The following is a 288,358-nucleotide window of genomic DNA, read 5'->3' as shown; positions in this document are numbered from 1 at the left end:
GAAGAAGGTACCTAGCCGGGCCCATTTTACATGTCTTCATTTGTTTAGAGATGGCCCAGCAAACATTTGGTTTTCTGTCTCCCTGTGAATTGGCTTCCTCCTCTTTGAAGTCCCAAACCAATGACCCCAACCCCGCGCCTTCTGTAAAATATCTAAACCCTAACCATAGACCTGGCAGACACGCTGTTGACTGAGCAGCAGCACAGCACCAGGTCAACCTGATGATGATGCAGGGACTACTGGCTGTTTGTCCACATCCTTGTCCTGCACAGGAAGGCAGTCACCCAGCAACTTGCAGTGAGGTGTGGCGTGTGACTATGTTTCAGCCAATGCAATGGGAGTGGAAGTGGTGTGTGCCATTTCCAGGTTGGAACTTTTGAAAGCAGGTGTGTCTTCCAGGTTCTCTTCTCCTTGTGCAGATTGTTTGCAGACGATGATACAGGCATCAGGAATGGCAGAGCCAAGAGACGGAATTCATGGTGACTGACACACCCTGTGGAAGAGAACCACCTGCCCAACACGAAACCCACCTTCTGGCCTGTAAGTGTAATCACATAAATTTCTACTTCTGGTTATTCTGACCGCTGTTATTTTCTTTAACTATTATGGAATATTTCCAAATATGCAGAAGAGTACAGTATGATCTCTATCTCCAGCCCCAATACCGAGAAAGAACAGACGTTCAATTCTGCCCTATTTGCTTCCGATGTTGCATTCATTTGCTGGGGCTGCCATGACAAAATATCACACGTAGGGTGGCTTAAAAAACAATACTGTGAAATTTATTTTCTCACGGTTCTGGAGGCTGAAGTTCAAGATCAAGGCATTGACCGGTATAGTCTCTTCTGAGGCCTCTCTCCCCGGCCGCTTCTCCCTGTGTCCTCACACGGTCTTCCCTCTGTGTGTGTCTGAGTTCTAATCTTCTCTTCTTATGTGAGTATCAGTCACATTGGATTGGAGCCTACCCATGTGACCTCACTTTACCTTAATTACCTCTTTACAGGCCCTCTCTCCAAATACAGCCTCTATTTTGAGGTCCTGAGCAGAATTTCAACATATGAATTTTCAGGGACATGATTCAGCCCACAACGATATCTCTGTTTTTAAGAAGCAAAATGTTGCCGTCAGCTTCACCTAAAATTCACATTTCCATCCTGCTCTCCCTCCTCATCATATGTATCAATATGTCTAATTACATTCCTTATGATTCCAAGAATATCCATGTGCATGGCTCCAATTAACAAAAGATTACATTTTTATACATAGTCAAGACATACATGTGTATGTCTCCGTTAACAAATTTTACATTGTTATGCACTTTAAAAATGTACAGGAACAGCATCACACTGCACATGTCTTTGATTGGCTTTGGGCAATAAATGGGAAGGAAAAACAGCAGCCGAGGGTAAGAGAATAAATAAACGGCTTATGCATAAAAACCCAAAAGGACAGATTTCCAAGAGCATCCAGGTTGGTGACCATGCAGGTTCTGGGAGAGTGTTTACCTGGAGAGGGCGTGGAAGCTCAGTGTGTCTTTCCTATGTCTTGCCCTATGCGTCTGTTCCATTGAGCTATTCCCAAGTCATATCCCTTTCTAATAAACAGGTAATCTAGTAAGTAAGAGGTTTCTCTGAGTTCTGTGAGCCGCCCTAGCAAATCTACTAACCAGAGTAGAGAGTTTTGAGAACCTCCTACTGACAGCCAGTTGCTCAGAAGCATAGGCTACAACCCAGACTTGCTCTTGGCACCTGCAGTGGGGGCAGTCTTGTGGGGCTGAACCCTTAACCTGTGGGATGTGATGCTGTGTCTGGGTACATAGTGTCAGAATCGAGTTGAATTGTGGGACACCCAGCTGGTGTCCCAAGAATTGCTTGTTGCTGGGGGACTCCCCCGACCCACAACCCCACACACATTGGAATTGGTACCAGAAACCTAGGAACAACCAAAGATAAGCATCTTAGCTTGGGTTCCCATAACAAAATGCCATAGCGTGGGTGACTTAAACAACAGAAATTTATTTTCTCACCATTCTGGGGGCTTGGAAGCCTGAGAGCAGGATGCCAGCATGGTCAGTGTCTCAAGGAGGGCTCTCTCCTCAGCTTGCATAAGGTCCCTTCACTGAGTCCTCAGATGGCGGGGTGTGTGGATGCGTGTGAAGAAACAGAAAGAGAGATCTCTTCCACTTCTGATGAGGCCACAGTCCTATCTGATTTAGGTTCCACCATGACTTCATTTTCACCATAATTATCTAAAGATCTTTGTGTCTGGACATGGTCACAAGGGGGTCAGGGCTTCCATATATGAATGGTGGGGAGAGAGGATTCAGTCCATAGCAAATAAATAAAGAGCAAATAAATAGAAATAAAGGTTTGGCATTTCTCTTTCTCATTTCCTTTCTTCCTGACTTTACTGTCTTGCTCTTTGTCTAGCTTCTTGAACAAGTAGCTCATTGGTTTCTAATTTTTCTTTTAGATACGTATGTTGAAGGTATTTTCTTCTAAGTATTGTTTAATTCCATCCACCAGATTTTGTCATGTAGTGCTTTCAGCTATAAATATTTCCTGAGTTCCATATGAGATCCCTTTCAATGCAAGGTTCTATAAGTTCCCAGCCATTATTATTATTTTCTCATCTGTCGCCTTTACAAGTATGTAATGTTCCTCCTTGTCAGCATGTTGGTTTTGTCTGAGCTTTACCTCCAGATTTCTATAGATATACTTCTTTATTGACAGGTAAAGGACAAAATGAGGAAATATTTTTGCTATATATAAGCATGGTATCTGTTCACACTCCTGGGACAGTGTACACTTCTAATCTGTCACTTATCCACCTTTGTGAAAAGGAATTCTAATATTGGCTCACTGAAGTCATTTTGTCAACAGCACAGGAAATTGGTATATGTATGTGTGGGGACCTGGAAATGGCCACCCCAAGATATGTCTCTTTGGCATCAGGATTATTTGAGGCTGATTGCTTTTGATAAACTGGGACAGGGAAGGAGGAATGGAACTTGCCCTGTGTTAGGGCACATTTACATTTGTAAGGTAAATCTCTATCTGTAAAAGTTGCCTCCCTCTGTACCAGGAAGAAGAAAGGAGATGACCTTCTCTCTAAAAACTCTAATCAATACCAAAGGCAAGGACTTAAATCTATTTTATTGTGCTAGTCTGGTAACCTCCTGTAACTGACTTTCCTCCCCCTCCCAACGTTGGCATTTCTTAAGGATTAAGCATCTTTCCTTAGGCTAGGAACTGATTGCTGAGCTCACCTGTGACCGCCCAGCTCCAGACAATCGACTTGGAGTCCTGCCATGCCCACTGAGATAGCAGACCCACTACCTGCTGTGTCCATCAAGTGCCGACAGGGCAATCTTGTGACTAGATGTGGGAGGGACATTTCAATCACATGTGAAACACCCCATTTGGCGGTATATAACCACTATGTGCACTTCACTTCTTTGGTGCCCTTTCTTCCTTCGGGAAGAAAGGCACCGGGCCACGGTTCCTCATGAAGCTTTGTTTAATTTTCTTGCTTTTCTGTCTCATGTGAATTTAATTGTTCTCTTCCAGCCAGACGAACCCACACTTGGGAAGAGGAAATGTCTTCCTCCCCCTACATATGTTTTCATCAGTCAGATAGTCCATGTTGTGCTGTATTCTACAACAAACTCCTAAGTCTCAGCCAAAAATGACCAAGGTTTATTTCTCGGAACATGTTCTATGTCATCAGGGGCTGGCTCTGTATTATCCTTGCTCAGTCTGGAGGATTGAGCAGATGGCAGCTAAAAGATGCTCGATCCAACTTCTTGCACAACTGCCAGGCAGGAAAACACACTCCTACTGTTTGCCAAAGGTTTGTCTGGAAGAGACAGCCTCATTTTTGCTCAAGTTTCATTTGCCAAAGGCTCACAAAGTCACATTTGACTTTATACAAAGACATCCTCTGTGTGCCAGAGAAGAGCCGAACATTTTTGAACGGCAGTAATAATAACTATACGCTGTGCTCTATTGTGTCTTCCAAAGCTTATTTTTGCTTTCTGTTTCTGTTGGATTTTTTCAAAATTCCCTTCAGTTATGTGAGTTACCGTAAATCCTTCTAGTCAATTTCTTTAATAAGAAAATGAAGTTAGCCAGAGTTAGCTTTTGCTTAAAAAAAAAAAACCGATCTAACGCATTAGACTTTGCGTTATAAATGTTACTGAGCAGCTAGAAATAACTTCAGTTTACACCTTGGGCTGGTTTTCAAGAAAGGGTACACCGATTTTTGAAGGATAAGCTTTTAATAGAAAAGAAGAGAGAGCATGGCATGAGCCAATATTTAGATCCGAATAATTATTGGTGACTGCAGCATGTCAGGCAGGGAGCCAGCTGTTTTTGCATATGCTCTCTAAGTCAATTTTAATTCTTTATAAGAACAATATGAGGTGAATCTTACTATTCATCACTTATATATGCAGAAACTGAGGGTCAGGAGTGTGAAATGACTCCAGTAAAAGTCACGTAACTAGCAAATGATGGCTTTGTTTCAAGTCCATCATCTGATCAGGCAGAGGTGAAAGAGAAGAATGCAATGTGTGTTTTTGCAGTGGGTACTGTCTGGTTTGGCAGGACTGTGGGATACATGAAAGGCAGAGCCCTTGAGTGCTAAGGCAGAGAGTTGGAGTCTATCAGGTAGGCAGTGAGAGGAAGGTTTCGCATCCGAGGGCACTGGTGGAGCCATGCCTCAGAAACATTGATCTGCTATTGTCCTCTACGATGAAGAGAAATGAGGCACGCTGGAGGCTTGGAGACCAGTTGGAGGAGCATTGTAAAAACTCACATAGGCCTGGAATGGGCATGGGTGTTGGCAACGGAAAAAGAAAAAGGTATTCTATCGAGTCTCTAGACGCCCAGGGAATTGCTGAACGAAGTCTGTGAGTTATGATAGCTCATACTTTTCATTATAGGTTTCTCAAGAACTGTCTATAGGCACCTGGCTGAGAACAAACAGGTAAGTGCCCAAGTGAGAAATCTACAAAGTCTTCCCCAAAAATCACCTCTTCCCCATCTGGCATGTCTGGTTCTGCAGCATGTCTTGCAGGTGGTCAGTCATGTCCATCACCTGGTTTCGGTGTGTGTGCTATGACCTGGGACGGTGTATCCGGCAGGTGGTTCTCACAAGACTTGTAGGTGGTTCAGACGTGTCCAGAAGGTGGTTCTGGCGTGTCGGGCACCTGGTTACAGTGTGCCTGGCATGTGGTTCAGATTCTGCATCTAGTGGTTCAGGCTGGTCTAACAGGTGGTTCAGGTGTATCCAGCCGCTGCTTCAGCTGTTTCTGGAACCTGGTTCTGGCCTGTGCTGGACTCCAGCAGGGCCTCTTGGTGTATCCATCATATGGATCTGGCATGTCCAGCACAGTGTTTGGGCGTGTTCAGGTGGCTTCAGCGTACTGGGTGCCTGGTTCCATCGTATCTGACCATTGGTTCCGTGGTGTCTGGCAGGTAGTTCCTGTGTGTCTGGCATGGTTCCAGTATGTTCTGAAGGTGGTTCCGGCGTGTCCGACTGGTGGCTACCATGTGTCCGGAACCTGATTCCTTCGTGTGTGATTGGTGCGTTCAGTGTGTCCAGTGTGTTGGTTCCGCGTGTCAGACAGTTGGTTCCCGCATGCCTGGCGGGGATTCCAGGCTGTCTGGCAGGTTGCTCTGGCCTTTCTGAAATTGGTTCTGGCGTATCCAGGACCTGGTTCCGGTTTATCCAGCAGGTGATTTTGGCATGTCCGGCAGGTTGTGCTGGCGTGTTAGGCTGGTGGTTCCGGCTTGTCTGGCAGGTGTTTGTGGCATGGCCAGCACCTGGTTCTGGCGTATTCGGGAGGTGGTTTCAGTGTATCTGGCACATGGTCTTGGCATATCCAACAGGTGGTTGCGAAGTGTGTGACAGGTGGTTCCTGTGTGTCTGGCATGTGGTTCTGGTACGTTCGGGAAGATGGTTCCAGCATGTCCTTTGGGTGCTTCTGGCATGTCTGCAAGGTGGTTCTGGCGTGTCAGTGTCATGGTTCCAGTGCGTCCGGCGGGTGGTTCCAGGTGGTTCTGGCGTGTCTGGTGGGTGCTTCTGGTGTGTATGGCGGGTCATTCAGGCATGTCTGTATGGTGGTTCCAGAGTGTGCGGCAGGTGCTTCTGGTGACACTGCTGGCTTTTTCCGGCTTCTAAGGGGCCTGGTTCCAGTGTATCCGGCAGGTGATTTTGGCTTGTCCAGAAGGTGGTTCCGGCGAGTGAAGCAGGTGGCTCAGGCGTGTCCAGCAGGTGGTTCATGTCTGTCAGTGATGTGGTTCCGGGCATTTCCAGCACATGGTTCTGGCACTCTGAGAGATGGTTCTTTCATGCCCGTCGTGTGATTCTGGAGTGTCCATCAAGAGTCTTGTATCCGGCAGGTGATTTTGGTGTTTGAGTCAGATGGTTCTGGTGCGTCCTGCAGGTGCTTCTGGCACGTTTTGGACCTGATTCTCACATCTGCGGTGGGTGGTTCCACCGTTTCCAGATGATGCTTCTGAAGTGTCCAACAGTTGGTTCCAGCATTTAAGGCAGGTGGGTCGTCTCGCCCGAATCATTCGCTGAGGCACGAATGATTGTCCTTCCACATGCTTAGGAGGAGAGAGACAATAGGATTTTAACCAACCACTCTTTGGAAGTTAAGAAAAACTCGCTTTCCACAGTGCTCTTACAGCATACTGGCAACCTCTCATGCCGCCCTTGTGTGCATGGGTGGTGAGAGTGTTCACAAAGCAGCTATGGAAGAAAATAAGTTTGCTCAGCAGAGTCCTACATTGCCCTAAAATTGCAAGGCACAAAACACTGCCTCCAACCTTCAAGGGAGATGAGCAATAATCCGTCTTGCTTCCAGCTCTTTAGGAAGCTGAGAAAGAACTCACTACATACTGTTCTTATAGTGTACCTTGAACATCTCATACAAAGGCACCTGAAATGCTGTTTATTTGGAGCCCTTAACTCATTGCTTTAGAACTTCTGTTTTTGGGGCATTCTATACAACCCGGCTCAGACAAAAATGCCTACATCTTCTCCTTAAGCAAGAGTGGCTGAGGCCCGAATGATTGTGCATCCACATGCTTAGAGGAGAGAGACAATAGGCTTTTAACCAACCACCCTTGTGCACTGGAGGAGAGTGTCAGAAAGCACCTATGGAAGAAAGGCCCCTTTGCCTCAGCTGTGCCCTGCTATTGCCTAGAGGTGGGAAGGCACAAAGCACTGCCTCCATCCCTCAAGGGAGACAAGGCACAAACCACTGCTTCCAGCTCTTTAGGAAGCTGAGAAAGAAGTCGCTTTCTGCAGTGCTCTTACAGCATATTGGGAACCTCTCATACACAGGCAGCTGAACGGCCATTTCCTCCCAGCCCTTAACTCGCTGCTTTAGAACTTCTGCTTCTGCCACATTTTGCCAACCCGGCTCAGGGGTAATGGCTACATCTTCCCTTAAGCAATGGGGCCAAGGCCCAAATGATTGTGATTCCACAAGCTTAGGAGGATAGAGACGAGTAGAGGCTTTTAACCAACTGTCCTTGTGCATTCGTGGAGAGAGTGTCAGTGAAAGCCCCTATGTCAGAAAGGCCCATTTGCTCTCAACCATGCCCTATATTGCTCGAGAGGTGGGATGGCACAAAGCACTGCCTCCATCCCTCAAGCAGAGCTGCCACAAACTGTCTTGCTTCCAGCCTTTAGGAAGCTGAGAAAGAACTCACCTGCTCGATATGCTTGAACCAGGCACCTTAGAGGCTGGAAAACCTAACAGCCATGCCGAAAGCACCCGCCAAACACTCTGGAACCACCACACAGACATCCCATAACGACCCAGCAGACTCACCGGAAGCACCCACCGGACACACCAGATCCACCTGGAACCACCCACTGGACACACTGGAAACATGAGTCTGACACACCAGAACCAACTTCCAGACATGCTGGAAGCACCTAACGGACAGGCCGGAACCATCTTCTGAACCTACCAGAACCATATGCCACACTTCGGAACCACCTGTTGGATATCCCAGAACCAAGTACCAGATACACTGAAACCACCTCCCAAGACAGAACCAGGTGCCAGACACGCCACAAACACCTGCCACACAAGCTGGAACCACCATCCTAACACGCCAGAACAACCGGCTAGATACTCCAAAATCACCTGCCAGATACACCTGAACCAGTCCTGGATACGCCAGTACCAATTTCTGGAAAAGGCTGGAAAATCTGCCAGATACGCCAGAATCACCCACCGGACATGGGAACTAATTGCAAGACAGGCCGGAACCAAAGCCAGGACACTCTGAAAGCATCAACCGGACAGGATGGAATCAGGTCCCAGACACACTGTTGCAACCTGCTGGACATGCCGGAACCACCTTCGAATGCAGAACCATATGCCAGAGCGAACCACCTGCCAGACACCATGGAACCAACTGTCAGGATACACCGGAACCAGGCTCCCAGTGCTGAAGCCACCTACCTAATATGCCAGAACCATGTGCCAGACACGCTGGAACCATGTGACGGATACACACAGGTCCAGCACAGGCCAGAACCAGGTGCCGGACATGCCTGAAACAGCTGCTGGACACACCTGAAACACCTGCTAGACCAGCTTGAACCACTTGACAGACAGCCTGGAACCACATGCTGGGAACACCAGGAATCAGATGCCCGACATGCCAGAACCACCTGCTGGACACGCCTGAAGCACCTGCCAGTCTTGTGAGAACCACCTGCCAAGAACTCCAGAAAACAGGTGTTGCACACGCCAAAACCAGGTGCTGGACATGAATGAACCATCTTAAAGAAATGCCAGAACCAAGTCCCAGACACGAGTGAGTCACCTGCAAGACATGCCAGAACCAGCCTGATGCTGTTCACCTGCCGCTCACGTCGAAATCACCTGCCGGATACGCCGGAACCATGCTGCACAGGCGGGGGATCATGTACCAGACATGCTGGGACCACCTGTTGGATATGCCAGAACCAGGTGCCTGATTCACTGAAACTACCTGCCGGGCACACAAGAACCAGGTGTCAGACAGGCCTCGACAACCGACAGGCACGTTGAAATCACCTGCATGATACCCCGTAACCATGTGCCAGACAGAACGGGACCACCTGCCGGACACACCGGAGCCACCTCTCAGATATGCCAGAACCACATGTTGGACACGCCCAGAACCATCTCCCGGACTGACCTGAACCACCTGCTGGACACGCCAAAATCACCTGCCTGATACGGGAAGAACCAGGCACCTTGGATGCTGGGAAAACCTGGTAGACATGCCGTAACCACCCGCCACACACTCTGGAACCACCACACAGACATGCCAGAACGACCCGCCAGACACACTGGAAGCACCCACCAGACAAGCCAGAACCACCTGGAACCAATGACGGACATGTTGGGACCATGACTCTGACACGCCAGAACCAACTCCTGCACATGCCTGAAGCACCCAACGGTCACGCCTGAGCCATCTTCCGAACGTACTAGAACCACATGCTAGACACTTCGGAACCACCTGCCAGACACTTTGGAACCACCTGTTGGATGTGCCGCACCCAGGTACCAGATACTCTGAAACCACCTGTCAGATACGCCAGAATCAGGTGCCAGACATGCCACAAACACCTGCCACGGAGGCCGGAACCACCAGCGTAACACACATTGGAACAACCTGCTGGACACGCCAAATCACCTGCCGGATACACCAGAACCAGGTCCTGGGTACACCAGAAGCAATTTCTGGAAAAGGCCGGAACAACCTGCCGGACACCGGAATCACCCTGACATGCGGGAACCAACGGCCAGACATGCTGGAACCAACACCTGACACCCTGAAAGTACTAACCGCACACGATGGAATCAGGTCCTGGACACATGGTAGCCACCTGACGGACACGCCGAACCAGCATTCAGAGCGTACCAGAACCACATGCCAGACACGCAGGAACCACCTGCCAGAAACCATGGAACCCACTGTCAGATACGCTGGAACCAGGCACCCAGTACACTGAAGCCACCTGCCGAATATGCCAGAACCATGTCAGCCACGCTGGAACCATGATGGATACACCAGAAACAGGTACAGCAGAGGCCAGAACCAGGTGCCTGAAATGCCAGAACCACCTGCTTGACACAGCTGAACCACCTGTCAGTCTTGTGAGAACCACGGTCGGATACACCAGACGCAGGTGTCGCACATGCCAAAACCAGGTGCCAGACACATCTGAACCACCTGCCAGTCTTGTGAGTACCACCTGCCAGATACACCAGACACAGGTGTCGCACATGCCAAAACCAGGTGCCGACATGACACAAATCACCTGCAAACATGCTGGAACCAGATGCTGGACATGCTGGAACCACCTGCCGGACACGTCGAAATCCCCCTGCCGGATACGCCGGAACCACATGTCACATGCTGGAATCGCCTACCAGACATGCCGGGACTCACCTGTTGGATACGCCGGAACCAGGTGCCTGATTCACTGAAACTACCTGCCGGACACGCCAGAATCAGGTGTCGGACACGCATGGAAACACAGGATATGTCAAAATCACCTGCATGATATCCCGTAACAATATGCCATGAAAATAAAGTACCTAGGATGTGAAATCCTATTGAGGCATATTCATATAATGCATTTATTATCATCTTTCTCGCTTTTTTCTGTTTTATTGTTATAATTTTTTGAGGAAGATTAGCCCTGACTAACATCTACCACCAATCCTCCTCCTTTTGCTGAGGGAATTGGTTCTGTGCTAACATCCATGCTCCACCTTCCTGAGCATTATATGGGACTCCTATGACAGAATATTTGATGAGTGGTGCAGGTCTGCACCCAGGACGCTGAACTGCAGTCCGTCACTCAGGGAGAACACGGCACCATTACTCAGGCCGGCCCTAAAGTTTTATGTTTTTAAAAGCAATTTCAATTCTTGCATTTGTTTCACCAGCAGTGGTATCATCGTCTTGGACAGTTTCCTCCAGAGTCACAGTTATCTAAAATTTGGAGCATTTTTGTTGCTTGTTTGGATAAGTGATGTCAGAATGTCTAGTAAATCTTCCTTAGGAGAACTGTCTAAAAGACGTCTCAATTTAGCAGCTGCAGGGACATGTATATCTAACATTTCAATCGATAGTAGTTCATTTTTTTGTAGAACTCTTCTGATAATTCTCCCAGCTTCTCTTTAGTTTTACAGGTGTTGAAAATCCCTCAAGTCAGTCCAACAGTTCCACTTTAACAGCAGGATATGACTTCTCTTTTAAATCTGTACCATCTGCAAACAGCACAGGCGTGTGGTCAACAAAAGTGAGTGGAATTGGGCTTGGGTACTGCCCACAATCTGAACCATCAGTGCAGCTGCCCCAATCCTGTGCAGTGGTGGCAGATCCTGAGTATTGCTGGCCAGGTAGGTCATGCTGGGGATGAGACTTAGGATGGTGCTCTGCAGCCCTCGAGCAGGCAGCCCACCAGCTGCCAGTTGCAAGTCCAGTCCACACTGGGTGCACATGGGGAGCTTGAAGCAGGAAGCTATCTAAAAGAGCAGCAGCAGGAAGTGGCTGAAGAAAAATTATGGGAAGATGAGGGGAGAAAATGTATAATAAATAAAGCTTGCCTTGTTATGATAAATCTCTCAGCTAAAAAAATTTTCTAGGGGTTGGCCTGATGGTTCACTGGTTAAGTGTGCACGTTCCACTTTGGTGGCCTGAGGTTTGCCGGTTCTGATCCCAGGTGCAGACATGGCACTACTGGCACGCCAGCTGTGGCAGGTGTCCTACACATAAAGCAGAGGAAGATGGGCATGGATGCTAGCTCAGGGCCAGTCTTCCTCAGCAAAAAGAGGAGGATTGGCAGTTAGCTCAGGGCTAATCTTCCCCAAAAAAAAAAAATTCTCTAGGGGCTGGCCTGGGTGGCACACGGGTTAAATTCACACATTCTGCGCCCTCCCCTTTGATGGCCTGGGGTTCACCAGTCCAGATCCCAGGTGCGGATCTACACAACACTTATCAAGCCATGCTGTGGCAGGCATCCCACGTATAAAGTAGAGGAGGATGAGCACGGATGTTAGCTCAGGGCCAATCTTTTTAAGCAAAAAGAGGAGGGTTGGTGGGGAATGTTAGCCAGGCTAATCTTCTCAAAAAAAATTTCAAGAGTCATTCTCTTTCTGGTGCTGATGCTTTTACTAATGGAAATTTCCTTTAGAAACATAAATTTCCTTTCCAAAGAGGAAGTCTATCCTTCATTTGTTGCAGTCAAGGTGGAGATCAAGAGTTTTTCCTGCATCTGCTGGCTCTCGATTGCTTTTGGCTCCAAATAATTTGTATGTCAAAGTACCATACTTTGGGCATCTTCAGCATTCCTTCAAGAAGAAACAACTTGTTCTTGGAAGTCTCTGTCTCCTCCCCAACCCAGATGCACCTGCTTGGGGCTTTAACAGCAAACAGGGTTCTGCCTCAAGAAGCTTTGGGAAGCCTCTTCACCCTGAGGCCTGGACACATCAGAGGGATAGATCACTGCAGGTTCTTCAGCCATTGAAAATAATATAAACAGCTCCATTCTCATAAATTTAACAACTTGAAAACAAGGAACAACTTACCAAAAATTTCAAACTAACAAAACTCAACCAAGATGATAGTATTTTCCTCAGTCGGGCGCTACAGCTGCTTTTTGCCACAAAACTCAAGACTTGGATTCATGCGACACACCTGAAGAAAGCACAAACTCTGGGGGCAACTGCACATCATTTGGTGACTTAAAAATAAAGATTTCTCCAAATGGAAGCAGACAGTATCTGATGCTAAGTTTTCCCAAGGTGTCTGGACCAGGTCTGTTGGAAGTTTGTCTGCCAAACCTTTGAGGATGACATGACACTGTGATCATCTCCAATGCCTATGACCTTGATAACATGCAAACTTCAGGTAAAAAGTGCCAGAGAGTTCTCCTCCTCTCACTCCCCGTTCCTCAAATGTGGGCCAGGTTTCCAATCTGTGTGTTTTTTCCCTCCAACCTGGGACATGACTCCCAGAGAAGCTCCTTCCTGGCATCGAGGGATGAGAGGTTACTGAAACTGGAAAAATCTGACTGCAGATCAACAGTGCTTTCAGAGAAAGATCGCAATCAAAATGGGGACATGTGAAAGTTAATAAACGGAAACGTAGTTGAAATAGTGTTGGAAGGCTAATAGAGGGAGTTCTCATGCCCTATGTCAAAGGCGCAGTGCAACAGGAAGAATAAAGACTTTTCTTCCTGACCAGTCAGAAACTAACCCAAGGAGAGACAGTCACAACTCTGCCGATGAAAAGCCACTGCCCTCAAGACTGTGTCCAATAGCCCCCACAGTTTTCCCCACTCTGAGATAAAAGAGCTTCTCCTTCCTCTTTCCTTGCTGGGTGCCCTGCATGGCTGCCATGGCTGTAACACTCCAAATGGCTATTCTTTGCTAATCCTTAGATAAACTAATTCTTGCCAGAGAAATAACTGGCTGTCTATTTGTTTAAGGGCAAGACTTACACAAGCAAGAGATGCAGAGAAAACATTTGATACAATCCAACTCCTGTTTATTACAAAATTTTCAAGTTTGAAATAGATGGAAACTACTTTCACTTGTTGAAGGTCATCTACAGAAAATGGGCAGTTGATCAGTTAACAGGGAAAGACTAAATGATTCTCCCCACAATAAGGAACAAGGAAAGGAATACCACTTTCACTACTCTTATTCAACAAAATACTGAAGCTTCTGGCAATAACAGAAGTAAAGGAAAAAAATAAAAACCATAGAGTTTAGAAAGGAAAAATGTAACCATTCCTAGATTCATTATTGTCTATGTAAAAACTCTGGAATCTACAAAAAAAAAAAAAAAAAAAAACAGAACTAATACGTGAGTACAAAAAGTTCACCAAGTATAAAGTACAAAGATCAACACACAAAAGATAATTTATTTCTACAACTAATGATGAACCTGCAGATGATAAACTTGAAAATGCTGTATTATTTAAAACCACTCTGAAGAACATGAAATATTCAGGCATAAATTCAAGAACACAAAGAGATCTGATGCTGAAAATTATAAAATACCGATTACAGTGATTAAAGAAGATGCAAATAAATGAGAGCCATTGGTCAAAGACAAATGCAAAGCAGAAATTAGTTAAAGTGGTGAAAGCAGATTTTATTCAGTAACAGTCTGATAGTTGCTGAGCTGCGCCTCAGATTTGTATGGAGGTGAATCTAGAATTTTAAACAGGGAATGAAGGAGCAGGGTTCAGGGGCTCAGTAGACAAAGAAGTGAAAAAGTACAAAAAAGTTGGTCAGGCATCAGATTAGACCTACTGTGTTCGTTACTGTGTTACTGTGTTAGGATTCTATCCTCACTCAGAAGCTGAGAGAAAGAGGCCTATCTGTCTTACTGACTGTATTTCAAAGGAGTGGCTCTTAGGTCCTTTAGAGAATTGTGAGAGATACATATATCTACAGTTGTAAATTTCTCTTTAGTAAATACTCTAAGAAGGGGTATCAGAGGCCTATAATTGGGTGTTGACTAAAATAAATAGCAAATTTTTCTGTCAGCTTTGAGCTCTCAGGAAGGCATTTTAATGGTGGGCTGGAGTCATTCCGGTTACACAGACTTATGCAGCTAGAAGCCATGCCAGAGTCTGGTTGAGTCTCCTCCTGGTGTCAGAAGGAGTTGTTATGTGCTCAGAATTCTGCAGTCCTCACCATGTTACTGGATAGAATATACAGCTCCACTATCCCCAAACAGACTCATAGGCTCCATTACACTTACTGTAAATTCAGACCACAGTTTGTAGACAGAGACACCTTTTTCTAAAATTTATATAGAAAGGCACATAGCTGAGAGTAGCTAAAACAATCATGATAGAAGAATAATGCGGCAGTAAACACTTTAACAATATTTAGTATTGCCTTGTACATACTGCCCCCCCCCCCCCATGGGTTAGTGGGTTGGGGGGGTGGCTATGTATAAATTGAAGACTATCATTTTCATTGTAGGACAGCTACATAAATCACCTTGAACAGAGTAGAGAATCCAGAAATGACCACATATACCTAGTATCTCTGGACACCAAGAGTGAACCTTAATGTAAATTATGGACTTTGAGTGATAATGGTGTGCCTATGTATGTTCATCAATTGTGAAAAGTATACTACTCTGATGAGGGATATTGACAACAGAAAGGTTATGCACATGGGGGTATGATCATATGAGAACACTGTGTATTTCATTAAATTTTGCTGTAAACGTAAAACTGCTCTAAAATAACATCCATTGATTTTTTAATAGGCAAATACACAGAACACTTAGAAGATAAAACTGACTATTATTTTAGCTGTGATGATACAGAAACTTGTACATCTGATAAAATTGTACAGAACTAAATACAGAACAAATTAGTACAAGTAAAAACTGGAGAAATCTGAATAAGATAGTGGATTGCATCAATGCTGGCTGTATCGTCCTATAGTTTTGCAGAATGTTATCATTGTAAGGAACTGGGTAAAGTGTACACTGGAACTTTGGAGTTATTCCTTTACAGCAGTATAGAATCTACAACGATCACACTATAAATTTCAATTAAAATAGTTTAAAATGAGCGTCTATGTTTTAAGTTAGGAAGTTTCATTAAATGGTCAGTCCCATTACTTTATAAATTGAATACAATGCCAATAAAAATTTTAACGAGCTTTTCTGTTGAGTTAGATAAATGATTCTGCTGAAAAATAAACTGAGGTTAAGGCTAGGAAAATATGGACCAGGAAGAACTCTGAGGGAGGAGCTGCCTATCACACGTTAAAAATATTGCAGAGACTGTAATGCGACAGGAGAGGATTGTTGCATGCAATAAGAAGAGGAGAGAAGGGAAGGTGGGGAGAGGGTGGCAGAGGTCAGGGGAGTGGGGGAGGGGTGGCCTGATTGGAAGTTGTTGACACGGGAAGCTGGAGCTCACTAAGTAGAAGGCAGGCATCCTATGTGATGGTTTAGGGAGCATATGTGACTTTCTCTGGCGGTCCTGTGTTGAAAGCAGAACGAGAGTTTTGGAAACTGGCAGTTACTGACCAAGTGTTGACTGTTCTGTGCTGAATGCTGCAGGGGCTGTGATTTGGCTTCTGGGATGTTTGCTTCCCACGTTGGGGGTCAGATGTACTCGTCATATACGATCTGGCCTTTGTCCATTTGTATATTCAGTCTCAAAACAGTTGGTGCACAAATTCATCAGTTAGCTCGCTCATTAAAAATAGTCTCCTGGAAAGTTAAACCTCTCGAAAGTTAAAAAGATAGGAAATGGTAAAAGATGAAAGATGCCAAATAAGTTTTATAGATAAATATGAAGAAATTGAATAAGAATCTCAAAATAAAATGTCCAGCAGTTAAGTATATTTACTTGAGAATATATCATGCAAACTATGTTTAAGTAGAGTGTCATTTTTATTATCAGCATAGGAGAAAAGATGAGTTATGGAAGGGATTCTGCTCATGCTCAGCTATTTCCTTTACTTAACATTAAATCTTGAATAAAGTATAATGTCAAGCTGACTCATTTACTCCATTTTAAAAGCTGAAGACTATTTCCTTGGTTTTTAAATAATAGGTATGAGGGGGTGAGGTGTTGAAAATAACTTCCACTGAGATTGACAGTAGCAATTACTCTTGATTTTTTTGAGAGTCGTGGGTCACCCATCAAAGCAGGAATGCTATTTATGTTCAGAAATTAAGAATCTGAATTTTATTAGAAATTTTGACTTTTATATACCCTCAAAAAGTAAACTTAGGAATTTATTTGAATTTTTAGCTCTGTTGAGGTATGAGTAATAGACAAAATGCACACGTTTTCCATATGTGTATTGATTAGTTTGGACATATGCATACACCCATCATATCATCCCCACAACCAAGTGTTGAACACATCCATGACTCAAAACTTTCTTCTGATTTGTGTGTTTTTTTAAGCTTTGGAATTTCATGGATTTTAACCTAATGCTCAGATAAAAGAGGGAGAAGATGAGGTGTACATTGTTTCATTATGGTACCTTAAGACATAGACTGTCAACATACACATGACTTCTGAAAAGCAACATTTATTACTTTCACAATGAAATATTTCCTATTTCCTTCAAATATATGACAGTTTTATTCTACCCCACCCATTTCCTTTTGAGTAGGGACTCAGGAGAAATTTCCAATGGTACTAACAAACAGGATCCAAGGGGGTATTGCCCTCAGCCCTGCAGGCTTTTCCCCCGAGAAGCGCCACTTTGCACGTGTGTGAGCCAGTGTGGAAGCGGACAGGGTATGTCTGCAGGCTGGTTGCCCCTTTGCTGCTTCTAACCTATGGCCACGAAAAAGGCTAAATGGAGGGAAATTAAACTTTGACGTGTTGATGATTGAAAAGGAAAAATGCTATTCTTCAGGATAAAGCCATTTGAGAAAATCAAATAACTATCATAGTTATTTTTTCCTGTCTTATTTTTCCACTGAAGGCACTGGATATTTAATCTTCTAGACTTAACAGAATCCAGTACTTTCCTTTTATGTCAATGAACTGTTATGTAAGGGGCTTCTATTGCTTTTTCCAAACCCTCCTGGGATTCTGTTTATCTACTGTTTGTTTTTCACCCCTGCTTTTCAGATTGCTTTGTTCACTGTCCTTGTAAAATAAAATGTGGTCATTAAAATAACCAGCATTAATATGTATCTCTTTTCACTGCATTTTATCTAATAAATATGCTGAAGATTTTCTGTATTCTGCAGAATCCTTTGTTGAATATTGGAAGTGGGGACAATCTCTTCGCATCCTGTGACTTTAAAATTCCCTCTTGTAATGTGTCTTATGATGAACCGAAAGCCTAAATTTTAATGAATCCCAGTTTACCGATATTTCTTGATGGGGAGAGTGTGTGTGCGTGTGTGTGTGTGTCTTCTTTGAGAAGTTTTTTCTACCCTGTGGTCCTGAGGATGTTTTCTTATGTTGTCTTCTAGAAGCTCTTCATTATTTTACCTTTCCCCTTTAGGTCACAGTGTCCAGGAATTGAGTTTTGTGTATTGCAGGTAGGGCTCAAGGTTTCTTTATATCCGTATGCTCATCTCTGAGTAATAACAGGTAGCATTGGGACAGGTGGACACAAGCCTGGGAGTTAGGGTCCTGTATTCTCAGCCTTAACTCCCTTTAAAGCACTCTCTGAACGTGGGCAGGTGACTTTCCCAGTTGTCCTCCTCTCAGACTCTTCCTTCCTCTCTTCCTTCTATCCTTCATTCCTCCCTCCCGCCCTCCCTCCATTCTTTCTTTCCTTCCTTCCTTCCATCTATCCACCCGAGCATCTGTCCAGGCATTTGGCCCTGTCCAACTGTCCTCCTACCTGTTTGCCGGTTTGTCCTTCTTCTCCTTCCATCCTCTTTCCTCCCATGTCTCAACTTCTCTTTCCTTGTCTTTGTTCTTCCTGCTTTCCCTGTGACCCTCCATTTGTCCGCTCTTCCTCTGTCCATCCAGGTATCCCCTCTATCTGTGCCTCTACCTATCTCTTTGTTGTGTCTCTCTTCAAGCACACTGTCTCTCTTGGGTTCATCTCACTCACAGGTTCGAACATCCCTCTACTCACAATCCTCCTTCTGTCACTCACATTTATGGCTCACCTGTGAATGGTTGTCCCGGGACAGCCACTGTTGGAGTGCAGATGAGCCTGTGGGGCTTCACCCACTGTGGGCTTCTGTCTCTCCCAGATGACAGCCCTTTCCACATCTCCTGAGCCGGGGTAGCATGTTCCTGCCTACTTCCTCATTGCTTGAGCAACCAGAAGACACCACAGGCCTAGGGGCCCCTCTTCCTTCCCCAGAGGAGTTTCCAGCCCCACACCTCAACTGACCAATTCTTACTGGGCAGCTGGGAAGCCGAGGTGTGCAATTCTGCTTTGAGGGCAAGCATGTTGATCACAAGGATTATACCAATATTTCAATCTGATGCAGCCCTCAGAGAGCCCCTGGTCTTGTGAAAGTCACAGAAAATTCTAATACATGGTGGGATGTTTTGAGGAGAAGCACCTGGCATCCTTTGGGTGGGAAGGGCTCTCTGGAGGAAGTTTTGCCCAATTGGGGTCTTTAAGAAGGAGTAGGAGTTACATCTAGGAAATAAGGTGTGGAGCGTGTTCCTGGCAGAGGAAATTGCATGAGCAAGGGCCCTGTAGGCAAAAACAGCATAGTGTACGGGAGAAGTGACAGGAATTTGGTTTGCCTGAAGCACAAAGCCTAACTCAGAGTGAATGCATCAATGAGGCTGAAGAGTCAGCAGGAGCCAGATGTGCAAGGGCTTTGAGTGCCAGGTCAAGAAGTTTGAACTTAACCTGAAGGACTTAGGGAGCCATGGGTGATGCTAGAGCAGGAGTGTTCTAGTGAGATCTTCATTTCGAGAAAATGCTTCTAATGTTCAAGGCAGAGAACATCCTTTAGACAATGCATCCAGTGAGCATGTCAGGGTGTTGGTTTCGGTGAGAAAAGATCAGACCTACCTGGGACGTGGATGAACAGAAGGAATGCATTGAGGAGCAATCTGTAGGTGCAATTGGTGTTACTGGCAGGGGAGGGAGGAGGAGCTGAGAGATATTCATTTTGACTGGACGAGTACAGCATTGGGTGGTGGTTCCACTGGGAGCAAAGGCAACAGATGATACTGAGTTCAGCACTCTGATCTGCTCTCAGCCCAGCTCTCAGTGATGGCCATCTCTCCCTCTCTTCTTGCAGCCAAGGGGCACGACCTGAAGGCCCTCACACTCAACTCCACCATCTCCAACATCCAGTATTTGACAGACATGAGCAAGGGCTCAGCCACATTGAACTCCACTGAGAGAGTCCTGCAGCACCTGATGAGACCCTGGTGCCCGCAGGCCCGGGCAGGATGAGTCCCAGCCAGCCGCACCCCACCTGCTGTCTCTCCTGCTCGTCCTCCTCCTGCCTCCCCCCCTGCTTGATCCTTGTTCAAGAAGAGCAGCCTGGGGCCCCTTGTCTTGGGCTGTAGACTGATCTCCCTCAGGGAAGTCCCTTTCTCTGAGCATTTGAGAGTCATGAACACTTTCGTGACCACCCCAGTTTTCACTCTTCCCACTGACTGCCAATTTGCTCCTCCCTCCCTGGCCCCCATTATCAGAGGATTCAGGACATCTCTCTAGAGTCCCCACATTCCTCTCCCCGGGCCTGCGGAGGAAGGGGCAGCCTCCAGCATGGAAGCTACAGAACCTACCACCCTGACCCCATGGCTCATGATGGAGAGTGACAGAGACCCCATGTGACAGAGAGCAGCATTCCTGGAAGCAACCAGCTGATCCACCATGTGACCCCGAGGGGCTCTACTTCCTGGTCAGGACAGCCTTTTTGTCAGTGGTGAGTGTTTGTGCTGAGCTGGATTGACAGTGATCGTTACTTATGCCTGTTCTGCTTTATTTCCTCTCTAACAAGTCAGCCCAGGTTCTGAGTGGGGGACACAGAAACCGCATATGTAAAAAGTTTCAACTTACAAACGGAGACTATGTAAATGGATTTGTTGATCCCAATAAAAAAAAATGTGAACTATCTCACTATTAATTTTTATATAGATTGCCTGACAAACGGTAATATCTTGGTTATAATGGGTTTAAATATACTATTAAAATTAGTTTTGGTAATTTAGGTGCCTATTTTTACTTTTTTAAATGTGAGTATTTTAAAAAAAGTTTAAATTTACAAGATAGAGTGTGAAATTCTACTGTTGGACAGCACTGTTCAAGACATGAAAATAAAGCCCAGAGAAAGTGGTTAGGGACAATTTTTCCAAGGAAAGAAGTCAGTCTGACCCACATGGCAGATGCAGAAAACACTCATACACACACACACACACACACACACTTGCTAGAAAGCAGACCAACATCATAGAGTTGAACCACTACTTCTCAAGTGGCAAGAGGTTGCAGTCCTACATTGCAACTGCTGAGACCTCCCTGCCCAGCTCTCCGGCACTGTCTTTGCAGAGATGCATGCAGGAGGCGGCTGAAGAGCTGGCAGATGGCTTCGGTACTCCATCTCCCTGAATCGGGCGCAGCCCACCCCGCCAACAATAGTGACCAGGGGCTGCTCTTGAGGTGAGAGTGGGCACAGAGGGGTCTTCCCACCCAGAACCCTGAGATGACCAGGGCCGGCCCAGAATCCAAATTCAAACTCAGGTTCTCCTGCCTGTCCTTGGCCGATCATTCCCTCCGTTCTCTCCTATAGAGCCTCTACATAGGGCAACTGAAAACATGCACACTTGCTCCCTCTAGTTCCAGAGATATATGATACAGGGAGAGAGAGAGAGGAAACGTGAGGAGGGAAAGAGGGAGGGGCTGAAGAAAATGAGTAAGAAGGAAGGGCCAGGCTTTTTGTTCTAACCCTTGTGTGCCATCCCATCACTTCGCTGCATTCTGCTGTTCAGAAGCCACTTCCTAACCACTGTGTGGTTCCACAAGAATGCACACAGCAGAAGACAGTGAGCACCGGGAGCCGTGGTGGAGGCTGCCCACCACATAGGCCGACACGAGGCACTTGGGTCTGATTCTAAGTCAAACAGGAGACCATGCAAGGTTTCATGCCAGTGAATGGAAGACCTACTTAATTTCCACCTCTTAAAGGTGCAGAGCTGGAACCCAGGCCTGTTTTGAGGGCTACTCCACACTACATCCACCCCCTTCTTGTCATTCATTCATCTCTAAGTGTGTGCATCAGGACACATGAAAATCAGACCACAGGTGTTGTCGCTATTGTCTGTTCTACACCTGAGGATGTCCCGAGGAGATATTTGGCATTGTCCCCATCGTGCAGGTTGGGTGATTGAGGAGCCCCTGGGAGGCATGATGGCATTTCCAGGACACAGAGCTTGTAGGAAAAAAGAGGTCGGAACTCAGCTGCATGTCCCTGCTTGAACCCTGCTTTCATCACAAGGTCCTGTGTTGGGATCTGTGCTGGTTGCTGTGTACAGTTCTGGGAGGTGACATGGGCAAGGAGGGTGAGCAGCCAAGATCCCAGAGGGGTTTTCAGTGGGTGTGATTGAAGAAGGGGCCAAGGTAAGGGAACCGCAGAGGTAGTGACCTCACTTCCTTGGAGACAGACCCCAACAGAACTTAGCACATTGGTCTCCAGGCGCCCACATTCTAGACATGCCAGTGTCCTACGTGAGCTCACTTGCTCTGAGTGGAGACGTTCAAGAGAACAGCATGTCTTCCTGTTGTCTCCCGAGTTGTGGAGGCTGTGGCTTCAGGAAAGCCAAGAAAAAGAGACTTTTCAGTCACTATAGACACTGGCTTGGTCAGCACTGCACCGCCTCTGTCCATTTGTCAGGAGGAACCCTCAGGTAACACAGGGCAGGCCAACAGGGTTAGGCCACAACTGGGTGCCACCCGCACCCCTCTTTGAGCCTCCTTGTGTGTTAGGCGGGGAACGGGGGAGTGAGGGACGGCGGGGCAGAGCGGGTACCCAACCTGGGCAGGAGCCATTTGCTCGGTGTTGGAAGCCTGACAGTACGTCGCGTTCCCAGCCTAGGTGGTGGCTAACATGATGGGAGAGTGGGTGCTGGGGACCAAACTCCTCTACCCATAGGGTCCCAAGCCATCCAGGTGTCATCTCATTCCCTCCTTGGCTGGAGGTCTATGCAGACGCTGCTGGGTACCTGATCTGTACTGGGGTTTCCTCCCATGGCCAAGCCGAGGCAGGCCCCTGAAACCTCCCGGCCCGGCTCGGGCACTGTCTTTGCAGAGCAGCACACAGGAGGTGGTCGAAGAGCTGACGGATGGCTTCGGGTACTCCATCTCCCTGGACAGGGACCAGCTGCACCGCACCATCATCAATAACCAGGGATGCTCTGGGGTGAGAGTGGGCACGGAGGGGTCTCTTTGCACCCAGGCCCCTGAGATGACCAGGGCAGGCCCAGAATCCAACCTCAAACTGCCCTGGGCCTAACAGGGCTGTCCCCCATGAGTGTCCCACAGTCTCAAATCTGGACTTCCGCTCCTCCCCACCAGCTGCATAGAGGGTAGGAGGGCAGTCTTTGCATTTCCCCTAGGAAGATTAGAGAAAACGTTGTTGTCGTTGTCACTTCCCAATAGCCCTGAGTATCTTTGAATTTTGCCTTTTTTGGAAAATGGAACCTCGACAACGAGGGTCTCCAAACTCCCTTTAATGTAAGAGAAATAACCATCAGCGTGTTTTGGAAGCCAAAGGGATTCTCAGAGTGTGTCACTGCCTTGTACACTGTTTCCAGACCTGGGAGTGGGTGGGGTGGGCAGCCAACGCTTCTCCAGGCGGGGCCCACTGAAGCCTCAGGCAGTTAGAGGGGATGTCCTCAGCCCTCACTTTGGGCGGTTCTCAGCTCTGACCCACAGGACATAGAGAAGCCACTTGGCATGCCTAAGCCTCTGCTCTCCTCTGTGGAGAGGGGGTGTCTGCTGAGGATTCACTGGGCTGGTGCTCACAGAGGAGCTCTGTTGTCCCTCAGCGAGCAAATGGCCTCGAGGGAGCCTGTGAATCCTTCGCAGGACCAAAGTCAGATTGTACTTTGAGAGCCCAGAACCTTGCTGAGTGTGGGAGCTCATGTGTCTCCTGTTGCAGATGTGTGGGAAGGGGCTAGAGTTCCTGGGTCAGCTGCAGACCTTGATAATCCTGGTGGTTTGAAGTGTGTGGTCCTGACCCTGTGTCCTCCTCATCCCACCCAGAGTGAAGATGAGTCCACTGTGTCTGTCACTGAGGCCTGCAGGATGTGGCCTCCAGGCAGGCATGATGCAGAGGCTCTCAGAGTCTGTGCTGCCAGCCTTCCCCAGCAGAGTCCCTCTGCAGTGTCACCACTCTCCCTCTGCAGCTACCTAGGCTCCAGCACAGCCCACCAGGTGCTGGACCAGCTGTTTCCCAGGTGACTGCCCACCTCCTCCTCAGCACAGTGGTGACTCTGCCCACTGCCAGCTGTGTGTCTTGCCTTGGGAATGTCACCGCATCTCTCTGAGCCTGAGTTGGCTCCTCTGAAACGTGTAGTGGGAGAGGATGAACTTGCTAGGCTTCTCCCAGGAATGAATGGGATCAGCCCCCTCCAGGTGCTGCCCTGGTGCCCGTTCTGCAGAGAGGGTGGTGGGCCATGCTGTATGTTGGTGGTGATTATTTCTCTGTCCCCCACGGAAAGTAGTCTGCCTCCTTCACTGGCTTGTGGCTTTTTGAGTTTGGAAAAGCACCTGGAGAGCACCCTGTCAAGGAGTTTGAGATGCCATCCAGCTGGTCCTGGTGCTTGTCCTTGGTGTAGCCACTTAGGATCTCTAGGGCCACAGAGGGGCCATGAGTCATACCAGACACCTGGGGTGGTTCTGGTTGGAGTTCATTTAACAATGTCTATGAAGGACGTACTGCAGGGGTGCATCTGGACACACTAAGTGTCACTCAATAAATGAAGCAGACAGCCTCCCTGGGCCTCCTCTCTAATCTGAGAGTCAGTCACACGCACATCATTCCTAGGTCCCATTCACCATCCCGGGCGATATGCACGTTCTCATCCCCTTTGGGGGACATGGAGGCAGCTTGGCCCATTGTGTGCGGGATGCTGGAAGACAGCACCACCTCCCAAAGTGAGTGGTCTTTGGGTGCAGACGGAGGGCCTCCTGTTCTAGCAAACAGGGTGCGGGGAGGATGGAGGCTGTGGCCGGGTCAGGCCTGGGAGAACCCTGCATCTCACCCATCTTGTGATTCCCATGGGAGGGCTGAGTTCTGGTGGCTTCCACTCCAGCAGGACTGGACTCAAAGAGAGCTATGCATGGGTCCCAGGCCCCTGAGAACTGGAAGGGAGGCTGGGCTGAGTTGCCTCCTAGAGACCCAATCCCAGCAGAGTCCCAGCTCCTTCTGCCTCCCTTTCTCCACATCCACCCCTTGTGAGTGCCACCACCAGGTCCATAGTAGGAGGTGCGTGAGCAAGCTGCTCACAGATCTGCTGGAGTCTTCTATTCCAGTGGTCCATTTGCATGGAGGGCTGGGGTGGGCTGTGTCCAGACCTTTGGGGAGGAGAGGCCGGTGGGAACAAGAGACTTCACAGATTGTGTTCGGCCTGCTGGATGAGCAGGCCTCCCACAGCCAGGACAGCCAGCCAGGGGTCAGGGCTGATGGCCCCTCCTCTGGAGGGGGAGGATGGCACAGGGGCCCAGATGCTAACAAGAGTGCCTTGGGCGGGCAGTGTTTAAGGAAAGGCTGGGCCACTGACTCTCTGGCCCATCTGCCTCCCTGCAGTGCTATCTATTTCCTGCTGGGAACCTGGCTGGGCCAAGGGCAGGATTGTTGGGAGCCCCTACAGTTTCCATGCTGGACCCTGCAGCTGGCCACTGCACGTCAGCTTTGGTGGCTCACATGTGAGGGCCATGCCTACCTTCTGCCAGGACACCTGGAGCACCTGAAGGCCATTGAGGCCAAACAGAAAGGTGAGGGTCAGAGTCTGAGAAGACTGTCTGTGTTGAGGTTCATGGCCAGAGTTCCCCAAAGGCAGTGGAGTCCTTCCTGTCTTTGGAAAGGCACAGAAACTGTCAGGTGTGTGGGTTGAAACTTTCTCCTTATCCTGCTGCAGAGCCAGCTCCAAAGCTCCTGCCACATCCAGAGCCAGAGCCGCAGAGCCAGAACCAGCCCCTGGGCTGCCAGCCATCTCCAGCTCCAGCCCCACCACCCATGGCAGAGCTGGAGCCAGCGTCACCTGCATCGGACCCTACAGGGCTGGAGGAAAGGGGCACCATTAGCTTCAGCCCCAGTGCCAGCTCCTGAACTAGAGCCCACTGGACCCCTGGGCTGTGACCACTGAAAACCAGCTGCGGAGGAGAAGCCGAACGTCTTGACTTCCCTTCGGCTGGTGGCAGAACAGCTGACAAGGATGGAGGCGGTGAGCAGTGGGGCTTGCAGGCAGGGGGGCCCTGCCTTCCTGTGCCGTGAGCTGCCCCACACCTGCCATCTGCACCCGATGATCTGGGTTCACATTCCTGCTCCCCCGTTACCAACACTGCGACTTGGGCACTTTCTTAACCCCAAGCACTCGCTGTCCTCACTTGCACAGCAGAGCCGGACACTAAGGGCACCTGCTGCACGGGGTGGCTGTGCTGATGAATGAGGTGGAACAGAGAGGAAGTTGGGCAGGGTCTGGCCTTTTGGTGCAGGAGGGAGCTCACTGAAGTGCTGCCAGGTCCTTGGGCCGATCACGCGTGTGCCCAGGGGGCCTTCAAATCCTCAGCACACATCAGGCATGTGATGTGTACTGACTCCAGTTTTTGGAGAGACAATCACATAAAGCCGGTGCTTCTCCCTGCCTCGGGGAATGTGCATGGAATGGGGGAGTGGGACCCGAGGGGGACTGCGATGGGTGGAAGATGTCCTCAGTGGCCGGTGAGGGCTGTTTTCCGAGCTTGGAGTAGGGTGCGGGGTGAGATGGGGCTGGAGCAAGTGCCCTCCCTTCTGCACAGCACTGTGTCCCGGTCATCTTGTGCTGACACCTTCAGTGGACACAGACAAACCGAGAATCCCACACACCTCAGAGATCACATCCCTGCTTCCTGAGCCCTGCTCTGTCCTCAACCCGCCTGGGACTGTGGAGGATCATGGATGCCAAGTTGGGGTGAGGCAGTGCTGGGCACACCCTGAATCTTCCCCAGGAGCTGTTCAAGAACTGGTGCCCGCCCACTGCCTGCTTCCATCTGGTCCTCCAGCGAGACCTGCAGGGACCGCAAATTCCTGGCACCCACCATCCGTGACACTGTGGCACACACGAACACCTTGGCCAACAGTGTCATCGCTACGTGGGGCCTCGGGGCCCCGGGCATGACAGCGCAGGACAGGGCCAGGATGGTAGAGCTGTGGATTCATGTGGCTGAAGTAAGTCATGGGAGGCCCATGGAGGCCCTGTCTAAATGCGGGGAATTGCCTCTTGTTTCTCAGCTGTCAATATTGATGTCTGTGGTCTGAGTCCCTGCGCTGTCCGAGACGCCCCTGCCAGGGCCACACTGGACCTGACTTGAGGTCCTGGTGGTGGCAAGCCTACTTCCTTCCTGTGCTCCTTCCTTGTGTTCAGCTAAAAATCCTTGCGCCTGGCAGTGTTACTCCTCAGGTCCCAGGTGTGCCCTCCCTGGGTTTCCTGGGCATCTGTCTCATCCAGGAGAGGAGAAGTCCATGAGGGGACAGAATCCAGAGCTGGAGAGCTCCAGCCCCCACTCACAGCTCAATCTCTTCCCTTCCCTAGGGGTGCTCTAGGCCTCAGAAATTTCGCATCCTTCCACACGATCTTTTCTGCTCTGCAGAGCCCTGCCATTAAGCGTCTCAAACACACCTGGGGACAAGTGTCCAGGTGGGTAGGCTGCCCTCCATCCAAGCACCACGAGGGGGAGTGTGGACCTGCACCCGGCATTGGGTCGCCATGGCCCCCGCAGTCAGCTGAGACCACCTGGGAGACAGAATGCCCGGGACATGGACTGATCCGGTTCCTGGGTCTCTGAGCCTCTCAGGGCCCTTAGGCCATGGTTCTGCCCAGGAACTCATTTCCTTCAATATCAGATCCTGACTTGAGCCCAGTTGGAGATTCTCAAGTGTTTCCTTTGCAGCAACAGAAATCTCCATCCAACTGAAACCAAGAGTGTTCAAAACAGATCTGTGTGGTAGATATGGGAATGGAGGCCCCAGGTGACAATAACAGGAGAGGCCCCTCCCCAGTCCCATGGGGACCTCGGGGCTCAGAGCAACCCAGTGAAATCCCCATCCAGGCCCCAGGCTGTTTGGGTCTTCTGGGATCTCAACAAACGGATTTGCCCTTCAACCATCCCATAATCTTTCTTTTCTTCTTTTCCCCACTCCCCCAGGGAGAGATCCTACACCTTTAAGAAGTGGTGCAGGGGACAGCAGCACTTGAGCAAGAGACTGCTCCTGAAGGTAACTGGGGCTGGAGATCTGGGAGGAGGGGTGTGTGAGGGGGCCGGGAACATCCTGAGGGCATCCTAGGAAGTGAGGCTATGGTGGAGTATTGGTCCTGGGGTTCAGACCTCTGTGGTGGGGCAGGAAGGAGATGCCACATGGTTTCCCCAACACCCTCTGCCCTCTCCTCCATGTCTCAGTTTGGCTATTGTTGGGACACACTCTGGGAGTGCAGAGGTCAGGACCGTGGTCAGTGGTGGGGCAGGGCGAGGGGTGAAGGCAGCGGGGACAGGGACTCTGGCTGGGGAGGGAGAGTGACCTTCTCAGTGGGTCCTTGAGCTAGTCTCTGCCCCTCTGTGGGCCTCGGCCCCTCCTCTGGGAAATGGAGGGAGATGACATGGTGCAGCCCTGGTGGGGTGATACCGTCCAAGGGAGGACAGGAATGGGAGGAGATTTGTGCTGGCTCCTCCGAGAGCTGAGGGAGAGCAGCATTGCATGGTCAGATGACAGGGAGTCCTCAGGAGAGCCCTGGAGGCAGGTGGAGTTCTCCCACTCTTCCTGATGAGGAAAGAGTCTCAGGGAGGCCTGGGCAGGCCCAAGGTCACACAACAGTGAGTCCTAGAGCCAGGACTGCCCAGAATCAGAGCACCCTGGAGGTGGGAACAGCACAGGCAGCAGGGGACTGGAGCCAGATGGCCAGGGTCTGAGGTCAGGGGCCTTGAGGGACATGTGGAAGGGAGCAGGGCCTCTGACCCTGTCCTCGGCACTGACAGGAGGCGACCACCGTGTTGGCCACTGCACAGAGGGGCCGCCATAGAGCCCGGGAGAGGCAGCGGCAGCAGGTGAGGGTGCCTGGGGGGAGGTGCCCAGGAGTCAGAGGAGACGGTGCTCCCCTCCCAGCTTCGTGAGGCCTGCCCCACGAGAGGGTCCTTCCTCCTCCAGCGCATCTGCTGTGGCTGCCGAGCCTGAAGTGCCTGCAGGGCAGGAGCAGGAGGAGGCCTGGAAGGGCTGCGAGCAGGATGGTTTTGGGGTGGGGAGGGGCAGGGCCACCCCTGGGATTGGCCCACAGCCAGCCCTGGGACGTGACTGGGGGAGTTTGGTGTTCCTGAGGGAGGGAGGAGGGCATTGTGTGTGGTGGGGGCTCTGAGGGTCCTAGGCTACTGTACATGGGAGCCTGGGGTGGGCAGGTGGCTGGGGTGGCGGGGGCTCTAGGAGGGTTCATGGGGGCACCTGAGTGCTGGAACTCATCACCATCCCCACCTTGATGGAGCAGGGTGTCATCCCCTCCTCAGATGATCTTCAGTTACCTGGAGCTGCTGCATGATGAGACGGATTATTGCGTGGAGGTGAGTGAGCCTGGAGGTGGGGCCGTGGATCAGGCTCCTGAGGGTTTGGGAGGAGAGAGTCCTGCCTGAGCCCTGAGCTCTCACACTTGGAAAGGTCCTCTGCAGAGCCTCCAGCCTCCTGTGGAAGCCAGTACTGTGGGGCCCATCTCAGTAACGAGTGATGGGAGGCTCTGCCTAGGCCGCCATCCAGGCTCCCTGGGCTGCTAGGGCTCAGAGCTGCCTGGCTGTGTGGGCGCAGGAGGTGGTGTCTGAGCTGGACTCAGCCTCTCCCTCTGGCCCTGCCCATGAGCGAAGAGAGCCGAGCCCCAGTCAGGGAAGCACATCAGAGGCTGAGCTGTCCCTTCCTGCCTGAGGCCTCAGTCTCCCCACGTGTCATCAGAGAGGGTTAGATTACAAGGTCTCAGCTCCTCTGCTCCCCAGGTCTGGAGCCCAGAGCCTGGCCCAGGTCCAAGACTGGTCTCTGGAAGGGCCTGCCCACTGGCAGCAGTGCAACACTGGAAGAGGTGGGATGGGGGCTAGTTCTGGCTAAGGGGGCTGTTTCTGATGCACTTCGGCTGTCTGCCTTCCAGGGCAATGTGCTCAGCTGTCGGAATGAGGTAAGGAGCTGCGGCCTCACTGTGGTGAGTATGGGTGTGTGGGAATCAGAGAGCTCCCCTTTCATACCAAGCCCCTGGTGGGGCCCGATCCCGGGGGTCGGACATTTATTTGCAGAGTTCAATATACAGAGCTGGGGATGCCATGGCATTGGTGGGTAGGGGGAAGGGCTCGCATCAATGACCCTTCCTGGTAGAGGATCTATTTCAGGCTGGGACCAGAACAGGCACGTCCTGACTGGAATTGCAGAGAAGGAGAGTTCCCAAGTTGGCAAAGGCCCCACACTGGCTCCTAGTCCCCCTCCTCACCCTCCAAGAGCCCTGCAGGGTCCCCCACCTAGGCCATGTCTCCATCCTGTCCTTCCTCTGTCCCAGGAATTCAAATTCATCAAGGACATCGAGATGGTCCAGAAGGCTGCAAATCTGTACACCGTGCAGCCCGATGAGTGATTTTGGGGCCTGGTTCCAGGCCATGGAGCCCTGAGCGAGGAGGCGAGGTGAAGCGGGGCAGGAGTTAAAGGGGTGAGGCAGGGCAGACTCTCTTCTGCAGACTAGCTCCAGTGTCCATGGCCGTGGCTCCATGGTCAGCCTCAGATCTGGCTGCATGGTGACCCCTGGGGCCCTGACCCAGCTGCTGGGAGGCTCTGGGAGGCACAGCTCAGGCGTGGCTCCTGGGAGCCAACAACTCCACTCTGTCCTGTAGCTACAGCCTGTCCTGTCAGCTGGAGCCACGATACCAGTGGACCAGAAAGATTCGACTCTTCTTCACAGACAGGAAGAGCCACTCATCTTCCCACCCAGGGCTGAGTGAGTGTCTGACTGGCAGTGGCTGAATCCAGGGGCTCAGTACAGATTCAGCCAAGCCTGGGCCAGGGGGAGTCGGACAGCTGGCGTTGGGGCCTCAGCTCCACCGCTGAGCAGTCCTGTCACGGGTGATTCCCCGCATTTCTGGGACTGGTTTGTTCCTCTGTGAAGTGGGTGACACTAAATATCAGCCCCCTGTGTCAGAGACATGGGGTGCTGTTGGCTGACTGAGCACTCAGCACTGGGGCTGGGGCACAGGGTAAGTACAGTGTGGGTGGGGAGCGGGGGAGAGTATGCTGTGTCGGGGGGGGAGGCCCCCTAGGAAATTCCTCTCTATCCAGACACCAGGCCCCCAAAAAAGAGCCCAGTGGTGGTGGCAGATGATGCTCCTGAGGACCAGCTGAACTACAGCAGGGACACAGCGGGGACACTCAGGTGTATGGGGCTACCTCAGAGGCTGATGTGAATGTGAAAATTTTGTGATCCATTTCCTGGGGTCCCTGAAGGCAACAAGGGGAGTGGACGATCCCCCATCTCCCCCTCACACATTTTCCCAGCGCCTATTTCCCTCTTTGGAGGGGCCATGTTTTTGTTGTCAATGATAAATGCTAAGTTTGGGTATTCTATTAAATTTCTGTTTTTTTCTCAGCCTGGGAGTGGACATGTGGTTCTTTCGCTTCTGTGCTCATGAAAATGAGATCCAGAATCTCACATTCCTCCTGAATTCAGAAACCTCGCAGAGTCCTCAGCTCAGGGCATGTGGTGAAGGGAGAAGTGCCAGTGCTCTCCCTGGCTGCGAAGTGAGCCAGTCCTGTGTCCCTCACTCAGAGGACAGGATCATTGCAGTGTGGTTCACCTAATCCTGAGCAGAAGTGGCCCCTCCGACCCGGGGCTGAGACGTTGGAGGGACTTTCTCTGGCAGAACAACAGCCACAGAAACGGGGGTGTCTTTAAAAGTAGCACTTGCTTCGGGCCAGCCCAGTGGTGCAGCGGTTCAGTTCCCAAGGTCCCCTTTGGCCGCCTGAGGTATGCTGGTACAGATCCCGAGTGCAGACGAAGTATCCCTTGTCCACGCTGTGGCAGGTGTCCCGCATATAAAGTAGAGGAAGATGGGGCAGGATGTTAGCTCAGGGTCAGTCTTCCTCATCAAAATAGGAGGATTGGCTGCAGATGTTAGCTCAGGGCTACAATCTTCCTCAATAGCCAAAAAGCTGGCCCTGGCCTGTGCCTAGCACAATTCCTGCCCAGGACCGTGTCTGCCTTGCTGCACTTGGAGGACGAGGGAACATTTTCCCAGTTCCTCTTGCCCAAATGAGGAACTTGCTTGATTCAGCCCTGAATTGCATCCACTGTAAAGGGGGAAAATCCTGTAAAACCTCAAAATGTGTGCATGGAGAGGGCGAGGCTAGAGGAAGGTCCTGTGCAAAGGGACTAAGGGCGGGCAGGACCCTCCCTCTCTGGGCCCCCTCTAGGTCTCCTGTTCACCTTTGACCTGGGCTTGGTCCTCCTGGGATTCGGGTCCTTGACTCTGATTCCCACTGCTTATTTTTCTCCAAGGGAAAGATTGGGGAGGCAGCTTTAGCGCCACAGCCGGGTCTCCTCCACGAACCTGGTGCTCCCTGTGAACTAGGATTTTCAGCATCCCTGCACTTCCGCATGCAATTCTCTCTGAGGGCAGAAATTCCCTAGATGCCCCCAGCCTTTCTGTCAGGTCCACGCGCCCTTCCAGGCTGGACCTGATGGATCCCAGGTGAGCTCTGGTTTTCCAGGATAACAGACCATCATACTGACCAGGAATGACCCCACAGTGTTCCTTGCTGCCCAGGGTGACCTCTGGCCTGAGGTACTCAGGTCCATGGTCTTGGACAATCACCAGTTTACACACTCTGGTGTAATTTGACTGGCTTTTCCTAAAGTGGTAGCTGGGCCCGAGCCCATGAAGCATGTAGCCCCTGGGGTGACTAGGCCCTTTCACAGTCTTGTGCGGTGGTTCTGTCATTGAGGTGTGAACCTTCCTGTTGGGAAGTTGGAAAGATGAGGACTAAGAAAGGTGTGAGTTGGGGGTCCTGCGGGCAATGCCACCAACCACCGCTCTGTGGATGTGCATGGACACAGCTTCATCATATGCTAATCCTGAAATGTTCCCTGTGTGGGTGTCCCACAGACACTGGTCTGGCTCAACCGAGAACCCGCCTGAGAACCAACAGCTACGGGGTGACCACCCGGCATTTCGAGCTTCATCCCCAGGAAACACCATGTAAGCAAGGACCAGATGAATCGCTGTCACTTCTGAGTTATCCCCTCCTTCCTGATGGCTACAAGTGTCACTCAGACACTCGGCAGGCCGGACTCTGCCAGGAGGCCATCTCAGGACAGCCAGAAGCTGAGGATCAATCCTGGTTCCCGGCAGCCCAGGCTCCTTGCTGATGTGGTGTTGGGCCACCCAGGAAAGAGACTTGCCAGAGGAAGGTGGGGAAGGCTGTGCTGTCCCTCCAGGGAGAAAGAGTCGTGGCAGGTCCCAGGGCTGGTCCAGGGCCAGGATGAGGCACGGGTGTCCCACGAGTGTCTCCTCCAGGACTGATGCTCCTGAGAGCCGACCCGGCAGGTAGCAACATTCAGTAAGTCACGTGGGTACAGCTGTGGCAGAGGAGGGACAATTTATCCCATCTTTGGGTTTCCAAATTGGAAATTGTTTGCTGAAGTCCATGAGTAAAGCAGTGAGAAAATCTGGATGGTTTATTTTTGAAGGAAACTATGAGTTACCAAAACTGGCTTCCTAAGAGCTAACTAAAGGGAAGATGAAAGAACAATGTGAATCTCTTGAAATCCCTCAGGTGCATATAGCGTCAGAGAGAATCGTCGTATTTGAGGGCATCCTGGAAAGCAGGGTTCTGTTTAAACTGTTGCAGGTGTAAGGTGGGATGGGTGCTTGCATCTCGTCTTCCAGTGTAAGTGAAAACAAGATCACATTAGGAGGAACTCAGTCTTTCCAAAGTGGTGTAAGACATGGATTGTACTCACCCACGTCCAAGAATCTCTTGCCACGTGGTCCATTCATTGATGCATCTTCCATTTACAGGAGCTAACAAAAATCTTGTCCCATTGACAGCCATACCATCCAGCTAAATGCCACCTCACCCCACTCGCAGTGTCCCGGCAGTTTCCTCTTGGTGATCTGTCTCATCACAGTGAGGGATTCATGCCAGAGTATTCCAGAACCCTGGGAACCATATTCATACCACCTCCAATTGCCAAGACAGGAGGGTCTCTGAATTGGAAACCTGACTCCCAAACACTGCCTTTCCCCTTGGCCTGCCTTAGATTTCTCCCTGAATGACATGATTGGCCCGTTCACCCGACTGCTGCCCCCTCGGTTTTGGTGGCTCTGGAAGAGGTACCAAGATGTACTGGCCTTTCCTTCACCATTGAGGAGACCAATGAGAACCCTTCTTGACTCCTCAACCTGCCCTTAGGTTTTGATGTGTACACTGCCTGTCCCAGTGACTACAAGACCTTGAGACCACTCTGACTCTCCTTAGGGAATTGAACTCCTCTAACTACAACCACCAGACTAGAGCAAAACTGGGGCCACTGTTTTAGGAACAACTTCAGCATTTGCAGCTAAGGTTGGAACACTTCTGGAGATCTACCAAAGCCCTGGGTAAGGGGTCTGATTCTGGAGAGAGAGATTCGGTCTTCACCAATCAGTTTCATCCAATCATAGGGAAAGGCAGAAGCTCTACGTATGTCATCCCAAGGACTTCTCAGTTTGTGAGATTATTAACTGGGTTGGGAAGGAATATGATGGTGAAGGAGAAGTGCCATGGAAACATTGAGACTCCAGCCCAGGTCATGCTCAAGGCCAATGCATCCACCGCATTGCTCCTGGGAACATTGGCTGAGGACAGCTCACAGCTCTTCCCTCACAGGACATGCCCACAGCATAGGGCACCACCTAACCTTAGGACACAGCCCTCTGAGGGACAGCCAGAGGCCCATGTCTGATAAGGGAATAAGAAGCCTGAGTCCTTGGGACAACACCAAAGGGCTGTCCCAGCTCCAGAGATCTTGAGTTGGGCACAGACTCAGTGGCAACTGTCTTGGCCTTCAGCTTCTCCTTCTTCAACTATCTCCGCCTTGCTAACTTCCCATAGGGATATTCTCAGAACACTTCCCTAAACCTTCCACATGGAATCCTCCCCTCACAGTCTCTTTCCAGGGCCCCATCTGTGACAGGCAGCAACGGGAGACATTAATGCTGAACACAGCAGCATGAGATTCGGCAAATGCTGTTCTGGAAGAATTATCTGTTAGATGATCTGAGAGGGTAGGTCGGCCGTCATCTCCAGGATAACTTAGGTAATGCTCTGGTAATAATGCAAGAATTGAGAAATTCATGACTAAAGATGGATCAGATTTACATCATACATTGATAGTTGAGGTGAAGGGACCCCTGCTTCCTAAGTCACGTGGGGCAAGGCTGATGGAGGCCCCACGATCTTGTTGGTACACCATCTGAAACTGATGCCTTCTTCAGTTGCCCCCAAAGGACAGAAAGAGCACCCTAAGGTCTTACACCTCCTCTTTCTTCTCTGGCTTAAAAGTGATGCCATTGGTTGGAAGGTGCCACACATCCTTTCCAAAACCAAGAGGTCTAGGAAACATAGTTCTGTGTTCCAGAGTGAAAGCAGAAGTGGATGTTAAATTCACACTCTCTTTCTTTCACCAAAGGATATGATTTCTTTCCCTCTCACATAGAGAATTCACTCACCCTATTTCTCTCAAGGAGGACATCTGAAGACCCGGTAGACCCAGAAACCCTAGCTGACCCTTGGGCTAATGGGACAAAGACTTCCAGGGACCACACATGACAAAGAATACAGAACTCACAGAGTGGATCAGAAAATTCACTAAAGAAAATGAACAAGGACTATTGTAATAAGCAGAAAACAAGAAACGCTGGGGATGGGGAGAACCTGACATCCTCAATTGTCACATCATCCTATTCCAAATACTCAGTCTCACGCAAGAAGCTGCAGGGCATACAAAGGGATGTGAAGGATGGCTCATACAGAGGAAAACTTAATGATTAGAAGGGGCCCTTGAGGAAGCACTGAGGGTTACTGCAGAAACTTTTGTCTGCTTGTTGCTATTCACATTCCTGTGCTGAGCCTATGCCTGCAGAAGCTTGTTGCGGGGATGCTGAATGAGCTCTTGTTACAGGGTAAGACAGTCAGAGGTCATGGATACCAGCACCTGATTTGTCTATTCTCTTCTGTCTTTTCTCCATGACTATATCTACTGTCTCATCTTGCTTTACAAGCAAACCTGGAAAACCTACCAAAGCAATTGTTTTTGGGTTTTTCTACCAATGGTACAGAAAAATATGGGCTGTTACTTTTGGTGCTGAAACTCAATTTTGTGGAGCAAATTTCAACCTGAATTTGAAGTTTGTTTAAAATAGTTAAACATAGAATAACCTGATGACCTGGCACTTCCACTTAGATATTTACCCCTAAAATCGAACACAGGTATACAAATCCAACAATTTGTCTAGGAATATTCACATCAGCCCTGTGCATAATAAACCAAGGTGCAAGGTCCATCAACTGATGAAGGGAGAAACAAAAATGGGGACATTCATGTAAATGGGATAAGGAATCAACATGGAAAGAAGTGAACTGCTGATGTGTGTATAATCTTTAAAAAACACTATGCTAGTGAAAGAAGGCAGACACAAAAGGAGAAATCTTTATGCTTCTATAGATACTAAAAGTCCAGAAAAGGCAGATCAATAGATAGAATGTCCCTTCCTTGGTTGCCAGAGGCTGGGCGTAGGGTGGAATGGGGAGCGACTGCTTAATTTGTATGGGGTTTCCTTTAGGATGATGAAATCTTGTGGTCCAGACAGTAGTGACAGACACAGCACTGGGAATGTCCTAAACCCCAATTGGAATTGTGGGTGATTCACCTTTTCACAGTGAATTTTACATGACGTGAATTTTACCTGACTTTAAGAAAACAATACAGAGTTCATTAGCTCCCACAACAGTGTCAAGAGCCCTGTGGCTCAAGGATGAAAGGGCTCTATCAACAACCTCATGACTACTCCAGGAGTGGTAGATTTTCATTTTCTCTCATAGGGTGAGAGTTTTCTGTCCATTGTCACAAGACTATTTGATTCTTGGCCCCAAATGTCCAAAGACAGTGAGAGGTATGCCCTGTCATACCCCTTCTCACTAGACAGGGCTTTCCTTCCAGAAGCCCCAAGGGAACTTTCTGAGTCAGGGTTGTAACTGCCCATCACTAAGCTTGCACTTTGAGCAGTGACAGGATTGCATTCAATTCCTTCCCACTGTTCTCAGGTGAGAAGAAAAGGTCATGTCACCTGAGTCCATGAGATAAAACACCCAAAACCAAACTTAGGTTCTAGCAAGGAGACAGCCATCAAAGTACACAAATAACTCCTGTTCAGGATTTAATTTTCTGAGCATAGACTTTACTTTTGAGAATAATTTTAAGTTTACAGAAAAATTCAGTATAGTTGCCCAGTGGCATAGTGGTTAAGTCTGTATGTTCCAGTTTGGTGGCTCGGGTGTCCCAGTGTGGTGGGTTGATCCCGGGTGCAGACCTATGTACCACTGATGAAGCCATGCTGTGGTGGTGTCCCACATACAAAATATAGGAAGATTGGCACAGATGTTAGCTCAGCAGCAGTCTTCCTCAAGCTGGAAAAAGAGGAAGATTAGCAATACATGTTAGCCCAGGGCCAATCTTCCCAGCAAAAAAAAAAAAAAAAAAATATATATATATATATATATATATATATATATATATATACAGCAGACAGCAATAAGTTCCAATATCCTCCCTCATATCTCCAGTTCACACACACTTTCCCTTGTCATCAATATCTTGCATTTGTGAGATACATTGGTTATATTTGATGAGCCAACACTGATACAATATAAAGTAAACAGCTTATGTTAGGGTTCACTCTGTGTGTTTTATCTTAATGGGCTTTGAAGAATGTATAAGTGACATCTATCCACTGTTACAGTATCATACACCATAATTTCTCTGCTCTAAAATTCCTCTGTGCTCCTCCTATTCATTCCTCCCTCCCTCTGCCCAAGTCCCGGTAACTACTGAAGTTTTTACCATCTCCTTGCTCTTGTTTTCCTCCAAAAATGGCATATTAATTGAATCATACAGTGTGCAGCCTTTTCCAATTGGCTTCTTTTACTAAGAAATGTGCATTTAAGATTCCTCCATGTTTTTTTCTTGGCTTGATAATTCATTTCTTTTCTATTGCTGAATAATATTCCATTGTTTGAATAGACAACAGTTTGTTTATCCATTTACTCCTTGGAGGGCATCTTGTTTATTTGCCATCTTTTCCAATAATGAATAAAGCTGACATAAACATTCAACTGTAGGTTTTGTGTGTGGATATATGTTTTCAATTCATTCAAGTATTATACCAAGGAGTGAAATTGTTGATCTTAGGGCAAGAATGTCTAGCTTTGTAAAGACACTTCCAAACTCTCCTCCAAAGTGGATGGCACTGTCTTGCATTCCCAACAGCGATGGATGAAGTTTCCTGTTGTCTATGTCTGCCTCAGCATTTGCAGTTGTCAGTGTTCTGGGTTTTGGCCATTCTAATAGGCCTGTACTTGTATCTGATTGTTATTTCTAATTTGCATTTCCCTGATGGCAAGGATGTTGAGCATCTTTCTGTGTGCTCATTTGCCATCTGTGTATGAAAGGGCGGAAACAGAATGAACTGCAGGAACAGAGATGGCTGGGATGACGGGAGGTGGAGGCAGAGATGATCTTCAGGGCTGACTAGGCACTGACTGTGCCCTCTGTCAGATAATTGTGGTTCACCTAAAATTGAGTTTGAGTGAAAACTCCATAGTATCTGGTTGTGCACACATATATCTTATTGAGGCTTGAGTTTTTATATATGCTTTTACTGAAAGATGCCATAAGCCCTATGTATAAATAGGTTGCTGTACAGCAGGTGATGACGGTGTCGAGATGATGAGAGTCTATCTTGAGTGGATGGTGTCTGCCATGCAAGCGGCATGTGTTGCCTATCACCAGAGGCAGAAACCCAAACACTTCTGCCACTGCATCTTAGTATTGGAGTTCCAAGGAAAACACAACGCAGCCAAGCACTGGGTGAAATAACAATGCTTTACTCACATAGAGGAGACAGAGCAAGATCAGCTTCAGTGGTAGGCAGTGGTCCCCCATGGCCAGCTGGTTCCTCCTGGCAGCTGAGGCAGGGCAGTTGGCCTGCACACACCCCTCTCATGCCATAGAAGAAAGAACCTGACCCTCTGAAGGGACAAGTATAGCAGTGGAGTTGGCCAGCTGCCATGTGACGCCCAAGCTTAAGCAGAACGAAGGAGAACATTGAGTCTGAATGGGAAAAGATAGTCCCACAAGAGGTGACAAGTCCAGCATGTGCAGACTCCTTACCTCTTGGTGGAGAAGCGTCTCGCCCACAACTCCTTCCTAAGTGGCCCAGTGAGGGTCCACAGACTACAGCCACTGGATTGCCTCTCCCAGCAGTGGCGGTGGCAGCCAATGCCTCTCCCATTATGCATTTTCATTTTGTATTTGCCACTGTAGAGCTCTGAGAGGAGCTACATCTCTTTTATTCTTGGAGGACACTTCATTCCTGAGAAGTTTCCGTATTCTTGGCTACATTGGGTTCATAATCTAATCATTTTTATATTTGTGTATGTAGCATGCGCAGTATCCCCTCTCTAATGCTCAGTTCACTTGCAACACTGGAGGTGCTTACTATTATATTTCTATTTTAGAGCTGAAGATTCTGATGTCAGAAGAGATTACATAACATCTACGAAGTTATTACGTTTACTAGTGCTGTCTTCATGTTACCAGGTTAGACAAGCTTCCTTCAGGAGCTGACCTTTTAACTTAATAACTTCTTGTAGAAAAGAGAAGAGTGAATGCAGGTTCTTTCTCAAGATCATTGATTGCAGGAGTTCCTTGAAAAGAAAACAAAAGCAATGCCTTCGTGTTAGGAAAAAACCTTACAGTTCTCCTTTACGCAGTGTCTCATCTTAATTTTCACACGGAACACCTCACTGACTAAAACTTATGGGTTTTCCCCACACCAAGCAAAATCGTATCACCAGCTGGGCGTTCAATTTAACCTCATTCTGACACTGCTGGAGATAGCGTCATCCTATCATGAGGGCTCAGTCCCATGACACTGCCCCCCACTCAGATAATGGCAAGCGGTAGGTCCCCAGGTTACCCACATTTTCTGTCCAATTTAGCTACAAATCAGAGGTTACCACAATTTTCAGGTTCGATTAATTTCTAGAGCAGTTCACAGAACTCAGGGAATCATTTATATATGTTACCAGTTTATTGAAGGATATGATGAACGTTGATGAACAGCCTAATGAAGAGACACACAGGGTGAGGTCGGGGAGGTCCCGGAACATGAGAGCATTTGTCCCTGTGGAGTCGGGATGGATCACCCCACTGTAGACAGATGTGTTCACTCTCTCAACCTGGAGGCACCCCAAAGCCCATTAGTATTGATTTCATGGAGGCTCCCTCACATAAGCATGACCAATTATTAACTCCACTTCCAGCCCCTCCTCTCTCTTGGAGAGTTGGAGGAGAAAGGGGGATGGAAATCCCAAGTTTCTAATCACAGCCCAATCTCTTTCTGGTGTCCAGCCTGCATCCAAAAGCCACACGGGAGCCCACCCAGAGTCGCCTAGTTAGAACAAAAGAAGCTTCTACTGCTCTTGGCACTTAGAATTTACCAGTGTTCAGAGCTATGTCAGGAACTGTGGGCAGAGACCTATCTATATTTCCTATAAGCTCACAACATTTTTTCCATTTCACATTACTGTCTCCAGATACTGACTGTCGATACAGCACGCTTGCACCCTTCTCTGCTGTATTGCCTGGGTGGGCTTGACTGCTCCCAGAGGCCGCAGATGGGAAGCGTCCGTAATCTGTAACGCCTGTTCATGAGTATCTGACTACAATACTCTGCTCCTCAGGCATATGCAGACATGGATAAGCTGCAGCCAGAGGCTCAAAATCTGGAAAGAAGGGGCTATTAGAAGCTGAATCCCTACATAGGATGGGGGGAAGAATTTTCCTCTATTCTTCTAGGTTCTTCTGGCTGTTCTAAGAGTTAAGTTGACATAAGACAGAAAAAGAGAAAAGGAAACAAAGTTGACAACATGTATGCATGGGAGAACTCTAGGAAAACTGAGTAACTCACCAAAACGGCTTAAGCCACCACCTTAATTACAACTCAAGCGTGAAGACACAGGGGATGTTGGCGGTAGGGGTTTGGGACTTCCAGTGGGCAATTCAAGTGGAGATGGAAAAGAATGTTTGGTAATAATTATTAGGGAAAAAATGCGTACCTGGCAGAGACTTTGGAGACAGAGAGGACTGATCCACCGGGCTCCTCTGGGTTCCTCGCTGTCTGTCACACCTCGTTCATATCACACTGTAGTTTCCATGGTGAGAGCTCCAAAGAGAGTCTTCCATCTAGAATTCTTTGTGTTATGGGGGAAGGTCAAAGTCTTTTCCTCTTAAAATTGATCAAGCCAAAGAGACATTTTGGGGTAGCAAATTCTGCTCCCCTACAGTAGTTAGATTCATGAGGAACTTGAGCAAATGGGAAATGTAAAGTTCTCCTCAAAATATTCATTTAAGCTATCAGCATTATTACATATTTAAGTATGTAATGCATACATAGCATAAACTGCTCAAAAGGTAAAAGGGGTCAGCAAATCCTCTTCCAAGTGCTCACAGACACAGTAGTTCACTTCAGAGAGAACAGTGCTTTACCTTTGGTGTGTATCCTTGCAGAGAGCATTACATAAATAAAAGATGAAAATACATACACCTACCTATATGCGTATATAAATATATAGGTCTATACTATGTTAATATGCAATCTCAAATACATATATGCATTTGTAGGTATTTATTTTTTTCTTCACACACATGTGGTTCCAAATCAGTACATTAGATGTGTCGTCATTTCCCACAGCTTCAAATTAGGTCACAGTATGTGGCTGCACCCTAGGTTAAATAACCCGTCTTCTAGTAACACGCATTAAGGATTTCCCTGTATTCTTACAGCGCTCCAATTATTAAAAACCTGCATAAACTACAGTTTTCATCTATGTAGGCTTACATGTAAGCTAAATTTTCAAAAGTGTATTTTCTGGGTGCATTTTCACTTGTGATGAGTTTTCACTGAGTGTCTTTTCACTTGAAAAATTTCTCATGGTGACTGTACCATTTTACGTTTTCACAGTAATGTGTGAGTGTCTGTTTCCCCAGCCCACAGTTCCTACTCTGACTCTCCATTCTTCTTGCGCTAATGCTCTACTTTCTCCTCACCTCAAATATCATTCAAAGAGACGTTTTCCCTCTGTGTCAAGGCTCAGCGAGGATTCCACATTTGTCACTAGCCACATTTGTAGCCTACAAATAGGAGAACACTGCATTATTATTCCTTTTGTAGGTTCAGCAAAATAAAATCTCATTCACACACATATTTCTAAGATTACTTAGGGTATTTCAATCTCTGACAATGGATAAAAACTAGGCTGAGAACATGATCCAGTACCTCTATAAAGAGTTTAACTAAAAAAATGTTATGTTTTGTGGACACTGAAAGCTCATGGAATAGGAGTAAACATGAGTTGGGAACTGTGAAATAATAAGAAATATATATTGATGTCTTCCCCTGGTTCCTGACACAGAGCTCCTAAAACCCTTGTAAAAACCTAGTGAGAGCAGTAGGAGCATCTTTGTCCCAACAGGTGACTCTGGTGGGCCCCCGGATGACTCCAGGATGGGAGCGGGTTACCAGAAAGACCAAGTCTTGACTAAAAGGAAGTTTGGAATTTTGAGCCCCATCCTTCATCCTCCAGAGAGGGAGAGGGGCTGAGACGGAGTTAATGATTGATCATGCCCACGAGAGGAAGCCTCCGGAAAACCCCAACAGTACAGCGTCTGGGGAGCTTCTGGTGAACACGCGGGAGGTGCTGGGAAAGTAGCATGCCTGGAGAGTGCATGGATCTGTGCCGGTTCCCCATGCCTTGCCCTAGGCATCTCTTCCATTTCGTTGTTTCAGAGTTATATTCTTCTATGATAAACTGGTAATCTTAAAAGTAAAACATATCTCTGAGTTCTTTGAGATGCTGTAGCAAATTAAATTGAACCTGCTGAGGAGGTCGGGGAACTGCCTGATCTATAGCCTGTCGGTCAGAAGTGCAAGTGACAACCGGGGCTTGGGATTGGCATCTAGTTGGGGAGGGGGAACTGTCTGGTAGACTGGCAACCCTCAACCTCGTGGAATCTGATGCTGTCTCCAGGTAAACAGTGTCAGAATTTGGGTGAATTGAGTTGCATTGTAGGACAGCCAGCTGGTCCAGGTCCTGGGTCCAGGAACCCCAAAGAGGAACAGAGAAGGAAGTGACATGTGAAATAGCTGTTCTTTAATAATTCCCATTACAAGAATTAATAATATTATCTGGAGGAAATGTGGAAATCACACAAGCCAGGGAAGGAGACAAATGGCTATACATGCTTGTACAATAAAAAGAAATGTGAAAATTTGTTTGTGTGCTATAGAATTTTGTTTGTGTGTGTGCATTTTAAAGTATTATAACTTAATATACAATTATAACCCAGTTTCAGCTATCAGTATCGTAACAAAATAATTTCCCCATACAAAAAAATAAACACTTAAACATTTTAACGGCTACAAAATTATATTGACGGTGTTTTGTTACTTACTTAACCATCTCAACCTTTGGGAAATTTAGTTGTTTTCCATAATATGCGATTATAAACGATGCTACACATATTCATACTAAAACATTCTGTATATTTTTTTATTTTCTTACGCTAGGCGTATAAGAGAGCATGAACTGAGAAAAATTTTAATTGCTCCTATTTATATTTCCACCAGCACTACATAAAGTTTCTTACGTCAACAGCGTTACCATAAGGGATTAGTATTTCTTTAAACAATAATTTTGGAAAGGGAGCCTTGAATGCAATCACAAAGGTAACCATTGCAGGACAGGAATTCTGAGTTTCCTTCCTATATAGATTTTAAGAACTCTGCCTAAAGCCAAAGAGAAGCCCGATCTTTTCTTTATTTTTTTTATTTTCCCATGATTGGCACCTGGGCTAACAACTGTTGCCAATCTTTTTTTCTATTTTTGTCTCCCCAACCCTCCCCGCCCGCCCGTATAGTTGTATATCTTAGTTGCACGTCCTTCTAGTTGTGGGATGTGGGACACTGCCTCAACTTGGCCTGACAGTGCCATGTCCGCGCCAGGATCCGAACCCTGGCCGCCACAGCGGAGTGCACGAATCCTAACCATTCGGCCACGGTGCCGGTACCTGATCTTCTTTTATTTTATATGAATTTTTTTTTTTCTTTTTACCTTTTACAAAAGAAAGATCCAACATCAAGTGATGGAGTCATTGGCCTCCCCAAAGATGTTCACAGATCGCTGCATCCTTTGTCTCTCTTTTTTCTGGGAGGGGCATGTGATCAGGCTATGTTAAACAACTTGATCACGAATATCATGTTGAGCTAGCTGATTTGATTACTCCTTCCCCAGACTTCAGTGCCACAGGGACTGCTGGATTTGGAAAAAATGACCCGAGACCAAAAGGGGATATTGGGTAGGTTCCAGAACTTTAAAAATGTCTACTGCAGCGTAGAATGAATAAGACAACAGAGAGAAACTTTATTAAGCTGGATTTCAGGGTTTCTCAGCCTAGGCTTCCACTATAGGGATAAGGTCCCTAGCAGAGAAATTTTTCTGTTAATCCTAGATCACTTAGAAGAACTATTACTTACTTTGGAGTGCCAGAACTGACATGTTGAACTAGACACAAAGGGAAGAGTTAACAGTGGATGTCTGTGGAGTGTGCTGAGGAAAGCTTTGTCTTGCCGTGTCTCCTTAATGGACACAAGAAGATTCATACATATAAGGGAACTCCATTTTCCTGTGAATATGTCCTTGACTCATTGAAATACAGGAATTTTCTATAATCCAAAGGATGGAATGTATCATCAAGAAAATTCTGAATGAGAATCACAAACAATGCTTTATTTTGATAAAAAACAACAATAATAACAAAAAACACTGAAGCAGTCATGCAGGTGCCATATCCCTCTGTGCTGGGTTCCCTGCCCTGGTCTGAAGAGGAGAGTCCTCGCTACGACTTCACACAAAAGCATTCCCTTCTGTATGTCTATGACATCTTCCATGTGTTTACTCCTGGAACACAAGGAGAGACTTCCAACTCAAGGACACCATGCCAGTTGATGCACGCTGGCCATCTACTGAGGGCTCGACGGTCTTCACTGATGGTCATGACCTCATGATGCATGGCACAGAACAATCTTCTCCACTTTGCCAAGTTTTAATACTTCCCACTACAGTGTTTAGACAATGAGTTACATGCTTATACGTTGCTATGGGTTGGTGCTCTTCCACTTGGTATTGGAGGAAAAGAAGGACAACTTTGTGAGTCAGTCAAGCCATAGGAGACACACAAAGGCTGTTCACATTGTAGGAAATAATCAGATCTATTTTTTAAAAATCAGTCTGTTGAGTGTTGAAGTCATTCTCTCCAACGTTTTGTCACTTGCAGAAATTCTTGTATGAATTCATTATAGGAGAAACGGAGTTTCTTCAGACTTTCTTATTATAATTAGAACAGTGAGATGAAGGTGCTTAATAGGATTACTCCAGGGCAAGAGGGGTCCCTCTCTGAAGGGTCCTGTAGATGTGGATTTCTACATACAATAAGTAGAATGATGGGATTTCATCTTTAGTTTAAGAAGAGGTCTTTTCATCAAACATTGTTCTGAAACAAGAGGGCGAGATGTTCGGCAGTAGGATACGAAACTATTTTGAAATAAGGTGAAACTTCAAACTGAGGAAACCTAGGGATTTTTCCTGCTTCCAGTGGCAATGAGGAAAGCGGGCACTGAGAGACTATGCCACCAGCTTGGGGTAACCGGAACCTCACAGCTCCAACGGTGATCTGTCAGCATGAAGGAGGGTTAAGTGGTCTAATCATCAGAATATGAAGAAAAGGACAAAAGAAGACACCACAAGTCAACTCAGACCTAGGAAGACACCCAGAGGCTTCACTTTGGGATCCTCCACGGTTAATAAACTGTGTTCTTCATAATTGTGAAAGGAGGCCTGCCTCCCCCAAACAGTCACATTCAATTTCCATTATTAAGTTGACAAAATTAAGAATTTTTTCTTTCTCCTCCAAAGCATACTAAATAAATGCTAGATTTGCTGAGGCAGGATCTCCTGTTTTGAGATCCACAGAAAAAAGAGCCTGAGTGAATTCAGGTTTTGTGAAAATAATCTGAAAATGTCCAGTTGCTTATTTTATGTACTGAGGCACCAGATCGTAACCTACGGACTCAGAGGTCAGTGTGCGCTGGTCATTGACTTGAAATACATTTAAATGCTTACACTTGTCCTGAAAACAGTGTTTGTATTGTTCTTTTTAGAATCTGAATTTGGAGAAAACCTGATTGACCAAAATTATAACTTTAAGAACTCATAATTATATATGGAGAAATTTCTTTCTTTCACCTTCCTTTCTATTTCATTTTCATTGTGAAATATACAAACACAAAATGGATACATATTAGACAAGGAGAACTGATCGGTGGTTGCCAGGGGAAAGGGGGGTAGGGGGAGGGCACAAAGGGTGAAGTGGTGTACCCACAACATGACCTCAACGATAATGTACAACTGAAATCTCACAAGGTTGTAAACTATCATAATCTTAACCAAAAAATGGATACATATAGATGGTTATTAAATAAACAACTGTGTGACATCAACCCAGGTCAAGAAATAGAGTAATACTGCTCACCAGTGGTCTCCTGCATGCCCTCTACTGTTGCTAGACTCCTCTTGCCCCCAGGGTATCGAATATCCAAATTAGTATAATAACCCTCCCTTGCCTTTCTTTATACTCTTATCATGTCTATTTCTATGCCAAATCATAGTCTGATTTTTGCCTGTTTTGTTTCCCTTGTGTAATTAGGTATATATATACTGTTGCATCTGATTTCTTTCATTCAATATTAAGTATTTAAGATTCATTAATTAAGTGTTGCAAGTTAATCCTATTAATACACCATTTTGTTTATTCCTTCATTGTTGATGGAGGTCTGGATTGTGTTCACTTTTGGCAGCAGCAAATGATGCTTCTGAGACGATTCTTCTGTGTGTATATATATATATACACACATATATATATCTGGTTACCATTCGCATGGATTTACTTATGGTATTAAGCAGGGATCATAGGGTAACCATATCTTCAGCTTTACTGGGGATATTGTCATTTTTTTCTTCAAAGTCAACAAACCAATTGATAGTCCCACACTGTAATTCCCATATCTTCACATTCTTGCTGACACTTAATACTGTCCAAATTTTAATTTGAGGCTTCTGGTGGGTTTGTGGTGATGACTGTGGTGTAAATTTACTCAGCCTTTTCTTTCTGTAATTCTGTCCCTGGTCAAGATTTGTGTGTGGGGGACAGGGTAGGAGGGAACCCGGGATTCCTACATCATCCTACGTGAAAATGTTTAGGCACTGATATCATTTATTTCTTTTACTTTACTTGGTATTTCAAGTGCACTGTCCAGTAGTGGCCAGGACACAGACTCATTTCTCACACCCCACGGAGTCTAAATATTAAACTCTAAATATTAGGTCTTTGTTTTTGAAATACTTCTTTTGTCCATCTGATAAAACAACCTCGAGTACTTTTAAAAAACAATAATTAAGATATAATTGACATATTATATTAGTTTCAGGTGTACAACATACCGATTCAATATCTGTATATTGTGAAATGGTCACCACAATAAGTCTAGTTAACATCCATCTCTATACATAATTACATATTGTTTTCTTCTGATGAGAAATTAGGATCTACTCAGCCACTTTCAAATACACAATATAGCGTTATTAACTATAGTTAATATAAATATAAATAGAGTCAACAAGTGCGTTACATCCCCAAGACATTTATTTATAGCTGGAGTTTGTTATTCAACCTTCTTCATCCCTTTCACTCCCCACCCCGACCCCCCACCTCAATTAGTCTTGAGGGAGCATAAAATCCTCATACTGACTAATCGTGGGTACTTCCAAATTATTTGTCGGCTTCCACCCAGATCTTGCATTGAAAATCTCAAAGAGAGAGTTTAGATTTTCTTCCTTCTCACTGCCTGACCTGACCAAAATGTCATGCATCGCTACTGGCCTATTGCTACATCCAGGAGAGTCACTTGAGGAATAGACAAAACTGGAGGAAAACACATGGATAATTTATCACTACATTGTCATCACAAGCATGGAATTCACCAATGATGCCTCCAGGGGAAGAAATTGGGATCATTTATGGAATAGTGTAAAGAGAACGTAGGAGACGCCTCAGCTGAAGAGAAAGAAGCTACAAAAATAATTATGAAAAGATGGAGTAATAAAATGCATCAGGAGATTCAGGAGCATAAACAGAGTTAAGGGAATAAATATCCATATTTTCTTAGTTACTCATTATGGAGAGCAGGATCAATTCCTAAAAGCAATACAATTCTGATTCTGATGTATTTGATGATAACATTTATTACTAATGGTAATTTGTATTTTCAACTATCATCATGTAATGCTGATAATTTGCATATATAATTTATATTTCTATAGTTATTGCTACTCTCCTCTTAGACTAGTGACCATTATTTTGAGCGACAAAAACACAGTGCCTTGAGATTATCTGTCTGTTCATTACATGTGTTAAGTTATTGAATTTTTGTCTTGCATCAATTTTTATTTCAATAATTGATTGTCATTTAGATGATTCGGATGTTTACACATAATTATCAAGTCAGAATCTCAGTATTTATTTAGCATTTCTCTTCAGTTATGGTTGGAAAATCTGTCCTAACTTAATATTACAAAAACATATGCAGGTGTATCTCCAGATCGCTTTACATTTAATTATTCATTCCATTTTGACTATTATAGCTTAGCCTAGAGAATTAAGTAAATGTGTATTACTTCACTCCTACACACTGTTTAAACGCAGTTAACAGACACTGAATAAACCAGCCCATCCTGGCGGGATCAGGAGTTGCTTGCCCCATGCTGTTCCCAGGCTGCAGCCGCCTGAGGGGACCCCGCCCGGGGCCCCGCCCTCAGAGCTCACACCCGCCGCGCCTGCCCGGGCCGCCCTGCCGACCCTCCCGGCGCGGCTCTGCGCGCACAGGCCGACGTCGGTTACGCCGGGCCGCCCTGCCCTCCGCGCAGCGGCGCCTCTGGACCGAGCACGCGCACCAGCGGCCTCCTCGCAGGCTCCGTGCTCAGCACGCGCCCGCGTCGCGCCTGGCGGAGACCTGCGCTCGGCCGGCTCCGGCGGTTTCGAGCTGCGGTTCAACGGACTTCCCAGCTTCGGCGGCCTTCGGACGAGCCGCGGCGCCCGGAGATGTTCAGGTTGGAGCGACACTTCCCAGAGGGTAGCGGTCACTCCAGATCTTCGGCTTCCATTCCGTGTTCGCGCGGTTCTCCTCTGCAAGGTGAGTGGAGCTCGTTTGTGGATGTTAGCACAGGATGCGGAATCCTGTGAAGCGAGTCATCTGAGCCCGACGTGAACCAGGAGGGCTGGCGGCGGAAGCGCTCACAGCCTGGAGGCCCGTAGTAGGGACGCTAGTCCTCACGGGACTCCGGCCTGAAAGGCAGAGGACGGTGTGTGTCTGTGGGGACAGACGGGCAGCGTGGCGGGGTGTGTGAGAGACGCGAGTGAGCGGTGGGATGCGCCTCCGTGCCATGGGTGTGGCTGCGAGGCTGTGACAGGTGCGTGGCTGTGCTGGGGTGACGGGGACGGTGCATGTCCTTCACCTGTGCGGGTGTGATGGCTGTGGCTCTGTGGCTTCACTGTCTGGTGGCTCTGGGCTCCCTGGCGCTTCCTCCTCTTCTCTCCTCACAGCTGCTTGGCTGCAAGAGGGAAGTAGGACGTTGATTCTAAAGGGAGTATTTCCAGCCAGGGGGCACCGTGAGTGTTGGGTTTGGGATAGCCTGGGGAGTTCTCTACTTGGGAGCTCTGAGGGGCAGCTACTGTCTCAGAGCCTGTGTTCCCAGAGCCTCGGACCCCAGGAACGTGCTGTAAACCTATTCCCGTACTCCAGGCTCTGTCCTCTTTTCCATCCGTTTATGTGTATGAGCAGGGCGGGTGGACCTGGAGAGTGTCGTGTAAGGAAGTCATTCCCAGCTCCCAAGAAAAGCCTGGTGCCTCCTGACTTCCTCCCTCAGTCCTGCCATCCCCAAAAGAAGAACCATGAAAAGGGAAAATAATTGTTTTACACAAAAAAAGTCAACATTGAGGATAGTTTTTTTTTTCCATAAAAAATCATTGATTTTAAATTATTGATATAAGAAAAACTTAACAAAACTTTGCAATAATATCTGATTTTAGTTGTCTTCCCAAAAAACATTTCCAAATACTGATTGAAATAGAAGAAAATAAGGAATCACGTTATTTCCCCACGTCTTTCTTTGCTGCTTCAGGGCACTGAGAGTCTTACTGATGTTCTCACTTATGAGACGCTTGATCACATCAGGTTCTTTGGGCAGGTTGTGATTCACAAATGTCTCTTTGATTCCATGGATTTTGTGGAAGTGAAATTTCCTCCTCCTCTTTTCTAGAAACTCTTGATTTATGAATTAAAAAATGCATTCTCAAGCAAAAAGTCCTGACTTTTTTCCCTTTGTTTTGTGAGCATTATCAGAGCAGGGCTGATAAGCACAATTTTAATCTAAGAATAATTGTTTCTTTTATAATACCCAATTAGAGGGCATGCAATGTTCTTCAGTAAAAATATCTAACATATTTATAGGATTACAACATGTTATTATTTTTATGTAGATTATATTTCTCCAAGATATTCATGCTTAGTAAGTGATCTTCACACTCTTAGTTTCCTACTGATGAACAACCCAAGGCATTAAAATGTCATGAACTCTAAGAGCAGTTACGTTTAGAAAATCTGAGAACAGAATCTATGTCTTAAGTTTCAACTGATCCCCAGTTATGAGTGATGTGATTTTACATCAATTGTATCATCTGATGAATAATGCTGTACCTGCCATCATATAGCAGAACCAAGTTAATTAACCTGTTCCGTTAGATTTTTGTGTTTCTAGTTTTGGCTGTCATAAACTATATTGAACATACTTGTACGTGCATTTCTTTATCTCAGTATTTTCTTAAGAAATGTCTGGAACTAGAATTTGGGGTAGAATAATCAGATTTTTAGTAAGTGCTTATGATATGCCAGACCATGCCATCTTAGTATTCTGGGTGATAAAAGACTCAAATGACATAGTTGGACACTCTTTACATTCCTTCTGGTATAAAGTAAACCCTGAATAGGAATAGATGCATCAAGACCACTAGGAGATTCAGATAATGTGACTTGGTGTTTTACATGCAGGATGCTGTTTTCCTGACTGCAGTCACTGTCGGGTTGTGATTAAACTCTGATGACCTATGAGAGCACCGTGATGGTAAGGAATTTATGTTGCAAATTTTTACTATTTTTTAAGTTGAGTAGATTCATGATCATAAAATTCATCAGAGCCATTGTTTTTATTTTTGGTGAGGAAGATTGGCCCTGAGCTAACACCTGTTGCCAGTCTTCCTTGCTTGAGGAAGAGTGGCCCTGAGCAAACATCTGTGCACATCTTCCTCTATTGTGTATGTGGGGTGCCACCACAGCATGACTTGTTGAGTGGCGTAGGTCCATGCCTGGGATCCAAACGTGAACCTGGGCCAACAAAGCAAAGTGTGCTGAACTTGACCACTACGCCATTGGGCCAGCCCCAAAATTCACCTTGTAAAACTGTACTCAAAAGAAAACGTTTTACTATATTCACAAGGTTGTAAAAATCAGTACCACTATCTAATTCCAAAACATTTTATCACCTTTAGTAAGAACCCTGGCCTTGTTAGCTGTCACTTCTATCCTCGTCCTCCCCCCATACTCTGGAGACCGCTAACACGTCGTCTGTCTCCATGGATTTGCTGAGTCTTGAAATTCAGTCTACATGGAACGTGCATGTGTCCTTTTATGTCTAGCTCCTTTCACCTAGCAAGAGTTTTTCAAAGTTCGTCCATGTGGTAGATAAGCACATTATTCTTTATTTTTACTTTGGAAAGTACATGGCATTACATTTGCCATTTTAACCACTTTTCAGTGTACAGTTCTGTGACAGTAAATGCATTCACATTGTTGTGTGACTATCAGCACCGTCCACTTCCAGGACTTTTCATCTTCGACTGAAATCCTGTCCCATTAAACACTAACTCCCCATTCCCCTCTCCGCCCAGTCCTGGCAACCACCGTTCTCCTTTCTGTCTCTATGAATTTGACTTCTAGACCCTCATAGTAGAGCACTGTGCAAAATTTATGCTTTCATGACTAGCTCATTTTACTTAATAGTGTCCTCAAGGTCATCCACGAGGAGTCGGTATCAAAATAGCCTTCAGTTTTATGTCCGTGTGGCTCCCTTATATCCATAAACGATATTTTCCTCATCCATCTGTTGATGGACATTTGGGTTGCTCCCACTTTTTGGCTGTTAGAAATGTGAACATTTGTGTACCAGTTTTTGTGTGAATGCATATTTCCATTCTCTTGGGTATATATAGCTAAGGGCAGAAGTGCTGGGTCACACGGTAACTCCTACATTACATTTTTTATTCTGATGATGGTGGTTGCTGAGTGAGACTGATGGGATAAGATAATTGAGCAGCTTGGAGGACGTGACTCACAGGGTGGGAAAGGGTTCCGTACAGAAAACTTGCAGAAGGATGTAACCCCGAGACCAGCAACAGTACATATTAGCTTATACTCAGGACTTGACCATCTGTCTAGACAGTCATCCAACAATGAGCATGCCTAGAAACCTGAGAGGAGATTGTGTCACTGGTAACTGAAAGAAACAAAAAACATTTAGTAAAACAACCCAAATTTAGTACATTTCTCCAAGACCTACTAAAAGAATGAACTTTCCACATTTTAGAAAACAAAGCCCACTTAACACACAACAAATGTTCACATGCATAGATATTTTAAGAAATGGCCATTGAATCAGCAAGTTAATACATACGAACAAACCCCCATCAGGAACAAAAGATAAGCACTGCTAATATTTGAATGTACAACTTTCTAGCTTGTTTTCTGTCTATTGAAGTCTGATGATTTTTCAGTCATTTGATATTGAGATACACATATGTTCTTCAAATGGTATCATATTGTACCTAGTTTTATAACCTGATTTTTCTACTGACAGTATTTCTGGAATGTTTTCCATGTTCACTATTTTTCCTGACTTCACGTTTATTACATTAATATGTCGTAATGTCTTTAATCACAGTCATTTTTCTGAATTGGAATACTGAATACTTCCTGACCAGTTCTATGTCTTTTCTAACCTCTAACCTCACACCCCAAGGCCATGAGGTAAGGTGTGGTTGGATGGCGGCTCCTTTCTCAGTCCTGAAGGTGTGAATGGAGGGACTCAGGACCTGTTCAGGGCAGGGCTGAGCAGCCTAGTCTCAGGTGCAGAGCAGCTTCCCCAAAGTGGAGGAGAAGCCAGAAAACTGTCTGCTGAAGTGTTTGGGTTTCCTGGGGTTAGGGGAAGAACATAGTTATCTACAATCCTTCTAATCTTTTCATATTGTGTTTGTACAGTTAGTGGTATTATAAATGAATGGAGTGAGTCAAATGTTACTTCCTTTCATGGTAACCCTAAATTATGCTTTGCTCTCATGGTCTCTTTTTCCTTTCCCAGCTCTGATTCTCTTTGTTCTTCTTTCTCAGTAGAGGAATCCCAAGGAGGACTGATCAGTTTTGGTAGGTGCAAAACCATATGGTATGTGTAAGTTAGTGTTTCCTTCTCGTTGAAATAGTGAGATGTAAACGTTTTCATTAATTGTTCTTAAGAACCCCATTTGATTATGTGCTTCCCAGTTCCTCCCATTCCAGTGAACTGAACAATGGTTCCAAATAACCTAGTCCTCCTTATGTGGCCCAGTCTTTTCCAGCCAGTGTTTATGTATTCACTGACCAGATTATTCTCTGGCAAAATTACTAACTTAGTAATATTAAGAGCTATAATGGAGGAATGAAGAAATTAAGTCCTGTCAAGAAATTATTTGAGTCAGTCAGAACTGTAGCTGGAGGAGAGATGGAGATCCCATTTGGCCAAGCAGGGAAAGACTCTGACATTCTCACAGACGTGAGTTTTCTAGATACATGTGATGCCCAGCAATGAACGGTCTCTGAGGCTGAGATCCGATGCTCTGTGAGGTTTTTGGAATTGAATAGCAATATGATTTAGGACTTGAAATTATATGGATCATGGTCCTTTGTAAGGGATTCCTGAATGATAAGTATGACTATTTTATTGCTAACTAGGATGCAATGAATTTGAATGAATTTGACACAACTCTGGATCATGCTACATTAGTATCCTCTAACTCATGAACCACAGAAGTACTCAGTCAGGGGATTGCTAGTGGCCATAACAGAGAATAAAATCATAAGTCTTAAATTAACAAAGAGCAAGAACTGAAAAGACCTTAGATAAGTTGTCCAACTTAATGTATATCATCGTAATATCTAAACATGATTAATTCTATTATAACCATAAATTAGAGTGCTATGCAGCAATTCAAAATATTTGTCAAAATAACGAAACTACATATGATAGAATTTAACAAAGACTTGAGTATTTAAGATATTCTTTTGCTTTTTTTTTTTAGTGCTGTTTTTTCTATCTGTTATGACAAACTCTAAGTTTCAATTGGAGTAATTTTACGTTTACATTTAATGTATTTATTGACAGTTAGATTTAGGTCATCCATTTTACTATATGTTTTCTTTTTCCATTTGGCTTTTGTTCCTTTTGCTTCTTTGGGGTTAATAATATTACTAAACGATTTAACTTGCTTTTTCTACGTGTGCCTATTTTTAGTGGTCACTGTCTGTATTTACATATATATATATATATATGTGTACCTGTATATACAAAGTTATTTTATTGGGTCCTATTGGCTTTCAACCTTGTATACACTTCATAGTGTCTATCATTAGACTTCAGTTTCTCTTTTAGACTGTACAAGTCTGTCACCAATAATTCAGTTTTTTTATCCGTCACCATACATATGGGTTTTACCATTTCATCCTCCCTCATCCCTTTTTCCTCTGGTAACCACTAATCTATTCTCATCTATGTGTTTGCTTATATTCCACATAGGAGTGAAATCATACAGTATTTCTTTCTCCGTCTGATTTGTTTTGCTCAAGATCCATCCATCTTGTCTCAGTATGGGATGAGTTTGTCTGTTTTTATGGGTGAGTACTATTCCATTGTATATATACAACACTTTCTTATCCATTTGTCCTTGATGGGCACCTAGGTTGCTTCCACATCTTGCCTATTGTGAATAATGCTGTGGTGAGCATACGGGTGCATATATCGTTTTGAATTATTGATTTCATGTTCTTTTGATGAATACCCAGTAGTGGGATGGCTGGATCATACAGTATTTCTGTTTTTGCTTGAGAAATTTCCATACTGTTTTCCACAGTGGCTGCACTGGTTTGCATTCCCACCACCAGTTTATGAGCATTCCCTTTACTCCACATCCTCTCCAACATGTGCTATTTTTTGTCTTGGTAATTATAGCCATTTGACTGGTGTGAGGTGATACCTCATTGTCATTTTGATTTGCATTTCCCTGATGATTAGTGATGGAACATCTTTTTATGTGCCTGTGGGCCTTCTGGATATATTCTTTGAAAAATGTCTGTTCATATCCTCTGTCCATTTTTTTGATTGGATTATTCTTTTGTTATTGAGTTGTATGAGTTCTTTATATATTTTGGAAAGTAACGCCTTGTGAGATGTATGATTTGCAAATATTTTCTTCCCATTGGTAGGCTGTCTTTTCATTTTGATGATGGTTTCTTGCCTTGCGGAAGCTCTTTAGTCTGATGTAGTCCCATTTCTTTATTTTGTCTTTTGACTCCCTTTCCTGTGGAGACATGGTATTCAGAAGATACTAAGACCTACACCAAATCTGTACTGCCTATATGTTCTTCTAAGAGTTTTATGGTTTTGTATCTTACATCCAAGTCTTTAATCCATTTAGAGTTAATTTTTGTGTGTCATGTGAGACAGTGGTCTACGTTCATTCTTTTGCATGTGGCTCTCCAATTTTCTCAACACTGTTAATTGAAGAGACTGTCCTTTCTTCATTGTGTGTTCTTGGCTTCTTTGTTGAAGATTTGCTGTCCCTTGATGTGTGGTTTTACTTCTAGGCTTTCAATTCTGTTCCAAGGATCTGTATATCTGGGTTTTTTATGCCAGTACCATGCTGTTTTGATTACTACAGCTTTGTACCATATTTTGAGTTCAGGGAGCATGATACATCCAAGTGTATTTTTCCCCTCAGGATTGCTTTGGCTATTCAGTCTTATTTGTTTTTCCATATAAATTTTAAGATTCTTTATCTTTTCATGAAGAATATCATTGGTATTCCATTCCAGTTTGTATTGCTTTCCAGATTGAGCTGTAGATCAATCTGTAGATTGATTTAGGTAATATGGACATTTTAACTGTGTTTATTCTTCCAATACATGAACATGGAAGATCTTTCCATTTTTGTCTTCTTTGATTTCTTTCATTAATGTCATAGTTATTGGTGTATATGGCATTCACCTCCTTGGTTAAATTTATTCCAGGTATTTTATTCTTTTTTGTTGCAATTGTAAATGGGATTATAGTCTTGACTTCTCTTTCTGCTGGTCCATTATTAGTGTATAGGAATGCAACTGATTTTGTGTGTGTGAGTAAGACTGGCTCTGAGATAACATCTTTTGCCTATCTTACTCTTTTATTTTTCTCCCCCAAAGCCCCAGTACATAGTTTATATCCTAGTTGTAAATCATTCTAGTTCTTCTCTTTGGGATGCTACCATGGCATGGCCTGATGAGCGGTGTATAGTTCCAAACTGGCAACCACAGGCCACTGTGGTGGAGTGAAATGCAAATAATTTTGAATGTTGATTTTGTACCTTGCAGCTTTCCTGTATTCGTTGATTATTTCTAATAGTTTTTTACAGGATTCCTTTACAGTTTTCTGTATATAGAATCATGTCAACCGCAAATAGTGACAGTTTTAATTCTTCCTTTTCCTTTTGGATACCTATTATTTCTTTTTCTCTTTGCCTTACTGCTTTGGCTAAAATTTCCAGTACTATGTTGAAGAAGAGTGGCAAGAGTGGGCACCCTTGTCTTGTTCCTGTTCTCAGAGGAATGGCTTTCACTTTTTTGACTATTGCGTATGATGTTGGCGGTGGGTTGGTGATATATGGCCTTTGTAATGGTGAGGTACTTTCTTCTATACCCATTTTATTGAGAGTTTTTATCAAAAATGACAAGAAATTGTCAGATGTTTTCTCTCCATCTATTGAGTGTGATTTTCAGTCTTCATTTTGTTAATGTGATACATCACATTGATGGATTTGCTAATGTTGAACCATTTCTGCACCCCTAGAGTAAATCCCACCTGATCGTGGTGTATGATCCTTTTAATGTATTGTTGTATTCAATTTCTAATATTTTGTTGAGTACTTTTGCGTCTCTGTTCATCACTGATATTGGCCTGTAATTCTCTCTCTTTTGTGTTGTCCTTGTCTGGTTTTCATATCAGGATAATGTTTGCCTCAGAAAATGAATTCAGAAGTGTCCTGTCCTCCCAATTTTTCAGAATAGTTTGAGAAGTTATTAGGAATTTACATCTTCTTTGAATGTTTGGTAGAATTCACCAGAGAAGCTGTATGGTCCTGGACTTTTTCTTTGGGAGGCTTTTGATAACAGTTTCAATCTCTGCTTGTGATTGGTGTATTCAGATTCTCTATTTCTTCATGATTCCGTTTTGAGGGGTCATATGGTTCTAAGAATTTATCCATTTCTTCTAGGCTATTCAGTTTGTTGACATATAGTGTTTCATAGTATCTTCTGTAATCCAATGTGTTTCTGCAGTGTCCACTGTAGTTACCCTTTAATTTCTGATTGTATTTATTCGGAAGTCTTCTCTCTTTTTTTCTGAATCTGGCTGAGATATTGTCAATTTTATTATCTTCTCAGAGAACCGCTTCTTAGTTTCATTGATCCTTTCTATTGTTTTTCTACTTCCTGTTTCATTTATTTCTGCTCTGATTTATTTCCTTCCTTCTCCTGACGTTGGGCTTTGTTTGTTCTTTTTCTAGGTCTTCCATGTATAGTGAGGTTGGTCTATCTGAGACCCCACTGGCTTTCTGTTGGCTCCCATAGGCGTGGGTGCTGCTGCACCATCATGACCGGTGATGCTTGTCCTGGGTTGTCTGAAGGTGCTGCTGAATGCTGCGCGGGGTGCTGGGTTCACAGGTGTCACTTTCCCTGCCAGGGACCTGGAGAACTATATGTATCTCCTGCTGCTGCTGAGCTGGTGTTGGGGGGGCCACCAGTGGGGGCTGGGTCATCAGTTCTGCTGTGTTTCCTGAAGGCTCTGGTCACACGTTCCACCTGCCAGTGTTGGGGCAGCGGGGTTTACTGATCTGCCCCAACTCCATTTGCTCACAGTTGTGGGGCCAGGCCACCTCCACTGTGCCAGCAGTCACACAGGCCAGGGTGCCACCATCCATGCTCCACCGGCAGTCATGTGAGCTGGGCTGTCCTCACCACTTGTGCAAGCCACTGTGTGAGGATCCACAACCTGGATTGCTGCTGCTCAGGGGAGGGTGGTGGGGGCTTCTCCCCTAGTTCCACTGCTTACTGGGGTTGAGTCCACCCACCTTCAGATGTATAGATGCATGGATCTCTTAGGCATCCTCTAGTGCTGTATAGGAAATCCTCTCTTGGTCAGTGCATGTCCATTTGGCTGTAACTGAGAGGGGAGAGACAAGGGGGAAAATTCCACCATGATGCTGATGTCACTCATGTTGTCTCACTTTTTTTGAACTTTACAAAAGCCAATTTAAAAAAATTATTGTGGTCTAAATAGTTTATAATATTGTGAAATTTCAGTTGCATCAATATTTATCAAACACCATATCAATGTGCCACTGCACCCCTTGTACCCACTCTCCTGCCGCCACAGTAACCACTAAATTGTTCTCTTTGTCCATAAGTTTGTTTATATTCTACATATGAGTAAAATCATATGGTCTTTTCTCTCTGTGTGGCTTATTTCTCTCAACATGATTCAAGTTCCATCCATGTGGTTGTGAATGAGACAATTATGTCCTTTTTATGGTGGAGTAGTATTCCATAGTATGTATATACCACGCCATCTTTATACAATCATCAGTCATTGGGCACTGGGGTTGCTTCCACATCTTGGCTATTGTGAATAATGCTGCAGTGAACATAGGGGTGCATACGTCTCTTTGTATTGTTGATTTCAAGATCTTTGGATAAATACCCAGTAGTGGGATAGCTTGGTCATATGGTAATTACATTTTTAATTTTTTGAGAAATCTCCATTCTGTTTTCCAAAGTGGCTGCACCAGTTTGCCTTCCAACCTGCGGTAGATGAGGGTTCCCTTTTCTCCACAACCACTCCAACATTTATTTTTTTGTCTTGGTGATTGTAACTGTTCTAACAGGCGTAAGATGATATCTAACTGTAACTTTGATTTGTATCTCCCTGATGATTAGTGATGTTTAGCACCTTGTCATCTGCCTATTGACCATCTGTATATCTTCCTTGGAAAAATGCCTGTTCATATCCTCTGCCCACTTATTGATTGGGTCATTTATTCTTTCATAGTTCAGTTGTGTGAGCTCTTTATATATTATGGAGATTAATCCCTTAACATATATATGATTTGCAAATATTTTCTCTCAGTTCCTGGGTTGTTTTTCATTTTGATCTTGGTTTCTTTTGCCTTCCAGAAGCTCTTTAGTCTGATGAAGTCGTGGCCACTTGTTTATTGTTTCTTTTGTTTCCTTGTCTGAGTGGACACTATGTTTGTAAAGATCCTTTTAAGGCTGATGACAAAGAGTGTACTGCCTATATTTTCTTCCAGAAGTTTTATAATTTCTGGTCGTACATTCAAGTCTTCATCCATTTTGGGTCTATTTTGTCTATGGAGAATGATAATGGTCTACTTTCATTATTTTAGATGTGGTTCTTAGTTTTCTCAGCACCACTTATTGAAGGGGCTTTCCTTACTCCATTCTATGTTCTTGGTTCCTTTATTTTTTATTTATTTATTTGTTTTTGAGGAAAATTAGCCCTGAGCTAAAGTCTGCTGTCAATTCTCCTCTTTTTGCTGAGGAAGAATGGCCCTGAGCCAACATCTGTGCCTCTCCTCCTCTACTTTATATGTGGGATGCCTACCACAGCATGGCATGCCAAGCGGTGCCATGTGCACACCCAGGATCCAAACTGGCCAACCCTGGGCCACCAAAGAGGAATGAGCAAAGTTAACCACGGCGCTAGCAGGCCAGCCCCTCTTGCTTCCTTTATTGAGGATTAGCTGTCCATATATGTGTGGTTTTTTCAGGGCTTTCAGTTCTGTTCCATTTACCTGTGTGCCTGTTTTTGTACTGGTACCATGCTGTTATGATTACTATAGCTTTGTAATATGTTTTGAAATCAGGGATTGCGATGCCATCAGTTTTCTTCCTGTTTCTCAGGACTGCTTTGGCTATTCTGGGTCTTTTGTTGCCCCATACAATTTTTAAGATTCTTTGTTCTATTTCTGTGAAGATTTTCATTGGGATTTTGATTGGGATTGCATTGAATCTGTGGATTGCTTTAGGTAGTATGGCCATTTTAGCTATGTTTATCCTTCCAATCCAAGTTCACGGAATATGTTTCCATTTCTTTATGTCATCATCAATTTCTTCCAGTAATGTCTTATAGTTTTCATTGTATAGGTCTTTTACCTCCTTGATTAAATTTATTCCTAGATATTTTATTCTTTTTGTTGCAATTGTAAATGGGATTGTATTCTTCAATTTGTGTTAGTTCATTATTAGAGTATAGAAATGCAACTGATCTTTGTAAGTTTGTATTGTACCCTGCAACTTTGCTGTAATTTTTTATTATTTCTAATAGACTTGCATCTCTTCTCTATTCTTTTTTTTTTAATTTTTATTCAGTTAATGATGGGTTACAATCTTGTGCAATTTCAGTTATACATTATCGTTTGTCACTCGCTTTGTAGGTGCACCCCTTGACCATTTGTGCCCAACCCCCCCCCCATCTTTCCCTGGTAGCCACTAATCTGTTCTCTTGTCTACATTTTTAAATTCGTATGGGTGGAGTCATAGAGAGATTGTCCTTCTATAACTGGCTTATTTCACTTAACATAACTCCCTCAAGTTCCATCCATGTTGTTGCAAATGGGACGATTTTGTTCTTTTTTACAGCTGAGTAATATTCCATTGTATATATACACACCACATCTTCTTATCCAATCATCTGTTGATGGGCACTTAGGTTGCTTCCAAGTCTTGGCTATTGTAAATAGGCTGCAGTAAACATTGGGGTGCATAGGACTTTTGGAATTACTGACTTCAAGCTCTTTGGGTAGATACCCAGTAGTGGGATAGCTGGGGGTTATGGTAGTTCTATTTTTAATTTTTTGAGGAATCTCCATACTGTTTTCCATAGTGGCTGCACCAGTTTGCATTCCCACCAGCAGTGTATGAGGGTTCCTTTTTCTCCACAGCCTCTCCAACATTTGTTACTATCAGTTTTAGATATTTTTGTCATTCTAATAGGTGTATGGTGATATCTTAGTGTAGTTTTGATTTGCATTTCTTTGATGATCAGCGATGATGAACATCTTTCATGTGCCTATTGGCCATCCATATATCTTCTTTGGAGAAATGTCTGTTCATGTCTTCAGCCCATTTTTTGACCAGGTTGTTTGATTTTTTGTTGTTGAGTTGTGTGAGTTCTTTATATATTATGGATATTAAGCCTTTGTCAGATATATGACTTGCAAATATTTTTTCCCAGTTATTGGGTTGTTTTTTTGTTTCAATCCTGTTTTCATTTGCCTTGAAGAAGCTCTTTAGTCTGATGAAGTCCCATTTGTTTAATCTTTCTATTGTTTCCTTCTCTGAGAAGACATGGTGTCCGAAAAGATCCTTTTAATACTGATATGAGAGTGTACTGCCTACGTTTTCTTCTAGAAGTCTTATGGTTTCAGGTCTCACCTTTAGGTCTTTGATCCATTTTGAGTTTATTTTTGTGAATGGTGAGAAAGAATGGTCAATTTTCATTCTTTTACATATGGCTTTCCAGTTTTCCCAGCACCATTTGTTGAAAAGACTTTCCTTTCTCCATTGTATGCCCTCAGCTCCTTTGTCGAAGATTAGCTGCCCATAGATGTGTGGTTTTATTTCTGAGCTTTCAATTCTGCTCCATTGATCTGTACCTGGTTTTGTACCAGTACCATGCTGTTTTGATTACTGTAGCTCTGTAGTATGTTTTGAAGTCAGGGATTGTGATGCCTCCCGTTTTCCTCTTTTTTCTCAGGATTGCTTTAGCAATTTGGGGTCTTTTGTTGCCCCATATGAATTTTAGGATTCTTTGTTCTAATTCTGTAAAGAATGTCATTGGGATTCTGATTTGGATATCATTGAATCTATAAATTGCTTTAGGCAGAACAGACATTTTAACTATGTTTATTCTTCCAATCCATGTACATGGAATGTCTTTCCGTCTCCTTATGTCATCATCCAATTCTTTCAGAAAGGCCTTTAATTTTTCATTGTATAGGTCTTTCACTTCCTTAGTTAAATTCACCACCGTATTGTATTGTTTTTGTAGCGATTGTGAATGGTATTGTGTTCTTGGGTTCTTTTTCCTGTTAGTTTGTTATTAGAATATAGAAATGCTACTGATTTATGTAAATTACTGTTATATGCTGAAACTTTGCTGTAGTTATTGATTACTTCTGAGAGTTTTCCAATGGATTCTTTGGGGTTTTCTATATATAAGATCGTGTCATCTGCAACAAGCAAGAGTTTCAATTCTTCCTCCCTATTTGGATTCCTCTTATTCCTTTTTCTTGCCTGATTGCTCTGGCCAGGACCTCCAGTACTATGTTAAATAAGAGTGGTAATAGAGGGCATCCTTGTCTCGTTCCTGATTTGAGGGGGATGGCACTCAGTTTTTGCCCATTGAGTATGATGTTGGCTATGGGTTTCTCGTATATGGCCTCTATTATGTTGAGGTCGTTCCCTTCTATGCCCATTTTGTTCAGAGTTTTTATCATGAACGACTGTTGAATCTTGTCAGATGCTGTGTATCTATTGAGATGATCGTGTGGTGTTTATTCCTCAGTTTGTAGATGTGGTGTATCACGTTGGTTGATTTGTGAATGTTGAACCATCCCTGTGTCCCTGGTATGAATCCCAGTTGATCCTGATGTATGATTCTTTTGATGAATTGCTGAATTCTGGTTGCCAAAATTTTGTTTAGAATTTTTGCATCGATGTTCATCAGTGATATTGGCCTGTAGTTCTCTTTTTTTGTGGTGACCTTGTCAGGCTTTGGTATCAGCGTGATGTTGGCCTCGTAGAATGTCTTAGGAAGTGTTCCATCCTCCAATTTTTTGGAATAGCTTGAAAAGGATAGGTATTAAATCCTCTCTGAAAGTTTGGTGGAATTCCCCAGGAAAGCCATCTGGTCCTGGGGTTTTATTCTTTGGGATGTTTTTGATTGCTGTTTCAATCTCTTTCCTTGTGATTGGTCTGTTCAAATTGTCTGCTTCTTCTTGAGTGAGCTTTGGGAGATTGTAGGAGTCCAAGAATTTATCCATTTCCTCTAGGTTATCCATTTTGCTGGCATATACTTTTTCATAGTCGTCTCTTATAATCTGTTGTATTTCTTTGGAGTCTATTGTTATTTCTCCTCTTTAATTTTTGATTTTGTTTATTTGAGCTTTCTCCCTTTTTTTCTTTGTAAGTCTGGCTAGGGGTTTGTCAATTTTATTTATCTTCTCAGAGAACCATCTCTTTGTTTCATTGATCCTTTCTACTGCCTTTTTCATTTCAATAGCATTTGTTTCTGCTCTGATTTTTATTATTTCTCTCCTTCTGCTGACTTTGGGCTGTGTTTGTTCTTCCTCTAATTCGATTAGGTGTAATTTAAAATTGCATATTTGGGATTTTCTTGTCTGTTAAGATGTGTCTGTATTGAGATGAATTTTCCTCTTAATACAGCTTTTGCTGTATCCCATATGAGTTGGCATGGTATGTTATCATTTCCATTTGTCTCCAGGTATTTTTTGATTTCTTGTTTAATTTCTTCAATGATCCATTGCTTGTTCAGTAGCATATTGGTTAGTCTCCACATCCTTGTGCCTTTCTCAGGTTTTTTCTTGTAATAAATTTCTAGCCTTCTAACATTATGATTGGAGAAGATGCTTGTCATTATTTCAATTTTTTAAAATTTGTAGAGGCTTGCCTTGTTTCCCCACGTATGATCTATCCTTGAGAATGTTCCACACGCACTTGAGAAGAATGCGTATTCTGCTGTTTTTGCATGAAGTGTTCTGTATATGTCTATTAAGTCCAATTGTTTTAGTTTTTCATTAAGCTCCACTATTTCCCTGTTGATTTTCTGTCTGGATGATCTGTCCATTGATGTGAGTGGGGTGTTGAGGTCCCCTACTATTATTGTTTTTTTTTTAGCATCTTCCTTTAGGTCTGTTAATAGTTGCTTTATGAACTTTGGTGCTCCTGTGTTGGATGGGTAGATATTTATAAGCATTATTTCTTCTTGATGAAGTGTCCCTTTGATCATTATATATTGCCCTTCTGTGTCTCTCTTTACCTGCCTTATTTTGAAATCCGTTTGTCTGATATAAGTACTGCAACACCTGCTTTCTTTGCTTGCTATTAGCTTGAAGTATTGTCTTCCATCCCTTCACTCTGAGCTTGTGTTTGTCCTTGGGTCTGAGGTGTGTTTCCTGGAGGCAACAAATTGTTGGATCTTGTTCTTTAATCCACTTTGCCACTCAGTGTCTTTTTATTGGAGAGTTCAATCCGTTTACATTGAGGGCAATTATTGATGCATGTGGACTTAATGCTGTCATATCTGGTTTCCCTGCATTACCTTTGTTTCTGGTCCTGTGTGTTTTAGCCTACCCATTGACTTCTGCAATTTTTATGCTGGGTTTCTTAGATTTTTCCTTATTTATATTTTGTGGCTCTGTTCTGTTTTTAGTTTAGTGGCTACCCTCAAATTTGTATTTAGAGTCTCATGTATAATATAGTCTATTCTCTGGTGGTCTCTTACTTACTTGGCCTAGACTGATTTAGTCCCTTTCCTCTTCCCTCCTATATTATTATTTATCTCTTATTCCAACTTGTGTTATGAGTTTGTAGTCAGAGTGATAAGATCGTCTTTACTTTGGTGGTTTCCTTACCTTTATCCTAATGCTATAGTTGAATATTTGCTATCGTATTCTGCTTCTATCTATCTGTCTCCCTACTCTGTGGCTTGTGACCTCTTCTCACTTTTTTTTTCTTTTTTCGGGTATGAGAGCCTTCTTAAGGATTTCTTGTAGTGGAGGACTTTTGGTTACAAATTCCCTTAACTTTTGTTAGGAAAAGATTTAATTTCTCCCTCACATCTGAAAGATATTTTTGCTGGATAGAGCATTCTTGGCTGAAGATTTTTATCTTTTAAAGTTTTGAATATGTCACTCCATGCTCTCCTACCTTGTAAGGTTTCTGTACAGAAATCCGCTGTAAGTCGGATAGGAGTTCTTTTGTAGGTTATTTTCTTCTGTCTTGCTGCCCTGAGTATTCTTTCTTTGTCTTTCATTTTTGCCGTTTTTATTACTATATGCCTTGCAGTAGGTCTTTCTACATTGACAAATCTAGGAGATCTGAAAACTTCCTCCACACACATTTCTCCCTCAATCCCTAGATTTGGGAAGTTCTCTTCTATAATTTCATTAAGCACACTTTCTGCTCCATTTTCCTTTTCCATGCCGTCAGGAATTCTGATGATTCTTAAATTCATTCTCCTCATTGAATCTGATATCTCTCTGATATTTTCCTCTTAGTTCTCTTTCTTCCTCTGTCTGGAGCCATTCAGCCTATCTATCTTCGATTATGCTAATTTTCTCCTCTATGGTGTCTACATGGGCATTCAGGGAATCCGTATTCTGTTTTGTCTGATCCATCGTATTTTTCATCTCTAGTATTTCTGATTGATTCTTCTTTATAGTTTCAATCTCTTTTGTGAAGTAACTCCAGAAGTCATTGACTTGTTTCTCTTTCTTTCCCTCTACCTCGTTGAGCTTTTTGATGATAGCTACTCTGAGCTCATTTTCACTTAGTTTACCTATTTCAAGTCCTCAGGACTTAATTCTGTGTTTTTATTGTTTTCCTTCTGTTCTGGAGCTTTTATAAATTGCTGGATGTTAGAGGAGCAGTTTTTGCACATGATGGTAGTATTCGTTTGCAGTTACAGCCTGTCACCACTAGATGGGGTTGAGAGCTGCACATTCTGAGCTCTCCGCCTTCAGGCAAGATGGCGCAGCAACCAGTGCAGGTTGGGGAGGAGGGGCCCTTTCTCTCACGCATCGATCTGGATTCTGACCAGCTCTCATTCTTCTCTCTCTCGGTGCCTTGGCTTGATGGGGTCCCCATGCACAGAAGCTTTCCCCTGTCAGTGGGTTTCCACTGTACCAGCGGTGGAGTCCTGACGATCCCCGGTTGTGCGGCCCCTTCCCCACCCTTCCCTCACCCACAGCAGCGATCCCAGTCTCTAGAGGAGGGAACGAAGTTCTCCTACCCCGTTCCAGCTCCTCCAAGGCCGTCTGCAGCCTCTCCGTCCTCCGTGGTCTTGTTTCTGTAGTTCTCTGATGGTCTGGCATTAGGATTATTGGCTGAAGTTCAGTTTTTCCAATCCTTTGTTGTAGTTTGGAGTGGAGAGAGTCCCAGGTCAGCTCACCCCGCCATTTTGCTCTGCCCCTCTCCCTGTCTTCTCTTTTCTTGATCATTTCCTTCCTTCTGCTTGCTTTTGGTTTTGCTCTTCTTTATATCTTCTTAAGGTGAACAATTAGGTATTTATTTAAAATGATTTTTTCTAATATAGGTGTTACAGCTATAAATTTTCCTCTTGCATCCTCGTTTACTTGTTATCAGTTGTGGGATGTTGTTTTTGTTTCATTCATTCCGATTATTTATAGTTTCCATCGTGATTTCTTCTTTGACATATGGGCGGTTTAGAAGCAGGTAGTTTAATTTCCAAACTTTGAGATTTTCCCACATTTTTTCTTGATTTTAATTCAATTATATTGTGATAGGAGAACTTGACATTATTTCGGTTCTTTTAAATATATTGAGTGATTTATAGCCTAGCATATGGTCTGTGCCTCTATTCTATACGTGACACCATTCCAATTGGCAGATAAGATTGTTCATATTCATTTTTTAATCTAGTTTTTCTCTCCATTATTGGGAATACAGTGTGACAGTTAAAAAATTATTGACTCAGCTATAAGTTCATTCATTCTGGCTGCTCTGTAAATACACTTTTGCTCTTTAATCACACACCCATCCTTGGGTTATTTTGTGGTGGAGTATCTCCTTGGCTCCTGCATCACTCAGAGCTTCTCCAGTGCCTGGTGCCAGCAGCTCACACTAATCAGCAGCTTCCATGTGTGTCTCCCATTGAGCAGTTTTGCAGTTAGGTATCTCTGGTGAGATGTCCCGTGGACAGCTTTACGCAGCACCCTAGGGGGTGGGCTTCTTGAAGATCCATTCTCACAGCCGACGTGCACTGTCCTTTCAGTAAGTGAATGCCTCGCCCTCTCCCACAAGGTCTGCATCTCATTCCTGTCAAGTGGATCTCCCATGGGCCCTCAATCTCAGCCCTGTTTAGTGTTCCTTATATGTCTAGTCTTATATTCTGTAGCGTTCTGTTTACTTACTTGCTAATCTCTCATTATTCTAATTTGCTTATGTAAGTATTAATTAATAGTCATTTATGTTAACAGTTTCCTGTTCAAATTACTGTGAGGTTTCTCTTTCTTCATTGGACCCAGCCTGAGAATGGCATATTAAAGACCCCAGCCATTGTTGACAATTTGTTTATATCTTCTTTAATTCTGTCAGACTTTCTTCATGTATTTTGTTGCTCAGTTGTCAAATATGTTTATGTTTATAATTGTTAAATATTTATGTAAGTTGCTCTTTTCCTCCTTATAAAATATTCCTTTTTGTCGCTAGTGACGTTTTTGACATCAAAGAGTATTTTGCCTGATATTGATATAGCCACTTCAGCTATTTTGTTACTATTTGCATGGTGCAATTTACTATGATTTTACTTTGAACCTGTTTGTCTATTTGAATCTAAAGTGTGTCTCTTGTAAACAGCATACAGTTGTATATTGTTGTGTTTTGAGATTGACAATCTTTGTTTTTTTCTCCCCGAGGACGATTGGCCCTGAGCTAACATCTTTGCCAATCTTCCTCTTTTTGCCTGAGGAAGATTGTTGCTGAGCTAACGTCTGTGCCAATCTTGCTCTGCTTTAGTGGATGCGGCTGTGTGTGGCCTGATGAGGGCTGATAGGTCCCACCTGAGATCAGAACCTGCAAACCCTGGGTGACGGAAGCAGAGCACATGAACTTAGCCACTATGCCAAAGAGCTGGCCCCAACCATCTCAGCTTTCAATTGGAGTCCTTCATGCATTTCAAATTTAATTCAATTATCGATATTGTTTACTTTATAACTCCCATTTTGCTGTTTCCTATGTTTTATGTTTTTGTGCCTTTTTTACTGCTTTTTTATATTAAATATATTTTTTCCAGAGGAACATTTACTGGTTCTCCTTAATATCCTGAATTATTTTCTTAGTAGTTATTCAGGGAAGACAATATACATCTTAACATAATACTCTTAAGATTAATATTAATTAACTTCCAGTAAGGTTTAGAAACTGTTTCAATATAGCTCCATTCCTCCCTGCCTTTGTCCCATTTTCATATATATATTACATCTTTATATAGGTCCAACAATACAGTTTTATCATTGTTTTGTGCAGTCATCTTTGCAATCAGTTAAAAGAAAGAGAAAAATGCATTTTCAATGTTATCTGGCCTCCATTGTTTCTGAAGAGAAGTCAGCTTCAGTTGCTTGTGGTTCCCTTGTACATAATGAGTCCTCTTCTCTTGCTTCTTGCAAGATTTTCTACTTGTCTTTGGCCTTCAGTAGCTTGACTATGATGTGTTAATATGTGAATTTCTTTTGTTTATACTGCTTGAAGTTTGTTGACCTTCTTGCATTTCTAGATTGGTTTTTCCTCATTTGGGGAAATGTTGGGCCATTATTTCTTCAAAGAACTTTTCTGCCCTTTTCTCTGCTCTCCTTCAAAGTAACTATTATACTCCTGGAACTTGAGTCATGTGTATTCTTGCTATGCTTGACTGTTTTCCCAGCAGGTTGTGACATTCTGTTAATTTTTATTCCTTTTATTTTTGTTTCTTCAGACTGGAAATCTTCATTGACCTATCAGCAGGTCACAAATCTTCCTTCTGACGACTCAATTTTGCTGTTGAGCTTGTCTTTGAACTTTTCATTTCAGATATTCAACACTTTATGTCTTGAATTTCTGTTATGTTCTTTTTTTAAAAGTAATCTCTCTTTATTGATTCTCTATTTGATGAGCCATTGTAGACATTATTTTCGTTTGTCAAATATGGTTTCATTTAGATCTTTGAATATATTTATAATAGCTCTTTTTAAGTATTTTTTCCTGAGTCCAATATCTTCACCTCCCCCAGAAACAGTTTCTGTTGACTTTTCCCCATGTATGGTTCACACTTTCCCATTTCTTTGCAGGTCTCATTTTTTATTGTTGACAACTGGACATTTTAGATAATATTGCACCAACTCTGGATTTAGATCTCCTACTTCTCCCGGAATTGATATTGTTGCTTTTGTGTACCGACTTGAGTAATTATGTAATCTGTCTCCTTTGCAACATGGAGAGGCTGATGTCTCTGACCAGTTTATTATTATTTTTTTAATTCTTTTTTTCTCTTCTAAGCCTGGCTTCATAGAGTCACTTCTGGGTCACCATAGCTTAGTGGTCAGCTGATGAATGGCCAGATGTTGCCATTCTACCCTTGACAATGGATCTGAGTGTTGGTTGGGAAACACATTAAAATTCCCAGCTTTTAGCAGACAAAGAGAAACACCATATGATTTCACTCATAAATGGAAGATAAACTAACAGACAAAGAGAACAATTTGGTGTTACCAGAGGCAAAGGGTGTTGGGGGGAAGGCACAAGGGTGAAGGGGCACATTAATATAGTGACAGACATATAATAATGTACAACTGACATTTCACAATGATATAAATTATTATGACCTCAAGAAAATAAAAAAAATAGATCCTTGACTTTTTACTTTCTGCAGGGCCTTCTCCTGTCACCTCTTTGCATACTCAAGACCTCATATTCAGCCAGAGATGAACAGATGGCTAGGGGTTCTCACAACTTTATGCATACACCCAACCTTCCAGACCGCCACGAATATGTCAAATCTTATTAAGAGCTTCTCTGGCTTTCTCATTTCCAGAATTGTCTTGATTAACCTCTGGTTAGTCTCATGATACTGCACCCTCAGACCGTCTGTGTTAGCTATCCATCCCCAATTGTTTGCACTGAGGTTCATATTCCTTTTGCACAGCACCTCCAGGCATGGGGTTTTTCCATACTCCATTCTAACTCATGGCAGTCTCCTAGAGCTCAAAGGTGCTGGTTTTCATACCTTGTTCAGCTCTGGTAAAACAAAGCCAGAGGGAGATGGGAGCATCCCTAGGCTAAAACTCTGGACACTCTCATCGTCCCTTCCTGGAGTTCAGTAGTTTTGCTTGAATAAATGCTTCTTGATTCATTTATGTGTTTGCTCAATTTTCATAGTGTGAAAGTAATTGTTTTAATAATTTTATGCAGTTTCATCATTGCTTTTTGGGGAAAATTGCCAAGTTACTCATTACACCATTCTGAGGGTCCCACTCAGTTATCTTTTTACTAATTTAAAATAAGAAAAAATATACTTACACACATTTTTATCATGTTGAGAACATTTTATGAGAGTCCAGAATGGGTAAGCTGTGTCCAGGAATTCCTCTGCTCAGAGACTCCAGCAAGTCTTCCCAGTGGCTCATCTGAGGGCACAAATGGTTTCACAGACCGGGGCAAAAAATGACACTATTTTAAAACAAAATTTCAGATCAATCCTTGATTTTGATACCTTTTCATTTGAAAACCGAATTTTCTCCTCTTCACAAATTATCACAATGAATAATACCACTTATTAGTCATTCATTTTTTCCCTTAACCTCTTTTTTAATACCTATTGTGATGTAACATGGAAGACATAAAGTTCAAAAGGGGATCCAGTACTCGATTACTGCAATGTGTGAAACGGTTTTAACATATTATACTGTAGTGATTGCGCTTATTGAGAATTATTTTAGTAACTAGATGGGGAAGTAGCCAATGTTCCTTTTGAGAAATATTCTAAAGAAAAACTAATTTGGTTGAAAAAATTCTAAATAAAGAATTTGTAATGTTGATTGTCCATAGGTCTACAATAAGAAATGTGTAATTACTTATGATTTGGTAACAGTCAAGAAAAGTAAAGTTGTTTACATTTGTATTGCCAGAGTTAAATGCAAATAGACAATATTAACTTTGGTTAAAAAAAAAAAACCTCCTAAAACACAGATAGCAATGCTAAGAACACAAGAAATTAGCAAGTGAAAGGGATTTAAGAAGAACTGAGTTAGAGACTGAATGATGTTCACTCAAGAAGTCCACCCATTTTATTGAGCAAAAATGTCCTCGCCCTCTGTAATGGGTTGAATTGTGTCCCCCCTCCCCCATAAAGGATATGTTGCCCTGCTAACTCCTAGCTCCTCAGAGTGGGACCTTATTTGGAGACATGGTCTTTGCAGAGGTTCAGTTTAAATGAGGTCACAAGAGTGGGCCCCAATCCAATATGACTGGTGTCCTTATAAGAAGGGGAAATTTGGATGTGTATGCACATAAGGAGAGTGCCAGGTGAAGATGCAGGCAAAGATCAAGGGGTGTATCTACAAGCCCAGGAACACCAAAGATTGCCAGCAAACCACCAGAAACTAGGAGAAAGACCTGGAACAGGTTCTCACTCACAGCGTCAGAAGGAACCAAATCTGCTTAAACCATGATCTTGGACTTCCAGCCTCTAGTGCTGTAAGAGAATAAATCTGTGTTGTTGAAGCCACCCAGTTTGCGGTGCTTTGTTATGGCAGCCTGAACAAGCAAATACACGCTCATTCTCTCACTCATACAGTGGGGGTTAAAAATAAAAACAACCCCAGCAGAGTAAACAGCAGCAGCAGCAGCCTCCTGAAGGTTTACAGCATAGAGAGACGGTGGAAGAATGAGTGCCGAGGCTCTCTTCAGCTGGAAACAACCCCATTCTTCTTCAGAGAGCTGCTCCTACCACTGAGCAAGAGCCACAGCCCTGTGGTTTCAGTAAAAGCTGCCAATCACTTTCCCTCTCATCTCCAGGTGACAGATGATCTGCATCTTGCTTTGCCATCCAATTAGAGCTTGGAAAAGGGATTGAGTTCCTCCCTAGAGGAGACATCAGAGTCTAGAGCTGTTGGCTGCCGTGTCTTCCTACTGTGAAGGAAGCTGATCTGTCGTGTGAAGGAACAGAGTCAACATACAGAAGGAAGTGGACTTGAGTGGGAGACAAGGAGAGAAGCTGATGGTGTGTGAGAACCTGGTCTCAGCCATCCTCAAAGCTCAGCTGCACACAACCTTTCCAGCTGTGTCCTGTCCTGCTTGTGGTTTGTTCATATGAGCACTTGCATTCCTCTAAGCTAGTTTAGTTGTGTTTCTGTTCTTGCAAGTAAACAACTCCACGTTAATATACCACTGGAAAATTAAGTGGATTTTAGTATTCCTATATGCCAAAAGTGTGGTTTGGGTGTCTTGAGCAGGTGCCTAAATTGATATCACAGATTTAAAAAGGGTTTGAAAACCATAAGCGTTATCATCTTAAAGTTGTACTCAATGCATGTTTTCATTAGATCAAATTATATAGTGTTGGAATTCAGAGTTACTGTTGCATGGGGAGTCAGGTATTAGTAATTCTGATGACATAACTTTATCTCTCTGTATAAATTTTTTACAAGTTATTTCTTTAAATCTTGCCCTGTGTCTTTCTAACAAGTCGCACTGACATTGAATCAGAAGGAATATTGAGTTGCAATTTTAAATATCACTCATCTTCAGCCAGGGACTCACTGAACTGAGACAGACGGTATCTGGGCATTATAAATTCACCTCTAGACTCTTCCAACAGGGCTTGTTTTTCTGCCACAAGCTTGTACCTCCTCCAATTAAACCTGCTACTGCCACAACATTAATCTTTTTAAACCTCATTCAATCATCTATGTGTTCATTCATTTGCTCAGTAATTCACATGTCAAGTTTTTATTGTGTGCCTATGTGTGACCATTACTCTGATTGGTGTTGGGAATGTTTAGATTCAAGGAATATAGCACCAGCCCTCAGGAGTTCCAGTCAGCACACAGTTCATGCCAATTCTTGACGAAAATGGTCCATACCTCCAATGGCTCATAGGATAGTGTCAGAATGCCTTGGCTGACCAAAGTGTCCCTTAGCTGGAGTTGAAAGTGCAGCTAACTCAAAACTGAGAAGTCAGCTGGTGACCAGGAAGGTAATCTGAAGCATTCAGATAAGTTGCCAAAACTCATGGAGGTATCAGGAACTAGAGCACGAAACTTCATCACAGCCAAATGTCGGCCAGGAAAGTATGTAGCTGTTAACCCCTCCTGTGTGAATCAGCCCATGCAGCTGAGCCCTGGCTTATAATACAGGCTTAAATGTGGACTTCTGGGTTGACTTCAGACAGGAAGGTTGAAAATACAATCGTTTGCCACCCTTGGAAAGTGAAAAAAAAAGGCTTAATGACTTATTCTTTGCTTCATTAATTCATTCATAAAATCACCAAATATTATACTCCAGTCATGGTGTTGGGTTCATAGAGTCTAGGACAATAGTGACCTGGGGAGTATGGAGCTTGCACTGTCTCTGGCAAGATGAGTGTTGAACCAACAGCTATAATCATGGTGAAGGATTACAAGAGCTCCTCCCCTCATCTCCCAGTCAAGAAATGGCGGCCCCATCTATGCCATTACTCAAATCAAAAATGGAGGCATTGCCCTTGACACCTCCTGTGATCAATATTAGCTATGTGCCCCAATACCCGGTTTCCCTCCACTGTTTTCCACAGAGAATAACTCTACTTTTCCCTCCCCTTGACCAAATGATCCTTGCCAATGAGCTGTGAGTAGAGGTGACAGGTGTCACCATTGTGTGGAAGCATTTACAAGTCAGTGCATGATTGTATTCTTTTAATCCTAATTCAGCAAGCAGCCACATTCCAAGTGCAGCGTCTCCATCAACCTGGGTCTTTGATGGGGACAATGTGGAACAAAGTCCCTGCTGAATTTCCATGGACATGGAGCATGGAGGGGGAGTTAATCTAAGTTGTTCTAAGCCATTAAGATTTTGGTGCTGTGTGTTACACAGTATAGCCCGCTCATACTGAAGGGTATACTTCACTATCTCTCAGCATCTTGCAATACATCAGCAGTTCCTGTTGACTAATTCAAGATAAGTCCTGGGTCTATCCACTTCTCATCATCTCTTTACAGTCATCCCAGCCCAAGCCACAAGCCATCTTTTGCCTGGACCATTGCAATATCCCCTCTTTGGTCTCCTTGTTTCTACTTTTGGCCACTTAAATAGACATTAGAGTGATGCTTTAAAACTCAACTCAAATCAAATCATGTCAGTCTTCATTCTGAAACCCTACAATAGCTTGCTGTTAAACCTAGCAGAAAATGTAAACTGCTGCCATGGGTACAAGACCCTACATGGTCTTCCTCCCGCCTGCCTGTCCTAACTCGTCTCCGGTCACATTGCCTTTGTTCATTACACTTCAAAAACGCCAGCCTTCATTTCCTTTCCCAAGGTTCCAAGATGTCCCCTCTGCCCGGAATGTTCTTGCTTTGACCTTCACTCACCTGGCTCCTTTGCTTCAATGTCACCTCTTCAGAGAGATCTTTCCTGACCAGAAAACCAAAGGAGCTTTCTAGTGCGTGTTATTTTCATTTTCCACATAGCACTCATCACCATCTGATGCTTCTCTTGCTTACATGTTTGGTTGTTTTCAGTCTATCCCCATGAGAAGGCCAGCTTTTTAAAGCAGCCTTGCCTTCCTTTTTTTGAATATCTCCCTAGAGCTTAAGGAGGTCTTTAGTCAAAATGTGTGGCCTGCCCCAATGAACGAGGGATCCGTGTGTGAGTGAATGAAGGAGCGTGTGCTAACAACTACAACAGGAGTGCTGGGCACAAGGAGCTTGCTGCCGGGGAACAATCCACCAGCAGGGACTTGTTGCCAACAGTGACTTCCACACCCATTTTTGTGCAAATCTTTCATCCTGTGCTAGTGAGCTGGTCTATAAAAATTAAAAAAACAGCACATAAGTGAAATCTCTCCTCTCTGTCTTAAGAGAACAAGAGAAACAAGCTCCTAGTGCAGCACTTCGAATGTAAAGTGGTGAAGGTTTTAGGGCACCATAATAGAGTGTTATTCCTTTTGTGAAAATCCCATTCCTGGAGATCTTTAAAAATAGGATAATATAAAGATGTAGTTTAATTTTTACTCATTTCTGAAACCCCATGGTTATTTCAACAACAACAGCAATGAGGGATGTTGCACAGAGAGTTGCCATAGACATCTCTCCATGATAGTGATCGCTTGGAAGCAGTGGAAAGCTCCACACTTAATAACTGTTTCAGTGTTTGCTTTTCTCTTTTATTTGAAGATGTACATAAATGATACTCAGCAGAAATAGTGGGCTTAAAAGAGGGACCCGCCTGTCTTTTTTGTTGTTGAGGCGTGTTTAGGTTTGTCTTACCTTCTTGGTAAGCATTGGATTATAATCCAGTTGTGGCTGGATGATTGTCTGTGCCTTTCCTTTGATTGCAGTTTTGCGGCAGGTAAGAATCCTGATGGGTTGAAAACGCAGGCAGTTTTTTGACACTGCAAAATGTCAAACCATAGAGAATGAAGCTCCTTTTGGCTAATTTAAAATAGTATTTTGCTTATTTTTTCCACTTCATGATCTTCCTTTTTTCTCTGAGACAATACCACTATTATTTCTTCTAATTCTAGTTCTTCTGGTTACAATGTCCCATTAGGTTTGGACTTAAAGGTTGTTCATATGGGGTGAGACATTCAAAAAAGAAATGCTCCAGGAAAGATTCTGGTTCTCTTAACCTGACATATTCGGGAAGCCTGGTGACGTGTTTTATGGGGTATGTGGACATGGGGGGCTATCTGATACAGCACTGAAGCAGTCATAAAGTTTGTTTTAACAGACATTTAAACAAAGCCTGCTCATTCTTAAGTTTATTGAAATTGATCACTTGCTACCTGGACTGAAACCATAGAGGAATTTATTGGTCCCCAAGAGCATTGGCATTTGAGCGGCAAGCTGGGTAAACTGAGGCCTAGAAAGGATTCAACCCAGGGCAAATGGAAGTGGGGGAATTGGCTCTAGTTTATAGGTTTCCAGGACTCAGGTCACAGGCAATTTTCTGGCCCAGGGGTGCAGGGTTTTGTTTTGTCTTGTTTTCCTTTTTGGTTTTGTTTTTCAATATCAATTTAAGCTTGAATGGCTGATATTTGCTGCTAAGATTTTAGGCAAAATGCCAAATATTTTCTTCACAAAGAATTGGCAAAAGCCAAAAGCCTGCTGATTTTGCTTTGGTGCTGTGTATAATTTTTTTTCATATATCTTCACAGCTCATCCTGCCTGATCTTTTTGTCTTAAACCTTTATGATATATTTATAAAAATCTCATGCTTTTGTATAATTCTAAAAGAATTCCAGAAAGGAGGAAAAGATCCAGGATACTCTGGTAAAATTCAATGGAATTTAAATTCTAGGAAAGGATCTATACTCTGGGCCTCCTCCACCATCCCAGATTCTCAGCACAGCCCGATGCCTCCCTTCCTCTCCTACTCCAGCCGAGAGGGGTTCTCTGAGTAGTGGATATACTACCTTGAGTCAAAGATCCCCACAATTCCTAAAATGATCTAAGAATTTCAAATAAACAAACTGAGACATACCACTGGAGAACAGTTAAAAGAAAATAGAACATCCCTTCAGTCAAAATACCCTGCATCTTCATACAGCTTCATGACACATGACAGGTAGAAGATGACATTTCCTATAACTAGTCAAAAATAAAATCTATGTTGAGTGTGAATTGCCTTTAGAAAAAAAGACAAGAATATTCCCCCGCCCTCCCCTCCCCCCCCCAATAATCCTGAATCTGTAGTAGGGTCTCTCAACCTGGAATCTTGCTCCAAAGTGGTGTTTGGGCGCTGGGAGGGGTGGGAAAGAAATGGTTCATTGTTTGTGGGAAGTTAATAAGAGAAAACACACTTGATTCCTACTGTGTGAAACAGCATTTAACACATTATGTCATTTTTTATACAGTAATTCTTTCCGATAGTTTTGGTAGGAAGTGAGATTTCCAGTTTCGATAGGGTTGACGGCAGCAGTGGAGTTCTTAACTTTTCATTTCTCTTTGGCTTTTGCACTCAACTTTTTGCTTTTCGTTTTAGCTTCTCCTTGTGTCTGTCTGTCTCTCTCTCTCTCTCTCTCTCACACACACACATGCAAAGTAACCTCATTTTTAGTTTTTTTTTTTTTTTTCCTGTAGTGGTTGCCCCAAAAGAAATCCTCTCCACCGGAGCTGGTGCCTGTCACCACAGCCCATCACTGGCCTGGTAATTAAACTCTGACTGATTTATTGACTGACAGCCAACAAATCCCAATGAGTTTTTATTATATACATACTTCCTTGGGCTAAATTCACTGAAACAACCCAGTCAGAGGCGGAGGCGAGGGGGAGAGGGAGGTCAGGGATGGTGGGGAGAAGGGTGAGCCGAACCGTATGAAAGTCTATGCGAAACCAGCATTCATTGGCACAAGGAGACATTTTGCAAAAGAAAGAAAGAAAAAAAAAGAAAACTCAGTGCAACATTTTTTCAAATCCAGAGTTCTGGGGAGAACAGGGGAAAAGCTGGTAAACATCATTACTTTGGCTTTAAGACTCATTTGAACCGCCTCACGTACAAAAGCGCTCTGAAGGGGAAAACAAGACGTGCTCGCAGCTAACATTACAGTCAAGTTCCAATTTTACCTAAGGGAAAGCAGCTTTATTAAAAGTCATGACTGAAATTGCATGACAGGTGCCAATATTCTCCACCCTGACAGATGGGTCAGTTTGCAAATGCCATTTTCTTGTCAGCAGTCCCTCGATCGTTCCTCGCATCACCATTTGTCTCTCTTCCAGCGAGATCACATGCCCGATGTTTGCCTCCAAGCTGCGCTGCGTGGTTTGCCATGTGGAATCCTCACAATGAGACTTATTAAAAGACAGTCCATTATTTTTATTTAGAGCATTTCCAAAACAAGCGGAGCGCGCTCAGAGATAATTTAAAAATTGTGTGGCAGGTCATCTCCAGGCCAGCGTGGCTCCATTTGAAATGCATAAGAAAGCATCGCATCGATCCTTCCAGACACACACACACACGCATACACACGTACACACTTTCCAGTTCATAACGGGCGTGATTTGAGTGACATTTAACCCTTGACAAATAACCCCCACTGTGCAAAGCACTATTTTGCTATAAACCACAGAGCATTTCGACAGGAAGGATTGACTATTCCTGCTCCGTTTTTCTCTAAATCTTTCTTCCTTCTCTTCTTTATTTTTTGCTTCTTATTTCTTTGCATCCCTCTTCTATTTTGTTACAGGTGGGCTTTCACTGCAGCAATAGATATAAAATACTCCTGATTGGCTGTATTGATGGGGCATTTTCATCCTCCTGGTGGTTTCAAATACAAAGAAAAATGGTCTCTCCACCGTGCCTGGTTTGAACAGCAGGTAAACTCCAGCAGCCTCCTCTCCAGCCTCTGATGGAAAATTATTACAGATGAAATGATTCCGTCATGGAAATGGTAGAGGAAAGTTTTGGCTTAAAGGATATTTGTGCTGACATGGAGGGAGGCCGTGACACACAATGGATTCTGCCACCAGGACAGGTGTGACCCAAGCTGGCTTTGCTTTCCAGGCTGGGAAAGGCAGAAGGTGGGGCAGCCTTTGCAGAGCTGAACAACACTGCCAATAGCAAAGATTAGAATTTACCGGCATGAAATTTGTTCTCAGGTGAACTGCTGGATTTCACGCCTTACTGCTTTATCTGGCAGAGTTAGATCCAAGTGAAATCTCAGTGTCGATAGGCATTGATTCTGCAGGCTCATTCCCATGCAGCATGGACACTGGTTAACCTTCTCAGACCAGGAGCAGCATTTGGCAGTTGCCCCAGCCAGCAGTCTGCAGTCTGGAAAGGCAGCCATCCTGGAACAGAGGGATGCGTTTAAGTCAGCTTTGAGGTGTTGTGCACACAAGGCAGGGGCCTGGCAGAGCATTTGTGGAAGGGCTTGTACAACCTGCCCTGCCCTCATCCTGGCTCTCTCCAGAGCTATCAGGCTCTTGTTTTTACGGCCACCCTAGCGATCCTCGAAACAGTAAAAGGAAAGAAGGAGAAAATCTCGTAAAAATTGCCACCTTACTGTCATAACCTTGAAATGACAGGTGGGCTCCAGAGGAAGGATGGTCTCCTGAGGTCCCCCTGGGTGATGGCAGGTGATGGTGGGTAGACCACACCACCTTCACACCCTGGAGGAAGGTGATGGATGCAGACACTTGAAGGGGCATCTGAGTATATTCATTTGCATTTAGTATTTATTTTTTGAGAGCCTGCTAGCCTACTAAGGCAGTGTGCTCAGTGCTAGGAACCAAAGACATCAAATATGTGATTTCTAGCTTTAAAGAGGTCACAGATATTAAACAGATAATAGGATTTCCTACTTTGTTTTCCTTAGTAAGTATGTGTATTTACGTATCACTTCTGCTGAAACTGTTAATTAACTACTCGATATTTATTCTGCTATGGAGTGTTAGTGTTCATCCCTCCTATAGTCATTTTTATCATGTAACCAAGATTCGTACATTTGTTGCTCTCAGTTTCACCAATTACAGCATCCTGTCATCTCTTCATTCCTACCTATGTGTTGTGCACATGTGTTGAAAGTCCACAGGAAGTGTGCTCACTAGGAATGGTACCTCTTGTTTTCCCCTGACTTTGGGACATATTCTTTTTACTACCATTTAGTTATTGACTCATCCAAGGAGAACACAAGATGTAGGATTGATTCCCTCCTTCTCATGTAGAAGCTGTCTACGCAAAGCTGGAGGGCACTGGTCTTCCTTGTTCTTCCTCCTTTCATAAAGATTGAAATTATTTGGGGGTCATTTTCATTGTTTCACTCACTTATCCGATATTTCCTTCACTTTTTCAACAAATTTTAATTGAACACTTGGGGCTTGGTGATGAACACAGACATTGGCGCTCTCATGTATCTTAAAATCCTAGGAGCTCAGAGCTGTCCTTGCCCTTGACCATTATGAAAAATTTTTAACTGCCCTATTCACCAGATTATGTGGATTTGTATGTCTGTCTATTCTTTGGTATTCCAGTCTTTAGGAGAGGAGGTTCTGTGTTTTATTTTGGTTAAAGAAAAAGTATTTACTTATATAATTTTGTATGATTATTTTATTTCCTCACTCAGAAGCCTTTGTTGCCTGGCAAATAAATCCAAATTCTTTTCCTTGGCCTTCAAGGTCCTTCCCTAACCTAATTATCTGGACTTTCATTTCTTGCCCCTCCTGGCTCGTCCTGTCCCACACACTCTAGCCACTGAATCTTACAATTTGCTCAACAGGATGTGCATTTCACATCTCTGTATCTCTGTATAAACTCTAGTTTCCCCTGTAATTCATGCAGGTTAATAAAATTGTCTGTCTCTTTCAGGACCAGTCTTTACTGCCTTCTCTGACTCCTCCTCCTCCTCCCTTGTATGTGCCTCTAATACAGCACTTCTAACACTGTAGCAAACATTTTTATTCATCATGTCCCACACCAGACTGGACGCTCTCCATGGACAGGATCTGTGTCTTCTTCATTGTCTTTTATCCATAAATGTCTTGGAACATCTCAGTGAGCCTACATGAACATTTCCCAAATACACCTAAACCTTACCACATTATTGGCTTTCCAGGCACAATTCCCAGAGCTTTGGAATGACCTCTTACGAATCTCTAGCTGCTGGAGGCTTAGTAGTTCTTGAGAAATCATTTGGAGTGGAAAATCCATTCCTGCATGAATTCCTCACATTCCTCTAGTTAGATCTGATCTTTTTCTCCTAAGAACACTCAAGAGCTTTATTTATATCTTTACAGGGACATTACCTTCCACTTAGTAATAAAGTTATTTGTGTACATACTTGTTCCCACTGGTAGATTTTAAATATCTGAAAAGGAGGTGGTTATATGCAGCTGATAGCTCTCATGGAGCATAGCACAAAAACACAATGACCATCACATGGTGAGGGCACAGTGAGCCCTAATAGAAGGGTTAGGGAAGGAATTGGTGTACTATGTGTTCACATACGACTTCAACTTCATCTGTCTAAAGTCAACTTCTAAGATGACGCATTATAGCAAGTTGGTCTGTACTTTTCATTCAAGCTATTCCCCTCCTTCTCTCAAGGAAGAAGAAACCAACTGATAAGATAAAAGTGTGCTGGACTCAACACATCCATTGAAGAACCTTTCTTGCACTCCCACTTACACTATTTCTTGAACTACTCTCAGGATCCTGATTTCAGTAACATTTGACCACCAAGAACATTAGAGTTATGAAGGTGGTAACATATAAAATACACAATTAAAAAGAGAGAGGAAAAGAAAGGGAATGAAAAAGGAAAGAATGGAGTAGCTGGAACAGGTCCACCTAACGTGTCGGGTCCCCGCATGGTCCCAGGGCCTACTGACGGGAGCTGTCAAGCGAGGACGTTTCTTTAAAATCTTGCAGGCTGTTTTGACATGTAGGAAGTGTGTAAAGATTTGTGCCTCGTTTGGATCACTCACGCCCATGGAGCTATTTGTCAGACAGGCACCTGAGACCCTGCTGAACATGGTGACTGAGAAGAGAATGATTAACAACCTTTTTGAGCTTTTTCAGGAAGTAATTTTATTCACATTTCAAGAACCACAGGGTATCCCAGAATCCAAGTTCTCCTTTTCTTGTTTCTGTTAGATTTATTCTTTGGCTCTATTTAAGGTCTCCTAAAAATACTTTTAACTGCTAAATATGTCTCCTCTCAGGTCACATACAGAGCCCCCAGTGAACTGGAACTGCCCAGCGGTGACGAGCTTCTGATCTTACCTGTACTTCCATCTCTGACAGACAGTTTTTCATTTTCTTTTCATTTTTTTTTAACCAAAGAGTTTACAGGAACAAATCCCCCCTTGTCTTAAAACTAAGAAGCTCAGTGGACTTGTCACAGAAGGTGAGTAGCAAAAAGAGGTAATTGGCTAAAATTCTGAAAAGAGGGACAAAAGGAGAATAAAAGAAAACAGGAGAAGTTCCCCTCTGACCAGGAGAGACCTGTGTTCACGAACTGGGCTCCATCATGCACAGCATCTTCTGTCTGCCATGTGAATGGAGAATAGAAAGTGTTGGGAGAGAGAGAGAGGTGGGGCAGGCCATTAGTGGAGAAAACAGACTAGTGGAAGAGTGAGCAGAGCAGAAACTAGATGAATGAACACGTGGTTCGAGGGAAGAAGATTCTGTCCAGCTTCCTCAGGGCATGCCACACCCCTCTCCAGGCCAAGCAGTGCCTTTGTGCTGGATTAGGACTGAGAGAGGCTCAATCGAGCAAATGCTGCTCTATCTACACACAGAAATCCCTTCGTGATAAATAATCAACCTCAGTTGTTCTTTTATAATGGGTCATTAGTAACTCTGGCAAAAGTGCTAAGACACCAGTTCTTGCTGCTGAGTCAAGAAAAGATCCTCAGGTTTACAGAAGGTTCACTATTTCTCCCATGCTGAATCATCCCACCACTTCAGCATGCTTCTTCTTCTTGTTCCTAGTTACTACCCCACACTCAATGAAAAGAATCTTTATTACCCAAAATCCTTATTCCTAAGTATCTGAACCTGTTTGTAGATAATCTATGACTATTGAGATTGTGGAGTAAACTCAAACAAAAATGTTCCTGTCACTATATTTGCAAACCAAATTGGAAAAAAACCTTATCTAATTCAGTCAGACAATTTACCTTCAAAGCAGACAGTTTAATCCAGTCCCTCCCCAAAGGCCACAGTCCCGTGGCTATTATCGCTTGTTCTTCCTTTATTTGGAAGACTAGCTACTCCCTTCACTCATCACCCTCCTCCAGTCCCTAGGGGTTTGCTCTGGGAAACCAGCATTGATGACCCCGTGCTTAAGAATTCCTGTGTCTAAGGGCAAAGGAAACAGGTGGTGTATGTGTGTGCCTGTTTGTGTCTGTGTGTGTGTGTGTGTGTGTGTGTGTGTGTGTTTGAATCAAAGGTTTCCTCCAGAAGACCTGGAAGAGTGATGAGGACCACTCTCACTTCAGACTGCCATAGAGACCTCAAAGATCAGCCTTAAATGGCAAAGCACCAGCTAGATCTCTCAGGGGAAGGAGGCTCCCTCAGCCATCACCCCAGTCCCCAGTCCCAACTAGAAGATAACTGCTTTAGCAAAGGACACGGGTGTTCTTCAAGTTTCTTGGGGAGATGCTTGGGAGGGTTACAAAGATTTGAACTTCTTTGCAAAGTTTTCTTTTGCCTTTTAAAAGCCAGACTTAGCCTGCCATGTTTTCTCCTACATGAAGTTCCCTTAGTCACCTTGTGAACCTACAGTAGTCTATGTCCCCAAAGGGTGCCTTACACAATCTCCATAATTGTATGTGGAGCCCTTGGGGGGTTTCAGGAGATGAGCTGCAGCAAAGGCAGTGGTGGCCTTTGACTTAGGGGTTTGGGGAGGAACACGACCAATAAGGAGAAAACTCAGGAGCTGACATGAGACAAACTACTCCTTCCAAGAACCAGATGCTAATTTAGTGGTGATGGGGTGATAAGGTAGAAAATTGGGGTGTAGGGTAACAGCCCTATTTATATACCTGGCTCCTTCCACTGGACTGTCAGCTCCTGAAGAGCCAGTGCTGTGGCTTGTTCATCATAGTAGCTGAGTGTCTGGCCCAGAGTAGGGACTCAGGAAGTCTCTACTGCCTAAACTGTGAATTTTATTGAAATAGGATAATTTAAACATATTTCCAAGTAGTTAAATTCTGGAACAGAAGGCACTGCTTTTTCTGGATCAATCCCTATAGATAGTACTGAATAGAATGACTCAAAGGACATCGACAGTGTGTTTTCCATTCTCTTCTCTCCCCTCCCCCAACAGCCCTTCAAAGTGTTCCTGTTCAGTTGTCTATATCTAGATCTGGATCATCTGCATCCAGACCTGGACAGACACACTCACACTCATTATATGTTAGGGGTCTAATTCAGGCTATCTGCTCTTTCATAAAAAGTGACAGCTTTTAGATTCCTTTAATGTTTCTACTTATAAAAGATCATAGGTCTGTATAATAATTAGTCTTTTCCTACTAATTGGTGACAACTTGAATCCCCTTTTACCTGAGCATCAAAATGTTTTAAATATTAACTGAGCTTCACGACCTCTCAGTGTGCTTTGTGCCGTGTGTCTGTGGTAGAGATGGGTCAACTGGTCCACTGAAGCACCGCCCGCTCCGGGGCTTGTGGGGGATCTCAGGGCCCGTCACCGACAGCATCACACAGGCCACGGGCACCCCAGACCCAAAGCCATCTGAAAGTGGCCGTCCCTGCACTGTAGAATACTGCTGTACGTAAGACCTGGCTTTTCTCCAAACCCTGTGCCTATCCCATTTGATTTCTAAAAGTCCAGTCAGTCAAACAACTCATTTCACATTTCACTGGTGTGATCAGTCAACAGAAAGAAAGGACTCTAATCATGCACAATTACTTCAGCAAAAGCGTGTTTTAAAGGATTCATACCATGTGCTTGATTTAAATGTTAAATGACCTAAGCATCGTTTGGGGAAATTTACCAATACTTTAGCTATGTCTGTGCTTATACGAGTTGATATTTTTGTAATAAAGTGCACCCATTTGTTTACTATATAGATTTATAATTATGTAAAAATAATTACATACTACATAATATTAATTATATAATAAAATCACATAAACTCAATAATATAATTATTAAAATTATATTTTATAATTTTTATATTTTATTATATAATTATATTATTTTAATTCATTACATGTAATTAATATAACATAATTTATAGATTATATATTAAAATAAAGTCATTGTTTGTAAGAGCAATATTTTTAAAAGTATTAATATTTGTATATTGCTTTCTAGTTTAAAAGCTTGAGTAATACTGATGCAAACCATAGGCCAATTCAGGAAATCCAGAATGTGGTATGAGCTGGAATCCACAGGACTCCGGAGGGTTATGTGAGGAAAAGTGAGCTTCCTCCGTAATCTCACCCCTTCCAGACTATATATATATATATATATATATATATGTTAGATGAAAGCAGCATTAATATCTTATCTAGTAATTGTGATAATGAGGTTTTTTGAGCAGTTTCTGGCACAAAACTCCCAGAATTTCCCAGATTTGAAATTAGAAGACTGTAGAAATAGAGTATTACCAGGGACAAAACTTACATAGTTTAAAAGGGGTAAAAAGTCATGACTCCTAGGCTGACTGCACAAGAATCACATGAAGACACTTGTTAAATTGGTAGGTCTATTGGCAAAGTCTGAACGAGGTCTATAGGTTCAAAAATTGTACTGTATCAGCACTGATTTCCTAACTAATTATGCTAGTTACATAAGATATCCTTATTCTTTAGGAAATTTATATGGAAGTATTTAGGGGTAAAGGAGCATCAGACCCACAACACTCTTAAAGAGTTCAGAAAAAAATGTGGATAGGTAAGTTGATAGACAGGTAGGCAGGTAGAAAGGGAAAACAATGAAGCAAATGTGCTAAGATGTAACATCAGGAAACCGGGTAAAGGATATATACGGGAATTCTTTGTACTACTCTTGCAAATTTTTTCTAAGTTTTAAATTATTTCAAAATAAAAAGTAAAACAAGAACAACAACATTACTGGGCACCACTGCCAGAAATTTGACTCAGTAACGTCTGATAAAGGCTTGGCATCTGCATGTTTTAAAAATTTCCAGAGTATTTTGATGCATGTTTTGATCCCCTGGTCTGGAGCACTGGAAAATGAACAATCAAACAACACTGCACAGCTTTCTTCCATCCATAAATGAAATAATATAAAATCCCAGCACTGCTGTGACACGGCTTCCATAGGAGGATGTGTGTTTTATAACTTATAATAATAACTGTTTACTCTCCATTCAATTCACTTAGTATTTGCTTAATGCCTTTAGTACATTAGAATAAGTTAGAATGAAAATATCCTTTACCTGCTGTTGTCTGCTAAATACATTTTTAGAAGGTATGTGATTAGCTACTCTAAACAGCATTCCAAAGGTATCTTACCTCTGTAAATGTTTGGAGCAGTTTACTTGAGCAAAGGCCTGTGGAAGAATACCATCATAATGCGACCTTGTGCTGAAAGCATGTAAAAACTCTTAGAATCCTGAAGCAGGAATTCCACTGTTGTAAAATCCACTGCACTGTTAGCTGGAAACTGAAAATTAAGAAGGAAAAAACACATAAGAATGAGTATACAACACAAAAACATCTTTGTAAAGCCAATCTAATATTAATTATGGAAGTTAAGAAGAGTACGCATTCACACCTACATGCCACTCCTAATTTATCGCTCTGGTGTAAAAAGCAACAATTAAACAGGCTTTGTTGGAGATAAAGTTCTTGGAGTTGCTTCTGGTATTGTGTATTCAGATTCCAGGAGTTCCCTAAACACGGTCAACTTCAAAGTAAAAGTTAAGTAAAGAACATTATCCTCTTCAGAAAAGAGAGAGCATCACCAAATGAGTTAAACAACAGATTTTGAAAACTGAGGTTGTTTCATACACAAATTACTGTGGAGGCATTGGAAGAGTCACATTTTGGTGGTAGGCGTGTAAGTTCTATGTGGTACCTCTCAATCAACTCAGTTATCACGTTGAGATTTACCTTCACATTCCATTACATGAAATGTAATACTAGGTTTATTGAAAATAATGTGTGCTCTCTCTCTGCACAACACAACTTCAGCAAAAAATAAACAATTTGGGTAAAAGTGAGCTGTGGGCAAAAGAAGCTGGCAGAATTTTTGTCCCCTGTAAATTAGTAAAGTGAGTTAATCTACAAATAATAATTTAATGGTATAACAATTTTCTCTCAAGAAACTAAATTACTTACATTAAATTCTCAAACCAATTAGAGGTTAGTGGCAATAATTTCAAAGATTTAAAAAGTTAAGAACAGTGAAGATAAGTAACTTTCTAATGTCACCAAAACTCAGATCAGAAAAAATTCTTTCCATTACTAAGATAGAATGCTACATAGTTTTCAAAGGCATTTAGAATAACCATGCTACAATGTGTTTGTTTTGTTTTCTTTTAATGTTCATCGTTTCAGAGACTCTGTTATATTCTGAAACATCAGTTTTTTTACTGGAACTGTGAGGTAAAGTAACAGAGTTCCTCTGTTTTTCTTTTTTCTTTTTGAGGAAGATCAGCCCTGAGCTAACATCTGCCAATCCTCTTTTTGCTGAGGAAGACTGGCCCTGAGCTAACATCCGTGCCCATCCTTCTCTACGTTCTATGTGGGACGCCTACCACAGCATGGCTTGCCAAGCGGTGGCATGTCCACACCTGGGATCCAAACCAGCGAACCCCGGGCCGCCAAAGCGGAATGTGCACTTAACTGCTGCACCACTGGGCCGGCCCCCAGAGTTCCTCTGTTTCACTTACACAAGAAGCATTTGTTTATGAAATACTGAAAGATGAAATGAAAATAAAAGATTTTAATACTTAATTATACAACATTCAGAAATTCTAATCTAATCTCATGGTTATAGCCAAGCTTCTGGCTTCTCCTTTATCAAACAAACACTATTATTTCCTTACAAAACACTTTTAGTTGGGGGCTGGCCCAGTGGCACAGCAGTTAAGTTCGCATGTTCTGCTCCTTGGCGGCCCGGGGTTCGCCGGTTCGGATCCCGGGTGCGGACAGGGCACTGCTTGGCAAGCCATGCTGTGGCAGGCGTCCCACATATAAAGTAGAGGAAGATGGGTACAGATGTTAGCTCAGGGCCAGGCTTCCTCAGTAAAAAGAGGAGGACTGGCAGTAGTTAGCTCAGGGCTAATCTTCCTCAAAAAAAAAAACCAAAAACACATTTTTAGTTATTTTTTAAATCAATGAGTTTAAATTCCTGTGGGAAAAGAGATATGAGAGATGCTACACATAGGACAGCATGTAGACTAGATGAATCCAGTAAGTCTCCTGAGGAGGAGAAACTGGACACAACTTCTTTTAAGGGTGCTTCTCCAAGGCAGTCAGTGTTCAGGAGGGCTTACATTCTTGAATCAATCATTTGACTTCTGTCATACAAAAATCCTTTACTAAGATTTGGGCAAAAGGGAAATAAACATAAATTCAGTACTTAGACACAACGTAAAGAAATCTACACGGTTTAAACAGTTTAATGCTTATATAGGTCAATAATTATTTAGATTAAAGTAAATATAGATAACAAAGCCAGAAAAAACTATTAGTCATTTTCCATACAATTTTCTATGAATGGATCTAAGGATATGAGTTTGCTATACTGAAGTTAAACACATATGTATAACTCAACAGCTGAGGATACTATTAAAAGATATTAAACAAGGGGCTGGCCCCGTGGCGGAGTGGTTAAGTTCGCGCACTCCGCAGCAGGGGGCCCGGTGTTTCGTTGGTTCAAATCCTGGGCGCGGACATGGCACTGCTCATCAGACCACGCTGAGGCAGCGTCCCACATGCCACAATGAAGAATACACAACTATGTACCGGGGGGCTTTGGGGAGAAAAAGGAAAAAATAAAATCTTTAAAAAAAAAAAAAAGATATTAAACAAAATCATAAACTGTGCTTTTTCCAATTCAAAATTATTTTGGAGCAGAAGGCACTTTTGTACTTCTATTATGTATTCTTCACAAGTCAGTAAACATTAGGCATCAGATTCTAGACCAAGGGTCAATAAATTACACACACAATGATTCCAAAAATGACTTTTTAGCAGAAGCAAAAGTCACCATCTTTTCACTTCTCTCCCTACTGCCAGTTAGAGCTGCTGCCCACTACCTCTGAGCTGCGTGTAAGAGTGAAACACGGCCCACCGCTGGAAAACAGACAGATGGAAGATGGCAACCAGATACCCTCTGTTTGAAACCAAATCTCGTTCAAGATCATACACGGTTTATGGATTTTCTCTTTTGAGAGACTCCACTAAATTATGCCCCTAGTAAAAGATATGAAAAGTGTTTCTATATATCTTGTAAAACTGCTTTGAAGACATGTCCAGTAGGTTGTTCCATGTCCCTTAAATAATAATACCCCTAATAAATAAGTTCCATAAGTTAAAGACAATGCCTGGAAAGTATCTTTATTTTAAAAATTGGTAACTTTTAAAAAGAGACATTCATGCAACATCTACCACGTATAAGTCATAAGTCGCTAATTAGGAGCTTTAAATCCCCTGGAGGAATTTTTAAAATATAAAAATTTTCAAAGAGTTTACACTTCAGGGGAAAGAGAGAGAGAACTGGTATACCTACTATAGAATACGTTTTTGCTTTTGTTCTGTCTTAGCTTCCAGGAAGCTGAGTGTTCAAATCTGTATTCAAGTGATGCAATAATTGTTTGCATATGTTTTACGGTAAAGCTATCTTTCTGATTCTTTATTACCTGGCTCTTGTGCCTTTAAACCTAACTTAAACCCTCTTGTAATCAGATTGTTATTTAATAGCCCTCATACTCACAGTTACTTTTTAAAAGTTGACAGGATATAAGTAATAAATAAAGTAATACATAGAATAAATAGATCACTTCATGTTAGGAGTTCAAAAAAATCAAGAACTGAACATCCTAGTAATGGTTACACTTTGCTTTTTATTTGTTTGTTTTTTGAGGAAGATTAGCCCTGAGCTAACATCTGCTGCCAATCCTCCTCTTTTTGCTGAGGAAGACTGGCCCTGAGCTAAGATCCGTGTCCATCTTCCTCCACTTTACATGTGGGATGCCTGCCACAGCATGGCTTGCCAAGCGGTGCCATGTCTGTACCCGGGATCCGAACCGGCACCTGGAATCTGAACTGGCAAAGCCCGGGTGGCCAAAGTGGAACTTGTGAACTTAACCACTGCGCCACGCCACGGGGCTGGCCCCTACACTTTGCTTTTTAAAGGTACAGCAATACATACCTGTTTGACTCTGGATAAATCACTTACCCTCTCAGGGCTAGTTTTCTTCATCATACAACAATGGGCTTTAATAACATTAGATCAGTGCTTTTCACATCTTTTTCTTCTTAGCAGAGAAACTTTCTTTTCAAATCTTACATGGAATTTCCAAATATAAACAGATAAAAGGAAGCTGCATGACTAAAGTCGGAGTTGAGGGCCAGAGGCCACTTACCAGGCTCCCCATTCACCAACCTTTCCTCCTCCAGTCTGTGGCAACTCCAGAGGTGCTGCAAGAGGTTCTGTACCACGTACTTTAAAAGCCACCAACTAAGTGCTGGAATATAGTCTTTGGTGGTTCTAAAATTCACTACGCACCACAGCCAAAGCTTTCCTATTCCTTATCCCTACAGCTTAGATAGAAACCTTGATACACTATTTTTAAAATTAGTACATGAAATGTGGTCAGAGTTTGCATGTTAAACCTAATGAGAAATTTAAAAAAATCTAAATAATTCTATTTGTATATCTGAATAAACTGTAAAATATGGTTTAAAAAGTTTTAAACATTATTAAAAATTATATATTCACAACATCCAGTAACATCAACAATGATACCATTAAGAGTCATAAGCTCTGTTCAACCAGCTGTCACAAATTCCTATTAGAAATTAGAATTAAAAATGAATAATTAAGAAGTAAATGACAAATTTTTTATTAATTCATCTTCACATCCCATGGAATATATCTCCTAGTCTCACTTTAACACAACACTGCTAAATACAAAATAAAAGATTCATACCTTTGTAGAGATTTTCATATAGGCTCTCAATGGTTAAAAGCAAGTTCTTTTCCATAACTAATCCAAATATAGCCAACCAATGTTTTCTAAAGCACTGTAATAAATGTATTAGAGTCCATGGTGGTTTCAAGTACAGCATCTAAAAAGTATTTAGAAAAAAATAGCATCTATTGATTTATTTATTATTCCTATTATTAAAAAGTACCTATTCAGGAATTCCTACATACATTTTTGGGCAAAATATAGTTAAATTCTTTTTAAACTAAAAAGATATTTTATTAAAGCCAATCATAATCTTAAAGGCTAATTCCATTGCAAATTGCTTTTGTAAAATTCATATTTGTATTAGTCCTTATAGTTTCAGAAACTATATGTGTGAAAAGCAAGCACAGTTCTAATTGGAAAAAGCATAGTTTTAACCAGCAAAGGGCATCAATCTACTTTTCAACACAGTCATTTCTTTGAGGAAATCAGTCTAGTTATTTCATATAATTGGAAAAAATCTATATAGAAAAAGTTGTCAACTATGCTCGACACTTGCTACACTCTTGCAAAGACATGTATAAAAAGAGACTGAGGGGCTGGCCCCGTGGCCAAGTGGTTAAGTTCTCCCGCTCCACTGCAGGCGGCCCAGTGTTTCATGAGTTCGAATCCTGGGCACGGACATGGCACTGCTCATCAAGCCACGCTGAGACGGAATCCCACGTGCCACAACTAGAAGGACCCAAAACTAAGAATATACAACTATGTACTGGGGGACTTTGGGGAGAAAAAGGAAAAAAATAAAATCTTTCAAAAAAAAAAAAGATTGATCACTTAGTACCTCAAGACGTCAGCATGGCCTTTTTGGAAGCATTCACATGCAATGATTTTCCTAGACTCTATTAGGAAATATCTAATTTATGTCAACCCTCCTAGAAGCATCTGATCATTCTTCATCTTGGTTCAACACTTGATAATAACCAAGCAGCAAACACATCATATTGGCAAACATTAGCATCTCCGTGAACATCTGGAATAGATACAGTCTATAGTTGATGGGGAATAATGTTTCTCCCAGCTATAAATGTCAACAGCAAACAAACCTTAAACTAAACTAAAAAGGCCACTATTGCCAAATGCTGTGTTTTACTGATTGCAGAAAAGATGTGAGTCTAAAGAAAATTCAAGATATCTTGCTAATAAGATCAAATTTATACTCTGATTCTCATATTTACATGACATAAGCCAAAATATATACTTCTTTGAATACATATTGCTAGGGGAATTCCCTATACAAGACATTTTGACTCACATATGAGAAATTTTTCTGAATTCAACTTCAGCTCCATGAGGCAAGGTGTTTGACACTAGTAGATTCACAATAAATATTTGTTCACTGAAAAAATGAATAAAATATAGTCCTGGTCTTTAGGAAATGTCCATCAATTAATTTTCAAAAGTATTTTCAAAACTTCAAAAAACCCATAATATTATATAGATTAGTACAATGAAGCTTACATTTTATACAAGAAATATTTCTTAAAGTAAGGTAACAAATCTTTAGCAATAAAAGAGAAATTTTCATCTATTAGGGTTGAAATAATCACCTCCATCCAAAGGTTTCCAAAAGCAATTTTCATTTCTGTTTCTAATATTGAAGATAAAGTTGTTCCAAGAGATTTTTCAAGGTCAGATATGATGCTTTCAAGTAGAATGAGTAGTCCAGAATTTGTAGATTCTTCCTCATAGCTCTCTTCCAAAGGTGCTGCTTCTTTAAAAAAAACAGTTACAGGCTTTATTTAGGACACGAATAGTAAACATTTCACATATACAGTTAGTATTAAGCCATAATTAATAAATACTTTATGTATATAATTAGTATTTGAATTACTTGGAAAACAAACCAATACTTTCTTTAGAAACATGTATCTCTAGTATACTTGTTTTAGATGCAAGATAAATATACTATGTTAGCCAATGCTTTATCTTTTTGACAAAAGGCAACTAAATATTTTTACTAAAATAGAAATTTAAGAAATGAGTGTGATATTTTAACTACAATTTTATTTTTATTTTCCACAAAAGGAAAAATTCAAAAAATGCTTTACATATATTTATAATAGAAAACCAAGAACTATGGATCAAAATGTTTTGCTTCCAAAAATAGTATATTTTTCCAATTGCTGCTCACATCAAGAAGGATGAAATATGTTATGAAAGCACCAAAATCTCCAGCTTAACTGCCTTTACACCCTCTCCTTTTAAAATGAGCTTTTATTATTTTAATTAATATCATTTCATTAACATTACTATTTTGATACCTGAAAAGAACTGCAATTTCTTTATTGGAAAATTCAAAATATTAAGTGGTTTATCTCTAGAAATACAAACTAAGGATTAAAAATGACAGTCATATAATGGGCAAACTGAAAGTATGTGACCCCTGAAAAACCATACACTGGAATATCCTGTTACCTCTAATAAATGCCATTTTGAATTTTATGACAAAAGAAATTTTATTACCAAAAAGGTCAAAAAGTAGCATGTGTACATATGAATTTTTCTATAATTATATGTAAAAGGTACATACAATATTAGAGATTTCAATAATTACACTCCACAGAGGAAAAAGGTGGGATGTATTTTTAAATTATGTCAGATTTAATATAATATACCATCAAATAACAAGCTATAGAACAGATTATTCTGGTCAAGAAAAAGAGATTAAACAACAGTATGGCCTTTTTTTTTAAGTATTAGTTTAAAATTAAAAAATAATTATTACTAGAGTCCTCAAGTTTCTCTATTACTGAGTTTTTACTGCATTAATAGAAGGTTATGAATATAAGGCTAATTGTAGAAAGAAACAAAAAAATTCTCTCCACCTCAAATGAATATTTCCTGTAGCTACTATTAATTTAAAAGCCATACTCTTCAAGGTACAAAATAGCATGCATACAGTGATTATAAATATGTAAAAATGTGAGTGTGCAGACAAAAATTCAAATTAATTTGTAAAAGTGTATGTAGAAGGCAATAATGTTAATTATGTTTTCTTTTGGATTACCATTATAGCATTCATTTATTTCTACCATTTATGTGCCAGCAAATATTCCAAACAATGTTATTTTAAATGTACAAGATGAAAATTTACTATTAATTCCAATTGTTATCAATAATCTTAGTATATAAAATAAGATATATTTCTAATTATTTGTAGTAAGAATACTACCTGCTTTCAATTGTTGCTTAGATATACAGGGCTGATGACATACATCTGTGTTCAGAGATAAGTTTAACAACTCTGCACTCAATTATTCTTTACTGAGTGACTTCACACCACTTATTAGGCCTTTGTTTCTTAAATTTCTATCATACCTAAGGTTGAGGTTAGGAGTAAAATATTTTTTTTTTTGTAAGATAAATCACACAGCAACTCAAAATACATGGGATCTAATCAGAGGTTGGTGATTCTCAGCATACATATTAACAAAGGATAGCAATTTTTTTAACAGAAAAGATAAAGGAATTAACACATAGCAGAGGCACATCATATGAGTTTTTGAGGATAATAATAATTATTATATATCAAAAGTTTTCCTGGTACCAGGCACTGTTCTAAGCACTTTACACATATCAATCCATTTAATTCTCACAACAAACCTCCTAGGTGGGAGTGGTACTAATCTTATCGCCATTTCACAGATGAGAACCTGAGGTGTAAAAAGTTTAAGTAACTTGTCCAAAGTTATACCTGGTACGTGGAAGCCGGATTTGAACACAAGAATACGATCATCCAAAAAGAAATAAATAGAGAGCCACAGTAAGAGAAATAATTTACACAGGGCAGGCAATTACAAATTTAGTCTGAGGGAGCATAAGACAAATGGTGTAAATTTGCTATTTGCAGAAAGAAGTCAGTATAATTAGAGCATAGTGCAGGAGACCAATTTACGTGGCTAGAGAGAAAGGCAAGGACCTTAACAAATGCAAAGACATTTTTAAGGGCTTCAATGGGGAAGTGACATGATCACATCTGTGTCTGTTAACTTGTTATTCTGGAGTCCAGCAGGCTTCCGGCTTGTTAATGGCAGAACAGCTTGATCAGACTAACTTTCCCACAGATGAGAATTAGAAAATCTGAACAACAACAGAAAACTATCTGAAGGCTCTCGAGAGCACTAAAATGTAGGCAGAAGCTAGAAGAGGGTCTACCCCAAGACAGACACTACACTGGTGAAAACAAGAAGTTTCTATCTTTTCGCCTGAGGGCATTCCCCAATTCATCAACGGCTTATGACAGAAAGCCACAGTCTTAGTGGCTTGAAATGTCAGAAGACAATGTTCAGGACTGGCCAGGGCAGATAGAAAGTTAAAGGCGAAACTGAAGAAGGGAGGAAACCACAGAGTAGGTGAGCCCTAAAAGCTGCACATAAATTCTGCCTAGAAAAAACAACACACTGCCAAGAGATGAAGCAATCAACAGAACCAGATTCTGATATGACACAGATGTTGAAGGTATCTGATTGGGAATTTAAAATAATTTTGATTAATATGCTAAAGGATATGGAAAAGTTAATGGAAAAGGGAAATAGCATGCAAAATCAAATGGGCAGTTTCCGCACAGATGAAAATTATAAGAATCAAATGGAAGTGGCTAGCAATTAAAAAAAAACAGTTATCAGAAATGAAGAATGCCTTTGACAGGCTCCTCAGCAGACTTGAAATACGTGAGGAAAGAAAAACAAATTTGAAGACAAGTCAACAGAAATTACCCAAACTGAAACAAAAAGAGACTAAAAGGTTAAAAAAACCAGAGCTGTGGGACAACATCAAACAGTCTAACATACACACATGTATTAGTTATCTACTGCTGTGTAACAAGTTATCCCAAAACTTAGCAACTTAAAACAAGCATTTATTCTCTCACAGCTCCTAAGAGTCAGGAATCTAGGAGCAACCTGACTGGATGGTTCTGGCTCAAGTTCTCTCACAAGGCAGGAGCATGGTATTGCCTAGGGTTGCAGCCATTTCAAGGTTAGTTGGCACTCATTCATGTGGCTGTTGGCAGGCCTCAGGCCCTCACTGGTTCTTGGCTGGAGGCTTCAGTTTCTCACTATGTGGGCCTCTCCAGAGGGCTGCTCACATCATGGCAGCCTGCTTCCCCAGAAGAAGTGATCCAAGAGAGAGAGGAAGAAAGAGAGTGACCAAGAAGGAAGTCCCAGTCTTTTATAACCTAATCGCAGAAGTAACATTATCAGTTCTGATGCCTGCTCTTTATTATGCAGTCAACTGAGCCTGGTATGGTGGAGGAGGGGACTACACATAGGCTTTAATACTAAGAGGCAGAGATCATTGGGGTGATCTTGGAGGCTGGCTACTACAATGTAATTCTGTAATAACAGAGGACAAAAAAAGGGAATGGAGCAGAAGAAATATCTGAAGAAATAACGACTAAGAATTTTTCAAAACTAAAGACAGGCACCAAACTACAGATCCAAGAAGCTCAGAGAACATCAAACAGCATAACTTCCTCTTCTCTACCCCGCCCCCACATACACAAACACACACCTGGGCACATCTGCTAAAAACTGCTAAAACAAACTGCTAAAAAAGCAAAAGACAAAGAAAAAAATCCTGAAAACAATGAGAGGGAAAAAAGACACATTATATAAAGAGGAATCAAAACAATTATAGCAGACTTCTCATCAGAAACCACACAAGCTAGAAGAAAATGGAGTGACATCTTTGAAATACCAGAAGAAAAAAAGTCAACCAGAATTGCATATCCAGCAAAAATACCTTTCAAAAATAAATAATAAATAATGACATTATCAGGCAAACAAAACTAGAAAATTCATTGCCAACAAACTTACACATGTCAAAGAAAGTTGTTTAGGCAGAAAGAATATGATACCAGACAAAAACCTGAATCTATAAAAAGCAATGAAAAGTGCTAAAAATGGAATGAAAGATTAAAATATTCATCTTTTTATTTTTAAATGCTTTAAACAGTAAATGACTGAAGCAAAAATAGTAGCAAAGTACTATGTGTTTATTATTTCATAAAGGTAAAATATATGACAATGACATCACAAAGCATGAGAGAAAGAAATTGGGAATATACTGTTATAAGATCCTTACACCTCATGTGAAGCAATATAATATTATTTGAAAGTAGGCTTGGATCAAGTAAAGACGTATATTGTAAACACTAGGGAAACCATTAAAAGTTTTTTCAAAAGGTATAAATAAATCAATAATGGAGATAAAATGGCACCATAAAAAATAACCTAAGAAAGAAAAGAGAAGAAAAGAGCAGATGAAACAAATAGAAAATAATTAGCAAAATGGTAGATTTTGATCCAACCAAATAAATCAATGATATAAACTCATCAATTAAAAGACAAAAATTGTCAGCTTGGACAAAAGTACCAACTCTATGCCATCCTCAAAAAACTAAAGACTCAGATAGTAAATAGATGTAAACAGATGGAAAAAGATATACCACATAAATACTAACCAAAACAAAACTGGAATAGTGATCTTAACACTAAACAAAGGAGACTTCAGAACCAGGAATATTGTCAGAAACAAAGAGAGATATTATATAATGAGAAAGGGGTAAATTCTCCAAGAAGAAAATCCTAAATAATCCTAAATTTGTATCCATCTTACTACAGAGTTTCATAATATATGAAGTAAAACAAATAGAACTGAAAAGAGAAGTAAACAAATCCACAATTATAGTTGGAGATTTCCATACTCTTCTCTCAGTAATCGTAGAATAAGTAGACAGATAATAAGAAAAGTTATAGAAGACCCAAACAACACTATCAACCAACTTGACCTAATGGAAGTTTATAGAATACTCCACCCACAAGAGCAGAATATACATTCTTTTAAGTGCACATAAAACATTCACCAACGTAGACCATATTCTTGGCCATAAACAAACTTTAACAAATTTAAAAGAATAGAAATCCTATAAATTATGTTTTCAAGCCATAGTAGAATTAAAGTACAGATAAATAACAAAAAGATAACTGGAAAAATTGCAAATATTTGGAATTAAGCAGCAACATCTAAATGACCTATGGGTCAAAAAGGAAATCATAAGGGAAGTTATAAAGGATATTGAATTGAATAAAAATAAACAAACAACATATCAACATTTGTGGGATGCAGCTAAAGCAGTGCTTAAAAAGAAATCTACAGCAGTCTCAAATAAATGACTTAGCTTCCACCTTTAGAAACTAGAAAAAGAGCACAAAGGGGCAATGGAAGTGTTCTATATATCAAGGAGGATGCGGGCTACACCAGTGTACCCACTGTCACCATTGTAGAGTTAAGATTTGTGCATTTTAATATTGTATGTTCTTCCTCAAAAAAAAAAAAAGAACTGTATGAAGATAACCATATGGGGAACAGAGAGTGGATGGAAATATAGATAGAAGACGGCAGAATTACGGTAATTGTTGCAGCTGGGTACTTTGGAGTTTATCAGCTCTCTTTCATTTTGAATATGTTGAAATTCTCCATAATGAAATTTTTTAAATTAAAAATTTAAAAATACCATTATTACTTTTTGAAGAGTAAATGAAGGAGAGCTAGTGTAGAAGTAGAGAGCATAATTAATCTTAGAGTAGAAAAGGAAGAAAAGAGGAAAAATAACATGGCTTGACATAGGATGGTGGCAGGGGAGATAAAGAAAAGACCATACAAGACTCGCGAATTGACTGGATATAGATTATGAGGGAAAGGCAGGTATCAAAAATGACTCTGAGTTTTCTGGCTTTAGCAAATGGGTGGAAGGTGGGACTTTTTGTTCAGATGGAAACAGTTTAGAAGGAAAGATCAGGAGTTCATTTCTGAGACAGTACGTCCCAGATGTCTGTGAGACATCCAAGTAGAGATATCAAATAAGTAGATGAATGTACTAGTCTAGAGTTTAGAAGAGAGATATGGACTGAAGTTACTAACAAGGGTTGCTGGCCCATATTTAGGATTGTAAATGTAAGTAGAGCACTTAGAATGAGGTATAGTATATAGTATGATAGAAGGGTTCTCCTTTACTATCATTATCAATTAATATTAATTATCATCTTCATCATCCATTTAAGCAATATAAATGTATCCTTATAATAAGGAGGTGTGACTTACACAGTAGGCATGACTATCACCCTTTATAGGAAAAAATAAAAATAAAAACAGGCTCATGTGGAGCATGATAACGCCAGAATGAAAAGTAAGGTGTGACGCATGGATAAGGATAACAGATTGGAGGTTACCAGAGAAGGGGATTCGGGGAGGGTGAAAGGGGTAAATGGACACATATGTGTGGTGACAGATAAAAACTAGACTATTGGTGGTATACATGATGCAGTCTATATAGAAACGGATATATAATAATGTATGTGTGTGTGTGTGTGTGAGAGAAAGATTGCCCCTGATCTAATATCTGTGTCAATCTTCCTCTATTTTGTACATGGGAGGCTGCTACAGTGGTGTGTAGGTCCACACCTGGGATCCAAACCTATGAAACCCAGGCCACAGAGCACACAAACTTAACCACTACACCTCTGGGCTGGCCCCACATAATAAACTACATCTGAAATTTGCACAATATTATAAGCCAATATGACCTCAATAAAATGATTTTTTTTAAAAGTAAGGTTTGATTACAAATGTTCATTTCACTACAAAATGTTACATCTGTTAATCCCAAAACACTGATTGCAGAAATAATGGAGAGTTGATAAAGTCTCTTCAATTTAATTTTCATTCTAAGTTGAACTTTAAAAAATTACATAACAATTATCTCTCAAATCTAGCTTATCTCAAATTCAAACTGATCAACATATTACTAGTTCTATTTCAGCCTTGAACAAACTCCAAAACGATATATTATGTCCTTCATCAAAAAATAATTTAAAACCTAGAGATAGAAATCTCTAATATTTCATTTAATGCCAAAATGAATAACATCTTTGAAGACAGCTGAAATGATAACTGACCAAGCCCCATTACAAGAAAAATCTTAGGGCTCTTCATTTCTATAATCACTCCATTTCACAGAGAATTCAGGCACAATCATGAAATTGTAAAACTCCCATTTTGCAGTGAATAAAATTCAGACTAAAGCTGCAAATTAAAATTGCTCTGCTTGGTTCCTTCAGAGCTTTTTCTCACATATGATGAATACAATTTTGCTTAACATTGTTAGTTTTACCTTAGAATTAAGTTATGAAAATATCACTTGGGAACGGAAGAAAGGAAGGAGGAGGAAGGAAGGAGGAGGAAAAACTCTTATAGAGAGCATCTGATGTACTAGGCACAACTTTAAGTCCTTTATATATATATATTTTTTTTTCTCTAAATACTCACAATAACCTCACGAGGCAAGTATTATTATTCTCCCTATATTTTACACGTAAGAAAACTAAGTGAAGCAACTTTCCAAGGTCACAAAGCTGATAAGTGGCAGACCCAGGACTCCAACTCCAACCCCATAACAGGCACCCAGGACATAAGTGTTACATAACCTACCCTCCCCAACAAACTAATTAGTCGATTAAATAAGCTTCTTGCCTCATGACCAAAAAGTGTCAGATTTTTATTTCTGAACTATTTTACTGGGATATTAAATTGACTTTCCCCTGCTTTTTCAAAAGTCTTCTAAATATCATACAAATTAAATTGAAATGAAATTTCATGAGATTCAAATCTCATTCTTCTATAGCTACACATTATAAGAATGTGAGATATAATTGAATATGCTTACCGGCAGATTTAGAAAATTATGCATGTTTCAGATCCTTGGTATGGTGGATACAGTATGATTTTTAAAAATTCTTTGGGATAAGTTGCTATTAAAACAAAAAGAGTAAAATGACTATGAAACTCACATGCACAGAATAACAAGAGAACAAGGGAATAATTCCTGGTACTGAAGACAGCATTTTAATACTCAATCATCATTGTTCTCGTCACTCAATCCATCTGCAAATTTAACAAAAGCAACAATCAATCAGCACACTAAAATTCCAGATACTGGGGCTGGCCCCGTGGCCGAGTGGTTAAGTTCGCGGCTCCGCTGCAGGTGGCCCAGTGTTTCGTTGGTTCGAATCTGGGCGCGGACATGGCACTGCTCATCAAGCCACGCTGAGGCAGCGTCCCACATGCCACAACCAGAACGACCCACAACGAAGAATGTGCAACTATGTGCCAGGGGGCTTTGGGGAGAAAAAGGAAAAAAAAATCCAGATACTATATGAACAATCTAGGCTGTGTTTACAAATCAAAAACATCTAAAAGAAAGAAAACTTTTTAAATAAAAAGAGGAAGGTAAGACACAGTAAAATAATGCCATGAAAATTCTAGATCTAGAATTCAGTAGCATATAGTCATGGGTTTAACAAAGTGGTTAGTTTACTGCTAAAATGGAATAAGATATGCCTATTCAGGAACACAAAGGAAAGAAACATAATCAGCAAGTTAAGTGCCATACTAGAAACCAAATGCTATGAATTCTAGTCTCAGTTCAGTCACTTAGAGATTATAAGTAAATTAGGCGATTACATCATGCTTAAAGCTATCTCAACTTAAAAGACGTTTTTAGGATACATGGGGTTGGAAAAGACACTTAAAACTGCAAGAATAGTCATGAAGTATTTATTGAACAAATATTTTTGAGCATCTGCTCAGGTACTATTCAAAAGTGAACCAAACAAAGTCTCTGGAAACAGACGAATCTGGGTTTGAATCCCTGCTTTCTCACTTACCAGTACAATAATGAGCAACTGCTCTACCAGCAACAGAACCACTTTCATGTGTCTGCTTTTCCTTAACCTCTAAGCAACAACATTTAGAGATGTACTGGAGAAGGCAATACGGGCCCCAGGCAAAGAATACAAAAGTGATTTCTAACAAATGTTAATTAATGGCTGACAGAGGGTCCAGTGGCTTTCTTCAAGCTTTAAAGCACGTAGTAAGAGCTTGGTTTTTGTGAAAATAATGTTATATGTTGAAATAGGACCATAGACAGTGTTTCTCATAAGTCCTTATACCACCTGCTTCAGAATTCTCTAGGGGGCTTGCAGATTGCAGGACCACACCCTAGACGCACTTCTGGAAAAGAATCTTGGCAAGTCTCTTAACACACTAAAATTCAAGACGTACCAGCCAATGAGCCTCAACTTTTTTCCCAGATTACAACCTTTTTTCCCTCAACTTTTGGCCTATATTACTTAGTCCTTCAAACATTCAAATTAGAAAACTCATTCATTCATACAGTAGATATTTATACAGGGCCTGATCTGTGCCAGATCCCTGTGCTAAGTAACTAGATATGCAAAGACCAATTCTTTAGGAGCTCACAATCTCGTCGCAGTCTAGATAGAACTCAACTGATCTCAGCGTGAGCCTGAGGGAGAGAGATGATTCAGTTCTTTAATCAGCAGTGAGCCAGACAGACGTATGTTACAGCAGCCAATTTTCCTGCTTTTAGCTCACAGAGCAAATACCATAATAATGCAAAATGGGCAGCTCAAAATCATTAGTTAACTTTAAACAACTCAATTCAGCAGATGAAAGGAGGATTAAAGGTTACAGTACCCTGCTCTAAAGGTATCAAAGTTCAGCATGTTATCTGCTCTCTCACCTTTTTAGGATACATGGGGTTGGAAAAGACACTCAAAACTGCAAGAATAGTCATGAAGTATTTATTGAACAAATATTTTTGAGCATCTGCTCAGGTACTATTCAAAAGTGAACAAAACAAAGTCTCTGGAAACAGACGAATCTGGGTTTGAATCCCTGCTTTCTCACTTACCAGACGTATAACCTTGGGCAAACTGCTTAACCAGGAGGTTTAAAGGAGGAAATTGATATGAAGCACTTGGCCCAACATATGGCAACAGCATGTGCTTTTTAAGTTATATATACTTACTAAGAGTCAGCTTAAATGGCACCTCAACAGCAATGACCTATACTGACATACAACACCAAAACAAATTCTGTATAAACTACAGTTAATATGATTTTTAATACTAAATAGAATTTAAGCCTCTCAGCAGCAGGCTGTGTGTGTTTCATTCACTGCTGCAGCCCCAACACTTACAACAGCATTGGCACAAATATTTGGCAAATAAATGAATCAACAAAAAATATAATAAAAGAAAACATAAAAATGATGGAACAAACGTCTGGTAGGGGAGGTGGCATATAACTTTATTTTTGCCTTTAATTATTTTTACCTTATTATAAAAATAAAATAACTATAGAAAATCAGGAAAATTCAGAAAATATAAAGAAAATTAAAATAACTCATAATTCATCAGCTAAATATAACCAACATTCACTAAGTATATATGCATAATCTAACAAATTTGGAGTTGTACTTTATATTCTTTTAAATCGTATTTTGTTTAATATTACATTTGATTAACATTTTTCAAAATATAGTATTCCCTCACATGGCTATAGCATCGTATATAACTTCTCCAATTGTTACATTTTCAAATTTTTTGCTATATAAATAATGCTGTGGTGAACACTATTTATATAAATCACTGTGAGCATCTCTATTTCTTTAGGATACATTTCTAGAAAGAGAATTATATCTTTAGGCTTCTTGATCCACACTGATAAATTGCTCTCCTGAAAGTTACTAACTCATATTCCTAAAGCCCTGAACTGTAAGTATTCCCAGCAGCTGCTGAGAAGGAGGAACTTTCTAAACTTAGAAGCAATAAAAAAAAAAAAGGAAAAAGTGAAAGCTACAAAATAAAAATTTTTATACATGGGAAATTAATAATATTAAAAACAACAAACAGGAACATATTTGCAGCAAACAATGGGCTGACTAGTTGTATTTCTTCTTTTGTGAATTACCTATTAATAATCTTTGTCCATTTAGGGGAAGAGAATTTTACATATTCCAATCAACCTGCATAAGCTTTTCATATAATGAAGACATGAGAGAATTATCACCTACTGCAGGCCATGAGCAATCAAGTACTATAATGTAACATATTAACCAATCTTCACAACCACTTTTTGATCTGGAGGTTATTAGCTCAGGGCCAGTCTTCCTCAAAAAAAAAAAAATGGGGCTAATAAAATTATCTTCCACAAGTACTATAAGGTTTGAATGAGATATTAGCTGTAAAGCACTTGGAAAAGGGTCTGGAGAATAATGGTCATATAAGTGTTATCTATAATTATCATTAATATCTATATCATTATATAATAAAATGTATTTTGCATCAACAAACTAAAAACAATAAAATATTAAGAGTAAGAAAAATTCCACCGCTTATAAGGACTGGGGCTTTACCAAAATGATAGCTTAGATCAGGGATTAGTTTTGTTAACTGTGGGGCTGTTTAAAATAAAAAGTCTTGGGGCCGGCCCCATGGTTGAGTGGTTGTTTGCGTGCTCCACTTCAGTGGCCTAGGGTTTCACCGGTTCAGATCCTAGGCATGGACATGGCCGCTGGTCAGGCCATGTTGAGGGGCGTCCCACATGCCACAACTAGAAGGACCCACAACTAAAATACACAACTATGTACTGGGGGGATTTGGGGAGAAAAAGCAACAAGAAAATAATAATAAAATAAAAAGTCTTATCTGTTAGTAACACATACCAAAGTATTTATGGGTAAAAATGATATGATATGTTATCTGGGGTTTGATTCAAACTACTGCAGGAGTTCCAGGAGTTGGGGGAGAAGTAGAAAAGAAAATGAGAAAATAAACAATAGCAAAATGTGGAAAACAAGTGATAGGTACATAGGGATTCATTATATTATTCTCTTCTGCATTTGAAATTTTTCATAAAGAAAAGTAAAAAAAAGACTAAGATGTCCAATTTAATACAATGTGTTTAAATATTTTAACATTTTATTGATTCTAATAAGTCATATTTACTCATGGTTTTCCTTTAAAAGCTCTGAAACATCATACGAACTTACTTCTCAAAATGCATAAGCACTGTATCTGGGATATACCAAGAGCTAATAAATATTTGCAAAGGGAATGAATGAATGGATGGTGGAAGCCTTTTTTTCTCAAAGATTTAAGACTAAATAGCTGTGCCAAAAGGCTTCTCAGGATTAATATCATGATTAGATTCAGTTTTGGACAAAGTCTTTCATGTCTTATAGTGAAATATGGGTACAGTAAATAACATAAATCCATGATATTTAAAATAATGTGAATCTACATATACAAATAATTCTGAGTTGGGAAGAAACAAATTTTTGAAGCATGAAATAAATCCTCTACACGTGTATATAACAGTGTTGCTCTACACACAGATTTTTTTCTAAAAAATGTTTTATAAAACATAAAAAACATACTTGGTTCTAAGACTAGAGTGATTTAAAAATGATGTAAAAGATGTAAAAGAAACTAATACAGAAAAAAAATTAGGAGGAAATCTATAGACCTTTATTATAAGAACACCTGCTTACTATAGATTCTGACAAACGAGAGGAAAACAGTGCCTGCTTCTGCATCATACTAACTGCATACAGTGACAGACTAGAAACCCAGATCACTTACTGGCCTCATCACTCAACAATGATCTTTACAAAAGGAATTCAAAGTACTGTAATATAGACAACTATACGTTAGAACTATGTTGTCACTATCTGTGAAATACACACATAACCTAAGGTGGTCTAGGAGAAAAAGAAAAAGAAAAATCAAAGACCCCCAAAACCAAAGCCTAATAGAATACCCCAAACGATCACTGTGTTCTGCATTTCACATTCCAATTGTTATAAGTTTCTTAGAAGTTCTGCACCATTTCCCTCCAACGAGTCAGCACCCAAACAAATCTTAATCAGGAAGGACCGTGAGAGAACAATACTTACAAAGTTTTTGAGATTCGAGTTGTATTGACTGACCCCATAGCTTTCGATCTTGATCTTTGAGACTGTCATTGATGAAATGAACTGCAGGTATGGCTTTGTGCTGGGCATGTTTTATCAGTTTTCCTGCCTTCATACGATCTAGCTCTTGCACAACAACCCAGGGAATTATTAATACAAGTCTGTCAAAGCCTGAAAAATGAAAAGATTTCTTAGAAGTCAACAAGTACTTATTACTAAATTGAACTGCTGTAGGAGAATTTGAAGTTTTTTAAAGTAAGGAATTCACAACCTAAACAAAGAGATAATACATAAAAAATGAAAATTAAAAATAGATGTAAGTGTCAAAAGAATGTTACAAAAACAAATACTATTCGATATCAAACAAGAGAAGTTTAGATTGCTGGGTTAACCTGTGAAGGCTCTGTTGTTGTTGTTTTTTTTTACTTAAGCTGATTATGCTTAATACATATGTGCTTAATAGCATACCGAAATGGAAACATACGTGGGGAAAAAACCCCACATCACTGTTAATATAAAATATCAACTCAAATAAGAAAATCAGAATCAGTAAATGTTTTATAAATACCTGTGATTTCTGTTGTCTTCAAAATTTTAGCAAATTTGAGATGATTCATCAGAATATCTGTATCAATTACGATTAGAAGCTTTTTGTCTGAAGCAGTATTTGCTAGAGAAAACAGCAAAGTTAGGATTTGATGACACCTCATAATAGAGTTGTATAATAACTAAAATTTCGATATCACAGAACTTTGAGAGCATTCTTAAGAGAAGGTATTCCTTTAGACAACAATAACAAAGGTAAATTTACTCCAATTCTTATTTAAGAACAGTAATCAGTGTTTAATTATCCACTCGCAGAATATTATGAATTGCTGCATTTTGACTTCAGCTGAATATGATAAATGGGTGAATTTTCAATCATAAACTAACCTGCCCTAGTAGTAACTATGTTGCCAAACACTGTCCTGCATCACTGGTAATTGTGTGCTTAGGAATTATAAGTTAATTTTCAATATACTCTGAGTAAAATATAATTGAAAAGATAAATATGTGTAAAAGAAAGAAAACGTAATAATACTAGCATTTTTATTTCATAGGGCCAGTGTGAGGATCAGATAAGTTAATGCACAGGAAACACTTAGTAAACTGAAAAATGCAATGTGAATGTAACACAGCATTACTATTTTTATAAACACAAATCGAGAGAGTATACCAACAGATTTTGGATAATATCTATCATTATCTTCTCCCGTAGGGAGAATGATCAAAATTTTATATATAAGAAATCCATGAATAGAAATACCTTTGAGCAATTTGCATTATTTCTGATCAGTGCTTTACATAAATGAAATTGTTAAAAGTTATGATTAAGAGCAAGAATAAAAGACAACTCACAACTCTGATTACCGCCCCTTGGCAAAAAGAGAAAGCGAAAATCTTTCTAACCATCTAATAATGTGAGATATATAAAACAAATGATGATAAGACAAATATTAGACCTTATCGTTGTAGCCAAAAGAAATATATTGTCTTAATTTTTAAGAAAGCACAGGAGATCATGAACATTATCATATGCATATAGAGTGTACCAGCAGAAGAATGTACATCATCTTCCACCAAGTCAATTTCCATCCTCGTTAACTCTCCAGAAGGTGGAAGCACAGGTAAATCCACACTTTTTCCCACATGCGCAGCACGAGGCTCTTCTACTATCTGCATCTACATTGTAAAGGACTCACAGTAAAATAGTTTGAATTATTTAGTCTGCAGATTAACAAGAGAAGACAGCAATTAACTCACTTAAGACGAGATGATTTGTGGAAATAAAGAAATTGACAAAAATATGGAGACAGCATGGTAAAAGAATACAGATTGTAAACACACACAGGGTTTCTAAAAATAGGTCTTTTCTCATTACTTTAATCTTAGGCAAGCAAGTTATACAACTGCCTTGAGTCTCAGTTTATGCATCTACAAAACAGGAATGTTAAATACCTATTCCCCTTGAGCATTTGTGTGAGGATTAAGTGAGATAATGTGACGCTCTCACCGAGCCTAGTACATAGTAGACGTTCAAAATAACTTAATTCTCATTCCTATTAGCACTTCAAAGTATTTTAGGAGCCAAATATGTTTTTATGTGGATGGTGAGTGCTCTTCTTGAGATTTCTAAGATAGTTTATGAACCATCACAAACTGAAGTCTAGCTCTCAAGACCCTTCTCACTTAGGGGGAGTAGTTCCCTGATGTATTTTGATCCAAAGAAATGAAAATATAATCTGGCTTTAGAGCAAAGGGCAGAGATCTTTCTTCTACCAAGCAGCACTGACCCAGAAGACAGAAAAATACGAAAATTTGAATGCTGTCACAAATAAAAAGCAATCAACATGGTTTTAAAGTCTTCTTTAAATAGAAAACACAAAGTATTCTATGAATCTAATTTTAATTTAGGACCAGAGACCATAAAATCCTATGCAACAACTCTGAGGGTCAATCAGGAGATTCTAGCAGGGAAATGAAGCAGCAGGTAAAAATAAATATGCAGCACTCTCATTTTCACTGAACAACATTTTCATGTTATTGCTAATTAGAAAAAGGAGGCGGAAACACGTTAATATCATACTGCATTTTGGCAAGCCTAGGCATAAGCATGCCAAAAGTGTGATAACACTAAATAAAAATCGACATAACTTGTGAGCCATAGGCTGCATGCTCTTCATTCAAAACAGATTAGAGCTTATCAGAAACAAAGGCAAAAAGGTGATCAAGTAAATGTAAATACTTTTCCAAATAGTTTTCCATCACTTCATAAAAACTTATATATTGATTTAAGTAGCGATCACTGTTATTTTTATATCACCGAGGTTTTTATGGTCATTATTTCTAATTAAAACTAGAACTGTTTGACATAATTTCATTAAAAATCTTCCAAAAAATAAGTATTTGAGTAACCTCTTGATCTGTATCTTGAATACTTTCAAGGGACACTGAAGAACACGGTGCTTCAAAACTCTGAAACGCAAAGTAATTTTATTAGTTAAGAATGAAGCAGATACCCAGGGTAGGTTTTCCAGCCTGGGCACTGTTGACACTTGGGGTCAGATAATTCTTTGCTTTGGGGGCTGTTCTGCACATTGTAGCATGTTTAGCGGTATCTCTGGCCTCAGCCCACTAGATATCACTAGCACGACCCGCTCCTTCTCCTGACAATCAACAATGTCTCCACGAAGGCAAGTGCCGAATGCCCCCTAAGGGGCAAAACTACCCTCAGATGAGAAACTGCCCCTAGAATAGAAAAGCCTCATTCTGTTAAGTCATGAAAGATGGTAGAAATTCTTTAGGGTTTTCTCATTCATATATGCATTCCTACAAATATTCATATTCTGAGGAAAAAACTATATGCCACTCTAAGAAATAGAAAGAACCATGGCAAAGGTAAACAGGCTGGCCTTCGGTGGTGGGAAGTTTTCATCCAGAAGTAACTGAGCCATTTCTAAAAGGGACATGACAAAACAACAAAGGGAACTTGAAGATTATAACATGGTTGAGGAGGAAAAGCCAAAAACGCACAATTGTATTACACAGGGGTGGAGCACCAGAGGTTTGTGCTTTATTTCTGGTCTTCCAGCAGAGATTGAAAATCTCTCCACTAACTCCAGTGTCTCACTGGCACTTTTGCTGAGTGGACGAGACCTACCTGACCCTACAAACCAGTAGGGAACTTGGCAAAAGACACTACTAAACCAAATTATCTTCTAAGAATTCTCCAAGTTAACACCAAACTCACATGTATTTTACAGGAGGCTACACATGGTACAAATTACAGACCCTCTTTAAACAAGTGTATCGAATGTTGCTTCATTGGGAATTCAGCTTCCAACCTAACTGCCTAACATCGATCTTCACATGATATAACACTTTATACGTCACACACTTAGGCCCATGACAGCTTTTCTATTCCATGACCCTGGATTTCATGATCCCTTCTCCACCTGATTTTCAAGCTCACTAGATCTTTAAGGTTCTCTTCAGCTAAGAAGTGCCCAGCAAGCTAATAAGCAGAACTTCCTGAAGCTCCTGACATTTGAAATCTTTAATTCTGTCACTTACGTCACTACTACCCTTCACTCTCTTTGACCACAGGCCACTTCCAGTGACTTCAATAAATTTTCTATCACCCCCAAATCCAGAAAAGTTCATGTCAATTGTCCCTGAAAACTTCCTCCTTATCCAAAAAGAAAGTCTTAATGGGCATTTAACTATTTGCCCTCCCCAACCATGCTTAATAAATACATGGAATGGGATGAAGCTTTCCTAGGGATGACAAAAAGAATACCAACAATGAGGGTAATAATGGTTTTACCTACTGGAGTGGTTCTAAAGTGAAAATCTGATTAGACTGCTTCCCTGATTACATTTCAGGGGCTCTGTACTATCTACAGAATACAAGATAGAAAACCAGTCTTTCCCATGGGATATGAAGCAATACATTGGCTTCCTCTCTAACTTCTTCTCCTATGGATTCTCCACATATCTCAACTCCAGTCATACTGACCAGCTTAGTGCCCACGCACACTCTTGCCATTCAATTTCACAACTCTGTGCCATTACACACACTAGCCCTCAACCGTGGTGGGACAAAACTGCTATTCCTTGCTCTATATACCCTTTAACACCAAGCTTAAGAATCTCCACATTTGTGAGCCCTCCCTAAACTCATCCCAAAATTTATGCTAACACCAACCCAATTCTTAGGGCTCTACTATTTCCTTCACTGTATCACAGAGTATTTGTTTACAAATCTCCCTCCCTGGGAACTTCTTGAGGATAAAGAGCACCTTATTTATCTTTAAGTCCCTAGAACCTAGAAACATACCTGATACATAATAAGTACATTTAATTAATGTTTGATAAACTGATAAATTTCTACTTCACAGACTTGTAAGGATTAAGTGGGACACTGTTTGTAAAAGTGGCCTATAAGTGACAAATCTCTAGAACATTAATTTGCCATGGTGAGGGAAGGGCGCAAACTCAGAGTGGTCTATATCAAAGGACTCCAAGACCTCAGAAACAGAAGAAGTTATTTTCTCTCAGGAAAGTATAACAAGATTTCTAAACCACAGGATTACTAAATCCAGAAAATACAATTATTTCCTTGTAAAGTACACTCATTATTTCAGGCAGATAATTATCTCTTGTGGAATTTGTGAGGAAAACGACAATAAACATAATATTAAGATGATTAGCTACAGTCAATAATATGCTAAAGATAATATATTCAAGAAAGAACAATATTTCCTTACTGCTCCTGTGTCTCAATGACTTTAAGTCAGATAAGACTGCTATTAAAGGCATAGTTTATAAAGATATTAATTCCAATAACTGGAAAGTAATCATGTGTGGGGGCCTGGAATTGGCCATCCCAAGATATGTCTCTTTGGCATGATGATTATTTGGGGCTGGAAGGCAACTGGTAAGTAGAATTTACTTACCCTTTATAAGAGACATTTACATTGTAAAGGAAATCTCCATCTGTAACGATATCTCCCTCTCTACCAGGAAGAAGGGGGATGACCTTATCTCTAGAGACTTAATCAATGGGGAAGGCAAGCACTTAATCTGCATTTGTTTATTGTGCCTGTCTGGTAACCTCCTGTAACTGACTCCCCACCCCTAACATCATCCTTTGTCTTCAGCTGGATATGATGTTTGGGGTGGTGGTTTCAGCCATTTTGGTGAGTTGCTTGGCTTGCCTGAGCCTCTCCCATGTATACATTGACAAATAGAAATGGCAAGCAATAGGATATATTGGAGTACACGAGGAAGCCATTTGGTGTAAACCTAATTCGGCCTGACTTTGCATTTTTCCAAAAGGGCCTGACTGTGGCCATTGAGCACGCACTGCATATCTGCTTTAAAACATTTACTATGGCAAGAACAAATGGCCTTAAGACAAAGGTGCAACTTCCCCCAACATTGGCATTTCCTTAAGGATAAGCATCTTTCCTTAGGCTAGGAACTGATTGCTGCACTCACCTTCGACCACCCAACTCACCTGTGACCACCCAGCTTGAGACAACAGACCTGCCACCCTGCTGTGTTCACCAAGACAGCAGACCTATCTGCTGTTTCCATCAATCACTGTGCTGACAGAGCAGTCTCGCGACTATTGTAAAATGGACATTTCAATCCTATGTGAAACATCCTGTTTGGGGGTATATAACCACTCTGCACCCCACTTCTTCGGTACCCTTTCTTCCTTCGGGAAGAAAGGCCCTGGGCCATGGTCCTCAGAATATAAAGCTTTGTTTAATTTTCTCCTGCTATTCTGTCTCCTGTGAATTTAATTAGTTCTCCAGCCAGACGAACCAAGAGAGGGTAGAGGAAATGTGTTCCTCCCCTACACATGCAAAAACTGCTTCCCCTACGACTTAATATTCATGCTATGTACCTCCTTCGGTTTGTGTAGCAATTCAGTATAGAGACCAAAGGAACCCAGAAGATGCATTGCAGGGATTTCTCATACTATTCCTGAGGTGTACACCACAAGAAGAAGATGAAGCAATGATACGACGATGTTTACTGAACATGCTGGCAACTTCAAGTTCCTTTCTTGCATTTACTCTAGGGAACTAATTATAACACAGGAGAAAACTGGAGCTTTCCTTTAAGAAAGCAATAAAAAGAACAAACTCAATTCTTTCTCTCTTTGGACCCTTTAAGTTCACTGAACAAAAAGTGCTCTCTCTCAAGCTCTTCTGGCCTCGCTCTTTATAATCCCTCCGTTTTTCACAGGAAGTATCTTATGCTGCGATCTATAGTCTTGATTCCTAAAAGCAGGTAGGTTCAACCACCACTATTTCAAGCAGTCTCTAAATTTCAGAATTTCTGAAGTTTTCAAGTTCTAAAGTTACCGAAGTTCTAAAAGTTTTCTTAAAGGTAAATAATTTGCCATAGAAACAAAGCTATAGAGATTAGTTTCTCAAATTAGTCCACAAAAGCCAATTTATTACATAATTTCAAAGCAAACTAGATGTGCCAAGCTTTCTAGCCTGGATCTCTGTACATGTACAGTCAACAATGGACCGCATATGCTACTGTGGTCCCACAGATTAGTACTGTATAGCATTGCTGTGTAGTATAGGCTATACTATCTAGGTTTGTGCAAGTACGGTGGGAGAGGAAGAAATTTTCTCTACCCTTCTAGATTCTTCTGGCTGGTAAGATTAAATTGACATGAGACAGATTAACATGAGAAAAACAAACAAATGCTTAATAACACATATATATGGGAGAAATCTAGGAAAACTGAGTAACTTGCCAAAATGGCTGAAACTCTCACCTTAAATAACATCCTCAGCTAAAGACAAAAGATGTTGGGGACGGGCAGAGTCAGGGACTTCAAAGGGAAGGAAGATAATTTACAAGTAGGTGAAAAGGAGCAAATATTTGGAAAACAAGTGTTGGGCCATACAGAAACAGATGGACACAAAGGGGAGCCCAACAAACAGGCTTGTCTAGGTTCCTCCCTGTCTACCACCTAGTTCATGTTGTGCTAAGGTGATAGCTCACTTCCTGAGACACGTTTTTTACATTCGTTTAGGCAGTTAAGGGGAAGGTAACGTGAAAGACTTCCTGAATCTTTTGTTTCTTAAAAATAACCAACCTAAAGTAATCTCCATGTTGAAGAGACACATTTTGGGGTGGTAAATTTTTTTCCCTTCAGTACACTCTATGATGTTCGCACAATGACAAAATCACCTAACCACACATTTCTCAGAACACATCCCTTCGTTAAGGGTTCATTAATGCAGGACTGTAGTTCCCTTTGCCTAGAACATCCCTCCTTCTCCCATTCCACCCACCTCGCCTTCGCCTGAATAATTCCTACGCATTCTTTAGTTCTCAGTTTAAACATTACCCTCTCCAGTAAACCTTTCTTAACTAATCCCTCCACAGTGTACCAAGGCCATGTTAATCCTCCACTGTAATCCCATATTAAGTGATAAGTACTTATCAGACTTAGGGTGACAGCTTGCATGTCTCCTCACAGGAATAAGTCTCTGAAAACAGACTGTGACTGCAGTGCCTGGCACACAGGGGCACTCCAAAAATAATTTGTTAAAGCTATTCAGGATATTAAGCCCTGGGTGTTCTATAGTACCTGGGGTTACAGAAGAGCCTAAGACACTGGAGCAGTGCTTTCTGAAAGGACTATCTCTAACTGCATCTTTCTACATTTTTACACATTCCCTTCTATTACTTATCCTTCATGCTTACCAGGATATCTTCCTAAGGAACTTGGAATTAAAAGGGCAAAATAAAGGAACCAATACAAATCTTCCTAACTAAATTTGAATCAGCCCTCTACGATCATAATCAGTGAAAGGAACAACTCAAATCTGACCATATTGAAACTCTTCACTAAAACCTGTATTCTTCATTTTGTACTACTTTACCTGGGTTAGGTTTGCACTAGAACTTGAATCATTACTTTCATGATGCTCACAATGATATTTTCCTTTTGACTCATGAACAGTCTGCTTACACGTGGAATCTGAAAATAAACGTTCTCTTGGGTGCCTAGTCAAATTTAATGACACCCGGCAGCCTTCCAGGCATTCTTTGTTCTCCAGCTTAGTCTTCGACTTGGTAGAATCTACACTGAAGACACTTCCTCCTACAAGCTTCTGGAGAGTATCACAGGATTTTTGCTGGGATTTTGAAACTGATCTTCCTTCTTCTAGATTTGAGGTTTCCTTAATTATCTTGTTGGAACTGTAATCCTGAGAAAACTGGATTCTCTTCCATTTCTCCAAAACACATTTTTCAGAACTGTCTGCAAATTTATTGTACTTTTCTTTCTTGTGTTCCTTCATCTTCTCCCTCTGAGCAAGTAAATGAGCCCATCTTTTCCATTTGCCTTCAGCTTTGGGTTTCACATCTTTGGCAATCTCAGGACTGCTAAAGTTTTTATTTCCATGGTCAAGCTTACTCCCAACATTTGTCAATTTACTATCTTTCACTTTAAAATCTACACATTTATTGATATCCTTTTTAGTTCCATTTGAAGAAAAACTCTGGGAAATCATTTGATTATTATTTGAATATGATGCTTCTTGGAGTTTAACGGGTCCTTGGGATGAAGAACTGATTTTTGGTCTCTTTCATGCAGTGTCACTTTCTACATTCAGTCTGTAAAGCAGTACAGAAACCAATGTTACATTATGATTACACACGATTATACATAATGTTGCACTGTATCATTTTAGTTAGGAAATAACATAACTGGACTGAGGCAAACTTCATAAAAAGTAAGAAATGGCTACATTAAGAATGAAGTAGAGGGGCCAGCCGGGTGGTGTAGTGGTTAAGTTCACACACTTTGCATTAGTGGCCCAGGGTTCAGGGGTTCGGATTCCAGGTGCAGACCTGGCACTGCTCGTCAAGCCAAGCTGTGGCGGCATCCCACATAAAATATAGGAAGACTGGCACAGATGTTAGCTCAGCGACAAATTTCCTCAAGCAAAAAGAGGAGGACTAGCAACAGATGTTATCCCAGGGCCAATCCTCCTCACCAAAAAAAAAAAAAAAGAAGAAGAAGAAGTGGAAGGATTACTCAACAAATGGGTGTTGCAATAATCAGTTTACTATTTGGAATAAGTCCAAATTTACAGCTTTATATAATACCAGACAGCATAAATGAAAATTAAAAGGGCTTGGAATTGGTATTTGTTATAAATGTGACAGATTATTAGTCTTAGTTAATAAAAAGCTCATCAAAAACTACTAAGACTCTAGAATAGGACGTCAACAGAAAATTAATGAAAAAGAAAAAGAGAACAGCTAATAAACATTTGGGGGAAAGTCTGACTTCTCTAGTAATCACAGACACGCTAATTACAACATATCATTTTCTTCTATCAAATTAGCAAAAGATTTTAAAGTAACATTAAATATTGGCAAGAAGTTATAAAGTGGACTCTCTCATATGTTCCTGGTGGAAATGCAAAATGATACAACAATTCCACAAAATAATTTGACAATATAATTAAGAATTCTAAAAATATTCATATTCTTTCACGTCTCAGTAATTACCATTTTAGAAATCTACACCAAGGTGAAAAAAATCTGAAATGGACTAAAAAATAAAAAAATATTCAATTCAGGATTACTTATAATAGCAAAAAATCAGGCAGAAAGTAAATGCTAAAATTTTGGAAATGACTAAGAAACATATCATTCTATCAAATATGACAGAATAGCATAGTCATTTCACATGATGTTTATAAAAAGATTTCAATAACATAACAAAAAATATTGATATAACATTAAGCAAAAAACAAGCAGGGCACAAATCTGTATACATAATGTGATCTCAACAATTTAAATAAGCATAGTAAAAAGGCCAGAAAGAAATGTGCTAAACTATCAGAAACAGCAATAGCTAGAGGTAGTAATAATATTTTCCTTTTTAAAGTAGATATTACTTTGTAGTCAAAATGAAACACAATACAGTAATTTATATTAATAAACCCTTGCGTGTTCTAAGTGCCTGCCACTCTGGAGAGGCAGCGGAGGACACACCACGTAGAGTCCTTACCCTCAAATGGCTTACAGTCCAGCAGGGGAGAAAGAGATGGCAAATAAGTGACTTCCCAAGTAATTAATCATGCAAGAGCAAACTGTAAACATCACAGAGTTTTTATAGGAGTTTTACTTGAGTCTTCATCTGGTTTTATTTTCTTTGCTATCTTCCTAAAAGACTGCCTATCATTATCTACCTGTTATTAAGTAACAATAAAACAAAACTTCGCATTTTAATGGGACCTTGCTTGGCATCTAATAGTATATCATGTAAGGTGTCAACTGTATTAAAGAAAAATCAGGAAAACAACCACTTTAAGAGGCCCTGCAGTTCTCGGAGCATTTCCATATTCCTCTTTGATGTGTTCTTCCCAATAGCCCTGTGCTGCATATTTCATAGCAATCTACGCACCATGTTCTGTATGGTCATAAATAATGAAAACTCAACATTACAAGGCCTTTTAAAAGACCAATAAAATTAAATCTTAAAATTACCTCTTATCAGCTAGTTTTGTGAAATGCTATAGTAAGATAATGCAGTTTTATATTTGCAACCCAAAATACTAAAGTTCTGAGATCTTTTTAGACATAAAAGTTAGACATGCAGCAAATACTTTTTTATCAATGACTTAGTGTAAAATCCATATTCAGCTGAAGCTGAATAGCATCATCCTGGATTGAACGCTTACGCCAAAAGAATAAATGTGAAATTTTGTCAAGATCTAATTATAATTAGCTTATTTTAAAACTTAGTAACCATTTTAAAATGTAACATGCTGCACGAACAATAACTTCTCAACATTATCAGCTCCTAGATTGCTCCGTTGCTCATGATAATGCACATTTCGGATACTAAATTACATACTTAATCTCAATTTAGGTCAATTGAAGAATAAAGTACTTTTCAGCTAATTCTGCCAGTAATGGGTACTGCTGATAGCAATACTGTCATCTCTCTAATAGTAACTGAGGCAAAACTTATCTCCTTTTCAGCTCCTGGAATTAAAGACTTGGTCAATGGTGAAGATGCAATTTTATCGACAAAATCCCACAAACTGAAAGTGTGCTGCTTCTAGAAAGGCTTTCTGAGTCTTTTCAAAAACAGACTTAAAGTTGTTGCCCTTTTTACATTTTTATTGATAATACATCTGTATGTACTTAAACCACAGAGCTGGAATTGTGGCAATGGTACAATGTAACTGGCTTTCAGAATGACAAAATTCTCTCTGATTTTCCATCTGCAACTCAGCTTTCGCTGTTTGCACACCAATTTCGAGGCCTTCCCCATAGTTGAATATGGAGATTTTTACAGAAGATGCCATATACTATAAATAAATACTTGTAACCTTAAGGCAAACTAGTTTGCTTACTTTTCCAACAAGTAAATAACAGCAAACAAACCACTTTCTCTGCAGGAAATGATTGTCAGAAATCCTGCACTCGTTTTTTTGTGGGGTGTTTTTCTTGGTGAGGAAGATTGGCCCTGAGCTAACATCTGTTGCCAATCTTCCTCTTTGCTTGAGGAGGATTGTCACTGAGCTAACACCTGTGCTAATCTTCCTCTATTTTATGTGGGATGCTGCCACAGCATGGCTTGACAAGCGGTGCTCGGTTCACACTGGAGATCCAAACCTGTGAACTGTGGGCCTCCAAAGCGTAGTGTGCGAACTTAACCACTATGCCCCAGACCAGCCCCTGCACTGTGGATATTAATGTCTGCAAAAGCACAGTGTTACAGCATTCTTTCATCCAAGTAACCTTTTAAATATGCAATAGCTCCTATAACATATTGTTTAAGTATATGACAAGGAAGTTCTAAAATATCTTGTATGTCAAATAGTTTGTCTTTGTTTATTTATTTATTTATTTATTTATTTTTGAAGATTAGCCCTGAGCTAACATCTGCTGCCAATCCTCCTCTTTTGGGGAGGAAGACTGGCCCTGAGCTAACATCCATGCTCATCTTCCTCTACTTTATATGTGGGACGCCTGCCACAGCATGGCTTGTCAAGTGGTGCCATGTCCACACCCAGGATCCAAACCGGCAAACCCCAGGCTGCCAAAGTGGAACATGTGCACTTAACCGCTGCGCCACCAGGCCAGCCCCAGTTTGTCTTTGACAAAAGAAAATTTCACTACAAGTTACACGTAGAGTGCTTGCCAATATTTGCAAGTGAATATTCAGATATTAACAATGAATCCAAATGCCATGCCTTGCTCATATTATTGACATTGTTACCCTTATGATGTTATATGATGATAACCCACACAGTGGCATGGTCATTGATCACATGTGGGTTCAGGGATGCAGAAATGTTGTTGAAGTAGGCATTCAACTATTCAGCATTGCAAAGGCTGAAGCCAAATAGCGGCTTTTGAGTAAATTCATGAATCCTTAGAATAATTTAAATGCTAATCCAAAAATAATTCAGCAACATTATTTTTTCCTCCTCCCAAGATTATGTGAACAAGTCTAAGGGGGTAATATACAGATCAGAAGTCTGTTTACACTCTTATACATGGATATAAAATCAAGGGCTAGAAAATGTGCCCTTAAGCAAATCAAACAGTGTTTTAGAACTCAAAAGAAAAGAAAAAGTATACTAGTACAAAAGGCATTAAAAACCCAGTCCGAAAAATTCAGAAAGTGATAGCATAACATGATATTTGCGACAGAACATACTTCCACAGATAACAACACAGAAGCAAAGTATCACAAAAACTAGAGGAGATGATCCAAAAGAAAAGCTGAAGAAGAGTCAGAGACAAGCTGGATTTGTTGTTTTTAGCAAACATAACTGAGCTTGTCTGGAAAGCAGAACTTTTATTTCTATACTTAATGCCATTTTACTTGTTTTCTCATAACTCCCTATTTTCAGAGAAACCTTGATATTATCAACTTTGATCACGCATTTTACTTTTTATATTTACCCCCATTAGTGGCAAGAAATTCCTTTACCACAAAATTCTCTGAAATTTTTATCCAAAGAATGCAGAAGTTAAAGATCAATAATCTCCAATATTCTCCTATCCCCCAAGTTCTTTAGTTGTAGCCACATTCAGTTTAATTCACATGGTTTTAAAGCCATTTCAATTCAATAAGCTATATAGTCTCTTCATGGGTGATATGTAAAAATAATTTATCCAAAATTTCTAAATCAGCCTCGTGACTTTTTCCGTAACTATATGTAATGAAGTGACAAATAAAAATGGCAAGCAATAGGATATATTGGAGAATATGAGGAAGCCATTTGGTGTAAACCTAATTCGGCCTGACCTTGTCTTTCCAAAAGGGCCTGACCGAGGCAGTTGAGCATGCATTGTATATCTGCCTTAGAGATTCCCTATGGCAAGAGCGAAGGCCCTTGAGATAAAGGTGCAACTTCCCCCCTCCCAACGTTGGCATTTCCTTAAGGATTAAGCATCTTTCTTTAGGCTAGGAACTGATTGCTGTGCTCACCTGTGACCACCCAGCTTGAGACAATAGAGTTGCCTCCTGCTACGCCCACCGAGATAGCAGACCCCACTACCTGCTGTGTCCAACAAGCGCTGTGCCCAAAGGGCAATCTTGTGACTACTGTGGGAGGGACATTTCAATCATATGTAAAGCATCCTCTTTGGGGGTATATAACTCAGGGCACCTTCCCGCTCCGCGAAGGTCCGAAGCGTGTGGGCGGGGCCGCAGGAGTTCTGCCAGGAGGGTGTCCCTGTCGCTGTCCGCAGTCCACCGCCGGAGGGGGGCGGGGCAACGGCCGGGCAGCGTCTGGGCGGCGGCGGGGCGCGCGCGCGCGCGCGAGGAGAGGAGCGCGCGGCTGCTGCGCCACCGTCCTGGGAGGCGTGGGAGGCGTCGGCCAGCCACGCCTGCCTGCCCAGAGCCGAGCCCGGCAGAGGCCGGCCGCGCTGTGCTGCTCTCTCCCGGGCCGGGCTCGTCCGTTCCCCGGCGTCCGTGGACGCCGCTCCGTGTCCCCGCTGGGCACAGCAGCCCGGGCCGTGCACAGCCACGGCCGCTAGCCTGAGGAGGCCGTCCTTCAGCTCCCGCTCTTCCTGCTCGCCGGACACGGACGACCGGGGCGCCTGCGAAGATGATTCCATCTGGGAGAGGTACCTGGGGGCGTGGGCCTGGGGGCTGGTGGGAGGCGAGCGCGTCCCTGAGGAATAGGCTTGTGCGCCAAGAGGTGCCCGTCAGGTGGCGGGACTGCTGTGCGGCGCGGGGAGCGAGGGGTCTCTTCGTGCGCTTCAGGCGTTCGTGGAACGGGCGGTGTGTGCCGGGCACGGGGCCAGCCTGGGCATGCGGTGCCCGGGAGTCCGGCGCTGGAAGCGCCCCCCGTGGTCTCGGCTTCTCGGAAGGACAGGCGCCAAGTCGATAAGGACACTGGTCTCGAGGCATTCTGAGGAGTGCAGGTCTCCCTCTTTTCGAGGCTACGTTCCGTTGGGGTTTTCCTGAAGCCTGTTGTGGCCCTGAAGCTCAGGCCGGTTCAGGGAAGTGGCCTGTCGAGGGCCACGTAATATTTGTGTGCAGAGCCAGTGCTTTCCAAAGCCCTTGACTGTGCAGAAGTCTACCTGTTAGGGGTGCAGTGGGGGCTGTCCGGGGAGCGTTGTGAGCACAGGTATGCCCCACACTTGAAAGTATGGAAGAGAAAGCGTGAGGCTGGAGGGTGCTCCGTTCGTTCCCTCCTTCCACAGAAAGTCTGGAGAGTTGACTTTGGGACAAGTCCTTCCTTTCCTCTGGTCGGTGCGTGTTCAGTGGCCTGGACACTTGGTGAGCAGGACTGACAGGGTGTTTGACGTACTGGACCTCACAGCCCGGTTGGAAAGGACAGACAGGCAGCAACCAATTGCCTAGGAGATACGTAAAGGCAATTTTGTGTTGAGTGTTGAGAACTACGGCATTTCCTGTTAGCCTTTGTGACTCAGGCAGTGATGTGGAAGCTGAGAGCAGATGCCTAAAAGACAAGGAGGACTTGTGCGGGAGAGTGTTGGGACAGGGCACGGGAGGAGTATGGCCTGTCAGAGGAGCTGAAAGAATGCCCTGGAGACTGGGGCCGCCGCGTAGGGACTGTAGGGTGGGGAAAACAAAACTTTTCGATTGAGGCTGGCGCTTTCTGTAGGTTTTTGGAGACTGAGCGTGGTGATTCAGAACGTGGCCTCTGGAGCCAGACTCTGTCACATGGGTCCTGGCTCTGCCACCTACGGGCTGTGTGAACTTGGGCAAGTTACTGTACCATTCTGTGTGTCAGTTTCCTGATCTGTAAAACGGGGATGATTATCATACGCACTCCATAGGTGAGTGTAAAGGTGAGAGGATATTTCATATCCGTAAAGTACTTAGAGCAGTGTCTGGCCTTTAGTAGGCGTTAGTAGTGGTTGATTAAAGAAATGGCTAAATGCATACCTAAGTATTCAAGGCTTGGAGGCTGTCCCTGGTGAAACGTGTGAACTTGAATGGATTACACCCAACTTTGTTTTGTTTCCTTTCCGGCTTGCAGTTGCTACTGACCGCATCTGCAGCACTGTGGAATTAGAAATAATCTGCCTCGACTTGGCTGCTCTTGGTAAAACAATCTAATGCTGTCCAAATTATCCCAGGGAAATAAAAGCCTTTTCAGTAGCATAGTAGGGTTAGGCTTATTTAATATGTATTGTTTATATTGGTTTGTTTAGTGTTTGTTGGTGACTTTGCTCGTTTTTTTTTTTTTTTTTTTTTTTTGGGCAAAGCTGCTCGGTTAAACAAAGCAGATTAGCTAGGAAATGGTTCAGACCCAGAGAAAAGTAGAGAGTCGTAAGCAGAGCACGCCTTTCCTTGACTCTCTGTCGAGAGCTTTGTGATTGCAGCTGCTCTCTGCCTCAGACACGGTGCCCTCTGCGTGTGCAGTCATCTAAACAGTGCAGGGTCTGGGACCGTGGAGAATCCAAGGCAGTAGAGTCATGCTTTGCTTAACAGTGGGGATGAGTTCTGAGGAGTGTGTCATGGTCAGGCAATCTCGAGACTGTGCAAACACCACGGAGTTCCTAAACCTGGATGGCAGAGCCTCCTACACACCTAGGCCATATGGGACTAATCTGATGGGACCCCCGTTGTTGACTGAAACGTCCCGATGTAGGGCATGACTGTACTTCCCAACTCCAAGGGCACGGAAGTGTAGCCTGTGGGGCTTTGGAAAAGAACAGAGACGCTCAAGGCCTACTCTGGACCCACTGACTCAGAATCTACTGGGATAGGTCCCGCCTTTAAAGACCAGACGTAGTCCTCCTCTGCAGACATCTCATCAACGGTTTTTCACGCTGGGTTTTCCCTCATCTGAGAAAACAGGCCAAGAGCTTGTGGGGATCCATAATTAGTGTTTTAAGACATTTGGCAGGACTCAGTGTTTTTCACGTTCTGTGATACTGGGATCTGCATCTCCACCGTAATGTGTTAAACCTTGAAATCTTGTCCAAAAGTCATGTCATTACCTAGAGAATCCTTCTGTGAATTCCAGGCAGATTGCCATCTTTCTGCTTCCGCCTGCTCACCTTTCCAATGGGGAGAATAACGGTAACCTACCTTTTGGAGGTGAGGATTGAATGAGACAGTTGGTGCAAAGCAGTGGGCACAGGATCTGGCACAAAGTGAAGCCTTCAAGAAATTATGATTACAGTAGTTTTGATTTCCCTCCAGTCGGAATAGAGTTTAGTTGAAGTTAGTGGCTGTGGCACAGCTGTGTCTCAGGCTGGTGTCTGCCGCCCTGAGCTAAGCCATAAAAATCCCTGGAATAACTTTTCAAAAGCCTGTTAGCCTCTTGAGCCTCCTACACGTCTTTATTTTATTTTATTTTATGTTATTTTATTTTATGTTATTTTATTGCAGTAACAGTGGATTCTAAGATGATATAGCTTTCAGATGTACGTTGTAATATATTTCGAATTCTGTGTAGATTACATGGTGTTCACCACCCGAAAACTAATTATAGTCGGTCACCTCACATGTGAGCCTCATCGCCCCTTTGGCTCTCTCCCCTCCCCCTCCCCCTATGGTAACCAGCAATCCAGTCTCCTTTGCTCTGTGTGCGTTTGTCGTTGTTTTTATCTTCTCCTTATGAGTGAGATCACACGGTGTCTGGAGTTTGACTTTCTCCCTCTGATTTATTTCGCTTCACATAATACCCTCAAGGTCCCTCCACGTTGTCGCAAATGGTCGGATCTCATCATTTCTTAGGGCCGAGTAGCATTCCATTGTGTATACATACCACATCTTCTTCATCCATTCTTCCCTGATGGGCACCTAGGTTGCTTCCAAGTTCTGGCTGTTGTGAATAATGCTGCAGTGAACCTAGGGGTGCATGTGTCTTTCTGCATTGGTGTTTTCAAGTTCTTTGGATGAATAGCCAGCAGTGGGCTAGCTGGATCATACACATGGTAGATGTATTCTTAGTTTTCTGAGGATACTCCATACTGCTTTCCATAGTCGGCTGCACCAGTCTGCCCTCCCGCCAGCAGTGCAGGAGAGTTCCCTTCTCTCCACATCCTCTCCGACACTTGTCTCTTGTCTTGTTAATGAGAGCCATTCTGACCAGAGTAAGGTGACATCTCCTTGTAGTTGTGATTTGCATTTCTCTGATCGCTAATGATGTTGAGTCCCTTTCCATATGCCTGTTGGCCATCCGGATACCTTCTTTGGAGAAATCACTGCTCAGATCTTTTGCCCGCCTTTTTAATTGGGTTGTTGATTTCTTTTGCTGTTGAGATGTATGAGTTCTTTCTGTGTTTTGGATATTAAGCCCTTATCCGATATAGGGTTTGCAAGAATCTTCTCCCCAGTTGTTAGGTTGTGTTTTGGTTTTGTGGATGGTTTCCTTTGCGGTGCAGAGGATTATTTTGACTTTGATGTAGTCCCATTTGTTCACTTTGTATTTTGTTTCCATTGCCCAGTCAGACGTGGTACTTGAAAATAGGCTGCTAAGACTGATGTCAAAGAGCCTACTGCCTATGTTTTCTTGTAGAGGTTGCATGGTTTCGGGTCTGACATTCAAGTAAAAGCGGAGGGAGGAGGCTGCAGTTCCCCGAGAGCGAGCGTAGCGGGGACCCCGCGCCTGTCAGCGCACCTTCCCGCTCCGCGAAGGTCCGAAGCGTGCGGGCGGGGCCGCAGGAGTTGTCCCAGGAGGGTGTCCCTGTCGCTGTCCGCAGTCCACCGCCGGAGGGGGCGGGGCAACGGCCGGGCAGCGTCTGGGAGGCGGCGGGCGCGCGCGCGCGCGCGAGGAGAGGAGCGCGCGGCTGCTGGGCCGCCGTCCTGGGAGGCGTGGGAGGCGTCGGCGAGCCGCGCCTGCCTGCCCAGAGCCGAGCCCGGCGGAGGCCGGCCGCGCTGTGCTGCTCTCTCCCGGGCCGGGCTCGTCCGTTCCCCCGGCGTCCGTGGACGCCGCTCCGTGTCCCCGCTGGGCAGCAGCCCGGGCCCTCCGCGGCCACGGCCGCTAGCCTGAGGAGGCCCTCCTTCAGCTCCCGCTCTTCCTGCTCGCCGGACACGGACGACCGGGGCGCCCGCGAAGAGGATTCCATCTGAGAGAGGTACCTGGGGGGCGTGGGCCTGGGGGCTGGTGGGAGGCGAGCGTGTCCCTGAGGAGTAGGCTTGTGCGCCAAGAGGTGCCCGTCAGGTCGCGGGACAGCTGTGCGGCGCGGGGAGCGAGGGGTCTCTTCGTGCGCTTGAGGCGTTCGTGGAACGGGCGGTGTGTGCCGGGCACGGGGCCCGCCTGGGCATGCGGTGCCCGGGAGTCGGCGCTGAAGCGCCCCCGTGGTCTTGGCTTCTCGGAAGGACAGACGCCAAGTCGATAAGGACACTGGTCTCGAGGCGTTCTGAGAGTGCGGGTCTCCCTCTTTTCGAGGCTACGTTCCGTTGGGGTTTTCACGAAGCCTGTTGTGGCCCTGAAGCTCAGGCCGGTTCAGGGAAGTGGCCTGTCGAGGGCCACATAATATTTGTGTGCAGAGCCAGTGCTTTCCAAAGCCCTTGACTGTGCAGAAGTCTACCTGTTAGGGGTGCAGTGGGGGCTGTCCGGGGAGCGTTGTGAGCACAGGTATGTGCCCCACACTTGAAAGTATGGAAGAGAAAGCGTGAGGCTGGAGGGTGCTCCGTTCGTTCCCTCCTTGCACAGAAAGTCTGGAGAGTTGACTTTGGGACAAGTCCTTCCTTTCCTCTGGTCGGTGCGTGTTCAGTGGCCTGGACACTTGGTGAGCAGGACTGACAGGGTGTTTGACGTACTGGACCTCACAGCCCGGTTGGAAAGGACAGACAGGCAGCAACCAATTGCCTAGGAGATACGTAAAGGCAATTTTGTGTTGAGTGTTGAGAACTACGGCATTTCCTGTTAGCCTTTGTGACTCAGGCAGTGATGTGGAAGCTGAGAGCAGATGCCTAAAAGACAAGGAGGACTTGTGCGGGAGAGTGTTGGGACAGGGCACGGGAGGAGTATGGCCTGTCAGAGGAGCTGAAAGAATGCCCTGGAGACTGGGGCCGCCGCGTAGGGACTGTAGGGTGGGGAAAACAAAACTTTTCGATTGAGGCTGGCGCTTTCTGTAGGTTTTTGGAGACTGAGCGTGGTGATTCAGAACGTGGCCTCTGGAGCCAGACTCTGTCACATGGGTCCTGGCTCTGCCACCTACGGGCTGTGTGAACTTGGGCAAGTTACTGTACCATTCTGTGTGTCAGTTTCCTGATCTGTAAAACGGGGATGATTATCATACGCACTCCATAGGTGAGTGTAAAGGTGAGAGGATATTTCATATCCGTAAAGTACTTAGAGCAGTGTCTGGCCTTTAGTAGGCGTTAGTAGTGGTTGATTAAAGAAATGGCTAAATGCATACCTAAGTATTCAAGGCTTGGAGGCTGTCCCTGGTGAAACGTGTGAACTTGAATGGATTACACCCAACTTTGTTTTGTTTCCTTTCCGGCTTGCAGTTGCTACTGACCGCATCTGCAGCACTGTGGAATTAGAAATAATCTGCCTCGACTTGGCTGCTCTTGGTAAAACAATCTAATGCTGTCCAAATTATCCCAGGGAAATAAAAGCCTTTTCAGTAGCATAGTAGGGTTAGGCTTATTTAATATGTATTGTTTATATTGGTTTGTTTAGTGTTTGTTGGTGACTTTGCGTTCGTTTTTTTTTTTTTTTTTTGGGCAAAGCTGCTCGGTTAAACAAAGCAGATTAGCTAGGAAATGGTTCAGACCCAGAGAAAAGTAGAGAGTCGTGTAAGCAGAGCACGCCTTTCCTTGACTCTCTGTCGAGAGCTTTTGTGATTGCAGCTGCTCTCTGCCTCAGACACGGTGCCCTCTGCGTGTGCAGTCATCTAAACAGTGCAGGGTCTGGGACCGTGGAGAATCCAAGGCAGTAGAGTCATGCTTTGCTTAACAGTGGGGATGAGTTCTGAGGAGTGTGTCATGGTCAGGCAATCTCGAGACTGTGCAAACACCACGGAGTTCCTAAACCTGGATGGCAGAGCCTCCTACACACCTAGGCCATATGGGACTAATCTGATGGGACCCCCGTTGTTGACTGAAACGTCCCGATGTAGGGCATGACTGTACTTCCCAACTCCAAGGGCACGGAAGTGTAGCCTGTGGGGCTTTGGAAAAGAACAGAGACGCTCAAGGCCTACTCTGGACCCACTGACTCAGAATCTACTGGGATAGGTCCCGCCTTTAAAGACCAGACGTAGTCCTCCTCTGCAGACATCTCATCAACGGTTTTTCACGCTGGGTTTTCCCTCATCTGAGAAAACAGGCCAAGAGCTTGTGAGGATCCATAATTAGTGTTTTAAGACATTTGGCAGGACTCAGTGTTTTTCACGTTCTGTGATACTGGGATCTGCATCTCCACCGTAATGTGTTAAACCTTGAAATCTTGTCCAAGAGTCATGTCATTACCTAGAGAATCCTTCTGTGAATTCCAGGCAGATTGCCATCTTTCTGCTTCCGCCTGCTCACCTTTCCAATGGGGAGAATAACGGTAACCTACCTTTTGGAGGTGAGGATTGAATGAGACAGTTGGTGCAAAGCAGTGGGCACAGGATCTGGCACAAAGTGAAGCCTTCAAGAAATTATGATTACAGTAGTTTTGATTTCCCTCCAGTCGGAATAGAGTTTAGTTGAAGTTAGTGGCTGTGGCACAGCTGTGTCTCAGGCTGGTGTCTGCCGCCCTGAGCTAAGCCATAAAAATCCCTGGAATAACTTTTCAAAAGCCTGTTAGCCTCTTGAGCCTCCTACACGTCTTTATTTTATTTTATTTTATTTTATTTTATTTTATTTTATGTTATTTTATTTTATTGCAGTAAAAGTGGATTCTAAGATGATATAGCTTTCAGATGTACGTTGTAATATATTTCGAATTCTGTGTAGATTACATGGTGTTCACCAGCCGAAAACTAATTATAGTCGGTCACCTCACATGTGCGCCTCATCGCCCCTTTGGCTCTCTCCCCTCCCCCTTCCCCCTATGGTAACCAGCAATCCAGTCTCCTTTGCTCTGTGTGCGTTTGTCGTTGTTTTTATCTTCTCCTTATGAGTGAGATCACACGGTGTCTGGAGTTTGACTTTCTCCCTCTGATTTATTTCACTTCACATAATACCCTCAAGGTCCCTCCACGTTGTCGCAAATGGTCGGATCTCATCATTTCTTAGGGCCGAGTAGCATTCCATTGTGTATACATACCACATCTTCTTCATCCATTCTTCCCCTGATGGGCACCTAGGTTGCTTCCAAGTTCTGGCTGTTGTGAATAATGCTGCAGTGAACCTAGTGCATGTGTCTTTCTGCATTGGTGTTTTCAAGTTCTTTGGATGAATAGCCAGCAGTGGGCTAGCTGGATCATACACATGGTAGATGTATTCTTAGTTTTCTGAGGATACTCCATACTGCTTTCCATAGTCGGCTGCACCAGTCTGCCCTCCCGCCAGCAGTGCAGGAGAGTTCCCTTCTCTCCACATCCTCTCCGACACTTGTCTCTTGTCTTGTTAATGAGAGCCATTCTGACCAGAGTAAGGTGACATCTCCTTGTAGTTGTGATTTGCATTTCTCTGATCGCTAATGATGTTGAGTCCCTTTCCATATGCCTGTTGGCCATCCGGATACCTTCTTTGGAGAAATCACTGCTCAGATCTTTTGCCCGCCTTTTTAATTGGGTTGTTGATTTCTTTTGCTGTTGAGATGTATGAGTTCTTTCTGTGTTTTGGATATTAAGCCCTTATCCGATATAGGGTTTGCAAGAATCTTCTCCCCAGTTGTTAGGTTGTGTTTTGGTTTTGTGGATGGTTTCCTTTGCGGTGCAGAGGATTTTTTTTGACTTTGATGTAGTCCCATTTGTTCACTTTGTATTTTGTTTCCATTGCCCAGTCAGACGTGGTACTTGAAAATAGGCTGCTAAGACTGATGTCAAAGAGCCTACTGCCTATGTTTTCTTGTAGAGGTTGCATGGTTTCGGGTCTGACATTCAAGTAAAAGCGGAGGGAGGAGGCTGCAGTTCCCCGAGAGCGAGCGTAGCGGGGACCCTGCGTCCCTGTCAGCGCACCTTCCCGCTCCGCGAAGGTCCGAAGCGTGCGGGCGGGGCCGCAGGAGTTGTCCCAGGAGGTGCCCTGTCGCTGTCCGCAGTCCACCGCCGGAGGGGGGCGGGGCAACGGCCGGGCAGCGTCTGGGCGGCGGCGGGCGCGCGCGCGCGCGGAGAGGAGCGCGCGGCTGCTGGGCCGCCGTCCTGGGAGGCGTGGGAGGCGTCGGCGAGCCGCGCCTGCCTGCCCAGAGCCGAGCCCGGCGGAGGCCGGCCGCGCTGTGCTGCTCTCTCCCGGGCCGGGCTCGTCCGTTCCCCCGGCGTCCGTGGACGCCGCTCCGTGTCCCCGCTGGGCACAGCAGCCCGGGCCCTCCGCGGCCACGGCCGCTAGCCTGAGGAGGCCCTCCTTCAGCTCCCGCTCTTCCTGCTCGCCGGACACGGACGACGGGGTCGCCCGCGAAGACGATTCCATCTGAGAGAGGTACCTGGGGGGCGTGGGCCTGGGGGCTGGTGGGAGGCGAGCGTGTACCTGAGGAATAGGCTTGTGCGCCAAGAGGTGCCCGTCAGGTCGCGGGACAGCTGTGCGGCGCGGGGAGCGAGGGGGTCTCTTCGTGCGCTTCAGGCGTTCGTGGAACGGGCGGTGTGTGCCGGGCACGGGGCCCGCCTGGGCATGCGGTGCCCGGGAGTCGGGCGCTGAAGCGCCCCCCGTGGTCCTGGCTTCTCGGAAGGACAGACGCCAAGTCGATAAGGACACTGGTCTCGAGGCGTTCTGAGGAGTGCGGGTCTCCCTCTTTTCGAGGCTACGTTCCGTTGGGGTTTTCACGAAGCCTGTTGTGGCCCTGAAGCTCAGGCCGGTTCAGGGGAAGTGGCCTGTCGAGGGCCACACAATATTTGTGTGCAGAGCCAGTGCTTTCCAAAGCCCTTGACTGTGCAGAAGTCTACCTGTTAGGGGTGCAGTGGGGGCTGTCCGGGAGCGTGGTGAGCACAGGGTGCCCCACACTTGAAAGTATGGAAGAGAAAGCGTGAGGCTGGAGGGTGACCTGCCCCACAACAGAGAGTTACACAAGCGGCTTCAGTTTGTGTTGATGTTGAAACAGACACGGGAAGGACACAGGGCCCAATGGGAGAAGGGCTGTGATTGAGGCTCTTTCTGGAGACTGAGCGTGGTGATTCAGAACGTGGCCGGAGCCAGACTCTGTCACATGGGTCCTGGCTCTGCCACCTACGGGCTGTGTGAACTTGGGCAAGTTACTGTACCATTCTGTGTGTCAGTTTCCTGATCTGTAAAACGGGGATGATTATCATACGCACTCCATAGGTGAGTGTAAAGGTGAGAGGATATTTCATATCCGTAAAGTACTTAGAGCAGTGTCTGGCCTTTAGTAGGCGTTAGTAGTGGTTGATTAAAGAAATGGATGAATGCATACCTAAGTATTCAAGGCTTGGAGGCTGTCCCTGGTGAAACGTGTGAACTTGAATGGATTACACCCAACTTTGTTTTGTTTCCTTTCCGGCTTGCAGTTGCTACTGACCGCATCTGCAGCACTGTGGAATTAGAAATAATCTGCCTCGACTTGGCTGCTCTTGGTAAAACAATCTAATGCTGTCCAAATTATCCCAGGGAAATAAAAGCCTTTTCAGTAGCATAGTAGGGTTAGGCTTATTTAATATGTATTGTTTATATTGGTTTGTTTAGTGTTTGTTGGTGACTCTGTGTTTTTTTTTTTTTTTTTGGCAAAGCCGCTCGGTTAAACAAAGCAGATTAGCTAGGAAATGGTTCAGACCCAGAGAAAAGTAGAGAGTCGTGTAAGCAGAGCACGCCTTTCCTTGACTCTCTGTCGAGAGCTTTTGTGATTGCAGCTGCTCTCTGCCTCAGACACGGTGCCCTCTGCGTGTGCAGTCATCTAAACAGTGCAGGGTCTGGGACCGTGGAGAATCCAAGGCAGTAGAGTCATGCTTTGCTTAACAGTGGGGATGAGTTCTGAGGAGTGTGTCATGGTCAGGCAATCTCGAGACTGTGCAAACACCACGGAGTTCCTAAACCTGGATGGCAGAGCCTCCTACACACCTAGGCCATATGGGACTAATCTGATGGGACCCCCGTTGTTGACTGAAACGTCCCGATGTAGGGCATGACTGTACTTCCCAACTCCAAGGGCACGGAAGTGTAGCCTGTGGGGCTTTGGAAAAGAACAGAGACGCTCAAGGCCTACTCTGGACCCACTGACTCAGAATCTACTGGGATAGGTCCCGCCTTTAAAGACCAGACGTAGTCCTCCTCTGCAGACATCTCATCAACGGTTTTTCACGCTGGGTTTTCCCTCATCTGAGAAAACAGGCCAAGAGCTTGTGAGGATCCATAATTAGTGTTTTAAGACATTTGGCAGGACTCAGTGTTTTTCACGTTCTGTGATACTGGGATCTGCATCTCCACCGTAATGTGTTAAACCTTGAAATCTTGTCCAAAAGTCATGTCATTACCTAGAGAATCCTTCTGTGAATTCCAGGCAGATTGCCATCTTTCTGCTTCCGCCTGCTCACCTTTCCAATGGGGAGAATAACGGTAACCTACCTTTTGGAGGTGAGGATTGAATGAGACAGTTGGTGCAAAGCAGTGGGCACAGGATCTGGCACAAAGTGAAGCCTTCAAGAAATTATGATTACAGTTTTGATTTCCTCCAGTCGGAATAGAGTTTAGTTGAAGTTAGTGGCTGTGGCACAGCTGTGTCTCAGGCTGGTGTCTGCCGCCCTGAGCTAAGCCATAAAAATCCCTGGAATAACTTTTCAAAAGCCTGTTAGCCTCTTGAGCCTCCTACACGTCTTTATTTTATTTTATTTTATTTTATTTTATTTTATGTTATTTTATTTTATTGCAGTAACAGTGGATTCTAAGATGATATAGCTTTCAGATGTACGTTGTAATATATTTCGAATTCTGTGTAGATTACATGGTGTTCACCAGCCGAAAACTAATTATAGTCGGTCACCTCACATGTGCGCCTCATCGCCCCTTTGGCTCTCTCCCCTCCCCCTCCCCCTATGGTAACCAGCAATCCAGTCTCCTTTGCTCTGTGTGCGTTTGTCGTTGTTTTTATCTTCTCCTTATGAGTGAGATCACACGGTGTCTGGAGTTTGACTTTCTCCCTCTGATTTATTTCGCTTCACATAATACCCTCAAGGTCCCTCCACGTTGTCGCAAATGGTCGGATCTCATCATTTCTTAGGGCCGAGTAGCATTCCATTGTGTATACATACCACATCTTCTTCATCCATTCTTCCCCTGATGGGCACCTAGGTTGCTTCCAAGTTCTGGCTGTTGTGAATAATGCTGCAGTGAACCTAGGGGTGCATGTGTCTTTCTGCATTGGTGTTTTCAAGTTCTTTGGATGAATAGCCAGCAGTGGGCTAGCTGGATCATACACATGGTAGATGTATTCTTAGTTTTCTGAGGATACTCCATACTGCTTTCCATAGTCGGCTGCACCAGTCTGCCCTCCCGCCAGCAGTGCAGGAGAGTTCCCTTCTCTCCACATCCTCTCCGACACTTGTCTCTTGTCTTGTTAATGAGAGCCATTCTGACCAGAGTAAGGTGACATCTCCTTGTAGTTGTGATTTGCATTTCTCTGATCGCTAATGATGTTGAGTCCCTTTCCATATGCCTGTTGGCCATCCGGATATCTTCTTTGGAGAAATCACTGCTCAGATCTTTTGCCCGCTTTTTTAATTGGGTTGTTGATTTCTTTTGCTGTTGAGATGTATGAGTTCTTTCTGTGTTTTGGATATTAAGCCCTTATCCGATATAGGGTTTGCAAGAATCTTCTCCCCAGTTGTTAGGTTGTGTTTTGGTTTTGTGGTTTCCTTTGCGGTGCAGAGGATTTTTTTTGACTTTGATGTAGTCCCATTTGTTCACTTTGTATTTTGTTTCCATTGCCCAGTCAGACGTGGTACTTGAAAATAGGCTGCTAAGACTGATGTCAAAGAGCCTACTGCCTATGTTTTCTTGTAGAGGTTGCATGGTTTCGGGTCTGACATTCAAGTAAAAGCGGAGGGAGGAGGCTGCAGTTCCCCCGAGCGTAGAGGGACCCTGCGTCCCTGTCAGCGCACCTTCCCGCTCCGCGAAGGTCCGAAGCGTGCGGGCGGGGCCGCAGGAGTTGTCCCAGGAGGGTGTCCCTGTCGCTGTCCGCAGTCCACCGCCGGAGGGGGGGGCAACGGCCGGGCAGCGTCTGGGCGGCGGCGCGCGCGCGCGCGCGAGGAGAGGAGCGCGCGGCTGCTGGGCCGCCGTCCTGGGAGGCGTGGGAGGCGTCGGCGAGCCGCGCCTGCCTGCCCAGAGCCGAGCCCGGCGGAGGCCGGCCGCGCTGTGCTGCTCTCTCCCGGGCCGGGCTCGTCCGTTCCCGGCGTCCGTGGACGCCGCTCCGTGTCCCCGCTGGGCACAGCAGCCCGGGCCCTCCGCGGCCACGGCCGCTAGCCTGAGGAGGCCCTCCTTCAGCTCCCGCTCTTCCTGCTCGCCGGACACGGACGACGGGGTCGCCCGCGAAGACGATTCCATCTGAGAGAGGTACCTGGGGGCGTGGGCCTGGGGGCTGGTGGGAGGCGAGCGTGTACCTGAGGAATAGGCTTGTGCGCCAAGAGGTGCCCGTCAGGTCGCGGGACAGCTGTGCGGCGCGGGGAGCGAGGGGGTCTCTTCGTGCGCTTCAGGCGTTCGTGGAACGGGCGGTGTGTGCCGGGCACGGGGCCCGCCTGGGCATGCGGTGCCCGGGAGTCGGCGCTGAAGCGCCCCCCGTGGTCCTGGCTTCTCGGAAGGACAGACGCCAAGTCGATAAGGACACTGGTCTCGAGGCGTTCTGAGGAGTGCGGGTCTCCCTCTTTTCGAGGCTACGTTCCGTTGGGGTTTTCACGAAGCCTGTTGTGGCCCTGAAGCTCAGGCCGGTTCAGGGGAAGTGGCCTGTCGAGGGCCACACAATATTTGTGTGCAGAGCCAGTGCTTTCCAAAGCCCTTGACTGTGCAGAAGTCTACCTGTTAGGGGTGCAGTGGGGGCTGTCCGGGGAGCGTGGTGAGCACAGGTATGTGCCCCACACTTGAAAGTATGGAAGAGAAAGCGTGAGGCTGGAGGGTGCTCCGTTCGTTCCCTCCTTCCACAGAAAGTCTGGAGAGTTGACTTTGGGACAAGTCCTTCCTTTCCTCTGGTCGGTGCGTGTTCAGTGGCCTGGACACTTGGTGAGCAGGACTGACAGGGTGTTTGACGTACTGGACCTCACAGCCCGGTTGGAAAGGACAGACAGGCAGCAACCAATTGCCTAGGAGATACGTAAAGGCAATTTTGTGTTGAGTGTTGAGAACTACGGCATTTCCTGTTAGCCTTTGTGACTCAGGCAGTGATGTGGAAGCTGAGAGCAGATGCCTAAAAGACAAGGAGGACTTGTGCGGGAGAGTGTTGGGACAGCACGGGAGGAGTATGGCCTGTCAGAGGAGCTGAAAGAATGCCCTGGAGACTGGGGCCGCCGCGTAGGGACTGTAGGGTGGGGAAAACAAAACTTTTCGATTGAGGCTGGCGCTTTCTGTAGGTTTTTGGAGACTGAGCGTGGTGATTCAGAACGTGGCCTCTGGAGCCAGACTCTGTCACATGGGTCCTGGCTCTGCCACCTACGGGCTGTGTGAACTTGGGCAAGTTACTGTACCATTCTGTGTGTCAGTTTCCTGATCTGTAAAACGGGGATGATTATCATACGCACTCCATAGGTGAGTGTAAAGGTGAGAGGATATTTCATATCCGTAAAGTACTTAGAGCAGTGTCTGGCCTTTAGTAGGCGTTAGTAGTGGTTGATTAAAGAAATGGATGAATGCATACCTAAGTATTCAAGGCTTGGAGGCTGTCCCTGGTGAAACGTGTGAACTTGAATGGATTACACCCAACTTTGTTTTGTTTCCTTTCCGGCTTGCAGTTGCTACTGACCGCATCTGCAGCACTGTGGAATTAGAAATAATCTGCCTCGACTTGGCTGCTCTTGGTAAAACAATCTAATGCTGTCCAAATTATCCCAGGGAAATAAAAGCCTTTTCAGTAGCATAGTAGGGTTAGGCTTATTTAATATGTATTGTTTATATTGGTTTGTTTAGTGTTTGTTGGTGACTCTGTGTTTTTTTTTTTTTTTTGGCAAAGCCGCTCGGTTAAACAAAGCAGATTAGCTAGGAAATGGTTCAGACCCAGAGAAAAGTAGAGAGTCGTGTAAGCAGAGCACGCCTTTCCTTGACTCTCTGTCGAGAGCTTTTGTGATTGCAGCTGCTCTCTGCCTCAGACACGGTGCCCTCTGCGTGTGCAGTCATCTAAACAGTGCAGGGTCTGGGACCGTGGAGAATCCAAGGCAGTAGAGTCATGCTTTGCTTAACAGTGGGGATGAGTTCTGAGGAGTGTGTCATGGTCAGGCAATCTCGAGACTGTGCAAACACCACGGAGTTCCTAAACCTGGATGGCAGAGCCTCCTACACACCTAGGCCATATGGGACTAATCTGATGGGACCCCCGTTGTTGACTGAAACGTCCCGATGTAGGGCATGACTGTACTTCCCAACTCCAAGGGCACGGAAGTGTAGCCTGTGGGGCTTTGGAAAAGAACAGAGACGCTCAAGGCCTACTCTGGACCCACTGACTCAGAATCTACTGGGATAGGTCCCGCCTTTAAAGACCAGACGTAGTCCTCCTCTGCAGACATCTCATCAACGGTTTTTCACGCTGGGTTTTCCCTCATCTGAGAAAACAGGCCAAGAGCTTGTGAGGATCCATAATTAGTGTTTTAAGACATTTGGCAGGACTCAGTGTTTTTCACGTTCTGTGATACTGGGATCTGCATCTCCACCGTAATGTGTTAAACCTTGAAATCTTGTCCAAAAGTCATGTCATTACCTAGAGAATCCTTCTGTGAATTCCAGGCAGATTGCCATCTTTCTGCTTCCGCCTGCTCACCTTTCCAATGGGGAGAATAACGGTAACCTACCTTTTGGAGGTGAGGATTGAATGAGACAGTTGGTGCAAAGCAGTGGGCACAGGATCTGGCACAAAGTGAAGCCTTCAAGAAATTATGATTACAGTAGTTTTGATTTCCCTCCAGTCGGAATAGAGTTTAGTTGAAGTTAGTGGCTGTGGCACAGCTGTGTCTCAGGCTGGTGTCTGCCGCCCTGAGCTAAGCCATAAAAATCCCTGGAATAACTTTTCAAAAGCCTGTTAGCCTCTTGAGCCTCCTACACGTCTTTATTTTATTTTATTTTATTTTATTTTATTTTATGTTATTTTATTTTATTGCAGTAACAGTGGATTCTAAGATGATATAGCTTTCAGATGTACGTTGTAATATATTTCGAATTCTGTGTAGATTACATGGTGTTCACCAGCCGAAAACTAATTATAGTCGGTCACCTCACATGTGCGCCTCATCGCCCCTTTGGCTCTCTCCCCTCCCCCTCCCCCTATGGTAACCAGCAATCCAGTCTCCTTTGCTCTGTGTGCGTTTGTCGTTGTTTTTATCTTCTCCTTATGAGTGAGATCACACGGTGTCTGGAGTTTGACTTTCTCCCTCTGATTTATTTCGCTTCACATAATACCCTCAAGGTCCCTCCACGTTGTCGCAAATGGTCGGATCTCATCATTTCTTAGGGCCGAGTAGCATTCCATTGTGTATACATACCACATCTTCTTCATCCATTCTTCCCCTGATGGGCACCTAGGTTGCTTCCAAGTTCTGGCTGTTGTGAATAATGCTGCAGTGAACCTAGGGGTGCATGTGTCTTTCTGCATTGGTGTTTTCAAGTTCTTTGGATGAATAGCCAGCAGTGGGCTAGCTGGATCATACACATGGTAGATGTATTCTTAGTTTTCTGAGGATACTCCATACTGCTTTCCATAGTCGGCTGCACCAGTCTGCCCTCCCGCCAGCAGTGCAGGAGAGTTCCCTTCTCTCCACATCCTCTCCGACACTTGTCTCTTGTCTTGTTAATGAGAGCCATTCTGACCAGAGTAAGGTGACATCTCCTTGTAGTTGTGATTTGCATTTCTCTGATCGCTAATGATGTTGAGTCCCTTTCCATATGCCTGTTGGCCATCCGGATACCTTCTTTGGAGAAATCACTGCTCAGATCTTTTGCCCGCCTTTTTAATTGGGTTGTTGATTTCTTTTGCTGTTGAGATGTATGAGTTCTTTCTGTGTTTTGGATATTAAGCCCTTATCCGATATAGGGTTTGCAAGAATCTTCTCCCCAGTTGTTAGGTTGTGTTTTGGTTTTGTGGATGGTTTCCTTTGCGGTGCAGAGGATTTTTTTTGACTTTGATGTAGTCCCATTTGTTCACTTTGTATTTTGTTTCCATTGCCCAGTCAGACGTGGTACTTGAAAATAGGCTGCTAAGACTGATGTCAAAGAGCCTACTGCCTATGTTTTCTTGTAGAGGTTGCATGGTTTCGGGTCTGACATTCAAGTAAAAGCGGAGGGAGGAGGCTGCAGTTCCCCGAGAGCGAGCGTAGCGGGGACCCTGCGTCCCTGTCAGCGCACCTTCCCGCTCCGCGAAGGTCCGAAGCGTGCGGGCGGGGCCGCAGGAGTTGTCCCAGGAGGGTGTCCCTGTCGCTGTCCGCAGTCCACCGCCGGAGGGGGGCGGGGCAACGGCCGGGCAGCGTCTGGGCGGCGGGCGGGCGGCGCGCGCGCGCGAGGAGAGGAGCGCGCGGCTGCTGGGCCGCCGTCCTGGGAGGCGTGGGAGGTGTCGGCGAGCCGCGCCTGCCTGCCCAGAGCCGAGCCCGGCGGAGGCCGGCCGCGCTGTGCTGCTCTCTCCCGGGCCGGGCTCGTCCGTTCCCCCGGCGTCCGTGGACGCCGCTCCGTGTCCCCGCTGGGCACAGCAGCCCGGGCCCTCCGCGGCCACGGCCGCTAGCCTGAGGAGGCCCTCCTTCAGCTCCCGCTCTTCCTGCTCGCCGGACACGGACGACGGGGTCGCCCGCGAAGACGATTCCATCTGAGAGAGGTACCTGGGGGCGTGGGCCTGGGGGCTGGTGGGAGGCGAGCGTGTACCTGAGGAATAGGCTTGTGCGCCAAGAGGTGCCCGTCAGGTCACGGGACAGCTGTGCGGCGCGGGGAGCGAGGGGTCTCTTCGTGCGCTTCAGGCGTTCGTGGAACGGGCGGTGTGTGCCGGGCACGGGGCCCGCCTGGGCATGCGGTGCCCGGGAGTCGGCGCTGAAGCGCCCCGTGGTCCTGGCTTCTCGGAAGGACAGACGCCAAGTCGATAAGGACACTGGTCTCGAGGCGTTCTGAGGAGTGCGGGTCTCCCCTTTTCGAGGCTACGTTCCGTTGGGGTTTTCACGAAGCCTGTTGTGGCCCTGAAGCTCAGGCCGGTTCAGGGGAAGTGGCCTGTCGAGGGCCACACAATATTTGTGTGCAGAGCCAGCTTTCCAAAGCCCTTGACTGTGCAGAAGTCTACCTGTTAGGGGTGCAGTGGGGGCTGTCCGGGGAGCGTGGTGAGCACAGGTATGTGCCCCACACTTGAAAGTATGGAAGAGAAAGCGTGAGGCTGGAGGGTGCTCCGTTCGTTCTCCTCCTTCCACAGAAAGTCTGGAGAGTTGACTTTGGGACAAGTCCTTCCTTTCCTCTGGTCGGTGCGTGTTCAGTGGCCTGGACACTTGGTGAGCAGGACTGACAGGGTGTTTGACGTACTGGACCTCACAGCCCGGTTGGAAAGGACAGACAGGCAGCAACCAATTGCCTAGGAGATACGTAAAGGCAATTTTGTGTTGAGTGTTGAGAACTACGGCATTTCCTGTTAGCCTTTGTGACTCAGGCAGTGATGTGGAAGCTGAGAGCAGATGCCTAAAAGACAAGGAGGACTTGTGCGGGAGAGTGTTGGGACAGGGCACGGGAGGAGTATGGCCTGTCAGAGGAGCTGAAAGAATGCCCTGGAGACTGGGGCCGCCGCGTAGGGACTGTAGGGTGGGGAAAACAAAACTTTTCGATTGAGGCTGGCGCTTTCTGTAGGTTTTTGGAGACTGAGCGTGGTGATTCAGAACGTGGCCTCTGGAGCCAGACTCTGTCACATGGGTCCTGGCTCTGCCACCTACGGGCTGTGTGAACTTGGGCAAGTTACTGTACCATTCTGTGTGTCAGTTTCCTGATCTGTAAAACGGGGATGATTATCATACGCACTCCATAGGTGAGTGTAAAGGTGAGAGGATATTTCATATCCGTAAAGTACTTAGAGCAGTGTCTGGCCTTTAGTAGGCGTTAGTAGTGGTTGATTAAAGAAATGGCTAAATGCATACCTAAGTATTCAAGGCTTGGAGGCTGTCCCTGGTGAAACGTGTGAACTTGAATGGATTACACCCAACTTTGTTTTGTTTCCTTTCCGGCTTGCAGTTGCTACTGACCGCATCTGCAGCACTGTGGAATTAGAAATAATCTGCCTCGACTTGGCTGCTCTTGGTAAAACAATCTAATGCTGTCCAAATTATCCCAGGGAAATGAAAGCCTTTTCAGTAGCATAGTAGGGTTAGGCTTATTTAATATGTATTGTTTATATTGGTTTGTTTAGTGTTTGTTGGTGACTTTGTGTTTTTTTTTTTTTTTTTTTTTGGCAAAGCTGCTCGGTTAAACAAAGCAGATTAGCTAGGAAATGGTTCAGACCCAGAGAAAAGTAGAGAGTCGTGTAAGCAGAGCACGCCTTTCCTTGACTCTCTGTCGAGAGCTTTTGTGATTGCAGCTGCTCTCTGCCTCAGACACGGTGCCCTCTGCGTGTGCAGTCATCTAAACAGTGCAGGGTCTGGGACCGTGGAGAATCCAAGGCAGTAGAGTCATGCTTTGCTTAACAGTGGGGATGAGTTCTGAGGAGTGTGTCATGGTCAGGCAATCTCGAGACTGTGCAAACACCACGGAGTTCCTAAACCTGGATGGCAGAGCCTCCTACACACCTAGGCCATATGGGACTAATCTGATGGGACCCCTGTTGTTGACTGAAACGTCCCGATGTAGGGCATGACTGTACTTCCCAACTCCAAGGGCACGGAAGTGTAGCCTGTGGGGCTTTGGAAAAGAACAGAGACGCTCAAGGCCTACTCTGGACCCACTGACTCAGAATCTACTGGGATAGGTCCCGCCTTTAAAGACCAGACGTAGTCCTCCTCTGCAGACATCTCATCAACGGTTTTTCACGCTGGGTTTTCCCTCATCTGAGAAAACAGGCCAAGAGCTTGTGAGGATCCATAATTAGTGTTTTAAGACATTTGGCAGGACTCAGTGTTTTTCACGTTCTGTGATACTGGGATCTGCATCTCCACCGTAATGTGTTAAACCTTGAAATCTTGTCCAAAAGTCATGTCATTACCTAGAGAATCCTTCTGTGAATTCCAGGCAGATTGCCATCTTTCTGCTTCCGCCTGCTCACCTTTCCAATGGGGAGAATAACGGTAACCTACCTTTTGGAGGTGAGGATTGAATGAGACAGTTGGTGCAAAGCAGTGGGCACAGGATCTGGCACAAAGTGAAGCCTTCAAGAAATTATGATTACAGTAGTTTTGATTTCCCTCCAGTCGGAATAGAGTTTAGTTGAAGTTAGTGGCTGTGGCACAGCTGTGTCTCAGGCTGGTGTCTGCCGCCCTGAGCTAAGCCATAAAAATCGCTGGAATAACTTTTCAAAAGCCTGTTAGCCTCTTGAGCCTCCTACACGTCTTTATTTTATTTTATTTTATTTTATTTTATTTTATTTTATTTTATGTTATTTTATTGCAGTAACAGTGGATTCTAAGATGATATAGCTTTCAGATGTACGTTGTAATATATTTCGAATTCTGTGTAGATTACATGGTGTTCACCAGCCGAAAACTAATTATAGTCGGTCACCTCACATGTGCGCCTCATCGCCCCTTTGGCTCTCTCCCCTCCCCCTCCCCCTATGGTAACCAGCAATCCAATCTCCTTTGCTCTGTGTGCGTTTGTCGTTGTTTTTATCTTCTCCTTATGAGTGAGATCACACGGTGTCTGGAGTTTGACTTTCTCCCTCTGATTTATTTCGCTTCACATAATACCCTCAAGGTCCCTCCACGTTGTCGCAAATGGTCGGATCTCATCATTTCTTAGGGCCGAGTAGCATTCCATTGTGTATACATACCACATCTTCTTCATCCATTCTTCCCCTGATGGGCACCTAGGTTGCTTCCAAGTTCTGGCTGTTGTGAATAATGCTGCAGTGAACCTAGGGGTGCATGTGTCTTTCTGCATTGGTGCTTTCAAGTTCTTTGGATGAATAGCCAGCAGTGGGCTAGCTGGATCATACACATGGTAGATGTATTCTTAGTTTTCTGAGGATACTCCATACTGCTTTCCATAGTCGGCTGCACCAGTCTGCCCTCCCGCCAGCAGTGCAGGAGAGTTCCCTTCTCTCCACATCCTCTCCGACACTTGTCTCTTGTCTTGTTAATGAGAGCCATTCTGACCAGAGTAAGGTGACATCTCCTTGTAGTTGTGATTTGCATTTCTCTGATCGCTAATGATGTTGAGTCCCTTTCCATATGCCTGTTGGCCATCCGTATACCTTCTTTGGAGAAATCACTGCTCAGATCTTTTGCCCGCCTTTTTAATTGGGTTGTTGATTTCTTTTGCTGTTGAGATGTATGAGTTCTTTCTGTGTTTTGGATATTAAGCCCTTATCCGATATAGGGTTTGCAAGAATCTTCTCCCCAGTTGTTAGGTTGTGTTTTGGTTTTGTGGATGGTTTCCTTTGCGGTGCAGAGGATTTTTTTGACTTTGATGTAGTCCCATTTGTTCACTTTGTATTTTGTTTCCATTGCCCAGTCAGACGTGGTACTTGAAAATAGGCTGCTAAGACTGATGTCAAAGAGCCTACTGCCTATGTTTTCTTGTAGAGGTTGCATGGTTTCGGGTCTGACATTCAAGTAAAAGCGGAGGGAGGAGGCTGCAGTTCCCGAGAGCGAGCGTAGCGGGGACCCGTCCCTGTCAGCGCACCCCCGCTCCGCGAAGGTCCGAAGCGTGCGGGCGGGGCCGCAGGAGTTGTCCCAGGAGGGTGTCCCTGTCGCTGTCCGCAGTCCACCGCCGGAGGGGCGGGGCAACGGCCGGGCAGCGTCTGGCGGCGGCGGCGCGCGCGCGCGAGGAGAGGAGCGCGCGGCTGCTGGGCCGCCGTCCTGGAGGCGTGGGAGGCGTCGGCGAGCCGCGCCTGCCTGCCCAGAGCCGAGCCCGGCGGAGGCCGGCCGCGCTGTGCTGCTCTCTCCCGGGCCGGGCTCGTCCGTTCCCCCGGCGTCCGTGGACGCTCCGTGTCCCCGCTGGGCACAGCAGCCCGGGCCCTCCGCGGCCACGGCCGCTAGCCTGAGGAGGCCCTCCTTCAGCTCCCGCTCTTCCTACTCGCCGGACACGGACGACCGGGGCGCCCGCGAAGAGGATTCCATCTGAGAGAGGTACCTGGGGGGCGTGGGCCTGGGGGCTGGTGGGAGGCGAGCGTGTACCTGAGGAATAGGCTTGTGCGCCAAGAGGTGCCCGTCAGGTCGCGGGACAGCTGTGCGGCGCGGGGAGCGAGGGGGTCTCTTCGTGCGCTTCAGGCGTTCGTGGAACGGCGGTGTGTGCCGGGCACGGGGCCCGCCTGGGCATGCGGTGCCCGGGAGTCGGCGCTGAAGCGCCCCCCGTGGTCCTGGCTTCTCGGAAGGACAGACGCCAAGTCGATAAGGACACTGGTCTCGAGGCGTTCTGAGGAGTGCGGGTCTCCCTCTTTTCGAGGCTACGTTCCGTTGGGGTTTTCACGAAGCCTGTTGTGGCCCTGAAGCTCAGGCCGGTTCAGGGGAAGTGGCCTGTCGAGGGCCACATAATATTTGTGTGCAGAGCCAGTGCTTTCCAAAGCCCTTGACTGTGCAGAAGTCTACCTGTTAGGGGTGCAGTGGGGGCTGTCCGGGGAGCGTTGTGAGCACAGGTATGTGCCCCACACTTGAAAGTATGGAAGAGAAAGCGTGAGGCTGGAGGGTGTCCGTTCGTTCCCTCCTTCCACAGAAAGTCTGGAGAGTTGACTTTGGGACAAGTCCTTCCTTTCCTCTGGTCGGTGCGTGTTCAGTGGCCTGGACACTTGGTGAGCAGGACTGACAGGGTGTTTGACGTACTGGACCTCACAGCCCGGTTGGAAAGGACAGACAGGCAGCAACCAATTGCCTAGGAGATACGTAAAGGCAATTTTGTGTTGAGTGTTGAGAACTACGGCATTTCCTGTTAGCCTTTGTGACTCAGGCAGTGATGTGGAAGCTGAGAGCAGATGCCTAAAAGACAAGGAGGACTTGTGCGGGAGAGTGTTGGGACAGGGCACGGGAGGAGTATGGCCTGTCAGAGGAGCTCAAAGAATGCCCTGGAGACTGGGGCCGCCGCGTAGGGACTGTAGGGTGGGGAAAACAAAACTTTTCGATTGAGGCTGGCGCTTTCTGTAGGTTTTTGGAGACTGAGCGTGGTGATTCAGAACGTGGCCTCTGGAGCCAGACTCTGTCACATGGGTCCTGGCTCTGCCACCTACGGGCTGTGTGAACTTGGGCAAGTTACTGTACCATTCTGTGTGTCAGTTTCCTGATCTGTAAAACGGGGATGATTATCATACGCACTCCATAGGTGAGTGTAAAGGTGAGAGGATATTTCATATCCGTAAAGTACTTAGAGCAGTGTCTGGCCTTTAGTAGGCGTTAGTAGTGGTTGATTAAAGAAATGGCTAAATGCATACCTAAGTATTCAAGGCTTGGAGGCTGTCCCTGGTGAAACGTGTGAACTTGAATGGATTACACCCAACTTTGTTTTGTTTCCTTTCCGGCTTGCAGTTGCTACTGACCGCATCTGCAGCACTGTGGAATTAGAAATAATCTGCCTCGACTTGGCTGCTCTTGGTAAAACAATCTAATGCTGTCCAAATTATCCCAGGGAAATAAAAGCCTTTTCAGTAGCATAGTAGGGTTAGGCTTATTTAATATGTATTGTTTATATTGGTTTGTTTAGTGTTTGTTGGTGACTCTGTGTTTTTTTTTTTTTTTTTGGCAAAGCCGCTCGGTTAAACAAAGCAGATTAGCTAGGAAATGGTTCAGACCCAGAGAAAAGTAGAGAGTCGTGTAAGCAGAGCACGCCTTTCCTTGACTCTCTGTCGAGAGCTTTTGTGATTGCAGCTGCTCTCTGCCTCAGACACGGTGCCCTCTGCGTGTGCAGTCATCTAAACAGTGCAGGGTCTGGGACCGTGGAGAATCCAAGGCAGTAGAGTCATGCTTTGCTTAACAGTGGGGATGAGTTCTGAGGAGTGTGTCATGGTCAGGCAATCTCGAGACTGTGCAAACACCACGGAGTTCCTAAACCTGGATGGCAGAGCCTCCTACACACCTAGGCCATATGGGACTAATCTGATGGGACCCCCGTTGTTGACTGAAACGTCCCGATGTAGGGCATGACTGTACTTCCCAACTCCAAGGGCACGGAAGTGTAGCCTGTGGGGCTTTGGAAAAGAACAGAGACGCTCAAGGCCTACTCTGGACCCACTGACTCAGAATCTACTGGGATAGGTCCCGCCTTTAAAGACCAGACGTAGTCCTCCTCTGCAGACATCTCATCAACGGTTTTTCACGCTGGGTTTTCCCTCATCTGAGAAAACAGGCCAAGAGCTTGTGAGGATCCATAATTAGTGTTTTAAGACATTTGGCAGGACTCAGTGTTTTTCACGTTCTGTGATACTGGGATCTGCATCTCCACCGTAATGTGTTAAACCTTGAAATCTTGTCCAAAAGTCATGTCATTACCTAGAGAATCCTTCTGTGAATTCCAGGCAGATTGCCATCTTTCTGCTTCCGCCTGCTCACCTTTCCAATGGGGAGAATAACGGTAACCTACCTTTTGGAGGTGAGGATTGAATGAGACAGTTGGTGCAAAGCAGTGGGCACAGGATCTGGCACAAAGTGAAGCCTTCAAGAAATTATGATTACAGTAGTTTTGATTTCCCTCCAGTCGGAATAGAGTTTAGTTGAAGTTAGTGGCTGTGGCACAGCTGTGTCTCAGGCTGGTGTCTGCCGCCCTGAGCTAAGCCATAAAAATCGCTGGAATAACTTTTCAAAAGCCTGTTAGCCTCTTGAGCCTCCTACACGTCTTTATTTTATTTTATTTTATTTTATTTTATTTTATTTTATTTTATTTTATTGCAGTAACAGTGGATTCTAAGATGATATAGCTTTCAGATGTACGTTGTAATATATTTCGAATTCTGTGTAGATTACATGGTGTTCACCAGCCGAAAACTAATTATAGTCGGTCACCTCACATGTGCGCCTCATCGCCCCTTTGGCTCTCTCCCCTCCCCCTCCCCCTATGGTAACCAGCAATCCAATCTCCTTTGCTCTGTGTGCGTTTGTCGTTGTTTTTATCTTCTCCTTATGAGTGAGATCACACGGTGTCTGGAGTTTGACTTTCTCCCTCTGATTTATTTCGCTTCACATAATACCCTCAAGGTCCCTCCACGTTGTCGCAAATGGTCGGATCTCATCATTTCTTAGGGCCGAGTAGCATTCCATTGTGTATACATACCACATCTTCTTCATCCATTCTTCCCCTGATGGGCACCTAGGTTGCTTCCAAGTTCTGGCTGTTGTGAATAATGCTGCAGTGAACCTAGGGGTGCATGTGTCTTTCTGCATTGGTGCTTTCAAGTTCTTTGGATGAATAGCCAGCAGTGGGCTAGCTGGATCATACACATGGTAGATGTATTCTTAGTTTTCTGAGGATACTCCATACTGCTTTCCATAGTCGGCTGCACCAGTCTGCCCTCCCGCCAGCAGTGCAGGAGAGTTCCCTTCTCTCCACATCCTCTCCGACACTTGTCTCTTGTCTTGTTAATGAGAGCCATTCTGACCAGAGTAAGGTGACATCTCCTTGTAGTTGTGATTTGCATTTCTCTGATCGCTAATGATGTTGAGTCCCTTTCCATATGCCTGTTGGCCATCCGTATACCTTCTTTGGAGAAATCACTGCTCAGATCTTTTGCCCGCCTTTTTAATTGGGTTGTTGATTTCTTTTGCTGTTGAGATGTATGAGTTCTTTCTGTGTTTTGGATATTAAGCCCTTATCCGATATAGGGTTTGCAAGAATCTTCTCCCCAGTTGTTAGGTTGTGTTTTGGTTTTGTGGATGGTTTCCTTTGCGGTGCAGAGGATTTTTTTGACTTTGATGTAGTCCCATTTGTTCACTTTGTATTTTGTTTCCATTGCCCAGTCAGACGTGGTACTTGAAAATAGGCTGCTAAGACTGATGTCAAAGAGCCTACTGCCTATGTTTTCTTGTAGAGGTTGCATGGTTTCGGGTCTGACATTCAAGTAAAAGCGGAGGGAGGAGGCTGCAGTTCCCCGAGAGCGAGCGTAGCGGGGACCCTGCGTCCCTGTCAGCGCACCTTCCCGCTCCGCGAAGGTCCGAAGCGTGCGGGCGGGGCCGCAGGAGTTGTCCCAGGAGGGTGTCCCTGTCGCTGTCCGCAGTCCACCGCCGGAGGGGGCGGGGCAACGGCCGGGCAGCGTCTGGGCGGCGGCGGGCGCGCGCGCGCGAGGAGAGGAGCGCGCGGCTGCTGGGCCGCCGTCCTGGGAGGCGTGGGAGGCGTCGGCGAGCCGCGCCTGCCTGCCCAGAGCCGAGCCCGGCGGAGGCCGGCCGCGCTGTGCTGCTCTCTCCCGGGCCGGGCTCGTCCGTTCCCCGGCGTCCGTGGACGCCGCTCCGTGTCCCCGCTGGGCACAGCAGCCCGGGCCCTCCGCGGCCACGGCCGCTAGCCTGAGGAGGCCCTCCTTCAGCTCCCGCTCTTCCTACTCGCCGGACACGGACGACCGGGGCGCCCGAAGAGGATTCCATCTGAGAGAGGTACCTGGGGGGCGTGGGCCTGGGGGCTGGTGGGAGGCGAGCGTGTACCTGAGGAATAGGCTTGTGCGCCAAGAGGTGCCCGTCAGGTCGCGGGACAGCTGTGCGGCGCGGGGAGCGAGGGGTCTCTTCGTGCGCTTCAGGCGTTCGTGGAACGGGCGGTGTGTGCCGGGCACGGGGCCCGCCTGGGCATGCGGTGCCCGGGAGTCGGGCGCTGAAGCGCCCCCGTGGTCCTGGCTTCTCGGAAGGACAGACGCCAAGTCGATAAGGACACTGGTCTCGAGGCGTTCTGAGGAGTGCGGGTCTCCCTCTTTTCGAGGCTACGTTCCGTTGGGGTTTTCACGAAGCCTGTTGTGGCCCTGAAGCTCAGGCCGGTTCAGGGAAGTGGCCTGTCGAGGGCCACATAATATTTGTGTGCAGAGCCAGTGCTTTCCAAAGCCCTTGACTGTGCAGAAGTCTACCTGTTAGGTGCAGTGGGGGCTGTCCGGGGAGCGTTGTGAGCACAGGTATGTGCCCCACACTTGAAAGTATGGAAGAGAAAGCGTGAGGCTGGAGGGTGCTCCGTTCGTTCCCTCCTTCCACAGAAAGTCTGGAGAGTTGACTTTGGGACAAGTCCTTCCTTTCCTCTGGTCGGTGCGTGTTCAGTGGCCTGGACACTTGGTGAGCAGGACTGACAGGGTGTTTGACGTACTGGACCTCACAGCCCGGTTGGAAAGGACAGACAGGCAGCAACCAATTGCCTAGGAGATACGTAAAGGCAATTTTGTGTTGAGTGTTGAGAACTACGGCATTTCCTGTTAGCCTTTGTGACTCAGGCAGTGATGTGGAAGCTGAGAGCAGATGCCTAAAAGACAAGGAGGACTTGTGCGGGAGAGTGTTGGGACAGGGCACGGGAGGAGTATGGCCTGTCAGAGGAGCTGAAAGAATGCCCTGGAGACTGGGGCCGCCGCGTAGGGACTGTAGGGTGGGGAAAACAAAACTTTTCGATTGAGGCTGGCGCTTTCTGTAGGTTTTTGGAGACTGAGCGTGGTGATTCAGAACGTGGCCTCTGGAGCCAGACTCTGTCACATGGGTCCTGGCTCTGCCACCTACGGGCTGTGTGAACTTGGGCAAGTTACTGTACCATTCTGTGTGTCAGTTTCCTGATCTGTAAAACGGGGATGATTATCATACGCACTCCATAGGTGAGTGTAAAGGTGAGAGGATATTTCATATCCGTAAAGTACTTAGAGCAGTGTCTGGCCTTTAGTAGGCGTTAGTAGTGGTTGATTAAAGAAATGGCTAAATGCATACCTAAGTATTCAAGGCTTGGAGGCTGTCCCTGGTGAAACGTGTGAACTTGAATGGATTACACCCAACTTTGTTTTGTTTCCTTTCCGGCTTGCAGTTGCTACTGACCGCATCTGCAGCACTGTGGAATTAGAAATAATCTGCCTCGACTTGGCTGCTCTTGGTAAAACAATCTAATGCTGTCCAAATTATCCCAGGGAAATAAAAGCCTTTTCAGTAGCATAGTAGGGTTAGGCTTATTTAATATGTATTGTTTATATTGGTTTGTTTAGTGTTTGTTGGTGACTCTGTGTTTTTTTTTTTTTTTTTTGGCAAAGCCGCTCGGTTAAACAAAGCAGATTAGCTAGGAAATGGTTCAGACCCAGAGAAAAGTAGAGAGTCGTGTAAGCAGAGCACGCCTTTCCTTGACTCTCTGTCGAGAGCTTTTGTGATTGCAGCTGCTCTCTGCCTCAGACACGGTGCCCTCTGCGTGTGCAGTCATCTAAACAGTGCAGGGTCTGGGACCGTGGAGAATCCAAGGCAGTAGAGTCATGCTTTGCTTAACAGTGGGGATGAGTTCTGAGGAGTGTGTCATGGTCAGGCAATCTCGAGACTGTGCAAACACCACGGAGTTCCTAAACCTGGATGGCAGAGCCTCCTACACACCTAGGCCATATGGGACTAATCTGATGGGACCCCCGTTGTTGACTGAAACGTCCCGATGTAGGGCATGACTGTACTTCCCAACTCCAAGGGCACGGAAGTGTAGCCTGTGGGGCTTTGGAAAAGAACAGAGACGCTCAAGGCCTACTCTGGACCCACTGACTCAGAATCTACTGGGATAGGTCCCGCCTTTAAAGACCAGACGTAGTCCTCCTCTGCAGACATCTCATCAACGGTTTTTCACGCTGGGTTTTCCCTCATCTGAGAAAACAGGCCAAGAGCTTGTGAGGATCCATAATTAGTGTTTTAAGACATTTGGCAGGACTCAGTGTTTTTCACGTTCTGTGATACTGGGATCTGCATCTCCACCGTAATGTGTTAAACCTTGAAATCTTGTCCAAGAGTCATGTCATTACCTAGAGAATCCTTCTGTGAATTCCAGGCAGATTGCCATCTTTCTGCTTCCGCCTGCTCACCTTTCCAATGGGGAGAATAACGGTAACCTACCTTTTGGAGGTGAGGATTGAATGAGACAGTTGGTGCAAAGCAGTGGGCACAGGATCTGGCACAAAGTGAAGCCTTCAAGAAATTATGATTACAGTAGTTTTGATTTCCCTCCAGTCGGAATAGAGTTTAGTTGAAGTTAGTGGCTGTGGCACAGCTGTGTCTCAGGCTGGTGTCTGCCGCCCTGAGCTAAGCCATAAAAATCGCTGGAATAACTTTTCAAAAGCCTGTTAGCCTCTTGAGCCTCCTACACGTCTTTATTTTATTTTATTTTATTTTATTTTATTTTATTTTATTTTATGTTATTTTATTTTATTGCAGTAACAGTGGATTCTAAGATGATATAGCTTTCAGATGTACGTTGTAATATATTTCGAATTCTGTGTAGATTACATGGTGTTCACCAGCCGAAAACTAATTATAGTCGGTCACCTCACATGTGCGCCTCATCGCCCCTTTGGCTCTCTCCCCTCCCCCTCCCCCTATGGTAACCAGCAATCCAGTCTCCTTTGCTCTGTGTGCGTTTGTCGTTGTTTTTATCTTCTCCTTATGAGTGAGATCACACGGTGTCTGGAGTTTGACTTTCTCCCTCTGATTTATTTCGCTTCACATAATACCCTCAAGGTCCCTCCACGTTGTCGCAAATGGTCGGATCTCATCATTTCTTAGGGCCGAGTAGCATTCCATTGTGTATACATACCACATCTTCTTCATCCATTCTTCCCCTGATGGGCACCTAGGTTGCTTCCAAGTTCTGGCTGTTGTGAATAATGCTGCAGTGAACCTAGGGGTGCATGTGTCTTTCTGCATTGGTGTTTTCAAGTTCTTTGGATGAATAGCCAGCAGTGGGCTAGCTGGATCATACACATGGTAGATGTATTCTTAGTTTTCTGAGGATACTCCATACTGCTTTCCATAGTCGGCTGCACCAGTCTGCCCTCCCGCCAGCAGTGCAGGAGAGTTCCCTTCTCTCCACATCCTCTCCGACACTTGTCTCTTGTCTTGTTAATGAGAGCCATTCTGACCAGAGTAAGGTGACATCTCCTTGTAGTTGTGATTTGCATTTCTCTGATCGCTAATGATGTTGAGTCCCTTTCCATATGCCTGTTGGCCATCCGTATACCTTCTTTGGAGAAATCACTGCTCAGATCTTTTGCCCGCCTTTTTAATTGGGTTGTTGATTTCTTTTGCTGTTGAGATGTATGAGTTCTTTCTGTGTTTTGGATATTAAGCCCTTATCCGATATAGGGTTTGCAAGAATCTTCTCCCCAGTTGTTAGGTTGTGTTTTGGTTTTGTGGATGGTTTCCTTTGCGGTGCAGAGGATTTTTTTTGACTTTGATGTAGTCCCATTTGTTCACTTTGTATTTTGTTTCCATTGCCCAGTCAGACGTGGTACTTGAAAATAGGCTGCTAAGACTGATGTCAAAGAGCCTACTGCCTATGTTTTCTTGTAGAGGTTGCATGGTTTCGGGTCTGACATTCAAGTAAAAGCGGAGGGAGGAGGCTGCAGTTCCCCGAGAGCGAGCGTAGCGGGGACCCTGCGTCCCTGTCAGCGCACCTTCCCGCTCCGCGAAGGTCCGAAGCGTGCGGGCGGGGCCGCAGGAGTTGTCCCAGGAGGGTGTCCCTGTCGCTGTCCGCAGTCCACCGCCGGAGGGGGCGGGGCAACGGCCGGGCAGCGTCTGGGCGGCGGCGGCGCGCGCGCGCGCGAGGAGAGGAGCGCGCGGCTGCTGGGCCGCCGTCCTGGGAGGCGTGGGAGGCGTCGGCGAGCCGCGCCTGCCTGCCCAGAGCCGAGCCCGGCGGAGGCCGGCCGCGCTGTGCTGCTCTCTCCCGGGCCGGGCTCGTCCGTTCCCCCGGCGTCCGTGGACGCCGCCTCCGTGTCCCCGCTGGGCACAGCAGCCCGGGCCCTCCGCGGCCACGGCCGCTAGCCTGAGGAGGCCCTCCTTCAGCTCCCGCTCTTCCTGCTCGCCGGACACGGACGACGGGGTCGCCCGCGAAGACGATTCCATCTGAGAGAGGTACCTGGGGGGCGTGGGCCTGGGGGCTGGTGGGAGGCGAGCGTGTACCTGAGGAATAGGCTTGTGCGCCAAGAGGTGCCCGTCAGGTCGCGGGACAGCTGTGCGGCGCGGGGAGCGAGGGGGTCTCTTCGTGCGCTTCAGGCGTTCGTGGAACGGGCGGTGTGTGCCGGGCACGGGGCCCGCCTGGGCATGCGGTGCCCGGGAGTCGGGCGCTGAAGCGCCCCCGTGGTCCTGGCTTCTCGGAAGGACAGACGCCAAGTCGATAAGGACACTGGTCTCGAGGCGTTCTGAGGAGTGCGGGTCTCCCTCTTTTCGAGGCTACGTTCCGTTGGGGTTTTCACGAAGCCTGTTGTGGCCCTGAAGCTCAGGCCGGTTCAGGGGAAGTGGCCTGTCGAGGGCCACACAATATTTGTGTGCAGAGCCAGTGCTTTCCAAAGCCCTTGACTGTGCAGAAGTCTACCTGTTAGGGGTGCAGTGGGGGCTGTCCGGGGAGCGTGGTGAGCACAGGTATGTGCCCCACACTTGAAAGTATGGAAGAGAAAGCGTGAGGCTGGAGGGTGCTCCGTTCGTTCCCTCCTTCCACAGAAAGTCTGGAGAGTTGACTTTGGGACAAGTCCTTCCTTTCCTCTGGTCGGTGCGTGTTCAGTGGCCTGGACACTTGGTGAGCAGGACTGACAGGGTGTTTGACGTACTGGACCTCACAGCCCGGTTGGAAAGGACAGACAGGCAGCAACCAATTGCCTAGGAGATACGTAAAGGCAATTTTGTGTTGAGTGTTGAGAACTACGGCATTTCCTGTTAGCCTTTGTGACTCAGGCAGTGATGTGGAAGCTGAGAGCAGATGCCTAAAAGACAAGGAGGACTTGTGCGGGAGAGTGTTGGGACAGGGCACGGGAGGAGTATGGCCTGTCAGAGGAGCTGAAAGAATGCCCTGGAGACTGGGGCCGCCGCGTAGGGACTGTAGGGTGGGGAAAACAAAACTTTTCGATTGAGGCTGGCGCTTTCTGTAGGTTTTTGGAGACTGAGCGTGGTGATTCAGAACGTGGCCTCTGGAGCCAGACTCTGTCACATGGGTCCTGGCTCTGCCACCTACGGGCTGTGTGAACTTGGGCAAGTTACTGTACCATTCTGTGTGTCAGTTTCCTGATCTGTAAAACGGGGATGATTATCATACGCACTCCATAGGTGAGTGTAAAGGTGAGAGGATATTTCATATCCGTAAAGTACTTAGAGCAGTGTCTGGCCTTTAGTAGGCGTTAGTAGTGGTTGATTAAAGAAATGGCTAAATGCATACCTAAGTATTCAAGGCTTGGAGGCTGTCCCTGGTGAAACGTGTGAACTTGAATGGATTACACCCAACTTTGTTTTGTTTCCTTTCCGGCTTGCAGTTGCTACTGACCGCATCTGCAGCACTGTGGAATTAGAAATAATCTGCCTCGACTTGGCTGCTCTTGGTAAAACAATCTAATGCTGTCCAAATTATCCCAGGGAAATAAAAGCCTTTTCAGTAGCATAGTAGGGTTAGGCTTATTTAATATGTATTGTTTATATTGGTTTGTTTAGTGTTTGTTGGTGACTCTGTGTTTTTTTTTTTTTTTTTTGGCAAAGCCGCTCGGTTAAACAAAGCAGATTAGCTAGGAAATGGTTCAGACCCAGAGAAAAGTAGAGAGTCGTGTAAGCAGAGCACGCCTTTCCTTGACTCTCTGTCGAGAGCTTTTGTGATTGCAGCTGCTCTCTGCCTCAGACACGGTGCCCTCTGCGTGTGCAGTCATCTAAACAGTGCAGGGTCTGGGACCGTGGAGAATCCAAGGCAGTAGAGTCATGCTTTGCTTAACAGTGGGGATGAGTTCTGAGGAGTGTGTCATGGTCAGGCAATCTCGAGACTGTGCAAACACCACGGAGTTCCTAAACCTGGATGGCAGAGCCTCCTACACACCTAGGCCATATGGGACTAATCTGATGGGACCCCCGTTGTTGACTGAAACGTCCCGATGTAGGGCATGACTGTACTTCCCAACTCCAAGGGCACGGAAGTGTAGCCTGTGGGGCTTTGGAAAAGAACAGAGACGCTCAAGGCCTACTCTGGACCCACTGACTCAGAATCTACTGGGATAGGTCCCGCCTTTAAAGACCAGACGTAGTCCTCCTCTGCAGACATCTCATCAACGGTTTTTCACGCTGGGTTTTCCCTCATCTGAGAAAACAGGCCAAGAGCTTGTGAGGATCCATAATTAGTGTTTTAAGACATTTGGCAGGACTCAGTGTTTTTCACGTTCTGTGATACTGGGATCTGCATCTCCACCGTAATGTGTTAAACCTTGAAATCTTGTCCAAGAGTCATGTCATTACCTAGAGAATCCTTCTGTGAATTCCAGGCAGATTGCCATCTTTCTGCTTCCGCCTGCTCACCTTTCCAATGGGGAGAATAACGGTAACCTACCTTTTGGAGGTGAGGATTGAATGAGACAGTTGGTGCAAAGCAGTGGGCACAGGATCTGGCACAAAGTGAAGCCTTCAAGAAATTATGATTACAGTAGTTTTGATTTCCCTCCAGTCGGAATAGAGTTTAGTTGAAGTTAGTGGCTGTGGCACAGCTGTGTCTCAGGCTGGTGTCTGCCGCCCTGAGCTAAGCCATAAAAATCGCTGGAATAACTTTTCAAAAGCCTGTTAGCCTCTTGAGCCTCCTACACGTCTTTATTTTATTTTATTTTATTTTATTTTATTTTATTTTATTTTATGTTATTTTATTTTATTGCAGTAACAGTGGATTCTAAGATGATATAGCTTTCAGATGTACGTTGTAATATATTTCGAATTCTGTGTAGATTACATGGTGTTCACCAGCCGAAAACTAATTATAGTCGGTCACCTCACATGTGCGCCTCATCGCCCCTTTGGCTCTCTCCCCTCCCCCTCCCCCTATGGTAACCAGCAATCCAGTCTCCTTTGCTCTGTGTGCGTTTGTCGTTGTTTTTATCTTCTCCTTATGAGTGAGATCACACGGTGTCTGGAGTTTGACTTTCTCCCTCTGATTTATTTCGCTTCACATAATACCCTCAAGGTCCCTCCACGTTGTCGCAAATGGTCGGATCTCATCATTTCTTAGGGCCGAGTAGCATTCCATTGTGTATACATACCACATCTTCTTCATCCATTCTTCCCCTGATGGGCACCTAGGTTGCTTCCAAGTTCTGGCTGTTGTGAATAATGCTGCAGTGAACCTAGGGGTGCATGTGTCTTTCTGCATTGGTGTTTTCAAGTTCTTTGGATGAATAGCCAGCAGTGGGCTAGCTGGATCATACACATGGTAGATGTATTCTTAGTTTTCTGAGGATACTCCATACTGCTTTCCATAGTCGGCTGCACCAGTCTGCCCTCCCGCCAGCAGTGCAGGAGAGTTCCCTTCTCTCCACATCCTCTCCGACACTTGTCTCTTGTCTTGTTAATGAGAGCCATTCTGACCAGAGTAAGGTGACATCTCCTTGTAGTTGTGATTTGCATTTCTCTGATCGCTAATGATGTTGAGTCCCTTTCCATATGCCTGTTGGCCATCCGGATACCTTCTTTGGAGAAATCACTGCTCAGATCTTTTGCCCGCCTTTTTAATTGGGTTGTTGATTTCTTTTGCTGTTGAGATGTATGAGTTCTTTCTGTGTTTTGGATATTAAGCCCTTATCCGATATAGGGTTTGCAAGAATCTTCTCCCCAGTTGTTAGGTTGTGTTTTGGTTTTGTGGATGGTTTCCTTTGCGGTGCAGAGGATTTTTTTTGACTTTGATGTAGTCCCATTTGTTCACTTTGTATTTTGTTTCCATTGCCCAGTCAGACGTGGTACTTGAAAATAGGCTGCTAAGACTGATGTCAAAGAGCCTACTGCCTATGTTTTCTTGTAGAGGTTGCATGGTTTCGGGTCTGACATTCAAGTAAAAGCGGAGGGAGGAGGCTGCAGTTCCCCGAGAGCGAGCGTAGCGGGGACCCTGCGTCCCTGTCAGCGCACCTTCCCGCTCCGCGAAGGTCCGAAGCGTGCGGGCGGGGCCGCAGGAGTTGTCCCAGGAGGGTGTCCCTGTCGCTGTCCGCAGTCCACCGCCGGAGGGGGCGGGGCAACGGCCGGGCAGCGTCTGGGCGGCGGCGGGCGCGCGCGCGCGAGGAGAGGAGCGCGCGGCTGCTGGGCCGCCGTCCTGGGAGGCGTGGGAGGCGTCGGCGAGCCGCGCCTGCCTGCCCAGAGCCGAGCCCGGCGGAGGCCGGCCGCGCTGTGCTGCTCTCTCCCGGGCCGGGCTCGTCCGTTCCCCCGGCGTCCGTGGACGCCGCTCCGTGTCCCCGCTGGGCACAGCAGCCCGGGCCCTCCGCGGCCACGGCCGCTAGCCTGAGGAGGCCCTCCTTCAGCTCCCGCTCTTCCTGCTCGCCGGACACGGACGACGGGGTCGCCCGCGAAGACGATTCCATCTGAGAGAGGTACCTGGGGGGCGTGGGCCTGGGGGCTGGTGGGAGGCGAGCGTGTACCTGAGGAATAGGCTTGTGCGCCAAGAGGTGCCCGTCAGGTCGCGGGACAGCTGTGCGGCGCGGGGAGCGAGGGGGTCTCTTCGTGCGCTTCAGGCGTTCGTGGAACGGGCGGTGTGTGCCGGGCACGGGGCCCGCCTGGGCATGCGGTGCCCGGGAGTCGGGCGCTGAAGCGCCCCCGTGGTCCTGGCTTCTCGGAAGGACAGACGCCAAGTCGATAAGGACACTGGTCTCGAGGCGTTCTGAGGAGTGCGGGTCTCCCTCTTTTCGAGGCTACGTTCCGTTGGGGTTTTCACGAAGCCTGTTGTGGCCCTGAAGCTCAGGCCGGTTCAGGGGAAGTGGCCTGTCGAGGGCCACACAATATTTGTGTGCAGAGCCAGTGCTTTCCAAAGCCCTTGACTGTGCAGAAGTCTACCTGTTAGGGGTGCAGTGGGGGCTGTCCGGGGAGCGTGGTGAGCACAGGTATGTGCCCCACACTTGAAAGTATGGAAGAGAAAGCGTGAGGCTGGAGGGTGCTCCGTTCGTTCCCTCCTTCCACAGAAAGTCTGGAGAGTTGACTTTGGGACAAGTCCTTCCTTTCCTCTGGTCGGTGCGTGTTCAGTGGCCTGGACACTTGGTGAGCAGGACTGACAGGGTGTTTGACGTACTGGACCTCACAGCCCGGTTGGAAAGGACAGACAGGCAGCAACCAATTGCCTAGGAGATACGTAAAGGCAATTTTGTGTTGAGTGTTGAGAACTACGGCATTTCCTGTTAGCCTTTGTGACTCAGGCAGTGATGTGGAAGCTGAGAGCAGATGCCTAAAAGACAAGGAGGACTTGTGCGGGAGAGTGTTGGGACAGGGCACGGGAGGAGTATGGCCTGTCAGAGGAGCTGAAAGAATGCCCTGGAGACTGGGGCCGCCGCGTAGGGACTGTAGGGTGGGGAAAACAAAACTTTTCGATTGAGGCTGGCGCTTTCTGTAGGTTTTTGGAGACTGAGCGTGGTGATTCAGAACGTGGCCTCTGGAGCCAGACTCTGTCACATGGGTCCTGGCTCTGCCACCTACGGGCTGTGTGAACTTGGGCAAGTTACTGTACCATTCTGTGTGTCAGTTTCCTGATCTGTAAAACGGGGATGATTATCATACGCACTCCATAGGTGAGTGTAAAGGTGAGAGGATATTTCATATCCGTAAAGTACTTAGAGCAGTGTCTGGCCTTTAGTAGGCGTTAGTAGTGGTTGATTAAAGAAATGGCTAAATGCATACCTAAGTATTCAAGGCTTGGAGGCTGTCCCTGGTGAAACGTGTGAACTTGAATGGATTACACCCAACTTTGTTTTGTTTCCTTTCCGGCTTGCAGTTGCTACTGACCGCATCTGCAGCACTGTGGAATTAGAAATAATCTGCCTCGACTTGGCTGCTCTTGGTAAAACAATCTAATGCTGTCCAAATTATCCCAGGGAAATAAAAGCCTTTTCAGTAGCATAGTAGGGTTAGGCTTATTTAATATGTATTGTTTATATTGGTTTGTTTAGTGTTTGTTGGTGACTCTGTGTTTTTTTTTTTTTTTTGGCAAAGCCGCTCGGTTAAACAAAGCAGATTAGCTAGGAAATGGTTCAGACCCAGAGAAAAGTAGAGAGTCGTGTAAGCAGAGCACGCCTTTCCTTGACTCTCTGTCGAGAGCTTTTGTGATTGCAGCTGCTCTCTGCCTCAGACACGGTGCCCTCTGCGTGTGCAGTCATCTAAACAGTGCAGGGTCTGGGACCGTGGAGAATCCAAGGCAGTAGAGTCATGCTTTGCTTAACAGTGGGGATGAGTTCTGAGGAGTGTGTCATGGTCAGGCAATCTCGAGACTGTGCAAACACCACGGAGTTCCTAAACCTGGATGGCAGAGCCTCCTACACACCTAGGCCATATGGGACTAATCTGATGGGACCCCCGTTGTTGACTGAAACGTCCCGATGTAGGGCATGACTGTACTTCCCAACTCCAAGGGCACGGAAGTGTAGCCTGTGGGGCTTTGGAAAAGAACAGAGACGCTCAAGGCCTACTCTGGACCCACTGACTCAGAATCTACTGGGATAGGTCCCGCCTTTAAAGACCAGACGTAGTCCTCCTCTGCAGACATCTCATCAACGGTTTTTCACGCTGGGTTTTCCCTCATCTGAGAAAACAGGCCAAGAGCTTGTGAGGATCCATAATTAGTGTTTTAAGACATTTGGCAGGACTCAGTGTTTTTCACGTTCTGTGATACTGGGATCTGCATCTCCACCGTAATGTGTTAAACCTTGAAATCTTGTCCAAGAGTCATGTCATTACCTAGAGAATCCTTCTGTGAATTCCAGGCAGATTGCCATCTTTCTGCTTCCGCCTGCTCACCTTTCCAATGGGGAGAATAACGGTAACCTACCTTTTGGAGGTGAGGATTGAATGAGACAGTTGGTGCAAAGCAGTGGGCACAGGATCTGGCACAAAGTGAAGCCTTCAAGAAATTATGATTACAGTAGTTTTGATTTCCCTCCAGTCGGAATAGAGTTTAGTTGAAGTTAGTGGCTGTGGCACAGCTGTGTCTCAGGCTGGTGTCTGCCGCCCTGAGCTAAGCCATAAAAATCCCTGGAATAACTTTTCAAAAGCCTGTTAGCCTCTTGAGCCTCCTACACGTCTTTATTTTATTTTATTTTATTTTATTTTATTTTATTTTATTTTATTTTATTTTATTGCAGTAAAAGTGGATTCTAAGATGATATAGCTTTCAGATGTACGTTGTAATATATTTCGAATTCTGTGTAGATTACATGGTGTTCACCAGCCGAAAACTAATTATAGTCGGTCACCTCACATGTGCGCCTCATCGCCCCTTTGGCTCTCTCCCCTCCCCCTCCCCCTATGGTAACCAGCAATCCAGTCTCCTTTGCTCTGTGTGCGTTTGTCGTTGTTTTTATCTTCTCCTTATGAGTGAGATCACACGGTGTCTGGAGTTTGACTTTCTCCCTCTGATTTATTTCACTTCACATAATACCCTCAAGGTCCCTCCACGTTGTCGCAAATGGTCGGATCTCATCATTTCTTAGGGCCGAGTAGCATTCCATTGTGTATACATACCACATCTTCTTCATCCATTCTTCCCCTGATGGGCACCTAGGTTGCTTCCAAGTTCTGGCTGTTGTGAATAATGCTGCAGTGAACCTAGGGGTGCATGTGTCTTTCTGCATTGGTGTTTTCAAGTTCTTTGGATGAATAGCCAGCAGTGGGCTAGCTGGATCATACACATGGTAGATGTATTCTTAGTTTTCTGAGGATACTCCATACTGCTTTCCATAGTCGGCTGCACCAGTCTGCCCTCCCGCCAGCAGTGCAGGAGAGTTCCCTTCTCTCCACATCCTCTCCGACACTTGTCTCTTGTCTTGTTAATGAGAGCCATTCTGACCAGAGTAAGGTGACATCTCCTTGTAGTTGTGATTTGCATTTCTCTGATCGCTAATGATGTTGAGTCCCTTTCCATATGCCTGTTGGCCATCCGTATACCTTCTTTGGAGAAATCACTGCTCAGATCTTTTGCCCGCCTTTTTAATTGGGTTGTTGATTTCTTTTGCTGTTGAGATCTATGAGTTCTTTCTGTGTTTTGGATATTAAGCCCTTATCCGATATAGGGTTTGCAAGAATCTTCTCCCCAGTTGTTAGGTTGTGTTTTGGTTTTGTGGATGGTTTCCTTTGCGGTGCAGAGGATTTTTTTGACTTTGATGTAGTCCCGTTTGTTCACTTTGTATTTTGTTTCCATTGCCCAGTCAGACGTGGTACTTGAAAATAGGCTGCTAAGACTGATGTCAAAGAGCCTACTGCCTATGTTTTCTTGTAGAGGTTGCATGGTTTCGGGTCTGACATTCAAGTAAAAGCGGAGGGAGGAGGCTGCAGTTCCCCGAGAGCGAGCGTAGCGGGGACCCTGCGTCCCTGTCAGCGCACCTTCCCGCTCCGCGAAGGTCCGAAGCGTGCGGGCGGGGCCGCAGGAGTTGTCCCAGGAGGGTCTCCCTGTCGCTGTCCGCAGTCCACCGCCGGAGGGGGGCGGGGCAACGGCCGGGCAGCGTCTGGGCGGCGGCGGCGCGCGCGCGCGCGCGAGGAGAGGAGCGCGCGGCTGCTGGGCCGCCGTCCTGGGAGGCGTGGGAGGCGTCGGCGAGCCGCGCCTGCCTGCCCAGAGCCGAGCCCGGCGGAGGCCGGCCGCGCTGTGCTGCTCTCTCCCGGGCCGGGCTCGTCCGTTCCCCCGGCGTCCGTGGACGCCGCTCCGTGTCCCCGCTGGGCACAGCAGCCCGGGCCCTCCGCGGCCACGGCCGCTAGCCTGAGGAGGCCCTCCTTCAGCTCCCGCTCTTCCTGCTCGCCGGACACGGACGACGGGGTCGCCCGCGAAGACGATTCCATCTGAGAGGTACCTGGGGGCGTGGGCCTGGGGGCTGGTGGGAGGCGAGCGTGTCCCTGAGGAATAGGCTTGTGCGCCAAGAGGTGCCCGTCAGGTCGCGGGACAGCTGTGCGGCGCGGGGAGCGAGGGGGTCTCTTCGTGCGCTTCAGGCGTTCGTGGAACGGGCGGTGTGTGCCGGGCACGGGGCCCGCCTGGGCATGCGGTGCCCGGGAGTCGGGCGCTGAAGCGCCCCCGTGGTCCTGGCTTCTCGGAAGGACAGACGCCAAGTCGATAAGGACACTGGTCTCGAGGCGTTCTGAGGAGTGCGGGTCTCCCTCTTTTCGAGGCTACGTTCCGTTGGGGTTTTCACGAAGCCTGTTGTGGCCCTGAAGCTCAGGCCGGTTCAGGGGAAGTGGCCTGTCGAGGGCCACACAATATTTGTGTGCAGAGCCAGTGCTTTCCAAAGCCCTTGACTGTGCAGAAGTCTACCTGTTAGGGGTGCAGTGGGGGCTGTCCGGGGAGCGTGGTGAGCACAGGTATGTGCCCCACACTTGAAAGTATGGAAGAGAAAGCGTGAGGCTGGAGGGTGCTCCGTTCGTTCCCTCCTTCCACAGAAAGTCTGGAGAGTTGACTTTGGGACAAGTCCTTCCTTTCCTCTGGTCGGTGCGTGTTCAGTGGCCTGGACACTTGGTGAGCAGGACTGACAGGGTGTTTGACGTACTGGACCTCACAGCCCGGTTGGAAAGGACAGACAGGCAGCAACCAATTGCCTAGGAGATACGTAAAGGCAATTTTGTGTTGAGTGTTGAGAACTACGGCATTTCCTGTTAGCCTTTGTGACTCAGGCAGTGATGTGGAAGCTGAGAGCAGATGCCTAAAAGACAAGGAGGACTTGTGCGGGAGAGTGTTGGGACAGGGCACGGGAGGAGTATGGCCTGTCAGAGGAGCTGAAAGAATGCCCTGGAGACTGGGGCCGCCGCGTAGGGACTGTAGGGTGGGGAAAACAAAACTTTTCGATTGAGGCTGGCGCTTTCTGTAGGTTTTTGGAGACTGAGCGTGGTGATTCAGAACGTGGCCTCTGGAGCCAGACTCTGTCACATGGGTCCTGGCTCTGCCACCTACGGGCTGTGTGAACTTGGGCAAGTTACTGTACCATTCTGTGTGTCAGTTTCCTGATCTGTAAAACGGGGATGATTATCATACGCACTCCATAGGTGAGTGTAAAGGTGAGAGGATATTTCATATCCGTAAAGTACTTAGAGCAGTGTCTGGCCTTTAGTAGGCGTTAGTAGTGGTTGATTAAAGAAATGGCTAAATGCATACCTAAGTATTCAAGGCTTGGAGGCTGTCCCTGGTGAAACGTGTGAACTTGAATGGATTACACCCAACTTTGTTTTGTTTCCTTTCCGGCTTGCAGTTGCTACTGACCGCATCTGCAGCACTGTGGAATTAGAAATAATCTGCCTCGACTTGGCTGCTCTTGGTAAAACAATCTAATGCTGTCCAAATTATCCCAGGGAAATAAAAGCCTTTTCAGTAGCATAGTAGGGTTAGGCTTATTTAATATGTATTGTTTATATTGGTTTGTTTAGTGTTTGTTGGTGACTCTGTGTTTTTTTTTTTTTTGGCAAAGCCGCTCGGTTAAACAAAGCAGATTAGCTAGGAAATGGTTCAGACCCAGAGAAAAGTAGAGAGTCGTGTAAGCAGAGCACGCCTTTCCTTGACTCTCTGTCGAGAGCTTTTGTGATTGCAGCTGCTCTCTGCCTCAGACACGGTGCCCTCTGCGTGTGCAGTCATCTAAACAGTGCAGGGTCTGGGACCGTGGAGAATCCAAGGCAGTAGAGTCATGCTTTGCTTAACAGTGGGGATGAGTTCTGAGGAGTGTGTCATGGTCAGGCAATCTCGAGACTGTGCAAACACCACGGAGTTCCTAAACCTGGATGGCAGAGCCTCCTACACACCTAGGCCATATGGGACTAATCTGATGGGACCCCCGTTGTTGACTGAAACGTCCCGATGTAGGGCATGACTGTACTTCCCAACTCCAAGGGCACGGAAGTGTAGCCTGTGGGGCTTTGGAAAAGAACAGAGACGCTCAAGGCCTACTCTGGACCCACTGACTCAGAATCTACTGGGATAGGTCCCGCCTTTAAAGACCAGACGTAGTCCTCCTCTGCAGACATCTCATCAACGGTTTTTCACGCTGGGTTTTCCCTCATCTGAGAAAACAGGCCAAGAGCTTGTGAGGATCCATAATTAGTGTTTTAAGACATTTGGCAGGACTCAGTGTTTTTCACGTTCTGTGATACTGGGATCTGCATCTCCACCGTAATGTGTTAAACCTTGAAATCTTGTCCAAGAGTCATGTCATTACCTAGAGAATCCTTCTGTGAATTCCAGGCAGATTGCCATCTTTCTGCTTCCGCCTGCTCACCTTTCCAATGGGGAGAATAACGGTAACCTACCTTTTGGAGGTGAGGATTGAATGAGACAGTTGGTGCAAAGCAGTGGGCACAGGATCTGGCACAAAGTGAAGCCTTCAAGAAATTATGATTACAGTAGTTTTGATTTCCCTCCAGTCGGAATAGAGTTTAGTTGAAGTTAGTGGCTGTGGCACAGCTGTGTCTCAGGCTGGTGTCTGCCGCCCTGAGCTAAGCCATAAAAATCCCTGGAATAACTTTTCAAAAGCCTGTTAGCCTCTTGAGCCTCCTACACGTCTTTATTTTATTTTATTTTATTTTATTTTATTTTATTTTATTTTATTTTATTGCAGTAAAAGTGGATTCTAAGATGATATAGCTTTCAGATGTACGTTGTAATATATTTCGAATTCTGTGTAGATTACATGGTGTTCACCAGCCGAAAACTAATTATAGTCGGTCACCTCACATGTGCGCCTCATCGCCCCTTTGGCTCTCTCCCCTCCCCCTCCCCCTATGGTAACCAGCAATCCAGTCTCCTTTGCTCTGTGTGCGTTTGTCGTTGTTTTTATCTTCTCCTTATGAGTGAGATCACACGGTGTCTGGAGTTTGACTTTCTCCCTCTGATTTATTTCACTTCACATAATACCCTCAAGGTCCCTCCACGTTGTCGCAAATGGTCGGATCTCATCATTTCTTAGGGCCGAGTAGCATTCCATTGTGTATACATACCACATCTTCTTCATCCATTCTTCCCCTGATGGGCACCTAGGTTGCTTCCAAGTTCTGGCTGTTGTGAATAATGCTGCAGTGAACCTAGGGGTGCATGTGTCTTTCTGCATTGGTGTTTTCAAGTTCTTTGGATGAATAGCCAGCAGTGGGCTAGCTGGATCATACACATGGTAGATGTATTCTTAGTTTTCTGAGGATACTCCATACTGCTTTCCATAGTCGGCTGCACCAGTCTGCCCTCCCGCCAGCAGTGCAGGAGAGTTCCCTTCTCTCCACATCCTCTCCGACACTTGTCTCTTGTCTTGTTAATGAGAGCCATTCTGACCAGAGTAAGGTGACATCTCCTTGTAGTTGTGATTTGCATTTCTCTGATCGCTAATGATGTTGAGTCCCTTTCCATATGCCTGTTGGCCATCCGGATACCTTCTTTGGAGAAATCACTGCTCAGATCTTTTGCCCGCCTTTTTAATTGGGTTGTTGATTTCTTTTGCTGTTGAGATGTATGAGTTCTTTCTGTGTTTTGGATATTAAGCCCTTATCCGATATAGGGTTTGCAAGAATCTTCTCCCCAGTTGTTAGGTTGTGTTTTGGTTTTGTGGATGGTTTCCTTTGCGGTGCAGAGGATTTTTTTTGACTTTGATGTAGTCCCGTTTGTTCACTTTGTATTTTGTTTCCATTGCCCAGTCAGACGTGGTACTTGAAAATAGGCTGCTAAGACTGATGTCAAAGAGCCTACTGCCTATGTTTTCTTGTAGAGGTTGCATGGTTTCGGGTCTGACATTCAAGTAAAAGCGGAGGGAGGAGGCTGCAGTTCCCCGAGAGCGAGCGTAGCGGGGACCCTGCGTCCCTGTCAGCGCACCTTCCCGCTCCGCGAAGGTCCGAAGCGTGCGGGCGGGGCCGCAGGAGTTGTCCCAGGAGGGTCTCCCTGTCGCTGTCCGCAGTCCACCGCCGGAGGGGGCGGGGCAACGGCCGGGCAGCGTCTGGGCGGCGGCGGGCGCGCGCGCGCGCGAGGAGAGGAGCGCGCGGCTGCTGGGCCGCCGTCCTGGGAGGCGTGGGAGGCGTCGGCGAGCCGCGCCTGCCTGCCCAGAGCCGAGCCCGGCGGAGGCCGGCCGCGCTGTGCTGCTCTCTCCCGGGCCGGGCTCGTCCGTTCCCCCGGCGTCCGTGGACGCCGCTCCGTGTCCCCGCTGGGCACAGCAGCCCGGGCCCTCCGCGGCCACGGCCGCTAGCCTGAGGAGGCCCTCCTTCAGCTCCCGCTCTTCCTGCTCGCCGGACACGGACGACGGGGTCGCCCGCGAAGACGATTCCATCTGAGAGAGGTACCTGGGGGGCGTGGGCCTGGGGGCTGGTGGGAGGCGAGCGTGTACCTGAGGAATAGGCTTGTGCGCCAAGAGGTGCCCGTCAGGTCGCGGGACAGCTGTGCGGCGCGGGGAGCGAGGGGGTCTCTTCGTGCGCTTCAGGCGTTCGTGGAACGGGCGGTGTGTGCCGGGCACGGGGCCCGCCTGGGCATGCGGTGCCCGGGAGTCGGCGCTGAAGCGCCCCCGTGGTCCTGGCTTCTCGGAAGGACAGACGCCAAGTCGATAAGGACACTGGTCTCGAGGCGTTCTGAGGAGTGCGGGTCTCCCTCTTTTCGAGGCTACGTTCCGTTGGGGTTTTCACGAAGCCTGTTGTGGCCCTGAAGCTCAGGCCGGTTCAGGGGAAGTGGCCTGTCGAGGGCCACACAATATTTGTGTGCAGAGCCAGTGCTTTCCAAAGCCCTTGACTGTGCAGAAGTCTACCTGTTAGGGGTGCAGTGGGGGCTGTCCGGGAGCGTGGTGAGCACAGGTATGTGCCCCACACTTGAAAGTATGGAAGAGAAAGCGTGAGGCTGGAGGGTGCTCCGTTCGTTCCCTCCTTCCACAGAAAGTCTGGAGAGTTGACTTTGGGACAAGTCCTTCCTTTCCTCTGGTCGGTGCGTGTTCAGTGGCCTGGACACTTGGTGAGCAGGACTTACAGGGTGTTTGACGTACTGGACCTCACAGCCCGGTTGGAAAGGACAGACAGGCAGCAACCAATTGCCTAGGAGATACGTAAAGGCAATTTTGTGTTGAGTGTTGAGAACTACGGCATTTCCTGTTAGCCTTTGTGACTCAGGCAGTGATGTGGAAGCTGAGAGCAGATGCCTAAAAGACAAGGAGGACTTGTGCGGGAGAGTGTTGGGACAGGGCACGGGAGGAGTATGGCCTGTCAGAGGAGCTGAAAGAATGCCCTGGAGACTGGGGCCGCCGCGTAGGGACTGTAGGGTGGGGAAAACAAAACTTTTCGATTGAGGCTGGCGCTTTCTGTAGGTTTTTGGAGACTGAGCGTGGTGATTCAGAACGTGGCCTCTGGAGCCAGACTCTGTCACATGGGTCCTGGCTCTGCCACCTACGGGCTGTGTGAACTTGGGCAAGTTACTGTACCATTCTGTGTGTCAGTTTCCTGATCTGTAAAACGGGGATGATTATCATACGCACTCCATAGGTGAGTGTAAAGGTGAGAGGATATTTCATATCCGTAAAGTACTTAGAGCAGTGTCTGGCCTTTAGTAGGCGTTAGTAGTGGTTGATTAAAGAAATGGATGAATGCATACCTAAGTATTCAAGGCTTGGAGGCTGTCCCTGGTGAAACGTGTGAACTTGAATGGATTACACCCAACTTTGTTTTGTTTCCTTTCCGGCTTGCAGTTGCTACTGACCGCATCTGCAGCACTGTGGAATTAGAAATAATCTGCCTCGACTTGGCTGCTCTTGGTAAAACAATCTAATGCTGTCCAAATTATCCCAGGGAAATAAAAGCCTTTTCAGTAGCATAGTAGGGTTAGGCTTATTTAATATGTATTGTTTATATTGGTTTGTTTAGTGTTTGTTGGTGACTCTGTGTTTTTTTTTTTTTTTTTTTTTTGGCAAAGCTGCTCGGTTAAACAAAGCAGATTAGCTAGGAAATGGTTCAGACCCAGAGAAAAGTAGAGAGTCGTGTAAGCAGAGCACGCCTTTCCTTGACTCTCTGTCGAGAGCTTTTGTGATTGCAGCTGCTCTCTGCCTCAGACACGGTGCCCTCTGCGTGTGCAGTCATCTAAACAGTGCAGGGTCTGGGACCGTGGAGAATCCAAGGCAGTAGAGTCATGCTTTGCTTAACAGTGGGGATGAGTTCTGAGGAGTGTGTCATGGTCAGGCAATCTCGAGACTGTGCAAACACCACGGAGTTCCTAAACCTGGATGGCAGAGCCTCCTACACACCTAGGCCATATGGGACTAATCTGATGGGACCCCCGTTGTTGACTGAAACGTCCCGATGTAGGGCATGACTGTACTTCCCAACTCCAAGGGCACGGAAGTGTAGCCTGTGGGGCTTTGGAAAAGAACAGAGACGCTCAAGGCCTACTCTGGACCCACTGACTCAGAATCTACTGGGATAGGTCCCGCCTTTAAAGACCAGACGTAGTCCTCCTCTGCAGACATCTCATCAACGGTTTTTCACGCTGGGTTTTCCCTCATCTGAGAAAACAGGCCAAGAGATTGTGAGGATCCATAATTAGTGTTTTAAGACATTTGGCAGGACTCAGTGTTTTTCACGTTCTGTGATACTGGGATCTGCATCTCCACCGTAATGTGTTAAACCTTGAAATCTTGTCCAAAAGTCATGTCATTACCTAGAGAATCCTTCTGTGAATTCCAGGCAGATTGCCATCTTTCTGCTTCCGCCTGCTCACCTTTCCAATGGGGAGAATAACGGTAACCTACCTTTTGGAGGTGAGGATTGAATGAGACAGTTGGTGCAAAGCAGTGGGCACAGGATCTGGCACAAAGTGAAGCCTTCAAGAAATTATGATTACAGTAGTTTTGATTTCCCTCCAGTCGGAATAGAGTTTAGTTGAAGTTAGTGGCTGTGGCACAGCTGTGTCTCAGGCTGGTGTCTGCCGCCCTGAGCTAAGCCATAAAAATCCCTGGAATAACTTTTCAAAAGCCTGTTAGCCTCTTGAGCCTCCTACACGTCTTTATTTTATTTTATTTTATTTTATTTTATGTTATTTTATTTTATTGCAGTAAAAGTGGATTCTAAGATGATATAGCTTTCAGATGTACGTTGTAATATATTTCGAATTCTGTGTAGATTACATGGTGTTCACCAGCCGAAAACTAATTATAGTCGGTCACCTCACATGTGCGCCTCATCGCCCCTTTGGCTCTCTCCCCTCCCCCCTCCCCCTATGGTAACCAGCAATCCAGTCTCCTTTGCTCTGTGTGCGTTTGTCGTTGTTTTTATCTTCTCCTTATGAGTGAGATCACACGGTGTCTGGAGTTTGACTTTCTCCCTCTGATTTATTTCGCTTCACATAATACCCTCAAGGTCCCTCCACGTTGTCGCAAATGGTCGGATCTCATCATTTCTTAGGGCCGAGTAGCATTCCATTGTGTATACATACCACATCTTCTTCATCCATTCTTCCCCTGATGGGCACCTAGGTTGCTTCCAAGTTCTGGCTGTTGTGAATAATGCTGCAGTGAACCTAGGGGTGCATGTGTCTTTCTGCATTGGTGTTTTCAAGTTCTTTGGATGAATAGCCAGCAGTGGGCTAGCTGGATCATACACATGGTAGATGTATTCTTAGTTTTCTGAGGATACTCCATACTGCTTTCCATAGTCGGCTGCACCAGTCTGCCCTCCCGCCAGCAGTGCAGGAGAGTTCCCTTCTCTCCACATCCTCTCCGACACTTGTCTCTTGTCTTGTTAATGAGAGCCATTCTGACCAGAGTAAGGTGACATCTCCTTGTAGTTGTGATTTGCATTTCTCTGATCGCTAATGATGTTGAGTCCCTTTCCATATGCCTGTTGGCCATCCGTATACCTTCTTTGGAGAAATCACTGCTCAGATCTTTTGCCCGCCTTTTTAATTGGGTTGTTGATTTCTTTTGCTGTTGAGATGTATGAGTTCTTTCTGTGTTTTGGATATTAAGCCCTTATCCGATATAGGGTTTGCAAGAATCTTCTCCCCAGTTGTTAGGTTGTGTTTTGGTTTTGTGGATGGTTTCCTTTGCGGTGCAGAGGATTTTTTTTGACTTTGATGTAGTCCCATTTGTTCACTTTGTATTTTGTTTCCATTGCCCAGTCAGACGTGGTACTTGAAAATAGGCTGCTAAGACTGATGTCAAAGAGCCTACTGCCTATGTTTTCTTGTAGAGGTTGCATGGTTTCGGGTCTGACATTCAAGTAAAAGCGGAGGGAGGAGGCTGCAGTTCCCCGAGAGCGAGCGTAGCGGGGACCCTGCGTCCCTGTCAGCGCACCTTCCCGCTCCGCGAAGGTCCGAAGCGTGCGGGCGGGGCCGCAGGAGTTGTCCCAGGAGGGTGTCCCTGTCGCTGTCCGCAGTCCACCGCCGGAGGGGCGGGGCAACGGCCGGGCAGCGTCTGGGCGGCGGCGGGCGCGCGCGCGCGAGGAGAGGAGCGCGCGGCTGCTGGGCCGCCGTCCTGGGAGGCGGGAGGCGTCGGCGAGCCGCGCCTGCCTGCCCAGAGCCGAGCCCGGCGGAGGCCGGCCGCGCTGTGCTGCTCTCTCCCGGGCCGGGCTCGTCCGTTCCCCCGGCGTCCGTGGACGCCGCTCCGTGTCCCCGCTGGGCACAGCAGCCCGGGCCCTCCGCGGCCACGGCCGCTAGCCTGAGGAGGCCCTCCTTCAGCTCCCGCTCTTCCTGCTCGCCGGACACGGACGACCGGGGCGCCCGCGAAGAGGATTCCATCTGAGAGAGGTACCTGGGGGGCGTGGGCCTGGGGGCTGGTGGGAGGCGAGCGTGTACCTGAGGAATAGGCTTGTGCGCCAAGAGGTGCCCGTCAGGTCGCGGGACAGCTGTGCGGCGCGGGGAGCGAGGGGGTCTCTTCGTGCGCTTCAGGCGTTCGTGGAACGGGCGGTGTGTGCCGGGCACGGGGCCCGCCTGGGCATGCGGTGCCCGGGAGTCGGGCGCTGAAGCGCCCCCGTGGTCTTGGCTTCTCGGAAGGACAGACGCCAAGTCGATAAGGACACTGGTCTCGAGGCGTTCTGAGGAGTGCGGGTCTCCCTCTTTTCGAGGCTACGTTCCGTTGGGGTTTTCACGAAGCCTGTTGTGGCCCTGAAGCTCAGGCCGGTTCAGGGAAGTGGCCTGTCGAGGGCCACATAATATTTGTGTGCAGAGCCAGTGCTTTCCAAAGCCCTTGACTGTGCAGAAGTCTACCTGTTAGGGGTGCAGTGGGGGCTGTCCGGGGAGCGTGGTGAGCACAGGTATGTGCCCCACACTTGAAAGTATGGAAGAGAAAGCGTGAGGCTGGAGGGTGCTCCGTTCGTTCCCTCCTTGCACAGAAAGTCTGGAGAGTTGACTTTGGGACAAGTCCTTCCTTTCCTCTGGTCGGTGCGTGTTCAGTGGCCTGGACACTTGGTGAGCAGGACTGACAGGGTGTTTGACGTACTGGACCTCACAGCCCGGTTGGAAAGGACAGACAGGCAGCAACCAATTGCCTAGGAGATACGTAAAGGCAATTTTGTGTTGAGTGTTGAGAACTACGGCATTTCCTGTTAGCCTTTGTGACTCAGGCAGTGATGTGGAAGCTGAGAGCAGATGCCTAAAAGACAAGGAGGACTTGTGCGGGAGAGTGTTGGGACAGGGCACGGGAGGAGTATGGCCTGTCAGGGAGCTCAAAGAATGCCCTGGAGACTGGGGCCGCCGCGTAGGGACTGTAGGGTGGGGAAAACAAAACTTTTCGATTGAGGCTGGCGCTTTCTGTAGGTTTTTGGAGACTGAGCGTGGTGATTCAGAACGTGGCCTCTGGAGCCAGACTCTGTCACATGGGTCCTGGCTCTGCCACCTACGGGCTGTGTGAACTTGGGCAAGTTACTGTACCATTCTGTGTGTCAGTTTCCTGATCTGTAAAACGGGGATGATTATCATACGCACTCCATAGGTGAGTGTAAAGGTGAGAGGATATTTCATATCCGTAAAGTACTTAGAGCAGTGTCTGGCCTTTAGTAGGCGTTAGTAGTGGTTGATTAAAGAAATGGCTAAATGCATACCTAAGTATTCAAGGCTTGGAGGCTGTCCCTGGTGAAACGTGTGAACTTGAATGGATTACACCCAACTTTGTTTTGTTTCCTTTCCGGCTTGCAGTTGCTACTGACCGCATCTGCAGCACTGTGGAATTAGAAATAATCTGCCTCGACTTGGCTGCTCTTGGTAAAACAATCTAATGCTGTCCAAATTATCCCAGGGAAATAAAAGCCTTTTCAGTAGCATAGTAGGGTTAGGCTTATTTAATATGTATTGTTTATATTGGTTTGTTTAGTGTTTGTTGGTGACTCTGTGTTTTTTTTTTTTTTTTTTGGCAAAGCTGCTCGGTTAAACAAAGCAGATTAGCTAGGAAATGGTTCAGACCCAGAGAAAAGTAGAGAGTCGTGTAAGCAGAGCACGCCTTTCCTTGACTCTCTGTCGAGAGCTTTTGTGATTGCAGCTGCTCTCTGCCTCAGACACGGTGCCCTCTGCGTGTGCAGTCATCTAAACAGTGCAGGGTCTGGGACCGTGGAGAATCCAAGGCAGTAGAGTCATGCTTTGCTTAACAGTGGGGATGAGTTCTGAGGAGTGTGTCATGGTCAGGCAATCTCGAGACTGTGCAAACACCACGGAGTTCCTAAACCTGGATGGCAGAGCCTCCTACACACCTAGGCCATATGGGACTAATCTGATGGGACCCCCGTTGTTGACTGAAACGTCCGATGTAGGGCATGACTGTACTTCCCAACTCCAAGGGCACGGAAGTGTAGCCTGTGGGGCTTTGGAAAAGAACAGAGACGCTCAAGGCCTACTCTGGACCCACTGACTCAGAATCTACTGGGATAGGTCCCGCCTTTAAAGACCAGACGTAGTCCTCCTCTGCAGACATCTCATCAACGGTTTTTCACGCTGGGTTTTCCCTCATCTGAGAAAACAGGCCAAGAGATTGTGAGGATCCATAATTAGTGTTTTAAGACATTTGGCAGGACTCAGTGTTTTTCACGTTCTGTGATACTGGGATCTGCATCTCCACCGTAATGTGTTAAACCTTGAAATCTTGTCCAAGAGTCATGTCATTACCTAGAGAATCCTTCTGTGAATTCCAGGCAGATTGCCATCTTTCTGCTTCCGCCTGCTCACCTTTCCAATGGGGAGAATAACGGTAACCTACCTTTTGGAGGTGAGGATTGAATGAGACAGTTGGTGCAAAGCAGTGGGCACAGGATCTGGCACAAAGTGAAGCCTTCAAGAAATTATGATTACAGTAGTTTTGATTTCCCTCCAGTCGGAATAGAGTTTAGTTGAAGTTAGTGGCTGTGGCACAGCTGTGTCTCAGGCTGGTGTCTGCCGCCCTGAGCTAAGCCATAAAAATCCCTGGAATAACTTTTCAAAAGCCTGTTAGCCTCTTGAGCCTCCTACACGTCTTTATTTTATTTTATTTTATTTTATTTTATTTTATTTTATTTTATTTTATTGCAGTAAAAGTGGATTCTAAGATGATATAGCTTTCAGATGTACGTTGTAATATATTTCGAATTCTGTGTAGATTACATGGTGTTCACCAGCCGAAAACTAATTATAGTCGGTCACCTCACATGTGCGCCTCATCGCCCCTTTGGCTCTCTCCCCTCCCCCTCCCCCTATGGTAACCAGCAATCCAGTCTCCTTTGCTCTGTGTGCGTTTGTCGTTGTTTTTATCTTCTCCTTATGAGTGAGATCACACGGTGTCTGGAGTTTGACTTTCTCCCTCTGATTTATTTCGCTTCACATAATACCCTCAAGGTCCCTCCACGTTGTCGCAAATGGTCGGATCTCATCATTTCTTAGGGCCGAGTAGCATTCCATTGTGTATGCATACCACATCTTCTTCATCCATTCTTCCCCTGATGGGCACCTAGGTTGCTTCCAAGTTCTGGCTGTTGTGAATAATGCTGCAGTGAACCTAGGGGTGCATGTGTCTTTCTGCATTGGTGTTTTCAAGTTCTTTGGATGAATAGCCAGCAGTGGGCTAGCTGGATCATACACATGGTAGATGTATTCTTAGTTTTCTGAGGATACTCCATACTGCTTTCCATAGTCGGCTGCACCAGTCTGCCCTCCCGCCAGCAGTGCAGGAGAGTTCCCTTCTCTCCACATCCTCTCCGACACTTGTCTCTTGTCTTGTTAATGAGAGCCATTCTGACCAGAGTAAGGTGACATCTCCTTGTAGTTGTGATTTGCATTTCTCTGATCGCTAATGATGTTGAGTCCCTTTCCATATGCCTGTTGGCCATCCGGATACCTTCTTTGGAGAAATCACTGCTCAGATCTTTTGCCCGCCTTTTTAATTGGGTTGTTGATTTCTTTTGCTGTTGAGATGTATGAGTTCTTTCTGTGTTTTGGATATTAAGCCCTTATCCGATATAGGGTTTGCAGAATCTTCTCCCCAGTTGTTAGGTTGTGTTTTGGTTTTGTGGATGGTTTCCTTTGCGGTGCAGAGGATTTTTTTGACTTTGATGTAGTCCCATTTGTTCACTTTGTATTTTGTTTCCATTGCCCAGTCAGACGTGGTACTTGAAAATAGGCTGCTAAGACTGATGTCAAAGAGCCTACTGCCTATGTTTTCTTGTAGAGGTTGCATGGTTTCGGGTCTGACATTCAAGTAAAAGCGGAGGAGGAGGCTGCAGTTCCCCGAGAGCGAGCGTAGCGGGGACCCTGCGTCCCTGTCAGCGCACCTTCCCGCTCCGCGAAGGTCCGAAGCGTGCGGGCGGGGCCGCAGGAGTTGTCCCAGGAGGGTGTCCCTGTCGCTGTCCGCAGTCCACCGCCGGAGGGGGCGGGGCAACGGCCGGGCAGCGTCTGGGCGGCGGCGGGCGCGCGCGCGCGAGGAGAGGAGCGCGCGGCTGCTGGGCCGCCGTCCTGGGAGGCGTGGGAGGCGTCGGCGAGCCGCGCCTGCCTGCCCAGAGCCGAGCCCGGCGGAGGCCGGCCGCGCTGTGCTGCTCTCTCCCGGGCCGGGCTCGTCCGTTCCCCCGGCGTCCGTGGACGCCGCTCCGTGTCCCCGCTGGGCACAGCAGCCCGGGCCCTCCGCGGCCACGGCCGCTAGCCTGAGGAGGCCCTCCTTCAGCTCCCGCTCTTCCTGCTCGCCGGACACGGACGACCGGGGCGCCCGCGAAGAGGATTCCATCTGAGAGAGGTACCTGGGGGGCGTGGGCCTGGGGGCTGGTGGGAGGCGAGCGTGTACCTGAGGAATAGGCTTGTGCGCCAAGAGGTGCCCGTCAGGTCGCGGGACAGCTGTGCGGCGCGGGGAGCGAGGGGGTCTCTTCGTGCGCTTCAGGCGTTCGTGGAACGGGCGGTGTGTGCCGGGCACGGGGCCCGCCTGGGCATGCGGTGCCCGGGAGTCGCGCCTGAGCGCCCCCCGTGGTCTTGGCTTCTCGGAAGGACAGACGCCAAGTCGATAAGGACACTGGTCTCGAGGCGTTCTGAGGAGTGCGGGTCTCCCTCTTTTCGAGGCTACGTTCCGTTGGGGTTTTCACGAAGCCTGTTGTGGCCCTGAAGCTCAGGCCGGTTCAGGGGAAGTGGCCTGTCGAGGGCCACATAATATTTGTGTGCAGAGCCAGTGCTTTCCAAAGCCCTTGACTGTGCAGAAGTCTACCTGTTAGGGGTGCAGTGGGGGCTGTCCGGGGAGCGTGGTGAGCACAGGTATGTGCCCCACACTTGAAAGTATGGAAGAGAAAGCGTGAGGCTGGAGGGTGCTCCGTTCGTTCCCTCCTTGCACAGAAAGTCTGGAGAGTTGACTTTGGGACAAGTCCTTCCTTTCCTCTGGTCGGTGCGTGTTCAGTGGCCTGGACACTTGGTGAGCAGGACTGACAGGGCGTTTGACGTACTGGACCTCACAGCCCGGTTGGAAAGGACAGACAGGCAGCAACCAATTGCCTAGGAGATACGTAAAGGCAATTTTGTGTTGAGTGTTGAGAACTACGGCATTTCCTGTTAGCCTTTGTGACTCAGGCAGTGATGTGGAAGCTGAGAGCAGATGCCTAAAAGACAAGGAGGACTTGTGCGGGAGAGTGTTGGGACAGGGCACGGGAGGAGTATGGCCTGTCAGGGGAGCTCAAAGAATGCCCTGGAGACTGGGGCCGCCGCGTAGGGACTGTAGGGTGGGGAAAACAAAACTTTTCGATTGAGGCTGGCGCTTTCTGTAGGTTTTTGGAGACTGAGCGTGGTGATTCAGAACGTGGCCTCTGGAGCCAGACTCTGTCACATGGGTCCTGGCTCTGCCACCTACGGGCTGTGTGAACTTGGGCAAGTTACTGTACCATTCTGTGTGTCAGTTTCCTGATCTGTAAAACGGGGATGATTATCATACGCACTCCATAGGTGAGTGTAAAGGTGAGAGGATATTTCATATCCGTAAAGTACTTAGAGCAGTGTCTGGCCTTTAGTAGGCGTTAGTAGTGGTTGATTAAAGAAATGGCTAAATGCATACCTAAGTATTCAAGGCTTGGAGGCTGTCCCTGGTGAAACGTGTGAACTTGAATGGATTACACCCAACTTTGTTTTGTTTCCTTTCCGGCTTGCAGTTGCTACTGACCGCATCTGCAGCACTGTGGAATTAGAAATAATCTGCCTCGACTTGGCTGCTCTTGGTAAAACAATCTAATGCTGTCCAAATTATCCCAGGGAAATAAAAGCCTTTTCAGTAGCATAGTAGGGTTAGGCTTATTTAATATGTATTGTTTATATTGGTTTGTTTAGTGTTTGTTGGTGACTCTGTGTTTTTTTTTTTTTTTTTTGGCAAAGCTGCTCGGTTAAACAAAGCAGATTAGCTAGGAAATGGTTCAGACCCAGAGAAAAGTAGAGAGTCGTGTAAGCAGAGCACGCCTTTCCTTGACTCTCTGTCGAGAGCTTTTGTGATTGCAGCTGCTCTCTGCCTCAGACACGGTGCCCTCTGCGTGTGCAGTCATCTAAACAGTGCAGGGTCTGGGACCGTGGAGAATCCAAGGCAGTAGAGTCATGCTTTGTTTAACAGTGGGGATGAGTTCTGAGGAGTGTGTCATGGTCAGGCAATCTCGAGACTGTGCAAACACCACGGAGTTCCTAAACCTGGATGGCAGAGCCTCCTACACACCTAGGCCATATGGGACTAATCTGATGGGACCCCCGTTGTTGACTGAAACGTCCCGATGTAGGGCATGACTGTACTTCCCAACTCCAAGGGCACGGAAGTGTAGCCTGTGGGGCTTTGGAAAAGAACAGAGACGCTCAAGGCCTACTCTGGACCCACTGACTCAGAATCTACTGGGATAGGTCCCGCCTTTAAAGACCAGACGTAGTCCTCCTCTGCAGACATCTCATCAACGGTTTTTCACGCTGGGTTTTCCCTCATCTGAGAAAACAGGCCAAGAGATTGTGAGGATCCATAATTAGTGTTTTAAGACATTTGGCAGGACTCAGTGTTTTTCACGTTCTGTGATACTGGGATCTGCATCTCCACCGTAATGTGTTAAACCTTGAAATCTTGTCCAAGAGTCATGTCATTACCTAGAGAATCCTTCTGTGAATTCCAGGCAGATTGCCATCTTTCTGCTTCCGCCTGCTCACCTTTCCAATGGGGAGAATAACGGTAACCTACCTTTTGGAGGTGAGGATTGAATGAGACAGTTGGTGCAAAGCAGTGGGCACAGGATCTGGCACAAAGTGAAGCCTTCAAGAAATTATGATTACAGTAGTTTTGATTTCCCTCCAGTCGGAATAGAGTTTAGTTGAAGTTAGTGGCTGTGGCACAGCTGTGTCTCAGGCTGGTGTCTGCCGCCCTGAGCTAAGCCATAAAAATCCCTGGAATAACTTTTCAAAAGCCTGTTAGCCTCTTGAGCCTCCTACACGTCTTTATTTTATTTTATTTTATTTTATTTTATGTTATTTTATTTTATTGCAGTAAAAGTGGATTCTAAGATGATATAGCTTTCAGATGTACGTTGTAATATATTTCGAATTCTGTGTAGATTACATGGTGTTCACCAGCCGAAAACTAATTATAGTCGGTCACCTCACATGTGCGCCTCATCGCCCCTTTGGCTCTCTCCCCTCCCCCTCCCCCTATGGTAACCAGCAATCCAGTCTCCTTTGCTCTGTGTGCGTTTGTCGTTGTTTTTATCTTCTCCTTATGAGTGAGATCACACGGTGTCTGGAGTTTGACTTTCTCCCTCTGATTTATTTCGCTTCACATAATACCCTCAAGGTCCCTCCACGTTGTCGCAAATGGTCGGATCTCATCATTTCTTAGGGCCGAGTAGCATTCCATTGTGTATGCATACCACATCTTCTTCATCCATTCTTCCCCTGATGGGCACCTAGGTTGCTTCCAAGTTCTGGCTGTTGTGAATAATGCTGCAGTGAACCTAGGGGTGCATGTGTCTTTCTGCATTGGTGTTTTCAAGTTCTTTGGATGAATAGCCAGCAGTGGGCTAGCTGGATCATACACATGGTAGATGTATTCTTAGTTTTCTGAGGATACTCCATACTGCTTTCCATAGTCGGCTGCACCAGTCTGCCCTCCCGCCAGCAGTGCAGGAGAGTTCCCTTCTCTCCACATCCTCTCCGACACTTGTCTCTTGTCTTGTTAATGAGAGCCATTCTGACCAGAGTAAGGTGACATCTCCTTGTAGTTGTGATTTGCATTTCTCTGATCGCTAATGATGTTGAGTCCCTTTCCATATGCCTGTTGGCCATCCGGATACCTTCTTTGGAGAAATCACTGCTCAGATCTTTTGCCCGCCTTTTTAATTGGGTTGTTGATTTCTTTTGCTGTTGAGATGTATGAGTTCTTTCTGTGTTTTGGATATTAAGCCCTTATCCGATATAGGGTTTGCAAGAATCTTCTCCCCAGTTGTTAGGTTGTGTTTTGGTTTTGTGGATGGTTTCCTTTGCGGTGCAGAGGATTTTTTTGACTTTGATGTAGTCCCATTTGTTCACTTTGTATTTTGTTTCCATTGCCCAGTCAGACGTGGTACTTGAAAATAGGCTGCTAAGACTGATGTCAAAGAGCCTACTGCCTATGTTTTCTTGTAGAGGTTGCATGGTTTCGGGTCTGACATTCAAGTAAAAGCGGAGGGAGGAGGCTGCAGTTCCCCGAGAGCGAGCGTAGCGGGGACCCTGCGTCCCTGTCAGCGCACCTTCCCGCTCCGCGAAGGTCCGAAGCGTGCGGGCGGGGCCGCAGGAGTTGTCCCAGGAGGGTGTCCCTGTCGCTGTCCGCAGTCCACCGCCGGAGGGGCGGGGCAACGGCCGGGCAGCGTCTGGGCGGCGGCGGCGCGCGCGCGCGCGAGGAGAGGAGCGCGCGGCTGCTGGGCCGCCGTCCTGGGAGGCGTGGGAGGCGTCGGCGAGCCGCGCCTGCCTGCCCAGAGCCGAGCCCGGCGGAGGCCGGCCGCGCTGTGCTGCTCTCTCCCGGGCCGGGCTCGTCCGTTCCCCCGGCGTCCGTGGACGCCGCTCCGTGTCCCCGCTGGGCACAGCAGCCCGGGCCCTCCGCGGCCACGGCCGCTAGCCTGAGGAGGCCCTCCTTCAGCTCCCGCTCTTCCTGCTCGCCGGACACGGACGACCGGGGCGCCCGCGAAGAGGATTCCATCTGAGAGAGGTACCTGGGGGGCGTGGGCCTGGGGGCTGGTGGGAGGCGTGTACCTGAGGAATAGGCTTGTGCGCCAAGAGGTGCCCGTCAGGTCGCGGGACAGCTGTGCGGCGCGGGGAGCGAGGGGGTCTCTTCGTGCGCTTCAGGCGTTCGTGGAACGGGCGGTGTGTGCCGGGCACGGGGCCCGCCTGGGCATGCGGTGCCCGGGAGTCGGGCGCTGAAGCGCCCCGTGGTCTTGGCTTCTCGGAAGGACAGACGCCAAGTCGATAAGGACACTGGTCTCGAGGCGTTCTGAGGAGTGCGGGTCTCCCTCTTTTCGAGGCTACGTTCCGTTGGGGTTTTCACGAAGCCTGTTGTGGCCCTGAAGCTCAGGCCGGTTCAGGGGAAGTGGCCTGTCGAGGGCCACATAATATTTGTGTGCAGAGCCAGTGCTTTCCAAAGCCCTTGACTGTGCAGAAGTCTACCTGTTAGGGGTGCAGTGGGGGCTGTCCGGGGAGCGTGGTGAGCACAGGTATGTGCCCCACACTTGAAAGTATGGAAGAGAAAGCGTGAGGCTGGAGGGTGCTCCGTTCGTTCCCTCCTTGCACAGAAAGTCTGGAGAGTTGACTTTGGGACAAGTCCTTCCTTTCCTCTGGTCGGTGCGTGTTCAGTGGCCTGGACACTTGGTGAGCAGGACTGACAGGGTGTTTGACGTACTGGACCTCACAGCCCGGTTGGAAAGGACAGACAGGCAGCAACCAATTGCCTAGGAGATACGTAAAGGCAATTTTGTGTTGAGTGTTGAGAACTACGGCATTTCCTGTTAGCCTTTGTGACTCAGGCAGTGATGTGGAAGCTGAGAGCAGATGCCTAAAAGACAAGGAGGACTTGTGCGGGAGAGTGTTGGGACAGGGCACGGGAGGAGTATGGCCTGTCAGGGGAGCTGAAAGAATGCCCTGGAGACTGGGGCCGCCGCGTGGGGACTGTAGGGTGGGGAAAACAAAACTTTTCGATTGAGGCTGGCGCTTTCTGTAGGTTTTTGGAGACTGAGCGTGGTGATTCAGAACGTGGCCTCTGGAGCCAGACTCTGTCACATGGGTCCTGGCTCTGCCACCTACGGGCTGTGTGAACTTGGGCAAGTTACTGTACCATTCTGTGTGTCAGTTTCCTGATCTGTAAAACGGGGATGATTATCATACGCACTCCATAGGTGAGTGTAAAGGTGAGAGGATATTTCATATCCGTAAAGTACTTAGAGCAGTGTCTGGCCTTTAGTAGGCGTTAGTAGTGGTTGATTAAAGAAATGGCTAAATGCATACCTAAGTATTCAAGGCTTGGAGGCTGTCCCTGGTGAAACGTGTGAACTTGAATGGATTACACCCAACTTTGTTTTGTTTCCTTTCCGGCTTGCAGTTGCTACTGACCGCATCTGCAGCACTGTGGAATTAGAAATAATCTGCCTCGACTTGGCTGCTCTTGGTAAAACAATCTAATGCTGTCCAAATTATCCCAGGGAAATAAAAGCCTTTTCAGTAGCATAGTAGGGTTAGGCTTATTTAATATGTATTGTTTATATTGGTTTGTTTAGTGTTTGTTGGTGACTCTGTTTTTTTTTTTTTTTTTTTTGGCAAAGCTGCTCGGTTAAACAAAGCAGATTAGCTAGGAAATGGTTCAGACCCAGAGAAAAGTAGAGAGTCGTGTAAGCAGAGCACGCCTTTCCTTGACTCTCTGTCGAGAGCTTTTGTGATTGCAGCTGCTCTCTGCCTCAGACACGGTGCCCTCTGCGTGTGCAGTCATCTAAACAGTGCAGGGTCTGGGACCGTGGAGAATCCAAGGCAGTAGAGTCATGCTTTGTTTAACAGTGGGGATGAGTTCTGAGGAGTGTGTCATGGTCAGGCAATCTCGAGACTGTGCAAACACCACGGAGTTCCTAAACCTGGATGGCAGAGCCTCCTACACACCTAGGCCATATGGGACTAATCTGATGGGACCCCCGTTGTTGACTGAAACGTCCCGATGTAGGGCATGACTGTACTTCCCAACTCCAAGGGCACGGAAGTGTAGCCTGTGGGGCTTTGGAAAAGAACAGAGACGCTCAAGGCCTACTCTGGACCCACTGACTCAGAATCTACTGGGATAGGTCCCGCCTTTAAAGACCAGACGTAGTCCTCCTCTGCAGACATCTCATCAACGGTTTTTCACGCTGGGTTTTCCCTCATCTGAGAAAACAGGCCAAGAGATTGTGAGGATCCATAATTAGTGTTTTAAGACATTTGGCAGGACTCAGTGTTTTTCACGTTCTGTGATACTGGGATCTGCATCTCCACCGTAATGTGTTAAACCTTGAAATCTTGTCCAAGAGTCATGTCATTACCTAGAGAATCCTTCTGTGAATTCCAGGCAGATTGCCATCTTTCTGCTTCCGCCTGCTCACCTTTCCAATGGGGAGAATAACGGTAACCTACCTTTTGGAGGTGAGGATTGAATGAGACAGTTGGTGCAAAGCAGTGGGCACAGGATCTGGCACAAAGTGAAGCCTTCAAGAAATTATGATTACAGTAGTTTTGATTTCCCTCCAGTCGGAATAGAGTTTAGTTGAAGTTAGTGGCTGTGGCACAGCTGTGTCTCAGGCTGGTGTCTGCCGCCCTGAGCTAAGCCATAAAAATCCCTGGAATAACTTTTCAAAAGCCTGTTAGCCTCTTGAGCCTCCTACACGTCTTTATTTTATTTTATTTTATTTTATTTTATGTTATTTTATTTTATTGCAGTAAAAGTGGATTCTAAGATGATATAGCTTTCAGATGTACGTTGTAATATATTTCGAATTCTGTGTAGATTACATGGTGTTCACCACCCGAAAACTAATTATAGTCGGTCACCTCACATGTGCGCCTCATCGCCCCTTTGGCTCTCTCCCCTCCCCCTCCCCCTATGGTAACCAGCAATCCAGTCTCCTTTGCTCTGTGTGCGTTTGTCGTTGTTTTTATCTTCTCCTTATGAGTGAGATCACACGGTGTCTGGAGTTTGACTTTCTCCCTCTGATTTATTTCGCTTCACATAATACCCTCAAGGTCCCTCCACGTTGTCGCAAATGGTCGGATCTCATCATTTCTTAGGGCCGAGTAGCATTCCATTGTGTATGCATACCACATCTTCTTCATCCATTCTTCCCCTGATGGGCACCTAGGTTGCTTCCAAGTTCTGGCTGTTGTGAATAATGCTGCAGTGAACCTAGGGGTGCATGTGTCTTTCTGCATTGGTGTTTTCAAGTTCTTTGGATGAATAGCCAGCAGTGGGCTAGCTGGATCATACACATGGTAGATGTATTCTTAGTTTTCTGAGGATACTCCATACTGCTTTCCATAGTCGGCTGCACCAGTCTGCCCTCCCGCCAGCAGTGCAGGAGAGTTCCCTTCTCTCCACATCCTCTCCGACACTTGTCTCTTGTCTTGTTAATGAGAGCCATTCTGACCAGAGTAAGGTGACATCTCCTTGTAGTTGTGATTTGCATTTCTCTGATCGCTAATGATGTTGAGTCCCTTTCCATATGCCTGTTGGCCATCCGGATACCTTCTTTGGAGAAATCACTGCTCAGATCTTTTGCCCGCCTTTTTAATTGGGTTGTTGATTTCTTTTGCTGTTGAGATGTATGAGTTCTTTCTGTGTTTTGGATATTAAGCCCTTATCCGATATAGGGTTTGCAAGAATCTTCTCCCCAGTTGTTAGGTTGTGTTTTGGTTTTGTGGATGGTTTCCTTTGCGGTGCAGAGGATTTTTTTTGACTTTGATGTAGTCCCATTTGTTCACTTTGTATTTTGTTTCCATTGCCCAGTCAGACGTGGTACTTGAAAATAGGCTGCTAAGACTGATGTCAAAGAGCCTACTGCCTATGTTTTCTTGTAGAGGTTGCATGGTTTCGGGTCTGACATTCAAGTAAAAGCGGAGGGAGGAGGCTGCAGTTCCCCGAGAGCGAGCGTAGCGGGGACCCTGCGTCCCTGTCAGCGCACCTTCCCGCTCCGCGAAGGTCCGAAGCGTGCGGGCGGGGCCGCAGGAGTTGTCCCAGGAGGGTGTCCCTGTCGCTGTCCGCAGTCCACCGCCGGAGGGGGCGGGGCAACGGCCGGGCAGCGTCTGGGCGGCGGCGGGCGCGCGCGCGCGCGAGGAGAGGAGCGCGCGGCTGCTGGGCCGCCGTCCTGGGAGGCGTGGGAGGCGTCGGCGAGCCGCGCCTGCCTGCCCAGAGCCGAGCCCGGCGGAGGCCGGCCGCGCTGTGCTGCTCTCTCCCGGGCCGGGCTCGTCCGTTCCCCCGGCGTCCGTGGACGCCGCTCCGTGTCCCCGCTGGGCACAGCAGCCCGGGCCCTCCGCGGCCACGGCCGCTAGCCTGAGGAGGCCCTCCTTCAGCTCCCGCTCTTCCTGCTCGCCGGACACGGACGACCGGGGCGCCCGCGAAGAGGATTCCATCTGAGAGAGGTACCTGGGGGGCGTGGGCCTGGGGGCTGGTGGGAGGCGAGCGTGTACCTGAGGAATAGGCTTGTGCGCCAAGAGGTGCCCGTCAGGTCGCGGGACAGCTGTGCGGCGCGGGGAGCGAGGGGTCTCTTCGTGCGCTTCAGGCGTTCGTGGAACGGGCGGTGTGTGCCGGGCACGGGGCCCGCCTGGGCATGCGGTGCCCGGGAGTCGGGCGCTGAAGCGCCCCCCGTGGTCTTGGCTTCTCGGAAGGACAGACGCCAAGTCGATAAGGACACTGGTCTCGAGGCGTTCTGAGGAGTGCGGGTCTCCCTCTTTTCGAGGCTACGTTCCGTTGGGGTTTTCACGAAGCCTGTTGTGGCCCTGAAGCTCAGGCCGGTTCAGGGGAAGTGGCCTGTCGAGGGCCACATAATATTTGTGTGCAGAGCCAGTGCTTTCCAAAGCCCTTGACTGTGCAGAAGTCTACCTGTTAGGGGTGCAGTGGGGGCTGTCCGGGGAGCGTGGTGAGCACAGGTATGTGCCCCACACTTGAAAGTATGGAAGAGAAAGCGTGAGGCTGGAGGGTGCTCCGTTCGTTCCCTCCTTCCACAGAAAGTCTGGAGAGTTGACTTTGGGACAAGTCCTTCCTTTCCTCTGGTCGGTGCGTGTTCAGTGGCCTGGACACTTGGTGAGCAGGACTGACAGGGTGTTTGACGTACTGGACCTCACAGCCCGGTTGGAAAGGACAGACAGGCAGCAACCAATTGCCTAGGAGATACGTAAAGGCAATTTTGTGTTGAGTGTTGAGAACTACGGCATTTCCTGTTAGCCTTTGTGACTCAGGCAGTGATGTGGAAGCTGAGAGCAGATGCCTAAAAGACAAGGAGGACTTGTGCGGGAGAGTGTTGGGACAGGGCACGGGAGGAGTATGGCCTGTCAGGGGAGCTGAAAGAATGCCCTGGAGACTGGGGCCGCCGCGTGGGGACTGTAGGGTGGGGAAAACAAAACTTTTCGATTGAGGCTGGCGCTTTCTGTAGGTTTTTGGAGACTGAGCGTGGTGATTCAGAACGTGGCCTCTGGAGCCAGACTCTGTCACATGGGTCCTGGCTCTGCCACCTACGGGCTGTGTGAACTTGGGCAAGTTACTGTACCATTCTGTGTGTCAGTTTCCTGATCTGTAAAACGGGGATGATTATCATACGCACTCCATAGGTGAGTGTAAAGGTGAGAGGATATTTCATATCCGTAAAGTACTTAGAGCAGTGTCTGGCCTTTAGTAGGCGTTAGTAGTGGTTGATTAAAGAAATGGCTAAATGCATACCTAAGTATTCAAGGCTTGGAGGCTGTCCCTGGTGAAACGTGTGAACTTGAATGGATTACACCCAACTTTGTTTTGTTTCCTTTCCGGCTTGCAGTTGCTACTGACCGCATCTGCAGCACTGTGGAATTAGAAATAATCTGCCTCGACTTGGCTGCTCTTGGTAAAACAATCTAATGCTGTCCAAATTATCCCAGGGAAATAAAAGCCTTTTCAGTAGCATAGTAGGGTTAGGCTTATTTAATATGTATTGTTTATATTGGTTTGTTTAGTGTTTGTTGGTGACTTTGTGTTTTTTTTTTTTTTTTTTTTTGGCAAAGCCGCTCGGTTAAACAAAGCAGATTAGCTAGGAAATGGTTCAGACCCAGAGAAAAGTAGAGAGTCGTGTAAGCAGAGCACGCCTTTCCTTGACTCTCTGTCGAGAGCTTTTGTGATTGCAGCTGCTCTCTGCCTCAGACACGGTGCCCTCTGCGTGTGCAGTCATCTAAACAGTGCAGGGTCTGGGACCGTGGAGAATCCAAGGCAGTAGAGTCATGCTTTGCTTAACAGTGGGGATGAGTTCTGAGGAGTGTGTCATGGTCAGGCAATCTCGAGACTGTGCAAACACCACGGAGTTCCTAAACCTGGATGGCAGAGCCTCCTACACACCTAGGCCATATGGGACTAATCTGATGGGACCCCGTTGTTGACTGAAACGTCCCGATGTAGGGCATGACTGTACTTCCCAACTCCAAGGGCACGGAAGTGTAGCCTGTGGGGCTTTGGAAAAGAACAGAGACGCTCAAGGCCTACTCTGGACCCACTGACTCAGAATCTACTGGGATAGGTCCCGCCTTTAAAGACCAGACGTAATCCTCCTCTGCAGACATCTCATCAACGGTTTTCACGCTGGGTTTTCCCTCATCTGAGAAAACAGGCCAAGAGCTTGTGAGGATCCATAATTAGTGTTTTAAGACATTTGGCAGGACTCAGTGTTTTTCACGTTCTGTGATACTGGGATCTGCATCTCCACCGTAATGTGTTAAACCTTGAAATCTTGTCCAAGAGTCATGTCATTACCTAGAGAATCCTTCTGTGAATTCCAGGCAGATTGCCATCTTTCTGCTTCCGCCTGCTCACCTTTCCAATGGGGAGAATAACGGTAACCTACCCTTTGGAGGTGAGGATTGAATGAGACAGTTGGTGCAAAGCAGTGGGCACAGGATCTGGCACAAAGTGAAGCCTTCAAGAAATTATGATTACAGTAGTTTTGATTTCCCTCCAGTCGGAATAGAGTTTAGTTGAAGTTAGTGGCTGTGTCACAGCTGTGTCTCAGGCTGGTGTCTGCCGCCCTGAGCTAAGCCATAAAAATCCCTGGAATAACTTTTCAAAAGCCTGTTAGCCTCTTGAGCCTCCTACACGTCTTTATTTTATTTTATTTTATGTTATTTTATTTTATGTTATTTTATTGCAGTAACAGTGGATTCTAAGATGATATAGCTTTCAGATGTACGTTGTAATATATTTCGAATTCTGTGTAGATTACATGGTGTTCACCAGCCGAAAACTAATTATAGTCGGTCACCTCACATGTGCGCCTCATCGCCCCTTTGGCTCTCTCCTCCCCCCTCCCCCTATGGTAACCAGCAATCCAGTCTCCTTTGCTCTGTGTGCGTTTGTCGTTGTTTTTATCTTCTCCTTATGAGTGAGATCACACGGTGTCTGGAGTTTGACTTTCTCCCTCTGATTTATTTCGCTTCACATAATACCCTCAAGGTCCCTCCACGTTGTCGCAAATGGTCGGATCTCATCATTTCTTAGGGCCGAGTAGCATTCCATTGTGTATACATACCACATCTTCTTCATCCATTCTTCCCCTGATGGGCACCTAGGTTGCTTCCAAGTTCTGGCTGTTGTGAATAATGCTGCAGTGAACCTAGGGGTGCATGTGTCTTTCTGCATTGGTGTTTTCAAGTTCTTTGGATGAATAGCCAGCAGTGGGCTAGCTGGATCATACACATGGTAGATGTATTCTTAGTTTTCTGAGGATACTCCATACTGCTTTCCATAGTCGGCTGCACCAGTCTGCCCTCCCGCCAGCAGTGCAGGAGAGTTCCCTTCTCTCCACATCCTCTCCGACACTTGTCTCTTGTCTTGTTAATGAGAGCCATTCTGACCAGAGTAAGGTGACATCTCCTTGTAGTTGTGATTTGCATTTCTCTGATCGCTAATGATGTTGAGTCCCTTTCCATATGCCTGTTGGCCATCCGTATACCTTCTTTGGAGAAATCACTGCTCAGATCTTTTGCCCGCCTTTTTAATTGGGTTGTTGATTTCTTTTGCTGTTGAGATGTATGAGTTCTTTCTGTGTTTTGGATATTAAGCCCTTATCCGATATAGGGTTTGCAAGAATCTTCTCCCCAGTTGTTAGGTTGTGTTTTGGTTTTGTGGATGGTTTCCTTTGCGGTGCAGAGGATTTTTTGACTTTGATGTAGTCCCGTTTGTTCACTTTGTATTTTGTTTCCATTGCCCAGTCAGACGTGGTACTTGAAAATAGGCTGCTAAGACTGATGTCAAAGAGCCTACTGCCTATGTTTTCTTGTAGAGGTTGCATGGTTTCGGGTCTGACATTCAAGTAAAAGCGGAGGAGGAGGCTGCAGTTCCCCGAGAGCGAGCGTAGCGGGGACCCTGCGTCCCTGTCAGCGCACCTTCCCGCTCCGCGAAGGTCCGAAGCGTGCGGGCGGGGCCGCAGGAGTTGTCCCAGGAGGGTGTCCCTGTCGCTGTCCGCAGTCCACCGCCGGAGGGGGCGGGGCAACGGCCGGGCAGCGTCTGGGCGGCGGCGGGCGCGCGCGCGCGCGCGAGGAGAGGAGCGCGCGGCTGCTGGGCCGCCGTCCTGGGAGGCGTGGGAGGCGTCGGCGAGCCGCGCCTGCCTGCCCAGAGCCGAGCCCGGCGGAGGCCGGCCGCGCTGTGCTGCTCTCTCCCGGGCCGGGCTCGTCCGTTCCCCCGGCGTCCGTGGACGCCGCTCCGTGTCCCCGCTGGGCACAGCAGCCCGGGCCCTCCGCGGCCACGGCCGCTAGCCTGAGGAGGCCCTCCTTCAGCTCCCGCTCTTCCTGCTCGCCGGACACGGACGACGGGGTCGCCCGCGAAGACGATTCCATCTGAGAGAGGTACCTGGGGGCGTGGGCCTGGGGGCTGGTGGGAGGCGAGCGTGTACCTGAGGAATAGGCTTGTGCGCCAAGAGGTGCCCGTCAGGTCGCGGGACAGCTGTGCGGCGCGGGGAGCGAGGGGGTCTCTTCGTGCGCTTCAGGCGTTCGTGGAACGGGCGGTGTGTGCCGGGCATGGGGCCCGCCTGGGCATGCGGTGCCCGGGAGTCGGGCGCTTAAGCGCCCCCCGTGGTCCTGGCTTCTCGGAAGGACAGACGCCAAGTCGATAAGGACACTGGTCTCGAGGCGTTCTGAGGAGTGCGGGTCTCCCTCTTTTCGAGGCTACGTTCCGTTGGGGTTTTCACGAAGCCTGTTGTGGCCCTGAAGCTCAGGCCGGTTCAGGGGAAGTGGCCTGTCGAGGGCCACACAATATTTGTGTGCAGAGCCAGTGCTTTCCAAAGCCCTTGACTGTGCAGAAGTCTACCTGTTAGGGGTGCAGTGGGGGCTGTCCGGGGAGCGTGGTGAGCACAGGTATGTGCCCCACACTTGAAAGTATGGAAGAGAAAGCGTGAGGCTGGAGGGTGCTCCGTTCGTTCCCTCCTTCCACAGAAAGTCTGGAGAGTTGACCTTGGGACAAGTCCTTCCTTTCCTCTGGTCGGTGCGTGTTCAGTGGCCTGGACACTTGGTGAGCAGGACTGACAGGGTGTTTGACGTACTGGACCTCACAGCCCGGTTGGAAAGGACAGACAGGCAGCAACCAATTGCCTAGGAGATACGTAAAGGCAATTTTGTGTTGAGTGTTGAGAACTACGGCATTTCCTGTTAGCCTTTGTGACTCAGGCAGTGATGTGGAAGCTGAGAGCAGATGCCTAAAAGACAAGGAGGACTTGTGCGGGAGAGTGTTGGGACAGGGCACGGGAGGAGTATGGCCTGTCAGAGGAGCTCAAAGAATGCCCTGGAGACTGGGGCCGCCGCGTGGGGACTGTAGGGTGGGGAAAACAAAACTTTTCGATTGAGGCTGGCGCTTTCTGTAGGTTTTTGGAGACTGAGCGTGGTGATTCAGAACGTGGCCTCTGGAGCCAGACTCTGTCACATGGGTCCTGGCTCTGCCACCTACGGGCTGTGTGAACTTGGGCAAGTTACTGTACCATTCTGTGTGTCAGTTTCCTGATCTGTAAAACGGGGATGATTATCATACGCACTCCATAGGTGAGTGTAAAGGTGAGAGGATATTTCATATCCGTAAAGTACTTAGAGCAGTGTCTGGCCTTTAGTAGGCGTTAGTAGTGGTTGATTAAAGAAATGGCTAAATGCATACCTAAGTATTCAAGGCTTGGAGGCTGTCCCTGGTGAAACGTGTGAACTTGAATGGATTACACCCAACTTTGTTTTGTTTCCTTTCCGGCTTGCAGTTGCTACTGACCGCATCTGCAGCACTGTGGAATTAGAAATAATCTGCCTCGACTTGGCTGCTCTTGGTAAAACAATCTAATGCTGTCCAAATTATCCCAGGGAAATAAAAGCCTTTTCAGTAGCATAGTAGGGTTAGGCTTATTTAATATGTATTGTTTATATTGGTTTGTTTAGTGTTTGTTGGTGACTCTGTGTTTTTTTTTTTTTTTTTTTTTGGCAAAGCCGCTCGGTTAAACAAGGCAGATTAGCTAGGAAATGGTTCAGACCCAGAGAAAAGTAGAGAGTCGTGTAAGCAGAGCACGCCTTTCCTTGACTCTCTGTCGAGAGCTTTTGTGATTGCAGCTGCTCTCTGCCTCAGACACGGTGCCCTCTGCGTGTGCAGTCATCTAAACAGTGCAGGGTCTGGGACCGTGGAGAATCCAAGGCAGTAGAGTCATGCTTTGCTTAACAGTGGGGATGAGTTCTGAGGAGTGTGTCATGGTCAGGCAATCTCGAGACTGTGCAAACACCACGGAGTTCCTAAACCTGGATGGCAGAGCCTCCTACACACCTAGGCCATATGGGACTAATCTGATGGGACCCCCGTTGTTGACTGAAACGTCCCGATGTAGGGCATGACTGTACTTCCCAACTCCAAGGGCACGGAAGTGTAGCCTGTGGGGCTTTGGAAAAGAACAGAGACGCTCAAGGCCTACTCTGGACCCACTGACTCAGAATCTACTGGGATAGGTCCCGCCTTTAAAGACCAGACGTAGTCCTCCTCTGCAGACATCTCATCAACGGTTTTTCACGCTGGGTTTTCCCTCATCTGAGAAAACAGGCCAAGAGCTTGTGAGGATCCATAATTAGTGTTTTAAGACATTTGGCAGGACTCAGTGTTTTTCACGTTCTGTGATACTGGGATCTGCATCTCCACCGTAATGTGTTAAACCTTGAAATCTTGTCCAAGAGTCATGTCATTACCTAGAGAATCCTTCTGTGAATTCCAGGCAGATTGCCATCTTTCTGCTTCCGCCTGCTCACCTTTCCAATGGGGAGAATAACGGTAACCTACCCTTTGGAGGTGAGGATTGAATGAGACAGTTGGTGCAAAGCAGTGGGCACAGGATCTGGCACAAAGTGAAGCCTTCAAGAAATTATGATTACAGTAGTTTTGATTTCCCTCCAGTCGGAATAGAGTTTAGTTGAAGTTAGTGGCTGTGTCACAGCTGTGTCTCAGGCTGGTGTCTGCCGCCCTGAGCTAAGCCATAAAAATCCCTGGAATAACTTTTCAAAAGCCTGTTAGCCTCTTGAGCCTCCTACACGTCTTTATTTTATTTTATTTTATGTTATTTTATTTTATGTTATTTTATTGCAGTAACAGTGGATTCTAAGATGATATAGCTTTCAGATGTACGTTGTAATATATTTCGAATTCTGTGTAGATTACATGGTGTTCACCAGCCGAAAACTAATTATAGTCGGTCACCTCACATGTGCGCCTCATCGCCCCTTTGGCTCTCTCCCCTCCCCCCTCCCCCTATGGTAACCAGCAATCCAATCTCCTTTGCTCTGTGTGCGTTTGTCGTTGTTTTTATCTTCTCCTTATGAGTGAGATCACAGGGTGTCTGGAGTTTGACTTTCTCCCTCTGATTTATTTCGCTTCACATAATACCCTCAAGGTCCCTCCACGTTGTCGCAAATGGTCGGATCTCATCATTTCTTAGGGCCGAGTAGCATTCCATTGTGTATACATACCACATCTTCTTCATCCATTCTTCCCCTGATGGGCACCTAGGTTGCTTCCAAGTTCTGGCTGTTGTGAATAATGCTGCAGTGAACCTAGGGGTGCATGTGTCTTTCTGCATTGGTGTTTTCAAGTTCTTTGGATGAATAGCCAGCAGTGGGCTAGCTGGATCATACACATGGTAGATGTATTCTTAGTTTTCTGAGGATACTCCATACTGCTTTCCATAGTCGGCTGCACCAGTCTGCCCTCCCGCCAGCAGTGCAGGAGAGTTCCCTTCTCTCCACATCCTCTCCGACACTTGTCTCTTGTCTTGTTAATGAGAGCCATTCTGACCAGAGTAAGGTGACATCTCCTTGTAGTTGTGATTTGCATTTCTCTGATCGCTAATGATGTTGAGTCCCTTTCCATATGCCTGTTGGCCATCCGTATACCTTCTTTGGAGAAATCACTGCTCAGATCTTTTGCCCGCCTTTTTAATTGGGTTGTTGATTTCTTTTGCTGTTGAGATGTATGAGTTCTTTCTGTGTTTTGGATATTAAGCCCTTATCCGATATAGGGTTTGCAAGAATCTTCTCCCCAGTTGTTAGGTTGTGTTTTGGTTTTGTGGATGGTTTCCTTTGCGGTGCAGAGGATTTTTTTTGACTTTGATGTAGTCCCGTTTGTTCACTTTGTATTTTGTTTCCATTGCCCAGTCAGACGTGGTACTTGAAAATAGGCTGCTAAGACTGATGTCAAAGAGCCTACTGCCTATGTTTTCTTGTAGAGGTTGCATGGTTTCGGGTCTGACATTCAAGTAAAAGCGGAGGGAGGAGGCTGCAGTTCCCCGAGAGCGAGCGTAGCGGGGACCCTGCGTCCCTGTCAGCGCACCTTCCCGCTCCGCGAAGGTCCGAAGCGTGCGGGCGGGGCCGCAGGAGTTGTCCCAGGAGGGTGTCCCTGTCGCTGTCCGCAGTCCACCGCCGGAGGGGGGCGGGGCAACGGCCGGGCAGCGTCTGGGCGGCGGCGGGCGCGCGCGCGCGCGAGGAGAGGAGCGCGCGGCTGCTGGGCCGCCGTCCTGGGAGGCGTGGGAGGCGTCGGCGAGCCGCGCCTGCCTGCCCAGAGCCGAGCCCGGCGGAGGCCGGCCGCGCTGTGCTGCTCTCTCCCGGGCCGGGCTCGTCCGTTCCCCCGGCGTCCGTGGACGCCGCTCCGTGTCCCCGCTGGGCACAGCAGCCCGGGCCCTCCGCGGCCACGGCCGCTAGCCTGAGGAGGCCCTCCTTCAGCTCCCGCTCTTCCTGCTCGCCGGACACGGACGACGGGGTCGCCCGCGAAGACGATTCCATCTGAGAGAGGTACCTGGGGGGCGTGGGCCTGGGGGCTGGTGGGAGGCGAGCGTGTACCTGAGGAATAGGCTTGTGCGCCAAGAGGTGCCCGTCAGGTCGCGGGACAGCTGTGCGGCGCGGGGAGCGAGGGGGTCTCTTCGTGCGCTTCAGGCGTTCGTGGAACGGGCGGTGTGTGCCGGGCATGGGGCCCGCCTGGGCATGCGGTGCCCGGGAGTCGGGCGCTTAAGCGCCCCCCGTGGTCCTGGCTTCTCGGAAGGACAGACGCCAAGTCGATAAGGACACTGGTCTCGAGGCGTTCTGAGGAGTGCGGGTCTCCCTCTTTTCGAGGCTACGTTCCGTTGGGGTTTTCACGAAGCCTGTTGTGGCCCTGAAGCTCAGGCCGGTTCAGGGGAAGTGGCCTGTCGAGGGCCACACAATATTTGTGTGCAGAGCCAGTGCTTTCCAAAGCCCTTGACTGTGCAGAAGTCTACCTGTTAGGGGTGCAGTGGGGGCTGTCCGGGGAGCGTGGTGAGCACAGGTATGTGCCCCACACTTGAAAGTATGGAAGAGAAAGCGTGAGGCTGGAGGGTGCTCCGTTCGTTCCCTCCTTCCACAGAAAGTCTGGAGAGTTGACCTTGGGACAAGTCCTTCCTTTCCTCTGGTCGGTGCGTGTTCAGTGGCCTGGACACTTGGTGAGCAGGACTGACAGGGTGTTTGACGTACTGGACCTCACAGCCCGGTTGGAAAGGACAGACAGGCAGCAACCAATTGCCTAGGAGATACGTAAAGGCAATTTTGTGTTGAGTGTTGAGAACTACGGCATTTCCTGTTAGCCTTTGTGACTCAGGCAGTGATGTGGAAGCTGAGAGCAGATGCCTAAAAGACAAGGAGGACTTGTGCGGGAGAGTGTTGGGACAGGGCACGGGAGGAGTATGGCCTGTCAGAGGAGCTCAAAGAATGCCCTGGAGACTGGGGCCGCCGCGTGGGGACTGTAGGGTGGGGAAAACAAAACTTTTCGATTGAGGCTGGCGCTTTCTGTAGGTTTTTGGAGACTGAGCGTGGTGATTCAGAACGTGGCCTCTGGAGCCAGACTCTGTCACATGGGTCCTGGCTCTGCCACCTACGGGCTGTGTGAACTTGGGCAAGTTACTGTACCATTCTGTGTGTCAGTTTCCTGATCTGTAAAACGGGGATGATTATCATACGCACTCCATAGGTGAGTGTAAAGGTGAGAGGATATTTCATATCCGTAAAGTACTTAGAGCAGTGTCTGGCCTTTAGTAGGCGTTAGTAGTGGTTGATTAAAGAAATGGCTAAATGCATACCTAAGTATTCAAGGCTTGGAGGCTGTCCCTGGTGAAACGTGTGAACTTGAATGGATTACACCCAACTTTGTTTTGTTTCCTTTCCGGCTTGCAGTTGCTACTGACCGCATCTGCAGCACTGTGGAATTAGAAATAATCTGCCTCGACTTGGCTGCTCTTGGTAAAACAATCTAATGCTGTCCAAATTATCCCAGGGAAATAAAAGCCTTTTCAGTAGCATAGTAGGGTTAGGCTTATTTAATATGTATTGTTTATATTGGTTTGTTTAGTGTTTGTTGGTGACTCTGTGTTTTTTTTTTTTTTTTTTTTTGGCAAAGCCGCTCGGTTAAACAAGGCAGATTAGCTAGGAAATGGTTCAGACCCAGAGAAAAGTAGAGAGTCGTGTAAGCAGAGCACGCCTTTCCTTGACTCTCTGTCGAGAGCTTTTGTGATTGCAGCTGCTCTCTGCCTCAGACACGGTGCCCTCTGCGTGTGCAGTCATCTAAACAGTGCAGGGTCTGGGACCGTGGAGAATCCAAGGCAGTAGAGTCATGCTTTGCTTAACAGTGGGGATGAGTTCTGAGGAGTGTGTCATGGTCAGGCAATCTCGAGACTGTGCAAACACCACGGAGTTCCTAAACCTGGATGGCAGAGCCTCCTACACACCTAGGCCATATGGGACTAATCTGATGGGACCCCCGTTGTTGACTGAAACGTCCCGATGTAGGGCATGACTGTACTTCCCAACTCCAAGGGCACGGAAGTGTAGCCTGTGGGGCTTTGGAAAAGAACAGAGACGCTCAAGGCCTACTCTGGACCCACTGACTCAGAATCTACTGGGATAGGTCCCGCCTTTAAAGACCAGACGTAGTCCTCCTCTGCAGACATCTCATCAACGGTTTTTCACGCTGGGTTTTCCCTCATCTGAGAAAACAGGCCAAGAGCTTGTGAGGATCCATAATTAGTGTTTTAAGACATTTGGCAGGACTCAGTGTTTTTCACGTTCTGTGATACTGGGATCTGCATCTCCACCGTAATGTGTTAAACCTTGAAATCTTGTCCAAGAGTCATGTCATTACCTAGAGAATCCTTCTGTGAATTCCAGGCAGATTGCCATCTTTCTGCTTCCGCCTGCTCACCTTTCCAATGGGGAGAATAACGGTAACCTACCCTTTGGAGGTGAGGATTGAATGAGACAGTTGGTGCAAAGCAGTGGGCACAGGATCTGGCACAAAGTGAAGCCTTCAAGAAATTATGATTACAGTAGTTTTGATTTCCCTCCAGTCGGAATAGAGTTTAGTTGAAGTTAGTGGCTGTGTCACAGCTGTGTCTCAGGCTGGTGTCTGCCGCCCTGAGCTAAGCCATAAAAATCCCTGGAATAACTTTTCAAAAGCCTGTTAGCCTCTTGAGCCTCCTACACGTCTTTATTTTATTTTATTTTATGTTATTTTATTTTATGTTATTTTATTGCAGTAACAGTGGATTCTAAGATGATATAGCTTTCAGATGTACGTTGTAATATATTTCGAATTCTGTGTAGATTACATGGTGTTCACCAGCCGAAAACTAATTATAGTCGGTCACCTCACATGTGCGCCTCATCGCCCCTTTGGCTCTCTCCTCCCTCCCCCTATGGTAACCAGCAATCCAATCTCCTTTGCTCTGTGTGCGTTTGTCGTTGTTTTTATCTTCTCCTTATGAGTGAGATCACAGGGTGTCTGGAGTTTGACTTTCTCCCTCTGATTTATTTCGCTTCACATAATACCCTCAAGGTCCCTCCACGTTGTCGCAAATGGTCGGATCTCATCATTTCTTAGGGCCGAGTAGCATTCCATTGTGTATACATACCACATCTTCTTCATCCATTCTTCCCCTGATGGGCACCTAGGTTGCTTCCAAGTTCTGGCTGTTGTGAATAATGCTGCAGTGAACCTAGGGGTGCATGTGTCTTTCTGCATTGGTGTTTTCAAGTTCTTTGGATGAATAGCCAGCAGTGGGCTAGCTGGATCATACACATGGTAGATGTATTCTTAGTTTTCTGAGGATACTCCATACTGCTTTCCATAGTCGGCTGCACCAGTCTGCCCTCCCGCCAGCAGTGCAGGAGAGTTCCCTTCTCTCCACATCCTCTCCGACACTTGTCTCTTGTCTTGTTAATGAGAGCCATTCTGACCAGAGTAAGGTGACATCTCCTTGTAGTTGTGATTTGCATTTCTCTGATCGCTAATGATGTTGAGTCCCTTTCCATATGCCTGTTGGCCATCCGTATACCTTCTTTGGAGAAATCACTGCTCAGATCTTTTGCCCGCCTTTTTAATTGGGTTGTTGATTTCTTTTGCTGTTGAGATGTATGAGTTCTTTCTGTGTTTTGGATATTAAGCCCTTATCCGATATAGGGTTTGCAAGAATCTTCTCCCCAGTTGTTAGGTTGTGTTTTGGTTTTGTGGATGGTTTCCTTTGCGGTGCAGAGGATTTTTTTTGACTTTGATGTAGTCCCATTTGTTCACTTTGTATTTTGTTTCCATTGCCCAGTCAGACGTGGTACTTGAAAATAGGCTGCTAAGACTGATGTCAAAGAGCCTACTGCCTATGTTTTCTTGTAGAGGTTGCATGGTTTCGGGTCTGACATTCAAGTAAAAGCGGAGGGAGGAGGCTGCAGTTCCCCGAGAGCGAGCGTAGCGGGGACCCTGCGTCCCTGTCAGCGCACCTTCCCGCTCCGCGAAGGTCCGAAGCGTGCGGGCGGGGCCGCAGGAGTTCTCCCAGGAGGGTGTCCCCGTCGCTGTCCGCAGTCCACCGCCGGAGGGGGGCGGGGCAACGGCCGGGCAGCGTCTGGGCGGCGGCGGGGCGCGCGCGCGCGAGGAGAGGAGCGCGCGGCTGCTGGGCCGCCGTCCTGGGAGGCGTGGGAGGCGTCGGCGAGCCGCGCCTGCCTGCCCAGAGCCGAGCCCGGCGGAGGCCGGCCGCGCTGTGCTGCTCTCCCGGGCCGGGCTCGTCCGTTCCCCCGGCGTCCGTGGACGCCGCTCCGTGTCCCCGCTGGGCACAGCAGCCCGGGCCCTCCGCGGCCACGGCCGCTAGCCTGAGGAGGCCCTCCTTCAGCTCGCTCTTCCTGCTCGCCGGACACGGACGACCGGGCGCCCGCGAAGATTCCATCTGAGAGAAGTACCTGGGGGGCGTGGGCCTGGGGGCTGGTGGGAGGCGAGCGTGTACCTGAGGAATAGGCTTGTGCGCCAAGAGGTGCCCGTCAGGTCGCGGGACAGCTGTGCGGCGCGGGGAGCGAGGGGGTCTCTTCGTGCGCTTCAGGCGTTCGTGGAACGGGCGGTGTGTGCCGGGCACGGGGCCCGCCTGGGCATGCGGTGCCCGGGAGTCGGGCGCTGAAGCGCCCCCGTGGTCTTGGCTTCTCGGAAGGACAGACGCCAAGTCGATAAGGACACTGGTCTCGAGGCGTTCTGAGGAGTGCGGGTCTCCCTTTTTCGAGGCTACGTTCCGTTGGGGTTTTCACGAAGCCTGTTGTGGCCCTGAAGCTCAGGCCGGTTCAGGGGAAGTGGCCTGTCGAGGGCCACACAATATTTGTGTGCAGAGCCAGTGCTTTCCAAAGCCCTTGACTGTGCAGAAGTCTACCTGTTAGGGGTGCAGTGGGGGCTGTCCGGGGAGCGTGGTGAGCACAGGTATGTGCCCCACACTTGAAAGTATGGAAGAGAAAGCGTGAGGCTGGAGGGTGCTCCGTTCGTTCCCTCCTTCCACAGAAAGTCTGGAGAGTTGACTTTGGGACAAGTCCTTCCTTTCCTCTGGTCGGTGCGTGTTCAGTGGCCTGGACACTTGGTGAGCAGGACTGACAGGGTGTTTGACGTACTGGACCTCACAGCCCGGTTGGAAAGGACAGACAGGCAGCAACCAATTGCCTAGGAGATACGTAAAGGCAATTTTGTGTTGAGTGTTGAGAACTACGGCATTTCCTGTTAGCCTTTGTGACTCAGGCAGTGATGTGGAAGCTGAGAGCAGATGCCTAAAAGACAAGGAGGACTTGTGCGGGAGAGTGTTGGGACAGGGCACGGGAGGAGTATGGCCTGTCAGAGGAGCTGAAAGAATGCCCTGGAGACTGGGGCCGCCGCGTGGGGACTGTAGGGTGGGGAAAACAAAACTTTTCGATTGAGGCTGGCGCTTTCTGTAGGTTTTTGGAGACTGAGCGTGGTGATTCAGAACGTGGCCTCTGGAGCCAGACTCTGTCACATGGGTCCTGGCTCTGCCACCTACGGGCTGTGTGAACTTGGGCAAGTTACTGTACCATTCTGTGTGTCAGTTTCCTGATCTGTAAAACGGGGATGATTATCATACGCACTCCATAGGTGAGTGTAAAGGTGAGAGGATATTTCATATCCGTAAAGTACTTAGAGCAGTGTCTGGCCTTTAGTAGGCGTTAGTAGTGGTTGATTAAAGAAATGGCTAAATGCATACCTAAGTATTCAAGGCTTGGAGGCTGTCCCTGGTGAAACGTGTGAACTTGAATGGATTACACCCAACTTTGTTTTGTTTCCTTTCCGGCTTGCAGTTGCTACTGACCGCATCTGCAGCACTGTGGAATTAGAAATAATCTGCCTCGACTTGGCTGCTCTTGGTAAAACAATCTAATGCTGTCCAAATTATCCCAGGGAAATAAAAGCCTTTTCAGTAGCATAGTAGGGTTAGGCTTATTTAATATGTATTGTTTATATTGGTTTGTTTAGTGTTTGTTGGTGACTTTGTGTTCGTTTTTTTTTTTTTTTTTTTTGGCAAAGCCGCTCGGTTAAACAAAGCAGATTAGCTAGGAAATGGTTCAGACCCAGAGAAAAGTAGAGAGTCGTGTAAGCAGAGCACGCCTTTCCTTGACTCTCTGTCGAGAGCTTTTGTGATTGCAGCTGCTCTCTGCCTCAGACACGGTGCCCTCTGCGTGTGCAGTCATCTAAACAGTGCAGGGTCTGGGACCGTGGAGAATCCAAGGCAGTAGAGTCATGCTTTGCTTAACAGTGGGGATGAGTTCTGAGGAGTGTGTCATGGTCAGGCAATCTCGAGACTGTGCAAACACCACGGAGTTCCTAAACCTGGATGGCAGAGCCTCCTACACACCTAGGCCATATGGGACTAATCTGATGGGACCCCCGTTGTTGACTGAAACGTCCCGATGTAGGGCATGACTGTACTTCCCAACTCCAAGGGCACGGAAGTGTAGCCTGTGGGGCTTTGGAAAAGAACAGAGACGCTCAAGGCCTACTCTGGACCCACTGACTCAGAATCTACTGGGATAGGTCCCGCCTTTAAAGACCAGACGTAGTCCTCCTCTGCAGACATCTCATCAACGGTTTTTCACGCTGGGTTTTCCCTCATCTGAGAAAACAGGCCAAGAGCTTGTGAGGATCCATAATTAGTGTTTTAAGACATTTGGCAGGACTCAGTGTTTTTCACGTTCTGTGATACTGGGATCTGCATCTCCACCGTAATGTGTTAAACCTTGAAATCTTGTCCAAAAGTCATGTCATTACCTAGAGAATCCTTCTGTGAATTCCAGGCAGATTGCCATCTTTCTGCTTCCGCCTGCTCACCTTTCCAATGGGGAGAATAACGGTAACCTACCTTTTGGAGGTGAGGATTGAATGAGACAGTTGGTGCAAAGCAGTGGGCACAGGATCTGGCACAAAGTGAAGCCTTCAAGAAATTATGATTACAGTAGTTTTGATTTCCCTCCAGTCGGAATAGAGTTTAGTTGAAGTTAGTGGCTGTGGCACAGCTGTGTCTCAGGCTGGTGTCTGCCGCCCTGAGCTAAGCCATAAAAATCCCTGGAATAACTTTTCAAAAGCCTGTTAGCCTCTTGAGCCTCCTACACGTCTTTATTTTATTTTATTTTATTTTATTTTATTTTATTTTATTTTATGTTATTTTATTGCAGTAACAGTGGATTCTAAGATGATATAGCTTTCAGATGTACGTTGTAATATATTTCGAATTCTGTGTAGATTACATGGTGTTCACCAGCCGAAAACTAATTATAGTCGGTCACCTCACATGTGCGCCTCATCGCCCCTTTGGCTCTCTCCCTCCCCTCCCCCTATGGTAACCAGCAATCCAATCTCCTTTGCTCTGTGTGCGTTTGTCGTTGTTTTTATCTTCTCCTTATGAGTGAGATCACACGGTGTCTGGAGTTTGACTTTCTCCCTCTGATTTATTTCGCTTCACATAATACCCTCAAGGTCCCTCCACGTTGTCGCAAATGGTCGGATCTCATCATTTCTTAGGGCCGAGTAGCATTCCATTGTGTATACATACCACATCTTCTTCATCCATTCTTCCCCTGATGGGCACCTAGGTTGCTTCCAAGTTCTGGCTGTTGTGAATAATGCTGCAGTGAACCTAGGGGTGCATGTGTCTTTCTGCATTGGTGTTTTCAAGTTCTTTGGATGAATAGCCAGCAGTGGGCTAGCTGGATCATACACATGGTAGATGTATTCTTAGTTTTCTGAGGATACTCCATACTGCTTTCCATAGTCGGCTGCACCAGTCTGCCCTCCCGCCAGCAGTGCAGGAGAGTTCCCTTCTCTCCACATCCTCTCCGACACTTGTCTCTTGTCTTGTTAATGAGAGCCATTCTGACCAGAGTAAGGTGACATCTCCTTGTAGTTGTGATTTGCATTTCTCTGATCGCTAATGATGTTGAGTCCCTTTCCATATGCCTGTTGGCCATCCGTATACCTTCTTTGGAGAAATCACTGCTCAGATCTTTTGCCCGCCTTTTAATTGGGTTGTTGATTTCTTTTGCTGTTGAGATGTATGAGTTCTTTCTGTGTTTTGGATATTAAGCCCTTATCCGATATAGGGTTTGCAAGAATCTTCTCCCCAGTTGTTAGGTTGTGTTTTGGTTTTGTGGATGGTTTCCTTTGCGGTGCAGAGGATTTTTTTTGACTTTGATGTAGTCCCGTTTGTTCACTTTGTATTTTGTTTCCATTGCCCAGTCAGACGTGGTACTTGAAAATAGGCTGCTAAGACTGATGTCAAAGAGCCTACTGCCTATGTTTTCTTGTAGAGGTTGCATGGTTTCGGGTCTGACATTCAAGTAAAAGCGGAGGGAGGAGGCTGCAGTTCCCCGAGAGCGAGCGTAGCGGGACCCTGCGTCCCTGTCAGCGCACCTTCCCGCTCCGCGAAGGTCCGAAGCGTGCGGGCGGGGCCGCAGGAGTTGTCCCAGGAGGGTGTCCCTGTCGCTGTCCGCAGTCCACCGCCGGAGGGGGCGGGGCAACGGCCGGGCAGCGTCTGGGCGGCGGCGGGCGCGCGCGCGCGCGCGAGGAGAGGAGCGCGCGGCTGCTGGGCCGCCGTCCTGGGAGGCGTGGGGAGGCGTCGGCGAGCCGCGCCTGCCTGCCCAGAGCCGAGCCCGGCGGAGGCCGGCCGCGCTGTGCTGCTCTCTCCCGGGCCGGGCTCGTCCGTTCCCCCGGCGTCCGTGGACGCCGCCTCCGTGTCCCCGCTGGGCACAGCAGCCCGGGCCCTCCGCGGCCACGGCCGCTAGCCTGAGGAGGCCCTCCTTCAGCTCCCGCTCTTCCTGCTCGCCGGACACGGACGACGGGGTCGCCCGCGAAGACGATTCCATCTGAGAGAGGTACCTGGGGGCGTGGGCCTGGGGGCTGGTGGGAGGCGAGCGTGTACCTGAGGAATAGGCTTGTGCGCCAAGAGGTGCCCGTCAGGTCGCGGGACAGCTGTGCGGCGCGGGGAGCGAGGGGGTCTCTTCGTGCGCTTCAGGCGTTCGTGGAACGGGCGGTGTGTGCCGGGCACGGGGCCCGCCTGGGCATGCGGTGCCCGGGAGTCGGGCGCTGAAGCGCCCCCGTGGTCCTGGCTTCTCGGAAGGACAGACGCCAAGTCGATAAGGACACTGGTCTCGAGGCGTTCTGAGGAGTGCGGGTCTCCTCTTTTCGAGGCTACGTTCCGTTGGGGTTTTCACGAAGCCTGTTGTGGCCCTGAAGCTCAGGCCGGTTCAGGGAAGTGGCCTGTCGAGGGCCACAATATTTGTGTGCAGAGCCAGTGCTTTCCAAAGCCCTTGACTGTGCAGAAGTCTACCTGTTAGGGGTGCAGTGGGGCTGTCCGGGGAGCGTGGTGAGCACAGGTATGTGCCCCACACTTGAAAGTATGGAAGAGAAAGCGTGAGGCTGGAGGGTGCTCCGTTCGTTCCCTCCTTCCACAGAAAGTCTGGAGAGTTGACTTTGGGACAAGTCCTTCCTTTCCTCTGGTCGGTGCGTGTTCAGTGGCCTGGACACTTGGTGAGCAGGACTGACAGGGTGTTTGACGTACTGGACCTCACAGCCCGGTTGGAAAGGACAGACAGGCAGCAACCAATTGCCTAGGAGATACGTAAAGGCAATTTTGTGTTGAGTGTTGAGAACTACGGCATTTCCTGTTAGCCTTTGTGACTCAGGCAGTGATGTGGAAGCTGAGAGCAGATGCCTAAAAGACAAGGAGGACTTGTGCGGGAGAGTGTTGGGACAGGGCACGGGAGGAGTATGGCCTGTCAGAGGAGCTGAAAGAATGCCCTGGAGACTGGGGCCGCCGCGTAGGGACTGTAGGGTGGGGAAAACAAAACTTTTCGATTGAGGCTGGCGCTTTCTGTAGGTTTTGGAGACTGAGCGTGGTGATTCAGAACGTGGCCTCTGGAGCCAGACTCTGTCACATGGGTCCTGGCTCTGCCACCTACGGGCTGTGTGAACTTGGGCAAGTTACTGTACCATTCTGTGTGTCAGTTTCCTGATCTGTAAAACGGGGATGATTATCATACGCACTCCATAGGTGAGTGTAAAGGTGAGAGGATATTTCATATCCGTAAAGTACTTAGAGCAGTGTCTGGCCTTTAGTAGGCGTTAGTAGTGGTTGATTAAAGAAATGGCTAAATGCATACCTAAGTATTCAAGGCTTGGAGGCTGTCCCTGGTGAAACGTGTGAACTTGAATGGATTACACCCAACTTTGTTTTGTTTCCTTTCCGGCTTGCAGTTGCTACTGACCGCATCTGCAGCACTGTGGAATTAGAAATAATCTGCCTCGACTTGGCTGCTCTTGGTAAAACAATCTAATGCTGTCCAAATTATCCCAGGGAAATAAAAGCCTTTTCAGTAGCATAGTAGGGTTAGGCTTATTTAATATGTATTGTTTATATTGGTTTGTTTAGTGTTTGTTGGTGACTCTGTGTTTTTTTTTTTTTTTTTTTTTTGGCAAAGCCGCTCGGTTAAACAAAGCAGATTAGCTAGGAAATGGTTCAGACCCAGAGAAAAGTAGAGAGTCGTGTAAGCAGAGCACGCCTTTCCTTGACTCTCTGTCGAGAGCTTTTGTGATTGCAGCTGCTCTCTGCCTCAGACACGGTGCCCTCTGCGTGTGCAGTCATCTAAACAGTGCAGGGTCTGGGACCGTGGAGAATCCAAGGCAGTAGAGTCATGCTTTGCTTAACAGTGGGGATGAGTTCTGAGGAGTGTGTCATGGTCAGGCAATCTCGAGACTGTGCAAACACCACGGAGTTCCTAAACCTGGATGGCAGAGCCTCCTACACACCTAGGCCATATGGGACTAATCTGATGGGACCCCGTTGTTGACTGAAACGTCCCGATGTAGGGCATGACTGTACTTCCCAACTCCAAGGGCACGGAAGTGTAGCCTGTGGGGCTTTGGAAAAGAACAGAGACGCTCAAGGCCTACTCTGGACCCACTGACTCAGAATCTACTGGGATAGGTCCCGCCTTTAAAGACCAGACGTAGTCCTCCTCTGCAGACATCTCATCAACGGTTTTTCACGCTGGGTTTTCCCTCATCTGAGAAAACAGGCCAAGAGCTTGTGAGGATCCATAATTAGTGTTTTAAGACATTTGGCAGGACTCAGTGTTTTTCACGTTCTGTGATACTGGGATCTGCATCTCCACCGTAATGTGTTAAACCTTGAAATCTTGTCCAAAAGTCATGTCATTACCTAGAGAATCCTTCTGTGAATTCCAGGCAGATTGCCATCTTTCTGCTTCCGCCTGCTCACCTTTCCAATGGGGAGAATAACGGTAACCTACCTTTTGGAGGTGAGGATTGAATGAGACAGTTGGTGCAAAGCACTGGGCACAGGATCTGGCACAAAGTGAAGCCTTCAAGAAATTATGATTACAGTAGTTTTGATTTCCCTCCAGTCGGAATAGAGTTTAGTTGAAGTTAGTGGCTGTGGCACAGCTGTGTCTCAGGCTGGTGTCTGCCGCCCTGAGCTAAGCCATAAAAATCCCTGGAATAACTTTTCAAAAGCCTGTTAGCCTCTTGAGCCTCCTACACGTCTTTATTTTATTTTATTTTATTTTATTTTATTTTATGTTATTTTATTGCAGTAAAAGTGGATTCTAAGATGATATAGCTTTCAGATGTACGTTGTAATATATTTCGAATTCTGTGTAGATTACATGGTGTTCACCAGCCGAAAACTAATTATAGTCGGTCACCTCACATGTGCGCCTCATCGCCCCTTTGGCTCTCTCCCCTCCCCCCTCCCCCTATGGTAACCAGCAATCCAGTCTCCTTTGCTCTGTGTGCGTTTGTCGTTGTTTTTATCTTCTCCTTATGAGTGAGTTCACAGGGTGTCTGGAGTTTGACTTTCTCCCTCTGATTTATTTCGCTTCACATAATACCCTCAAGGTCCCTCCACGTTGTCGCAAATGGTCGGATCTCATCATTTCTTAGGGCCGAGTAGCATTCCATTGTGTATACATACCACATCTTCTTCATCCATTCTTCCCCTGATGGGCACCTAGGTTGCTTCCAAGTTCTGGCTGTTGTGAATAATGCTGCAGTGAACCTAGGGGTGCATGTGTCTTTCTGCATTGGTGTTTTCAAGTTCTTTGGATGAATAGCCAGCAGTGGGCTAGCTGGATCATACACATGGTAGATGTATTCTTAGTTTTCTGAGGATACTCCATACTGCTTTCCATAGTCGGCTGCACCAGTCTGCCCTCCCGCCAGCAGTGCAGGAGAGTTCCCTTCTCTCCACATCCTCTCCGACACTTGTCTCTTGTCTTGTTAATGAGAGCCATTCTGACCAGAGTAAGGTGACATCTCCTTGTAGTTGTGATTTGCATTTCTCTGATCGCTAATGATGTTGAGTCCCTTTCCATATGCCTGTTGGCCATCCGTATACCTTCTTTGGAGAAATCACTGCTCAGATCTTTTGCCCGCCTTTTTAATTGGGTTGTTGATTTCTTTTGCTGTTGAGATGTATGAGTTCTTTCTGTGTTTTGGATATTAAGCCCTTATCCGATATAGGGTTTGCAGAATCTTCTCCCCAGTTGTTAGGTTGTGTTTTGGTTTTGTGGATGGTTTCCTTTGCGGTGCAGAGGATTTTTTTGACTTTGATGTAGTCCCGTTTGTTCACTTTGTATTTTGTTTCCATTGCCCAGTCAGACGTGGTACTTGAAAATAGGCTGCTAAGACTGATGTCAAAGAGCCTACTGCCTATGTTTTCTTGTAGAGGTTGCATGGTTTCGGGTCTGACATTCAAGTAAAAGCGGAGGGAGGAGGCTGCAGTTCCCCGAGAGCGAGCGTAGCGGGGACCCTGCGTCCCTGTCAGCGCACCTTCCCGCTCCGCGAAGGTCCGAAGCGTGCGGGCGGGGCCGCAGGAGTTGTCCCAGGAGGGTGTCCCTGTCGCTGTCCGCAGTCCACCGCCGGAGGGGGCGGGGCAACGGCCGGGCAGCGTCTGGGCGGCGGCGGGCGCGCGCGCGCGCGCGAGAGAGGAGCGCGCGGCTGCTGGGCCGCCGTCCTGGGAGGCGTGGGAGGCGTCGGCGAGCCGCGCCTGCCTGCCCAGAGCCGAGCCCGGCGGAGGCCGGCCGCGCTGTGCTGCTCTCTCCCGGGCCGGGCTCGTCCGTTCCCCGGCGTCCGTGGACGCCGCTCCGTGTCCCCGCTGGGCACAGCAGCCCGGGCCCTCCGCGGCCACGGCCGCTAGCCTGAGGAGGCCCTCCTTCAGCTCCCGCTCTTCCTGCTCGCCGGACACGGACGACGGGGTCGCCCGCGAAGACGATTCCATCTGAGAGAGGTACCTGGGGGCGTGGGCCTGGGGGCTGGTGGGGAGCGAGCGTGTACCTGAGGAATAGGCTTGTGCGCCAAGAGGTGCCCGTCAGGTCGCGGGACAGCTGTGCGGCGCGGGGAGCGAGGGGGTCTCTTCGTGCGCTTCAGGCGTTCGTGGAACGGGCGGTGTGTGCCGGGCACGGGGCCCGCCTGGGCATGCGGTGCCCGGGAGTCGGGCGCTGAAGCGCCCCCCGTGGTCCTGGCTTCTCGGAAGGACAGACGCCAAGTCGATAAGGACACTGGTCTCGAGGCGTTCTGAGGAGTGCGGGTCTCCCTCTTTTCGAGGCTACGTTCCGTTGGGGTTTTCACGAAGCCTGTTGTGGCCCTGAAGCTCAGGCCGGTTCAGGGGAAGTGGCCTGTCGAGGGCCACACAATATTTGTGTGCAGAGCCAGTGCTTTCCAAAGCCCTTGACTGTGCAGAAGTCTACCTGTTAGGGGTGCAGTGGGGGCTGTCCGGGGAGCGTGGTGAGCACAGGTATGTGCCCCACACTTGAAAGTATGGAAGAGAAAGCGTGAGGCTGGAGGGTGCTCCGTTCGTTCCCTCCTTCCACAGAAAGTCTGGAGAGTTGACTTTGGGACAAGTCCTTCCTTTCCTCTGGTCGGTGCGTGTTCAGTGGCCTGGACACTTGGTGAGCAGGACTGACAGGGTGTTTGACGTACTGGACCTCACAGCCCGGTTGGAAAGGACAGACAGGCAGCAACCAATTGCCTAGGAGATACGTAAAGGCAATTTTGTGTTGAGTGTTGAGAACTACGGCATTTCCTGTTAGCCTTTGTGACTCAGGCAGTGATGTGGAAGCTGAGAGCAGATGCCTAAAAGACAAGGAGGACTTGTGCGGGAGAGTGTTGGGACAGGGCACGGGAGGAGTATGGCCTGTCAGAGGAGCTGAAAGAATGCCCTGGAGACTGGGGCCGCCGCGTAGGGACTGTAGGGTGGGGAAAACAAAACTTTTCGATTGAGGCTGGCGCTTTCTGTAGGTTTTTGGAGACTGAGCGTGGTGATTCAGAACGTGGCCTCTGGAGCCAGACTCTGTCACATGGGTCCTGGCTCTGCCACCTACGGGCTGTGTGAACTTGGGCAAGTTACTGTACCATTCTGTGTGTCAGTTTCCTGATCTGTAAAACGGGGATGATTATCATACGCACTCCATAGGTGAGTGTAAAGGTGAGAGGATATTTCATATCCGTAAAGTACTTAGAGCAGTGTCTGGCCTTTAGTAGGCGTTAGTAGTGGTTGATTAAAGAAATGGCTAAATGCATACCTAAGTATTCAAGGCTTGGAGGCTGTCCCTGGTGAAACGTGTGAACTTGAATGGATTACACCCAACTTTGTTTTGTTTCCTTTCCGGCTTGCAGTTGCTACTGACCGCATCTGCAGCACTGTGGAATTAGAAATAATCTGCCTCGACTTGGCTGCTCTTGGTAAAACAATCTAATGCTGTCCAAATTATCCCAGGGAAATAAAAGCCTTTTCAGTAGCATAGTAGGGTTAGGCTTATTTAATATGTATTGTTTATATTGGTTTGTTTAGTGTTTGTTGGTGACTCTGTGTTTTTTTTTTTTTTTTTTTTTGGCAAAGCCGCTCGGTTAAACAAAGCAGATTAGCTAGGAAATGGTTCAGACCCAGAGAAAAGTAGAGAGTCGTGTAAGCAGAGCACGCCTTTCCTTGACTCTCTGTCGAGAGCTTTTGTGATTGCAGCTGCTCTCTGCCTCAGACACGGTGCCCTCTGCGTGTGCAGTCATCTAAACAGTGCAGGGTCTGGGACCGTGGAGAATCCAAGGCAGTAGAGTCATGCTTTGCTTAACAGTGGGGATGAGTTCTGAGGAGTGTGTCATGGTCAGGCAATCTCGAGACTGTGCAAACACCACGGAGTTCCTAAACCTGGATGGCAGAGCCTCCTACACACCTAGGCCATATGGGACTAATCTGATGGGACCCCCGTTGTTGACTGAAACGTCCCGATGTAGGGCATGACTGTACTTCCCAACTCCAAGGGCACGGAAGTGTAGCCTGTGGGGCTTTGGAAAAGAACAGAGACGCTCAAGGCCTACTCTGGACCCACTGACTCAGAATCTACTGGGATAGGTCCCGCCTTTAAAGACCAGACGTAGTCCTCCTCTGCAGACATCTCATCAACGGTTTTTCACGCTGGGTTTTCCCTCATCTGAGAAAACAGGCCAAGAGCTTGTGAGGATCCATAATTAGTGTTTTAAGACATTTGGCAGGACTCAGTGTTTTTCACGTTCTGTGATACTGGGATCTGCATCTCCACCGTAATGTGTTAAACCTTGAAATCTTGTCCAAAAGTCATGTCATTACCTAGAGAATCCTTCTGTGAATTCCAGGCAGATTGCCATCTTTCTGCTTCCGCCTGCTCACCTTTCCAATGGGGAGAATAACGGTAACCTACCTTTTGGAGGTGAGGATTGAATGAGACAGTTGGTGCAAAGCAGTGGGCACAGGATCTGGCACAAAGTGAAGCCTTCAAGAAATTATGATTACAGTAGTTTTGATTTCCCTCCAGTCGGAATAGAGTTTAGTTGAAGTTAGTGGCTGTGGCACAGCTGTGTCTCAGGCTGGTGTCTGCCGCCCTGAGCTAAGCCATAAAAATCCCTGGAATAACTTTTCAAAAGCCTGTTAGCCTCTTGAGCCTCCTACACGTCTTTATTTTATTTTATTTTATTTTATTTTATTTTATGTTATTTTATTGCAGTAACAGTGGATTCTAAGATGATATAGCTTTCAGATGTACGTTGTAATATATTTCGAATTCTGTGTAGATTACATGGTGTTCACCACCCGAAAACTAATTATAGTCGGTCACCTCACATGTGCGCCTCATCGCCCCTTTGGCTCTCTCCCCTCCCCCTCCCCCTATGGTAACCAGCAATCCAGTCTCCTTTGCTCTGTGTGCGTTTGTCGTTGTTTTTATCTTCTCCTTATGAGTGAGATCACACGGTCTCTGGAGTTTGACTTTCTCCCTCTGATTTATTTCGCTTCACATAATACCCTCAAGGTCCCTCCACGTTGTCGCAAATGGTCGGATCTCATCATTTCTTAGGGCCGAGTAGCATTCCATTGTGTATACATACCACATCTTCTTCATCCATTCTTCCCCTGATGGGCACCTAGGTTGCTTCCAAGTTCTGGCTGTTGTGAATAATGCTGCAGTGAACCTAGGGGTGCATGTGTCTTTCTGCATTGGTGTTTTCAAGTTCTTTGGATGAATAGCCAGCAGTGGGCTAGCTGGATCATACACATGGTAGATGTATTCTTAGTTTTCTGAGGATACTCCATACTGCTTTCCATAGTCGGCTGCACCAGTCTGCCCTCCCGCCAGCAGTGCAGGAGAGTTCCCTTCTCTCCACATCCTCTCCGACACTTGTCTCTTGTCTTGTTAATGAGAGCCATTCTGACCAGAGTAAGGTGACATCTCCTTGTAGTTGTGATTTGCATTTCTCTGATCGCTAATGATGTTGAGTCCCTTTCCATATGCCTGTTGGCCATCCGTATACCTTCTTTGGAGAAATCACTGCTCAGATCTTTTGCCCGCCTTTTTAATTGGGTTGTTGATTTCTTTTGCTGTTGAGATGTATGAGTTCTTTCTGTGTTTTGGATATTAAGCCCTTATCCGATATAGGGTTTGCAGAATCTTCTCCCCAGTTGTTAGGTTGTGTTTTGGTTTTGTGGATGGTTTCCTTTGCGGTGCAGAGGATTTTTTTGACTTTGATGTAGTCCCGTTTGTTCACTTTGTATTTTGTTTCCATTGCCCAGTCAGACGTGGTACTTGAAAATAGGCTGCTAAGACTGATGTCAAAGAGCCTACTGCCTATGTTTTCTTGTAGAGGTTGCATGGTTTCGGGTCTGACATTCAAGTAAAAGCGGAGGGAGGAGGCTGCAGTTCCCCGAGAGCGAGCGTAGCGGGGACCCTGCGTCCCTGTCAGCGCACCTTCCCGCTCCGCGAAGGTCCGAAGCGTGCGGGCGGGGCCGCAGGAGTTGTCCCAGGAGGGTGTCCCTGTCGCTGTCCGCAGTCCACCGCCGGAGGGGGCGGGGCAACGGCCGGGCAGCGTCTGGGCGGCGGCGGGCGCGCGCGCGCGCGCGAGGAGAGGAGCGCGCGGCTGCTGGGCCGCCGTCCTGGGAGGCGTGGGAGGCGTCGGCGAGCCGCGCCTGCCTGCCCAGAGCCGAGCCCGGCGGAGGCCGGCCGCGCTGTGCTGCTCTCTCCCGGGCCGGGCTCGTCCGTTCCCCCGGCGTCCGTGGACGCCGCTCCGTGTCCCCGCTGGGCACAGCAGCCCGGGCCCTCCGCGGCCACGGCCGCTAGCCTGAGGAGGCCCTCCTTCAGCTCCCGCTCTTCCTGCTCGCCGGACACGGACGACGGGGTCGCCCGCGAAGACGATTCCATCTGAGAGAGGTACCTGGGGGGCGTGGGCCTGGGGGCTGGTGGGAGGCGAGCGTGTACCTGAGGAATAGGCTTGTGCGCCAAGAGGTGCCCGTCAGGTCGCGGGACAGCTGTGCGGCGCGGGGAGCGAGGGGGTCTCTTCGTGCGCTTCAGGCGTTCGTGGAACGGGCGGTGTGTGCCGGGCACGGGGCCCGCCTGGGCATGCGGTGCCCGGGAGTCGGGCGCTGAAGCGCCCCCCGTGGTCCTGGCTTCTCGGAAGGACAGACGCCAAGTCGATAAGGACACTGGTCTCGAGGCGTTCTGAGGAGTGCGGGTCTCCCTCTTTTCGAGGCTACGTTCCGTTGGGGTTTTCACGAAGCCTGTTGTGGCCCTGAAGCTCAGGCCGGTTCAGGGGAAGTGGCCTGTCGAGGGCCACACAATATTTGTGTGCAGAGCCAGTGCTTTCCAAAGCCCTTGACTGTGCAGAAGTCTACCTGTTAGGGGTGCAGTGGGGGCTGTCCGGGGAGCGTGGTGAGCACAGGTATGTGCCCCACACTTGAAAGTATGGAAGAGAAAGCGTGAGGCTGGAGGGTGCTCCGTTCGTTCCCTCCTTCCACAGAAAGTCTGGAGAGTTGACTTTGGGACAAGTCCTTCCTTTCCTCTGGTCGGTGCGTGTTCAGTGGCCTGGACACTTGGTGAGCAGGACTGACAGGGTGTTTGACGTACTGGACCTCACAGCCCGGTTGGAAAGGACAGACAGGCAGCAACCAATTGCCTAGGAGATACGTAAAGGCAATTTTGTGTTGAGTGTTGAGAACTACGGCATTTCCTGTTAGCCTTTGTGACTCAGGCAGTGATGTGGAAGCTGAGAGCAGATGCCTAAAAGACAAGGAGGACTTGTGCGGGAGAGTGTTGGGACAGGGCACGGGAGGAGTATGGCCTGTCAGAGGAGCTGAAAGAATGCCCTGGAGACTGGGGCCGCCGCGTAGGGACTGTAGGGTGGGGAAAACAAAACTTTTCGATTGAGGCTGGCGCTTTCTGTAGGTTTTTGGAGACTGAGCGTGGTGATTCAGAACGTGGCCTCTGGAGCCAGACTCTGTCACATGGGTCCTGGCTCTGCCACCTACGGGCTGTGTGAACTTGGGCAAGTTACTGTACCATTCTGTGTGTCAGTTTCCTGATCTGTAAAACGGGGATGATTATCATACGCACTCCATAGGTGAGTGTAAAGGTGAGAGGATATTTCATATCCGTAAAGTACTTAGAGCAGTGTCTGGCCTTTAGTAGGCGTTAGTAGTGGTTGATTAAAGAAATGGCTAAATGCATACCTAAGTATTCAAGGCTTGGAGGCTGTCCCTGGTGAAACGTGTGAACTTGAATGGATTACACCCAACTTTGTTTTGTTTCCTTTCCGGCTTGCAGTTGCTACTGACCGCATCTGCAGCACTGTGGAATTAGAAATAATCTGCCTCGACTTGGCTGCTCTTGGTAAAACAATCTAATGCTGTCCAAATTATCCCAGGGAAATAAAAGCCTTTTCAGTAGCATAGTAGGGTTAGGCTTATTTAATATGTATTGTTTATATTGGTTTGTTTAGTGTTTGTTGGTGACTCTGTGTTTTTTTTTTTTTTTTGGCAAAGCCGCTCGGTTAAACAAAGCAGATTAGCTAGGAAATGGTTCAGACCCAGAGAAAAGTAGAGAGTCGTGTAAGCAGAGCACGCCTTTCCTTGACTCTCTGTCGAGAGCTTTTGTGATTGCAGCTGCTCTCTGCCTCAGACACGGTGCCCTCTGCGTGTGCAGTCATCTAAACAGTGCAGGGTCTGGGACCGTGGAGAATCCAAGGCAGTAGAGTCATGCTTTGCTTAACAGTGGGGATGAGTTCTGAGGAGTGTGTCATGGTCAGGCAATCTCGAGACTGTGCAAACACCACGGAGTTCCTAAACCTGGATGGCAGAGCCTCCTACACACCTAGGCCATATGGGACTAATCTGATGGGACCCCCGTTGTTGACTGAAACGTCCCGATGTAGGGCATGACTGTACTTCCCAACTCCAAGGGCACGGAAGTGTAGCCTGTGGGGCTTTGGAAAAGAACAGAGACGCTCAAGGCCTACTCTGGACCCACTGACTCAGAATCTACTGGGATAGGTCCCGCCTTTAAAGACCAGACGTAGTCCTCCTCTGCAGACATCTCATCAACGGTTTTTCACGCTGGGTTTTCCCTCATCTGAGAAAACAGGCCAAGAGCTTGTGAGGATCCATAATTAGTGTTTTAAGACATTTGGCAGGACTCAGTGTTTTTCACGTTCTGTGATACTGGGATCTGCATCTCCACCGTAATGTGTTAAACCTTGAAATCTTGTCCAAGAGTCATGTCATTACCTAGAGAATCCTTCTGTGAATTCCAGGCAGATTGCCATCTTTCTGCTTCCGCCTGCTCACCTTTCCAATGGGGAGAATAACGGTAACCTACCTTTTGGAGGTGAGGATTGAATGAGACAGTTGGTGCAAAGCAGTGGGCACAGGATCTGGCACAAAGTGAAGCCTTCAAGAAATTATGATTACAGTAGTTTTGATTTCCCTCCAGTCGGAATAGAGTTTAGTTGAAGTTAGTGGCTGTGGCACAGCTGTGTCTCAGGCTGGTGTCTGCCGCCCTGAGCTAAGCCATAAAAATCCCTGGAATAACTTTTCAAAAGCCTGTTAGCCTCTTGAGCCTCCTACACGTCTTTATTTTATTTTATTTTATTTTATTTTATTTTATGTTATTTTATTGCAGTAAAAGTGGATTCTAAGATGATATAGCTTTCAGATGTACGTTGTAATATATTTCGAATTCTGTGTAGATTACATGGTGTTCACCAGCCGAAAACTAATTATAGTCGGTCACCTCACATGTGCGCCTCATCGCCCCTTTGGCTCTCTCCCTCCCCCTCCCCCTATGGTAACCAGCAATCCAGTCTCCTTTGCTCTGTGTGCGTTTGTCGTTGTTTTTATCTTCTCCTTATGAGTGAGATCACACGGTGTCTGGAGTTTGACTTTCTCCCTCTGATTTATTTCGCTTCACATAATACCCTCAAGGTCCCTCCACGTTGTCGCAAATGGTCGGATCTCATCATTTCTTAGGGCCGAGTAGCATTCCATTGTGTATACATACCACATCTTCTTCATCCATTCTTCCCCTGATGGGCACCTAGGTTGCTTCCAAGTTCTGGCTGTTGTGAATAATGCTGCAGTGAACCTAGGGGTGCATGTGTCTTTCTGCATTGGTGTTTTCAAGTTCTTTGGATGAATAGCCAGCAGTGGGCTAGCTGGATCATACACATGGTAGATGTATTCTTAGTTTTCTGAGGATACTCCATACTGCTTTCCATAGTCGGCTGCACCAGTCTGCCCTCCCGCCAGCAGTGCAGGAGAGTTCCCTTCTCTCCACATCCTCTCCGACACTTGTCTCTTGTCTTGTTAATGAGAGCCATTCTGACCAGAGTAAGGTGACATCTCCTTGTAGTTGTGATTTGCATTTCTCTGATCGCTAATGATGTTGAGTCCCTTTCCATATGCCTGTTGGCCATCCGTATACCTTCTTTGGAGAAATCACTGCTCAGATCTTTTGCCCGCCTTTTTAATTGGGTTGTTGATTTCTTTTGCTGTTGAGATGTATGATTTCTTTCTGTGTTTTGGATATTAAGCCCTTATCCGATATAGGGTTTGCAAGAATCTTCTCCCCAGTTGTTAGGTTGTGTTTTGGTTTTGTGGATGGTTTCCTTTGCGGTGCAGAGGATTTTTTGACTTTGATGTAGTCCCATTTGTTCACTTTGTATTTTGTTTCCATTGCCCAGTCAGACGTGGTACTTGAAAACTGGCTGCTAAGACTGATGTCAAAGAGGATACTGTCTATGTTTTCTTCTAGATGTTGCAGTGTTTCGGGTCTGACGTTCAAGTTGTTGTGGTGGGTTGGTTCGTTGGTGGTTTTGCTTGTGTGTGCGCGTGATCTAAGCTTTTTCAAGTCTAAGTCTGTGCATTCCCTTGTCGCCAATAAGAAATGAAATACATAAGTATACTTCTTTTATTTATTCGGAAAATATTTTACCCTAAGTCCAGTACCAAATGTGTTGTGGACATCCTCAGTACGCACAATTGTGAAACAAATACAAGTGAGCTCAGCCCAACTGGAGAAATCACTGGGGTGTCTCTGTACTCCTTCCCCTTCCCGTTCTTCGGTCGGCCATTGTCCTACCCTCTCAACTTCCTCAACCTGACAGATCCTGATTGCTGTTTTTTCTTCCTCATTCCTTTTCTTTTATGTGTAGTATTTTCCCTCCGTGGATGTATGTTTCTCTAAATGACATTATTATTGCTTGGTTTGTACTTTGCCAGAATGTTCTATTTATTTCTTTCACCGAATATTCTCTTCGTGAAATTAAGCCCCTGATGCTTGTAACCGGTAGCAGTAGTCCATTTTCACTCCTCCATAGTTTTCCGCACATTCCCTGCTTCACAACAAAGGCGAGCAGGTGTGCAAAGCCCACAGCACAGTTCCCGCCGTGAGTCAGCACTCAGTCAACATTTGTTGAATGTAACTGAGCCCAGACTGACTGTTAACAGTGACACTTGGTTCCCCAGGCTGCATTCTCTGTTCTTCGCGCCAGAGCCAAGGATCCTGCCATGTCTCCCACCCCCAGTGAGCTGCAGTTCTTAAAGTTGTGGGTCAGCTGTAAGAATCTCCGCGGCCTCTCGAGGACCCGGAGTTCTCCAGCTTCAGGGGTGCTTCTGGGTTCACATTGCACTAGTGAATTATGACACTCACCAGGACTGTCCCTTTGGACTTAAGCAACAGTATTCTCTCCCCAAAGCCAAGTATGGCGTTGGCGGTAATCATGGATGAGGACAGCTGGGCCCTGGAAGACAAGAAGCTCAGAGCAAGCAGAAACTAAAAGCGTAATTCTGGACACACAGGAGTCCCAGAGAAACTCTCAGAAACAGCTGGGAGACAGTTGGAGGGCCTCAGGCCATAATAATTTGCGTATGAAAGAAGAGCATAATCTCACTTTGTAGTCACTGGCTGATGAGGTTGGGGACTTATGAGTTACTTATATTTCATTGTCTTTTTAGGAGATAAAAGAGAAGTGTGAATCTTCTGCCAGGGATTCATGCATTTGTGTGTGAAAACAGGCAGCAGCATACGCCACCTCTCTCTTGCTGAACAATACAGGGTATATTGGAATGATCGTCGTCATGATAGGGAGCTTGTACCTGTTCTTAAGAAAGAAACAGTAATAAAATTCTCCCAAGGTTTTATCTATAGCATTATAAAGAAAAAGAAAAGAAAAAAGCCATCTTTCACTTTCCAAGACGTGCCAGCCTCCTTCGTGTCTCGAGGCCTGGGCTCCTGGTATTTCCATGTCCTGGACCTGTCCTTCCTCCGTTTCTACATCTGTCTCCTTTCCTTTGTCCTGAGGGCTCAGCTGAAATGTCATCATGTCACAGAAGGCGACCCAGATCCCCTGGAGAAGGCCGATTTTTGTTTGTTTGTTTCGTTTAATGATGCTCTCTATTTCCTTTCTGGAAATGCTTCTTCCCTTTGCAATTAGTGAGTAAGGCAGATAACGGTTTGTTTGTGCCCTTTCTGCCCTGCTAAATGAGAAGTTCTGCCAAGGAGTCTTCTGTCTTGTTGCTCATGACTATCCCTAGGGGCTCGTATTATATGTCACACCTAGTAAGTGATCAGTGATGATTTTTTGGCTCAATGCATGAAGTTGGCCCTTCTGACTCCAAAGCAGGTATGTTTGTCACTGTTAGTTGTTTGGCTTGTGAAGCCTGCGTGCAGAGATCAGAAAGACACAGGACTGGTTTGGCCAGGTGGGGACGTTGGCAAATGAGAGCTCGTGCCTTGACACAAAGGGAGCAGATGCAGCAGCGCATTGGCTGTTTGTGGCCTTACAAGTGACGTGGACCCGATGTGAGCAGGCCTTGCAAGTTTGCTAAGAAAATTTTGAAACTTTGATTTTCTATGGATCAGCACAGTCCCACTTGGGAGCTAGACCTGGCCTGTGGGCAATGGCTGGCCTTCTCTGGAGAGAAGATCATCGTACGTGCCTCTTTGCACTGCTCCGACTACATGAGGAGGAGAGAATTCCATCCTCAGTACCATTTAAAAATGCTTACTGAAAACTAGAGGCGACAATAGGCCAGCCAGGGTGATGAAGGGCCTGGAAACCATGCCATGAAAGGAGTTATTGCCCAAAATGCAAATATTTAACATGACATTTCAGCTTTGCTGCCCAGGCTCTCCCACTTGGTGCCTAATGTACCAGATAAGAATCTGGATCCCAAAGTGCTGTAAGAGTTATGACCACTAACACATGGCTGGTAGGTGGGTAATGAGGCCGGATTGTTAACAAATGCGTTGGTTCCTGTGCAGCCACGTAGATGTTGTTCTTCTTCCAAGTAGACCCCTGAGGAGGTCATAGCTTTATGCCAATTACATGGCAATTTCCCAGCTATTCTGGGAACTACTCTTTGGAAATTGCCATCAGAGACTGAACATAGTTTTTACATGTCCTCAATTGTAACAAATTTCCAGATTTGATTTTTTGAAACAGCCAAGATTTATCTGGAGCTAAGTCAGGTGAATTAGTCTGATGATTAAACTTAACGGTACTATTTTGGGGCCACTGTGATGTGCAGTTAGGCTTTAACAAGAGCTTGGTCCAGACAAGGCATGCTACGATCAGGCTCAGGGCAATGGAGAGGAGAAAGGACACCAGACCAATGGAACTCCACTTGGCAGGGGTTAGGATATAGGCTTAGGGTGTGCCTACTTGGTTCCAGATGCCCGAGGTGACAAGTCCAAAAGGCAAAGCAGAATTAGACATGGTTCAGAGGCCTAGTATGAACAGGAATTATAGAATGAACCAGAATGTTGGAGTCAGGTCCAGCAATGCCATGGACTGGGAAAGCTCTCCTTTTTAGGCAAGTCTGTAAGCCTTGGTCAGGGGCATGGAGAGCAGAGGCAAGCTCCTTGGGAAGAAGATTTGTAATAGCCAAATACAAATCATATGAACAGGGCTTTAGGAGAAAACTCCAGTTTGGTTGGGAGACTGGAGTATAAAGTAGGTTGACCAGATGCACTAAGGTGCTTATCAAGGCAGAAGCTTTGCACTTTAATGAACATTAAACTCCTTCCCAAGTCTTTCACGGCCCAAGTGATCTGCTTTCTGGTATTCTTTCCATCTTCATCTCTTGGGGCTCTCCCCTCCGCTCCTTGACCTTCAACCAGAAAAGCCAACCAATGACTTTCTTTCTGTTCTTTGAACACGTCTGTTTCGTTCTGCTCTGGAGCCTTTGCTTTTGCTGTCCTTCTGCCTGGGACACACTTTAGGTTTTCCCTTGGCTGGCTCTTTCTCACATGGGTCTTATCTCAGCTATTAACTTCTCGGAGAGGCCTTCCCTGATCATCCTGACCTAAGTGGTTTCCTCCACCTCTGGTTACTTTCAACCCAATACCGTTTTGTGTCCTTCACAGCATATCCAGTCTTGGTTTATCGGTGCATTTCTTTATTATCCATCTCCCATCACATGGAATTCTATGAGGGCAGGATCTTTGTTCTCTCATTAATCCTCAGAGCTAGAACTATCTATGACGTATGATAGGTGTGCAGTCAATGTTTACTGAATGAGTCAACTGATGAATGACAGCTTGGTCCATAGGATGGAATTAGCCCATTTTGTGTGGGGGTGGAAATAATTCAGGGGACAAATAGAATCCCCCTGTGTCACCTAGTCCCAGAATTATTTGGCAGCAAGACTTAGGTAGTGGGGGCTATTCTAATTGGTAGGCTTCAGAATTCACTAGTAGTGTAGATCCCGGGGCCGCAAGCCTGGGGTCTGGGGGAAGAGAAACAGGAGCTGATAGAGTATCCATCCCAAAATGGACAATATAAAAAGTGGATCCTGAAAAATCTGGCCAATAGCAGAATTCCTGGAAGAAATGAGTCACCAACAAGTGACGCGTTCTGAATGTTTGTGGGGCAATCTGTCTCCCAGGATTATAGTCACATGTCTTGTGTCTCCCTCCTCTTGACAGCCTCGGGGGGAGGGTCATCTGCTGTTCCATATCTTTTCTCAATGAGTGAAAGAGCTTTCCATCACTCCAGGCTGGCTTGTTCTTTGAAACAGTCTGTCTCTCCATAGAATTCTTTCTGTGGAGCCTTTATTTTATATTAAAATTCACTGTAATGTGTGATCTCTGCCTTGTTTCATTTTAAAATAAATTCTATTGTACGTAGAGAGTGTTTTCCTTCTTTATCTTAAAAATTAAGTAAACAAACCAAGCAGTTCAGAAAACAATCCATATCATTAATACAAAATGATCACAATAACCGTAACCATCACACTCATAATAAAGTCTGTGAAACGGAGCCCCTGCTAACCACCAGCCATCAACCGTATTCCCAGCCCTGGGACTTCCTTGAGCAGTAGTGGCTAAAGAATGGAAGACTTTGTACAAAGACATACCCTGGAAAGGGACGTGGAGGATGTGAGTGTGATTCCAACGTGAAGGAGGGATTAACTGTCTTAGAGAACATCAAATCTAGGAAAAACCGCACAGTTCTGAAAGCTAGGGAGCCATGCGAGGAACTGTTTATGACATCAGTGAAAAGTGCAGGTTATAAATAGTAAAGCTGCACTGTGCTCACCGTCCTGTAGAACAGGCCAGTGAGCAAAGACTGGAAGGGAAGGCAGCAACAGGGTGAAAGTGGATTCGTTCTTTCATTCATTCCATCATTCATCTAGCAAATACGGTGTGACATTTTGGAGTGATTGAAAATACAGGTAGTTTTATGTCTGTTCTCCTTCCCCAACTTTTAAAATTTGGATATAGTACTTCTATTTTAAAAAAGAAAGTAGCGAAAAACAAAAAAAAGCTGAGGCTGGTTCCTTGTAAAAGCCAAATCATTCTTGTAAGCTTCTCAGAGTCAGGACGGATGGCTGAATACAACACCAAACTCCATTATGGATTTCACTTTTAGCTCTGTTATCAAACTCTGATGTAAAACCAACTACAACATAATCACAGTAATAAGCCACTTTTGTGCACCATTTTACAATTTTCCAAGGGCATTCATAGAGCAGTCTTATTTAATCCTCATAACAATTGGTGAGATGTAAGAATTAAGAGACTGGGTCAGACTTATGGTCATTTCTGCTCTGGCATTTCTTTATCCTTATCTGCTTGGCATTTTCTTGCACCAGGGCTTAAATGTACTTTGTACATTTAGATATTCAACTGTAAATCCCTTTCAGATGATTCGTAAAAACTCTGAATGAGCCCAGTGTCAGCAGTGGTGCCTGGGAAGCCCGTCTAAGAGATGTGGTGATTTCCCTGTTCCTCGTTGCTTCCTTTCTCCACATCCCACGCTCGAGTTGCAGATCCATAACAAAACAGCCTCCTTTTCCCCATTTGTCAGAAGTTCCTTGATACTCGGAGGTAGCAAAGGGCTGAGAATGTCCGTAGGGAGACCAGCCATCAATAAAAGCCCTCAGAGCCACATCTAGGCATCCAGAAACCTCGATCTCATTCGGAGTGACTCTGCCTTTCTCCTAGCTGCAATTTGAAGTGCAATTTCACTCAACTCACTTCCTTGGATTCTTTGTTACTCGCTTTTGAACAACTTTGTTTAAGAAAATGTATAATTTCAGTAGTTAAATCTGACTATATTATTCCTTGTGAAATGAATAGAGTATTATAGGCAGTGCTGAAGTCTCCGCCAGCCTTCCACGCCCAGTTCCAGTTCCCACGCTATTTCCAAAGGTGGCTGCCGTTAACAATTTGAGGTGTAACTTATTGGGTCACCCACCTGATATTGGTAGCAGAAAATGCACGATACACAATATTGATATTTGATATGTGTGAATTTGAGAACATTATAACATGCTAGCTATGTCATTTGACAGCTTGCTTTTTTTTCCTCTCCACAGTGTCTCCTGGAAGTATTTACATGTTAAGGCATTTCTCATTCTTGCAGAGTATCTCATAGATGCCTACATCAGAGTTTGTTTCATCAGTCCTCTGCTACTGGAGAGCTGGGTTGTTCCCAGGTTTTGCTCTGATGAACATATTGTGATAAACTTCTCATCGTATGCCTTCCTCTGCACTTGGATGAGTGTATCTCTAGGAATATACTGAGAAGAATTGTGTATCGCTATATATATATATATATATATATATATATATATGTCTCAGTTTGTAAAAGATAATGCCAAAATGCCTTCCAAGGCAATCGGGCCAATTTCTACTCCCACCCTGTCCTTACCAACTTGGTTTTTCTGCTCTCCAAAATTTATTCTCTCTTTGGTGCTTGCAATTGATTTTTGAACCTTAGTGAGCTTAGATCATAGTTCCTAATACTCAGCTTGCCTACTGCTGATTTTCCAGTACCCAGTTTCTCCATGTTGCCTTCGTGCCACATTTAACTCATTTCACCTTTATTCCAATACTGGCTTCCGTCTTATGACCGAAATGATCTTAGGCTATTGATTAATTATTTACTGAATACGTTTATTTATTTCACAAATACTATGTAAATGACGAGATGTCCTTTTCCCCTAGCACAAACGCATTCAAAATGATGTCACCATTTGGTGCTACCCGTGGCCTCTTTTCTTGCCAGATTCCCAGTTGCTCCCAAAGGAAATCCAGGCAGTCTTTGCTCAGTACCGTGGACAGTCTTAAATGGCACGTTCTGCTGCCAGCCACTGTTCTGCTGTTGGAGAAACTCTCATTTCTTGTGCATCGATTTTGAAGGGGATGGTATAGACAACCTGTCAAGAGAGTTTGCAACATCCAGATGTTTTGTCCTCCTCCGTTTACAGGAGTCTTTCGGATTGTGAAATCACAGTGCGGGTGTTATGGACACAGGGTGAACACCTGCCATATAGATTGACCGTGTTGCACGGTGTTGAGTTCCTATTTCCCGGTTGGTAATAACAGATTGATAATGTGTTCCCACCACAGTGTTGCTTCGTGAGAGATCTGTCTTGGCAAAGTCTCAGAGAAAGCAAGCAGGAGTTGAAAGGGCTGATGAAAGGAAGAAAGATGAGTTCTGTTCTTGGGTGCTTTAGGCAACCAAAATAATCTGTTGTCCTCACTGCTGTCTAAGGTATCATCCTACAGCATTCTTTCATTGAACAAGTTTTACTGAGTATCAGCCATGTACCAGTGAGTGTGCTAATGCTGGGAGTGCAAAGATAAGGGGAAAGTGTCTTTGTAACTGCTTTCAGAAAGTAGACAGTTTAGTGGCAGAGATGGACACTGATCAAATTTTATGAACAAACGTGAAATTCCAACTGTAATAAGTGAAAGGAAAGAGAAATGTATGATGCTGAGAGCACATCTAACAGGGGCAGTTGACTTCCCAGAGTGCTCAGGAAAGGCTTCAAGAAGGAAGTGACAATTAAACTAGAGTTAAGTAGGCCAAAAGTTAGTGAGAAAGCATTTCTGACTGCGAGAAAAGCATATGCAAAGGTCCTGTGCAAAAAGGAACAGTGCACATTCAGGCCAGAGTGGTTGGGAGCACTGTCAAGGGGAAGCCTGGTACACAATGTGGTTGGGTCCCTGAGGAGGGTCCATATAGAGAACTTTGGATTATGTTACGGATTTAGGTCTTATCCTAAGAACAAAGGAAAGCCACTGATAGGTCTTAAGTGAGTGTATGTTTGGTGATAGGGGAAGAAAGTAGTGGCTCAATTTGTGTTTTGAAAAGATGACTGATTGCAGTGTAGGTAATAGAAGTCTTATCATTTCATGCCTCTGTGTAGAAGCTTTTGAAGATTCTTAATTGCTATCAGGATAAAATTCAAAATCCTTAACATTATTTTTAGTATACTCCCCAATATGGCTAATATCAACTTTAAATCCTTACCTCAGAAAATGCTCCCTTATCCACTCCATGCTCAGCAAATTCAAATGAGTCAGCTATTGTCATGATAATGCCATGTAACAAACAATCCCCAAATCTCAGTGCTTACAACAATAAGCATTTTTTTTTTCTCGTTTATGAGTCTGTGAGCTGGCTGAGGCAGCTCTGTTTTGGGCTCTGGATTGGGTTCAGGTCTGGTCTACTTGTCTCTCATTCTGACGTTCATGCAGCTGCCTGAATCGTGCTTTATCCATAATAAATCACAAGCATCTGAGAGGTCAAGCCAAACTGCAAAAGCACATTCAGTCTCTGCTCATGTCACTTGCACTAACATTGCGTTGGCTAAAGCGAGCCAACAGCAGTGCAGTGGGAGCTGCAGTCCTTCGTTGAAGGGGAAGGTGTGGAAAGAGAGGAGAAGGAAGGAAGAGAAGGCTTGAGAGTAAACAACCGCACTTGTTCCTACTTAATTACAGACTTAATTACAGCATATCCAGGTGGTCCAGTGTAGGATTGCAGAATGCAGGTTTTGTGGCTTTGAAACTTCCCAGCTGTGTGAATCTAGGCACGTTACTAACCTCCTTATACGGCAGTTTGCTCATCTGTGCAAAAAAGATAACAACAGTACCTACCTACATCAGAAGGATTAATTCAGTTAAGCACTTGGAGAAGTACCCAAATAGAACGAGTGCTTAATAATTGTTAGGTATTATTAATATAGATTCATATCCTCTTATTCAAAACCAGACATGTTGTGAAATTTAGAATTATTCCTATTTTAGAAAGGCAAGGTGGCAAATAGACCATATAATGCATAACATCCCCAGTGGGTTCTGAGATAGTAACTGTAACCAAACTCTTGAGTATTCTGCCATGAAACATGATCATTCACACAAAATGGGAAAATAAAAATTCTAAAGGTTTTTGTATCACATCAGCTCAGGTTTTGTCACAAAAATTAGTCATAAAAACATTTTGGAGGGCCAGCCCCATTGCCTAGTGGTTAAGTTCCGTGCACTCCACTTCAACAGCCTGGGTTCCGTTCTCTGGTGTGGACCTACACCACTTGGTGGCAGCCATGCTGTTGTAGCATCCCATATACAAAATAGAAGAAGATTGGCACAAATGTTAGCTCAGGGCAAATCTTCCTCAAGCCAAAGAAACGAGGAAAATGAGGAAAATTAGCAACAAATGTTGGCTCAGGGCAAATCTTCCTCAGCTAAAAAAATGAAAAACGCACACATTTTGGTTTCCAGAGCATTTTGGATTTTAGGTTTGTAGATAAAGAATGGGGCCCAGTGTTAGCTTTGAAACATGGTGTGCCAGTGAGTCTTTGTGCGTGCATGGTGCTCTTGAAATGCCCTCTAGACCCCTTTTCATGTGTAAATCCTAGTCATGGCATGATCTCAAACATCACCTCCTCCTTTGAAGACCCATTATCCCCAAGCTAGAAATAATTTCTCCTGCCGCTGTGCTTTCACAGCATTGATCACTCTGAACCCGCTTGTTCTAATTACTTGTATTGATTCTTCAGCTTAGGGATTGTGTAAAACTCCAGGTGCTCCATAAATGTTCTTTGACTTCGGTGCTATATGCTGCCATCACCTAGTCCCTTCTGTCACGCCTAATACTAATGACTATTACTGTAGTTAGCATTGCTAATAGCTGTCGAGTACTGGCAGGGTCCCAAGCACTGTGCAGAGCACTTACACTCACTGTCCTGACTCGGTCCTCACATCTCTCTGCAGTGAGGCTGGTCTTAGGCCTATTTTACAGACGAGGAAACCGAAGCAAAGCGAGATTTAATAGCCTGCCAATTAGTAAATGTTGGAGTCTGAGGATGAGAGTGTTGAATTGACATTCAGCCCAAAGACTTTCCATGTCCAGATGGTATTTGTTATTCCTTCTGACTCAGAACCGCAGGGGTACACTGCTTTTCAGAGCAGGTATCATCTAGGGAGTTCTTTTTGAATGAACAAATGAATCTTTTCCACATGGACCTTCCTTCTCCGGCATCCATATGTTGAAGAAAACCAGAGCCGAGCAGAAATTAGAGCAGGGAAAGCAAATTTTCTTCAGGAACTATTGCAATAGAGGAAGAGACCTCAGTATAGAACTGGGCTCCGTTCCAGATACAACAAGAAAACGGGATTTCTAGCCAAGGATCAGGATGGGGGTCAGCGGATGGAAAATTACTAAGAGGAAACACTGGGGGAAGGGCGGTTCTGGATAAACTGACGGTGCAGGAACTTTGGTGAAGCCAGGCCAGGGTGAGAGGATATTGAGGGTGTGGGTTGAGGAATGTGATCAGATATCAAGGGTTGAGAATTTTAGCTAAACTGACCCAGCAGGATTCTTGCTAGAACTGGATTAAATGGGCCAAAGACAGAGCCTAACATTGGGCCTTGTCAAAAATGAAGCTCAGAGGAGCCTGACCAAAGTTTGGTCAAGGAGAGAATCCTGTCACATGGAGATGGTCATCAAGATCTCGTTGGAGTCCCCCCAAAGCCCAGTACCTCCTAGTGCATACCCCTTTCAGGACATTTCAAATTAAGAATTCTCTACAACTTCACAAATTTCCTTTGTTTTACCGACTTGCGATATCTCTTCACTGACCCAGCTTCTGATCTCTTAGGGAACCATATCTTTGGCATCAGTGAGGGCAGTGGGGTGGAGGGAAAAGCGGTGGAGGTGATTGCGGAACACAGATCCATATGTGTCCATGTAGGTGGCCCATCTGACTCCCTGGCCTTGAGTGGCCCTTTCCCAAAGGTCTTCACTTGTCTTTCTTTCCCACAACTTGCTCCCACCGACATACTCAGACACGTGACCTCCCTAAAACGTTAAACCCTGTAAACGGACAGAGGCCAGGTCTTACTCATCTTTGTACTTTCCCTCTCCAATGCTAGTGCAGGGCCTCACTAATAGAGGACACGCAGACAATATTGATTATCTGTTTAAATGAATGAATGATTGAACGGATGGATGGATAGGTGTTTGGATGGATGGATGACCAGGTGAATAAATGAATGAATGAATGATGATTGTCAAATTTCTTGTTTGATGCCATATAGATCTGACTGCTCTTCTCCTGAAATGTTGATTTTTAAACCAGTTCTTTTGAGTCATTTCAAACATATCTGGGTCAAAGGCTATTGAGGAATTGCAAGCCGAAGGAGGATAAAGGTCCAGGTTTGACACCTGCGAGCTGCATTCCTGAGCCTGGTAGGTAGGAGAGTGTGGACTTCGGAGTCTAACATACTTGCTCAGCATGATGCATTGATCAGCTGGCCTTCAGTTCCTTTGTCTGCAAATAAGTGCAGTAGTAAGCACCCCCACCTGGAGCTGTCCTGAGGATTAAGTAAAATAATGTATGTGATGCCTCTTGACACAAGCCCAACTTGGGGAAAGGCCCTCCGTGATGCCAGCTTTGATCACTCTTCCCATTATTATTGAAAACGCAGCCCGTGGATCCACTCCTCTGCCCCCACCCTGCTGTGCACTCCTTGTCCTGAGCAGCATGTGGATTCCCGCACAAGCTGTTTCTGTTGGAAGCAGGGATTCTATCCAGGGGCATCCCGCTGAATCTTCTAATTAATCCCTCCCCAAAGGTTGACCCCCACCTGCTGCTAGGGCCTAGGCCTCCCAGCATCCTTTGGTGCTGGGCAGAACTGGAAGCAGAGAGGGGATTTAGATTAAAGGCTGCAGTCAGCAGTGGGTGTTCCTAGATCAGGCCTGAAGCAATGAATATGCAGCAGACCAGCTTGGAGCCACTGCTGATCTTTCCAAGGGATGCTGACTGTGGTTCCTGTCTCTGCCCATCCAATTTAGTATCCGCGGTGCTGCCTAGAAACTGGATCCTGGATGTGAATTACTGTTACTAGCTGGGTGATATTGGGCTAGTCACTTAACCTCTCTGAGTTTTGGTTTCCTTACCTATGAAATGGGGATAATAATACATTCCTAACTGTGTCAGGATGTACATGCAAGGCAATAAGTCACTAGCACACTAATCATAGGAGCTGTCATGTGGTACCACACACCCATATGGCAGCTTAGAGAAAGTCCAACCTCCCTAGTGAGGCTCATGGGCCTTTACTGTGTGTGCCCTACTTCACATTCTAGTCTTCAGGGTGCAGGCATCGGTACTTCAGCCCTGGAGGTGGCGATGGGCAGCCCAAAACTAAACTCCAGTTGTCGAACCATTTGCCACTCAGTAGAAAAAGCAATGCACTGCCCTATTCTTTAGCACCTTGGTAAGTGGGAGGGAAAACCAGGCCTCCTGATGCCAGTTTTGTCCAGATCCTCCTCTAGATCCCAGTCCAGGGGTCGGTGCTCTATGGACTGTGAGTCAAATCGCTTGCTGCCTGATTCTGTGTAGCCCACGAGCTAAGCATGGCTTTTACATTTCTAAGAGTTTGGAAAAAATCAAAAGAAGAATAATATTTTGTGATACATGAAATTCCTATGACATTCTCACTTCAGTGTCCATAAATAAAGTTTTCTTAGAGCACCTCCATGCCCATTTGTTCACATATTGTCTGCTAGGTGCTACATTTGGCTACAATGGCAGAGTTGAATGGTTGTGACAGAGATGACGTGGGCCATAAAGCTGAAAATATGTACTCTCTAATCCTGTAGAGAAGAAGTTTTCTGAGCTCTGTCCTGGGGAAGCTATTCGGTATAAGAAATGGTCCTTACCTTGGGGAGCTCATGGTCCAGGGTAGCAGAGGAAGAAATTTTCCTCTACCCTTCTAGGTTCTTCTGGCCAGTCTAAGAATTAAATTGACATGAGACAGATTAGTAAGAGAAAATCAGATAAAGTTTGATAACGTGTATACATGGGAGAAACCCAGGAAAAATGAGTAACTCTCCAAAATGGCAGAAGCCACCACCTTAAATACCATCTTCAGCTAAAGACAAAAGACGATGTTGAGAGTAGTGGTTTGGAACTTTAAAGGGGAGAGGAAGGCAATTCACATGGAGATGGAAAAGAGAATGTTTGGTAAAGAAATGTTTGTCATGCCATGCAGAGACAATGGGACATGGGGAGGACTCTGATCAAATGGGCCTTGCTGGGTCCCTCCTGTCTACCACACCTAATTCATATCATACTATAGTTCTCTATGGGAGAGCTCTTTCCTAGAACAGGCCTTCCATCGTAGATTCTTTTAGACATTTAGGGGAAGAGTTTCTTCCTGAGTCTTTTGTTCTTAAAAATAATCAAGCCAAAGAGACACATTTTGAGATGGCAAATTCTGCACCCTGCAAGCTCAAAAACAGTGACTGTTCAGCTGACTTCTTCCAGGAGAGGAATGGATGAGTTAGGAGGCTGTGCCTTCTGTGATATTGGGCATTTTTAGATGATGGCCATCATTCCATAAAGGGGAGTCAAGCGTTTGTTTGGCAGTTGGACAAGATGGTCTCCTAAAGCTAGTGTCACTCTTTTCTAGCTTTTTAACCTCTCTCGGTCTCAGTTTCTTCATTTTTAAAATGGAAATAATAATTGTGTTTCACTCAAGGGCTGTTATGAGGCTTACACTGCATAAACATGAAAGGCACTCAGCTTGGTGCCTGGAACATATTAAAAGAATTAAAATGTACGTTATTATTATTCATATTTTTTAAATATTACTCTCAGTCTCTTACTGGCTGTATGACTGAGGGCAAGTTATTCCATCTATCAAAGCCTTGGTTTCTTCATCTTTAAAATGGAGCCAATAACGAAACGAACCTCATCGAGCCGTTGGGAAGCTTAAATGTCTTCATAGATAGCACATTGCTGCATGCAGCCAGCATTCAGTGGATGCCTTCGTAAACCTCCCGCATTTCCCTGCAACACTGATATTCTGTGAGTTTGCGGTGTCCGTAGAACATTGAGGCTTTCACCTCTGGACCCCTCACTTGTCATTAGCCATGTGTCATCTTACATCCTTTTAATGCATCTGTCATGGCCCTTTATGAATCGCGTAAGCCCTTGGAGGGCTGGGGTCTGGTGTGGCACTTCTTATTTATCTAAAACTAAGGTGAAGGAAAAGCCAGCTTGAATGATTTTAATATACGAATTGTATTCTGGCATGGTTTGATGGAGCTAAGTCTCGGCTTTCCTCCCAGGATTGGAGAGACCAGGCAAGTTATGCTTAGACTGTTGGGGAGCAGGTGGGGAAGCAGGCACCAAGGCGTGATGGCTCAACAGGCTTTCAGGGAGGAGCTTTGGGATTATGGTTCATCAGGAACCCAAACCCCTGCTCGTGGGTCCTTGCCTACTCCACAAGGCTCTGCCTGTCCATCCCCTGGATGCTAACAAGCTGGTTTATTGGAGGTGGGTTCCCTTTCTTCCTTAGTAATAGAATGCTTGTTCTTGCAGGGCATATCACCACTCATAAGAAGAACTACATCTCCCAGCTTCCTTTGTTACCCAATGAAGCCATGTAAATTCTGGCTAATGGCGTGTAAGCTGAGGTATTCAGTGGAACTCCCAAGAAATATTCTTTAAAGGGAAGAGCCTCACCCTTTTTCACCACTTGCACCTTCCTGGTGGCTGGAATGTGGGTGAGATGGGTGGAGCATGCGTGGCCAACTTAGACCATATGTTAGATTGGGTTCCCCCTGAAGAACAGACTCTGAAGCAGAGATTTGAGAGCAAGTTGTTTATTTGCCAAGTGATCCCAGGAAGCGCTGGTAGGGAGAACAAGGGAGTGAGATAGGAAGGGAAGGAGGCTGGTATAGGGTGTGCTAATGAGCATATTATGGTGGATTCACCCTGCTGGGGAACTCTGGGAAACTGTGTAGCACGTGCTCCAGAGATGTTCTCCTCGAAAAGCCAAAGAGCTGAGGTATTTATGCACCAATGCCTGTCTGCCGTTGGGTGAGGGCTGCTCCTGGGGGCATCACTTCCCTGGCACCACCAGGCTTCCATCTGTGGACCGAACACTGTGCCGGCGCTGAGAAAGGGGTGGAGAGTCTCAAGTGCTTATGGTCAGGAGCTGTTGGCATGTTTGGGACTGGCCAGTACGTACGGGATGTTGAGGCACCGGCAACTTCTGCAGACCTAGAGTTTGAGCGGGGCAGAGCAAAAGGAAAGAAGGTGCCTTGGTCCCTGCTGACCAAGGGGCCATCACACCAGGCCTGGTGGCTTCCCTTCAGACTCTTTATGTCAAAGAACAAAATCTCTTGTTTAAGCCATCATTGGGCTTTCTGTCACTCACAACCAAATCTAATCCCAAATGATGCATCAAATAATAATAATAGTAATAATGATAATAAAGGTAATTAGCACACACTGAACATATGGGACATTTCAGTCAGCCCACTCCTTTGTTAATTACCCTCCCACACACACACATGTACACCAAGGTAAGCTTTGTGACCCTTCTGACTTGTTCACTGCCTGGTACCTAGTAAGGTGTCTGATACATGGCAAGCTGTCAGAAAACATTTATTGAATGAATGAGCAAAGAAATAAAGTAAAAGCCAAGATTTAAACCCTGATCTATCTGTTCCCAGTTCCCCAGCTCTTAATCACTATGCCTTGGTGAAAGGTTTAGCAATCTTATTTTATAGATGATTGAAGGAATCCAGTATAATGCCAGGGAGCCCAAGTCTTGGCAAAGACAGAAAGCTGGGATGGGATGAAGCAGTGAATGTGCTTGTGAAATAGTCTTCATAAAAAGATCAACATGAGGGGCCAGCACAGTGTCGCAGCAGTTAAGTGCACACGTTCCGCTTTGGCGGCCTGGGGTTCGCCAGTTTGGATCTCGGGTGTGGACCTACATACCACTTGTTAAGTCGTGCTGTGGCAGGCACCTCACATATAAAGTAGAGGAAGATGGGCACGGATGTGAGCTCAGGGCCTGTCTTCATCAGCAAAAAGAGGAGGATTGGTGGCGGATGTTAGCTTGGGCCTAATCGTCCTAAAAAGACAAAATCAACGTGAGGGGCTGAGTCAGAGGCTTGTAGCAAGGGACAGTAGCAGCTCCTCACCTGGAAACTCTGTAAAACCAAAGCTGAGCCAGAGATAGGTAGTCCACGTGGTGGGACTCGGAACAAGGCATTTCTGAAAAAGCTACTACATTCCTCCCTTGGCGCTCAAAGCTCCTCTTGCAGATCTGCTGAGCCTGGGACCAGACAACCTTGAGGTACCCTTGGCCCCTAGCACAGCGGCGTTTACCCTAAAATTGTTCAGACAGAGGCTAGTTTGCAAACTGGTCAGGGATGCTACAGAAGATTATGGCTCTGGGCTAGAAGACTAGATAAGACAGGCTCTGTACAGTGTCCTAGAGGTGTGATAAACCCCATCTGTAGCTTTATAGCCTTCAGAATGAGTTTCCAGTCTGCAATTGGCAAGCATCTTTTTTCTCTTAGTGCAAGTTTTCATTCACTGGTAGTTTGTCTCCAGGAAACCCATACAAGTCTGGAGTTTCAAGCATTTGCCTACAATGCGTTAGCACTACAATGCGTTTCCCACTAGGCATCTTTACAATGGCTCTGTTAGTAGATGAGTATGCAAATTATATTTATCTCCTGTGTGGGCGTCACTCTGGTCTCTGTGCTCTATGAGTCTGACTAGGGGTTGCCTAGTGGTAGCTCTACCCACAGGGCACTTCTAATGAGATAATGTCATTCATGTATTTATTCAACAAGCATTTATTGGAGTGGTTAGTATGTTTAGGCCTTGGAGAGTGGAAGATGATATCAATCTGAATAGGACATGCTACTGTAGCTTGCAGTGTTTGGGGAAAAATAGACTCAAGTATATGACAGTGTGCCATGTGCTTTTTAAGGTGTTATACGGAGGAAGGAGTGACGAAGGTCACCTGGAGGAGTTAGAGAAGCAACAGCGTGTCCTATGTTCTGACAACACTAAACTTCCCAGCACTCTGCAGTACCTCCATGCCTTTGTGCTTCTGGATCCCTCTGCGTAGCCATCTTCTCTTCTTCCCTGTTCTTGGCAGAATCCCGCCCGTATTTTAAGGCTGTGGCAGACCCGGGCTAAGGTGAGGCTTTGCTTCCCAAAAGTTGCTCGCCTTTCCTCCATGTTTATAGAATCCTGTTCAAGGAGAAATGGCAGCATTTCAGGGAGGTCAGGCCCTGGTAATAAAGTTTGATTGATCTAAGACAAGTGTTGTATCCGCTTCCCTTTGGCTCATTAATTCATTCTATAATTCGTTCTGTAAGTGTTTTATTATTAGTAGTAAAGTTTTCATTGCAAAAACATACTACCACTGGGTACCACCAGTGGTAACAGTACCACCAAAGGTATTTAACCTGTGTCTCCCCCTGCCTTCCCCTGCAGTGTTGGTTTGTTGCCTCATGGCCCTTTGATGGCTGCTTCAAGTCTGAGCATCGCATTCACACACCCCCATGCTCATGGCATGAGAAAGAGGCAGGTCGTGCCCTGCTTCTCTTTCCTTCGTAGAGTAAAACCCTTCCTAGACCCCAACTGTGAAGTCTCTTTGGCCAAAACTAGGAGAGCTGCCCCTCCTCAGCTAGGGAAAGGGAGAGGCGAGGAGGGAATGGTAAGGTTAGAATATGGAATACTCTGATGACCCGTGGACGCCTTCCACAAGCAAGAGGATGGGGGGATTAGGTTTGTGTCTTTACAAAAAGAGGACATCTGGTTTAAGCGTGGGTTTGGTGTTGCACTGGGGTGAAACTGGAGGCAAGGAGGTTCTAGCAATATTTCAGTCGAGAGAAGATCAGAGTCCCTTTGGGGTTAGTAATGGTGAGGACGGGAGGAGGTTGGAGAATGTGGACTCTGGAATACTCTGTGGTCAGAGCTGGTCTCTGATTCCTCCTTTGGAGAGAAGCCCTCCTGAGTGTCAGTCACACAGCACATCACCAACTTGAGCGCCTTCCGCTGCATCCTCTCCAGTAAAGGCCCGGAAAGGAAAATGATTGCACTCGATTCGGAGCAGTGGGCACACCACTGAAGGGATCTGTTTAATTAAATTGTGTCTTCAGCTCTGTAGCCTATGAAAAATCCCAGAACCTTCCCCTGCTCTCTTAACACAAGCACTTTAAATCAAAAACAACCACATGAAGAAAAGAAGCTTGTCATTTGGCTAAGTTTAGCGTTTTCCGCCAGCCTGGGTAGTCTAAGTGGTTAAGATCCAACACTGTCACTGCCACAGCCCGGTTCGTTTCCTGGTCAGAGAACCACACCACTCATCTGTTGGTGGTGGCATGTGTTGCTGGAATGCTGAAAGTTTGGCCACTGGTGTATCAAACACCAGCAGGGTCACCCATGGTGGACAGATTTCAGTGGTGCTTCCAGACTAGACAGACTAGAAAGAATTTCCAAAAACATTGGCCAGGAAAACCCTATGAATAGCAGCAGAGCATAGTCTGATAGAGCGCCAGAAGGTGAGAGGATGCCGCAAAAAGACCAGGGCAGGGTTCTGCTCTGCAGTCCACAGGGGCGGGAGGAGTCAGAAGTGACTCGACAGCACTGACAACAAAAGTCTTTTCTCGGAGCCTACTGTGAGATCTGCAATGTGGAGACAGACAGAGGGACTCCTTAGATTAGGAGGTCTCATTCCATGCGCAGCCAGGTAGCATGACCGCAGGCATGTGGGCTGCAGGGCAGCCCAAGTGGAGCCCCCTCACAGTCACCATGCACCTCTTTCCACAAGGAGTCTTTGCAGGCCTCCTGTGTGCCAGGCGCCGTTCTAGACTCTGGGTACTCCACAGGAACCAAGCCCTGGGGAGTCAATTTAGGGAGAGAGACAGATAATATGACAGTAATAAATGTTCAGAATAATAACTGCTCTGATGGGACAAATGCCGTGGGAACTCTGGGCCACCTCTGCTGCATAACAAACCTCGTTGAAATTTAGTGGCTTAAAGGATAACAATCATATTTTTGTTTATGATTCTGCAATTTGAGCAGAATGCAGTTAGGCAGACTTTCTTTTGATCTGTGCAGCGTCCACAGCGCTGGCTCATCAGGGCTGGAGCCTCTTCTTCTAGGATGCTTCCACTCACCAGGCTGGCAAACCCTTCCTGGCTTTCTGCTGGAGCCCAGTGGTGGCAGGGCGCCTCCTGCACGGGGCTTTGTCTCGTGGCTAGTGTTGGCTCCTCCCAGCCCTGCGGTGTCAGTGAAGTCAGACTTCTTGAAGGATGGCTGATTTCCTCCAAAGCACAAAAGCAGAAGCTACCGGGCCTTCTTAATGTCCGAGCTTAGCGGCGCCAGAATGTCACTCTACTATATTTTGTTGGTCGAAGCTGTCACAGGGCCAGCTCTGAGCCAAGGGACAGGTAAATCGACTCCATCTCTTGATGGGGGACTGACAAGATCACGTTGCTGAAGAGCCTCTGGAACAGGAGCTGTTGCTGCTGCCACCTTTGGCAATACAATCTACTCCAGGAACCCAGAGAAAGGGTACCTGTCTGGGGAGAGGGAGGCATGACCTAAAAGATAGGCATTATGAAGGACAGCAGAAAATGTACACCATCAATATTCAGCCCAACACCTGATGTGATCCTGTGGGATTCATGGTTACAGTTGTTTCTCAAGTACTACTTTGCTTCTAGATAAAATAAATGGAGGGGGGTCATTCTCCGGTGGGTCCATGAGACCATTAGAATAAGCCCCCTGGTCTGCCTTGCCCTGGAGGAACTATGCCTGGAATTGTTTGGGTTTGCAGTCTGAAGGCCGGAGTTGCATGCCCACTTTGGCTACAAACTTGCCCTGTGACTGTGGCCCCATGATGTGAGATATCAGAGCCTGGGCCTCCAGGTCTTATAACGGGGAGCATTCCAGTAATATTAGCAAAATGCCGAGTGGTCAGGAGTTGAAAATGAGATAATAAATGTTAAAAATCAGAGTGAGGTTTTATTAACTTGCCTTGCCCAGCCCAACACCCCTCACCATGAGCTCCCGAAGAAAATATGAATGGAGAGAAGCCTGTCCAAGGAAACCTGGGAGACACCTGCCAACTGCGCTTAATCCCTAGACTCCTGCTGTGGATGTCGGAGAATCAAGCTGAAGCGCTTGGCCTGTTCTCTCCTCACCCCCGATTCCCCTTCCTGCAGTCCAAAAGAGACAAATTTTAACCCATAGAAGGACAAGAGAAAGCACTGGCCTCAGAGCAGCCCCTGGGACAATTTACTGCATCTTCCATCTTCTGCATGGTTGGAAGAAAGAAGAGATCAAGATCCAGTCTCTTGAGCTCATCTGTTAGTATGTGCGCAGCCAGGACCCCCATTGCAAATGTGCCCCTTAGGTGTCCCGGAGTCTGTCAAATGCACACTATTCCTTCTGTGTGGGAGCCGGGGGAGTGTTGAGTGGTGGTAAGAAGCAAGGGGAAGGATGAAGGCTTCTGCTCCCCAAGCTAGCCCTGATGTGGGCATGCTTATTATGTCTAGTGTCGTGTGACCTCCGCCTGCTCTGCTTTTCTGGTCATATTATTCCTTGTGTGGTTTCTCTCCGTGTGGTTTATTCTTTCATCGCTTTCAAAAGCAGTCACTGAACACGTATTTTACCCCATACTCTTTGAGAGACAATGAGCCTACAGAGATGAACATGATGTGTTTCCTGCCCTCCGGGAACAATAAAAATCAGAATTAATAATAACTACACAGAATATGTTTCTTACCCAGGGGAAGGGGCAATATGTCTGTGCCCACTGCTTTTTTCACTCCAGCTTACTCCAGGTCAAACCTAGGAATCCGAAGTATTATTTTACTGAATTATCAGAGCAACCTAACAACATAAATTTCTGTTATAAAGAAGGAGTAAGGGCCAGCCTGGTGGTGTAGCGGTTAAATTTGTGCACTCCACTTCAGCGGCCCGGGGTTCTCAGGTTCAGGTCCCGGGCGTGGTCCTACGCACTGCTCATCAAGCCATACTGTGGCAGGTGTCCCACATATAAAATAGAGGAAGATGGGCACAGATGTTAGCTCAGGTCCACTCTTCCTCAGCAAAAAGAGGAGGATTGGTGGCAGATGTTAGCTCAGGGATAATCTTCCTCACCAACAAAAAAAAAAAAAAAAAAGAGAAGGAGGAGTAAATTGATACACAGAGAGGTTATGTGACTTGTTTCTGGTCACACAGTAAATAAATGAAAGAGTTGGACAGAAAGATAGTTTTCCCTGACTTAACAAGTGCAAGCCCTTAACTTTTTTGCTGTACCACCTTCTAGCTCCTAATTATATATGTATATTTTCTCTGTAAACTGTGAAGAACAGGTATGCAAGGTGTGATGATGTTGTTGACATTTAGAAAATAAAACTCATTAGGCTTTTAGACAACTTGCAAGATTTTTGGTTACTAATTCTCTCTGTAGCCAGGTGTGATTGTAGTATGTGATTATAAAAAGAAGGAAATTGCAGACAAATAGTTCTTGAACACACTCAGTAGCATCTTCAGTATAATTTCTGATGTGGGCAGCTCTCATATACATCCGGGGAGGACAAAAGGAGTGAGTTCCCCAGTGGGGCTCACGTCAACTCTTGGAACTGGTTCGAGATGAAATCCATCTTGGAAAATGTGAACAGAGCCACCAAAACTATGAACAAGGTGAGGGAAAAAAAGGAAGAACAGATTCCCAAAGCCCGATGGACGTGGGCTCAGTCTCAGCCTTGCCACTCACTGGTTTTGCGACCTTGGACATGTTACTTATCCTCTTTTGCCTCAATGTTCTCATCTGTAAGGTGGGTATGACAACAGTCTCCACCTGTTTTTGTCAGGGTAATTAGCTCATGCTAGCTTCTGTTAAAAAACAAAACCAAATATCAGTGCCTAACGGCAATAAACATTTCTTGCTCATACAAACTGATGGAGGTCTCACATCTTTCCTGGATGTCTCTCCTTGAAGCAATAACTCAGGGATCCAGCCATGTCCATCATTTGGCTCCACTACTCTGGAATCCTTAATCTTGAAGTCCAGCCTGGAAAACATGGGGGCATCAAGATGGATACTTATCCATCTCAGCCTGGAGTGGCATGCATTGTTCTGCTTCATTCAGAACAAGCTACATGGCCAACCCAGCCGAGGCAGGCTGGGAGATGTGGAGGTGTCACTGGTGAATGCTCAGAATCTCTCACACTGTCTCATAGAGTTGTTGTGATTAAACGAGTTAATACATACAGCATCATCACTTATGTGCTTAGTCCAGCGTCTAGCACTACTAAGTACTCAAAACCTGCTAAGAGTACTGCTATTACTTCTCTCTTCCTCCTCCCATCTGGGATGCAGAGGAAAGCATAGTTATACCAAAACAGAGAGTAAGCCAGGGATAAGTTCCAGGGCAGCAGTAGCAAAAGGAATAAAAATCAAGTCCAGTCTAGAAAGCAATGGTGGGCTTCTGAACCGATGCAAAATCACTTTCTTGATGTATGTCACTTTGGCATCACCCCTGGACCCCACATTGCAAGCAGGGAGATGCAGCAGCTTGAATCTTGAGTTTCCAGATTTCACTCATGAACCAGGACTGTTCCCCGTGCAAGGCTGAAGGTGTCTGCCGCTTCTCTGCCCAACTCCAGTTCTTCGTGCTCCTGACTGCTGAACATCCATGTCTGCCGCCATGATTTACCTTCTACTCTAGCTTCTAGCCTTTCCACCCCCTCCTTAATTAGTGTCTCAGATCGACTATCTAAACTCCTGCCCCTGTGTACAGTCTTGGCACATATGGCCCCGCAATATTGGGAATATTCCCACTATAGTCTGAGAAAGAAACCTCAGCCAGTTATTGGTACAGCTGGACCTCAAACTTGCCCTCCAACTGCCCATCTCAAGCTGTTCTTGCTGCCTTTGCCCGACCTGTGAATTTCCCATTCCTAGATAGACCAGATACCATCAGTGAGTTTGACACAACAGCGTGTATCCACAGGGATTCCATCTGCGTTTTATTCTTGAAATCATCAAAGAACTTAGTGCTGTAATGCTGGAGGCAAACTTCCTCCCGTTGTAGCTCTACATCCTTGTCCTTTGCAGACCTGAAGGTATTTTGGTTGAGTGAGGACAGTCTTGCTGGAGGTCGGCTAATCTCGCGTTGGGGGAGGAGGAGCTGGCGAGGTGATTTGGTGTTCTTTGTGGGCAGGATTTCATGAGTGCCCTTGAAAATGGACCATCCGATATAACAAAATTAAAGAGCATTAAAAAGAAATGTCCCCAATCCTCTCATCTTAAAAATGTATGCAGCATTGTGACAGACACTGTTTTAAGTGCCGGACATGTTTCAACTTAGAAAACGCTCCTGCAGCCCTATGATCTCCCACTTTGCAGAAGAGGAAACTGAGGCATACTTATATACCTGCCCGAAGTCCCACAGCTAGAAATGGTAGAGTAGGGTTTTGATCCCAAGGAAGCTGGCTTGAGAGCTTGGACTTTTAATACTCATGAGTCCTGCCGCTTAGTAAGGGATAATTGTTCAGTACAACGCTTCTTGTACATTCCTTTTCCAATTTCGGCCCAGAAGGAAATATTTCCCCATCAATTCAATCAGAGCATACACATCACCTTGCTTCCTGTAGTTTTATGTAACATTAGCTTATAAACATTATTTCATCTTGCCAGTTTTCTTGATGATATGTTGTAACGATTACATGATGTTCGTATATATCACTTAACCATTTATTCCTTGTATTTCATCTATTCCACAAATAGCTAATAAGTAGCTGCTATGTGCAAGGCAAAAGGCTAAGCACTAGGTGCATTACAATGAATCAGGCAGAATCTCTGTGCTGAAGACACTCAGGTTCACGGGGGACATTGTAACAGATAAAAGAAGGTGGGAATTCAGCTCTAGAGATGCACATCGTTAAAAGAAGGTGGGAGTTCAGCTCTAGAGATGCACATTGTGTTCGGTGTATAAAGGAGCTGGGGAGCTGGAGGTGGAAGATCCCCATCAGCGTGTCTGGGAGGCTGGCCCCTTTTGAAGGAGGTGCAGCAGAGGTAGTGGATGTTAACTTCAGCATCCCGGATCTTTGCCAGGCAAGTCCGCTCACGAAGCCATGAGCAGAGGGGCTCTGCTATCTCCAGGGCCAGAACTCCTGCCACACAGGGACGTCCCTAATCAGAACGAGTGAGGCAGTGTGGATTCCCGAGTTGGGATAGTTAATGCCCAAGAAGTAAGTCATTGAGTCCACGGGCACATGCATTTCCTTCTGTGAATAGCTCTGACCCTTCCATCCATGAGCTCCATTGCTGTCTTCCGCAAAACTCTTCCTTGCTGAGTCCTTTCCTTTTATATCATGCCTGTTTCTTCAAATATCTTGTTAACCAAAATTTCCTTCTCACTCTCCATATCATGCTTACCTACCTGTACTGGCTTGAAGCGTTTATTCTTTACTCAAAATCATAATGAACAAGATATTTACTAGTATACTTGGTTGCAACATCATGTCTTTTTACATACAGAACTCTTTACAAGTACTTCCCTGTCTATATTATTAAATTTAACAGTGTGCCCCTGTTTCAGAAAATGGCAGCTAACATTTATGAGTGCCTCCCATGTGCCATGGCACTATTCTAAATGTAGTATGTGGGGCAAGTCATTGAATCTTCGCAGTAATCCATTAAAATGGCAGGATTATACCTGTTTTGCAGATGGATAAACTGAGGCCCAAGGAGATTCAGGGCATCCTCCAGGTCACATGACTAGAACGTCATACAACTGGGTATGTTGAACTCATTCAGTTCTGACGTCACTGCCTGCATGTTTCACCACCAATGCTTATCTGCCTCTCACTGTGCAGTAATGTTATAATTCTTCCCCATTAGAGGGCTGGTGAGACCAGCGTATTTCTCCAAAATAAGCCCGTGAAAGCATCCTCTGACTCCTGACAGGGCCCAGTGGAGCGGCTCTACCACTTGGAGCATCAAGCCTCTTCCTCCCTTGAAGACTGTGCCTCATGTTCCTACCCACAGACTTGGACCTGGGGTGCTCCGTGGGTGGCCTGCCCCTGGATTCTTTATCTCCACAGGTAGCATGAGCTCCTGCAGGTAGGCCAGCAGCTGGACAGGTTGGTTTTTGACTGGGGTGACCGGATGACGAGCATCTGAAAGTTGCAGTGAATTCACCCGTTGGCTAGAGGTGAGAATTCCATCACTGCCCTCCATTTCTATTCTGGGAAGGTGGGTAGTCTGGTGGCAGGAGACGGTCTTGTAACACATGCCTGCCCAGCTCTACCTAAATGTGAGATGTACTGGGTGGCAGTGGAGAGGTGGATATACCTGGAACGTGTTGCGTAGAGCCCCCTGGAACCAGCTCAGTAAAGGCTCCGGTTCTGAGGTGAAGTGTCTGGGCGGACACTGGAGGCTGAAGCTGCCCTTACCTAACTTTGGTGAGTATATTCAGAATGTTCCAGAGCAGTGGTCCCGGACCTGCAGCATCACTGTAGCCTGGGAGCTTTCTAGAACCACAACTTCTGGGCTCCTCCCCAGCACTGCAGCTTCAGAAACTCTAGGGTTGGGCTCCAGAAATCTAAGCTCTAACAAGCTCTCCAGGTGATTCTGGTGCAGGCTCAAGTTTGAGAACCACTGGTCCAGAGCAAGAACTGGATTTTATAGTTCTTATTTTAAAATCGGAAATTCAAAATATTTTATTATTTCACTTATTACGGACTTATGATAGAAATCCTACAATGTGCTTTTAGGAAAATTAGGAATAGCAAAAGGAAAAGTTAACAAAATTGCCCACAAATCTTCTCTCTTAGCAGGAGATAAGCATGATTAGGGTTTTGGTGTGTTTCTCTTTAGCCCGTTTCCTGCAAAAATCCTAATAAAGTTATCACTAGTTTGCCTTCATCTGGGTGAGTTAATGTGAGAATCACCTCCTGGATTCAGGCGAGAAGAGGGGAAAGATAAGGTTGAGACAGCTGGCTCAGTGGTGGAGTCGGGATCCCCGATGGGGATGGGGAGTGTGTGGCTCAAGGCCTCTGTGCCCGCCTTCATGGAGCCCTGGGGCCGGTGGGGCTTGTCGAGCTGCCCCAGAGGCTGCGGCTCTCGGCTACTCTAATCCACCTGTGAATACGGTGCCCTCTTTATCATTCTTGTTAGACGGGATCAGATTTATGTCAGCTCAGAAATCATTCCAATGATCAAAATATGTGGAGGGCCGTCAGAGGGAAGAGGGATTAATCTCTCTGATTACAGGAGAAGTGGAGGCCCTTTCAGGGAGGGAAGGAAGCGGGGTGGGTGCGGGATGGGGTACATCTTAACTTGGGGTCAGGAAGAGTCTCGAGATCAGAATTAAGTGAGATGGCAGGACTGCCTAATGAAGGGGAGGGCTCATGGCCTGAGACCTGCTCGTTCTGAGGATGAGTTGCACACAGGCAGTCTGCAAGGAAACGAGGCCTGCAGTGTGTCCTGCACGGCCAGCACAGTGCTGACGTTTAACATCCAGACATTCCACTGCAGATCAGGGCATCTGGTGTCTCTGCAAAACCAGGCGCTCTGGAAACACAGCAGCCATCTTCCCACAAGGCAGCAAGCAGGGGGAGATGAGCAGTGGCTGCCCCCCAGATGAGGCATGAGCCCCCCAATTTGCCCCTTTCCCTCATCACCCCCTCTGCTCCATACACTCTTGTTTCCCTGAGTTTGAGTGACAGCTGTCAGTATTTCATTCGTGTTTTTGTTTTCTGACACACCGCCTCCTTCCTGTATTCATGTCAATGATAAGTAGTATAATGTAGTATTTAAGAGTGCAGATTCTAGATCTCAATTGCTTGGGTTTAGATCCTGCTCCTGTCTCTCACTGGCTGTGTGACTTTCGGCTAGTTATTTAACCCCTGTGTGTGTTGTATTTCCTCAACTTTAAAATTCATAAAACAAGGTTGCTATGAGGAATTAATAGGTTAATCCAGGTGAGATACATAGAATAGTGTCTGGTAGTTAGTCACTATCCAACTAAAGCTCTACTTATTAGTGCTAGTGATCATAGTTACTACTGCTAGTCATCACTTACGTTATATACCGGCCACATCCACATGTGAGTTACTACTGGTTTAGTGTTCCTTTAGAGCATCTCTCGTGCTTCCATATCATGGGCCCAAAGTCTTCGGAACACAGGGTTTGGGGCACTTTTCCGTCTGGAATAGATATTTGAGACAGGGATGTTCTGGGATCCTGGCCATATGGAGGCTTCTAGCTGAATTCATTCAGAAATAGTGCTATCCTCCTGGGCTGGTGGGGACCCTGCTGGGAGCCCTGCAGTCTACCTGTGCAGAGCTGGTGGGAGTGGCAGCATGGTCATGTGTGCATGCGTGTGTGTGTGTGTGTATGTGCACAAAAGTGCTTTGCAGAGCAGTCAGTGGACAGTGCAGCAGTGGGGTGAAGAGTCTGTGCTCTAGAGCTGGGTGGCCTCATTTCATTCCAGCTCCTCTTTTCCTGGCTGTGAGCTGGGGCAAGTCCCTTCGCCTCTCTGAGGGTCAGCTTCGCCTCCATAAAATGAACGCGGTGGTAAGTCAGCAGCACAGGCCATTATTGAAGGAGGCAGTGTGCGTGTACCAGGCTGGCACACTGCAGACGCTGCAGTTTCGTGCCCTTTCCCTTTTTTTCCTAAGGGAAATGAAGGGCTTGCCATAGCATGAGCTTGAACTTAAGCTTGCCATGTGCTGAGAAGGAGCAGATGGTCCCCATTTCAGATCATCTGGGAGCCTGGGAAAACCAGCTGATTACTCAGTGTGAGCGCCAGCACGGTCACACGCTCTGAGTCCAGGCACCTGTGTTGAGCTCCTAGGAGCAGAGCTCCATCCCAGCCCCAACCCCAAGCAAATGTGCTGCCCCCAGAGCGTAGAGCAGTGCTGCAGTGGCAGTCCTGTGGACTGAACGCATAAATGGACGGCACTCTCACTGTTGGTGACAGACCGGGGGCCGGAGGGGGACTCTCATCCTAAACATGGGCACCCTCCCTTCCCCAACCCGTTCATCTAGCAGGCATGAATGGCGGGGCCAGCATAGGAATGGCTTTTGGAGTCCGAAATGACGGATTCGGATATCTGGCACTCTGTGTAACTCTGGGCAGACCCATGAGCAGTCTTAGCCTCAGTTTCCCCTTTGCAAAATGGAAATTGGACAGTCAAACTGTTGTGGCGATTAAACACAATTTGAGGACAAGGCCTGGAACATCATAATTGCTCAATTAATTAGTTTCCTTTTCCCCTTCCTCCAATTGTTTTAAAGTGAAGGAAGTGTTTTGGCCTTTGAAAAAAATCACTTTATACATGAATTAGATATTAAAGAAGCTCATGGTTAAATACATCCATGTCATCATAAACTCACTTCATTCATCCATCCATTCATTCATTTTTTGTTTCATTTATTCACTCAATCATTCCTTTAATAGGGACGCCATTTATATGACACCCTTTCTACCAGCACCCTTTATACAACAAGCCCCTACGAGGCACTAGGGATGTGAAAATTAATAATACGAAATTCTTTGCTTGAGGACTTTACATTCTTTTGAGGGAGACGGAGAATAGTTACCTATGCCCTAACTTCATATGGTGAGATACGCAGCTTGCCACTGTTGCATTATGGCATCTGTCCTTGCCTCATGCAATCTGTTCCCACCCCTTGTTCGCTCGCCTCCCACCCAGGCATTAGACATGGACACTCTTGCAGAGGCTACTTGTTGGTAAAATGCTCTGTCTGGGCTGATGGTACAGTTTGATGAGGTTAGTAGTGAGATTGCCACTTCCCTTGGCTCCTTCAGGGGTGAGCACCAGGCCCCTCCAGCGAGGGAAAGGAGAATACCATCCAACTGTTCATCCCTCCATTCTTATAGCATAGGGACCGAGTGAAGATTCTGGAGCCAGACTGCCTTGGGTCAAATCCTGGCTCTGCTGCTTATGAGCTGCATGATTTGCATGAAATTGCTGAACCATTCTGGGCCTTGCTTTACTAATCTAAAAAATGGGGTAGTAACTAGAGTACTTAAGTGGTTGTATTGGCTATCTATTGCTGTGTAACATATTACCCCAAAACTCAGTGGCTTGAAAAACAACATTTACCATCTCACAGTTTTCGTGGGTCAAGAGCTTAGGCACGGCCCATGTGGGTCCTCTGGCTCTGGGCCTCTCTCAAGGCTGCAGTCACGGGCTCAGCTGTGGCTGCATTGACTTGAAGGCTTGAGGTGGGTCAGGTTCCAAGCTCACTCAAGACGGTGTTGTCAGGATACAGTTGCTTTCCGATGGTTGGGTCTGAGTTCCAGCTCTCAGTTAGTCCCAAGCTGTTGGCCAGGAGCTTCCCATGGTCCCTCGCCATATGGATCTCTACCTAAGGCAGCTCACAGCGTGTCAGTTTGATGATCAGAGAGAGCAAGTGAGAGGAAAAGAGAGAGTGCCAGCCAGCCGGAAGTCCTAGTCTTTTGTCACCTAACCTCAGAGGTGGCATCCTATCACTTTTGTGTATTCTGTTCATTAGAAGTAAGTCACCAGGTCCAGCCCACACTCAGGGGAGGGGATTAGACATGGTGTGACTGCCAGAAGGCGTGAGGGATCCACGGGAGCCTGTCGGAAACTGCCCCTCACAGTGGTTGTGAGGATTAAATGAGTTATGCTTGTGAAGCATTTTGAGGAGTGTCAGGGACATAGTTCACACTTAATAACTCTTAGCTTATTGTTATTACTAACATTATTATTTATGTCATTTTTTTCAACAAGTATTCATTGTTGCCTACTATATCAAAGTCCCCATCTTCATTGCTAGTGGAATTACTAGAGGTGTAACTAGGAGCACATGAATTATAAGTGGATCCTTCCTCAAAGAACGCCCAGCGCCCTGGGGGATGGATGTTCATTTGAAAAACAAAGACCACAGAGTAGAAAATGATTGTCCTATAGTCAGGGGAGGGCAGGGAGGCGGAGCTGGAAGGCCCTGGATGTGCACAGGGATTAGCAATGGCTCAGTTTGCCTGGAAAGCAGGACACTTGAAGGTTGGAAAATTAGGTTAGTGCCAGATTGTGACAGCAGTGTGGAGTCCCTCTCCTGTGAAGTGAGAAGCCAGGAAGGACTTTTAAGCTGAGCAATGTCATAGGATAGCTGTATGGCCTGGAGGGGAGGGCACAAGGTGGAAGGCTCTGGAGCTACCTATTAAAGTTCAGAAAAGAGGTTATCTTTCTTGGTCACAACAATCCAATGGAAAGGAAATCCAGCGCGAGAAGCCAGTCTATTTCTCCTTCAATTCCCTTCTCCAAGTTGTGCCCCTAAGAGACCCATTCTCTCCCTCCCAGTCTGAGTACTGCTTGGCTCCTGGAAAACAGTCCTAAGAACTCAGGGCTAATGTTAATGAGTCTGATCCCAGTGCCTTGTTCTGACCTTGAGCACATCATTTAATCCTTTGCAACTCAATTTCCTCATATGAAGATGGGATGATGTTGCTGACCTTGAATACTTGACAGTTACACACACACACACACACACAAACACACAAATGCTACTATTTACTGAGTACTTCTTAAGAACTCAACAGTTTTGTGGGCTTTTATCATCCCCATTCTACAGGTGAGGAAACTGACACTCAGAAAGGTTCATTGAGTGACTTGCTAATAATTGGCAGAGCACGACCCCAGGCTATTTGGCTTCATAGCCCATGGCCTCAACAATCTGCTGGAGCGCCAGTGTCTGAATGCTTAATAAGTGGCCCTTCCCTCTCAGCAAACGAGCTCTCAGAGGCATGGAAAAGTCTGTCTTCCTGAGGATTACACATACAAGATGGCTTGCTCGTAGGGCAGGGGCCAGCTCAGACCTGCCTCAGCTCCTTGCCCAGCTCTGACCAGAGACGAGGCTCTTATCCATACTTGTTCCACAACTGAAGGAATTTGAAATTTATATATTCTCCATTTTTCTCCATAATCTGTCGGCCTCTCTTTTGAGAAGTCACCTTTAAATCTCTCTGAGCTGTCTTTATCTAAATACCATTTTATCAGTCATCGAGCCATTAGTTGGTACTACTGTATCTGACACTAGATCTGGTGAGACATCAGAGGGCCCTGTGTGGTCTCCAGGACCGTTTGTGCTCAAGCCGTTTCTAACTGCCCTCTGTGGTGTCCCAGGTAGCATCCCAGGGCATGGAGGCACGAAGCTGCCTGGCCACTTTCCAGGACCACATCCTGGGAAGGCCTCGGTGACAACATGAAAATGATGTTGAAATCGAGGCTCAGAAACTACATGATGCAAGTTCCTCCAGAGAGGTCCTTCAGTCTGGATTTCAGGATGGAAAATGTGTCCTGACTGAGAAGCCAGCAAAGGAAGGTGCTGGATTCTGAAAGCTCAGGTGACAGAGAAACTCTCCCCTCTGAGGGTCCTTCAGTGACTGAGGACCATGTTCCAAGAACACAGCATGGGATTTGTTGTCTGCAGGCGAGATATAACAGTGGTTATCTGTGAGAGGGGGCATTACAAACAATTTCTATTTCCTTTGTGTATTTTTTTTTATTTTCCAAATTTTCTATAATGAATGTGTTATTTTATATGCCTTAACAAAAAATTGTGATTAGAAAAATTGCCATTTAAAAAAATTGTAGAGGCTGACCTGGTGGTGTAGTGGTTACATTTGCATGCTCTGTTTCGGTGGCCCAGGGTTCACCAGTTTGGATCCTGGACGCAGACCTACATACCACTCACCAAGCTACGCTGAGGCAGCATCCCACATAGAAGAACTAGAAGGACCTACAACTAGGATATACAACTATGTATCGGGGAGCTTTGGGGAGAAAGAAAAGAAAGAGGAAGATTGGCAACAGATGTTAGCTCAGGGCCAATCTTCCTCACCAAAAAGCAGAAAAAAATTTTTTACATTTCTGGTCCTTAAATAACTTGTAATAGGAGATCACTGACATATTCAAAATTATAGAATCACATGAAATTACCATAATGATAATTTTAGACTTAATGTACCCAAACCAAATGCTTAGTTATTTGTTCCTTTCTCTTCCCAAACGTCCTCCAACACTGGCTTCCCCATTTCAGTAAGGAGCTGCTCCCATTCACCCCGTTGCTCAGGTCAGAGGCCTGGAATCATCCATGACCTCTTCTCTCACCATGTGTATCCAGTAACACAGCAGTGAATCCTGTCTTCTCTGCTTTTGAAAAATATCCAGAAGACTTCTTTCCACTGTAACCACACTGGTCTGAGCCAGCATCATTTCTCCCCCAGAGTATTGTGTAGCCTTCTAACGGGTGATCTGCCCCGCCCCCAACTTATTCTTTGCATGGCGGGGAGAGAGACTTTCTAAATGTCCCTTCTCTGTCAGATCTCTCTATGGATTCTGATCTCACCCAGAATAAAACTCACACATTAAATAGCTTCAAAAACATGATTTTAAAAAATGGCTACGTGGGCTGAGTAGTACGATATAGGAAGATAATTTATTTTACTATGAGTGGACCACCTGTATTTATTAATAGCATTCCATGATTCGCATAAACAGTGTCTTTCTTTACATCTCAGATCATTTATCGAAGATGGATTCTTAGAGGTAGAAGTGTTAAATAAAGGGAACTAAATAAAAGAAACTTGTCTGGTTTCATTAGGGAAGAAGTTGAATAATGCTGCCAGTTTAATTTCTGGAAAGTTTGTTCCAGTTTATATTTCCACCAAATGTGTATAAGGGTATCTGGAAAACCATACCCTCAGCAGCAGTGAATTTTACAGGTTTGTCCTGTATTCCAACGTCATCATTTAAAATCTTAACTTCATAATTTAAAATATTATATTTATTTGTTTTAATTGCATTTATTTTATTACAAGTGGCTCATTTGTCTTTTTTACAAACCATTATTGATCGTTTGTGAATTATCTGTTGGAGTGTCCTGCCTGTATTTCCCCAGGAATGTCAGTTTATGTCTCGACTGTCCTCATCACCGAATCTTCAGAAGAGTTTTGGGGCGTCCTGCAAACATACATGGGCAGGGGCGGTCGGTGGGAGGCAGTGTGGGGGCTTATTTAGAATGGGGTGTCTGGGATCCCAGTACTGGTTTCTAACCACCGTTCTATTGCTTACCAGCTCTGAAACACAGCCAGAGAGGGTGCTCCCTAAAATTCTGTTTCCACCAGTAAACTGGGTCTAACAGGAGTGCATACCTGTCTCCTGGGCTAGAGTCAGCAAATTCTGAAGGGACAGGAGATAGTAAATATTTTTGGCTCTGCAGGACGTCTGTTCTCTGTTGCAGCCACGCACCTCTGCCGTTCTGGTTCTAAAGCAGCCACAGACATGTAAACAGATGAGCGTGGCTGTGTTCCAATGCGCTTTATTCCATGACACTGAAATTCGAATTTCATGTATTTTTCCCATCACAAAATCTCCTTCTTTTGCTTTTAGTTTTTTTTCCAACCACTTAATAATGTAAAAACCATTCTTCGCTCACAGGTGGGGTTCGGCCCATGGACTGCAGTGTGCATCTGACCCCTCATTCAGGGTCTTGGGCCGATTGAATGAGCAGATATTTGCAAGTAACTTGGCCTGTTGCTTGACACAGACTAAGTGCTTAGCATATATCATTATCATTATCATCATTATTATTATTATTATACGAACACGATTTTGTAATGTACTGTCCGAGTTGTCATTTTTTAAATGAGGGCTAATTCTCACCTCACATACTTGCTGGAGCATGACTAGGATGATCAATCTAATTTGTGTGGACATCCTCAGTACATCATAGGCATTTAATGCATTTGTTTCTCTTGCCCTGTGTAAATACGAATAATTTGTCTCCCACCTCATTCGTTGCTGCTCCCTACCTGTATTCTGTGCTCCAATTGACTGAAACTTTTTAGTTCTCTGAACACACCATGCTCTCTTTCACCTTTAAATTCTCATCACATTCTGTATCTTAATTCTTTCAACATGGCCCAACCGGTTTCCTGTCAATACTGAGACGATAAATGATACTAACAGAGCCCCAGGACCTAAAAGGTCTTTACACCCAGTTATTTATTATCCAACCCAAAGTCTCTTTCTTTTTACATAGTTTCCCCCAGAGAATCACGTCCAAGTTTTCTGAACCTGCCCTTGAATGATTTTGAGAACCCCATGCCCAAATTGTTAACACTGCAGCCAGTTGCTGGCTTCTTTGGAATTTCAATCCCCAGTCCCATGATACTCAGCCTATAAAGGGAAAGTGGAAGGACATTGTGTATTCTTTAATGAAAGCAGGAGCAGTTACAGCTGTTGACAGTCTGATTCAACTCCTCTGTGGAGAGGAAGTGGAACTCCAAGCTCTTCTAGGCAACGCCCTGCTGTGTCCACTGGCGTCAGACACAGAGTGCTGCCCCCAGCCTTGAGCCCTCTTTCTTGGAGGTCAGCAGATTGGAGTGGAAAAAGCAAGGCTTTTGAAGAGCGTCTGTAATTGGCCTCATCGCTTACTAGCTGTGTAACCTCGAGCAAGTACCTTCAAAGTTTTGAGCCTCTATTTCTTCATCTGCAAAATGGTGAGGAAAATGTCTACCATGCGAGAAGGTGGGAGGAGAGTGAGGCTGCCCTTACTGTGTCTGACGCACAGTAGGTACTCAAGCCTGGTAACTGCCAACTAGTACTGTGTCAGCCAAAGCTAACTTTGAATTAAAGATGGGAGAGTGGATTGCCATATAATGTGCAGTAAGCTGGGACAATGACAGTTGGTTTTCCCAGTCTCAGGAGTTCCAGTCATTGGAAGAAAGAACAGAGGTATTTTCTAGAGAAAGGGTCAGCAACCTTTTGTATAAAGGGCTCAATAGTAAATATTTTAGGCTTTTCAGGCAATATAGTCTCTGTTCTAACTATTCAACGCTGCCACTGTAGTACAAAAACACTCATAGGTAATACCCTATGCATGGCTGTGTTACGATAAAACTTTATCACTAGATGGCCACTAGATTTGGCCTGGGGCCGTAGTTCCCCTCAGTGATGGTTAAGTTTACATGTCAACTTGACTGGATCATGGGGTGCCCAGATATTTGACTAAACATTATTGTGGGTGTGTCTGTGGGGAGTTTCAGGATGAGATTAACATATTGATTGGTAGACTCAGAAAGAAGATTGCCCTCCCTAAATGTGGGTGGGCCTCATCCAGTCCATTGAAGGCAGGAATAGAACAAAAGGCAGAGGGAGAGAATTTTCCCTCTCTGCCTGTCAGTCTTCCAGCTGGGATGCTGGTCCTGTCTTGCCTTCGGACTTGCGTTGAACTTACACTATCAGCTCTCCTGGGTCTCAGGTCTTCAGACTGCAGGTCTTAGGGCTTCTCAGCCTCCATAGTCATGTGAGCCAATTCCTTATGATAAATAAATATATATACAGATGGTCCCCTGACTTACAATGGTTCAACTTACAATTGATCAACTTTACAATGGTGCAAAAATGACACATATTCAGTTGAAACCATACTTGGAATTTTGAATTTTGATCTTTTCCCAAGCTAGCTCTAGACAGTATGATGCACGTGATCCCGGGGCGAAGACTGAGATACTCACAACAAATTGCACGAGATATTCAAGACTTTATTATAAAATAGGCTTTGTGTTAGATGATTTTGCCCAACCGTAGGCTAATGTAAGTGTTCTGAGCACATTTAAGGCAGGCTAGGCTAAGCTATGGTGTTCGGTAGGTTAGATGTATTAAATGCATTTTCAACTTACGATATTTTCAACTTATGATGGGTTTGTCAAAATGTTAACTCCATTATAAGTCAAAGAAGATCTGTGTATTATATACACACACATATATATAGGTCACATCTCATGTCTTTTCTTGGTCCAGTGGGTGGTTCTGACCTGGCCAAACCTCAGTTTCCTCATCTGAGAGCATAAAAGTCACTATTCTCTTTATGAATCTTGTGCCAAAATTCAGATCAACACAGGCAAGTCTCAGCATTCTCATTATGTCTTGCATGACTGACTTCCTCAGGATTAGAAACAGAAAATGTAGAAAAAAGGCAGAAAAAACCACAGCAAGGCTCAGGCAAAGCCGGGAAGAAGTTTTGAATGAGATACTTTAGGACCTGGAGACATACGTACCAAATGATAGTGATGGAGAGAGTGTACAACTGTGTCTAAATGAGGTCTCCGACTTGCCGTCTTTCTTAAGCTCTGGATCCTGCTTGCAGCTTTGCGTGGGGTATGTCTTTTTGGATGTCCTGTAAGACTCTGAAACTGAACTTGGCACTTCCCCTCTCCTCACCTGCGACTGGCTTCCTCTCTTCTGTGGCTCATCCCTCGGTGGACGGTGGTACCACCTTCCAGAGGTGCAGATCATAACCCCATGTCGTCCTTGACCCTCTTCCTCTCTCCAGCCACTCTCTTGAATCTGCTTCCTCCATTCCGTTTCCATTGCTGCCACTTCAGGCCCCATTAACTCTCCCTTGGACCATCCCACCTGCCTCCTTCCTGGTCTTCCTCTCTGCTGTCTTGCCCTCCTCTGATCCGTTCTCCACACAGCAGGTGTTTCTAAAACAAAATCAGACTTGTTCCTCCTTGCCTAAGACTTCAGTGGCTCTGGGTTGTCTCCAGGATGCAGTCTAAACCACAGGTGTGATGTTCCAGGCCCTGTGTCCTCTCAGCTTCATCCATGTCACTCCGCCTGTGCACTTTGCCCACTAATTCCCTAACACGTCATGCTGTCTGCTCTTGTCCTGGGACACACCCGTCCTCACCTTTTCCTGCTTCTCCTGGGTAACTTTTCCGTACCTTTTGGAACTCCATGTGGGTGTCATTTTGTCTGGGAGACTTTCTCTGATACTCTTTTTCTCCTGTGAGGCAGGATCAAGTCCCCTCTTTGCACTGTGAACACCGCGTACTTCCTGACTACACCATTTATCACAGTGTATTAAACAGTGGTTCCACGAAGCCAGCCGCTGCTGGATGCTCTTTGTACCCGGCATGGTGACCATCTCCTGTGGATCCTGGCAACAGAAGTTCAGTGGAATGGTCAGAACCATCCACCAAGGTTTAGGCATCCCTGAACCATCTGCCATCCCACGATAGCTCCCCATTTTGCGCATACCCACCTGACAGACCCCTGCTGCTTTAAAATGTACCCGGGATTTATTTTAATCAGGTTTGGTAAGACCCACAGACATAGAAATGACTGTCATGAAGGAAGAAGTTTTTATCCTCACAGATCCCTAGAAACAGGAGGCAGGCACACCACGGAGGGCCACACAGAGCAACATCAGTGTGGGTCAGGAAGCAGAAGGAGCGAGGAAAACGTGGGTGAGAGCCTTTCTTGTGGATTGCACGGGGAGGAAGGAATGAGGCAGGCGGGGTAGGCAAGCTTAGCAAGTTTGGGATTGGCTAGTTTGAATCCTTTCGGCAGGACTGTCCCTGGTTGTCTGGTACCTGGCCTTCGAGTCATTAGGGCAGAGGGATAGTGGCTGGGCATGTAAGAGGTAGTGGGGGCTGGGGGGGCCCATGTTGGTTTGCATATGAAAGATGTGCTCCAGGGTGAGTCATTTGCTAACTCTAGGAATTAGCCGACCCCTGGAGGGGCAGTCCCTTCCAGCGTCAGCAAGGCCCCAGGATGTCAGAGCAGTAAAATAAAAACACATATTCAATTCACCTCCCCATACTTCACACTTGAGCTTAGATCGCTTCCTCAGGCTAGATTATTAATCATACATAGCACGCTATGCATCTTCATCATGCAACTGATGTAATTATGGGATTATTAGGATAAATGTCTGTATCCCACATTGGACTATAAGACAAGTGGACAGAGGCTCAAGGTGTATTTCTCTCCATTGTGTTCCCAGCCTGGCATGTAGGAACCACTCAATAAATATTTGCTAAATGAATATATGAGATTAATGGCACTATCATTCTTCTATGAAAAGAAAAGTTTATTGAATTTTGCTTCTATCTTGCTTCTTTCTTCTGCTTTTATTTAGCCTATTTATATCTATATTCATTCACATGGGAAGAGTTCTGTAATATATTGTTCAATGCAAAAAGCAGGTTACAAAAGAGCATGTGTAGCATGATGTTATTTATGTAGAAAATATATATACACACACATACATGTAAATCTATACACATATATACATGTGTCTATGTGTGTCTGGAATGGTGTCCAACAAATTGTTAACAGTGTTTATCTCCAGATGGTGAAAATTCAGATGATAAGTAATTTCATATAAACGCACACTCATATATATATATATACACAATATCAGTTTTTTTAATTTGAATTTTCAACATGGAATTTTATCAGAATAGGATTGTTGCTTTTGCTTTGGGTAAAAGAAATAAAAACTCTTAGGAGTTTTTAAAGACATAGCAAAAAGTAGGTACTCAAAAATACTGGTTCCTTCTCTTCAACCAGCCTGAGGACTATCCAGTAGATTACAGATTGGCAAATTCGTCTGTAAAGGGCCAAATAGTAACTATCTTAGGCTTTGCTGGCCATACAGTCTCATAGCAATTACTCAGCTCTGCTATTGTAGCCTGTAAGCAGCCATGGATGATACAGAAATGAATCGGTGTGGCTGTATTCCAATAAAACTTTATTGACACAGACAGGAAGTGGCTGGATTTGGCCTGTGGACTGTAGTTTGCCAGCCCCTGTAGTGGGGAGTTAAGGGTGGCACTGTGGTGGTGATTGTTCGCAGATGACAGGTCAGAGAAGCTCTGTTCCATGAGCACACCCCAGGCCCACAGAGGGAGCCAGGTAAATGCCAGAGCAGGGGCCCATGCAGCAGATGGCTTTCACCTGTGGTCTGTCCAGAGTTGCTGTATGGAGGGCACAGAGTCCACAGGCTTCCTCTGCCACCTCATCCTACAGGTGACAGTGGGGCTTTTCATTAAAGACTGAAATGAAGGGGCCAAGCCCCCACGGGGAGGCAGTCTATGCAGGACAGCTCAGCTCCCAGTCTTGGTTCTCCATGTAGTAACTGCCCAGTCTTGGAGCCTCAATCCCTTATTAACAAAATGGGGATAATGATAATGACGCCTGTCTCATAAATGGAACGTGCTCAGCCTGGCCGTGGCACACAGTTAGTGCTCAACAAGTGACCCTTGGTATCATCACCTCATCAACAGCTGCAGTCATGTTCCCCTGGGAATTTAGAAGAACGTACATGAGTGCACACCAGCATGTGTTTGTATATTTGCACACACACATGCCCACACATGCACGGGGTTTCCATCCGTCTCCCCAGTGGCCCTCGTTTGTGCCTACACACCCCACCTTCTGGAAAGCTTTGCTAGAAAAATAAGGACCATCCTGCTTGGCCCAGGACACAGCTGAGGCTGGAGGAGGATGTTAGGGAGATGAACTGAGGGTATCCCACTTTCATTGTGTTCTGTGCTCTTCACTCACCCAGCTGGGTTCCCGATTTCCTGGTGTTCTTTGACAAATAGCCATCCCTCTGCCTTCCAAAACCCCCAGAAAAAGTCAGACCATGTGTGCTGATAAGGCCTTGATTTGGAGCAACATCTGGCAGCCTGCGTAGGGTCACCTTGACTCTGTTGCCTCAGCCACCATTCCCTTGTCACAAACAGGTGCCTGGCTTTACTTTCTGGAGCCAAATGCCTCCCCAGCCACAGCTCTCTTATTAAAATAAAATCGATCATGGCCCTTCTGTTTAAAACTTTCAGTCTCCATATAGAAACCTGTGTCTACCTGAAAGTCCTAGTTGTTAGTCTGCAACCATCTCTTCTTTATTCCACAAATATTTATTGAGCACCAGCTGGGTAGCAGGCACTGTTCTGGGCACTGAGGATACAAGAGTGAAGGAAACAGGCAAGAACCCTGCCCTCACGGAGCTCCATTCAAGTGGAGGGAGGTCAATGATACCAATAAATGATGAAATATGTACTGCGTTGCGTGATGGTAAGTGCTAGAAGAAAAATGCGCAGAGGAAGGGAGAGGGAAGGACAGGACGATGAGGCTGCTGTTGCAGTCCTTTCACCGTCAGCCCAGCTTCCTTCTTTAGGCTCTCTTTCCACCATAGCCCCCTGTGCTCCAGCCTCACCAACCTTTCCACCCTTCCCTAAGCATGTCCAGGTTTCAGAAAGAGGTGGGACTGCTCTCCCTGCTTTACGTGACCGTTGGCTTCATCTCAGCTGTAGAAGGAGGATGATAACAGGACCTCCATCCCAGGATTTTGTGCAAAATGAATGGGATGAAGCATGTCAGACCTGCAGGGCGAGGCTCGACCGGCAGTTTGCACGCAGTGCACGTGTGTTCATAATGCACATCCTGTGCCTTGAATCCTCCTCTCTCCTTTTCTGCCTCCTTCAGCAGCCTTCCTCTGCTCCCTCAGGTAATCACTCCCTTTTATGAGCTCTCTAAACAACCTTTTACTGCTTTTCTGGCCACAGTCACCTGTGTGTGTTATAATTCGTGGTGGATGCCACAGTCCCTGGAGAGCAGAGACTCTTAGTCAGCTCTGACTGCCCAGTCCGCAGCAGAGTCTGGTATATATGTAGTCAGGGCTCCGTCAAAGCGTGTTGACTGAATGAATGAAAGTGGGACGTACATACTGTGTGACACACAGGATTCACCAGCCTGTGAGTCAGGTTTCTGGAAATCCGGAGGAACAGACTCACACAGATGGTGCTTTCAGGGCTGGAGGTTCATTAAAGGATGACATGGTGGCCTGGGGGTGGCATGGCTTCTGTTATCTTCAGCCTACAGTGACTCAGGATCCTAGTGAGACACACAGCATGTTTCATAGAGAACTGGAACAGCAGTTCAGCTTTGGGCCAAGGTGGCAAGGTGTACCAGGTAAATTCTGCTAACTGAACTCCCAGCCTCATCAATTGAGGGGGAGACTCTTAATCTTGGGATAGAAGGTCTTAGCGCAGTGTAGGCGTCATACTGCGGAGGTGGAATGTAGCGGTGAAGAGTGTTGGCTCAAATTAGGCTACTGGGTTTACGTTCCTGGGCCACCAATGACCAGTTCTACAAAACTGGGCAGTCACTTGAATGTTCTCTGTTTCAGTCTGCTTGTTTACAAAATGAATATCTCGTGCTTACATGGCATGGTAGCTGTGGGAATTCGATGAGGTGACACACGTGAAAATACCTACTTAAGTGCCCGGCACTTAAGAGTCGCTCAGTACAGGTGACCTGAGACAATGTGAAGGAAGAGTCTCAAAGAAGCTAGAGTAGCAGTGGTTGGGGGAGATAGGAAGTTCAAGGAGAATGGGAGATGTACCAAGACTGGAGGTCCAGTGTTGAGATGCATGCTTGTAGTTCTGCAGAGAGTGATTTCAGGGAAATGGCGGAGCGTGAAAAATGTTCCAGAGACACGAAGCTGTTGGCCTGAGATCGCCAAATTGGTCATGGTGGAGGTGGAGCCTAGGGAGGAAGCGGGTCCTCCTACTTCAAGTTCATTTCTCCCGGAGCTTCCATAATAAGACACAACTCTTCTGTTTCTCCTCGTACTCTCTGGCTATTCTTTAGGTGTCCATTTGTTTCTTCCTTTCCTCTTAGAAGCTCCGTTTGCTAAGGCATAGTTCTCCGTTTTCATTCCTTCATGTCGTTTTCCTAAATTTTACCCATCATCTTGGTTTTATTCTCTGCTCTGAGAGTGAGCCACAGATCCTAAGCCTAACCCCTCATTTCTTTCTCGAAGCTCCAACTTGACTCACTTTCTGTTGAAAAGCTTTTCTTGGGGAGGCAAAGTGTATAGGGTGAATCACACAGTCTGTCTGTCAGTGAGTGGTTCTCAAACCCCAGCATGCACCAGAATCACCTAGAGAGCTTGTTAAAACACAGATGGCTGGGCCCGTCCTGCTGAGTTTCCGATGCAGTGCATGGAATGGGGCCCAAGGACTTGCATTTCTAACACGTTCCCAGGTAACACAGGTGTTGCTAGTCTGGTACCACATTTTGAGAACCACTGTGCTAGAGTGAGATTGACAGAAAACAGTGAGAGAAGAGAAACCTTTCTCTCCACTGTAGCAGGGGAGAAAGCCTGATTTCACATCACACTAGACTCCTGGCAGTTATCAGAGATGTTATGTGTTCATGAGGAGGGAGGGTGGGAAACAGGGACGGTAGTGCTACTAAGATTAGGTCATTGTTGTCAGTTTCCACAAAAGATAGTCTAAAGTCTGGAGAAGTTAACCATTCTGAGTTCACAGAAAAGATGACCCAAGGGTAAGTAAGCCCAGGGCAAATAGATACTTACATTCTGCAGTTTGGGACATTTCAAGAAACAGGTGTTTAAGGTGAGTCCAGGAAGACTCCTTTCTGTGGCTTCCAGTTTATCAAGAAAAGGGACATTTTAGGCCTGAGGAATGCAGTGCTTTTATGTGCAAGGGTTACATAAAGATCCTAACTCTTCCACTGCCTGAGTCCAAATCTGGCTTTGCCATTTATCAGCATTGTGATCTGGAGTAAGTTACTTAAGCTCTCTGAGCTTCCTCATTTTTAAAATATGGTTGCCTCATTCATTCAGTACCTATTGAGTGCTGACTTTGTGCAGCCCTATTGAAAGGGCTGGAGAAAAATGGCACACCAACAAGGCATTTGCAGTGTTCAAGGAAGAAGGCACCTATAGTTTCCACCCTCATGGGGTTCAGGGTCCAGGGAGGGAGATAGAAATTCATCAAAGAATCAACAAATAAAGAAAGTCAGCTCTGGGAAAGATGCTGTAAAGAGATGTATAGGGCTTGTGAGAGTCTGTCACAGGCCTTTTAACCTGGGGTGGGCAGATGTCAGCTGAAGCCACGCCGAGCTGAGAGCTGGAGCAGAGACCTCAGAGGTGGAATTCATGAGACAGGAGGCACAGGGAGGGAGGGGGCACTGCACACAGGGCAGCAGGTGTAGGGAGCCTGAGGCAGGAGGAAGCAAGGGGCTTTGGAGGAACTCAAAGCCAGCGGCCTGACACAGGGAGAGTGAAAGGATGCCTAGAACGAGTCAGGGATTTCGATGTACATCATAAGACAACTGGAAAATCAAGAAGATGTTTTAGCCAACATGGGGGCATTGGAGTCAGGGGTCAGATTTGCATCTTGAAAAGATCAGATGTGAGGTTTAAATATGATAATGTAGGTAAAGGGCTTGTTACCCGTAATACAGAAGCTTCTTCACAGTAATGATTGTTAAGTAACAACGGTGATGATGATGATGTTGATGATAATGATGGTGTTGATGATGGTAGGGCCAAGGTCTGAATGTTTGTGTCTCCTGAAAATTCATATGTTGAAACCATAAGCCCTAAGGTGATGGTATTAAGAGGTGGGGCCTTTGGGATGTGATGAAGTCATGGGGGTAGAGCCCTCATGAATGGGATCAGTGCCCTTAGGAAGAAGCCTGAGAGAACTCCTCACCCCTCTGCCCCATGAGGACACAACAAGAAGTCTGCAGTCTGGAAGAGGGCCCTCACTCGAGCATGGTGACACCCTGATCCTGGACTTCCAGCCTCCAGGACTGTGTGAAATAAACTTGTGTTGGCTATGAGCCAGCCAGTCTGTGCTATGTTGTTAGAGCAGCCCAAACAGACTAAGACAGGTGGCATCCAGTACTTCCTGAGCACTTCCTTGGCACCAGGCATTGTAGTGTTAATGGAAGTGAAACTGGGAGAAGTAGAACTAGCAACAGCATTAGATGTGGCACTGTTCGCCTGGCCATGTCAGGTGGGACGACACTGAAGATTATGAGAAGCATCTATATTAGTTATCTGTTGCTATGTAATAATTATCCTAAAATTTCTTAAAACAGCGTGTATGAATTAGCTCACAGTTTCTCTGGGTCAGAAATCCAGGCACAACTTACCCGAGTCCTCCATCTCAGAGTCTGCAGGCTGCGTTCTGGGTCCAGCTGGGGCTGTGGTCATCTCAGGCTCGAGATGGGGAGGGGCCACTTTCAAGCTCACTGCCATGGTTGTTGGTGGATTCCATTCCACGCAGGCTGTTGGGCCGAGAGCCTCAGTTCTTTGCTGGTTGTTGGCTGGAGGGTTGCCCCCAGTTCCTGGCCACAGGGACACCTCCCCAGGGCAGCTCTCAGTGTGGCTTTCCTTAGAGTGAATGAGTGAAAGAGCCACAGTGCCAGCAAGAGGGAAGTGAGAGTTTCACATCCTCATCTCAGAGGTGACATCTCATCACGTCTGCCGTGTTCTGCCAGAAATGAGTCAGAGGGTGGAGTCTACACCCAAGGCCAGGGGATTCCACGCGGCATGAGGGCATGAGCACCAGGAGGCGTGGATGACTGGGGCTCTTAGAGGCTGCCTGCCATAGCAGCAAGCTAGTTCCAAAGGCTCACTGTGGGTGGAAACGAGGCCGCTCAAGAATGACCCAGAAGTCGGGTGCGGCTGGGACTGCAGAGGAAGGACAAGGCTGGTGATATGCCCTGGGAGAGCCTGGGAAGACACTGAAGACACTTGGGAAGACTCTGGCTTTCCGGCTCTCTTTCTTTTTAAACCATGTTCTTATAACCCCCTTGAGTTGCTTCCTCCGAGCTATGGGATCTGGGGATAATATCCGCCTTCATTTCTGAGGTAATGATCCGTGTCATTGTCCTGAGTTAATATTTATTGCACGGCGTGGGTCAGCACTTGGCACTCAATGGACCTCAATACATATTAATAAAGATGAGCCAAGTGTATTATTCACCCCTTGCTGCTACTTGGTTTCATCTGTGGTAGCGACATGGGCAGTGTGCCAACACTGGAGTCGATGGTGGAGAATGCCAGGAAAGATCCTCCTGTCAGAGCTGCCCCGGGGTTTGCCGAGTGTGCATGAAGCTCCATGTGAACCCCAGCATCCAACTAGAGAGAGTGGGGGAAGCGTGCGTGTGACCTTGAGCCTCAGTTCCCTCATCTATGAAGCAGGCAGGGTGATTCTTACCTCACCGGATGTCTTACTTCGGGTTGTCCCAGTGGCTGACCCTGAGACAACAACTTAAGTGCAAAGAGTATATTCAGAAAGTGTTTCCAGGAGACAGCGATAGGGGCGCACGGCCAGGGAGGGCATCTAATAATGGGTAGGTTGCCACTGTGGGTTCATCATCCCACTGGGAGCTCTGGGAGCCAATGGAGAACTTGATCTTCAAGGTGATCCCACCCAAGAGGCGAGCTATTTGTATACCACCTCCCTTCAGCCACTGGTACGGCTAGTGTGTCCCAGAGTGTGGACAGGGACTGACGGCGTCTGCTACCTGGGCGTCACTCAGGACCCCGGACGGCCTCTCTTGGTGCAGTTGTGTACAGCCTCCTCCTCTAGTCTGAGCTTCCTGGGGCCATTTCTTTAGCCTCCTCCCCCCGGTGAGGCGCATCTAGCCAGGACTGAGTGCATGTCTTTTGAATAAATTGTGACGGTTAGAAACATGTATTAAATGTTTAGTGTCGTTTCCAACACTTAGAACGCACCCCATGAACTTTTTGGCATTTTATGGCACTTTATTGGGCCAGTGAAGAAGAGTGTGTACTTAGGTTCCTTTGACCTTTGAGAAGGATCCGTAGCCCTCGCCGACCTACAGAAAGCTTATCCCCTTTAATTCCCTGATTGTCTGAGGCACATCCATATAGTGATTGGCAGTTTCCAGAGGGGTTCCCTAAGCATCATGCCCTTGAACTCTCGCAGGAGCCCTTGTGGGAGGGGGTGATGGTGCTCCTCTTGTGCGACGTGAGCCAGTCAGCAGGCCTCCATTGTGTTTCCAAGCAGAGCTGACATGTCTGCTGGCAGATTCATTCCCACTCGTTCACTTGCCTGGAACAGTAGGTACATTTGCCTGTGTGGATACAGACAGACTTGGGGACCAAGGAAAAGGGAAGGGAGAGGGAGAAACTGCTTGCCTTTCTCAAGAAATGAGTGTGATCACTTCACTTTTACACGCAAAGTCCTGGACATTATTATTTTCTCCAGTTTATATGAGGACACTGAGACTTAGATGGATGAAAGGACTTTGCCAAGGTCACCCAGTTAGTAAAGTGTAGAATCAGTATTAGAACCTGACTTTATATCCCCATCTCTGTGCATAGTGCCATAGGTGCTAACCAGGTTGTTTTAATTAACGTGATCAGGCACAAAGTACCTGAACTCTCTTATAAGTTCTTGGTCCCTTAGAAAAGGAATCTGCTGCTGTCCTTAAGGAGCCTATAAGATCTCTGGGGTAATAGAATACATTCTTTGTAATAGGAAATTACGAAAGGGTGAGTCTGCAGGGCTAAAATGTTGAAGAATGTGTGTGCATTAAGAGTCTTTTAGTTGCAAGTGGTAGAAACTCAACTCAAAATGGCTTCAGGAGAAAATAATACATGTATTGGAACACTTAACTGATTCAGATATGGCTGGATCAAGGAGTTCAAATAATGCCATTGGGTATATATCTCCTTTTGTTTTATTCTTGATTCTTAACCAGTCTCTCCTCAGTAAGGGAAAAGATGGGCACAGGCATCTCCAGGGTCTACACCCTACCAGCTTGTCCACCCCAGAATAAAAATTGTGTCTATTTCCCAACATAGGTTTAACAAACATCCTGAGGTACGGTAGTTGGCCCAGGTTGGGTGGTATCTCATTCTTGGAGCCTGGGGTTGAGCTTCAGATAAATCACCTGGACTGATAATTTGGATGTGCTGGCTCCCTTAAGAGAAAATTGGAGGTTACTTCCAGAAGGAGTGATTAATGACATAGGCAGGCAATAAAACAAAAAACATACTCTCCCTACAGATAGAATATTTGGAGTTTCAGATTAACCCATTTGTCCCGTTGTGATCCCTGTGGGCTTCCTGGAGGAAGTAGATCTTCCCTTTGGCCTTGATAAACATGGAGGGTATTGTGGTGAGGAGAGAAACAGGAAAGGTATTTCAGGCAGGGAGCCCCTTCTTCGCAAAGACCTAGCTGTGGGAAGAGGATCAGTGTGCAGGGGCACTGAGGAGAGGGTTTGCCCTCAGAGAAAGGTTAGGGCTAGTGTCTCTTGATTAGGTCCCTGCTGTGTGCCCACAAGTGATCGAGCTCCTCGAAGGTCTATGGATAGTCGAGAGTCATCGCACAGTCTCTGGAGGCGGATGCTTGAGTTTCATCGTCATTTTCAGGCTGTGTGATGGGCAAAATCTTCACGTTCCAGGGCTCAGTCTCCTGTTCTGAAAAATGGGAATAATAGTACCACCTCGCTGTAAGAATTAAAGCCAGTGGGGGCCGGCCCAGTGGCACAGCGGTTAAGTGCATACTTTCTGCTTCTCGGTGGCCCGGGCTTCGCCAGTTCGGATGCCAGGTGCGGACATGGCACAGCTTGGCAAGCCATGCTGTGGTAGGCGTCCCATGTATAAAGTTGAGGAAGCTGGGCAAGGGTATTAGCTCAGGGCCAGGCTTCCTCAGCAAAAAAGAGGAGGATTGGAAGCTCAGGGCTAATCTTCCTCAAAAAAAAAAAAAAAAAAAAGAATTAAAACCAGTGATGCCCAGAGAGTGCTTAGCATTGTGTCTGTCACATTAATATTCGATAAACATATTATTTTTATTTCCCTCAGTGACATGAGGTTAGTTTGACTCCCCCCTTTCAGATGAAGGTAAGTAACACGTGTAATGTGCTCTGAATCCAGAGACATGGCCCTCCTCTTATCAGAAAGCTCTTTGTTGGGGGGAAAGACAGTTAGATAGCTAAGGCAGGGCTGAATCGTGTGGAGTCTTACCTTGTCCTAACAGAGCTGTGCTCCCACCATCCCAAATCCATGTCAATGTGGGGTTTTTAGTCAGAAACACTTGCTTTTAGGTCCCACTTCTACCCTGTACTGGTTTTGTGACTCATGAGCTACTCTCACCATGCGCATTTTAGGATAAGTGACATCTTTCAATATCACACAGTTAAGAAGATTCAAAACCCAGATTTGAATGTTGGTCTTCTGATTCCAGACAGGGGAAATCACAATCCAGGATGTTTAACTCTAGGAATCTCTAGAAATTCAAGGGCTAAAATGACATGGTAGCAACCTCCTCCATCCATAAAAGCCCTTAGGAATTCAGGTAGCTCTTGGGGAAACCAAGGCCCCTCCTTGTCTCTCCACACCCCTTGGCCTCGTTCAGTCTCTGGGCCAACAGCTGAGCGCCCACCACATGTGGACGCTGTAGGAGGTAGGAGGCCGCCTGTTGTTCAACACATGACTCAGGACCCTCTGGCCTTCCTGGGGTCAAACGCAGCTTTTCCTGCCCACGGCATCCATCTTAGGGTCGCTCTTGATTGCAGGATGGGGTGTCAGAAGTCTACTCAGTCGTTCACACACATTAACCCACTGATCTGGATTATACAGGTCTGCCGTTTTGAAAGCTCTCTCATATATGTATTTTCGTACCATTCTCCTGGGAACAGCAATACCTACCATCTATTGGATATTTACTGTGTGAGTCTGGCTCTCTGCTCAGGTCCTGATGTATGTAGACCCACCAGGTTGTTTAAATGTCACCTTCTCAGTATGACCTTCTTGACCACTCTATTTAAAATTGCCTGCATCCTCCACCGCCCATTAGCATCCCCAGTCTCCTTCTTTCAGTTAATTTTTCTCAGTAACAGTTACCTCTCCCTAACGTGGCATCCAACGTAATTATTCATTTCCTAGTGTCTGTCTTCTCCCACTGGGATCTAAGTTCCACACAAGCAGTTGTTTCTGTTTTGATTACTTCCGTGTGCCCAGAACCAAGCCTGGAAACTGGCATTATGGATGAATGAATAAATGAGCTTAATATTCACAATATCTCTGGGAGGTCAGTTGTATTATTACCCCACTTTACAGACGATGAGGCTGAAGGTTAGGGGGAGTGCTTTGTTTTCATTTTCGTTTTTAGTTAATTTGCCCCCAATGTCACAAAACAGGAGAGACCAGAAGAGAGACTCACAGCCAGGGTCTCTGGTTCCCAGTCCCCTGCTGTCTGAGCAGCCACGCGGAGGGAAACAAGTCAATTCAGTGGCAGTCCTGTTTGAGTCAGCACTGCTGTTTATGCTTGCAGTGTCCATAAAAATGTTATTTTAGTCCTTACACTGATGCTTATGAATAAAATTTAGTCCTCATTCAAAAGCACATTAGCTGAAGCCATTTGGTGTCCTGTTACAGCGTTAATTTTTATGGAGAAGAATACACTGGCGAGAGTACCTCTTCCACCTTCAAACAGAACAAGCACCTCGAAGGCCAGGCCTGGTGACGCTCCCTCTGATCATAAGGCATTCCGGCATGTTGCTGCCGCTTTACTTATGGGACCCGGGATGTAATTTTCAGATGCTGGTTTGTTTTGCCGCCGCGTTACATCTCGGGCTTGGCAATTACATTTCATTAACAGGGAAACATCAGCCGTAAATCATTGATCAGAAACAGGCTGTTAATCGGTCTAGTTAAAGCGGCTGCCGGCTGGTAGGGCGCGGACTACAAATTGATGGATGCCTGGGCTCAGAACTTGCCCAGGTAGCCCATTAAAGCAATACTGCTAATAATTTTCACTAATATTTATTGAGCTAGATTCCTATGTGCCTGTAAGTGCTTTATCCTCACAGCAACCCTAAAAGGACTATTCCCATATTACAGATGAGGAAATTGAATTCCAAAATGGTTAAATGATTGGCGGCAGTTTACACACCTTGCACGAGGCAGGGTTTGGACTCTGAAGCTGGTGCTCTTAGTACATTCCTCCTTCCTGAAGTTCACCATTGGAGGGGGAAAGGGGACCGCATTTGAGGCCACTGGCCAAATGTCTGACTTGCACACTGCTCCCCGTGGCGGCCCCTTTCTGGGGAACAGACCTAAGGCAACCACGAGGAGGTTTTGGGAGAAACGTAGAATTTGCAAGACTGAATTTTAATTTGTGCCTCCAAACAGCTGAAGTTGAGCACCACGGCCAGGCTGCAGGCTAATTCGTCTGACTTCGTCTCCACGCCTGTCGTCCGCGAGCAGAGTGGTGGCAGCTGGGCCCGTTCACATCCTATTAACTTTGTCTGTTGGAATGACACCTGGCTGTGCTGAAGCCTTGGTTCCTGTAATTAGGAATGTAAACAACTCCAGCTTCCTCCCATCAGCGCTGGCTCTGTGCCTGCCTCCAGGTCTCCCAGCCCCAGGCTGTGCCTCCTGAAACAGGTGCCCTCCCCAAGCTGAGGCCCCATGGAACTGTGGGTGCCTTTTATTTTGGGTCTAACAGTGACCTGTTGGTCCCCTTACCCTTTCTAAGGCATGACCTCAGTTAAACTCATAGAGACCTCACCTGGGTTATTTATTCCCATTTTATGGATAAGAACATGACTTTGGGAGAGATTGAATGCATGAGCTAAGGTGACACAGCTACTTGATCGCTGGGACAGGTTTTTTTTTAATTATCAAAAGTCCAGAGTATACATTAGTGTTCACTCTTGGTGTCGTACATTCTGTGTACAACATAAATTTGTTTGGACACATTTCTAAAGACATATACCCACCATCGTAGTATCATACAGAATAGTTTCACTGCTCTAAAAAATCTCTATACTCTGCCTGTTTCTCTCCTGGTCCCCCAACCCTGTGGAACACGCATCTTATTACTGTTTCAGTAGTGTTCCCTTTTCCAGAATGTCATATAGTTGGAATTATACAGTATGTAGCCTTTTCAGATTGGCTCCTTTCACTTAGTAATATGCATTTAAGCTTCCTCCATGTCTTTTCATGACTTAATACCTCATTTCTTTTCAGCACAGAATAATATTCCATTGTCTGGATGTCCCACAGCTTATTTATCCATTCACCTGTGGGACGACATCTTGATTGCCTACAGGTTTCGGCAGTTATGAATAAAGCCGCTGTAAACATCCACGTGCAGGTTTTTGTGTGGACATAAGTTTTCAGCTCCTTTGCATAAATACCAAGGAGCACAATTGGTGGGTCCTTGGTAGGAGTATGCTTAGTTTTGTGAGCAGCCGCCAAACTGTCTTCCACAGTGGCTGGACCATTTTGCATTCCCACCAGCAATGAACAAGAGTTTCTGCTGCTCCTCATCCTCACTCGCATTTGTTGGTGTCAGTGGTCTGATTTTGGCCAGCCTAAAAACTTTTGAACCCAGATGTTTTGGCTCTTAATCCAGTGAACCTTCTAGTGGGATAATAATGCGTATCTAATAGAACCAGTGTGAAGATGAAATGACATCACACATGTATTAGGAAAAGGAGAATATCTAACCTTTGGCATGTGCCTGGCGCTGTGCTAAGTGACAGGTGGACTTCATCCTCACAATAACCTCAGGACTCAGGTGCTGTTACTATCTCCATTTTTCAGATAAAGACAGCAGCTCAGCGAGATTAAGTGCTGTGCCCAAGGATGTGTAGGGAGTGGCAGAGCCAGATTGAAACCCAAAGCTGCCTGACTCTGGAGTCAGTGCCTTTAACCACTGGGCTCTGCCTTGCCTCGTATATAAGATAGGTGTTCAATAACAGTGTTGTTCTCCCTCAGGCACACAGCAGGATCAGTTTCCATTCATTGCAGCAAAGGATCCACTGTGATGCCAGGGTCTCCATCAGGTGGCCTGTGGTGGTGGTCCTTGCAGCTTTTGTTATAAGACCCTGCGGTCAGCTCGCCAGCACACCCAGCAGAGCCCCGAGTCCGTGCCTGCGGAGAATACGGAAGCCCAGAGCATCACCCTCCTCACAGCCTCAGCATGCGCTCTGAATGCTCGTATCATCAATAACATTGATACCAACTAATTTAAACCCACTGAACCAGTGAACTTGGGCTGCAGATGTGTTTATGAGCAGGATACTAAGTAGCTATTTTAACTAAGTGGAACATTTCTTGCTTCAATTAATGAAAAGGTAGCAACTCTGAGGAAATATTAGGGGCATTAAGTTTTATATTGGCGCCATTGATTATATATGATTTTTAACACTTTTAATCACTTTATTCCATGTTGACAGCTACTGAGAGAAAAAGAGCTTTCCACAGTGAGTGTGACCCAGGAATTACTGTCAAGCTGAGATTGACAACCCCTGAGTTGTCTTGGTCCTTTGAGGAAATAGTGAGGATTTTATTAGTTTTATTAATGGCACTCAGGGATATCAAGTTATTGATTAGCAAAGAATGAGTCCTTAACACGCACATTTCTTGGAAAGGGTAAACGAAGTAGAAGGGAATTAACATTTATTCAGCACCTACTGTGTGCCAGGTGTGTGCTGGGCTATCTATATACTGAATTAAATCTCCAAGCAGTCCTGTGAGGCTGGCTACAGTGATGTCCATTACACAGAGGAGGAAACGGAAAGACTGAGATACTTACTCATTCAGTAAAACTTTTGCACCCTGCTAGTTCACGACGGGGCTTAGATCGTGAATACTATAGTACACTCCCTGCCCTCAGGAAGCTTCTATTCTGGTGGGGGAACTAGATATTTATGATTGTTTTTGATGATTATAATAGTGAAACAAGTGCTGGGACAAGAAGAGAATGGAGGTTCTCTGGGAACCTGGAAAAGGCAAACTTAGTTTAGACCTTAGGGTGAGAAGTTAAGGAGGGCTTCCTGGAGGAAGTGATGTCTAAGCTGAGATCTGGATGATGACCAGGCTCAGCCAGGCAAACAGGGGAGGTGGAAGAGGGGTGGAAGCGTGTGCCAGGTAGAGGGAATATTATGTACCAAGGCACAGCAGTAGGGCAGAACCACTAACTTCCCAAGGCTCGTGTCTCTAGTATGTGACAAAGCTAATGTCTGAATCCAGGTTTATCTGATGCTTTCTATTGAAACCCAAAACAAAAGGGAACCCGTGTTCTTCTTAGCCACATAATTAAAATATCTAGTCCTCAAAGCAAGCATCCAAGTAGTCCGAGATATGCCAGCGGCTCTAGTTCGTGCCTTGGTGGTCTGACAGTGACGTCCGTGGTCCCAGAGAGTCAGCATCTTAGGGCTTTGAAGCTAGGCGTGAGAATTGTTCTTGGCTTCCTTCATGGTTTCTCACACAGCGATTTAAGGCTTCAAGGGGATGTCTCTGTAAATGTTAGGTTGTGAGGAAGGAATCCCCGGGCTCGCCAGCTCAAGCGCTTGTAAGGTGCGGGGAGCATTTTGCCTTCGCGTTGGCGTGACTGAGGGTAAAGCAGTGCCAGCAGAATGGTGGTTCTTTCTCCACTGCCTGGCTCCGTCTTGCACCCTATGTGGCCCATTCCCAGGCAGGTGCCCCCTAGTGGGGTGGATGGCTCTCGCCGTTGTGATTCTTCATATTGTCGGTTGAAGTCCCGACCATACACGCAGGATGGGGTGGGATGCGAGTGACAACCTAAGCTCAAATGGAAGCCCTGCCATCTGAGACCCCTGGCTCTGATTGGCCGGCTTCAACCGTCTGCTGTCCCTGGAACACTCGCTGTTGTGAAGGGAATGCGATAAGCTGATTGGCTGAGGCCGGGCTCGGGCACTCCACGCCAGCTGCACAGGGGCTGTGCGTGTCCAAGACACGGTTCCGGTGGGGGGAAATGGGGCTGTAACTGAAAGGATGGGTGGTGGATCCCTGGCTCTTGCGAGACTACCTCATGCCCTAAGGATATCAGTCCTCTCTGAAATCCCAGTGACACCCACGACAAACACCAGCCCTGGGGAAACGCTGAGGGGGAGCCCCAGCTGTTTCAGGGGTCGCGTGGAAGGAAGCCAGTCTGCTCTAGAAACCCCAACACCGGCGTTCCCGTCGAAGCTGCACTTCCACACACTGTGACACCTCAGGCACATCTTTTAGTCACTCCGGGCCTCAGCTTCCCTCTTTGTGAAATAGGAATGTTGATCCTGGTTTGCAGTGCTATTGGTAGGATAGATGGGTTATGGGACATAAACCCCGGTACCTGTCACACACCGTCCACGCGGTAACCGCCAGCAGATCCAGTGAGCTGCCTGGCTTTGAGTCCTTCTGCTCCTCTTAGTACGTTATTCAACTCCGTTAGCTGTATGATATCTTCCTTTTTCCTATTATTACCTTATCATATTTTTCTTTCTGTTCTATGTAGTCTTGTTTGGTATTTTTAATCTTTTAGATTTATTTTTTAAATCTTATTATAACTTATTCTCTCTATTTACCCATTTTATCTTATGTTATCTACATAGCTTACCATTTCGTACGATATTGTAAAGAGAACATGATATACAGTGTTTATTTTCTAGTCACCATTTTTATCTTTCTAAGACTGCCTTTGAGCGAATTTCTTCTATTAGTAAATGCAATTAAGTTGATCCTACTTATTTATTTTTTAACCAATATTCGTTTCTTTAAATATCTTATTTGTTTTTAATGCTGGGTCTAAATGCTTGATGATTATCTGTTGTAATAATGGCACTGGAACTCTAAGCTGTACCCAGATACCCCAGCAACATTTAACAATATTACATTAGAGCCCTTTGCAATTAAAAAAATAAATAAAAGTACTGTAATAGCCAAGATCTTATTTTCGTCTCACAAAAGCTCTGCCAGGAGGAAGAGAAAAAATTAAAGTTCAGAAAAGTACACCCTCTTGACTCAAATTGCATAGCTGAATGGTGGAAGCAGAATTCTGTTTCTTTTCTTTTGACTCAGAGCCCATTGTTCTTTCCATGTTAACATGTTCTTTTGCTTCAGGACCATGCACCTGTTGAATAAAGCCAAATCCTTGGGAACTGGACTTCACTGTTTTTTTCAGGACAATTGAAATCTCATTTCCATTAAATTTCCCAGAATGTTCTTCACTAATCAAAGACAGTGTAGAGTTCACAGCAGGCTGAGGACGTGTCAGGTATCACAGCAGATTCTTGAGTGAATTATACTATTTTCCTCCAGCTAAGAGTGTTTTACCAGGAAACAGGGCCTTGTAGAAAGATCATGACCTTTGGAGTCAAGAAGAAAGACGTTTATATCTTGGCTTTATCATTTCTTAGCTCTGTGGTGACTCGGTTAAGCAAGACATTTTCCATACCAGGGACAGCAGCCCAATGTAAAGTGGTTTAAGTAAATAGAGGAATTTATCAGTCTATGTATATGCAGAGTTCAAAGGTAGCATTTGCTAGGTCTCGTGCCTATCTCTGAACCAATCTCTGTGTCCAGGGAGGGAAACACAGTGATTGGCTCTGCCTCAGCCATGTGCGCATCCCTGGATGCAGAAGGACTCAGAATGGGGGTGGATAGTTTCTCAAAGAGAAATCAAGAGTCCTGAAAGGAGAGAACAGTCAGGAAGCTTCATCAAGAAAGTTATCACAATGACCTTGAGCAAATTATTTCACCTTGCTGAGCCTTAGTCTCCTTATTTATGAGACAGGAAGAATGACATACTTACTCTGCTTGTGGTTTGGATGAGATGTCAAAAATATTTTGCATGTAGTAGGTGAACAATAAGTGTGAGTTTTCTTACTCTCTTCTGATGCTTCCACCTCCATTTTTCCCAGACTCTCCCAGGAGTATGTATTGGAACAGCAATGCTGTGTCACCTTAGTAAGAAGCGTAGTTGCTTTAGTTGATTTGTTCTTCCTCCTTATAAAAAATGGTATATTTGTAGATAAGATGGAGCAGGAGATAACCAGTAAAAATAATGATACAGGAAATTCTTTCCTTGCTGAGAACCAAAAAAGAAATGTGATCTGAGACCAGATAAGATTTGGGATGAAAATGCTTTCTAATTGTTGTTTATAGCAATTCTCTGCAGACATTGGTGGTGGTAACATTCTACCCTGATAGTATGGTAACATTCTTCCTAGGTTCTCAGGAGAATCCTTAATTAGTTGTGTGACTGATTGCTTTATACCCGTCCTCTTCTACCAGAGGGCTGGGATACGACTGAGGACAAGAGAAAGTGCTAGGAGAGAATTTTAGAGCTGTTTTGTGTGGTTTAAATATCTAGAGAGATGCATATCATTTAAAATTATAACATAGGATTTAACTATATTATTTTTTTCTTTACATTTAGATTTTTAATCTATCTAAAATTTAATATACAGTATAAAGTAACAGATTTCATTTTTTTCCCAGATAAAAGGCAGTTGTGCCAACACTATTTGTTAAATAAAAGTATGCTTTGGTTACTGGCATTTTTCATTATTTACAATTGTCATCTATAATGCAGTTTATCTCAAGGTTCACCCCCATCTATTTATTTATTTATGTTAATACTGCATTGTTTTTATTATGATAATTTCATTATATGTTGTAATACCTTCAAGGCATGTCATTCCTCACTATTCTTCTTTATTGTATTTTTGGTTTTTTGGGGAAATTAGTTCTCCAAATGGAAATCACCATCACTTTATAAAATTGACAAAAAGTTTGGTATCCAAATTGAAATTATATTGAATTAATATGATAATTTTCAAATAGTTGATATTTTAATACGTTGTCATGCCATCCATGGACATTTATCTTCCCACTTACTGTATCTACATTCATATTCTTAAATACAATTTTATAGATTTCTTCATTTAATTCCCATATCTTTGCGTTTAATGCATTTCTAAATATTTCCTAGCTTTTATCATGTTTATGAATATGTTTTTTCCATTTTTATTTCTGAGTGCTCAATTCAGAAATGTATTGATTTTTGTGTATTTATATTACACCCAGCCACTTTATCAAATTAAAATGTTTTTGTTTTTTTTGAGGAAGATTAGCCCTGAGCTAACTGCTGCTAAAATGGTTTTTGTCTGTAGACTCTTAGACTTTCTATATTTATAATCGTATCAGCAAAGATAAAAAAATTTTCTCTTCTTTTACAATAGTTCAGCAAGCATTTATTTTTCTTGTCTTATTGTATTTTATAAAACCTCCCCAAAATGAAAAATAATGCTCGTGTGCAGAGCATCTTTACCTTGTTCTTGATGTCAATGAAATGGTTTTTGAGAGTTTAAGGAGAGCAGTCATGATGTCCATGTGCCATTTCAATTTCAAAATTAACAGTTCCTTTACTCGTATCTCATAAGACATGTTTTAAGGTTGAATTAGGTAGAAATCTTATGGCGGCAAATGGCAGAAACTGAACTTAAACTAGGTAAGGAACATTTGTAAATTCAAATAATTGAAAAGTTCATGTTGGCTTCAGGAACGATTGGACCAAGGTTCTCATTCATGACATCAGGAACTCTCTCTCTCCATCTGTGATATTTTCTCCACTGGCTTCATGGCCACACTGTCCTCTAGTAACCCCGGACTTACGTCCCATCAATGCAGCAAGCCAAACAGAAAGTGCACATTTTCCTAATAGTTCCAACTGAAGTCCTGACCTGATTTGGTGATCATGAGCCTCAAAACTAATCAGTCGCTTTTGCCCAGAGGATAAAACTGTGACGGGACATGCCTGGATTATATGCCTATTGCTCTGGCTGATTTTAAGGCCCAGCATGGGCTAAGAATGGGGATGGGAGAGATGATTCCCTAAGGAAAAATGAAGTATTCTTCCCTAAAGAATCAGAATCGGCAAAACAACACTTTCCACCGAGTGACTCCTCATTATCCTAGTCTTCCTCTGGATATGTTCTCTCTCTTTTTAAGAAATTAATATTCCTTTAAAACTGAGTACTATATTAAGGTGTACTGACCAGAACACTGTGGAGGGAGACTATCATCTTCTTCTTTCCAGACAGTATACTTTTGCAGTATAACCTAAGATTCTTCACGTTTTTGCTAACCACATCATATTTCTGAGTCCTTTGAGTTAGTGTTGAATAACTGACATCACAGATGTGACTACTTTCCCCATCTTATCTACCAAAGTTTAGTACCATATTTGGTATTTTTAGAATCAGCTCCATCACTCCAGATTATTGGACTATTTTCCATTCCTAGTCCTGACATTTAGTCCTTTTTTCATTCTTTTCAGGCTTGTGTCATTTGATGAATATTTATTTCCTCCATGTATTCATCCCTCCGAGCCTTTGCCCTCCAGATTCCCATTGCCTGGGATGAAAGTCCCTCTCCCATCCATTTGATGAATCCATAGTCTAATTTTGAGAACTAGAAAAATGCTCCTGCTGAAGTGCCCTGATAAGTTTTTAATATTTCTCTGTGAGCATTTATCACATTATGCTTTAAAAGAATGTTCTATAACAGATTAAATGACATAAGACTTTTCTATTTCTTGAAGATTTGACAGAATTCACTTCTGAAGCTTTCTAGGCATGTATTTTTTCTTGCAAGGTTGGATTGCCTCTGTGTCTGAGACTCTTTCTCCATTCTTCAATATTGAGAATTTGAATTTTGTTCTTCTTCTCTTTATTAAGTGAACAGATTTTTTTCCCCAGAAAACCATGTTTGGAGTTGTATTCATCATTTCAACTTTTTTTTTCTATTTCCTAATCAGGTAATTTCTGCTTTGATCTTTGGAAAGTGCTGCCATCTGTTTTCCTTGAGTTAGGTATAATTTATTTTCATTTGTATAATTTAAAATTCATAACATTGAGAACTATGAATTTTCCTCTGAGACCTCCTTTGATACATCCTAGGGGTTCTCAGGAATTCATGTTGAACTTTCTGTTTAAAGTATAATTTTAAATAATTATGTACTTACATCTTCTACCTGACTAATCATGAGCAAAGCTGAACAGTGTTTACAGAAATATGTGAACGCAGAATCTAAGAAATGTTGATCTGTTCTGTAGATAAATGTGCACAACGTTGAAGAGTAAGTGTGTGTATTATCATCTGAGTCTGTTACCATGCTTGGACTTCCAGTATGAAAAAAGAGCATCAAGTCAGATTCTTGCAGTTGACAAGTTAGCTTAATCCACACGAGAATATACCCACTCATGCAACTGAAAAGTCCTGGCTAATGAAGGATTCAGGCATGACGCAATCAGCTGCTTAAATGATGTCATCACATATCTCGTCCTCTCTTTTTCTCTTTCACACACACTTCAAGTTGTAGCTATGTTTTCCCTTATTATCCTCTCTCTCTGTATTGTAATAAGCTGCCCTTCCTCTACAGATCCGCACATGCACTCCTTATAATTCACAAGGCTTGAGGAAAGAGGTACGTCCTGTGAAGTCCGGAGAAAGCCCAGGACAGCTCAACGTGGGATATGTGCCCATCCTTGCATTTCTGTGGCTAAGGAGAGGAAGGACCTTGATTGGCCATTCCTGGTCCCTGATGATATCTCTAGAACCACAGAAGTGGGATCTACCCCATGGAAAAAATGAAGATTGAGCAGCATTAGTAAGGAATTCAGGGTTGGGGGGCGTTCCCCAAAGTAATGGATGTTGGACAGGCAAACAGATTCCACAATGGCTGATCCCTAGGTGTTCAGTCAGACAGGGTTCATGGGTAATATCAAAAGGAGGAATGTGTGGACTCTAGGAAGAGTCAAAATTTAGAGACCTTGAATGCCACATTGAAAATATCTGGGCTTCCTAGACATGTCACCCTAAGGAGGACAGGGTTTTACTTATGTGGCATCCAGTCGGGGAATGGTTCATTTAAATCTCATCATGAGGAAACATCAGACAAACCCAAATAAGGAAAGTTCCATTTAAAAGAAAAAAATGGACTCTACAAAAAAAAGGTCAATGTCATAAAAGATAAAGAAAGGTTGTAGGAATGTTCCAGATTAAAGGAAACCAAAGAGACACAGCAACTAAATGCAATCTGTGATCTACTACGTCCTGTACTAGAAGGAAGAAAACTGCAATAAGGGACTTTATTGGGTCAATTGACGATATTGGAATTCAGACGGTAGATTAGATAAAAGTATTGAATCAGTGTTAAATTTAGTGAAGAGGATAACTGGACAGTGGTGACATAAAAACACCTCTTATTCTCAGAAATACACACTGAACTATTAAAGGCCGTGATATATACGACATACTCTAAAGTGGTTCTGGAAAATAATTGTGTGGTGTGTCTGAATATTTACATAGAGCAAATGGTAACATAAAATGTTAGCAATAGGTAAATCTGAGTAAAGCGTATACAGGTATTCTTCGTAATATTTTTATTCTTTCAATTTTTCTGTAAGTTTTAAATTATTTCCAAATAGAACGTTTAAAAATATATTGGGATTTGTCTTTCTTTAGGCAATAGCAAAGTAATTGAAGTTTTTCAACAAGCTTGTGATATACGATACGTTTTTAAATCTATTTCAAAAGACACTGCAATTAAGGTCAACTCAGCCCTGATTCAGAACGTGATTGATTTCATCCTGTTGGCAGAGATATCACACCATGCTCTTATTGGTTATTTGAGGGCATTTTAAAGGGAATTCAGGAAAGGGTTCCTCACTGCTTGTATCTGCTGTGCCCTTTTCTCTAAAAATCGAAAACACCTTTCAAAGAGAGATTGTGCTGTTTACGATGGCGAGGGCACATTAGAATGGAGATGACCTGGAGGTGGGAGGGTATTTAGTGGGCTCTTGGCAATAGTTCTGCCGAGAAACAATGAGGGGAAGAGAAGAGAGACTGTCACTGGGAGATATTTAAGGGAGTGTTGTCAGGACTTAGTAACTAATTGAACATGGAAGCCGGTGCAAGGATGATGAAAAAGCCAAGTCGTCTGCTGTCGAATCCTGAGTGAATGATAATGCCGTTAGCGGAACTGAAATAGAGGTAGAGAAGTGGGTGGATGGAGCTTCTGGAGCAACGTGGAAGAGAATGAGGTTGTTTTGGCGTTGTTGCCTCTAAGGGATTTCCAATTGCACGTATTGAGTAGGAGATTGGAATGAGAGGTATGGTGTTGAGAAGAAGAGTCAAGACGCCCTGTGAAGTTTGCGGGTCCTCAGGGCGTAGGTGGTCATGAAGCCTTGGGGACGGCTGGAATTCTCAGGAAAAGTGGAGGCATGAAAAAGGAGAGGACTCTGGGATCATTGTTTTTTATGGATCACTCCAGAGCTCCTGGGACAATAAAAATTTACCACGCTTGAAATATATCTCATGAAGCCAAGTGGGACAAGTTGGGCAAAGTCCTAGTTTGTTTATTATCGAGGAAATAACTCAGAAATAGTGGAAGAGGTTAAGACTTAAATTCCTTGCTGACCAGAAATCTGAGTAGCTGGCAAATCCAGGCGAATGGTGGAAAGGTGGGCCTAGGTGTTGGGGGCTATCCAGAAATAAGAGCTGTTGAACATATGCCTTTAGAAAGAACACAAGAATTGGATTATTCCATTTCCAGAGAAAGGACTTTAGCTGCCCAAATGCATTGCTAGAGTTCCTTACTTGAAAACGAGTCACAGAAGTGTTTATTAAGGCTTTTACACAAATAGTCTTTCTCTGCTTGTCAGGTTCCCATCAGTAAAGATTTCTGGGTAGACGAGATAGTTGACTGGTTAAGTCTGTCTCTAACAGAAGGGACAGAAATCCACCTCCAACTGACTTAAATGAGTGTGTTGACTCACGGAACTCACCACCAGGGATTATACAGTATAATGTTTAAACTTTTAGGCTCTGGAACCTGACACCCTGAGTTAGAATCTTTGCTCCACTACTTACTTATCCAAACAGTTTTCTCCTCAGGAAAACAAAGACAATTATAGTACCTACGTCATAAGGCTGCATGAGGGTTAATTGATTTAATATCAGTAAATCTCTTAGAACAGGGTCTGACAGAGAGTAACTGCTAGTAAGCGTTGGCTAATTTTATCCCGGAGTAACTGGTGTTCCAACAATGCCCTGCATGAATCTGCCTCTGCTAGTTTTTGGACTGGCTCTCCTGTTGACATTGATCTCAGGCAAGCTCTCCCCTGTGCAAAGACCACCACCAGAAGCTGCAGGCTCGATGCTACCGGGTTAGCAATCCCGGCAGAAGGAATGTGTCTTTTGCTTAATATTTCCAGCAAAAGTTCCGAGGGGCCGGCTCTGTGGCTGAGTGGTTAAGTTCGCGCGCTCTGCTGCGGCGGCCCAGGGTTCGGATCCTGGGCGCGGACATGGCACCGCTCGTCAGGCTACGTTGAGGCAGCATCCCACATCCCACAACTAGAAGGACCTGCAACTAAGATATACAACTGTGTACAGGGGCGATTTGGGGAGATAAAGCAGGAAAAAAAAAGATTGGCATCAGTTAGCCCAGGCGACAATCCTTAAAAAACATTAAAAAAAAAAATTGGCAACAGTTGTTAGCCCAGGTGCCAATCTTTAAAAGAAAAAAAGAGTTCCGAGGGTGACTTTCACTAGAACTAGGTAAAACGCCATCTCTGAACTGGTCACTATGGGCAGTGGAATGAACTAGACTAATGTTCCCTCTGGAGCCAAACACTGTGTTTGCTTCTCTTTCATCTTGAAGGTATTTTCATCGTGACACTTGAGAGGGTAGGTTGGAAGCGGGTGAAGGGATGGCCTGGCAGTGCAGGACGAGAAAAGTAGACTTTTAACCAATCCTGCTGTATTTAGCTTTATGCCATGCACTCACCTCTTGCAAGTGCCTGGTACCCCCAAGTCCCAGGCCTTCCACGTTCCTTTGGAACAAATTTGCTTGCTCCTTTTTCGTGTCTGCCAGTGTGGATGCTTAGTTCCAGCTTTTTGCATCCTGCCAAGTCAGTTTTGTCACCCACTCTTGTCCCCTCTCAAGTTCAGTTTATCCGTGTATATTTACGCTACTTAACGTGTATTTACAGTCATGTTAGTGGACTTTCTGGAGAGAAAGGAGAAGAATGCACCTGTTTATTCCACCTTGTAATCTTGATGCCCTACAGAAAGTTTTCTTAAGGCGGTGATTCCTGCCGTGCTGACAAATACTGTTCTTGAGTTTAACGGTTTCCCTCAATAAGATGTGTTGGATAAATAGGAGAGACTATGGATTCTGCCTGCTTCCCTGAGCAGTGAGGACGCTTCATTCTCTACCAGTGATAGGAGGCACAGCAGAACTATGCTTTAAGAGCAGCTGGTGAAGAAACTGGTTAGTAAGTACCCTTAAAGATGCTGTGGTAAGGACAGCATTTGGTAGAGAGATGGTACAATGGTTAAGATCATGTGTCCAGTCTTATTAATCATAAATAAAGGTAAAAGAGCCCTTAAATGAGATCTGTGGGGAAACTCAACACAAGAAGCAGATGCTTAACTTCTGTGGGCACTTCTGGAAGCATCCATTTCATGGCCAATGTCTCTGCGTTACATATGCAACAGTGTTTCTAGGTGCCAACACCTTGGGCCAGCATGTGGGATATGAAGGTGAATAAAACAGAGCATCCACGGGGGCTTTGTTTCCCATTAGAAGGACTAAAATATGTGGGTAAAATGTGATGGCTGCCAAAATAGTAAAATGCCCACTGTGGGATATGACATATAGCATGTTATACAGAATAAATTAAAATACCTGGTCAAAGTGATTTCCTGATTACGTTTTTCAGACTCTTCAGTCAGTGGTTTCCACCTGAACTGGGAAGATATTTCTGTTTTTTTGTCCATAAGCATCAGCTCAGTGCCTATGGTTAATGTTCAGAGTTAACCCATTTTTATTATAATGCCTGTGGTTTTTGTATTTGTTGTTGTTACTTAATATCCGAGCTCATCTTCCCATTTAATGTCTTTTCTTTCAAGCATAAAATTTCCCCGCCTATGCTGAAATAGCATTTTAAAGAAAAAGGGTTCCCATATGAGTGTGTATTTTTAGGGCTAAAAGCAAAGATCCTCTTAAGGTGAATACAAAAACTCCACTCTCTAAGTTAGCCTTGGGGCTGGTTAAGACCCAGAAGGTGGCAGGTAGAAGGAAGTGCTCAGGCCGGTTTGGGAAATCAATGGGAAAGTGTAAAAGTGGAATTTCTTAATAATACCCCATCCTGAAAACTAAGGTGACTTTGTTTTTACTCAATAATATAATGAGTTTTATTTTGAGTGATGCTGGATTTAATGGCTAAATCAATATGTGTATTTAGCCTTGGGCTTTATTTCCACAGTAAGTGACAGGAGATAAGCAGCCTTAGAGTGTGTTAATTGGTTTGTGTTTAGCATTTAGGCTAATCAGCAGTAGCAGAGGTGCCCCGGGCCACTTCGGGCCTGGTAATGGGCTTTATCTAAACCAGGCTTTGTTTACGTTATTGACTGGAGTTGAATTGCTCCTGTTTCTTATACACTTGAATGTTAAGCTGGATTTGCAAGTGTAACTCAAGAATTAGCCCAGGTCTGGAACAAGGCAAACCGAATGAAAAGCAAGTATCATGCCATCCCTGGCATAGGACAGCTGTGAGGGGTAATAAGAGCTGGAGAAGACTTAGCTGGGTGAAGAAAACTTTAAACCAGTCATCAGAGCTCGAGGGACCACATGCGAAACCAGGATTTCTCAAATTCAGCACTATTGCCGCTTGGGGCTGGATAATTCTTTGGTGGGGGTTATCCTGTGCATGGGGGGGATGTTTAGAAGCATCCCTGGCCTCCTTCCAGCAGAGGAGAGTAGCACTCCTGCCCCAAGTTTTGACAAACAAGTGTCTCCAGACATTGCCGACTATCTCCTGGGAGCCAGCATCACACTGGATTGAGAACCACTGGGTTAAATGAGGGTCAGACATAGCTTTGGTCCCTGCAGAGGTAGGCATGTATGTATGTGTGTATGTATTTCTATTAGATGCTAGAATTTTAATAGTTTGGAGATTTCACGTAATTATCTGCATTTTGGGGTTCACCTGAAATATGAGGAGATCTTTCCTCAGTGCCACATGGTAATTACCAACAGGAAGTGGTTAGTAGCTGTCCCTTTTCAAAAAGACACATGCTGTCCAGGCCCCCCTCTGCTGTGTCTCTCCCAGGCTGCTTCTCTCATTTGCCTGCACTGGCTCCTGGAGGCATTTGCTTTTCTAACTCCTGCTTTAACTTTTGCACTGTCAGAAGCTTATCCCTTCACGCCAGGAGGATTTGGGATCAGATGGAACTGAACTTGGGTCTTGGCTTGACCATTACCGCTTTTGAGACTTCTCTCTGTCTCAGTTTCCTTATCTGTTGTATGGTTTAGCCTCAGGAGCATCTGCAAAAGGGGAATGTTAACATATTCAATTTAGAGAAGTTAGAGACTTAAAAGGGACCATATCTGAAAGCCCTAGAACTTAATAAATGTTGCTCCCCTGTCTCATTTTTTCAAATGCCCCTGGGCTTCTGTTCCAAAGGTGCGCAGACTCATAAGATTAGGCCATTTTCCCTTTCTCATTTGCATCTTTTCAGGCCCTGGCGACCGGAGCCTCTATCCATCAGCTGACAATGGCCGTCAGGGCCGCCACACTTTGTTTTTATGAACTATGAGGGGAAGTGGGGGTTAATGAGGCAATATCAAGGGAAGCTGCTTCAACACTGCTTTTCTCTTTCCCTTCAAGGACAAACTTCTGGGGACCAAGGCAGTTAGATACGGTGCCCCCGTTACACACACACACACACACACACACACACACACACACACACAAATCAAGCAGGAAGTCAGGCATTCAGGACATGCAGCACGGATTCGGACTCAGCTGGCATCTGTGAATTAGCTCCTATGACCTTGAGGCCCTGAGTAATTTCTCCTGTACTGTCTCACTTGGCAGCTTCCGTCCTGTTGGTGGTCAGAGAAAGTGGGACGTTCTGAGTTAGTTTCGCTGGTGCTTCACTGGCCTTTACGCAGCTCCTTAAACCGTGGGGTCTTGTCCTGGAGTCTTTGCACATGCTGTTCCCTCTGTCTCACGTGTGCCTCTCCTCTCCCCCAAACCCTTTATCTAGTTACTTGTTCCCTTCCTTCAGCTCTCTGCTCAATTGTGAATTCCTCAGGGAAATGTCTGCTGATCACCTGATTCTGTTAGTTTGTTTCATGGCCTCATGCTCCTCCTCTCAAAGCATCTGTCATTGTTACGCTGTAGTCTCTTTAATAAGTATTTGTCTTCCCCAATAGACTTGCACTTCTCTCAGGTCAAAGGCCATATCTGATTTTGCACACTTTTATATCCTTAGCTCCCAGCATAGTGCCTAGAACATATGAGGTGCTCAATAAATATTTGTCAAGTGAATGAGAGAACAGGTTTTCCTGGAGTAGCAATCTCCAGATTCCAGTGGCTTAACACAGCAAAGGGGTCTTTCCCCTTCAGGCACGCTTCTTGTCCACAGCAGTAGGCTCCAGCCTCTGCCACATGTCATCCTTGTTCAGATCTGTAGGCAGAGGCAGCCTCTGCCATCTGGACTGTTGCATGGTCAGTGTGGCCAAATGTGCACCAGCTCTTAAATAGCCTTCCACCCAGAAGTGACATATTTCACTTCTACTCACATTGTATGGGCTAAAGCAGGTCACATGTTCTTGCCTAACCTCAGTGGGGTGGGAAGTGCAATGCTCCTGTGTAAAAACCAGTTTAACCATCTTGGCTATAAGACCTGTGTGAACTACAGCCACTGACCTTGGGGAATCAACTCTGCCAAGTCAGCCTTTCATTTTAGCTTAATTTATCCTGGCAGCGTGGGCCACATCTCCCTTGTTCTTAGGAAGCCCACATTAGCATCCGTTCTTCCATTCCTTCAACTAACATTTTCAGAAACTGCATTCTGGGCCAGGCCCAAGGTGAGCAATGAGGCCAAAGATGAGTAAGGCGTGGTCCCTGCCTTCAAGAGGTCTATAGACTAGTATGGGTGGGAGTTTTTAATGTGTTTATAGTCTAAGTGGCTTTACAGTGTGGAAAGTGTAATTTTTAAATATAGTTTGTTTGTTAAGGTAGGGCTTTTAAATTGAGGTTCAAGGAAACCTGGCAATCTCTGGATATATTCTTGGATGTCTGTCACTGTCAAGTCTGAGAAGTATTCGTCTAGGGGGATATTTACATGGAATCAAATAAATGCAACAAAGTCTGATGACTTCACAAAGACACATTATGTATAGTGCTGAGGGAATACTCAAGAGGGAATGACTGATTCTGCCTGTGGGAAGTGAAAGAAGCCTTCAGAGAGGAGAGATTGTCTGAACTGGGTATTGAAGAAGAAGGCAGAATGACTAGATAACTTGTTAGAAAGAGAGTATGTTTTGGAGCTGATAGCTGATTCCTAGTCTGGGATTTGCCATTGATCAGCTACATGATATTAAACAATTCTCTTAATCTCTCTAAACCCGGGTTTCTCTTCTGTAAGAATGGACATGACAACACTCCCTGTTGTGAGAACGGTTAGCACACATACCACATTCGCAGCTATCATTAACAGCTTGAGAAGGAAAAAAGAGTCCAAGTATGGAGGTACGTGTGCAGTGGCAGAAAGCTAAGACACAGCTTGGCATGGTTAGGAAAGTGGAAGTAGTTCAGTGTGACTGGAGCTATGGATTGCTAACTCAAATTCCTCCAGGGGCCAGGCAGGTAAGATCAACAAGTGAAACCAGAGAATAAAGATGGGTAGAGACTATGGCAAACTGGAGAGTCCACCTATTGCCTAAAAACATTGAAATTTAACTGTTTAAAACATACGAGCAGGTACAATAAATCATGACTTCAGGCTGGGTTTGGCTGGTGGACTGCCAATAACAGCCTGATAACAGGTATGTGTGTGGTCATGAGTGTGTGTGCTTGTGTGCGTGTGCATGCAGAAAACGGGCTTGGACTGGAGACAATGTGAGGGATTATAATAGAAAGGGAGGCAAAATTACAAGGGCTATATGAGGTTGAGATCTGAGTTACAGAAGTGAGGATATGAAATCTATAGATTCCAGGCTTCCCTTCCCATGTGTTATTCAAACCAAAATTAATGAAAGCCGGGCCAGGGTCAAAGAGCCTTTGGAGTTTCTGGAAGAGATTGAGAGGGCTGTAAAGTTGGAGAACAGAGTAGATTCTAGACCTGAATAATCAGTTAATGCCTTTCTGATGATTGTGAAGGAGATATGTACAAGTTCCAAGTCAGTCTCAAGGATTAATTAACCAAGGCAACAGGGCCTGTGTCTCAGCAGATAAGCCAGCAGAGAGTGGCTTGCAGACAAGCCCATTTTACCGTCAAACAGGAAGACACAGATTCACGTCTTACCTCCTCTCACGTGGCATCTGCGGAAAGGACTCAGCATTTTCCTGTCAAAGTGTATGAGTTTGAGGAGCAGGGAGAGGAGAAATGATATGCAAGAACACTAAAAAGAATGGAAGGTTTGTTCCTCATCCAATGAGCCAAATCTAATAAAGAAATCTCGAGGGAGAAGAAAATCAAGATTCAGGCAGCTGAGAAAACCTGGTTAGCGGAATCTTTTCTAAGTGCTATTGGAGATTTCCTGAAATTTGTAATTACACTACCATAGCTTTTTGTTTCTCAGAAGCCACTAATATTTTTTCCATTGTTTATGAAAATGTCCAGGTACCCTAGCAATAAATTTTGTACATCACAGCCTCGGCCGACATGTCCCTGTTGGGAAGACAAGCTGAAAAGCATGAGACAGTTAAATGGCATTTCGAGGCTTGAAATAGTACATTATAATTTTGCCCTTGTCTCTACCCCTGCACTCCAGGAGGTATAGAGGCTGGGCCACATTCTTTATATTCCCTCTGCCTGTTCAAGGGCCGGGAACCTGGCAGGTGTTTGATCAATGCTTGTTGAATAAATAAATTTATTAAATAAGAAATTCACAGTAAAAGCCCAAGTGTGTTTGGAGAGGTCGCAACAAAGAGACCAGATCTTAGATTGGAGCTATTGTTAAAACGTGCAGTTCAGCAGAGTGGTCGGGGGCACGGTCATCGAGAGCCAACTGCCCAGTTCCTATTCCTAGTTTTACCACTTAAAAGCTGTGTGAATTTGGGCAATTCACTTAAGACACTTGCCTCAGTTTCCTCTTCTATCAAAATGGTGAAGAGAACATTATCTCCCTCAGGAGGTTGTTGTGGGCATCACATACATTAGTTGATATTAAATCTATGGGAAGCACACAATAGAATCCAATCAGTATTATTCCTGGAGTGTTTTCTGGTGACATTCAACACACATTTATGCAGATACCTAAAGATCCTTGAATTTTCATTTAAGTGCCAGGTACTGAGTTCATTAATTTTGTAGGCTTAATTTTCTTTAATCCTTGATGACTGTGTTTATCTGTACTTCAGATATGCCAAACTTGTTCCTACCTAAGGACCTTTGCACAAATGATTCTCCTCAGGTGTTCTCGAAGGGCTCTGTTGAAAAGAACATCCACTCCTACTGTCCCTTTCTCTTCTCTTACCTGCTTCATTTCCTTGGTGGCACTTTTCATCATCTGAAGTTGTTCATTTGTGGTCCATCTCTCCTACTGGAATGTGAACTCCCTGAGGGCAGGGACCTCGTGTTGTTCACTGCTGTACCCTGGGGGCCAGTTCAGTGCCTGGCACATGGTGGGCACTCCCTGAATACTTAGTGAATGGATGAATGAAAGTTCTGTCATCACCATTTTACACATGAGGACAGCATGTCTCAAAAGGTGAAGTCACTTGCCCACTATATATAAGCAAAGGGACAGAATTAGGATTTATAGTCATGATTCCGAGGTCCGGGCTATTTCCACCACACCTATGTGACTTAATGTGTTGGAAACTACTCCTGGCTGTTACAGTGAGCTAAAGCTCTTGAACACAGCCCTTCCCCCAAAGGAGCTATGCTGAGCCACCAGAGAAAAGATTTTTAAGACAAAATTAATAAAATTGATGGTTAAAAATAGATGACCCTATTACACCTGTACTTGGAGTTAGCCAAACGGGAAGTTAAGGATATAGTCTTCTAGATGCCCAGTCTGCCCAAGATTTCTGACTCCAGCCCCAAGTTCAGGGATCCTCAGCCACTCTCACTTCAGACCAGCTGGTTACAAATTTTGGGGTTCCCACGACTACCCTCGGGTGCAATATTTCACTAGAATGACTCTCAGAGCTCAGGAAGTGCTATACTTATGATTGTGCTTTATTAAAGCAAAAAGATAGACATCAGAACCAGCCAAAGGAAGAGGCGTATAGGGCAGAATCAGGCAGGCAGTTCCAAATGCAGAGCTTCTGTCCTCCTCAGAGATGCCTCATCCTCCGGACATCAAGTGTGGCCATTCACATGTGATATTACCAAGGCAGGACGTTCCTCCAAGCTTTGTTGTCCAGAGTTTTCATTGAGGCTCCATGACTTCGGCATGACTGATTGAATGATTGCCCATGTGGTTGAGCTCCATCTCCAGCCCTCCTCCCCTCCACCCATGTCAGGCTGCTGCTGCGAAGCTCAAAGCCTCTGAGCACACGTTGGTCTTTGTGGTCCGGGCAGGGCCAGCCCCCTCTCAGGCAGTTGGGTAACAGTTTATAAACTATCTCTGGGCCCCCTTTGAGGAACTTCATTAGCATAAACTATTCGGGTGCAGCCCCTCATGAAAAACAGAGACATTCCAGTCACTCAGGAAATTCTCCCAAGAGCGAGGACAAAGGTCAGACCTCTCTCTAGAGGCCAAATTCCTTACCTCAAGCTGCCTCTCCAATTTTTTGGATTTAAGTTAAACCAACATTTCTCAGCTAAGAGTTCTTGGAATCCCACCCAGGAACATTGTCAGGTAGGAGAGACGTTTTTGGTTGTCACAACTGTGGTGGGAGGTGGAGCGACTGTTACCAAAATATGAACAGACCAATTTTGCCCTCTCACACGCTGTCTTGCTCCTGCAAACACAGCAACTCTGATGAGGCTGTCCTTATAGGTAAGGATATAGGAATCTGCCTGCAAATGTGGCGGTCAGACCAGGCCCCAAATATCTGATTCTGTTCACCTAGACGTGCTCTAGGTCAGAGTAGCTCACAGGTGTGAGTACGGCTGGTATATACTACATCATTCTAGAAGCTACGTGGACAGGGCATTAAATAACACCGAGTCACATAATTAGGACGTTACTCACATTTTACTTCTCTTTCTGTCTGATTTTGCCAAGGAGAGTGTCTGAGTTTGGGGCTAGTGTATCTTTAACACCTCTCTTTCGTTAGCTTACCTCCTTGTTTTTTATAAAGAAAGAGTGGTTTTCCACTTGGACCCTTTATCGACAATGTCTATGTAAAATTTTAAAGTGTACTTCGTTTCTGTTTCTGATATATTTGTGCTTACCATCTATTTTTGGCAAATGATACCAGCTATGTTAAGTTTCCTTATACATATAATTTCTCTCAAGAAGTACAAGTTCTAATTTAAATGAGAGCTTTTTATGTAAAAGTCATTCAATTGAAAGACGATATTAAGTAAATGTGGTAGAAACTTGTGGTGCTCACTCATATCTGGTCCTCCCTTTGGGCATCCAAGGGGACTCTGTCCTGTTTTCCTGCAGGTAGACAGGGCCAGGACATTAGTCCTGGCTCAGAGGCAGGCTGAGGCAGGAGTAGCCCGCGTGATCTCCCCACTCTCACTCAGCCACCATCCACCCAGAAGCCATGTGCTGAGAGGTAAGCACTTTCTGGTGGAGCCTCCCTGAGGTGGGGCAGAGCACAGCTCCTGCCAGCCAACACTGGGCACGTGGCATGAGCAAGAAGTAGGCATTGTCTGTATTAGACAATTGACACCTGAGGATTCGTTTGTTATTACAACATAGCCTAGCTCTCTTTGCAACACAGAAATTAGTACCAGGAGTGGGGTGATTTTATAACAACAACTGAAAATATGCAGCGTTAGCTTAGCAGTTGGAAGATGAGGCGCCTGGAAACTGCTGTCAGAGGCCACTGGCATGGTTCTCCCTGGTGGGCAGCAGCAAACATTTGGTCACACTGTCCCTTGTGATAACTTGGGAGGCAGACCATGCACCTGATTGACTGATGGCTCTAAGAAAGAATTGGAAAATAAGATATTAGGAGTGTGTGTTGGCTGCATGTGGCAATATATTGTGTGAAAGCAATGAGCTAGGAAAAATTGGTCAGTTTGTAGTCAGAAATAAAAATAAATGAATAAAGAGATTCCAGCAATTGTTTGCATAATCATAGTCATAGAACAGGAGGTATGTAGTTCTGGCCAAAACGGAAAGCCTTCATGGCAGCGCTGTCCGGAGCTGACTCTTTCTGTTGAGGAGTTACTGTTTAAATGAAGTCCCCTGTGTCAGGAGGGCACGTCTCCAGGATCAGTCATCAGCAGAATCATGGAGTTCATGTGAAATCAGAACTAGGGTTCTTCAAGTTGGAAAGAGTCTTCAAGGAACTCCCTTGATGAATAAGGCTAAGATATAGGTTTAGGATATTTAATGCTGAAGGGCTGAGGGAGGCAAGAGCCTTGAGAAGAAAACACAATTTGAAGGAAAGGCAGGCTCCATGGATGGTACCCAAGGGAGATTGGGACAGCCAGGATTATGCTGAGAAGGACTGTCAGGAGGGAGCAGAGAGGGACTTCTGACATGAATTTTCAGAAGTCAGGGAGCAGCACCAGGATTCTAGAATGTGTTTTCTAAGGTCGGATTATGGGTGAGTTAGACAGCTGAGTCAAAAAGATACGCCAAAATGGCTCCTTGCACACATCTCCACTAGAGAGTTGATCACATGGCATTCCTCTTCCAGGCTCACTTGTTATTCGACCTCTCTAGTTTGGGTGCTGCTTGAGAGCAGAGCTAAGGTCGTTGTCTCTATGCCCAGTGCCCAGCACGGGACCTAACCTAGGAGAGTGGGACTACGTTAAGATTTCATAGATGAATGACTAAATGAGTGAAAGTGGATAAAGGGAAATATAAATTGAGCAAGCAGCAGAGTTGGGGACCAGGGTTTATGTCTTGGTCAACAGGACGAGGATTTGCAGAGAGAAGACTGGTCAGAACTGACAGTAAGGAACCAGAAGACTGGATGTTAGGACCTCACTCATTCTTTCATTTATTCAGTCATTCAACAAACATTTTCTGTGCACTAGCTATGCTCCCGGCATGTTGCTGTGCTCTGGGGGGATCCTGGTGAGCAAAAGAGACATAATAATTGCCCTCAAAGTGCTTACAGCCTAAAAGACTCTATTTTATGAATGAGGAAACTGAGTCCTAGAGAGGGAAGGGTAATACAGCCAGCTATTGACAAGGTCAGGAAAGGACACAATATCCTGACCTCTGCTTTTAAGTATTGGAAACTACACCAAAGACCGTAACTAGTGCCCCAGGAGCCATATCTGGTTCTCAAAAACATTGTATTTGGCTCACATAGTGTTTGGAAAATTGGGAAATTTAGACATACATCAGGTTTTCGACTTTCTCTTGAAAATCAGAAGATCTGGCAACGCTGGGCCCATGCTTCCTCGTGGCAAAAAACTGACAGGAGCTGAATAGCAAGCAGGTGTTTACTTTCAACACAGTCACCCCATCACCATTCCCTTTGTGGTGCCACCTGTCTCCCGTAGTCATGTGACTTTGCAACCCCTGCTCCACACTATCTTTAATTTCCACATCTTGGTGCTAAGGATTCTTCTAGCCGTCTAACAAAGGGTGGCAAACATCACTTTCTTATCCTGCAAGAGGAAGCTGCCAGCTACTCAACTTTTCTTTCTCATCCGATCTCCCCTCCATCTTGCCTCTCAAGCCTGACTTCTACTCGGGCATAGGAGCAAAATGGCGGGGTGAGCTGACCTGGGATTCTCTCCCCTCCAAAATATAACAAAAGATTGGAAGAACTGAATTTCAGAAAATAAACATAATGCCAGCTCGTTAGAGACCTACAGTACCAAGAAGGTGGAGATCATAAACCTTGCTTACACCTTCGGAGGCAGTGGAACGGTAGGAGAGAACATCGCTCCCTCCCCTAGAGTCTGCGATCGCTGCGGCGCGGGTCGGGAAGGAGCAGGGGAGGGGCCGTGCGACCGGGGGATCATCCAGGACTCCTGCCAGTGATTCAGTGGAGACCCGCTGACGGGGCAAAGCTTCCGTCCGCGGGGACCCCATTAATCAAGGGCCTTGGGAGACCAGAGAACAGAACAGATCTGAACCAAGACCGGCGAGTGTGAGTAACAGCCTCTCCCCTCTGGCAAAGCCAGTGGGCACAGCCATCTTGCCCCAAGGCGGAGAGCTCATAACACGCGGATCTTGACCCCCATCTAGTGGGGACAGGCTGTAACTGCAACTGAATTCTACCACCATGCGAAAAAACCGCTCCTCTACCATCCAGCAATTTATAAAAGCCCCAGACCAGAAGGAAAACAATAAAAACACAGAATTAAGTCCTGAGGACTTGGAATTAGGTAAACTAAGTGATAATGAATTCAGAGCAGCTATAATCAAAAAACTCAATGAGGGAGAGAGAAAGATAGAGAAACAAGCCAAGTTCTGGAGTTACTTTACAAAAGAGATTGAAATCATAAAGAAGAATCAAACAGAATTACTTGAGATGAAAAACACAATCGACCAGATAAAACAGAATACGGATTCCCTGAATGCCCGTGTAGACAACATAGAGGAGAAAATTAGCATAATCGAAGATAGTCTGAATGGCGCCAGACAGAGGAAGAAAGAGAACTAAGAAATAAAAAAAATGAGGAAAATCTCCGAGAGATAATGGATTCAATGAGGAGTAAGAACATAAGGATCATAGGAATTCCCGAGAATATGGAAAAGGAAAATGGAGCAGAAAGTGTGCTTAACGAAATTATTGAAGAGAACTTCCCAAATCTAGGGATCAACGGAGAAATGTGTGTAGAGGAGGGTTTTAGCTCTCCTAGATTTGTCAATGTAAAAAGACCTACTGCAAGGCACATAGTAGTAAAGTTGGCAAATAGGAAAGATAAGTAGAGAATACTCAGGGAAGTAAAGGAAAAAAGAGAATAACCTATAAAGGAACCCCTATCAGACTGTCAGTGGATTTCTCTACAGAAAACCTACAAGCTAGGAGAGAATGGAGTGACATAGTCAAAGCTTTAAAGGATAAAAATCTTCAGCCAAGAATACTCTATCCAGCAAGAATTTCCTTCAGCTATGAGGGAGAAATTAAATCTTTTCCAGACAAATAAAAGTTAAGGGAATTTGTAAGTAAAAGCCCTCCATTACAAGAAATCCTCAAGAAGGCTCTCATACCTGAAAAAAGAAAAAGGGAGAAAGGGGACACAATCCACAGACTAGAGAGCCGATGGATAGAACCAGAACAGGATAGCAAATATTCAACTATAGCATTAGGGTAAAAATAAGGAAACTACCAAAACAAGGACGATCTTAGCACTCTAACTACAAATTAGTAAGACGAGTTGGAATAAAAAATGAAAATAATTATTTAGGAGGGGAAGAGCAAAGGGTCTAAATCAGTATTGGTCAAGTAGGTAAGAGACCGCCAGAGAATAGACTATATTATATACACGAGATTCTAAATTCAAACTTCAAGGTAGACACTAAAATAAAGTACAGAACAGAGTCACAAATCATACATAAGGAAAAATGTAAGAAACCCAGCATAAGAAATTGCAGTATTAAATGGGTAGTCTAAAGCAAACAGGAAAAGAAACACAGGAAAACAAGATAATGAGCGACAGATTAACAGCATTAAGTCCACATGCATCAGTAATCACTCTCAATGTGAACGGATTGAACTCTCCAATAAAAAGACACAGAGTGGCAAAATGGATTAAAGAACATGATCCAACAATTTGTTGCCTCCAGGAAACACACCTCAGCCCCAAGGACAAACACAGACTCAGGGTGAAGGGGTGGAGGACAA

General features: G+C 45.8%; 4 long non-coding RNA genes and 1 pseudogene across 5 annotated transcripts; 3 read left to right on the top strand and 2 right to left on the bottom strand.

Annotated features, from left to right (window-relative positions):
* Positions 1-53,666: 53,666 nt before the first annotated feature.
* On the top strand, positions 53,667-73,326 carry LOC138922529 (uncharacterized). Of its 2 annotated transcripts, none has more exons than XR_011435615.1 (3): positions 53,667-53,713; positions 55,119-55,216; positions 72,461-73,326. It is a non-coding gene; the product is annotated as an uncharacterized lncRNA (long non-coding RNA). The 2 variants fall into 2 exon arrangements; XR_011435616.1 differs by lacking the exon at positions 72,461-73,326 and adding an exon at positions 69,736-70,185.
* Positions 73,327-78,927: 5,601 nt separating this feature from the next.
* LOC138922527 (uncharacterized) lies at positions 78,928-89,628 on the top strand. Its single transcript, XR_011435613.1, has 2 exons — positions 78,928-79,031; positions 89,324-89,628. It is a non-coding gene; the product is annotated as an uncharacterized lncRNA (long non-coding RNA).
* Positions 89,629-90,635: 1,007 nt separating this feature from the next.
* LOC138922528 (uncharacterized) lies at positions 90,636-108,155 on the bottom strand. The gene is made up of 5 exons (XR_011435614.1): positions 107,713-108,155; positions 106,689-106,790; positions 106,103-106,291; positions 92,829-92,992; positions 90,636-91,378 (listed from the first exon to the last, which is right to left on the bottom strand). It is a non-coding gene; the product is annotated as an uncharacterized lncRNA (long non-coding RNA).
* A 6,020-nt stretch (positions 108,156-114,175) lies between these two features.
* Positions 114,176-225,827, bottom strand: LOC138922531 (transcriptional protein SWT1-like; annotated as a pseudogene).
* Positions 225,828-229,900: 4,073 nt separating this feature from the next.
* On the top strand, positions 229,901-238,056 carry LOC138922530 (uncharacterized). Its single transcript, XR_011435617.1, has 3 exons — positions 229,901-230,108; positions 237,666-237,736; positions 237,840-238,056. It is a non-coding gene; the product is annotated as an uncharacterized lncRNA (long non-coding RNA).
* Positions 238,057-288,358: the final 50,302 nt, after the last annotated feature.

The sequence above is a fragment of the Equus caballus genome, unplaced genomic scaffold (assembly GCF_041296265.1).
Source record: "Equus caballus isolate H_3958 breed thoroughbred unplaced genomic scaffold, TB-T2T haplotype2-0001042, whole genome shotgun sequence".
Classification (NCBI taxonomy): Eukaryota; Metazoa; Chordata; class Mammalia; order Perissodactyla; family Equidae; genus Equus; species Equus caballus.
Note: the sequence above shows the minus strand (reverse complement) of the source record. Positions and strands in the feature narration are given on the sequence as shown.